Source organism: Callithrix jacchus, chromosome 6 (genome assembly GCF_049354715.1).
Source record: "Callithrix jacchus isolate 240 chromosome 6, calJac240_pri, whole genome shotgun sequence".
In the NCBI taxonomy this organism is placed as follows: Eukaryota; Metazoa; Chordata; class Mammalia; order Primates; family Cebidae; genus Callithrix; species Callithrix jacchus.
The window spans coordinates 123,222,307-123,510,664 of NC_133507.1; the positions used below are offsets into that span (position 1 = coordinate 123,222,307).

Genomic DNA, 288,358 nt, shown 5'->3' on the forward strand with positions numbered 1-288,358 from the left:
TACACACAGATTTTAGATAGTGTCCTCCTACCCCACTCCCACCCCCACAAAACCCATTTAACCAAGATTAAGAACTCCTGAATTAAAAGACACAGATATAATATTTAGGATTTTCCACCTTTTCCTTGGATAGACTGAAAACATACAGGCCTGAGAATGGTGATAGACTGGAGGAGAGTAACCTGGCCCAGAAATGCAGAGACCTGAATGCCAAATCCAGCTTTGTATCATTCAGTTTCTTTTTGTTCACTCTTCTACTCACTCCTAACCCCGGTATACTATAGATGCTTTTAGGGTCAGAGGACAGGCTAATGAGATAATGCTGGTAAAGCACTTTGTCCCAAGAAAATGTTCCTGTGTAAACACGAGATATTATTAGACATGATCAAACTTTGGCCGAGCCAGCAGTGACCCAGCCACGGCGGTGAGTCCTCTTCCTTATCTACTGTTTGGCTAAATTAGTTTTTTCTCCAAGGCAGGGTGTGGGGGGTCTCTTGCTGGCTGGCGTTGGGAACTTTGATAAGTGGACCCTATCACATCACCTTGAGCAATGCAAACAGATCATTTGACTACATTTGATGAAAGGCCCCATCCTTTGCTAACAGTGAGTGCTTTGTGCATCCATATTGAACAATCTTCAGAAAATCTTCAGGGAATTTTCCTTTACTGTATGCATTAACTTCAATGCGAATTATTCAAATATCAACAGGAAAATAAATCTTATTTCATGTTTGGTTGTTGTGATTTATTTATTACCTCAGGAATTATTACATAGGATTTCCCTTTATCTCTGCTGTTCATGGCCAATTTGAAAAAAGGAGAAAATAATGATACCACTGGTTTCAGGGACATCGGTTTCAGAACTTATTAAAAAGAAAAAGAGTCATATCTACAATTAGTAAGTTGCCATCAAACTGAAATGCCTTAAACTAACATTTTCTCTCCTTCCCCTGCCAAGAAAGGCAGAAAAAAAAAAAAAGTAACAACTTCCACAGGAATTTCTTTCTAAAAATCCCAAGGCAGCCTTTTTTTCTTCATCAGAATTGACAAGGAGGATATAGTAAACTGAAACATAAAATAACCACAATAATTCTCATCAACACAAAGATGACATAGACTCTAACTAAGGCCCTTAAGGAATCCCACTACAGAGGAAAAGGAATTCACCCACAATTACCCACCTCTCATGTACGCTAAGGGTATCTGACATATGATATTAGCCAGCTCTGCATTCGGTCATACCACCAAATTTCACCAGTCATACTTTTCAATCAGAAGAATGATCTTTCAAAGAGATTGTTGAGTTCTAACTATGTTGTATATGAGAATCTTCTCTCCTCCCTCCTTCCTTTCCCTTCCTCCCTTCCTTCCTCCCTCCTTCCCTCCCTCCTTTCCTTCCTTCCATAAGCACCTATTGATCACCTATTATGTACCAGGCATCATGCTAAGTAAAGGTGAATAACATACATCTGTTACCTATAAGATGAATATTTAAAGCATTCAGATAGCAGACCTTGATACTTTTGGTTAGGCAGAGATGCACATTGGGAAGAGGAGATTGTCTTCTATATATGGGAAAGAGGGTTAAGGAGGTATCAGGAAGGGATCACAGGTAAGAATGACTGCACTTGGAAGACGTTTGTCTTCAGACAAGTTTGAACGGCATGGTTATGATCCACTGCTAATACTCTTACCATTTCACTTCCTCTCCTTCCCCCTCCAGTGGATCAAACATTTACTCATCACTCAGAACCACCTTAAATGACCTCCACTCTAACCTATGATATGTGATCTATGTGTTTGTACCCAGGATATATGTATTTATATCACAGGCTCAATTATGAAGGTGTGGTGTTCTCCAAATCTTTTCCTCTCCAAATACTATGCCCTAGGAACATTCATGCCTCATCAAAAAGGAGTAAGGATGGATGAAAGAGAACCCCCAGTAGGTTTTAGGAAAGGTATACATTGAAGTTGTTTAAGTACACATTTAACATTTACTAGAAACAGCTCTGATTGCAGGAGAAAGTTAATTAAAGTAGACGAAAAGCTTCCAATCAGATTTATGCTATTCGATTGTGTAATTAGACTGGCTTTTAGGCTATCGTAACAAGTTTATTTGAAAAGGAAGAGAGATCATTGTTTATTGGAATGGCAATAATTTGGGTTTCTTTAATTGACTCCTGGTGTGAATACGTTGATGCCTGCTGCTAAGAGGCACCATGGAAAGTTTCCAGGAAAAGTTCACATTCCAGGAGAAGCTTTGGAATCTACTTTCCACTGCAACCCAATTCGGCCTTTGGGCTTGAGTCTGTACCAACAAAACTCCAGCTTTCAAAGGCAGCCTCACCAGGCAGCAGCCACCACAGCAGTGCCAGGGGCTGGGTAAGGAGCCCAGCACTTGGCTGTCCCATCAGGATAACAGAGTGTGTTTCCAAAATCCATCCTTCCCCACGTCCAAAGCTCTAAAGATGCCGAAGGCTGTAGCTGCAAGAGCCAACAATGGGAAACTGCTCTAACAATCTGATGCTAAGTCAGCCCGAGAGAGGCCGCAATGAAGGCAGGAGGGGAGTGGGAGAGATTTCTCCTCCGAGTCCTCCCAAATTCCCAAAAGCAATGTTGCCAGTTGCCTGCAAAAAATGAGTACACTCCCTAGGAATTTAATAACGTATGAAATAAAAATAATCTATAACCCACTTGTACGTACAGGCATGTTTTGAAGTTCCTCACTACTCTATGCCCTGGTAAATTGACATTTTCCTTATAGGGAGTTTTAGAAGAGAAGAAAGGTAGAGACTAGGGGTCCTGAAAGAGGAAGCAGAGATTTCAAAGACTGGCTTGATTCTGAAGGCCTAATGGATTCTTTCTCTCTCTCTCTCTCTCTCACTCTCGCTCTCATCATAACAGCTACCATTTGTTCGGCACATCCATGGCACACATTACCTCAATTCATCCTTTGCCAGGTTAATACCTTGCAAAGTTAATAGTATTATTCCAATTTTACAGTTAGGGAAAATGAGGTTCAAAGAGGTTAAGTAACCAGTGCAGGATCATAGGGCAAAGTTTAGCCAGGATTTCAGCCTAAACCTGTCTGACTCCCAAATCCACAGTCTGCTCACTGCCATCTCAGAGCACCTGGCTGCCCTGCCCTCTTCCTGCCATCGCTACGGCTTGGCCAAGACAGGCAGGGACAGCAGTGGCAGCCAATTATCCTGCACATGAGGTCCCATGATGTTTTACTCTCTAAATCAGTCTCTATTTCCTGTAGTTCTCTCTGGAAAAGATTATGCATTTTTATTCCACCTGCTTCTTTCTTTCTATTTCAATTTTACCTTTCCAGGAAATGGAGAGCCACTGGCCAGAATACAAAAGAAAGCAACCCCCATGTCTCCATCTGGCCCACAGGTTCACTTGAGGTGAAGGAGGCGGGGCCAGGCTGAGACAGGACAGGTGAAAAGCTTCTTTTCTCCATTCCTCTGGCTCTTTCAGCTCCTGAAAACAACCTCCAGAAAACACACCCCAAATGAGTATGCAAGAGGGTCTTACTTTCCATCAGAAGACAGAACACACCTGATAGGCAGAGCCACAATTTTTTTTCTGTTTTTCTTTTTTTTAGACAGAGTCTCACTCTGTTGCCCAGGCTGGAGTACAGTGGTGGGATCTCGGCTCACCGCAACTTCCACCTCCGGGTTCAAGCGATTCTCTTGGCTCAGCCTCCCAAGTAGCTGGGATTAGAGGCACCTGTCATCATACCTGGCTAATTTTTTTATTTTTAGTGGAGACGGGGTTTCACCATGTTGTCCAGGCTGGTCTCAAACTCTGGACCGCCTGCCATGGCATCCCAAAGTACTGGGATTACAGGGGAGAGCCACTATGCCCAGCCAGAGAGCCACCTTTTAAAAGTGCAAATCCACTGTGCTGCTTCAGAACCTATGAGGGACTCCCGTGGAGAACCTCTTACACTGACACACAGGCCCCTCCTGATCTGGCCTCTACCCACTCCCACCTTCATCCCTTGACTCCTTCCTCCTTGCAGGTGTCCCCGAGCCACACTGGCCCTCTTTCAGTTAGAGAGCCAAGCACTCTCTTACCTCGGACCTCAATCTGGGAATGCTGTTCCCACCCACTCCATGCCCATCAGGCTCTTTCTCAAAGATTTTAGCTGAAATGTTCCCATCTCAGAGAAGATTCCACTGACTCCACTATCTAATTAAGTACCTCCTCATCCCCTTCCTTCTTTGTCTAAGTTCCCTATTCAATTCCTTTTTGGAACTTACTACAGCTTGTAGTCATACACATTTTTTCTTTGTTTATTGTCTGTCACCCCACCCAGGCCCCTAGCGCAGAGCCTGGCACAAACTAGATATTCAAAAAATATTTGTTAAATGAATGATTGCTTGAGCTCCAACAATTATTTGACTTCTCTTGCAGGATGGCTGTGACAATCAAAACTAATTGCATCCAGGGCTGGGTGCGGTGGCTCACACCTGTAATCCCAGCACTTTGGGAGGCCGAGGCAGGTGGATCACAAAGTCAGGAGATCAAGACCAGCCTGGCCAATATGGTGAAACCCTGTCTCTACTAAAAATACAAAAATTAGCCAGGTGTGGTGGTGCACACCTGTAGTCCCAGCTACTCAGGAGGCTGAGGCAGGAGAATCACTTGAACCCAGGAGGCAGAGGTTGCAATGAGCCAAAATCATACCACTGCACTCCAGCCTGGGCAACAGAGTGGACTCGATCTCAAAAAAAAAATTGCATTTAATATATTCTTTCAAAAACTGGAAGATGCCACTTTCTGTAGAAATATAACACATAATTACAGAAAAGAAAAAACTCATGATTGGTGCAAAAACTTTCTTAGAGAAATAACCCTGTTTGTGACCAAGCATTATCATATAATATTTTAATGATCTGTTTCTATGTCTGCTGCCCCAGTGGACTCTGTGCTCTCTGAGAGCTGGGACTGGGTTTTGTTTATATTTTTATGTCCAACTCATAGCACAGTGCCTGACACATACCAGTTGTTCAATATGTTTGTTAGGAGGAAAAAAGGGAATGAGGGAGAGAAAGACAGGGCAAAAGGGAAGAAGGAAGGGAAGCATGGAGGGGGAAAAGGACGAAAGAAGGAAGGGAAGGGAAGGAGGGAGTTAGTTTCAAGTGAGAAGGTAGCACTAAGCCTAAGAAATGCCCAACAGATTCTTTATAACTGACAATTATTGAATCGTAGGATCTCTGAGTCGAAAATTATCTTGACTTATCTAATTCCCCAGCTGAAGATTTGAAGAGAAATTTCAATGCAGAGAGACTAAGTGGCACATAGCTAGTTAAACCATAACCAAAATAAGAACTCAGGTCTCCTAACTTCAAATCTATACGATGCAGCTTCCTTGTGGCAGAGAAATAACAGGCTGAAAGTACAGCCCTGCAAATCTGATTATTTCGGCAAGGTATGAGAAGGTTTCTAGTAACTTTGCAGTTACAAACCCTGATGGAGCTGAAGCCTCTTGATGAAGCCCTGAGAATCTACATGAAGCAAATCCAAGAGCTGTGTGCCCTGCGTGAGTTCATCCCACTTCCAGTCTCTTGCTGAGAGACTGTCAAGCTCTCTGCAAGAAGAGTAGGGTCTGGGTGTTTATACAGGGCTGTGCAGCAGTGACACTGTAGACATCTTCTGTGTAGTGTAAATATGAAGTGGTCTTTTCAGCAACCTCCTTCCTTCCTTCTCCAGCCAGAATGCACATGGTGGCTGTGAACCCTACCGTGTTGGTATAACATGGACCAATCATCACAATCGCTTCCTCTGAGCGGTTCTCCTGATTACAGTTGATGTGAGGTTAGGCGGCTGATCAAAACTAGACCAAGTTGAGCCTCCCCTGAAAATTACTGGAATTGAAAAGAAATTAGGCTAAGCACAGTGGCTCACACCTGTATTCCCAGCACTTTGGGAGGATGAGGTGGGAGGACTGCTTGAGGCCAGGAGTTCAAGACCAGCCCCAGCAATGTAACAAAATTATTAATTTTTTACATCTCTCAACAAAATTTTTAATTTTTTTTAATTAGCTAAGCATGGTGGCATACACCAGTGATCCCAGCTATTCAGGAGGCTGAGGTAGGAGGATCACTCAAGCCCAGGAGTTTGAGGCTGCAGTAAGCTTTGATTGCTCCTCTGCATTCCAGCTGGGTGACAGAATGAGACCTTGTTTTTTTAAAAAAAATAATAAAGAAATCAGTCTCTCTTTAGGTCCCCAGGCTGTCACATGTGGAGTCCAGGTGCCATCTGTGGTCATCTTATGGGCCACAGAAATAAGAAGCAACAATAACACACTAATACCACCCAGGTCCCTGATTCTACTGTTGCTGAGATGCAACTCAGTGTCATTAACATCACCATCATCATCATCATCATCACCATCACCATCATCACCATCACCATCATCACCATCATCATCACCATCACCATCATCACCATCACCATCATCACCATCATCATCATCACCATCACCATCATCACCATCACCATCATCACCATCACCATCATCACCATCATCATCACCATCACCATCATCACCATCACCATCATCACCATCATCATCATCAATCATCACTAACCATTTTTCCCTAATCTGGTTTGCACTGAGTTTCTGTCATTTGCAACCAAAAGGGTCCTACTAATAAAATGCACCATTTAAAAAAAAAAAACTTTAAAGAATAATTAGACTAAAAAGAAAAAAATGAAGCTTCTCTATATGCACTTCTAACTGCCTAAAATGTCTCTTATTCTGGAAACTATCCAGTAATGCCAACCTCTAAAAAAACAAAAAAAGCAGTAATTGGGAAAAGGGTAGGAAATAATAAGGCAGACAAAACAATAGATTTGGAATGCACTGGGGATACCCACCTGGCATCCCCACAAGGATTGTGTGTCTGTCTGGGTCCTCCAAGAAGCAGATTCCAAGACAGGATTAGATGTGAAAGAGATTTCTTGAGGAAAACACCTATGAAGCAAGATGAGGAGGGAGCCAAGAGAACCATCAGACTGGACACAGGTCTGCCTTGAGAGTAAGAGGGAGGAAAGGAAGTTTGAATGGAAGTGTCTTAGACTGCTGTGCAGTTCTAAGAAAGTTCCTCAAGGACATTGGGAGTCCTTGAGCCAAAGTCACCCACCAGAAGAGTCCCACATCTGCACCATCTCCCAAGACGGAGCCTGCCTACCGTAGCATCTCTGTCATACGCAGTCATTGGCTGGGAGCAGCCTGTGAGAAGCTTGGCCTCTGGAAAAATGTGGTGGTCAGCTCAGAGCACGGCAGCTAGAACCCTCTGTCAATTTTGCTCCTCAAAATTAGAATTCCAAGGGGGCCTTTTCATGGCAACCGCGGGCTGCCTCTTCTCTCTGCATGGCCTCATTCATTCAGCACCTGTTTCTTCAACATCCTCTTGAAAGCTACCTACTCCTCTGTCCTGATTTATACCAACCAAAGTGCTCTATCCTTCTCTGAATTCCCAAAGCATTTTTTTTTTTTCTTTTTTGAAATGGAGTTTTGCTCTGTTGCCCAGGCTGGAGTGCAGTAGCATGATCTTGGCTCACTGCAACCTCTGCTCCCGGATTCAAGCAATTCTCCTGCCTCAGCCTACTGAGTAACTGGGACTACAGGCACACACCACCATGTCCAGCTAATTTCTGTATTTTTAGTAGAGACAGGGTTTCACTATATTGGCCAGGCTGGTCTCGAACTCCTGACCTCGTGATCAGCCCTCCTCAGCCTCCCAAAGAGCTGGGATTACAAGCATGAGCCACCGCGCCCGGCCTCCCAAGGCATTTCCTTGTAACTCTCTTACGCAGTTTAATGCTTTCTATTTTGCATGACCTTCTACTTCGTATTATGTGTAAACACATGAAGCACCCTCAGATACAATGAAACCTTGAAGACTATTCTGGAATGGTTCTGAGTTGGGGGTGGAGACTGCTCACCTCATCTTCTTACTCTGGGCACTGGACTCTTAATCTGAATCCTCAGCGTTTACCTCATTTAGATATCTGCTTTATTCCCTTTATTCTCAGACTCTTATTTGCTCACATTTTAACATTTCTAAAATGGGAGTGCAGCTTATAATTTATGTCAAAAGAAATTTGCCACCTGCTGGCAGGAGAGTGAGTTGAGGAGTTGTTACTGTCTGCCCATGGGAGAACTTAGCGAGGCATATTTACAATAAGTGAAGCAAATATTTATTGCTGAAGGCATGACTACACTTTCATGTCTTCCAGCAAAACATCAGACAAGCACTTCAGAAAACACAGGAAAAGGACTGCCAGTCTCCACAATGGGCACTGTAATTATATACAATAACAATTGACAGATATCTCAGGAGAAATAGCAGAATTTTTAAAGTTACAGGAATTTGGTGTGATCAGCTTATTCATAGAAAAGTCACCCTCAGGTGCCAAATATCTTTCAGAAGCTTCTGGGTGACTTTCAGAAGAAGGTTTTTACCCTATAGAAAGAAATAATTTAATTAAGGGAAGGACAAAACTATGAGTTTAACCAAACGGGAAATACAAATGAAACCCTGGTGTTCCATAATATGGCTAAAAATTAGATTGTCTAGCCCACATTTGCTAAGGAGGTCAATATCACCAATCCACGACTGGAAAGCAGAGAATCTCCATGATGCTATGCCCAAGTGCCAGTGGTTACAGATGATTCAGAAGAATCCATAGGCTACACTTAGAAGAGGTTTATTCCCAAACACTGAATGAGATGCTGAAAAAGAATATATGGATCAATATTAAATATTATTTTTAGTGTCCATATTTATTATAGTGGATTTTACCCCTCAAAAACCTGTTATTAAATCAGTAGTGTACTTAAAATACATGGTCCTTGGAATGGAGGAACTAAAGTTAATATAATAATCAGTGGCATTGTTCTTTAACTTTTGGCTTTAGGTTGATGCCAAAAGGAACTGTTAGGAATGATTAAATCCACACCCTGTAATGAGAATTCTACACAGTTTACAATATTGAGCTGGCAAAGATCAGTATAGGTAACAATTCACTCTCCTGCCCTTGCCTATGGAACACATCACTGATCATCCATGGAGCTCTTTTGTTGCTAGGCCAGAAGCCTGCAGAATTATTCCCAATCAAGTCTTCTAGGCAATCACTACCAACTGATTGGATTTGATACGTAATGTGAATCCCGTCTGTCCTCCCTATGCTATATTCTTGTATGAAATTTAACTCTGAAGAATAGGCAAGGAGCTCTAACACCATCTCTTTCTGTACCCTAAAGAGTTAGCAAAACCTAGCTAGAGCAATCAGACAAGAGAAAGAAATAATGGGCATCCAAATTGGACAAGAAGAAGTCAAATTATCCTTGCTTGCAGACAATATGATGTTATGTTTAGAAAAACCCAAAGACTCAATGGATGCAGTGGCTCAAGCCTGTAATCCCAGCACTTTGGGAGGCTGAGGCAGGCAGATCACAAGGTCAGGAGTTTGAGACCAGCCTGGCCAACATGGTGAAATCCTGTCTCTACTAAATATACAGAAATTAGCTGTGCGTAGGGCAGGGGCCTGTAATCCCAGCTACTTGGGAGGCTGAGGCAGGAGAATTGCTTGAACCCAGGGGGCAAAGGTTTTAGTGAGCTGAGACCACAAAATTGCACTCCAGCCTGGGCAGCAGAGTGAGACTCCATCTCAAAAAAAAAAAAGTAAAACCCAAAGACTCCACCAAAAAAATAACTAGAGCTGGCAAACAAGTTCAGTGAAGTTGCAGGATACAAAATCAACATGCAGAAACAGCGTTTTTACATGCCAACAGCAAACAATCTGAAAAAGAAGTTTCAAAAGTAGTCCCATTTACAATAGCTACAAATAAGATACCTAGGAATAAACTTAACTAAAGCATGAAAGAGCTCTACAATAAAAACTATAAAACATTGATAAAAGAAAATGAAGAAGTCAGGGGCAGAGGCTCGTGCCTGTAATCCCAGCACTTTGGGAAGCCAAGGTGGGCAGATCACAAGGTCAAGAGATTGAGACTATCCTGGCCAACATAGTGAAACCCCATCTCTACTAAAATACAAAAATTAGTTGGATGCAGTTGTGTGTGCCTGTAGTCCCAGCTACTCTGGAGGCTGAGGCAGGAGAATTGCTTGAACCCAGGAGGCAGAGGTTGCAGTGAGCCGAGATCTCACCACTGGACTCCAGCCTGGGAGACTCCACCTCAAAAAAAAAAAATGGTTCAGCTTTAAATCTTTTAACACTGTGGTTTCCAAAGGGAAAAAAAAGAAAAGAAGAAAACAAAACAAAGAAGACACACAAAAAATGAGAAAATATTTCATGTTAATGGATTAGAAGAATCAATAATGTTAAAATGTCCATACTAGCTGGGTGCAGTGGCAGGTGCCTATAGTCCCAGCTACTCCAGAGGCTGAGGTGGGAGGGTTGCTTGATCCCAGGAAGTGGAGGCTGCAGTGAGCTAAGATCATGCCACTGCACTGCAGCCTGGGTGTCAGAGCAAGACCCTGGCTCTAAGAAAATAAATAAATAATAACAATGTCCATACTACTCAAAGTAATCTACAGATTCAATGCAATCTCTATCAAAATATCAATGACATTCTTCACAGAAATAGAAAAAAAAATCCTAAAATTTATATGAGACCACAAAAGACAGAATAGCCAAAGCAATTCTGTGAGGAAAAAATAACATGGCTGGAGGCATTACATTACCTGACTTCAAATTATACTAAAAAGCTATAGTAACTGAAACAGCATGGTACTGACATAAAACATACATGTAGACAAACAGAACCAAACAGAGAACCTAGAAATACATCCACACATTTATAAACAGCTCATTTTCAACAAAGGTGCCAAGAACATACATTGGGGAAATCATAATCTCTTCAATAAATGGTGCTGAGAAAACTGGATATCCATATACAGAAGAATGAAACTAGACCCCTATCTATCCGTAGATACAAAAATCAAATCAAAATGGATTAAAGACTATGAATTTACTAGAAAAAAACGTTGGGAAACTACTCCAGGACTTTGGCCTGAGCAAAGATACCTTGAGTAAGACCTCAAACCACAGGCAACCAAAGCACAAATGGACAAATGGGATCACATCAAGCTAAAACTTCTGCACAGCAAAGGAAACAATCAACAAAGTGAAGAGACAACCTGCAGAATGGGAGAAAATATTCACAAACTACTCATCTGACAAAGGATTAATAACCAGAATATATAGAGAATTCAGACAACTTTATAGGAAAAAAATCTAATAATCCAATCAAAATGGTCAAAAGATCTGAATAGACATTTCTTAAAAGAAGACATACATACAGCCAACAGATATACAGAGAAATCTTCAACATCACTAATCATCAGAGAAATGTAAGTTAAAACGACACTGAGATATCATCCCACCCTAGTTAAAATGGCTTTTATCCAAAAGACAGGCAATCACAAATGCTGATGAGGATGTGGAGAAAGGGGAATCCTTATATACTGTTAGTGGGAATGTAAATATAGTTAACAATAATACGGCCACTATGGAGAACAATATGGAAATTTCTCAAAGAACAAAAAATAAAACTACAATATGATCCAGCAATCCCACTGCTGGGTAAATATCCAAATGAAATCAAATCAGAATATTGAAGAGATACTGCCATGTTTATTGTGGCACTATTCACAATAGCCAAGATATGGAATCAAACCTGTGTCCATCAACAGGTGAATGAACTTTTAAAACATGGTGTACAGACATAATGGAATAATATTCAGCCAGAAAAGAATGAAATCCTGTCATTTGCAACAACCTTAGATGGAACTGAAGGACATTATGTTGAGGAAATAAACCAGGCACAGAGACAAATATTACGTTTTCACTCCTATGTGGAAGGTAAAAAAAAAGCAGGGGGGATCTGGATATGTAGTGCAGAGAGGGGTTAGGAAGAGGATGGCTAATGGGTACAAAATTACACTTACATAGAAGGGATTAAATCCAGTGTTCAGTAGCACAATAGTCTACTATAGTTAACAATCACATACTGTATATTTCAAAATAACTAAGGGGAATTGGAATGTTCCTAATACAAAGAAATGAAAAATGCTTGAGGTGATGGATACCCCAATTACCCTGATTTGATCATTACACATTGCATTCTTATATCAAAATACCACATGTGGCTGGACATGGTGGCTTCTCACCTATAATCTCAGCACTTTGGGAGGCCAAGGAGGGAGGATCACCTGAGGCCAGGAGTCTGAGGCTGCAGTGAGCTGTGATCATGCCACTTCACTCCAGCCTTGGTGACAGCAAAGTTTTGTCCCTGAAAATAAAAATAAATCACATGTACCCCATAAATATGTACAACTATTATATATCCATAATTATAATTTTTTAAAAAAGAGTTCATGAAAACTCACAACAGTGTGGTCAAAAGAATAGTTTGGGGATTATTTTGAAATCTTTTCGAAGGTTCTGAGATTTCGAGATCCAGTATCTCACTTTGCTTTGGGCTACCCCTCCTGGTTACTAATCATAATAAGTTCTAGCTTTTTAAAATGTGTTTATAGATCTATATCCTTTAAGTATGATTCAACTTTTAATTGATATATTTGAATGATTTTCTTGCCTACAACATGCCCTACAATTTGCTTGCTATCCATTCTACCAACTAATAAAAATGGCTGTGTGGTTCTATGCCTTTATTCTCTTGGCTTTTTTTTTTTTTTTTTTTTTTTGAGACATTCTCACTCTGTCACTCGGGCTGGAGTGCAGTGGCCTGAGATCATAGCTCACTGCAGCCTGGAACTCCTGGGTTCAAGTGATCCTCCTGCCTCAGCCTCCTGAGTAGTCTCTTGGTCTTTCCTTTATTGGGAAGTATCCTTTACTATCCTTTATTGGGAAGGATAATAAGCACTTCCTGCTTAGAGTCCAAGCTGAAAATGAGCCCCCCACTTCAGAGTGTTTTGAATCTTCCTGTGTGACACAGCCAAGCTTCCACCAGACAAAGGCCACTTGGGGTATTACTATTTAATCACGGCAAGCCCAGTATGATATAGGTTCACCGTAGCATGTCTTATTTTCCCTTACTAGGCTGTGAGCTTCCTCAGGCTAGGGACTGTTTATTTACCCCTATAATACTATCCAATCTCTCCCCCAAAACATTCATATAAAAGGTGCTCTCTCTCTCTCTATGTATACACACACACACACACACACACACACACACACACACACACATCAAATAATGAAATCAAATAATGAAAAAATTATTTGATTAGGACCAGCCATGAACTATTTATCTATGTATCCCTATTATATTATTTAATCTTTCCCCAAAACATTCATATAGAAGGTGGTGTGTGTGTGTGTGTGTGTGTGAGAGAGAGAGAGAGAGAGAGAGAGAGAGAAAGTGTGTGTGTGTCTATGTGGTTTTTTTCTAAAGAAAAAGCTATTTGACTGAAACCCATTAGGGCCTCTCTTGCTCCCTCTCACCATGTGACATGCCAGTTCCCCATTTACCTTCCACCATGATTGTAAGCTTTCTGAGGCCGGCACCAGAAGCTGTTGGTGCCACACTTCACAGCCTGCAAAACTGTGACCCAAGTATAACTCTTTTCCTTAGAAATTAAAAAAAAAAAAACCATCTGGAAAGGGCTCAAAGGGGACAAAATACGTGCACTGAACTGGGCTACACTTCCGTCCAGTCTAGGCAACTCTGAAATCTGATAAGCAAATAAAGAAATTTTGTTTCTGTAAATATTATCTCCTCATCTCCATCCCTAAGAATACATAATATTTGAGGAATTCTTCAGCCTAAAAAATAAATAACCACAGACTGCCTTCCATATGCAACATCTGTGGTTCTTAACAATACTGGCTGAACATTGAAATCACCTGTGGAGCATCTGAAAATTATCAGTACCAGGACCCTATTCCAGAAGAATTCAATCAGAATCTATGCAGGGGTGCACAGATACTTCATTTCTCCTAGCCCTTGCAACACCTCCAGATGAAAGGTGCTATTACCCCAATTTTCCAGATGAGGAAACCGAGGCTCAGGCTAGGAGAGGTTAAGACTTGCCCATTACACATTTAATAAGGGACACACAGTCTGATTCCCAAATAGCTCTTTTTTTTTTTTTTTTTTTGAGACATTCTCTCTCTGGTGCCCAGACTAGAGTGCAGTAGCGTGATCTTGGCTCACTGCAACCTCCGCCTCCTGGGTTCAAGTGATTCTCCTGCCTCAGTCTCCCAAGTAGCTGGGATTACAGGTGTCTGCTACCACGCCCAACTAATTTTTTGTATTTTTAGTACAGATGGGGTTTCGCCATGTTAGCCAGGCTGGTCTCGAACTCCTGACCACAACTGATCCACCAGCTTTGGCCTTCCAAAGTGCCAAAGGCATGAGCCACAGCTCCCAGCCTCCCAAATGGCTCTCACACAAACATTGTTTTGGTAAGTGCTGTTCATAATATTTTTTAACAATATGTGATATAGAACCACCAAGAGCCCTTAGCCTGCTAAGCCAGTGGATCAGACAGAGAGCCATTCATCCACCTACACAGCAGCAGGAAAGCACCAGTGCTCACATCCACGCCACAGTTTTCACTCTCAAGCAGAGCAGTCACAAACCCTGTCTCTTTGACTTGTTAGCTCTTTCATAACATCTCAGTGCTATGACCAAGATGACTGTTTTCTTTTCTTTTTTACTTTTAATTTTTTTGGTAGAGATAGGGCGGGGGGGGGGGGGGGCTCTTGCTATGTTGCCCAAGCTGGGCTTGAACTCCTGGCCTCAAGCAATCCTCCTGTTTCAACCTCCCAATGTGTTGTAATTGCAAGCATGAGCCACCACACCTGGAAACTTTTCTCTTAAGGAATCAGGTTAGAGCAGCACAAATGCTAGAGTAGATGACCAGGCCCAAATCCGGCATTTTCAATAAATATTACTGTGAATTTTGAACACCTGCATTTCCTGGATATGCTATGTACTTAGATTTCAGTGAGCACGAATGCATGAGATGAAATTTGCTTTAAAAAGACAGTGAGCAAATGGATTGACACAGGTGAAACAAATGTGAGAATAAATTGCCTTCTTTAACTCCACTTTGTTGCTTTTCGTTTTATTTATTCCCTAAACAAAGTAAGAAAACTCAAATCAGCTCTCAGTAATACTGAAGAATTCCCCTAAGAATTCTCATCTTTATAAGTTAGAGAATCGAGTCGACTTTTCTTTTTTCCAAATGCTGTGTGAAGAGCTAATTTCCACTGCTGTTCTGAGCAAATCTGGAGCTGCTGAGATGTCTTGGGGAAGGGTGGAGCAGCTGCCAGACTCCTCAGGTTCTGATGGAGGCAGACGCCTTTTCCCAGCTTGTTGCTGGCTGGGGACACGCCTTCCACAATATGGGTTTCGTTGTCTGAACTCCCTCAGCTCAGCAACGCCCGTTGTCAGAGCACAGAGCCCACAGTTATATCACAGATCAGCCCAGGAAACGGCTAGTCATGAATCACAGAGGCTCATGGATTTCTGCCCAACAAAGAACTCCAGCTCTGGGAAACTTTCTGGCCCAGCCTCTCCCTCTGTCCCAGTGGAAAAGCAGGTAATTTCCAACTGGCCCAGTAGAAAACCAGTGCAAGGTTCATGCAAGACAGGTGGACTCAACCTGGCCATGGCTTTCTCTTTACCCATCTCTAATGCTGTTTTCATACCAGCTGCATCCTAAACACTGAGTTAAGATGGTGATTCATAGTGGTGGTGGGCGTCTCAGTAGGAGCTTTCTTAAGAAGAAAGGGCTTTGATTGAGCCAATGAAAGCTGTTGCCAGGGAACCAGATGCCATGAACAGGCCACTCCAGCAGCGTAAGAATACAAGCCGGGAGTGCTGGACTGAGCATTAAGTGTACTTGGCAGCTGAGTCCTACAGGGTCTGTTAACCCTTTGTGCACCTATGTCTAGACAGTGAGTCAAGAGAAGGAATATGGTAAAATCTGAAAAAGCCAAGCCACACCTCCTGTCCGTATCTCCCACTGGAAGTTACCATTTCTTTTTTTTTTATTTGAGACGGAGTTTCACTCTTGTTACCCAGGCTGGAGTGCAATGGCGCGATTTCGGCTCACTGCAACCTCCGCCTCCTGGGTTCAAGCAATTCTCCTGCCTCAGCCTCCTGAGTAGCTGGGACTACAGGCACATGCCACCATGCCCAGCTAATTTTTGTATTTTTAATAGAGACGGTGTTTCACCATGTTGACCAGGATGGTCTCGCTCTCTTGACCTCGTGATCCATCCACCTCCGCCTCCCAAAGTGCTGGGAGAAGTTACCATTTCAAAGCTGGGCCGGGTGCGGTGGCTCATGCCTATAATCCTAGCACTTTGGGAGGCCAAGGTGGGTGGATCACCTGAGGTCAGGAGTTCAAGACCAGCCTGACCAACATGGAGAAACCCCATCTTTACTAAAAAAAAAAAAAAATTAGCCAGGTGTGGTGGTGATTGCCTGTAATCCCAGCTAATCAGGAGACTGAGGCAGAAGAAGCACTTGAACCCAGGAGGCAGAGGTTGTGGTGAGCCAAGATCACACCATTGCACTTCAGCCTGGGCAACAAGAGCAAAACTCCATCTCCAAAAAAAAAAAAAGAAAAAAACTTTGTTCTCCCTGCTTGACTGACAGCTCCCCTGGACACCTGCTTTAGAGTGGATTGGCATAAGAGGTGGGCACAAATGAGGGCTGGTGAGGAGGATGAGGCTCTGCAGAGGGCACTGCTCATGTCTTATCATACACGTTAGAACACTAGTGACTCCTCTCAACTTGTGGTTCACACTGGGCTCCGTTCCTGTACAGCCTGATTAATTCCATCTCTGCAAAGGCACTAGCATCTTATCTCCGTTCTCAGGAAGACATGAATGCTTTCTAAAAGGAAACTATAAAGGTTGAAAAACAGACAGTGAGGTTACCTGTGGGCCAGGGGCCCCTCGGTTCACACGGTGAACTCCAGCAATGTGTGGGCCTTGAGGGGAAGGTTCTCCCAGCACCCAGGCTCCCTGACACCCCTTCCTCTTCCGCACACTGTCAATTGCAGCTCCCTGGACGCTCCCCTCCTGGGGCTAAGGGTGGAGTCATAAATTTGAACATCAAAATCTCACTGATCTGAGCAGTGGGAAGAGAATTTGTGTATACCTTGGGTGTTGATATGTCCCTACAAAGATACATATTTTATGCATCAAATTAACATTTCTCTAAAATGACCAGCATAGGGTTCACAGTTTTTACTCCATGATAATCAGAAAACATAAAAATCATTCTCATCATAAAGTTAAAATAATGAGCTGGAAGCCAGTTGAAGAGAAGCGTCTGGTTCTGCAGTCTAGTGACTTTCTAAATATATTAGATTTCCTGTTGTGAGGAAATGACTTTCAGAGCATCCATTTGTGCAGCAAAACCTCACTACTGAGCTGGGCACAGCGACATATGTCTGTAGCTCCAGCTACTAGAGAAGCTGAGGTGGGAGGATCACTTGGACCCAGGAATTCAAGACCAGCCTGGGCAACACAGCGTGACACCCATCTCTAAAATAAAACCAAACTTCACTACTGTGTGCTAAAAATGGGGGATTCTGTATATTCTGAATCATGAGATGGAAGTATTCATTAAACAATATTTTTGGCCAGGTGTGCAGGCTCACGCCTGTAATCCCAGCACTTTGGGAGGCCGAGGCAGGAAGATCATGAGGTCCAGAAATCGAGACCCTCCTGGCCATCATGGCAAAACCCCTCTCTACTAAAAATACAAAAATTAGCTGGGTGTGGTGGCATGTGCCTGTAGTCCCAGCTACTTGGGAGACTGGGGCAGGAGAATGGCTTGAACCCGGGAGGCGGAGGTTTCAGTAAGCTGAGATCACACCACTGCATTCCAGCCTGGTGACAGAGCAAGACTCCATCTCAAAATATATGTATATATATATATATATGTTTCTATTTACTGAGCATGTACTATATGCCTGACACAATACTCAGTGCTTGACACAATCATTTCATTTGTTAATTATATAAACCTCATTGTAATCGTATTTAATGAAAATCAAAAAAAAAATGTACCCACCACCAATCAACACAGATAAAACATTATATTATTATTACATGTTATTACTCTAATGTTCAATGGTGTTAAATTATCAGAATCCATGTAGTCTCAATGAATAACATCTGCTCTGAGATCTTCCCCTTAGAATTAAAATCATCCCTGCTCCTGTCACCCGCCACAAGTTTGTTCCTATGGAGGTTTGTTACTTTTGCCCCTAGTAACTGACCTGCTAGCCAGGTAGTGATTGATTTTCCCAATGTTATGAAAGAACCAAGAATGTGTGGTTTCTACTTCTTCTGCAAACTCACTATCTCTCCACCATAAATTTAAAAGCTTGCAATTACAGTGAGTGCTCCTACTAATAAAATGAAGCCCTGAGCAAAGGCATAACTAACTATTTTAAACTCCCAAAGCAAACCCTTCAGAAAGACCTAAAACAAATAGATCTCTAGTCCCTTCCCTCTGAACCAGACAGGCCATGCAGCCATAATTTATAGCTAAGGAGAGAAAGGAAGCAGGGATCCAAGGCTGACACTCTCTCTCTTGCTAGGATTCCAGAGTATTCTTTATTGCCTTTTGCATTTTCTTCTTTCAAATCTGGCCTGGGCCACATGAAAAATTAGCCAAAGTCTCTGAATAAGCCAAGTATCTTATCCTTAGCAAGTCTGTGCTGCTTCTAACAAGTTCAGACGGTTCCATCTTCCACACTGATTGTGTTAAGGCCCTTTCAGCCTTTGTACACTAAGCCTTGAGTTGGTCAGCACCTTTAACCTATGGGTCTGAGCTTTGTACTATAGCAAACTACCAACTACTAAAACAAGCTTTGACCCAATTCTCTTCTTTTCTATATTTTTCATACTGGCTCAAAGACAGTTATGCATCTCTTTGGGCATGTTAAAAAGCAAAATGACAAAGAATCAGCTGCTGCTATAATGCAAGGGGTGCTATGTTATGGGGAGTATTAAGAATTTTAAGGTATTGGCCTGGCACAGTGGCTCACACCTGTAATCCCAGCACTTTGGGAGGCTGAGTCAGGAGGACCACTTGAGTCTAGGAGTTTGAGACCAGACAGGGCAACATAGTGAGACTGCATTCTAAAAAAAAATTAAAAATTAGCCAGGCATGGTGGTGTATGCCTGTAGCCCCAGCTATACAGAAGGCTGAGATAGGAGGACTGCCTGAGCTCCAGAGGTCAAGGACTGCAGCACTTTAGTCAGCCTGAGTGACAAAGCAAGACCCTGTCTCTAAAAAAAAAAAAATTGTAAGATATAGTCTCTACCTTCCAAAGACTTAAAGTCTAGAAGTCTATTTGGGGCATAAAACACAGCAAAAGGAAAGAGCCTTAATAATGTAAGGCATTGCTGCTTGCATATACATGGCCCTTTTTTTTTTTTTTGGAGACAAGATCTTGCCACGTCTCCCAGACTGGAGTGCAGTGGTGCGATCACAGCTTACTGCAGCCTCTACTTCCTGGGCTGAAGCAATCTTCCCACTTCAGCCTCCAGAGTAGCTGGAACTACAGGCATGTGCCATCACATCCAGCTAATTTTTGTACTTTTTGTAGACAGACTGGCTAATTTTTTATGTTTTATATAGGCAGAGGGATTTTGCCATGTTGCCTAGACTGGTCTTGAACTCCTGAGTTCAAGTGATCTGCCCACCTCAGCCTCCCAAAGTGTTGTGATTACAGACATGAGTCACTGAGCCCAACCTCACACCCCATATTTTGAAAAGTCTGTTGTGTTGACTTTCTCATACTTGTCTTTGGTGCTTATGGTAGATAACTATAGTTAGTTCTATCAATCTTTATTCTATATTCCCTCTGGTGGAAGAGCTAGAAAGCTGAAAACTTTATTTTCTACACTCCCTTGCAACTAGATTTACAAAGTGAAGTTAAGAGAAACAGGGTTGGGGAGATCTGAGTGCTTAGAAGCAGTCATGGCAGCCAGACCAGAAGTCCAGGACCCAGTCACCAGCTTCATGGCTAAAGCAGTAGTGGGGACCAAAGTCATAACTGCACTCTGAGAGCCACGATGGGGCTTCTTATGAAGAACAGCTACTACTCTGTTGCAGAAGTATTATAGGATGAACAACAGGCCAAAATTGGAACCAAATCTGGACAAGGTCCCATTTTACCTCTGGTTTGCTCTATATGGCTTTATGAAAATCATTTCATCTCTCTGTGCACAATCTTTACTCTTTCATTGACAAAAGCAACACCAAGGACTCGCTTTGTAGATTGCCCCTAAAGATAAATAAAATATTAGAAAACACTATCACACTTCCTTTTAAAGAGGGATAAAGATTCTGCCAGTATCACATAGGCCACTCCAGTACCTTTAACCTATGGGTCTGAGCTTTGTACTATAGCTAACTACCAACCACTAAAACAGTCTTTGATCCAATTCTCTTCTTTTCTATATTTTTCATACTGGCTCAAAGACAATTATGCATCTCATATTATTATGCAAACAGCCTTGGGAGGGCCAGATGGACTCCTAGGACTTCATTCACTCTGAGCCCTTTAGAACAAGAGATACATTCCTGAATGTGCTGGGGAGGTGGCCATTGAAATACATCTATTTTTTGTTTCATGTGGTTTCTATTTATTTACAGAGTGCCATGGTTATTCATGATGCTTTACAAACCGTAAAAACAAGGTCTCCACCCTATAGAAGTTACAGTGTAATTCAAACAGACATGCTGCATGGGCTGACAGGTCAGGCGTGCCAGGAGATGGTGTTGGTGTTGTATAACATGGGTGTGGAGGGTTCTTCTTGAGTTATAAATACTTTCCAGTTACAAGGCCCTTTCATTTGGGATCCCCAAGCTCTTTAGAATAGCAATAACCCGGATTGCTTTCTAAATGCACTTTCTATAAACTGTTGTCGGGACTGAGCAAATGCTTTTAAATGACTATTAATTGATCTGTGGATCTGTTCATTGTCCATATTAAACAGCATAGATGTAAACACACTGGTTTAGGAGAGGCCCACTTTAGGCTGCGGTCTGGGTGCTTACAGATTCCTGCGGCGGCCCCACAGAGACCTGGAAGCCTTGTCACAGAATTGGGAGGGCCAGATGGACTCCCAGGCATTTTCCTAGGTGAGATGCTCTCCCAACCTAGACTCAGAAAGAGCACGTCTTGGAGCCCTGGTTCACTATGTATGGATGAGTCAGCATTTCAAAGTCAGGTGAGTTCAAAGAAAGAGTTTCCACTGGAGAAACTTGGAGTCATCTCTCAGCTGACAATAGTGGTTCTCATTCAGGTCCCAAGAGCTCCATTAAGTTCCTCTGCTGCTACTTTTCTCTTGCTTGAGCAATGGCATTTTCAAAATGGCAAGATTTATCTTTCTTTGCAGCTGGTATAGAGTTTCCCCTTCTGTCTTACTCAAAGACCACCTAGCTGGTGATTTTCCTGACCTATTTGACAAGTTCATTCATATCCAAGAGAAGACTGGCCTGGGTCGCAAGTCTTGAAAGTTCACCCAGAGGTTGATGAGATAAGGATTCCTCCTTCTATTCATCCTTTATAAGTTCCTCAGAGTTATCCTTCTAAAACCCAGATGGAATCATATCACCCCCATCCCCCACTCCCTCCCCCCGCACTTTAATATAACCTACCTGGGGACGCAAATGACTCACGCCTGTAATCCCAAGGTAACAAGGGCAACACCAAGGAGTCTACTTATAGATTTCCCCTAAAGATGAATACAATACTAGAAAACACTATTACACTCCCTTTTAAAGAGGGATAAAGGTTCTGACAGTATCACATAGGCCGCTTCTCCAGAGTGACATTCATTCACTCCAAGCACTTTGAAACAAGGGATGCATTCCTGAATGTTCCAGGGAAGTGGCCATTAACGAGCATCTATTTTCTGTTTCATGCGGTTTCTATTTGGGAAGCTGAGGCAGGAGGATCCCTTGAGCCCAGAAGTTTGAGACCATCCTGGGCAACATAGTGAGACCCTGCCTCTAAAAAAAAAACAAAACAAAACCACAACAAAAAACCTACCTGAAGAATAAAATCCAAAATGCTTCAGCAGGGTGTATGTAGCCCTCATGGCCTTGGTCAGCTGACCTCTGTCCTTGCACCTCTGTTCACATGCAGTTTTGCTTTTTTCTTTTCTTTCTTTCTCTTTTTTTTTTTTTTTTTGAGACAGAGTCTCCTGTTGCCCAGGCTAGAGGGCAATGGCACAATCTCGGCTCACTACAACCTCCACCTCCCAGGTTCAAGTGATGCTCCTGCCTCAGCCTCCCGAGTTGCAGGGACTACAGGCACCCACCATCACAGCTGGCTAATTTTTGTATTTTTAGTAGAAACGGGGTTTCACCATATTGGTCAGGCTGGTCTTGAACTCCTGACCTTGTGATCCACCCACCTTGGCCTCCCAAAGTGCTGGGATTACAGGCATGAGCTACCACACTGAGCCCAGGTTTTTTTTTGTTTTGTTTTTGTTTTGAGATGAAGTTTCACTCTTGTCACCCAGGCTGGAATGCAATGGCACAAACTCAGCTCACAGCAAACTCCACCTCCTGGGCTCAAGCAATTCTCCAGCCTTGCCTCCTTAGTAGCTGGGGTTACAGGCATGCACCACCATACCCAGCTAATTTGGTATTTTTAGTAGAGACGGGGGAGGGGGGGTGTCTCACCATGCTGGCCAGGCTAGTCTCGAACTCCTAACCTCAGGTAATCCACCCGCCTCAGCCTCCCAAAGTGCTGGGATTCCAGGTGTGAGCCACTGCTCCCAGCTGACTTGCAGTTTTGATCACAACAGAGAAGTCACCCCTTCCCCAGAGACCTCAAACTTCCTTGTCCCTGCCTCCTGCAATATCCTCTTTGATCTTCCCTCCTCACTATCTTCTCACATCTTCTTAGCAAACTGCTGTTTTCCAAAGCCCACCTCTAAGCTTCCTCATCTTGGTGGCCTTCCACAGTGCCTGCCACCATCCATCCCCCACCTCCCCGATGCACACACCTTCACCTCTCTTCCTAGAGCACCTACTTCACTCAACCTCCATTAACACAACTGTCACGTCATATTTCAGGTATCAGCACCACCTTGAGTCCAGGGATCACAAAGTTTTGTTTAAGAGCCCTTTTTGCACTTCAAAGGGATAGGGAAGGGGAAGGGATTGAGCAACTGGAGGCTAAGACCCCAGAAAGTATTTGGAACCCTGGGTTTCTCGAATTTTGTCTCACCTGCCTCGAGAAGATCACTCCATAATGCTGACCAATCAGCTTTCAGATTATGAAGTGCTGAATTCAGTGTTTTCTTTTTTATTTTTTGCTGTACAACATTTTTTGAAAATGTTTTTTTGAGACCGAGTCTCACTCTATTGCCCAGGCCGGAGTGTAGTGGTACCATCTCGGCTCGCTGCAAACTCCGCCTCCCAGGTTCAAGCAATTATTGTGCCTCAGCCTCCCAAGCAGTTGAGATTACAGGTGTATGCCATCACACCTGGCCAATTTTTGTGTTTTTAATAGAGACAGAGTTTCACCATGTTGGGCAGGCTGGTCTCGAACTCCTGACATCAAGTGATCTGCCTCCCTAAGTGCTGGGATTCCAGGTGTGAGCTACCACAACCAGCCGAAAAAAGTTTTAATTGTGGCAAAATATATGTAATATAAATTTCCTTTTATTTTAGAGATGAAGTCTCACAATGATGCTCAGGCTGATCACAAACTCCTGGGCCCAAGGGATCTTCTTGCCTCAGCCTCCAGAATAGCTGGGATTATAGGTGTGTGCCACCTGCACTGGCTCAAATTTACCATTTTAACATTTTTACGTTTACAGTTCACTGACGTTAAGTACATTCATATTGTTGTGAATCCATCTCCAGAACCTTTTCATCTCCTCATACAGAAACCCTGTACCCCATCACACACTGATGTTCCGTTCTCGTCTCCCCGCCAGCCCTGGCAATCACCATCTACTTTCTGTCTCTACAAATGTGACCACTCACATAAGCACCTCACATAAGTGAAATCATACAATGTTTGTTGTTTTATAATTGGTTTATTTTGTTTAGTGTACTGTCTTCAAAGTTTATGCATGTTGTAGCCTGTGTCTGAATTTCCTTCCTTTTGAAGGCTGAATAACACTGCCTCGTATACATCTGCTACATTTTGTTGATTCATTCATCTGTCATAGACATGGGTTACTTCCACCTTTTGGCACTTATAAACAATTTTGCTCTACATATGAGTATACAAATATCCCTTTGAGACCCTGCTTTCACTTCCTTTGGGTACACAGACCCAGACGTGGAATTACTGGATGGTACAGTAATTCTGTTTACTTTTCTTAGAAACTGCCATACCATTTTCTACAGAGGCTATGTCATTTTGCATTTCCAACAGCAATGCACAAGGTTTTTGATTTCCCCATATCCTCACCAATACTTGTTATTTTCTGTTTTGTTTTGGTTTTTGGTTTTTTCTTTTGTTTTGTTTTTAATAATAGCCATCTTAGCAGGTGTGAAGTGGTATCTCATTGTGGTTTTGATTGTATTCAGTTTGGAGCCTCTGCATTCACTCATTCACTGTCTTGATTCCCCGTAATAAACCCTATCTTATTTTACAACATAACCTCTATTTCTTTCTCAGGAGACTTGAGCTTGGTTGGAAGTGGGGAAGGTCGGAGGGGGAGTGGAAGGTGCCACATAGGAAGATCAAAAAGCTAAGTGGGCTTGTCGCCCGTTGTGCTTCTTCACACTGGCCAGCAGGGGGCACTTCCACAAGACGGTCAGGGTAGTCCGGCTGAACGCTGAAAGGCAGCTTACTTGCCCAGGTTTGAGCAAGTCCCTAGATCCCCAGCAAAGGGGTCTTTTTGTTTCCTGAGTCTCTTCCCTCCTGTCCTGTGCTCGTCACAATGCCGCTGTCAGAGACCTGAGCGCCTGGCGTGGTGGCGCGTGCCCGTAGTCCCAGCCACTCGGGAGGCTGAGGCTGGAGGATCGTGGGCCCAGGAGTTCTGGGCTGCAGTGCGCTATGCCGATTGGGTGTCCGCACTAAGTTCGGCATCAATATGGTGACCTCCCGGGAGCGGGGGGGCCACCAGGTTGCCTAAGGAGGAGTGAACCGGCCCAGGTCGGAAACGGAGCAGGTCAAAACTCCCCATCCAGGGGATGCTGGAGCTCTCAGCAAGGAAAAGGTCACAGGTGGTTTCAGATGACCTAGATGACACCCTGGATCCGTTAATGGTTAGTTGACAGCAAGAGGCTCACATATCAGGAGAGAAGGGAAGATGCTCTCTAAAAGCAAGATGAGAACAATAACAGAAAAAGTACCCCAACACGGCCCCCACCCCGTGCAACCGGGACTTGCAACCGGAGCCTGGTTCCTTCAGTGTCCATTTGACCCCCACCCCCATCCCCGGTGAAGGCACACTGCACCCGGCACCCGTCTCTGCCTCGCCTGAGTTAGTCTAAGGGATTTCATTTCCCTGTGCTGCCATAGCAACCAGGAAACAACCTCCGCGCAGAGAAGGATGGTGCTGTGGCCGAGATCCGTAGATGCACAGGGCTGGTAACAGAGCAACCGAGACCCAGGGACAACAAGAGCTCAGGCGAAGGGAGAGACAGGTTGCCCAGAGTGTAGAAAATCCAGGGCTTGAGGTATCTGGCTATGCGGTTTATTTTTTGCTCCACAAAGACACGCAGTGTCTAAACTGTGTGGCTTGTTGTTATTAAGAAGCTGCTGCGAGAAGGAAAAATGTATTTCATAAAAGGTCCAGTGTTTGTGGTCTTCTTGGGCTTGCTGTGAGCTCTGGAAATCTTGAGGTGTGACCAGATTTCAGCCTTCAAAACCAAGATGAACTGCCCTTGAGAGGGGGTGGTCAGAGTTTAACATGTTCAGGCTCTCCCTCCTGAGCCGGGGCCACGGGAAGCTGGGCCAGGACAAACAGAAGTTAGAAGTCTACTTTGAACCAGAGGTGAGTCTCACAGCTGAAGAAAGGCACATTTTGGGGGTGGGAGAGGAATGCTCTATTTTTCCACTTGGGAGGTAAACCATGTGTATCTTGGTGTGTGTTGTTAGTGAGGGGGCAGGGGTCACTGGAAGATCTTCCTTCCTCCTCCATGAAACTCAAGAAAATAATGTCGTTTTCCTGACACACCAAGATTGCCACTGGGACCCTCGTCTTTCTCCTTGTATCTGCCTTTGCTTGAAAGGAATTCCAGAGTCTCTGGAATTTGGATGGTTTGGTGCAAGACCAGAATTTACACCTGGGTTCTAGGCAAGCTGATGGTTGTTTGGTTTTTGGAAGTCATGCTCTGTGGTTAAAATGCTGTGTGTGTTCGTGCTATTTCAATGGCTTCCTTGAACTTTCTGGAATTCAACCCACAGGACTCATATTTAATATAGGCCAAAAAAAATCTCATGTTAGAAGATTTTAAAGAGGTGGCAAAATTCCCTTGTTGTACTGGAATTTATTTCTTATTCCTGCCAGGAATAAGAAATCTATTGGGGATACTTTGCAAATTTGGGGATCACACAGAGATTTCCATTGTCATAGTAGTTAGTCATGATATTTGCCCTTTGCTGTGTTAAAAGGCATATTAAGTTTCAAAGGACCTATATGGGCAGTGGCATTTTCTTACCTACAAGATATGTAACCACTTTATAGGCCCCTAAATGGCCAAATTAGGTAATGTTACACAGCATCTGGAATGCATAGAAATTCTCCCCGTGTACAGTTGAAGTGGTGGGGGCTTGGAATGCTCCTATTTAAACTGCCAGCTAGTCCAGGTCTAATTTCAAAGTTATCTACTGCCCTTAATAATTCTGACTGCTTACTTGCATACCAGGAAACTTTAACTGGCCTGGAACCTACACTTTAGCTAAGTAAATCCTCCAGCCATAAATGACTCTCCTGAAAGTTGGATGGAGTAAAATAGAACTGTGCTCTGGGTTCTACTAATTTTGAAATGTGGAGAGAAAAGGCAGTTGCTAAGAAGAGCAATTGTGTTCCATAACACCATGGGAACAATTCAGAGAAAATCAGTAACTAAAAAAATGCCAAAGGCTTTCCACCAACAATATTTCTTTTGGTGGAAAAATAGTTTCTTTTCTTTTCTTTTCTTTTCTTTTTTTGAGGCAGAGTTTCACTCTTGTTGCCCATACTGGAGTGCAGTGGCACGATCTTGGCTCACCACAACCTCCACCTCCCAGGTTCAAGCAATTCTGCCTCACCTCCCGAGCAGCTGAGATTACAGGAATGTGCCATTACGCTGGCTAATTTTGTATTTTCAGTAGAGACAGGGTTTCTCCATGTTGGTCAGGCTGGTCTCGAACTCCTGACTTCAGGTGATCTGCCCGCCTCGGCCTCCCGAAGTGCTGGGATTACAGGTGTGAACCAGCATGCCAGCCTTCCACCAGCAGTATTTGCTGTAGAAAGATCTTCCATAGTGGCCCTGTCAAGGCAGCTGCTTTTCATTGCAGGATTACTTGAACTGGAAGTCCTCAGAAGACTATGTTCTTGCCAGCAAACCTAAAGATGAGGACAATGCCAACCAGCACTCCTGGAGCCTCTTTCTCCCTAAAACTTTCAGCACTAGAAAGGGTGCCCTGATCCTCTACTCAGAAGGTTTAGCCATTCCAGCATGGACACACAAAGAGAGGGGAAAAGGGCCCTATCGCCCAAAAGGTCTCTGGAGGAAGCTGGATCTTGAACTGTACACACTTCAAGACCTCAAAGAAGCCATCCTGGCATATGGAAGGCAACAGGTAGGTAGAGCACTCCCTTGGGTTTGGGGAAGGTGCTGGCAGCATGTCTACAAACCCAGTTGCAGCCATGGGAATAACTTCTTGGACCTTGGGGAAGGCATGAAACTCTCAGACCTCCATTTCTTCATCTCTAAAATGAGATTGACTGTGCTCTTAGCCCTATCTGCTGCACACCATTGTCACAAAGCTTAAATAAAATCATGTATGTGAAAGGGTTCTGAAAAGCATAAAGGGCTATATTATCATCATTTTGTGTTTTCCTTTTAGTTAGAGTAACACAAAGTCCTTTTCAGCATTCAGACAGATTCAGGCCAGCAGACGTTTCATCAGGATCCTTGAAATCCTGTCTCGTAGCCACAAGCATCATCATCCCACCTCTGATGTTCTTGGCTCTGTGGAAATGAGAGGGAGAACATTTTAAATATTTACCTTGAGCCCTTCAGCGTCTGCAGGATAAGTTAATGACTTTTTCCATCCTGAATATAATATTAAGGGAAAATGCCTGTGCTCATTTTTCTGATTCATACTTCCTAATATCTTGTGAGATGTGCACCTGGCCCCTGCTTTATAGAATTGCATGCATCAGCCCTTTGACTGAGGCCATAAGATAGTCTGGGAAGATGTGTCACTTAGTAAAATTCTAGGTTAGAAGTGGTGGGTGACTCCCTAATCTAAAAATCTCTCCTGACTTCTTATTCCCCACAAAATAAGGTCATTAGCTTCTTACATCAGGCTCCTCACACACTGGCTTTCTCTCCATGTCTAGCTACATCTCCCGCCTGGTCCTATACCACTTCAACCACCGATGCCATAAGGCCCCACCCATGTGATTAGCTCATCGTTCCTCAAAACCTGTGCCCTTTTGTGACTCTTCATTTTTGCAAACATTTCTACAGCTGGCAAGCTCCCACCCATCCTTCAAAACACAACTTAAATACCACCTCCTCACTGAAGCCTTCTCCCACTCCCCTAGGCAGAGATAGCCCATGGCTCCCTCCTCTGCAAACATTCCCATACTATCATGCATTGAGATTTATCTTGTTGACTCTCTGTCATTCCTGATGGATTAACATTTCTTCCAAGGCGGAGACCATGTCTAAATCATTTCCAGAAAGTATGAGTATGTTTGTGGAAGGGATGACTTGGTCATGCATGATATTTTCAATGTTTCTAAGATCATCTCCCAGAATCACTACTGGACAGTTTATCACCTACCCCCATGCCAGGCAGAGCTTCCAAAAGAAAAGACTCCTCTGCCCTCTTTTCACCTTTCAAAATAGAGAAGCTTGATGACCTTGGCCAAATATCTAATATTCTTTGTCTTAAAGACAGTAAATTCTTGAAGAAAAGAAAACCAATTGTTGAATGCTGACTGTCACATTATAGCTAAATGTTGTTTTATTTAAACCTTACAATGACCCTGTGTGATACAGTTTTTCTGGCCTCCTTTCATAGATGAGGAACTCAAAGCTCAGGGTAGGTAAGTGATTTGCCCAAGGCCAGAGAGCTACTAAAGGACAGAGCCAGGATTCAAATCCAGGACTGCCTACCTCACCAGGGCCTGCATACTTTGCACTGTTCCTGTTTTTTGTGGACTCGAAGGGACTCCAATGGTCATTGTGCCTGGTCGTGGCCTGTTTTTCCCAGATCCCCTCTGTTCCCTTCCCCTGCTTTGTTCTGCATCACAGGCAGGTTGACCACAGGTTACATACAATTCCATAAACATCTGTGTCCACTGGCTTCTGATTGAATTTGCCAATGGGAGACAATGAGAAGAGATTGGAGAGGGAGAAGAAGAGGAGGACCACAGTATTTCTCTTTTCCCACTCTGCGTCAAGTGAAAAGAAGCATCTGCATTACCTCTGTGATCCAGCTCTCAACAGACAGGCCCACTAAGACCCCCGACTCCTCCAGACGACTCCATCAGCTCCTCCTTCTGTCCTTCTAGCCTAAGTGTGGTGCTGACTTTCGGATGTTACTAATTTCAATGTTGCCCCGCCCCCCACCACCATCTGTTTGGCTTCTGAGCTCTCCAATCACCTGTACAACCAATTCCTTCTGTGTTTAAATACTTACTTTCTATTTTCCTGGTTGGACACTGAGTGATATATAGGCTAACTTACTGCCCAGAGTAAAAATACCTCCCATCATTTTCAGAAGCTTCTCTATAAGGCTAAATACTTCAGGTAACAGGGATCTTATTAGTTTATAAAGTAGATGAGTCAGTTTGGGGTCAGTTTCATTTTTGGTTATATTTGGGCTAAATGAAAAAAAGAAGTTACTATCTTCCTGTGGTATCCATCTTCTAATTTATAGCTCATATCTGTACAAAACAGAATATGTAGTCTAACCACACATGAGCAGAGGGAAATAGTGTGAAGAAATCAGAGAAAAGAAAACGTATGGAAGAGTACATGGCTGGAGTTTAAGATTAAAGGACATAGTAGATTAAAAGAGGAGGGGAAGCAACTCAAAGGGGACTTGAAATTAAAGAAAATGAACACACCGGGTGCAGTGGCTCACGCCTGTAATCCCGCACTTTGGGAAGCAGAGGCAGGAGAATTGCTTGAGCCCAGGAGTTCAAGACCAGCCTGGGCAACATAGTGAGACCCTGTTTCTATTAAAATAAAAATAATACAAATTATTTTTTTAAAAAAGGAAGAAAAGAAATGAACACCTAAGAAGCTTTGGAAAATTGTACCATCTGACTATGAAAACAACAGCCTGGCAAGAAACTTTTAAAATCATAATACCCAGTGCCAGGACAGCTATAGGGAAACAGCAGTCTCACATGTTAGGAGCACAAATTCACATGACATTTCTGGAGGGCAATATGACAAAAGCCTAAAAAGGATTGATACCTTTTGATTCAACATTCTACTTAGGAGCTGGTCCTAGGACATAATCAGAGATATGTTCAAAGATTTATGCAGAAAAACACTTACTACAGGGTTCTTTATTACTATGCAAAACATTGAAAACAATAAATATCCAGCAATGGAACACTGATCAAATAAACTATGATAAATCATGTAATGACCTGGGTCAAGCAATGAAGTCATGTGTTAGTCATGAACAACATGAGAAAATATGCACAATGTTTTTGTTTTGAGACAGGGTCTCCTCTGTTACCCAGGCTGGAGTGCAGTGGCATGATCACAGCGCAATGCAGCCTCAACCTCCAGGGCCCAGGTGATCCTCTCACCTCAGTCTCCCGGGTAGCTGGGACTACAGGCTCATGCCACCATGCCAGGCCAATTTTTTGTGTTTTTGTAGAGATGGGGTTTAGCTCAGTTGCCCAGGCTGGTCTCAAACTCCTGGGTTCAAGCAGTCCACCCACCTCAGCCTCCCAAAGTGCTGAGATTACAAGCGTTAGCCACCATGCCTGGCCTGGAATGTATTTTTCAAAAGCAGATTACAAAATTGTATTCATATACTAAAAATACCAATGTTCATTAACTTTTTTGAATAGTTATGATATTTTTGCCACTATTCTAAGTGCTTTCCAAGTATAACTCATTCATGCTTTCTAATAATCCTGGGGGTAGGTACTATTACTAACCACTTTAAAGGTGGGGAAACAGAAGCACAGAGAGTTTGAGTGACTCACTCAAGGTTATATAGCAAAGTAAATCACTGCACCAGAATGTGAGACTAAGCCACATAGAAAACATCAGCTCTCTAATGTAATTCTGGTTTTAAAAAATTGATTATTGTCTGGGTGCAGTGGCTCCTGCCTATATTCCCAGCATTTTGGGAAGCCGAGGCAGGCAAATCACCTGAGATCAGGAGTTCCAGACCAGTCTGGCCAACATGGTGAAACCCCATTTCTACTAAAAATACAAAAAATTAGCCAGGCATGGGGGCATGCACCTGTAATACCAGCTACTAGAGAGGCTGAGGCAGGAGAATCACTTGAACCCAGGAGGTGAAGATTGCAGTGAGCCGAGATTGAGCCATTGCACTCCAGCCTGGGCAACAGAGTGAGACTCCATCTCAAAAAAAATAAACAAATAAAAATTGATTATACATCCACCAAAGGAAATCTACCCAAATTTCAACTGTGGCATAAACCCTGGATGGTGGGATTATAAACCATATTTTAATTTATACATTTCATTTTACCAAATATATTTTTTAAACTATGGAATTTTACAAATAAAATAGAAATCTATAGCTGTGAAGGAGGTAGACAGTTGAACCTAGAGATCAAGGTGAGAGGCTTTGGGGAGGAAAATGGAAAAGCAAACAGTGTTGCAAGATGAGTCCACCAATAACCACACCCCTATAATTTAGGGCAAGTATTTCTTTGTCAAAATAGGATAGTTTAAGAGTTTAAAACACTGCACTCAAAGTCAAAGAGCCAAAGTGAGGATGGGAAAAGGGGTAGAGGAGGTTAACCAATCCAGTAGTGCTGCTAATGGAAGGATCTGTTCTTGGCTGGACTGTGAATCAAGAAATTCGCATGTCTCAGGCCTCACCCAGACCTGCAAGAATGAAGGCTGTCACAGAAAGGTGCAAGTCAATGTTTAAAGCATCTCACAGCACCTCCAGCTCTCTCTATTGATCTGACAGCACACATGTGCCAACTGTCTGGAGTTTATAGCTCAGCATACATCCACCCTTGAACTTTCTTCATGTCCCAACTCCTAGTGGGTAAATAAATGTTAAGTCAAGAAATCAGAGGTCAGTATTCTTAGACTTCTGGATACACACAGATATGTCGCTTGGTTGGTTTTTTGTTGTTGTTGTTTTTTAACAGAAGGAAATCTTGTTTAGCATTTCCAAAGTTGAAACCATTCTTCTTGAGGCCTTTAATTTATTCAGCTTCCCATTATTGAGATGTCAAATAGCTATAAAACCTAAGTAACCATAATTTGGGGTTGTACCCGTACCCAACAATGAGACATTGATTAAATAATGTATTTTAAATAATTTGTTTTAAAATTCAGTTCACAGGACATGCCATTTCTCTATTCCATTGAGAAATAAACAGGATTTAGATAACTACAGCAGATTGCAACCAACATTGTACAATTGTCCCTTCGTATCTGCAGGGTTCCAGGATACCCTAATTTCAAAATCAAGGACCAACATTGCTTCCAGAACTCCCTGAGGATTCCAAAATCCAAGGATGCTTAAGTCCCTTACACAAAATGGCATGGTATTTGCATATAACCTACACATCCTCCCATATACTTTGAGTCATCTCTAGATTATTTGTAATATTTAATACAGTATAAATGCTTTGTAAATAGTTATTATACTGTATTGTTCTTATTAGTATTTTTTTTTACTTTTATATTTTTTTTCACAGAACAAGGTTTTGCTTTGTTGCCCAGGCTAGATTTCAGCGGCATGATCATAGTTTACTGTAACCTTGAACTCCTAGTCTCAAGCAATCCTCCTGCCTCAGCCTCTCAAGCAGCTAGGACTACAGACAGGTGCCACCACACCCAGCTAATTTAAAAAATTTTTTTTGTAGAGATAGGTTCTCGCTTTGTTGCCCAGGCTGGTCTCAAACTCCTGGGCTCAAGTAATCCTCCCACCTCAGCCTCCCAAAGTATTGGATTACAGGTATGAGTCACTGAGTCTAGTCTATATTGCTACTATTAATTATTTTTTTCCACATATTTTTGATCCATTGTTGGCTCAATCTACAAATATGGAACCCACAGATGCAGAGAGCCAACTGTATTGCTACTGCCATCTCCTTTATAAACGTGGTTAGTTTTTAAAGTATTGTCAGCCTTGTTCCTCTGAATAGTCACCACTCATTCTATACTGCCTAATTTCTCCCCATATCTTAATACTCAAGGCATTTAATGCTTTGGTTGCTGTTTTCAGTCAAGGTCCACCCATGAAGGAAACTTTAGGTTACTTTTTTTTTTTTTTTGAGATAGAGTCTTGCTGTGTGGCCCAGGCTGGAGTACAGTGGTGTGATCTTGGCTCACTGCAACTTCTGCCTCCCAGGTTCAAGCAATTCTCATGCCTCAGGCTCCCAAGTTGTAGGGATTACAGGCACACGGCACCATGCCTAGCCAATGTTTGTATTTTTAGTAGAGATGGGTTTCAGCATGTTGCCTAGACTGGTCTTGAACTATTGACCTCAGGTGATCCTCCCACCTGGGCCTCCCAAAGCGCTGGGATTACAAGCATGAGCCGCATTACCCGGCCCAGGTTACCATTTTATCAAGTAGAAATATTATGAGAAATATGCCTTTTGAATTAAGTTTATTCTTCCCATTCTAATCATAATACAGGGTTTGTATGCAAATTAGAAAACTATAGAAAAGGAGAGAGAATTAAAAATTATCTGTTACCCTTTAGCCAGAGATTAGGAGGATGATGTTTCCTTGCAAGTCCCGATCAATAACCTGCTACTTGTTTGATGGTGTCGGTAAAATGTGGGAAGTGCTCTGGTGGCTGTCAACAGTGTTAAATAGGCAAAGGCAGCAAAGGGGGAGAAAGGGTGATTGGCCTGCACTCCTTTTTCCAAGTGTGCTCCACTGGAGCAGGTCCTGGGACATTGTACTTGGAGCCTTTAATAAACCTAGAAGTAGGAATGATCAGAGAGAAACATGGTCAACTCAACTATGAGGTCAAAGGTAATGTCAATAATAGCTGAACTGAGTGCTTAATGTGTGGCAGGCATTTTATCCGTACAGCCTCATTCAATCTGCACAAGCCTATGAGCCAGGTGCTAGCTAGCATTACCTCCGTTTTGTAGGAGGAAAATATGGAGCCTGACATTAACTAACTTGCTCAAAATTACATACCTCAGTGGTGAAGCTAGAATTGGAGCCCAACAACTGATTCCAAAGCCCCACGTTTAACCCCTAGAAGGCTTTTGTGGATTTTGAAAACTCCACATGCCCCAGAAAAAAAGAAGCATCTCCCCAGCTTTAGCAGTATTTTTTTAAAGTGGATCTGAGTCTTTCAACACATTCATTAAGCTAACCCTTTATAATTCTAGGAAAGCAAATCAGATTTTTATTAAAATTAAATTGGATTATAAGTAGCATTTCTATAATAAGCTATATATATATATATATGATCTGGTACACTCCCATTTTTCCAGGTTTTATGCACTTCATTCATTAGTTCCCTTGTATAACTAACAATATTTATAACAATGGCTAATACTTACGTAGAACTTAGTATTATACCAGCACCATTCTAAGTGCTTTACACTTATTAACTTACTTAATCCTCACAAGAAGTTAATAAGGTAGGTGCCTTTCTTATTGTATTAAAATATATATAACATGAAATTTACCATTTTAACCATTTTTAGGTGTACAGTTTAATAATTTTTAGGTGGCAGTAAGTATATTCACATTGTTGTATAATCATTACCACCATCCATTTCCAGAAATTTTTTCATTTTGCTAAACTTAACTCATATCCATGAAACAGTAATTCCCCCTTTCCCTCTGCCACTAACCCCTGCAAACACATCTCTGCTTTCTGCCTCTGTGAATTTGACTATTCTAAGTACTTCATATAAGTGAAAGCACACAGTTTTATCCTTTGTGGCTAACTTATTTCACTTAGAGTAATGTCTTCATTCCTCAGAAGAATGAATTCATGTTGTAGCATGTATCCAAATCTCCTTTTTTTTTTTTCTTTGAGATGGAGTTTCACTCTTGTTACCCAGGCTAGAGTGCAATAGCGCGACCTCGGATCACCGCAACCTCCGCCTCCTGGGTTCAGGCAATTCTCCTGCCTCAGCCTCCTGAGTAGCTGGGATTACAGGCACACACCAAATCTCCTTCTTTTGTGAAGTTGAGTACTATTCCCTTATGTGTGTGTGTATACATATATATACACACACACACATATATATATATACACACACAAGGGAATATATGTATATGTCTTATATATATGCATATACTAGTATATGTATATTAGTATATATATACTATATAGTATATATTATATATATTAGTAGTATTAATATATACTAATAGTATATACTAGTATATAATATATAATATAATATATACTAGTATAACATAATATACATATATGTATATATATATATATACACACCACATTTTGGTTTTCCATTCTTCCATCAACAGACACTTAAGTTCCTTCCACATTTTGGCTGTTGTGAACAATGCCCTATAAACATGGATGTACAAATATCTGTTCCCATCCTTGTTCTCAATTATTTTGTGTACATACCCAGAAGTGAAATGTTTTGGATTATATGGTAATTCTATCTTTAATTCCTTGAGGAACTACCATACGATTTTCCATAGCAATTATTTACACCATTCTACATTCTCACCAGCCATGCATAAGAGTTCCAGTTTCTCCATATCCTCATCAACACTTGTTACTTTCTAATTTTAAACATTTTATTTTATAATAGCCAGATCCTTTTGTAATTCATGAGCATGATAATTGAGTGTTCACATGCATGTGTGAAATGTGCCACCCTCTGAACCTTTTTACAACATGGATGCATCACCTGCTGGACCTGAAAAAAAATTTTTTTAATAGCCATTCTAATGGGTGTGAAGTGGAATCTCATTGTGGTTTTGATTTGCATTTACCTACTCATAAATGACATTGAGCATCTTTTTATCTTATTGGCCATTTGTATATTTTTTTTGAAGAAATATCTACTCAAGTTCTTTGCCCCATTTTTTAAAGTGGGTTTTTTTTTGTTGTTGAATTGTAGGAGTTCTTAGATATTCTGAATAATTGGTTTGTGCCTGTAATCCCAACACTGAATAATTGGTTTGTGCCTGTAATCCCAACACTCTGAGGCAGGAGGATCCCTTGAGCCCAAGAGATCGAGACTACAGTGAAATATAATCACACCACTGCACTCCAGCCTGAGTGACAGACTAAGACCCTGTCTCTGTCTTTCTCTCAAAGAGAGATATTCTGAATATTAATCTAAGATACTAATTTACAAATATTTTCTCCCACTCCATGGGTTGCCTGCCTTTTCCCTCTGTCAGTAGTGTCCTTTGATGCACAAAAGTCAGGAGGCTGAGGCAGAAGAATTGCTTAAACCTGGGAGGCAAAGCTTACAGTGAGCCAAGATTGTGCTACTGCACTCTAGCCTGGGTGACAGAGCAAGACTCTGTCTCAAAAAAAAAAAAAGTTCTTAGTTTGTATAAAGTCCAACTTATCTGTTTTTTCTTTTTTGCCTGTTCTCTTGATATAATATTCAAAAAATCATTGCCAAATTCAATCCCATGAAGCTTTTCCCCTATAGTTGTAAACTCTAGGGGAAAACTTTTCTAAGAGTTTTACAGTTTTAGTTCTTATGTTTATGTTTTTGCTCCATTTTGAGTTAACTTTTGTAAATGGTGTATGATAAGAGTCCAATTTCTTTTTTTTTTTTTTTTGCATGTAAAGTATGTATTTTTGTCATCCTTATGTGGCAGATAAAGAAACAGAGGCAAGGGGGAATCAAATAATTCCTCTAAGGTTACACAGCTAGTGAATCATCAAGACAGGATTCAAATCCAGGCAGATTGAGCTCTTACAGGAACTGGAGTCTAATTTTTGCTGCTAGCAATCCTAGTTCTACCTTTACGTTTATGACATATGGCTGGTCAAATCTTTGATGCCGAATGGTTTGGTCAGGGATCACGCCTTGTTACAACACTGCATTAATGAGAAAAGTCAAACCACTTCAAGATTCTCGTCTTTATGGCCTGGTTTCCAGGAAAATATGCTCACCAAAGAGAGATAGGAGAGAGAGTATCACTTGCACAGAATCCCAGAAATTAAACCTGCAGAGAAACAACTGGCTGAGAGCAGCAGTGTTAGCAAAGCTGATCAAAGTTAGGCTGGGGTGGCGGTCTTGCTTTCCAAGCACAGTTGCAAGTGGCCTCTCTCATCGCCCACCCTGCCCCCACCCCTACTCCAGTTGCACTCACCTGGCTGGCTCCAGTCACAAGTGCACAGGTGCAACAACAATGGGCAGTCACTCTGTTCTAAGGCTTGGCCTTTGCCAGAGAACTGACTCCAGCAAGCCTGACTGAGGGCAAGGAGGTGCCAGCTGTGCCCCTCCTGTGAGAAGGACTTTGGATGGATGGAGCAGTCACCTTGGAACACAGGTGATCAGCAGTAAAATGCAGACATTATTGGGTTTTTCCATTCAACCGAGCCAGCATCTGAGTAGTTAGGAACTGCCTTGGGCCTAAAACAGTGCCTGACACATAGCAGATACTCAACAAATTGTTTACTGACATATTGGTTGAAGGAGGTGGCAGGGGGAGGCTGTAACCTCTACCCACCAAGAGTGCGCAATCTGGTGAAAGAAGTGGATTTGTGCCCCAGTGACATTTTGATACAACGCAGTCCATGAGATGAGCTAGATTACGGCTTCCTAATAAAGAAGGTGGAGAGTGTGACTGCTTCTCTCTCTGAGAAAAACCTAGAGCAGCTTCTTGGAGAAGGCAGAATTTGAGCTGAGTCTTGCCAAGTTAAGCAGGGTGAGACCTTCCAGGCTTAGGTGAGCAGAGGCCTTGAGGACAGAACGTGCAGGGGAAGTCAGGATCACTAGCCGGGCTCCCAGCTGGAAATATACCTGGGGAAGTAGGTGGGGCCAAATTGTGGAGGGCTGTGCCTTCCACTTCTAGGATTTGGGGGCTTCTCTCTTCCCTTCTGTTGATTCCTGCATACAAAGCCTGGGCGGCAGCTGGCTATCTGAGCCTTTGTTTTCTTCCTGGGGACTCTGGTGCCCTGCCACCCTATATCTGCTGGGCAGAAACATAAGCCCTACCATCTCCTTCTATCCTCTGAAAACCCTCAGCGGCCAGCACTAGAGCAGGTGGACAGGATAGCCAGTGCGTGGAAAGAGGCAGGTACCGGGAGTCCCCTTCACACCTCTGCATTCAGAGACCTGATATGTATCAGGAAGGCAACTGGCCAGAGCAAATCCCTTGTTAAAGGAAGCTAAAGGAAGCCCTCATGGTGGAATGTGGATAACAGGCCACCACATGCACACTAATTACTCATTGCAGAAGAACCCCAAAGCTGGGGTTGATTGGCAAAGCCGAGGCAAGCCTGAATAGTCTGAAACCATACATAGCCAGCCTCCTGCTGTCATGTTTATTTCCCTGTTCCAGAAACTCCCTTCCTGGCTCCCTTCTGTCTCCTTTTATATTTTAGAGTGACTTTTGAGTGAGTGGTTAGGTCTAGAATAACTTTAGGGAAGAACTAAAGAAATACGCATGAGAAGAGGGTGGGTGCCATTAAATTAATTAATTTTTAACATGCCTTCTATTTAGAAATATAATCTAACTGTATTACTGAAAACTTGATTTTATTTAAAAAAAGAAATAAGAAAGAACTATTTGTAGTCTTATGCCCAGTACCCTAATATTGTCATTATTAGCTTTTTCATCTATTTTCTTCCAGTCTTTCCACTATGATTATATGCAGGATATATTTTTATGAGATTGTAATTCTACTATACATGCTTTCTTATATTTTGCTGTTTTCCACTGAAAATATTATTTAACAGGTTGGAAATGAGTAAGTCGCTTTCACCTTAGCTCGTCTCCTTGGCAGCCCTAAGCAGGCCTTGGCCATCCCTAGGTGCTTCAGTTTCTCCCATGAGATGGGACGTTATTAGCCAACTTCACAGGCATCATTTGAGAGATTATTAAAAGAAACCTGGAAATGAGAAAAAAACTTAAAGAGAATGTGGTAGGCAGGATGTCCTGCCAAAGATATCTATGTCCTAATCCCTGGAACCTATGATTATGTGAGGTTATGGGGCACAGGGAAATCAAGGTTGCAGGTGGAATTAAGGTTGTCGTCAGTAGATGGCCTCCAAATGGGGAGATGATCTTGGATGGTCTGGGTGGGCCCAAGGTAAGCACAAGAGTCCTTAAAAGCAGAAGAAGGAATCAGAAGGAATGGTCAGAGAGAGGGCAGCCTGAGAAGGACTCGGCTCAATGTTACTGGCTTTGAAGATGGAGGAAAGGGCCACGAGCCAAGGAATGAAGGTGCAGGATGACCTCTAGAAGCTGGAAAAGGCAGGGAAACAGATTCTTCCCTAGAGCCTCTAGAAGGAACTCAGACCTGTCAGCAACCTGATTTTAGCCCAGTGAGACCCATTTCAAACTTCTAACCTCCAGAACAGTGCAAGAATAATATATTTGTGTTGTTTAAACCATTAAATGTATGGTAATTTGTCAACAACAACAATAGGAAATGAACACACCAAAATCAGCTTCCAAACCCTAAGCAAAAATATATGTAAATACTCTAAATTCCAGGTCTAGGATTCCCTAACTCTTCTTAGCAACTCCCTGCACCATGGAGCAAGCTTCCCCATACAGCTTCAGAACCAAGCTAGTGCTTCAGAAATGCCCACCAATGGCCAGACTCAGTGGCTCACATCTGTAATCCCAACACTTTGAGAGGCTGAGATGGGTGGATCATGAGGTCAGGAGTTCGAGACCAGCCTGGCCAACATGGTGAAACCCTGTCTCTACTAAAAATACAATAATTAGCCTGGTGTGATGGTAGGTGCCTGTAATCCCAGCTATGGGGGAAGCTAAGGCAGGAGAATCGCTTGAAACTGGAAGGCGGAAGTTGCAGTGGGCCAAGAGCACAGCACTGCACTTCAGCTTGGGCAAAAGAGTGAAACTCCATTAAAAAAGAGAAAAGAAAAAAAAGAAAGAGAGAAAGAAAGAAAAGAAAAGAAAGAGGGAGGGAGGGAGGGAGGGAGGGAGGGAGGGAGGGAGGGAGGGAGGGAGGGAGGAAAGAAAGAAGGAAAGAAAAAAGGAAGGAAGGAAAGAAATGTCCACTGATGAGAAACTACAAGGGTTCCTGTCCAGACTCGAACAGCACATCATCCCATCTGCACAGGGGCCACAGCATCTTGGAAGAGGCTGGTGGTCCTTACTGTATTCAGAGAAAAGTCAGTCGAAGCAAAGATTCACAGAAAAGAAATGAGGTTCCAATTCACCCAGAAAAGGCCTCTGGTGTAATGGCTCCATATTTCAGAGCCCAACATGGTGCCTGGCATATAAAAAGTACCCAACAATATCTATCGTATGGCTGAGTGAAAAAATGGAGTGTGTGAAAGTGTCATTTGGCTTCCACCATCATCTCTACAATTCTTTCTTTCATGTCCTCTGGAAAAAGCCTCAAGACCACATGAGACTGAATTTCTAGGCTCTTTTTGCATTTGAAGTACCTGCCACATAAACTTTCCAGACATTAAGAAGCAGGTGATGTTCTATGTTTTAATTCTAAGCATTCATTTAATTCATAAGTCCCCAAGGAGTAAAGCCAACTGAATAGTCAGCCACGCTTTCTTTTCTCTTGAACCTTGATTTAGGGCACTCTGGCTCTAAATCTAGGGTGCTTTCCCAGGCTTTCTCACAAGCTGTCTCCTTCCCACTCTGCCGCTTGTGCTTTTTGGACTCATTTGATGTGATTTTGTTAGTTATCAATCCATCTTCATCATCCCCTTTTCTCCAGTGCTTGTTTCCCATCCCTTGAATTTGTAGCAGCTTTAAATCTGTTGTATCCACATATCAGAAATTTGTAGCAGCTTTAAATTATATTGTATCCACATATCAGAAATACTTTTGGCTGCAAGCAACAGATTTCATGATTATCAATGGTTGAAGTTGGAGAATCAGCAAACACAGCTCACTGGCCAAATTCTGCCCATTGCTTGTTTGTGTACAGCCATAACCATTTGTTTACATATTGTCTGTGGATGCTTTTGCACTACAAGGACAGGTTGAGTGGTGGCAAGAGACCATATGGCCTGCAAAGCCTAAAATATTTTCCATCTGGCCCTTTAAAAAAATAATTTGCCAAGTTAGGCATGGTGGCTCATGCATGTAATTCCAGCACTTTGGGAAGTCAATATGGGCAGATAACTTAAAATTAGGAGTTCAAGACAAGCCTAGCCAAATGGTGAAATCCTGTCTCTACAAAATAATACAAAAATTAGCCGGGTGTGGTCACACGCACCTGCAATCTCAGCTACTCTGGAGGCTGAGGCAGGAGAATGGCTTGAACCTGGGAGGCAGAGGTTGCAGTGAACTGAGTTAGCGCCACTGTACTCCGGCCTGGATAACAGAGCAAGATGGTCTCAAAAAAAAAAAAAAAAAAAAAAAAGCCAACCCCTGATTTAGGCAATAAAGAGATGTGATTATCTCAAGTAACACAAAATGGAAAGGTAGGAGTTTTATGCTTGCTCAGCTTCTTGCTGATGCCATGAAGGACTCAAGTGCTATCTTTTCCTTCCACTATCCTTTTAATGTTGGTTTTTCTTATTAGGATTGTTAGTGCACATTCACAAGATGGTTCTTTACTTCCAGAGGTCAATCTGGGTTCAAAGCAGAATAAAAGGGCCACCAAGCCACCCTTGCACAGCTGTTCCTTCTCTAAGGAATCAAAGACCTTCCAGAGGCTCCAAGTAGCTTCCTCTTAGTTTCATTGGCCAGAGCTAGGTCTGTTGGCCATTCTGAGACATGACAGAGTCTAGGAAAGCAAGGCCCTCCATGTCTCGATCCCAACCAGGGATCAAGAATATTCAGGAAAAAAAAAAATAACAAAGCAAACAAAAAAAAAACCTAAAAAACAGTATAACAACTATTTATACTGCATTTACATTGTATTCAGTATCATAAGTTGCTAGAAACAATGTAAAGTATCGTGAGGATGTGGACTGGCTATACCATACAAATATTACTACCACCATTATATATATATATATACATACCACATATATATATATATATAAGGGACTTGAGCATATGCAGATTTTGATATCCACAGAGGTCCTGGAACCAATTCCCCACGGACAATTAGGGATGACTATTTGGGAAAGGAGATCTGCTGACAAAAAACTGGGCTCTCTTAGCAAAAAGAAGTAAGTGGGGGAAAAGTTTAGGCAGTTAGCATAGTCTCCCATCCCCTGGACAAGGGAAAGGAGGGAACCAACATAGTTGGTTCACCACCTACTACATGCTAAGCATTACATATTACATACCTCAGCTCATATGATCCTTATACTGAGGACACTGAGTAAAATTACTGAAAGAAGTGATTAACCAAGCTCTCAAGATCGATCCCATCTTAAGGCAAAGCCTCCACTCTCTCCACCATGTTCTCCTGGGCTCCCATTAGGACTGCTGAGAGATGAGAAAGCGCTTTCACGAGTGCAGGACAGGCAGGGAGAGGATACACCTCTCATCTTACCATAACCTGGCTCAGTGGGACACCGTTCACTTACATTTTTTCATTTACACCAAAAAAGAGGTATTATGTCAGTATTATGGGTGAAATTCTATAACGCAGAAGATTGAGAAGTAGTGGGGCTGGGATTGGAACTGTGTGTTCATTTATTCATTTCCCCACAATATCGAGCCCCTAGTATGTGTCAGGCACTGTGAAGCCGGAGTCAGGTTGATTCCAGAACCCATGCACTCTCCAACCCCTCTAACTCTATTAGCTCCACTTTAGAGAGAGCTTCAGAAGGTTCCAGAGCTCACCAAAGATCACAGAGTTCCCATGAACCAGAGCCAGCCTGGAGTCCAGGCACTCTGGCCCTAAAATCCAGGGCTCTTTTCCAGGCTTTCTCACAGGCTGCCTCCTTCCCACTCTTCGGCTTGTGCTTTTTAGACCCGCTTGATGTTTCCCTGTGTCCATTGTTCAGCCTCTGCAGGCCCGTAAGACTGAAGAGAAAGACCGTTCTGAAGGGTAGACACAGATTTGGTGCCTACAGCATGAGTTTCAGGATGCCAGAGCTATTGAGCCACTGAATTAACCAACCCTGGTACTCTCTAGCCTTTGGTCTTTTTGTTACATGAGATAACAAACTTTCTCTCTCATTGTTCAAGCCTGTGGAGTCAGATTTTACCTCATCCTAACACTTATGAAAATGTTAGCCTCTCTAGACTACAGTTCTTACAGTCTGGGATACTCACTGAGGCACCTGCTTTGAAATATTTTTATTTCTTGTTTTGACATCAAGCCGGTTCATGGTGCTAAATCCTGGTCCTTTGATGAGATGGTCAGTTCTTAAAGAACAAGAGTCTTTGCCCTGATGTGGATTTGGAAGCCCCAGATTCAAGCCCAATTCCACTGCTAACTGGATCCATACAGTTGCCCTCTATCCTTCCAGGCTATATTGTTGCCTTGAGAGAGCTGCTTAGCCAAAGGGGACTAAATGGACTTCATCTCTCATGCCAGTTCTCACTGGAACACGGTGTGGATCACTTTCATGGAGGATGCAAGAATATATGCTGTATGTTTCCATTTATATGAAGTTCAAGAACAGAAAAAAACAGTCCACAGTGTTAGAAATCAGAATAGCAATTACCTAGTGGGTAGGAGGACACTAACTAGAAAGTGGCATGAGGAACTTCCTAGGTGGATCAAAGTATTCTGTATTTTGTTTTCTGTGATGTTTACAAGGGTATATACAATTGTCAATATTTATCAAACGAATATCTAATCTCTGTGCATGTTATATAAATTATACCTCAGTTTCAAAAATGTTTTTAAGGAGAAAGTGGATTCTGAGATCACCTTCAGTTCAGCAATCAAGAATGCTGTGATTGATTAGGGATGTCTGCCATGGGCACTGGGGAGGGTGAGAGATGTCAATACAAATGTCACACTTTTGCTATTCTTGTGCCTAAGCAATCATCCTCTGAGAGTTTCTACGTCACTTAAGTGGTTGTAGTAACTCAGTCTACCTTATAGGATTGCAGTTGAGGTGAAAGTTCTGGCCAGGCACAGTGGCTCATGCCTGTAATCCCAGGACAACGTGGGTGGATCACGGGGTCAGGAGTTCAAGACCAGACTGACCAACATGGTGAAACCCTGTCTCTACTAAAAATACAAAAATTAGTCGGGCATGGTGGTGCATGCCTGTAATCCCAGCTACTCAGGAGGCTGAGGCAGGAGAATATCTTGAACCCAGGAGGCGGAGGTTGCAGTGAGCCAAGATCGCGCCACTGCACTCCAGCCTGGTGACAGAGCAAGAATCCATTTAAAAAATAAATAAATAAATAAAATAAAGTTCTATATATAACATAAATTTCTAGTCAATTGTAAGATGTTATTATTCATATTTATTCCCCAAGATGTATTACACAGTGGCACTGACTTTGGCAGGTAGGTTCCCAGAAAATTCTCCCCAGCTTAAATGAAATGCATCAGAGCCAGATATTTTCAAAATGCCAGGCTCCCTGTGAACATGGATATGATTTGTCTGTCCCATTATTCATATTACAAACACTGAATGCCAATGCAGATTTGTGAGCTGGCTTTCCGATTATAGTACAGAACCATTTTTTGAAGATACTAAAATGATTTCCACAGGCTGAACTAGGTAATGTGTTTTCTTCTGAAGCTTTTATCCTTTCCTAAGGCTCTATCTCAAGATGGGGTCTGGTATATGTCATTTCTCCTTCTGCTTCCAACTGCAAGCCTGCAGGGGCCTTTCAGAGCTTTGCTCTGTGAGCTCTTGGTTTATGTCTATTGGCCGAGGCATCTGTTTTTGGTGCCTTCTGGCACCTTCTGGGAGTTTCCTGGGTTACTGATGAAGATTGTACCAACCAGCCTGTATCACTGGGCAGCTCAGGGCCCAACAGCTGTGTGGTTTCCTGACTGGTATCCCAACAGGGGGAGCAGGACAGAGCCTGGCAACCATACCTCCACTTCCGAAGTCAGCTGGAGAGCCAGGCCCAACGGCAGATCCAGCCAGGGCATTCAGCCAAGAGATACCTCCGAGGCCTCCTGCAGACTCGGCCCCCAGACGCCATGTACAGGCTCTGGTGTGCAGGTCAGTGGGGAAATGGGAGGGGGGCACACCCCAAACTGCACTACCTCCCATTCTGGTGTGAGAGTGTGTTTTTCATCAAGACCTAAAACACCAGGATTTCAAGCCCAATTCTGTGTTAAAGCAAAGTCCCCACACTTGGTAGCTCACAAGCCTCTTTCACAGCTCCCACCCTTTGTCCTCTGGCGCATTTGCAGAGGGAGGGACAGCCTGAAGTCCTGCCTTCACTTCCATTTCTCCCCCTCAGCAGCCTCGCATGCCATATCCAGGCCAGAACTTTCTTCCCAATCTTCTCCACTCAGAGACCCTCCAATTCAACCCCCATCTTTTACAAAATAAGGAAAAAGAATCCCAGAGAGACAAAGTAATTTGTCCAAGGTCATTTAGTCAAAAGCAGAGCTGGGACCAGAAGTCACATCCACTCTGCACCCCCAGTTCCACATTCTTCCCAACATTCCTTAGTTCCCCATCTGAGGTGATCCCATGCCCTCCCGGAAGTAAAATGTTAGGACTCTTCCTCTTAAAGATAGCGGTTCTCCAGCACAATCCATTAGGTGTGTGATGGACACCCTTCTGAACAGACCCTAAATGCACTCTGTAAATGCTTGAAAACAAAAACGGGAGGTGGTTGGGGATTAGAGTTGCCAGATTTAGCATGTGCATACCCACCCCTATCCCCCAACATACATAAACAGTTACACTTGCAATCTTCAGGACATACTTCTATTAAAAAAGTATTCATTGTTTATCTAAAATTCAAATTTAACTGGGACATCCTGTATTTTATTTGGCAAACCTGTTGGGATTGAGAAGAGTGAGCAGAGAATGTGCCAGTGCCCAAGTCAGCTGTTTGCCATTTCTTCAGCAACAGCAAACAGGCAGGACCAGAGAAAGACTGACTTTCTTCCTGCTTTATAGGTTTACCCTGAGAAAGAAGAGAAAACAATTCTCTCCCCTAGTAAGTGGTGACTTGAAGCAAAATGAAAGTTGTGGGCGTGTCCAGTCATTGGTTTTACTTCCAGAGCAGTTCCACAGTTACAGGCAGTTCCATTTACTTGACACTTGTGAGAAAGAGTCTTTTAACCAAAGAAGTGTTTCTCATTGGGTGGGGCAGAGGGCAAAGCAGGCCACTCTCCCATAGCCTAGATCCAACATTCCCCAGAATGAAGACCCCTCTTAATCTCAAAAAATGTCTCTGAGTCTTCCATGGAGTATGGCTAAAACATGTGGTTTTAGAAAACACACACACACACACACACACACACACACACACATTCTTGAGCTACTTGCCATAATTCCTTGCCAAAGTCCCTCTTGAAGGTAAGACCCTCAAGCTGGAGGCACAGTGGCAAGAATCAAGTGTGAGCTCACCAGCCCAATGGCCCCTGCCACCCTCTTCCTGCACATCTCAGAGCTTCCCACTTTGTGATACTGATATATATATTCTCTGGGACTTCTTCTTTACACCCCTATGATTAATCCTCCCCACCCTTCAAGTCCACATCTTCTACAAAGTCTTTGCTAACAACTCCAGTCATTATCAAGCTCCTTGTTTTCTGACCTTACATCACACTAACACTCAGAGTCATACAGAACACAAGAGAGCTCTGTCTCTCCAATAGACTATGAGTGCTTTCTTCTTTTTTTTTTTTTTTTTTTTCCTTGAAACGGAGTCTTGCTCTGTCACCTAGGCTGGAGTACAGTGTCACAATCTTGGCTCACTACAACCTCCCCGTCCCAGGTTCAAGTGATTCTCCTGCCTCAGCCTCTTGAGTAGCTGGGATTACAGGTGCCTATCACTGCACTCAGCTAATTTTTCTATTTTTAGTAGAGACAGGGTTTCACCATGTTGGCCAGGCTGGTCTCAAACTCCTGACCTCAGGTGATCCTCCCATCTCAGCCTCCCAAAATGCTGGGATTACAGGTGTGAGCCACCACACCCAGCTATATGAGTGCCTTTTAAAAGGGCCCAAGTCTGGTTCTTCTGTATCTACTTCACTGGCCAAGGGGTGGGCTCATAGGGAAGCCCTCAGTGAATACTTAGAGAATGACCGGATTGAGGAAGCTGCTGACCATGGGGCCTACAGAAACAAACAGGATATATCCACTACCACTGGATCTCCTCCTAAGGCAGGAGGAGCTTTTCATCCCAAAGAAGCTGCCATGTTCCTTCTACCAGGGAGAGCCAGTTCTTGGGAATGATGGGGTGGAGGAAGCACACATGTAGCACAGAACCAGAAGCACCCAAGACACTGAACAGGGAAGCCTCTATGCATTCTATCTGATTTTTTAATCTCCCTCATCTTCTAATTGTCTTCCCTAATGGGCAATGTCCAAAGCCAAGACTAGTGCAAGTGAGGAACCTTGTAGTTATTGCCAAGAACTTGAAGTTGGTGTCCACTATTTCTATCAATACCTCCTGACCTACTCTTCAGGATACATCAAGGATTCTGTGCTGCTCCAGGACAGTCAACTTAATGTACCAAAGAAGCTCAGGCCACAGCAGGATCTTTCAGGTGTACCCCCAAAATACCATCTCCTGCCTGTCTTCCCTTCATGTTGGATTCAACAAGGAAAATCTTTTGAACAAGGTACATGTTGATTTACATGTTGATTTTATGGCCACTTCTCGGATATTTGGACTGTTAACACTTTAAAATGGAGTTTCCCAAAATGAGGTCTTGGGATTCTGGGTTGCATAGCCCTCAGTGTGTAAAATGAGGGGTTAGTGCAGACCAGTACTGTCCAATACAGTACTTTTTGCAGTGATCGAATGTTCCATAAGTGCTGTTAAATAAAGTGGCCATTAGCGACATGTGGCTATTGCGCACTTGAAATGTAGTAGTACAACAGTGAAACTGAGCTTTTTATGTTATTTTATATTAATTAATTTACATCTAAATATCCGCATGCAGCTGATGGCTACTGTATTTGGCAGTATAGGTCTAGACTCTAGATTTTAGATGATTTCTTAGATCTGTTCTGCTTTAATATTCCTTAATCCTGTGATTATTCTGGCAATATAATGTGAAATATATACATAGGATTGGAGCCAGAAATGTGTATCAAAATGGCTGTTCTCTCACTAACTAGGGTAAGATCTTAAGCAAGTCACTTAAACTCTTTGAGCTTCTGTTTGCTCGTCCCTGTAATATGCACAATAAGATCTACATCGTGGCTACATAGAAAATTCTTGTGAGCTACCTGTAAACTGTTTAGTACTATGGGGATTGACCCTGTCAATATTATTCTATGGAACTTGAAGCATTAAAAGAGCCAGGAGTTGCCTTTGGTAAGGGAGATGGGAGAAGACAAGTGGGTAGCAGTAATATGCAAAGACGAGGGCCTTGGCTGGTAGCAGAGTCTTGAGAAAATAAAAGAGCAAGAGCCCAACGTAAGATTTTTGGCCAGGCTCAGTGGCTCATACCTGAGGCTCATGTTCTGGGAGGCCAGGGAGAGAGGATCGCTTGAGGCTAGGAGTTTGAGACCAGTCTGGGCAACACAGTGAGATCCTATCTCTACAAAAAGTTTAAAATTTTAGATGGGCATGGTGGTACTGGGGAGACTGAGGCAAGAGGATCACTTGAGCCCAGGAGTTCAAGGCTGTGAGCAGTATGATGGCACTACTGCACTCCAGCCTCGGTGACAGAGTGAGACCCTGTCTCTAAAATATATATTTTTCAGAAACAATGGCAGTATCTGACCAAGCTCCATCCTTGGGGAAATGATCTGGTCAGGATAAGTAGAGAATCTGGTTTATTGAATGACTAGAGAAGAATATGGCAGGTTCTCAGAGCCTGGGGTCATTAAACATTTCAACTGAGTCTTTCTTGAGTCTTTTTTTGTTTTTGTTTTAGAGACAAGCTCTTGCTCTTGCTCTGTCACCCAGGCTGAAGTGCAGCCATGTGATCACAGCTCACTGCAGCCTTGAATTCCTGGGCTCAAGCGATCCTTCCACCCAGCCTCCTAAGGAGCTGGAATTATAGGAGCACACCATCACACTCAGCTAATGTTTATATTTTTTGTAGAGATGGGGTCTTGCCATGTTGCCCAGGCTGGTTTCAAACTCCTTTCTCAAGGGATCCTCCCACCTTGGCCTCCCAAAGTGCTGTGGTTACAGGTGTGAGCCACTGTGCTCAGCCTCGGAGCTTTCATTTTATGGGTGGATTAACACTGCACACCTGAGGGATAAAGTGACTTTCCTAATTGATGCCATATACCAAGAAGCTGTTACAATCAGGCAGAAAACAAAGAGTCTGTATCGAATAATGATTAAACATGTGGCCATTTGCACTGAATCCAAGCCATATAGCCACTCTGGGCCTCGGTTTCCTCATTTATAAAATGGAGATGACCATACCTATCTTTATCTCACAGGGTTGCATGTGGGAATTAAATGAGATAATGTATTAATAGAAGCTGGTACATATTAAGTGCTCATTAAATGTTCATGATGCCTCCTTAGCTAGTGTTTTAAGCGTAATTACTAATTGTAATGCCCAATTGCCCATAATCACAGCAGCCAAAAAAATATGTTTTAAAAGAAACAAAAATAGTTCAGTGGCTGTAACTTGAACCCTGACTGATGTTTTCATTTGTTTGAACCTTATCTTCCACTGGCTTCCCACTCTTTGCCTGACACTTTATCTGAATCAGCAGCAAAAGTCCCAGCTACAAATCCCATGTCCTCCAACACTGTGATGTTGGCCAAGTCACTTAAGCTCCCTGCATCTTCAGTTTGCGCATCTGTAAAATGTAAATACTGAAGTCTGCATTCCTTCCTCCCTGGGTTGTTTGTGAAAAATCACAGGAGAGGACAGAGCTACTCCAATGCACATTATCTGGATTATCTGAATCCATATTTGAGATACAGAGAGACTAAGTTTTGTGGTCTCCTTTCAACAACTGAAGCTTCCAATACTTTGCTTGCAAACCTGTTTCTATGAAGCACAGATAAATGAATCAGATGATGATGTTTACTAAGAAAGGAATTCTTGTTTTCCCTTCCACTGGATGAATCACAAATTCAAACTCACCTGGGATATCACCAAAGGAAAGATTGTTTCTGTATCCCCCTACTCACAATGCCCCCGCCCCAACTTAGATAGCCAAAGTGTAAAACTGTTCAGGTTGGGCACGGTGGCTCATGCCTGTAATCCCAGCGCTTTGGGAGGCTGAGGCAGGTGGATCACTTGAGGCCAGCAGTTCAAGACCAGCCCGGCCAACATGGTGAAACCCCATCTCTATTAAAAATACAAAAATTAGCCAGGTGTAGTGATCCATGCCTGTAATCCAGCTACTTAGGAGGTTGGGGCAGGAGAATCACTTGGACCTGGAGGTGGAGATTGCAGTAAGCCAAGATCACGCCACTGCACTCCAGCCTGTGCAAGAGAGTGAGACTATATCCCCCAACCCCACCAAAAAAAAAAAGACTATTCAGTAGGTAAGTGGCCACTTGGCTAGAATTTCACTTCCTCCAACCTCAGACATGCATCTGGTTCCAGGTGAATCTGACCAGGAAAGATGGACCTAGTTAGTGTCTGGTTTGACCCCAAGGAATCATTCTACAAGGACTCATTCTAGAATATCCCAGAAGGTCTTTAGTGCTGCAGTCTGTATGAAGTTGAGGTCCTCTTAGGAGCAGACCTAATGTAGCCCCAAGTCACCTCATATTAATGAGTCCCCAGCCCATCAGACTTCCCTGGGCCACTAAAACCAGAGCAGACCCTGTAAACCTGAACCTGAGCCTGAGCCTATATTTCTTCCACCAACACTCAGCCTCAGTTCACATCCAGCACAGCCTCCAGGAGCCAGTGGGCAAAGGAAGGAGAATCAGATGATGATGTTTAAGAAGAAAAAAAAAAAAGAAGGGCTGGAGTAGCCCCACCTGTGGGCAATTGACTCTTGGCCCAGTGACACCAAGGATGGAAATAATGAGGGGGAGCAAAGAAGGAAGTTGAGGCTGGCTGCTGGAGGCAGAGGAGGAGCAGCTCCCAGAAGTCTTATGCTCCATCACGCACAAGCCCCCGAAGCCTTCCAGAGCCCCTGGCTGAAAGACAACCCCACATTGTTCCATGGAGCCACATGCTGGGAATAAAGGTATTGCTAAAGCTTGGCTCCAAACAAGGAAGCTGTGCCAGACTGTTTCAGCAATAAATCTACCTTGAGAAAGTGATGAAAACAGCTGCAGGACCCCTTAAACCACTGATGAAAGATTCATTACCTATGTTGGAGTCATTTGTTGACTCAGATCCTTCCTGAAGGTTGCAGACAGGATAAGTTCAGAGAGCTAAACAGCAGTCCCACTCAGTGCATTCAGCAGAGGCTTTTCCACAAGTAAAGAGCTAGGAGACAGCCCAGGAATCCCAAGAGCTTGCTTCAGGCTGAGCCCTCCATGACAACAGAGCAGACTGCACATCACACCACCATAAGCACACCACTGTCATCCACTAATCCCTCACAGTTTACAAAGGGAGACATTCATTATCTTATTTAGTTCTGGATAACTCTACAAGGAAATAAGGGCAAGAAATCTGTATCCCCATTTTATAGATGGGGAAACTGTGTCCAAGAAACGAAGACTCACCTCTGAGCCTCCTGAATGCTAGTGCAGCTGTTTCCAGAAACCTGGCTGCCACTTCTGAGGAGGCAGCATAAGAAATACAGAAATAAGGGAGGAGGGAGAGCAAGGGAAGGCCTTGAGCACTTTCACTCAGAGAAGAGAAGCAAGAAGGCAGGCAGTTTGCAGGCAGCAAGAACACCATGTCCATTTTGGGGGTGACAAGCTGACCCATTGTTCACCTTTGCAGGTCAACAGGGCCTGAATGAAGGGGAAGCTGAAGCTGCTGGACACCTGGACCAGGACCCTCTAGCCAAGAACCACGGCCTTCAGGGGACTCGCTTGCTACCATTCAGGAAGCAGTCCTGGCCGGAAGATGAAACACGGGCAGAAGTACCATTTGTTTCATTTCTTTCTTTCTTTTTTTTGAGATAGACTCTCACTCTGTCACCCATTCTGGAGTATAATGGCATGATCTTGGCTCACAGCAACCTCCAACTCCCAGGTTCAAGCGATTCTCCTGCCTCAGCCTCCCACATAGCTGAGACTACAGGCAAGCACAACCAGGCCTGGCTAACTTTTTGTATTTTAGTAGAGATGGAGTTTCACCATGTTGCCCAGGCTGGTCTCGAACTCCTGAGCTCAGGCAATCCGCCCACCTCAGCCTCCCAAAGTGCTGGGATTACAGGCATGAGCCATCGTGCCTGGCCAGAGGTACCACTTCTAATGGGCTCTCCTCTCTCATTGTTCTTGACTACAGAGAGGATTCTCTCTCCATTTGCCATTTCTTGAGAGCTCCAGAGAAGGGAAGAGTACTTTGACCTTTTTGACCATCATTTCCCCGAAGTGTCACTTACGGAACTCTAGCATTGCAAGATGCTCCATTTTAAAAAGTTTTGGCCGGGTGCAGTGGCTCACACCTGTAATCCCAGCACTTTGGGAATCCAAAGCAGGTGGATCACCTCAGGCCAGGAGTTCAAGACCAGCCTGGCCAACATGGCAAAACCCATCTCTACTAAAAATACAAAAATTAGCTAGACATGATGGCAGGCACTTGTAATCCCAGTTATTCAGGAGGCTGAGGCAGGAAAATTGCTTGAACCTAGGAGGAGGAGGTTGTAGTAAGCCAAGATCGTGCCACTGCACTCCAGCCTGGGTAACAGAGCAAAACTCTGTGTCTAAATAAAGAAATAAGAGTTTCATAGGCAAATACGCTGGAGAAGTGCTGCATACCTTCTCCTCCTGGAAATGGGTAGTTAGATACAGTGGGCTTCAAGAAGCTCTGTAACATAGTCACCAGCTTAACTTGGTTAAACTCTAGGTTTTCCAAACTTATGTAACCACAGATTCTCCCCTGACCCTTTGCCCATCTTGGCAGCTGTTAATCTTGTTTGGAAAACAGCTATTGCCTTAGACTCAGAAAAGCCTTAGTTTGGGTCCTTCTTTTTGCTAGTTGTGATGAGCCTGTCCAAGAATCGTAACCTTGAGCCTGAGTTAACCTCTTCTGTAAAATGGAGCTATTATCATATGTCTCACAAGATTATTGTGAGGATTAAATGAGTTACAATGTAGAAACACTTTCTAAACTCTAAGGCGGGGTGTGTGTGTGTGTGTGTACAAGGTAACAATTGTTCAGAGCAACATAGACAACATCTGCTCCCATCCTGAATAAACTCATTTGACTTACAAGAAGGTCATATGCCAAGGAGAACAAGAGCCACAGAATGGAAAGGCAGAGGGAAGAAACATTTCTTCTTTTGCAGGGGAGGGTGGCAGGGTCTTGCTCTGTTGCCCAGCTGGAGTGCAGAGGCACTAGCACAGTTCACTGCAGCCTTGACCTCCTGGGCTCAAGCAATCCTCCTGCCTCAGCCCCCTGAGTAGCTGGGACTACAGGTTTGTGCCGCCATGGCTGGCTAATTTTTAAAAAAATTTTTTGTAGAGATGGGGTCTCACTATGTTGCATAGGCTGGTCTCAAACTCCTGAGCTCAAGCAATCCTCCTGCCTCGGCCTCCCAAACTGCTAGGATTACAGAGGTGAGCCACTGCCTTCAGCCTAAGAAACATTTCATGATGGATGAAGACACCAATACTAGCACTTTATTTTGATTTTTAATCAAAATTTTTAATTTTTTTCACCAGATAGCACTATCTGTCAGGCATGGCTAAGTATCATTTTATCATTAATAATAAAGTGTTTTATTGTAATAAACAGCATCAGAGAGCTTGCCTTATTTTTCTTCCCAATCTGCAAAAGAAATTTCATCTTTGAAACCACAAGCTTAGCTACAAGGACTTAACTGTTAAAGAAACCTGCTCTGCCCCTTTATGACAGCCTGTTTACAGGAATGTGTATCTGCCTTCCCTAGGACACGTCAACAGAGAATCACCTTCGTTTACATGCTTCAAAAAAAAGCTACAGTGAAAAGACACAGCAAACCTTCAGGAAGGCCTTTGGGCACGGCCACATGGATCACTCTTGGCTCCCGAGTGACAAATCCCACATTACCTTCTGTGGAGGCGCCTTCCCCAATAGGAAGGCAGATCTCCGTGGTAAGAGCCCAAATGTCTTGCTCATTGATCTGGGTGAATCCAATCATGCAGAGTTCATTTGAGGACACTGAGGCACCCCGAACATCACTTCCTTGTGCCACTCACCTTAGAAAATAAAAGCCAGGCCAGGCGCAGTGATTCATGCCTGTAATCCCAGCACTTTGGAGGCCACGGTGGGCAGATCACCTTAGGTTGCGAGTTCGAGACCAGCCTGACTAACATGGAGAAACCCTGTAATCTACTAAAAATACAAAATTAGCCAGGTGAGGTGGCTCATGCCTCTAGTCCAAGATACTCAGGAGGCTGAGGCAGGAGAATCACTTGAACCCAGAAGGCAGAGGTGCAGTGAGCTGAGGTCGTGTCACTGCACTCCAGCCTGGGCAACAAGAGTGAAACTCCGCCTCAAAATAAAAAAAGAGAAAAGCCAGAATCTAGCTGGATGTGGGAATGAGACTCTGGCAGGCACCTCTTTGCCTAGTGCTTAGCTGCGTCATCCAGAAATCACACTGTCTGGGCTCAAGTTACCCCCACTTACAGCTGTGATTGTGGGCATATTAACCAATATTGCTGATGCTCAGTTTTCTCATCTGTAAAATGGAGATAATAACCCCATAAAGCTATTGTGGAAATTGAGTTAATGTATATGAAATATTCTACCTAATTCTTTCCCCATATTTAGAGCTCAGTACATATTAATTATTATTCTCATCATTCTCTTTACCACCTGACTCAGCCAACAAGTATTCAACCCAGATCAGGAGACTGAGGCTCCCTGAACCTGCCTCCCCCAAAGCTAGGGCTGTCACAGTGCCCCAGCACTCTCCCTGCCTTTCTCCCCATTAACCAACGTGATAAAAGTCAAAACTCAACTGTTCATCCTCATGCCTGCAATTAATAAATTCTCATTCTCATCTTGTGTTTAAAGATAAACAAAGGAACATGAAACTCCACAAGGCCAGAATCGGCCACTTGTTACAGGAGCTTCCTGCTGAAAGATGCCTCTTCCCTCCTGTAGTAACTGCCACTGGCTCCGGAATAAACCCCCCTGGAGAAGCGAAGAAGAAAAAGGTTGTATGTATATGTATGTTTGTGCATGCACGAGAGAGAGACAGGGACAGGGAGAGAAAGAGATTAATCCCAATCTAGAAATAGGGTGACTCAAAACAATGTCTCAAGAAAGAATTGACCTCTCTAGCATCTGAGCTTACCAGGTGGAGCTGGGATAGAGCTGTAGTAATTTAATAAAGGTTGAAAATCGTGAAGTGCAAGGAATTTCAGCTGCCACCAATTCTACCTTAAACATGTGTTATTACCACACTCCCTAGCAGCAACAGAATCCTTTGATTTCTTAAGGGGCTGGGGATTATCTGTAAATGTATTAAAGACTAGAATCTGAGTTTATAAACAGTAAACCCACTTCAGATTCAAAATGCTGGAGATCTTGAATCAAGCAGCAGTTTGGCTCTACTGAAAGTCTACTACCTTTGAAAATGCAGGGGAAATTTTGCAAGTTTATCAACCTCCTCCAGGGGCCAATTACACCTTCTTTTTTGGAAATGTCCTTGTCTGTCTCTGGCCCGGTCCTGCCTTGCAGTTCTATGTGGGTCTTTATTCAGTGTTTGCAGGCACCAGTGATAAATGGGGACAAGCAAGGGATCCAGAATGTTCTGCCCATAGTAGCTATGGGAACGTGAGCAGGTCACTCACATGCTCTGAGCACAGTGACTTTATCTGTGTATACAGATAATGATGTCAACCTTTCAGGGACAGTAGAAGGATGAGAAGAGATGAGGTGCTTTTAGAAAAGCATGTTGTATCTGACTGTGATCTACAGCAATGTTGATTAATTGTAGGGATTCATGTTATCTGAAGTGGCCCTGAAGTAGCCATGGGCACTCCAGGTGGTCCTGGTGCCAGTGAGGGAGGTTTTTTATAGTCTGTTCAAGATTTTCTCAGATTTTCTGTCTCTGCATTCATCTAAACCTTTTCATCCACACCAGAAGGGCCTCTGTCTTCCCAGGTTCCTTTGGTGCAGAAGGGAACAGCAGGCCTGACCTACCAAGCTCACCACAAGCCCAAGGAAAGCCCTCAACTTCACTCCTGGGTCAACCCCAAACTGAGCCAGGCCCAGAGTAAAGGAGTTCCTTCCCTCAACCCATGCATATGGTATCATAGAGGAAAGCAATATTTTCTACCATATTAAAACTCTGTGTAAATTTTTAATTAGAATAAAGAAATTAAGTCTTGGCTTGTCAGCCATACCTCACACAAATCATTTGAGTTTCCACATTGATTTCTCAATGCAAACCTTGTCAAACAAAATGCACAAGGTCAGTATTCAAAAGAGGGCAGTTGGTGGGCAGCCGGCACCTGGACAGTGAAGGTCTCCAGGAACATAAAGATCCTATGTGCGTGTGTTTGGTTAATCATTTTCTTAATGTCTCAAAATTATAAATATTAGCCTGCATAGATTTGGCTGAATTTCCTTCCTCAACCAACTCTAAATATATAGGTTGCTTATGTACACTTCTGACCTTATTTTTTCTTTTTGAGTACTAAAAAGGAGATACCAGAAGGGTATCTGACTTCCCAGATTTCCTTGGACCAGGAGCAAACAGCAGGCCTGATGCTTTTATTTTTCCTCCTATGAAACTGAACTCCTGAAACGAGCACATGCATACATTTCATAGAGCCAAGTTCATATGTTAAAAGTTGCAAACTAAAAGGAGAAACCTTCAGCAACCTCTGAATAATTGGAAACAGGAGGCTCTTACTACTACCCCAGTAAATCGCTCATATACACACGAACACACACACTTTTTGGGGGCAGAAAAAAATTGGACCAAATTAGTTGCTGATTCTGACACACAGCAATTCTTTGTCAGTTATATTCATATTTGATAAGCATGAAAAAGCCTCAATTTTTCTGCTAGTGGCTAGATAAATGCTAATGAGTCTACTCTCAAATAAATAAGGAAAGAATCCTAGTTTCAAACATATTATAATTGCATATATTAGCTCATTAATCCTTACAACCAACCTTATGAGGTAGATAGTATGATTACTCCTATTTTACAGGGGAAGAAATTGTGGCTTAGAGAGCTTAGATAAGGTCAGCAATCACAAATGCTCTTTCCTGCCCCTCCCTAGGGGAAACCTTGCTCAAACAATGTTCTGCACCTTGCTTTGTCCCTTAACAACATATGCTGAGATTTCTCCCAATCAGTACAAAGAGGTCTCAGCTATGTCATTTTAGTCCGGCTCAGTTTCCCCAGCTGCAAGAAAAAGAAAGACTATATATCCTCCCAAAGGCCCTTAAACTGAGCATGTTTATAATTCTCAGATGAATCCCAGTCAGGACTAACAGGGGCATATGCTGGATCCCAGGAGACCAAGTGGCACCACTGAAGTAAGATAGCGGCTCCCAGTTGGATTAGCTTACCTCTCTCAGCAGCTCCTGGTGCAAGAGATACAATAAGAGACAGTATCATTTGCCCCTGCAGGCAGCAGGGTTTGGATACCTGCCATGTTTGTTTTGTTTTTAAATTTTCTCCAGGCACCAAAGGCTTTGAAATTACCTCCTATCTCAGAAGAATCACCCAGAGTCTTGGAGCCCCTGAAGAGCCAATTTAAAACCAATGAGCCCCCAACAGAGCTCTTCATCTTCCCAATGGAGATTCATTACCACACCCGACACCCCCTAAAAGAAAAAACCCACAGAAGAGGTAGGTCCCGAGTGCATGAACGCTCCTGAGAGCCTGGGATGGGGTTCCTGCCAATTCTACATGCTCCTACATCATGGCTGACCTTCCCTATGGTCATCCCTTTCACAGAATAATTTTTAAAGAAGGAAAAAGGATAAAATCTAGAAGATCTTTTCTGATCATATTCAATTGGATTTTTAAAATATTTACTATACATTTCATTAAGCAATGTACTTTATTAAGCTATGGAAGAGAAAGGAAGATAGGCATATACATAAATAAGTCAGACACACCATAGGTGTTATAAAAGGGCAAGAATTTTTCAGGCAGCTTACAAAAAACTAAATATGTAAAACAAGACAACTAAAATTGACATTGAAAAAAACTGGTCAAAAGGAGTAGAGAAATAGATGTTATCAGATATCTGAGATGAATTCATGGTTTGAGGTAAGTACTGGATTTAGCCGAGTTTCCTGGCAGCCGAGGTAAAAAGGACACTTGAAAATCTTTGCATCTTCATTTTATAAAAGAAAGATAAAAGTTCATCCAAAAAGTCATTTTTCTGATTTTGAATTAGGTTATATGTAAGGGATGACCTCTACAATCTTTGCCAGGGCGGAGATTATGTGCTTCTAAGTGAAGTTCTAAGAGAATATGAGCAAGGGAGATCAATTCCAATTGTGGATGTGGGCTTTTTAGGGGAGGCTTCTGAGTGACTTCTCAGCCTGTGTCACAAGGAGAAACTCTGACCTTCCTGTCATTCCATAGTACTCTTTTTTTTTTTTGAGATGGAGTTTCGCTCTTGTTACCCAGGCTGGAGTGCAATGGCGCGATCTTGGCTCACCACAACCTCCGCCTCCTGGGTTCAGGCAATTCTCCTGCCTCAGCCTCCTGAGTAGCTGGGATTATAGGCACATGCCACCATGCCCAGCTAATTTTTTATATTTTTAGTAGAGACGGGGTTTCACCATGTTGACCAGGATGGTCTCTATCTCTTGACCTCATGATCCACCCGCCTTGGCCTCCCAAAGTGCTGGGATTACAGGCGTGAGCCACCACACCCGGCTCTTCCATAGTACTCTTGTTTAAGACATATTCTTGCTCTGGAGACTTCTCTGGAATCTCTGAGGCATAAGCCATCCTAGTTTTGACAGGGTTGCTAGTCTGAGTTTTCTAGAGACTGTCACTGGCTTCTTAGATGGTTTGACTCCTAAGAATCACACCAGACAGCCATTTTGTTCTAAAGCTGTTTGGACTTCTCACTAGAAAAAAAAAACACCTAATGGTCGAACTTAAAAGACCAATGGAAGGGGGCATGAAGAAACTTTCTGGGGTGACAAAAATGTTCTCACTCTGGGTTGGTTTTGCAGATTATACATTTGTCAAAACTCATTGACTGTACACTTAAGATCTGTACAATTCACTATATGTAGATTTTACCTTACCAAAAAAATTACTCCACTCCTTAAAAAAAAAATCAACAACACACTGTTTTTAAATGTCGGTCTTATTATTCAGGTGTGGTGAGGCCAAGAGATAAGGAGACAGTTGGCATTGAAAAGTTAGTTTGTTACTCACAGTTCCCAAGAGGAGGATACGTGCCACACCATGCAGGACCACGTGGGGGTGCACCAGCCTCCAGGAGGCAGAAGGCAGGGAGCACAGGCAAGAGGTTGTATTGTGGTTTTTGTAGGAAATATGGACAAGGCAGAGCAAGCAAGCTAAGCAGGTTTAGAATTGTCTAGTTTGCATAATTCAGCCAGCTCTGTAGCATAGGGGCTGTCCCTTGCTGTCCGGTACTGGTCCTCTGATCATTACAGCAGGTGGATAGTAGCTGGGAATATAAGAGTTCAATAAAGGAGGCCGCTGGGGGGTTAGGAACTCTGGGTTGGTTGGGGTGCATATGACAAATATGTTCCCAGGTAAGTCATTTACTCTCTCTAGGAATCAGCCAGCCCTGGGAGGGACAGTAAGGTCCCAGACGTCAAAGCATCAGAATAAAAAGATATACTTAATACAAAGAGAGACAAGACTATTCACAAGATTGGGTTAGATCTGATTATTTTCCATGATGACCCTGATAGGAAGGTAAGGAAAACCACCAGACCATCATGAACCAGATTCTTAAAGCCAGATGCACTGAGCTTGCCAACACACTGACAATGAAACATAGGAATCCGGTACAAAGAAAGTGAATCCAGCCGGGCGCGGTGGCTCACATCTGTAATCCCAGCACTTTGGGAGGCTGAGGCAGGTGGATCATGGGGTCAGGAGTTCAAGATCAGCCTGGCCAAGATGGTGAAACCCCATCTCTCCTAAAAATACAAAAAGCTTAGCCAGGCATGGTGGCAGGCGCCTGTAATCCCAGCTACTCGAGAGGCTGAGGCAGAGAACTGCTCGAACCTGGGAGGTAGAGGCTGCACTAAGCCAAGATTGTGCCACCGCACTTCAGCCTGGGCCACAGAGCGGGGGAAAAAAAGTGATTCCATGGAGTTCTTCCCTCATTTACATGTCATGAGGACTCTCATTTAAAAAGTATCAGCAGCCTAACTCAAATTGTGTTAAGCAAAAACAAAGGAAAGGAAAGGGGAAAAAGGAAGGAAAGATGGAAGGGAGGAAGACAGGAAGGGAGGGAGGGAGGAGGGGGGAGAAAGGGGGAAGAGAGAGGGAGAGAGGGGAGGGGAGGAAAGGGATGGGAAGGGAGACAGGGAAGGAAGGGAAGGGAAGGAAGGAAGGGAAGAAGGAGAGGAGAGGAGGAGAGGGGGAAGGAAGGAAGGAAGAGAAGAAGGGAGGAAAGAAGGAAAGAAGGAAGGAAGGAAGGAATTTGTTCATGCAAGAATCAGGTAACTGCAGGACCAGCTGAATCCAGGCCTCAGAAAATATGTGTGCAGTACTTGTCTCTCAACTCTATTAGTTTTTCCTGTCAAGCAGGCTCTTACAATCAAGTGATAAAGATGTCTTCTAGCAATTCCATGCTAATTTCCTTCCTGTTAACTTTTATAGAAAGGATATGCCTCTTAAAAGCTCTTGCAAAGCGCAGAAATCACCTGATTACTGCGTTTGGGTGATGTGCCCACCCCGGAAGCAATCTCTGTGGCTAAGGCAATGAGGTACTCATGCCAGGCTTCAGTTCCATGCCCCTCTCTGGAATCAGCAAGTGGACACTGCTCCACCCAAACCACATGGTGTGAGCAGGGAAGGGATAGGTCGCCAAAAGAAGAGACATTAGGCAAAAACAACAGACCCCTGCTACAACTTGGCCTCCTCTCTGTCTCCTAGGTGCTCCACACCCTGAGTCAGAACCAGAAATAAACGAAGAGGCCAGGCCTGTGTGGAAACTGCCCTTGAAGCATGCGTCCTTAGAAAAGCCAAGGGAGCTAACGGTGCATCTCCCAGTGGACATGGGCAGGGACTCACTCTTGCCTCAAGGTAGCTCCTCCCTCCCTCCAGCATCCCTCGAGAACCTCACTCGGAAGGGAAGCAAGGCAAGACACACAAGGGTCCACATACAAGGAAAAGGAGGCTGGAAGGGAGGTTAGTTCACCAGCAACCACTGAAAGATGGCCTTTGTTCAGACAGCAGCTACCTTCACCAAAGTGAAGTGTCCAACTCACCAATTACTTACTCTCTAACTCATTCACTACTAAGTTACTCACTACTAATATCCCTAACTTACTACTTCTATTTTCTGACTGCAGATGTAAAACAGCATCAAGTGCCAGGCAAGGTGGTTCATGCCTGTAATCCCAACACTTTGGGAGGCTGAGGTGGGCAGATCACGAGGTGAGGAGTTCAAGACCAGCCTGGCCAACATGGTGAAACCTCATCTCTACTAAAAATACAAAAAATTAGGCAGGCACAGTGGCAGGTGCTTGTAATCCCAGCTACTTAGGAGGCTGAGGCAGGAGAATCACTTGATCCTGGGAGGCGGAGGTTGCAGTGAGCCAAAATTGCACCATTGCACTCCAGCCCAGCAACAATGCGAGGCTCTGTCTCAAAAAAAAAAAAAAAAAAACAGAAAACAAAAAAAAAAACCAGCATCAAACCTACCAAAAATTTGCTGCATGCCTTTTAATTTGTCCTGTATTTTTAAACAATGAAATGTCATTTCTAATCTGTTTATAAACAGGTATCTATTCATTAAAAAGTCTATAGTATTGGCTGGATGCAGTGGCTCATGCTAGTAATCCCAGCACTTTGGGAGGCTGAGGCTGAGGGATTCACTTGAGGTCGGGAGTTCTCTGCTTGGCCAACATGGCGAAACCCATTCTCTACTAAAAATACAAAAAATTAGCCAGGCGTGGTGGCAACATGCCTGTAATCCCCGCTACTCAGGTGGCTGAGGCACAAGCATCACTTGAACCTGGGAGGTGGAGGTTGCAGGGAGCCGAGATTCTGCCACTGTATTCCAGCCTGGGCAACAGAGCAAGACCCTGTCTAAAAAAAAATAAAAGTCCATAATATTGATAAAAGTATTCACTCCACTTTCCACGACATGTAGACATTTGAAATTATACACATGGGTACATCTAAGTGTTTGTGTTTATGTGTTAGATAGGTTGGAAGTAACAGGCCATATTCAGAAAGCTCCCCATTTTCAGAAAACGGAGTCTCCTTTCCAAAAGGCATGTGCGAGATGACAATATCACAGATGTCAATGACCTCTGACTACTGGTATCAGAAATAGGCGATGCACATTAATGTGTATGGAGTTCTTCCTCTGTGCCAGGCACTCTTAGTTTTTACATGTATTCTCTCAGGTACTCCTCACAACAACCCTCTCCTCCTTTTACAGATCAGAAAACGGCAACTCTGAGAGATGAGTAATTGATGTCACATAACTATAAGTGGAGTGGAACTCACTAGGATTGGAGCTCAAGGCTTCTAATGTCAGAACCCATGTTCTAACTCATCATACTACATTCCCTCTCAGAATAAACCCAATATAGTGACTTTTCTAATACCCAAAAAAATAAAAAAGAATAAAAGAATAAACTAAATAATGAACGTAAGTCAGGACGTTCTCAAAACATTTAGGTTCTGAGAATGTCCTTTGATTACTGAGGCAGAGGCTTATTTGGTCTCTCTCTTAAGTGGGAGTTAATTATCCTAAAGACTTTAGTGTTTCCTTTTTTAAAAATCCAAATATGGGCAAGGATCACTCTGCAAACAGAGAAAAAAGCACCTTTCTACTTGTGAGCCACAACACCAGGTGCGCAGCCGGAGCCACAAGACAAACGACACCAGCGAATTTCACCTTCCATACTGTTCATCTTCCACTGTACCAAAACTTGTCCCTCCTCTGCCACTCTGCCAGAAGGAAACTGGTTTCAGAAGCCCCTTGGTATAAATTATGCATGTGACTGAACCTGGGAATAGATGCAGAAAGAAAGGGATCTAAAGAGGCAGTTTGAGCCAGGCTTGGTGATTCACACCTGTAATCCCAGCACTTCAGGAGGCCGAGGCGGGTGGATCACCAGAGGCTAGGAGTTACAGACCAGCCTAACAAACATGGTAAAACCCCATCTCTACTAAAAATACAAAAATTAGCTGGGTGTGGTGGCACATGCCTATAATCCCAGCTACTCAGGAGGCTGAGACAGGAGAATCGCTTGAACCCAGGAGGCAGAGGTTGTAGTGAGCCAAGATTGTGCCACAGCACTCCAGCCTGGGCAACAAGAGTGAGACTCCATCTCAAAAACAAAAAGAAAGCAAACACTGGTGTAATAGTACTTTCTAATTCATAATCACATTTCTCTATTTATACCAATAACGTTCCTTGTAGCTTTTTTTCCCAACCTAGAATTCAACCTAAGGATCATGCACTACATTTAGTGGTCCCTCTCTTCAGAATTTTTTCATCTAGAAGAGTTCCTCAGTCTTGTTTTTCATGACATCGACATTTTTGAAGAAGACAGACCAGTTGCTTTGCAGAATTATCTTCAATTTGGATTTTTCTATTTCCTCATAATGAGATTCATCTCAGACATTTTGGGCAGGAATATCAGAGAGGTGATGTTGTATCCTTCTCAGCCCATCATAGGGATGCAAAATGTCAGTTTGTTCCATTGTAGGTGATGTTAAATTTTATTATTTGGTTAAAGGTGATGTCTGCCCCGTTTCCCCATGTAAAGACACTTTGCCTCTTTAATGAATAAGTAGTCTGTGATAATTTGAGACCACATGAAGCCAGCGTTTAAACCCAAATATTAATAACAACTGTTGTTTTAAATGTGAAATAAAGACCACTCGCTCGGAAAGAAGTGAAATAAAGATTACTCTCACTGAAAGAGGTGAAGCCAAGGCCTCAGTCACTTAGGTTCCTGGGTTTCAGCCTTCCTAGAGCAGGCCCTATTGGTGTTAGAGGAGAAAACAGAGGCAGAGGGTAGGGTGTGCTTTATGGAACGCTACCATCAATCCTGACACCCTCTGACTTCCATCTGGAAGGTAGCACCTTGTACTTTAACCCGGAGGAGGGAATGTGATCATGGACTCTGCCTAGCAAAACTGCTTTGCGGTCAGAAATCTGTATCCAACAATCTCATCAGCTCTAAAGCTGAGATCTCCCTAGTCATAGCCTTCAGACTGGGGGTGGAAGCAGGTGGCAGCCTCTCCGGTGCTCCTTATATCTCAGGATTTCATCCACAAGATGAGAATAAAAGCAATCACCACTCAGTTCCTCCCAGTTCTTGGCAATTTTCCAAATGAACTGCCATGATTCTAGCCAAGAGTCATGTCATTTTGGCCATGGGAGAGAGCAGATCCCTGATGCCAAGCAGGACTGGAAAAGTGAGACAACCTGAGAATGACTGGAATAAACCATCCTGGTGTTAGAATGATTTTTTTTTTTTTGAGACGGAGTTTCGCTCTTGTTACCCAGGCTGGAGTGCAATGGCGCGATCTCGGCTCACCGAAACCTCCGCCTCCTGAGTTCAGGCAATTCTCCTGCCTCAGCCTCCTGTGTAGCTGGGATTACAGGCACGCGCCACCATGCCCAGCTAATTTTTTGTATCTTTAGTAGAGACGGGGTTTCACCATGTTGACCAGGATGGTCTCCATATCTTGACCTCGTGATCCACCCACCTCAGCCTCCCAAAGTGCTGGGATTACAGGCTTGAGCCACCGCGCCCGGCCTGGATGATTTATTAATAATAATAAACCACTCTGGTTTCTCCCTCTTAGCCACAATACTGACCAGCTCTTCGTGGCAGTCTTTACCGAGGTCCATCAACCAAGTTAGAAGAGAGTTTCCTTCTCCTTCCTGCTGATTCCATTTTCTTACACAGGCTTTTTCCCCTTTTGTTTTTAAAGATGATGATGCCCCGCCCCACAATGTGATCCCACCACTAGATCTTCTACCCCCGATTAAAGGAAAAAAACGTCCTGCAAGCCAGAACGGCCTGGACAGCCCTAGGACATCAGGCCACAGCAGCCCCCCAAGTTTCCCGAACGTGAGAGCACCCGGAAAGGCACTGCCAGCAGGTCAAGGTAATCATTCCCAAGGTGTATGGATGCCCCGCCCCCCAATGGCCTGTATGTTGCTCATTTCCAGGACCGCATGGCTGCTGTGATGTAAGTTTTCTAAAAGGCACTCCATTGGAAAGGGGTAATCAACACTGTTTCCGATGAGTCAGTGGGATTAACGTTCCCCGTGCATATTCCTAAAGGGTCAGTGCATGTTTTAAGGGTTTGCTGCACCCACATGTACTGCCATGCTTTTTTGTGCTTTCCTCACTCCTGGCAGCAGCATTTGATGACATAGCTCCCTGCGCTTCTGCGGGAGGCACGCTACTAGATTTACCAGGCATACTCTACACTGAGCCATAGCCCTTGCCCCCTGAGGCAAGAGAGCCCGATGACACTGCCAGCAAAAGAGTCCCCAGACAGGACCAGGCGAGGTGGCTCACGCCTGTAATCCCAGCGCTTTGGGAGGCTGAGGCGGGTGGATCACGAGGTCAAGAGATCGAGACCATCCTGATCAACATGGTGAAACCCCGTCTCTACTAAAGATACAAAAAATTAGCTGGGCATGGTGGCGCGTGCCTGTAATCCCAGCTACTCAGGAGGCTGAAGCAGGAGAAGTGCCTGAATCCAGGAGGCGGAGGTTTCGGTGAGCCGAGATCGCGCCATTGCACTCCAGCCTGGGTAACAAGAGCGAAACTCCGTCTCAAAAAAAAAAAAGAGTCCCCAGACAGAAGTCAACTCCAGCCCAGGGTAGAGCCTGTTCATGGAGAGGGAAGGACCCTGATTTCTGTAGTAGGGTGAGTCAGGGCAAGGCCATTCCCTCTAGGATTTAGCCCCACTAAAAGTGTTTATCCTTAAGGAGTGGATAGTCAAGGAGGTGACTAAGACACTTATACAGAGCAATAATGCAAGGACAGTGCAACAGCAGCCCTGGGGCTTCCATCTAAAATAAAGGTAGCTCATAGAGCAAAAATTGCTAAGAGCCCAAGTTACCTCTGAAAATCCCTGGGAAGATGCCACGCTGGAGACTGAGACCATTTTCAGGAACATGTGGTCCAGGCAGCTGTTTCTCCTTCATTGAAGGCGTGGGCTGCTTTCTCAGTTTGAGCACCAGATGAAGATGACATGTGTTTGGGGACAGATTGTATAAAGAGGTACTCTGTTAACAGCAGAATCACACTCAGGGCTGCGAGAAACTCACACTTTGAAAGGCACATGGGAACACAGCACCATCACAAAGGCAACAGATTTCACATCTTTCATTTCATGATCACTCAGGGACAGAATGCCTCAGTATTTTAATCAGTCTTGCTTGCTCTCTCTCTCCGCCCTCCCGCCCAGCACACCCCCATCTCATTCTCTCCCCAAAGCATATATAGTTGAATTCTTTAAGCATAAATTAAATTCGCAGATTAATAGTTCCATTCTGTGTTTGCAGCTCCTGTTTCAAGCTGAGATAGCCAAAATTAAAACCCTTCCTTCCCCCCAACATTCTCTATCCCTAGAGACATTGTTTTCACCTAGAAATCATTCCAGGGTTGGAACTTCTCTTTCACAATCCCCTCCCCTTTATACTTGTGTGGCAGCAATGCCCTTTTGATGCAAATGAACCAAATTTGGTGTACTGTTATGTCCCCACCTGGGGCCTTCCTAGGAAGTTGCCTGGCCTGAGACAAATCACAGCAAATGGATACTCACACCTACTTTAGACATCCTTATAAAGGGAGAATCTGGTGAAAACCGAACGCAAGGCAGGACCAGGACTGACAACAGAGCAGCCTGAAGCCTCAAGTGTGTGTGTTGGGTGTGTGCATGTGTGTAAGTGAATGTGTGTGGGATGTGCTTATATGCCCATGTGAGTACATGTGCATGCTTGTGTGCATGCATGCACAACTGTGAGTCACAGTGCACCTCCATATATGCCTATCGGCATATGCACGTGCATGTCTATATAGTCAGTCCTATGAATGTGTCATATTCATGTATGTCATTGTTCATGTGTGCAGCTGTGTGTGCATACTTGTCCTGTGAGAGTGTACATATATGTGTGTGCCCTGTGTGAATATGTCAGTGTGTATGTTTGTAAGTGTGCGTGTGTATGTGTGCACTCCTTAGCATCCACTCTAGCTGGTGGTCTGCTAGTCTAAGTAGCTGGACTCCTGGCCTCTTAGTCTTGGAGATGGGGAAGGTAAATGCAGTATAATATGAATAAATGTGGACTTTGCCCCTGGTTTCTATTCCTCAGCTAAAACTTGAATTTTCTGAATGATAGTAGTATCTTTTGTTATCCATAAGCCCCTTTGAAAACACTTGAGTTTATGCTAATGAGGTGACATAGGGTAAGACCTGTAGGTAGCCTTCTGATGGGGCCAGTGACCAGAAGGACCAAGTGATAAGAAGATTAGAAGACTGGAGCTTCTAGCCACAACCTCCAGGAAAGGGGAGGGGGCACTGGAGATCAAGCTCTTTATTAGCTGTTGAACCTGAGTTGATAAGCTTCTGCTGAGCACGTCTAGGTGCTTCGAGGGCAGCAGGCCCAGGGAGGGCACGAATCCCTGCACATCCTCCCCACGCCTCGCCCATCTCTTCATCTGGCTGTTCACTATATCCTTTCTAATGTCCTTTAAAAATAAGCCAGAAAAGGCCAGGCATGGTGGCTCACGCCTGTAATCCCAGCACTTTGGGAGGCCGAGGCAGGTAGATCACTTGAGGCCAGGAGTTCGAGACTAGCCTGGCCAACAAGGTGAAACCCTGTCTCTTTAAAAATAAATAAATAAATAAGCCAGAAAATGTAAGTTAAGTGTTTCCCTTATTCTGTGAGCTGTTCTACCAAATTGTTGAACCCAAGGAAAGGGACGATTGTGGGAGGCCCAATTTATAGCTGGTTGGTCAGAAGTCCAGGTCACAATCTGGGACTTGCAATTGGCACCTGAAGTCGGGGGCAGTCTTGTGGACTGAGCCCTGCCCTGTGGAATCTGACACCATCTCCAGGTAGAGTGTCAGAACTGAATTAAATTATAGGACAACCAGTTGGCATCTGCAGGAGAATTGCTTGGCATGGGGGAACCCCCACAATCTAGTACCAGGAATGTTCTGGGTTGAGAATTGGAATTAGAGTTGGGGAAAAATTACTTGGTGTTTTTTTTTGAGACAGAGTTTCACTCTTGTTGCCCAGGCTGGACTGTAATGGTGCAATCTTGGCTCACCACAACCTCTGCCTCCTGGGTTCAAGCAATTCTCCTGCCTCAGCCTCGAAGTAGCTGGACTAATTTTTTTGGTATTTTTAGTAGAGACAGGATTTCTCCATGTTGGTCAGGCTGGTCTCGAACTCCTGACCTCAGATGATTTGCCCATCTCGGCCTCCCAAAGTGCTGGGATTACAGGCATGAGCCACTGCGCCTGGCCATGACTTTTTACTTTTATAGTCAGGTTATAAAAATACCTTCAATCTTTCTAAGTAACTAGGGAGACACAGTATCCTCCTCCTTGACCTGAGCCTCTGGCATCACCAAGCCATCCCAGTATTTCATCTAGAGGATATGGCCATGTATGCTGAGTACTGAACAGGACAGTAGAGGCAGGAAGCAGGAAGCCCTGTGCCCAGGGGCTGGACTGTATACAGCTGGAGAAAGGGGTTCCTTTTCCTTCACACGGAGTGCCCCCCTCACTGAGCCCAGCCCCTGAGATAGCCGGGCTCTCCCAAAGGCATGATGTAGGCAAGTGGCAGCCCCTCCCTGTTCACCCCACCTTGACCCTTGGAAGCCAGGGCCTGAACAATAGCCCCACTTCTGCTGAGTCCCAGGAGTAGGGCTCACCCTATACTCTGGTGGGCACCCAAGCACACAGGCATCTATGGGTGTGTGCCTGCAGGGGACTAGGGGAACAGCCTAGGTTCAGTTTGTCTCCCTCACCAGCACGCTGCTGACGGCGCCTATGCTTGTGCTTATTTTCAAGAAGATTCCAGCAACCCCACACTAGGACACTTCTTGCTGGGTCCAGATGGAGAAAAAGTCTGCATATCCCTCCCAGGGCCTACCCAGACCAAGGTGTTTCCATCCGGTAAAGGTAAGCTAACACATTCCAGGGCAGCCTTGGTTTTTTTTTCGTTTTTTGTTTTTTTGGTTTTTTTCCCCAAAGGAGAAGATGTTACCTGCAGCTTCCAAATTTTCCCAGCAGCAGAGATATCATTAAAAACAGACGTGAGTCAGCCAGTTTTTCCCCTTTCACCGACACAGAGGTGCTTCTGTCACTCAGATACAATGATCCAATGTTTGCATAACAAGTTTACTCTTGCTGGAGCATTTGGAGAGAGAAGTTCCAATGGAATGGCCTGGAAGAGGTCTGATGTGCCGCGCTGATGCCTTGATGAGAATGATAAGTCCTCTTGATATTTGCCCAAACTAAACACTGCCTTTCTCTTCTTTCCAACCACCCTGCCGAGGTGGAGGTGGCTAATTGGTAATCCAACCAGGTACCCTTGTTATGAGCATTGGTTCATCCCTGTGAATCATCTGGCTCCTGACAGATAGCAAGGCAGTTTCCAAAAACCCTTCTGGCATGTTCACTTTTTAGAAAAGAGATGCTGCCTCTGGGCAATAGCCATTTTGCAAAGGAAAAAAGAAATGAAGTTAGAGGGTGTCGAGCATCAACCACCCAGAAACCACCGTGAGGTGCATCCATGAGTCGCCAGCCAGCAGGCCCCTTGATGTGGGAGATTAAAAGCTGCACTCATTTGGGGGGTTACGTCATGACTGGCTCAATAAAAAGAGGACGGATTCAGAGCTAGGAGATTTGAGGAGCTCTGGCTTCACCTCTAAGTTGCCAGATGACTTTGAGTTAGTCCCTCATCCTCCCTGTATCCAAGGTTCCTCAATCAAAATGAGAGGACTGATTCCTCCCCGAGAAAGTCCTTGACCATTGCTGCATTTTACATCTTGTGTCTGTTGCTATCGAAGTAGCCACCTAGTATATGGATTTTCAGAAAGTAGAATGTATTTGATTCCAAATTCAGCATCAAAGAACTTCCATCAGCACTTGGTTTATACCATGTTATGAGTATAAAAATATCTTGGTTCTGAATTGGTGGAAGCAGGAAGTTAGACAGGTGGAGGCCACTGTCAGCATGATACAGCTTGTGCAACAGCTGGAAAGCAAAATGATTCTGCTCACCTGCTGCACATTTGTCCACTCCGTTCCAGGAGAAATAGTTCCCCCTTTTGCCATACCGGAAGCTAGAAGCAGAAAAGGAAATATTTAAGCTGTAAGTTAATTGTCACCATTGTCAATATGATGCTTCAGTCATTTCAGTATCCCTGGCACCTAGCATAATCCCTGACATATACCTAGAAGGATCGCAATAAATGTTCATCAAAACGTTTTGAAAAATCTTTCAATAATTTCCACGACATGGAGGGAGAGAAAGATGAAACATATGCTGATAAATGAAGACTTGACTGCCATCTTGTCCCAGTCCCATGGATAGTTTATTTAATTCTACTTGCCTCTCAAACCTAAAGGTATTCACTGCATGCTCATTGAATTAATGAATGAATCAATCAATTAGCTGCTGACCTCTCTCAAGCCTTTCCTCCATGGGCAGTTGGTTGATCTTCAGTCTTGATGGTGATAGGATGTTGCCCAAGAAGGTGGTTAAAGATTGTCCAGGTGCAGTGGCTCACTGTAATCCCAGCCCTTAGGGAGGAGGCAGGTGGCTCGCCTGAGGTCAGGAGTTCAAGACCAGTCTGGCCAACACAGTGAAACCCTCTATCTACTAAAAATACAAAAATTATCTGCGCATGGTGGTGGATGCCTATAATTCCAAGTACTCAGGAGGCTGAGGCAAGAGAATCTCTTGAATTTCGTAGAGAGAAAAGATGGGGGTTGTGGTGAGCCAAGATCATGCCATTGCACTCCAGCCTGGGAAACAAGAGCGAAACTCGAAAACAAAACAAAACAAAAAAAAAGAAGGTGGTGTAAGATCTTAAATCCACATCTTCCTACAAGGGAGGGTCTAGCTTTCTAGTTTGTTGTCTCTTAATGAGCAAAGATTTTTTTGGTTTGGCCTTTTTTTTTTTATTTTGGTTTGATTCAAGAGACAGTATACTGAAAAAACTTTTTCCTCTTGCAAAGTATTATGTTGGTGCAAAAGTAATTGCGGTTTTACAGTTACTTTTAATTGCAAAAACCACAATTACTTTTGTACCAACCTATAATTGCTCCAACCATACCAAACTCTTTGCAGATCAGTTTATTCAAATCCTTCTTAATCACCGTCTTCACCATCCCTTTCCAGTCTCATCTCCTGCTATATTCCAGCCCACCCCTTGCTCATCTCTTTGATGGCCTAAAAATTCAGACTTCATTCTTTTCTCTCTAAACTTTTGCACAAGTTGCCCCCCAAATATTTAGAATAGCTTTAAGTTTATCTTTTCTGGAACATTTTCCATAATAAATCCACCTCACTGCACATAACTGCCCAGACGTAGCCTCAGCCCCATTCCTCTGTCTCTCTCTTTCTCAATCCCACTTTTGTGGTTACTGCATTTAACTGCATCTGTTTTCTGTTTAGCTTCCAATATATGAGTCCTAAAGAACCTCTCATCTCTATCATATGTCCAAGGAAAGCTTCTTGATTGACTGAATACCCCAGGTGCCACAAAGGAAAGCTCTTTGGGGATCGTAATTGTTGTTGGTTTTTTGTTTTTTTGGGTTTTTTTAATTAAAAAAAAAAAAACTCTTGAGTAAAGGAAGGAATATGATCTGTCTGATCTTTCTGAGACTTCCAGGCTCCGTCAACAACTATTTGGAAATAAATTCTTAGGCAATTAGATCATGATATCTCGCTTTCAGACAGCATAGGGAAATGAACATAAACCTTCAGAAGAAAAAAAAAATCTGAAGACTAGAGCTGGAATTTGACCCTTTTGGTCATGTTGGGGTATTACAACATTTAGAAAATTGAAAGCCTTGAGAAAGGAAAAGTTAACTTGGAAGGATACAAGTCAAAACATTGGATATGCTCTCCGAATTGCTTATCCTTTATTCAACTCCTTCATCTATTCCCCTAGTCACAGTGCCAGCAATAGAACTTTTCTCTCCGAAGTTCTTTTATTCAGAGGTTTGTTTGACAAAGAAGTTCAAGGATGTTTATGCCAATGATTCAGGTTGGGCTTCAGGTCCCATGTAAATTTAAATTCCTGGTCTCTTTCAGAGTTTTCATTTAGTATTTGTTCTTGTCCTAGATGGATTTTTACCCTCAAAGGGTTTCTTGGGTTTTGTTGTTGTTGTTGTTGTTGTTGTTGTTTAGACAGGGTCTTGCTCTGTCACACAGGCTAGAGTGCAATGGTACAGTCATGGCTCACTGCAGCCTCAAACTCTTGGGCTCAAGCTATCCTCCCACCTCAGCCTCCCAAGTAGCAGGGGCTACAGGCATGAGCCACCATGCCTGGCTTTTTTTCTTTTTTTTTAAAGATGGGGTCTCGCTATGTTGCCCAGGCTGGTCTCAAACTCCTGGCCTCAAGCAATCTTCCCACCTAGATCTCTCAAAGTGTGGGATACAGGCATGAGCCACTGCACCCAGCCTTGCTTGTTTGTTTGCTGTTTTTCATTTAATTCGCATCCTTCCCCCTTGCAACTCTTTCTTGGTGTTGCACTTTCAAAATATGTCCACAAATTCTTTGACTCTTCTCCCTTCAAAAGGGAGAAAGTAACTCTTCTCCTTTTGAGTGTGAGTGAGATATAATGGCTCACTTATAAATAAAGATAGACTATGGCAGAATCGATGGTATATGTCTTCTGAGACTGGATCTTAAAAGCACCAAGACTTCCTCCTTGTGCTCTCTCTCTCTCTCTCTCTCATTACTGGGGAAGGCCAAGGCCAACCACCATATCTGTGATGAGGCCAGTCAATCAACCTATAGCAAGCAGTCCACATGGCAAGGAACAGAAGCCCCGTGTTACCAGCCAGAATGAACTTCCCAGGTTTGTGCGGGAGCTGCCTTGAGAGGAGATTCTCCAGCCCCAGTCAAGTCTTCTGATGACTGCATCCCTAGCTGACATTTTGTCTGTTACCTCATGAAAGAATACACCAGCACCACACAGCTAAGCCACTCCCAGATTCCCACAGAAACCAAGACACAACAAAGGTTTATTGTTTTAGGTTTCAGGATAATTTGTTTTACAGTGATAACTCATATTCTTGGTGTCATTTTGTGATGGTCTGTAATTTGGTTGACAGAAAGATGGGTCTAAGAATATCTCAGTTGGTCTCAAAACACTAATCATTTAGGGATAAACATAGGCTACCCCTATGAGTAACTGACTTTCTCTGTTCTCCCAATTTTTCCTTTGTGATAAGTTGGTTGTGGGATCCCATGGGTAAAAGAATCCTTCCGTGTTGGTGGAATATTGTTTAAAGTATGATTTTCTTTAAGTAGCCTATCTCTTAGTAGCTTTTATCTTGTTGATGCCTAGAGATGTCTGGGAGGAGAATTAATTTCAATAAAGCCATGTGAGGAAGAAGAAAAAAATTATAGTTGTATTCCCAGCTCTATTGCCTGGCATTTCTGTGATCATAGACAAACAACTTCATTGCCTTGGTCCTCAGCTTCCACATATGGAAAAAGAGGAATTGGTATTAGATCCAGTCCTCACGGCACATGTCCTGTCGAACTCCAATTCCTCAGAAGGTTAACAGGCGTTGTGTAAAAAAGGAAAGGTTCTAGGGTCAGATACATCTGGAAACCAGTGGACCAAAGTTAAGCAGATTCCTCACTGCAGGGCTTCCTAGTGCCTCCGATATGCTGATGTGCATCATGGTTCTTCAGGATGGGGATACACAGTTTCCCAAACTTATTTAATCACTAGATGCTTTTGATTTTGGTAAAGCATCATGTGGATCTAAATTGTTTCTGGCAAACTTTGGAAAATGCTAAACTGATGATTTCTAAGGTTCCTCTAACATTGCATATTTCTAAATATGCCCTTTTCCCCAAGGAGACTCTCTCAGTGAAACAGTCCTTTTGTCTAAATCCTGAAACAGGATTTCATCCATTCAATGATTTGTGATTATTATTTTTATTCTCTAAACATCAGTTCTGAAACATAAGATCCACAATCCATCCATCTCTGGATAGGAAGAAACAGAGAAAGATAGGAGGCCCATGTGGTCATAGTGTACATTGTCCCTTATGCCCTTTCAGTGTTTTTCATAACCCCTATGAGAAACAATGTTGGCAGATGCTACCAGCCCTAGTGATCTCAGGTCAAATGTTTAAATAAAGGAAAATGTGGCTGGATATGGAAATAAAGGAAAATACTCTGGGCACCCAGTATTTCCTTCCAGTGGGTCTTCCCATACTACAGAGGCTATAAGGCTAAAAACTACATTTCCCAGATAACCTTCGCAGCTAAGGGGCTGGATACAAATCATATTCTGCCAATTCGATGTGCCTGCATGAGATTGAGAGGGCAGAGGTGAGGCAGCTGCATCAAAGCTTTGGGCATTGAGCTCATGAAGACTGAGCATGACAAGAGGCAGTTACTCTATAGTAACTCTATTTCTTCTTAAAAATATCTGGGCAGCTTCTATTCTGTGCTGAATCCTGACTAATAATCTCTCCTTACAAAAATTATGGAGATTTCCATCAGGCTTGGCGTGGGGTTAAGTTAGGTCTGTCACATGTACCGCAATGTTGAGTGGTTGTAGAAGGGCAAGCTGTGATAGCTGTGTTTGTCCCAGCCTTCAGAAGGAAGCAGGGTTGTTTTCCTCACCATAGTGAGACCAGCAAGGCCTCACAGCCTGCCCACTCTGGAAGCTGTCTTGATAGCCACCAGCGGAGGGCTACTAAAACACAGTAGGGACTCTCCTTCCTTTCCTTTGACAAAAACCTCTTGTAATTCCTAGAAACACAAAGTCTTCCCTGCCTCATATGTGGCTGAAAAGGTGGCATCATCCCCACTTTATGGTTTCCGAAGAAGAAAAATGTCAAGAATAATAGCTTGCAGCCGGGTGCAGTGGCTCACGCCTGCAATCTCAGCACTTTGGGAGGCTGAGTGGGCGGGTCACCTGAGGTCAGGAGTTTTGAGACCAGCCTGGCCAACATGGTGAAACCCTGACTCTACTAAAAATACAAAAATTAGCCAGGCGTGGTGGCAGCTGCCTATGATCTCAGCTACTCAGGAGGCTGAGGCAGAAGAACTACTTGAACCCAGGAGGCAGAGACTGCAGTGAGCTCAGATGGTGCCACTGCACTCCAGCCTGGGCAACAGAGCAAAACTCTGTCTCAAAAAAAAAATAGCTTGCTTTAAATCCACTATATATTCATTTTTTGAAGGAAAAAGATCAATATAGAGTGCTGAAGAATATATAATTTTTTAAAGATGATGTCATTTTTTACACTTACATCATTTTTTACAGAACCTGCGAAGCTATGAATTCTACCTCCCTTGCATTTGTTCTGTTTCAGAGAACCCTAGAGTCAAGAGGGAAACTCAGGCATCACCTTTGTCAGTATTTAAGCAAAGGAAGCATTTAATCAGTCGATACACATAAAAGCAGAAATACCTGGTTGAACTAGAGATAGTCTAATTATGTCCCTCCCAACTTCTCTGCAGCCCAGCTAATTCTTCCCCACCTAAGATGGTTCTAGGAGTCAGGGTGGGGGTCTATGCAGGACCACTAGAGCTATATGATAATTAGAAAACCTGCTGGGCCAAGCACAGTGGCTCATGCCTATGATCCCAGCACTTTGGGATGCTGAGGCAGAAGAATCATTTGCGCCCAGTAGTTCAAGACCAACTTGAGTGATACCTTTTGGCTGTGTCCCCACCCAAATTTCATCTTGAATTGTAACTCCCACAGTTCCCACATGTCACGGGAGGAACTCAGTGGGAGGTGATTGAATTATGGGGGTTGGTCTTTCCTGTGCTGTTCTCCTCTTACTGAATGAGTCTCTTGAGATCTGATGGTTTTAAAAAGGGGAGTTTTCCCGTACAAGCTCTCTCTTTGCCTGCCACCATCCAGGTAAGATGTGACTTGCTCCTCCTTGCCTTCTGCCATGATTATAAGGCCTCCCTAGCCACTTAGAACTGTGAATCCAATTAAACCTCTTTCTTTTGTAAATTGCCCAGTCTTTCTTTGGTAAATTGTCAGTATGTCTTTATCAGCATCATGAAAATGGACTAATTACACTGAGCAATATAGTGAGATCCCGTCTCTACAAAAAAATTTTAAAATTAGCTGGGTCAGTTATGCACACCTGTGGTCCCAGCTACTCCAGGGGGCTAAGGTGGGAGAGCTGCTTGAGCCTGGGAGGTCAAGGCTGCAGTGAGCCATTATCTTACCACTGCACTCCAACCTAGGCAATAGAGGGAGATCTTGTCTCAAAAAGAAAAAAGAAAAGAAAACCTCTGATTTTGTGGGTAAGAAAACTGATGCCCAAAGAGGTATAATTTGCTCAAAGACACACAGCTTTTAGATGGCAAATCCAAGGCTCAAACCCAGATCTTCCTTCATCCAGTGAGGCCAGAGGTCTTCTCACTATTATCACATGGCCTCTAGTCCCTCTTAATCAGGTTTTCAAGCTTCAAGGACCAGCGAAGTTCCCTCTCTACTGTAACGCCTTACCTGACCACCTCAGTCACAACAATTGCTACTTCCTTACTTCCACCAATTCTTACTTCCTGGACCTCTTACAAAGCACTCCCTCACATCCTTTATTCTTTTTACTATTTTTCTTCTTTCTCCTCCTAGATTTAAAATTCCTATAAGTAGATCCCCCTCATCTACCTCTGAATATCCCAAAGAACACACTTGGTACTCCCAGAGTATTTCTGATAATATTGACTGAATATTATGAATATTGACTGAATAATATTTACAAAAGGAATAATGGAAGAATGTGTTCAGCTAAATTCTAATAATAGAATCCCCCACCCTGAATTTTAGCTGAAAAAATGGCTGCCTAGCAATTGATTATGCTTCCCAGACTCACTTGCAGCTAGGTATGGCCACATGACCAACATTTGACCAATGAGATGTGAATGGAATAACACGTGCAACTTCCAGGTCATTTCCTTAAAAGGAAACTATTTGTCCTTCCCCTCCTCCTTCTCCTTGGACTTGGTTGAGGTGATGAAATAGCTTCAACCATGTGGAAGAGAACAATTCTGTATGGGATAATGGAGTACTAAGATATTAGGAACCAGGGTGCTCACGTAACTTTATGGAGCAGAGCCACCCTAATCGGCCTGCCTGCCTACCTCTGGACTTTAATGTGCAAGAGAAATAACTGTCTATCTTTTCAGGCCTCTTGTTTTACAGCAGCTTACCTTGTGCCTTGACAGAATGCAACTATAATATCTGCCAATATACTTCACATTGCTTTGCGGAAATCAAATCAAATCACACTTGCACTCCATCTTGTAAAGTATTAAGTACAATTCCAATATGAAATATCATTGAACCTCAAAGAGAGAAAGCCCATTACATGTGTGTTGACTCCTTCGATACAATGTACTGAGCACCTCCCATATGCAAGGGGCATGGAAGGATGTTAATATTGAGAGCAAACACTCTCAGGCACCTTGCTATGCATGTCATCTTGTTCCCTCATCCCAGCAATCGTATGAAATGAGTATTTTCATTCACATATCATAGGTGAGGAGATTGAAACACAGGGAGTTCACTCACCTGGTAAGGGCAGAGCTGGGCTTCATTCCCAGACCTGTCTGTCTTCACTCCACTTACCAAGGCTCCATCCCAGGCACTGCGGTCACTGCCTTCAAGGACCTCACAGTCCATGTGGAGAACAGATTCACAACCATTAACTGTAACACAAGGCAAAATGAAATGAGTGCTATCAAAGAGGCCCAAGAGCATGATCCAGGGGTATTCTACAGAGGCTATTAATTCTAGCCTAGGAGGTTGGGAAGGGCTTTTTACAGAGGAAACTCCCTTTGTAATGACCTTTGAGAAATGAGAAGTGGATAGACAAAGAAGGGGAGGGCCAGCCAGCTGAGACACCAGCATGAACTAAGAAAGAGGTAGGAACATAGAGAACGTGGGAAATGGGGAGCAGCACTGTGTGAGTGGACTGTGGAGGAGCTTCATGCGGCGGGATGAGGAGGAGCTGGGCCTGAAAGGCAGACCAGGGTCAGACCAGGGAAAGCCTGTGTGCCAGGAGAGAGCCGAAATGCTGCTGTTTAGGCAACAAGGAATTACAGATGTCTGAGGAGGGATATCATGCAACCCAATGCATGGTATTCTCTTGTCTGTTCCTCCAATGCATGAGCTAGCATGGAGGAACAGACAAAAGACAGAGGGCTTGGGCTACTGCAAAATCAGCCAGACACACTGTGTGAGGGCCGAATGAATGGAAGGCAGTGAATAGCCATGCCTAAAAGGGATGCTCCCCAGGGTCACTGACTGGACGTGGGCATCTCAACCAGCACTCTGAGATTTGGGCCGCCTGTGACAAACCTGTTTGTAGAAGATTCTCTATAAAATTGGCTACAATGCGCATCTCCAATCTTCTACTCAAATTCTTTTTTTTTTTTTTTTTTGAGATGAAGTTTCATATTGCCTAGGCTAGAGTGAAATGGCACAATCTCAATTCACTACAACCTCTGCTTCCCAGGTTCAAGCGATTCTCCTGCCTCACTCAGCATCCCAAGTAGGTGGGACTACAGGTGTGCACCACCACGCCTGGCTAAATTCTTTGTATTTTTTAGTAAAGATGGGGTTTCACTGTGTTTGTCAGGCTAGTCTCGAACTCCTGACCTCAAGTGATTCACCTGCTTCAGCCTCCCAAAGTGCTTGGATTACAGGCGTGAGCCACTACACTCAGCCCCAATTTTTTTTTTTTTGAGACAGAGTCATACGCTGTCACCCAGACTGTGGCAGGATCTCAGCTCACAGCAATCTCTGCTTTCTCGGTTCAAGCAATTCTTCTGCCTCAGCCTCCCCAGTAGCTGGAACTACAGGCATGCACCACCACGCCCAGCTAATTTTTTTGTATTTTTAGTAGAGACAGGGTTTCACCATATTGGCCAAGATGGTCTCAATCTCCTGACCTCGTGATCTGCCTGCCTCGGCCTCCCAAAGTGCTGGGATTGCAGGCATGATCCACCAGCCCAACCCAAATTCTCTTTATTCTGTTTTTACTTTCAGTTAAGGTTATTTCAGAAAGCAGAGCATGTGTTTCTCCTGTATTGTAATTAAGCTAAAACAACAACTAAGGCCTGGAGCCCGTGATGTCCCACAGCAGCACCCATAGGGTCACAGCTTTGGCAGCCTCCCTCAAGCCAAGTAAAAGTCCCACCGGCACACAGAAAAGATAGATCCCCATGCCACATGCCTCTCAGCTTGTCAGCAATGCAGCATAGCTGTTTTCTGGCTCCTGGGCTGTGAAGGAAATGGTTGAGCTTCTTAGCAGGCAGTTGTGGTAAATAATGAGTTCTAAGGAAAACCCTGATAGCAAACTTCTTGGGAGCTACAAGGCAAAGGGCAGGATGATGGCAGTGACAGACAGTGTTTGTGTAACCCTCCTCCACTGTTTCACCTGACACACACGGAGCTTTCTCTTTCATGACTGTTTTTTAGCCTCTTTTTCCCTTTCAACCACCGACCACTCAATTCTTTGAGGGAAAATTAACATTCATTATGCAATTTATCTCTCTCCTTTTAATCCAGAGTATCTGTCTCCAAGGCCCCTACTCAATAATTAATGTTTGTTCTCATTTCCCATTCTCCTGAGCATCTATTCTTGAACTATAGGGTCAACAATTAACACTAATTAAGGCTCTTCCTCTCTCCAGTGTTGATGCTCAGAATCCCAGGCCGCCTGCTCAGCCTCAGCTCTCGGTGTGCACGTGGCACTGTGTGTGCCCCTTGATACAGAAGCACTAGAGGCAGGCTTTGCCAAGCCCCACTGCAGTTTAGCAAATCAGTAAAACCCAAACATTCTTTCCTAGCAATCTCTCTAGTCTATTTGTTATCAGTAATAAATAAATAGAATTATTTGGAATGAGTTTGGGTGGCTAGGTAGACTAGAAGATCTCTAAGTCGTTTCCGGTTTGAATTTTCTAGGATTCCTTTTTTTCTTCTCTATTGCTCTCCCTGGTATCTCACACCTCCCTCTCCCTTCTCACTCCCTGACTCTCTCTCTCTCTCTCATACACACACATCAAATTTCCCTTTAAAAACCTTTCTTCTGGCCAGGCACGGTGGCTCACACCTGTAATCCCATCACTTTGGGAGGCTGAAGAAGGTGGATTACCTTAGGTTAGGAGGTCGAGACCAGCCTGGCCAACATGGTGAAACACCGTTTCTACTAAAAATACAAAAAAAATTAGCCAGGTGTGGTGGCAGGCACCTGTAATCCCAGCTACTTAGGAGGCCGAAGCAGGAGAATTGCTTAAACCCGGGAGGCGGGGATTGCAGGCTGGAGAGATTGCACTCCAGCCTGGGTGACAAGAGCAAAACTCTGTCTTAAAAAACAAAAACAAAAAACTGTCTCCCTTCATTTAGGACCCACTCAATTGACCTCTTTTCTATTACCTCTCCCTTAACTTTCTCAAGTCTGTCATTCTAATTCTCATCTGTCATTAAAACAGCATCATTGGCTGGGAACAGTGGCTTATGCCTGTAATCCCAGCACTTTGGGAGGCTGAGGCAGGCAGATCACCTGAGGTCAGGAGTTGGAGACCAGCCTGACCTACATGTAGAAACCTCATCTCTACTTAAAAAAAAATATAGAATTACCCAAGCATGGTGGCACATGCCTGTAATCTCAGCTACTTGGGAGGCTGAGGCAGGAAAATCACTTGAACCCGGGAGGTAGAGGTCACACCATTGTACTCCAGCCTGGGCAATAAGAGCAAAACTCCGTTAAAAAAAAAAAAAAAAAAAACATTGTTTTAACTGATTTTCACTTTGACTGACAAGGACAGCTAGGAGAATAATTCTCACCCCAGGTGACTAACAGATCACAAAAAAAAAAATTCATTAGGGGCTGTGAAAAAGCCTGTCTGTCTTCTTGGCTAGGATCCCTCCTGGCTCCCCTGGTCCAACACTCTGCGCTACAGCTGCAGACGGGGCTCCTTGTGCTTGTCTGTCATCCCCCATGGCTGCACACACTGAGACAGCTGCTGTTCAAATCTGGGCATCTTGCAGCGTGTGTCAAACGTTAACTGTTTCATGATCTTATTTTATCAAACGTTCTCCTTGCAGAATTTTACCATTATGGACCCTACAGAATTTTACCTTTACACATCTTGGAGAAAAACATTATTTTCCTCAATGCTTTTTAAATCCTAGATCAACCTTCTCTCCAGATTATCATCTCTGGATTTTCAAAAACATTCAATTCAAGGTGAGGTGTAGTGGATCATGCCTGTAATCCCAGCACTTTGGGAGGCTGAGGTGGGCAGATCACTTGAGGTCAGGAGTCCAGACCAGCTTGGATAACATGACAAAATTCGATCTCTATCAAAAATACAAAAAATTAGCCGGGCTTGATAGCATACGTCCATAATCCCAGCTAGTCAGGTGGCTGAGGCAGGAGAATCACTTGAACCCAGTAGGCAGAGATTGCAGTGAGCCAAGATCGTGCCACTGCACACAGCCCGGGCAACAGAAAGAGACTCCATCTCAAAAATTTAAAAAAAAAAAAAAAAAGTCAAATTCATTGCAAAGCTTAAACATCGAGGGAGCCACTTCATGTTTTCCCTTGTCTTAGGATAAGGGAATAAATCTTTTCAAGATTTTTTCCCACTCTCAGGTAAAATATCTTATTGTTTTTCAGCCTATGAATCAGTCAGTTCAAATATCAACCATGAAGAGGAAGGGTCTAATACTGAGCATTTCCTAAAATGTAAGCTTTTCCCCTAAAAAGTTACCTCTACTTCTTTATGTAATTTGACTCATGATCATATTATTTCATAAATAGACCTCCAGAAACCCACAATTTCTCCCCAAATATACCAATAAGTAGCCAAGAGAATTTACTTCTTAGAAAGCTGAGAAATGTGTTGTTCTCATTAGTTTGGGCAGCCCCGTGGTCTGAGTGTAAATATTAGTAAGGAAGAGACGTTGGGTGGAACCAAGTGCTTGTGCTTAGCTGGCCTGGGGAAGGATAATATGCAGGATGTCCTGTGGGTTTTGCAGTTATCCACTGTAGAATTCCCAAAATAATGAGGCAGACATTGTCCCCTGGAGTTGTGCATCACTCAGCCTGCACACACCCCACAAGATAGGAGCCGATCTGGGAAAGACTCAGGCTTGTATTTTAAATGGAGGGCTCTCATTTCCCCCGTGGAGAGATCTGCAAACCCTGGGAGTGTAGGTTGACTTTGTAGCTCATCCTCCACAGACATGGCTGCTGCTTCAGACCAAAGGAAGATGATTACCTGGAGACTTTCTCTCCTAAAAACAGTCTTTGATTAACAGAGAAATGTGTGTGGTCTTCCTGACTGCTTCTTTTGGGGCTGGGCGGCAATGAATCCCATGAGGAAGCTGCTGTAGGAACAGGCAGGAGACAGTGCCACAGATCACGGGCTGTAGGCAAATTAGGGTGGAAGGACTGTTTTGCCAGATGGCAAAAGTAAGAGAAAAGGCACAATCATATCCTTGCCAATCTCAAAATCTATAAGCAGAGAAATACCTGGAAGTCTGGCCCTCTGTATTCCCCCTTGCCATCTTCCTTGGGCGGACCTCCTCACAAAAGTAGAGTTTTGGTGCCGTTTCTGCTCATTCTCATGCATTCGTTAGAACTGGGCCACAGCAGCTCTTAAATAGGAGCCCTCGGTAAAAATGATGATGGTGGTGGTGGTGGCAGTGACAGTTACTGTTATTATATATCCCTGATATTCCAAACAACATGCAGAGTGCTTTGCATTCACTATTCCTTTTTTTTTTTTTTTTTTTTTTTTTGAGACAATTTTGCTCTGTCACCAGGCTGGAGTGCAGTGGTGCAATCTCGGCTCCCTAAAACCTCCACCTCCCAGGTTCAGCGATTCTCCTGCCTCAGCCTCCTGTGTTTTTAGTAGAGATGAGGTTTCACCATGTTGACAAGGATGGTCTCCATCTCTTGACCTCATGATTCGCCCACCTTGGCCTCTCAAAGTGCTGGGATTACAGGCATGAGCGACTGTGCCTGGCTGCATTCATTATTTCATTTCATCCCCACAGTAATGATAGGAGATAAATCCTATCGTTATCTTCATTTTTCATCTAGGACAATGTGACTCAGAGAGGCTAAGTGATTTGCCCAAGGTCACACAAAGTGGTGAAGTTAGGATTCAAACCCAAGGAAACTGTATTTTTATGATGAGGCATGGTTCATAGTGGCATCAGTCTAAACAGAGGCAATTCTATCTGACAATATGTGGGAGTTCAGGAAGTCCTTGCTTAGTAATGACCCATACAGACAAATGGCTTCTATCCTACTCCTGTTTCCCCCTCCAGTTCCCCCTACTCACATCACACACCCTTTTGTGGGTGACATTAAAAGGATTTGCAACTTTTAGAGATATTATAGGAAGAAGAAGAGAAGCTGGGGGGAAAAAAAAGTAACAGTTTGGGAGACTCAAAGTCCTGAAACAAATTTTCAACCAAGACAGGTGCGTTTATAAGCTAGCTCCACAAACCAAAATATTCTTCCTAATGGCACCTAAAATGTTACCATTTCACTTCATTCTACTATTAAAATCTCACCAAAGACTTACCTTGGATTAAGAAGTATCCTCTTAAGATTCTGAGACTTCTGACAGGTGAATGGTCTGTCACACTCTAGTAAAAATGTCATCAGATAGTTACTCTCTTGCAACCTAGCTGAGAAGAGCTGCTCTGAGAGACTAAAAATTCTGATGGGGTGGCCATAAAGGTGAGTAATTTGGAAGTATGTAGAGTTGTTTGTTTTGTTTTGTTTTTGGAGAGAAAGTCTCGCTCTGTCACCAGGCTGGAGTGCAGTGGCGCAATCTCGGCTCTTTGGCCTCGCGGGTTCAAGCGATTCTCCTGCTTCAGCCTCCAGAGTGCTGGGATTACAGGCACACGCTGCCACACCTGCTAATTTTTTGTATTTTAGTAGGAGCAGGGTTTCACTTTGTTGCCCAGGCTGGTCTCAAACTCCTGAGCTCAGGCAATCTACCACCCTCTGCCTCCCAAAGTGCTAGGATTACGGGCATGAGCCACTGCCCCGGCCGGAAGTACGTACATAGAGCTTTAAGTACGCCAGGCCGGAAGTACACCGGGTAAAACATCCCTGGCGCTCGGAGTTCCCCTAGGGGCGCGGATGAACAGGGGAACAGTAGGTGCATGGAGAAGGGGACTCTGGAAGGAGAAAAGTGCAGAAGGGGCAATGACAGCGCACCGAAAGCTAACTCAGCCTATTACAGGGGGCCCCGCAGCAACTCTAAGTCCAGGAAAAGGAGAGAACGCTTTGCTTCTTCTCACATCTATTCCTAGTAACTAAAAGACCTTGGACTAATGCAAATCTCTTTCCTATTTCCAAGCTTTAGAAAGCACTGTTCCCTCTGCCTCCTGGAGCACATCCTCCTGCCTCCTCATCTCCTCCTGACCAACATTTTTTAATTGCGATAAAATACACATAACATAAAATTTGCCATCTGAACCAATTTTTAGTGTATAGTCCAGTAGCGTTAAGTACATTCACATTATTGTGCAACCAGTCTCCAGAACTCTTTTCATCTTGCAAAACTGAAACTTTACACCCATTAAACAACTCCCCCTCCTCCCCTCCCTTAGCCCCTGGCAACCACCATTCTACTTTCTGTTATCCCCCAGCTTTTACCCTTGTCCTGTCTAACTCCTGCTAATCCTTCACTTAGTTCCCAAGCTGACCTCCCCGCGAAGCCTTTCTGCTTCCCCCTGGCCCTCCTTCCCTCCCCCCTCCCCGCCGATGGGGTGACAGTCCCCCTCCACATGCGCACAACGAACCATGCTTACCCAGTCACAACCACCGAGTCTCGCTCACTACATTGTCCCATTCTTCTTGTCCAGTCTGGAGTGCAGTGGCTGGATCTCAGCTCACTGCAGCCTCGACCTCCCAGGCTCAAGCAATCCTCCTATCTCAGCCTCCTGTATAGCTGGGACTACAGGTGCTTGCCATCATGCCTGTCTTTTTGTTTTGTTTTGTTTTGTAGAGATGGGGTTTCACCATGTTGCCCAGACTGGCTTCCAACTTCTGGGCTCAAGCCATCTTCCCATCTCAGCATCTCAAAGTGCTGGGATTATAGGTATGAGGCACCACACACTATCACTAGACTGCAAGTTTTTTAAGAGCAGGGACCCACCAGGCACCCCTATTACCTGGTAATATGCTGCTAATACACACCTGCTGTCAGTGCGTCATAAGCATTTAATGATTTTAAAAGTTTAGCTACAATAAGGGTGAAATAGGCTTTTTATTTTCCAGATCGACTTAGAAACTTAATCACTATGCAGAACAGTCTCTGCAGGAAAATGCATTTCACGAATAAGCATGGGTGCCTCTTATAGGGTGCCTCTTTGACATCTTAGAACCTTATTTGTTGCCTTGATTTGCCCAATGACCTTAACAAAAACATTTTTTCACTTTGTGCTTAATATTCCCCATTTGTTGTTAAGGAAATAGATAAAACACTACTTTGGAAATACCTGGGCTGAGCGCAGTGGCTCACACCTGTAATCCCAGCACTTTTGGAGGCTGAGGTGGGCAGATCACTTGAGGTCAGGAGTTTGAGACCTGCTTGACCAACATGGAGAAACCCCATCTCTACTAAAAATACAAAATTAGCCAGACATGGTGGCACATGCCTGTAATCTCTACTTGGGAAGCTGAAGCAGGAGAATTGCTTGAACCCAGGAGGTGGAAGTTGTGGTGAAACATTGCACTCCAGCCTGGGCAAGAAGAATGAAACTTTGTCTAAAAAAAAGAAGAAAGAAAAGAAAATACCTGATACCCCCCGGAACTGAGTTCAAAGACCAATTTAAAACATTGAAACACCTATAGAGTTTTCACAATTTTGTTTTTTGAAACAGAGTCTCACTCTATTGCCAACGCTGGAGTGAGTGGCACAATCTTGGCTCATTGCAACCTCCATCTCCCAGGTTCAAGTGGTTCTCATGCCTCAGCCCCTCAAGTAGATGGGATTTTAGGCACCCGCCATCACACTCAGCTAAGTTTTGTAATTTTAGTAGAGATGGGGTTTCACCATGTTGGCCAGGCTGGTCTTGAATGCCTGACTTCAGGTGATCCACCCACCTCAGCCTCCTAAACTGCTGGGATTACAGGCGTGAGCCACCGCCCCGGCCTAGAGTTTTCACAATTTTTTCTTTTTGGTCATTTGGTTTTAATGAATATTTTCATATAAAAGTGATAGGATTCTAAAAAGATTGTGTAGATGGTAGACTTTGGGTATTTGTGGACATGAAGGTTGATTTCAACTATTTGAAATGACCTCAAAAGTCAGGGACTGGCACAGTGTGGTGGCTCATGACTGTAATCTCTGCACTTTGGGAGGCCAAGGTGGGAGGATTACTTGAGACTAGAATTCAACACCATCCTGGCCAACATCTCTAAAAGACCCTATCTCTAAAAAAATAAAAATAAAAAATCAATAAAACATCAGGACCCATACAATTTGTCATTTTACAGAGGCATGAAGTCAAATCATTGATACTGCAAGGCTGGGAGACAGAAGACTATCACTAAGCTAGTGAGTGAGCCTAGCCAGCCTCGCAGCACTCACCCATCTCATATTGTGGTCTATAATTCATTATAACATCTGCAATAGCTCCTGTATAGTTACTTTTCAAACAGAAGAACATTGATCTCTTTATATACATATATACACACACATGTATTTTTAATGGCCCTAAAAAAAAGTTGACTGCTGGGACTCGTGATGGAAGTAAGAGAAAGTGAATTGGCCTAACAATGTGATGGTTCTCTGCCAAAAAAATCATTTAATAAATCACTCTAATCCTTTATTTATAGTCTCATTAAGAGTCTGAAGAACACTCTCTCTTTTTTCAATTCTTCTTTAGTTTTATTACCAGTAGATACACACTAGGGGTATTCACAAATCTAAGGAGTCTTAAAATTCTCAGGATGTGTCCTTCCCAAGTAGCTAGGATCTGCTGTTCATTTAAGGCATGATATGCACAAGAGATCAGGACCTTGCCCAAAAGTGAAGTAGTACTTAGCACAGTGCTTTTTAAAGCAGGTACAGATCTTGGGATTTTGTGTGTGAGTTACATTCCTCCACCTATATTAAAGTTTGGAATATTAAATTTTCTTCTGTCACAGTGATCAAAAAATTATAACTTTCATTAACTAGTAATTCATAAATACTATTTTCTATTTCATCACCCTTCAGACATGTGTGTTGTCTTCTCATCAAAACTATAAAGAAGCATGAGCCTGGGTGCAATGGCTTACGCCTATAATCGCAGCACTTTGGGAGGCAGAGGTGTGTGGATCACTTGAGGTCAGGAGTTCAAGACCAGGTTGGCCAACATGGTGAAACCCCGTCTCTACCAAAAACACAAAAATTAGCCAGGCATGATGGCATGTGCCTGTAGTCCCAGCTACGCTAGGGGCTCAGGCAGAAGAATTGCTTGAACCCAGGAGGTGGAGTTTGCAGTGAGCCAAGATCATGCCACTGCACTCCAGCCTGTGTGACAGAGCAAGACTCTGTCTCGAAAAAATAAAATAAAATAAGATAAAAAATAAAGAAAGAAAGAAGGACAAGGCTTTTCTAAAGGATTTTTTTCCCACCTAGTTTCTTTCTCTTGTTCCTTTCATACATCTCTCTGTGGCCTAAGGATTTTGCTATAGTCTTGGTTTCCCCATAATCCCTCCTTTGAAAATTAATGTAGACACCAGAGTCAGACTGTGTTCAACAGAAAGAATCTGTGAGTATGTTGTTTTTGGTTTGTTTGCTTCTTTGTTTTTTAAGATGAAGTCTGGCTCTTGTTGCCCAGGCTGAAGTGCAATGGCACAATCTCAACTCGCTGCAACCTCTACCTCCCAGGTTCAAGCCGTTCTCCTGCCTCAGGCTCCCGAGGAGCTGGGATTGCAGGCACATGCCACCACACCCAGGTAATTTTTTGTATTTTTAGTACAGATGGGGCTTCACCATGTTGGCCAAGCTAGTCTCAAACTTCTGAGCTCAGGTGATCTGCCCACCTCAGCCTCCCAAAGTGCTGGGATTATAGGGGTGAGTCACCATGCCTGGCCGTGAGTATGTTTTACAAAGCAGAAAGATGTTGCTCATTCATTAATTCAACAAACACCAATTGTCCATCTAGTGACAAATACTATGCTAGGCACAAAAATACAGTTGAGAGACCACATCCCTGCCTTAAAGTAGCCCACAGGGGTGGAATGTGTTGAGAAGTACGAACAAGTACAGATTGACGCGGCCTGGGGGTTGAGAAGGCTTTTGGACACTTAAGCAGAGTTTCTAAGGATATATGTAGCAACTAGCCAAGTGATGAAGACAGGATGCTCTAGGAGAAAGGGCCATATAAAGATAAGAGAGCATGGCAGCATGGAGAAACCTAGGCAACTTGTAGTGACTGCACCCCATGGTACATGCAGGGGAGGGATTGATGAGAAGTGCACCTCACAAAGGAGGCAGAAGCCAGATCACGAAGGGCCACAGAAAGCAACTAAGGAATTTATGCCAATGGTTGTGGGACTCTGCTTACATAGGAATTGACATCACCAGATTTTTATTTTATAGGAATGACTCCCAGCTATGTAGAGAATTGAATAGAGGAGATAAGACTAGAGGCTGGGGCCCAGATATCTATATTTGTTTGAGAGCAAGTGACCAAAAATAATATTTTGTGGCCAGGCGCAGTGACTCACACCTGTAATCCCAGCACTTTAGGAGGACAAGGCCAGATCACCTAAGGTCAGGAGTTTAAGAGCAGCCTGGCCAACATGGTGAAACCCCGTCTCTACTGAAAATACAAAAATTAACCAGGCATGGTGGCATGCACCTGTAATCCCAGTTACTCGGGAGGCTGAGGCAGGGAGCATCACTTGAACCAGGAGGCAGAGATTGCAGTGAGCCAAGATTGTGCCACTACACTCCAGCCTGGGAGACAGAGCAAGACTCCTCTCAAAAACTATACGTAAATATGTTTTCTGGGAAACAGAGACCACCATGTGAATGACTCTTGCTGTTCTATATGCAATTCCATCTTCAGCCTTTTTATAAATTCCTTTCCTCCACATGGATATCTTTATTAATCCTGTGATGTCTCCTGATAGGAAGGTTTCTCATGTGGTTGACATTTTGTTGTTACACAACTTGAATTTAAATTCAGTCCTCTAGCTAGGCTTTCATTCTGGGCTTGGTAAACTGCCATGTGCCTTTAGACCTTTCCATAAAAAATAGTTTATGAACTTTTGAGCAAGATTGGTGTTCCCAAAGCTAAAGCCAGACCCTTGAGACTTAGCTAGACTTAATCTAAAGATATAAGTAAAAGGACGGTTATCCCAAATTGGAAGAAAAATATTGCCCTTGCCTTTACTGTGTACTTCCATATTTAAATTCAGACTGACTCATATTTTCTAGATCTGTCTACTTGACTCCTAGCTAGAGCTCCCAGGGGGATGTCTTTCGCCTGGAGACTTATTCAGGTCTCCAGCAACTATTCCATACGCCCCTCTCACCCTCCTCCTCATTCAGGAAGATTTAAAGTGAAAATGTAGCATAAACAGGGTATTAAATCTTGTCCTAAGAATTTGATAATGACAATACCGAAAGGCCATCTTGGTCTTGGTGTCCTGCATTAAACAAGCAGACTCAAAATTTATTATAACACTACAAACACTCTATAGGTCATAGGCATCTTGAGTCACATCATATAAAATAAAGTATTTTTAGATATTCTTAAGGAAAGGTCAGCAGGACCAAAATTATCCTTCCTTTTATGGTTAAGTTTATACTGAGGAGAATTTTTTTTTAATAATCTGGAATTTGCATTTGCATTTTCCATTTGTGACCAAAAAAACACAAAACCATGAAGGGACTGAGGCTGACTTTCAGGCCTTCTCCCATTGGTTCCTGTTGGGCCCAGCAAGTCCCTGTGCAAAGCTATGAGAAGGCAAAGGTGCTTTCTGAGACCTGTTTGGCAATGGATATATCCCCTCCATGGTGACAAAGCATTGAAAGTTATGGGGTGTATTTCATGACATCATGACAGCATGTCAGCCGCAAAGGGTGCTCATGCCTCAGAAATGGTATACATAGACAAAGACCCAAAACAGATTCACAGAAGCTCCTGCCAGCAACTCCAACAGCTACTGCCCTTGTCACCACCAGATATTTGGCCACTTTGGACCCTACGAGTGTGATAATCTTTCTCAAACCCTAACATACATCTAGGAAGGAGCCAGGTGGTCCACCTGGCCTAGTAAGGTGACTCTTTGATCTCTACTTTGACACCAGATAGGGTCCAAAAGAAGGTCCCATACCAAGACAACCTGAAACAATGGGAATAAATATGACTGTGTTTCTTTTTTTTTTTTTTTTTTCAGACAGAGTTTAGCTCTTGTTGCCCAGGCTTGAGTGCAATAGTGCAATTTCAGCTCATTGTAACATCCACCTCCCAGGTTCAAGCAGTTCTCCTGCCTCAGTCTCCCAAGCAGCTGGGATTACAGGTGCCTGCCACCATGCCTGGCTAATTGTATTTTTAGTAGAGATGGGGTTTTGCCATGTTGGCCAAGCTAGTCTCAATCTCCTGACCTCAAGTGATCCACCCACCTCGGACTCCCAAAGTGCTGGGATTACAGGCATGAACCACCGCGCCCAGGGCCAACTATGTTTCGTTTTTATTGAAAACAACAAACAACGACTTGGGAATTAAACATAGCCAACATAGATTTAAATAGAAGGAAATGTTAAGGAGCCATATTCCAAGCTAGAATCAGATGCCCTTTCCTACTTTTCAAGTTTTGAGTGTTTGGTGAAGGATCCCATGATTTGAAGAAGGCAAAGCAGGCTTGGGATGAGACCCCCATCTAGAAAGGGTCATCTCTAAAACTGCCTGATTATCTGGCAGGACTGCTATCTCCTCACTAAAAGCCTGTGGTTAGATTAATGCTAGCATCTGAAAATCTGCTAAGGCCTGATGGTGGGCAGCCAAGGAAGGAATGTGTTTTCTGTTTATCTCTTTAGTGTCAGAAATGTTCATCACAGAAAGACTGTGAACTCCCAGTTTCGGGCATGCCTGGAAGTTGTGTAGTCTATAGTTTGTATAGACTGTAAAAAATGGAATGTGCACACCAGATTCTGAACGACAAAAAAGAACCAGGCCTTTGTTTTCAGCCAGTTGCCTGGTTGGTCGATGGGTTAATCAGTTTCTTTGACTTGATAACAGGGATAGATCTGAAAGGAGGTTTTACCACCCCCACTGCTCTATCTCCCTGGAATGCAGCTTGAGTTGTGTCTCCTCCTTGATAGCTTGAACCTCAGCAAATTACCAAGGTCTTGACCCAAGAGATGGAGAAGTCCTAAGTGATTTTTCAGTCTCCTATCTAAAAATGTGTTTACATTTCTTGAACTCTGGCTGACTGATACATTCTCCTGGTGTTGCAAGAACTTTATGCATTAGAATTTATAAGTTTCATTTCTAAGAAGCCCATGGTCCCTTCCAAGCCACAGTGAAGTGAACCTCATCACAACACAATTCTGCTGGGCTGGATTTGTCCTGAGGGTGGCTCATGGCCAAGCAGCTGTGATGTGGCAAGCTCAGTGAGGCTAATGGGAGGTGGTGTGATATGGAGTGGAAAGTGCAAGACACTAAGTCAGGACATCTGGGTTCTGCATCCTGGTCTTGTATTATTTCAAGGTGTGGCCATGAGCCAATTGAAGGAAAACGCTTTTAGGGCCTCAGTTTCCCCCGAGCTGATTTAAATTTAAAAAAAAAAAATTTTTTTTTTGAGACAGTCTCATTCTATCACCTAGGCTGGAGAGGCTCAATGCAATCTCTACCTCCCTGGTTCAAGTGATTCTTGTGCCTCAGCCTCCTGAGTAACTGGGATTACAGGCATGCACCACTACACCCTGCTAAGAAATGTTCTAAATCTGTGCAAAAGACATTTTCAGAGACAGAAGATAGCTGAGAAACAACAGAAATGGGAAGGTCAAGCCCACAAAGAATGAGTAGAGGCTTAAGGTCAAAAAGACAAACAGACAGAGTCCTATACAGCCATTGGCTCCTAAGAGAGCTACTTATGAGTACCAAGTATGGAAAGAACTTTTTGCTGGACACTGGTCCCATAGAATAGTGGCAGAAATGTTCATCACAGAAGGACTGTGAACTCCCAGTTTCAAGCGTGCCTGGAATTGTGCAGAAGAGACTAAAATCCTTATCAATAGAGCCATGTGCTTAGCTAAATCTGTTCCTCAGATAAACATACCTTTAGAATATTAAATTTACTTTTATTTTTTTGAGATGGAGTCCACTTTGTCACCCAGGCTGAATTGCAGTGACACGATCTTAGCTCATTGCAACCTCTCCCAGGTTCAAGCAATTCTCCTGCCTCAGCCTCCTGTGTAGCTATGACTACAGGCATGCACCACACACATCCCACTAATTTTGGTATTTTTAGTAGAGATGGGATTTCACCGTGTTGGCCAGGCTAGTCTCAAACTCCTGGCCTCAAGCGATCTGCCCACATCTGCCTTCCAACGTGCTGGGATTACGGGCAAGAGCCACCACACCTGACCAAATTTACTTTCTTAAAGGAAAAAAAGAAAAGCAAAATAAAACCTATCCTTTTGCACTATGGAGTTTTAGAGGAGGGCAGTCTTAGAGGGAAATCCTTACTCAAAAACCTCACTAATGGTACAACCTTGAGTGGGTTACTATGCCTTTTTGAGCCTCAGCTGCCACACCTCTAGAGGACAGTGGTAACAACAGCCATGGACGGGAGTCATATGGGCATCACACCACAGCCCTGTGCTGGTGTCCACTGCTTCCCGGCAGGCTCCATGGTTTCCGTGGCTTCCGTTAGTCCACTCCCTCCAGCCCCACTTTGGCCTTTGCCTTTGTTTGATTCATGCTTCCACCTCTCCTCTTGCCCCGCCACATTATGAGGGAAAAGGGAAGTCTCTGATCTATTTGGAAGTTTGCAGAAGCATGTTCCTACTTCAGTGAAGTGCAGTCATACAAAATTTATACTCAACAGCATCAGCATATTTTTTCCATCAATATTTCCTTTTTAATTTCAGCTTTATCTGAATTTTAATAGCATAAAAAATTCACTTTTGTTCTTTTAAAGAGCAACCAAAACAAGAATAATATCTGTTTGAACATAAGGTCTTAACGCTATATTTAACATGGTGTTTAGACTGTGCCTATAGAGGTTACAGGTGTTATTTGGTGAGTAAATTATGAACGCCATGTCTGTATATGTGCTTATAATCTTACATACATATGAACTAGGTGTGTGTATGGTATATATAAAAAGTCATGAGATCCAGATCTGACCACCTTAATCTTTGTTCCTCTTTGATTTTCACTATAGCAGACACTGAAGCTAGAGCCGATCTTCACATGAATCTTTATGAAACCTCACCGTTGACCCAAACAACAGAGAAGCAGGTACAGTATTGACTCTGAATAAGGATGGCATTGGGAGTCACAACTCTTGGGTTCTTGTCTCAGCTTGCTGTGTGGCCCTAGGTGAGACTCTTTAGCTCTCTGGTTCTCATTTGCCTAATCAGTAAAATGAGACAAGTAGACTCTGAAATCACAGGGGTTCCTTTACACCTTGGAATGTCTTAACTTGGACTGTACCATTTAGCTCTTTACGTGGGTGAATAAGCTGAATAGGCCCTTCCCTGACTTCTGCAAAGTCAAAAAGGGAATAAGGGAACATAAAAAGGCGGCATTCAATGAGGCCGTAGGCACTAATTTTCATTCATAATACAGATAAAAATTAGCAATTAAGAAAAAAGTGCAAAGGTAATCATAAAGAAAGGAGGATAGTGCTTCATCTGGACACATTAAGAATTTCTGTTAGCAGGCCAGTCGCAGTGGCTCACACCTGTAATCCCAACACTTTGGGAGGCTGAGGTGGGTAGATAACCTGAGGTCAGCAGTTCGTGACCAGCCTGACCAACATGGTGAAACCCTGTCTCCACTGAAAATCCAAAAAAATATTAGCCAAGCGTGGTGGCACGCACCTGTAATCCCAGCTACTTAGGAGGCTAAGGCAGGAGAATCGCTTGAACCCGGGAGGCAGAGGTTGCAGTGAGCTGAGATCACACCACTGCATTCCAGCCTAGGTGACAGAGCGAGACTCCATCTCAAAAAAAAAAGAAAGAATTTCTATTAGCAGGCAGGTCGAGGTGGCTCACACTCACATCAGGTCACGCCTGTAATCCCAGCACTAAGGGAGGCGAGGCAGGCAGATCACCTGAGGTCAGGAGTTCAAGATCAGCCTGTACAACATGGTGAAACCCTGTCTCTATTAAAAATACAAAAATTAACCGGGTGTGGTGGCATGCACCCGTGCTCCCAGCTACTTGGGAGGTTAAGGCAAGAAAATCGCTTGAACCCAGAAGGTGGAGGTTGCAGTGAGCTTAGATCATGCTGCGGCACTCCAATCTGAGTGACAAAGCGAGACCCTGTCTCAAAAAAAAAAAGAATATCTATTAGTAGTTCAAGGACGTGTGTACACAAATATTTATAAGTTTGTTCCTTCCTTGGAAGCTTTGAAGCTGGAACTGTCTTCAAATTCTCTCTAGAGAGGCAACTCAGGGGAATTCCTAGAACTGAATCCAGGGCCTCAGAGAATCTGAGGCAGAGGCAGCACGCGCAGCTCCAGGGGCCTCGCAGGTCTCACCCTGCTGGGTGACACCTCTGGGCCATGATCTTGATTTCTCCATTCTCTCCACCTTCCTTCCTGCCATGGCCTGGCTTTCTCTTCTCCCCCAGAACTCACTATATATAATGATAATAGAAACATGTTTGCAGCTGGACACAGTGGCTCACGTCTGTAATTCCAGCACTTTGGGAGGCCGAGACAGGTGGATCACGAGGTCAGGAGTTTGAGACCAGCCTGGCCAATGTGGTGAAACCCCGTCTCTACTAAAAATACAAAAATTAGCTGGGTGTGGTGGTAGGTACCTGTAATCCCAGCTACTCAGGAGGCTGAGGCAGAATTGCTTGAACCCGGGAAGCAGAGGTTACAATGCGCCAAGATTGCGCCACTGCACTCTAGCCTGGGTGACAGAGCAAGACTCTGTCTCAGAAAAAAAAAAAAAGAAAAGAAAAGAAACAGGTTTGCTTTCATCTGCATGCCTGAGCTGGGCTCTGAGGTAGGACTTGAACTCTGTGACAACCCCAGGCCTGGGTCAGGCCTCCACTAAGGTGAAACACGGCTGAGCAGCTCCTCCCAGCTTCCAAGCAGCTACAAAATCAACATTTGCATTTTTTAAATGCCCACTTTGCAGACATTCCATATAAGGGATCTAGAAACAGAGTTTTTTTAAAGAGTCTGTGACTAAGGAAAACATAATATGGTATATTTTGATAATTCTGTAACCCCAAAGGCAATGCAAAGGCCTCACATACCCCAAACACACTCCAAATTCACACAGCCCCACAGTCCTGTTCCACAAGACCTACTATCACCTGCAATCAAAGATGGGCTCAGCTAGGCACAGTGGGCTCACACCTGTAATCCCAGCACTTTGGGAGGTTGAGACAGGAAGATCACGAGGTCAGGAGTTCAAGACCAGCTTGCCCAACATGGTGAAACCCCATCTCTACTAAAAATACGAACATTGGCTTGGTGAGGTGGCAGGCGCATCTGTAATACCAGCTACTTGGGGGGCTGAGGCAGGAGAATGGCTTGAACCCGGGAGGTGGAGGTTGCGGTGAGCCAAGATCACGCCACTGCACTCTGGCCTGGGTGACAGAGCAAGAATCCATTTAAAAGAAAGAAAGAGAGAGAGAGAGAGAGATGGGCTCAACATGTCAAATTAAATCCTAGGCTGAATTATTAACTTTGCAGTCAGAAAAAGGAACACCAGAGCAAGGAGTCTTAAACTCTCATTCCAGTTTCCCCTGCAAGGCTGTGGAAACTCAGCTGGCTCAGAAGCCCTTGCGCCTGCTTCCTACGTGAACCGGCAGGGTGGCTCCTACCAGAACCCATTGGTTTGTCTAAGACACAGTAGTCCCAATTCCTTTACAAGCAACCCTGGAAAGAAAAGGCATCTGAGGAGAAGTCTAGGGACCCCCACTAGTCCCAAACACAGAGAAAACAGGGTGGGAGGGAGGTGGGGGTGACTTCCTGGCCCCCTGCACCCCAGCTCATTTCTCCAGGCTAATGGCCTCTTACTAGATTAATCACTGACTTCAGTTTTAACTACTTCCTCGGCCTACTCCAAGGCAATGACTAATTTCATGTTTATTATAAAGCATCTGAAACACATTTAGGAACAAATTTCTGCCCAGCCGACTTCAGTTCCCTACCTTGAGCCACTGGCAATCCAGGGGATTCCTTCCCCTGCGGCCTTTCCCACCCTGAAGCAGAGGACACAATACTGATCTTAGCAGCCGTTCCTTTCCATCAGTTCCCCCACTGACTCCCCACTACCTCCCTTCCTCAGGATCAGACCCGATTAGGGGTTCAGTCACATGAAAGACTTGTACTTTTATCACAGTGCTAGCTGAGAGAGGGGAAGACATGCCAAGGGTGGATATTCTGGTATTACCACCCTCTAATAAGAAGTCGCAGACCTAGATTTGGAAAACAATCTCTGGCGTGTGGGTTGGGGAGAAAGCCACGCCGTGCTCTGTAGAGGCTGGGGTGATGGTTTCCTGGGCTGGAGGCTTCTCCGGAGGCCCTACTGCGGCGATGGGAGAGCCGTCACCTTGTCTCCTCAGAGGCTGTTCACGCTGCAGTGGGAGCAGAAAGGGTTAGGCTCCTTCCTCCAACACAGGATCAGGATGGCAAACGGTGGGAACGGCTCCCAAGGCACCCCTTCCACACCTGACCCGAGAAGTGGGGTCTCAGCGGTGAATCCATCAAAAGAAATGAGAGTAGCAACTGACATCAGCAACTTCCTAGGAGTTGGAAGAGGGGGTGAGTGGGTGGGGAGGCGGGGGAAAGAAAACTACAAGGGGAAATGTGGAGATGAAAAGAGAGCAATGAAAAAAGAAAAAGGAGACAAGCAGACATGTTTCAACTCCAAGCTCCCATTTCCTCTTTCAAATGAACTGCTTCCCCACTGTGAACAGAATCAAGTATTTATGAAGGCATTTTTTGCATATTAATAACTGCATATGGAGCATCGCCAGTGCTGAAGTCCTAAAGGTACGCTGCCCTTTTTTAATGCAGGTCTTTCAAACTCCTCACAGAATTTGGTATTCTCCTTCAGATTTATTTTCATTTCTGCCTTGTGGCTCCTCCTAAGGCCCTTCATTTGATTAAGGGAAATTAGTTTCTGGGATACCTTCAGAGACCGAGTATTGCTCTTACCTCGGTGGGCCACTGACATCAATCACTGGAGAAGCTTTTCCTCTCCCCCAAGGCCTCTCTGTGTAGAGGCCGCAGGTTGGGTAAGGTGACCAGCACCTAAAAAGAGTATTAATATTATAAGTGAAAATTCCAGGAGGAAATATTAACATAGCTAGACAGTGGTGGGAGAAAGTAAAACTGAAAAAAAAAGTAAAATAATTTCATTAACTTTAACATTACTATCTACACTCAGTAAAGATTACCTGCAATTCTGAAAGAAAAACATTGAGAACCATAATGAGAAAAATAAGCAAAAGATAGAAACAATTCATATCCAAAAGGAGTAACAGAAAATAAATGCGAAAAAAATTATTCATCTCGATTAGCAATTTAAATGCATATTGAGGCAAACTGTAAGTACCATCTTATATTTGAGATTTGTGCCTCCTTTTACTCTTTTTAAATGGTAACACCCAGGGCTGCCAGGGTTTTGGTAAAACTAATAGACGCTTCTGGTGAATCAGTCTTGGTTCAATCCCTTTGTAAAACAAAATGGCAATATAACTCATGAAACATGAAAAAACAGAAAATATCCATTGATTATATATTTCTGACTCCTGGGAATTTATCCTAAGGAAATAATTCAACAGAAAAAAAATGTCAGTGAAGATGTCCTTTGCAGCATTATCTATAACAGAGAAAAACTAGACCAGGCTCGGTGGCTCATGCCTGTAATCCTACCACCCTGGGAGGCCAGGGCGGGTGGATCACTAGGTCAGGAGTTCGAGACCAGCCTGGCCAACATGGTGAAACCCTGCCTCTACTAAAAATACAAAAATTACCCAGGTATGGCGGCAGCCATCTGTAATCTCAGCTACTCAGGGGGCTGAGGCAGGAGAATTGCTTGAACCTGGAAGGCAGAGGTTGCAGTGAGCTAAGATTGTGCCATTGCACTCCAGGCTGGACAACAAGAACAAAACTCCATCTCAAAAAAACAATTGAGAAAAACTGAAAACAGCCTGAGTCTAACATCAGAGAAATCATTTTGGGGAGGTTTAGAATCTTGTGGCCTCCAGCCACATGACTCCTAAACCATAATTTCTAATTTTGTGGTGAATTTGTTAGTCCTGCGAAGACGGTCTACTTCCCAGGTAGGAAGGGAGTTTGTTTTGGGAAAGGGCTGTTATTGTCTTTGTTTCAAAGTTAAACTATAAACTGAGTTTATCCCAAAGTTAGTTCAGCCTACACGCAGGAATGAACAAGGACAGCCTGGAGGTTACAATCATGATGGAGTTGGTTAGGTCAGATCTTTCACTGTCTCAGTTATAATTTTGCAATGGCAGTTTCACCCTCAGTGAAAGGTTTAATTCCAGCACTAAAAAAGGATGATCGTTCGTACCAGAAACAGAAATTTAATATTAATGTTTAACACAGGCAACACCATTGACATTTTGGACCAGACTGTCTTTGTTGTGGGGAACTTTCCTGTTGACATAGGTTGTTAAGCAATGTCCCTGGCCACTACCTACTAGATGCCAATAGATGCCACAGCCCTCCCCAGTTGTGACAATCAAAAATGTTTCCAGATCCTGATAAATGTCCACTGGGGAGCAAAATCACCTCCAGTTGAGAACCACTGATTTAACTTTTTTCTTTTTTTGAGGATGGGGGTCTCACTCTGTTGCCCAGGCTGGAGTGCAATGGCACCATCTCAGCTCACTGCAACCTCTACCTCCCAGGTTCAAGCAATTCTACTGCCTCAGCCTCCCAAGTAACTGGGATTACTTTTTTTTTTTTTTGTATTTTAGTAGAGACAGGGTTTCACCATGTTGTCCAGGCTGGTCTCAAACTCCTGAGCTCAGGCAGTCCACCCACCTCAGCCTCCCAAAGTGCTAGGATTACAGGCTTGAGCCACCTCGCCCAGCCTAATTTAACATTTTAAAAGTGGAAATCAAAATAAGTCTACTACGATTGCAACTATGTTTTTAAAAAATGTATCTATAAGGAAAAGACTTGCAAATAATGCATTTTAAAAAGAGCAATCATGCTCTTTAGCATGAAATTTAGCTATATTTTGTTTTTTACTTTGTTTTCCTGGTCTTTTTTTTTTTTTCATTGTTTTGCCTTTTTCTAAATTACCCCTATAAGAAGGAAAGATTGATCATGAAGAGAGCTGGTTTTATTCAAGTCTAGCATAAAATAATCTAAGACTCAGTATATGACAAGTATACAGTAAACTGAACAGGCGTCCACACCATAGCACCATTATTTTTTAGCTAATTATCATTGGTTTAAAATATTTAACATTAATCAGGCTTTTACTAGATTATTGAATAGAGTCATTGGCATTTTCCTCTTAAGGATCTCAATCCCTTTTTGGCATTTTATCCCTCTAACTCCAGACTTTGGGGGACAATGAATTCATCTTTCTGAAAAATTGGAACGCAGACCATAAAACGCTCATCCATCCAGATCCATCTATGTAGGCTTGGGGAAAGCGCTGAGCCCGCTTGTTTATAGAGCTGTTGGAGCAGAGGTTCTCGGTAAAGAGTATCAAAGTACGAGCTCAAAACCTTAATTAGATTTCCCAAAAATGACTGCATCTCTTTGTTTAAAATAAGAAAGAAAGCCTCTCACCAGTTTTCACATTGTCACTTTTCTCCCTTTGTGTAAACTGTTTCCAAGCTGGGGAGAACAAACTTCCTTTCTCACAGACCTTCTCTTGGGTTTTGTTTCTTTGCTTTGTGGGGCTTAGAGCTTGGGTAGGATCCTAAAAATCCTGTTAAATTGGTGTTACGTCCCTTTTTCCACTTCTGTTTCAACCTATACTAACTCTTGAGCTCAGAGTTCATCAATTTACAACAGTATAAATTCATATTTGATCTTATGTATCCTACATTTACCTCTTTTGGATTTCAAAGAGTAACCTGTAATTCTAGCACACCACGATTTGGTTTGAATAAACCTGTGTTTACCCAATCTGTTTCCTTGCTGGTTTCACAGATGGTGTCCATATCTCCCTCAGCTCACCTCTTTCAGGACCAGAAACCACACACACACACACACACACACACACACACACCAAAACATAAACCACCTGTAGACACACTATGTTTTGTACAAGGGTACAAAGGTAACCTTTTATTTCAGAGTCCTTCTAAGCCATACCCTACCCTGCCTTCTGTTTAAGCCTATTACCTGCCTTTGTATTCCTTGTGTCTGGCACAGTTCCTGGTACATGGGAGCCACTCAAAAATAAATCAACAGGCTGGGTATGGTGGCTCACTCCTGTAATCCCAGCACTTTGGGAGGCCGAGGTGGGGGGATCACTTGAAACCAGGAGTTCCAAACTAGCCAGGACAAAAAAGTGAGACCCTATCACTATATAAATAAATATTAACAAATAAATCTGTCAGTAACATTAAGGTCCATGTTCTGGATAGAAAAATGCCATCTCCTCTAAGATTTAGAAATTGCACTTGTTGTATTTTCAGTGATAATGAGATGGAAGGTCAACTGATATTTACCCCCCAATTCACAAAATCTGGGCGCTTCCTGCTATTGGTCATTATGATTTGGTTTTTCCTTCTCTGGAAAAGCTTTGGGTCATGTGCAGACTTGGGTATGTCACTAGGCATCCTTTTTAGAGATCTCTGTGAGGCGGACAAGTAAGATTGGTCTCTGCACTGATGCCTAAGATAATTCGCTTTCTCTATTTCCCCATCAAGAAACATGCTCTTGACTCCCTACCCTGCCTTTGTTTCTTGTGTCTAAAGTCAGCTCTGTTTTCCAAGACACTGCAACAGTTCCCCTAGTTCCATGCCTGTGCTCACTCTCCCTTCTCTCTCTCTTCCTCTCTCCCTCTGTCTCTCTGTCTCTCTCTCTCTCTCTCTCTCTCTGTCTCTCTCTCTCCCCCTCCCCTCCCTCCCTCCCTCCCTCTCCCCCTCCCCACCTCTGGTTTTGTAAATAGCTTTGGTTGTGGAACTTGATTCAAAGGCTTTTTGAAGATCTAAGCAAACTTCATCTTCTGGTTCAACCTTGCCCACAGGATTACTTTGTCTGCCCAAAAACGCCGTAGACAATTTAAGGCTAATTTCCTGAGAGCGGTTTGTTTTTAATTACAAAATCAAGGCTTTTATTTGTTGAATTTTCCCTGCAACTGTCATTTATTCCAATAAGTCTGTATTAATTGATGTCTTGGCTGCTAGTGACACATAATATCTGCCTAGTTAATTCCTTTTCCTTTTTTCTTTGTATCATGGAAAATGTCAAACATATGTAAAAGTAGAAAGAATAGTATCACAAGCTTTAACAATTATCTCCCCGTTCTCTTGAAAGGGTCTTTTTTTTTTTAAGATGGAGTCTCGCTCTATTGCCCAGGCTGGAGTCCAGTAGCACAATCTCGGCTCTCTGCAACCTCTGCCTCCTGGGTTCAATCCATTCTTCTGCCTCAGTCTCCCAAGCAGCTGGGATAACAGGCACCTGGCCACCATGCCAGGCTAATTTTTGTACTTTTAGTAGAGTTGGGTTTCACCATGTTGGCCAGGCTGGTCCTGAACTCCTGACCTCGGGTAATCCACCCACCTCAGCCTCCCAAAGTGCTGGCATTACAGGAGTGAGCCACCCACCTGGCCAAGAGGGTCTTTTTAAATGGTAATAACAGCCAATGTGTTTGAGTGTTGCTATGGACAGGGTTTAGGATTATCTCATCCTTACAACATCCCCATGTAGTTGGTACACTTATTATCCCTGTTTACAGATAAGGAAATAGATGTCAGGATTAATAGGGCCCCATTCACACATGAACTGCACTATCAAAGAGGCCTAGACATTTGGGAATCCAATAAAGCTGCATTTAAATCCCAACTTCTAGACCAGGAGCAGAGGCTCACACCTGTAATCCCAGCACTTTGGGAGGCCAAGGCTGGAGGATTACTTTAGCCCAGGAGTTTGAGATCAGCCTGGGCAACAGAGGGAGATCCCGTCTCTATAAAAAATTAGCCAGGTATAAACTAGGCACCGTGGATCATTCCCATAATCCCAGCACTTTGGGAAGCTGAGGCGGGTGGATCACCTGAGTTAAGGAGTTTGAGACCAGTCTGACCAACATAGAGAAACCCTGTCTCTACTAAAAATACAAAATTAGCCAGGCATGGTGGCAGGTGCTTGTAATCCCAGCTACTCGGGAGGCTGAGACAGGAGAATCACTTAAACCCAGGAGGTGGAGGCTGTGGTGAGCCAAGATCGTTCCATTGCACTCCAGCCTGGGCGACAAGAACAAAACTGTCTCAAAAAAAAAAAATTAGCCAGGTGTGGTGGTGCATTTCTGTAATCCCAGCTACTCAGGAGGCTGTGGCAGGAGGATTGCTTGAGCCTGGGTGGTCGAGGCTGCAGTGAGCCTTGATCACACCACTGCACTCCAGTATGAGTGACAGAGCGATACTCTGTCTCAAAAATAAACAGGCTGGGTGCAGTGTCTCATGCCTGTAATCCCAGCACTTTGGGAAGCCATGGGGGGTGGGGAATGGATCACCTGAGGTCAGGAGTTTGAGACCAGCCTGACCAACATAGAGAAACCCTGTCTATACTAAAAATACAACTCAGTTTCCTCATAGGGTAATAATGTTTCCCTGATGGGGTCATGACGAGGATTAGAAGAAGCATATGGAAAGGGATTCACACAATGCTTGGAGCAGGCAGCCTTCAGTACATTATAATAATTGCTATCATACTCCCGTGTCCCTTGCCTTGAAAGCCATTATAGAACAGAACTTGGAGCTTGTGTACACAATCTAAGGGTTTAGACGTGGAGAAGGAGAAGCTTGAAAAGTAGGAAGCATTTAAAGGAGGGCTATGAGTCAATCTACCAATTGTTTCTCCCTTTCCCATACCCAACCCCCAATTCAAGCATCCCTCTCCCAGCCTCCCAAACATCTTCCATGCCTACTGGAAGGTTCACTGTGTTTCACTGCTTAAAATTCTAACTATTAGAGATTATTTTTGGCTCCTCATACTTCCTTGTGAAACTTTTTTAATTGCTTCCCCCCTATACCTAAGGGAGCACAGCTGAAGGCCTGGAGCAGAGGGGAGGCAGGGAATTTGGGGGCCAGGAGCATTGTGTCGGCAGGACCCCAAGGCCCACAGCACAGGGCTGCAAAATTTAGACATCAGAAGACAGAAGACCCTAGTGGAAGGGAAGGAGTCAGGAAAGTGTGGAGAGCCAGGAAAGAAAAAGAAAGGACAATTTTCTTTCTCTTCTTCCAGGCTTCTGCTGTCCCACATGACCAGGACTACCTCGCCTCCATAGTCCAGCTGAATTTGGGTTAGATCAACTTTTATGGGCGAGTCTGGGAATCAAAACACCATTTTTTTCCTTGTAAAAACCAACTGACTTAAAAATTACCTTTTCACAGTGGAATCATTTTGCAAGTTGAGATTCCCTGTCTGTCGGTTGTCAGATTGGAGAAGTCCCACCAGACCCAACAAAACAAGGAAGTTACACCATGTTGAGTTCCAGTTTTGAGTTGGAAGGAGCTAGGGGGTTGTTCAGATTTCGCACCTTTCACCCCCGACCTCCCATTTCCCAGTCTAAAATAGAATGTGGCATCTCTCAAACACAGGCACGGTTCCAGCCTGAATACAGCTACCCACCCCCTCACAGAAAAAGCTGGTTTCTACTCCCCTTGGGGCAGAAGAGATCACTATTTTGGCTTGAAATTTTTCTCCTCCAGCTTCTGCTAAGCCAGATAAACAGTGATTCTGTTACATCAACAAAGCACATAATTATGTTGAAGACACTATCAATTAGAACTCACGGATAAGATTTCCTTCCAGATAGTAGAAGCCCTGGAATGAAAGTGTCCAGTTTCAATATTCAAAATGTCCTGGAAAAGAACAATGAGCTTAGCCCCATTTTCTAGCGAGGGAAGCTGAGGCACAGAAAGATTCATGACTTAGCCAGTCATGAAATGAGCCCCTCACAAAGGCGAGGACTGGAGGTTGCCATGTTTCTCTTCCGAGGTTGCCATGTTTCTCTTCCGAGTCTCATGTTTGCCAACTGTTCAGCTAATTTGCTAAATACTCAGGAGGATGTAATATCTCCTTCTGTAGAGTCGGAGACATTAAAAAATAGATGAAGACTGGCCAGGCACGGTGGCTCACGCCTGTAATCCCAGCACTTTGGGAGGCCAAAAACGGGTGGATCACCTGAGGTCAGGAGTTCAAGACCAGCCTGACCAACATGGAAAAACCCCATCTCTACTAAAAATACAAAATTGGCCAGGCATGGTGGCACATGCCTGTAATCTCAGCTATTCAGGAGGCTGAGGCAGGAGAATCGCTTGAACCCAGGAGGCAGAAGTTATGGTGAGCTGAGATCGTGCCACTGCCCTCCAGCCTGGGCAACAAGAGCAAAATTCCATCTAAAAATAAATAAATAAATAGATGAAGACAAAAATTTCTGACAGGAGGACAAGAAAGCTCTTCTTTGGCCACCAAACTAATTTTGTCTCCATCGTGCCTACTTGTGGAGCCCTCACAAAATGTCCCACTCAGCCCATTTCACCAGCACCAAATTGCCTGTAGAATGTAAAAAGTGGACCTGGACCTCAGGTGGCCAAGACAAGCAGGATGAACCCAGGTGACAGGCGCTGGACTGCTGGGCACATTTGTGTGGGTGGAAGCCCGCTGTGGCTTGGGGGTTCTGCTGCTCCTCAGAAAGAGGTCTGTGGGCAGGCAGGGTTGCTGAGCTAAGATCTTGGGCATCCGTCTGACCCCCTGCACACTGGAGGCCTCCTACCTTCCAGCCAGGGAAACCTAGACATAGACAGAACCTGAGTGAGGACCTTGGGGGTAGCCGGGGAGGTTGGCCTTGCCACACAGATGCTAATCCCTCCAAGTCAGCCTGGGATTAGCAGTGTGTACAGTGCCCGGCCCACTGGGATCTCCTCTCTAGGCAGCCCCATCTCAGGGAGCCCAGGCAGTCCCAGGCACACTCAACCCCACCAGTGGCCCGATCCCCGCTGCCCACTTTTAGGTCCTTAGGCTGCCGTGGGCAAGGAGCAACAGGGCCGGAAGGCCAACCACGAGGAAAGTTGCCAGCTCCCTCCCTCCTGCAGGAAGGGCCCCTTCCAGGATTTGGTTCCCCTACCCTAGCAGGGGGAGGGAGGACAGGGAAGCTCAGGGTCCCAGCCTCCTTCTCCCCTACCCCCAGGAACTAAATCTCTCAGCTCTCTCTGTGCCCCCAGGACTCAGAGCCACCAAGAGGAGTCAGACTCTTAACCAACAAGGGGAACCTGGGGGTCAGAGAAGGGACTGACTCTTCTTTGTGTTTACTCACAGGAGGGGACAAAGGCCCTGTGTGCACAGAGGTTTGATGTGGCCACTTGAGAGACCACCTAAGGGTTTCAGTCCCCCCACCCACTATTCAAGCATGAAGATAATGGCGGGGTGTGTTCCCAAGCATATTTCAGATCTTGGTTACAAAGGCCCTCTTCCCTTCTGTTTCTTCCTCCAGCTCAGCTTGCCCACAGGTTCCCGGAGCCTCCTGGCAGCTTGCTCTCTGCCAGAATGAAGTCGTGAGCTGCGTGGGAGGCAGTTAGACAGCGAGAGTGTTGCAGCCTCCTTAATGAGGGACAATCGCTCTTCTTGGAGCCATTAAGCTGCAGCTACAAAGATGGGGAACCCCAATTAGAAAGAAGTGGGAGAGGTAATGAGGAGGGCCTGAGGGACACCCACAGGACAGATCCTTATCTCTGGTGGCTCTGTGGGACCCAGGGCTGGAGACGCAGCCACTTGGGTTTAGAATTTCCTCTCCTTCTTAATGTTAGACGTTCCAAGGTCTGTTTGGAGAGCCGACCCATTTTAAAGGGTAGTGACCCTTTAAAATACACCAGCTGAAAGGAGGAGGAAAAATCACTGGGGAGAAGGGTTTCTCCTTGGATCTGTAGCTCAGATATTATAATGCAAGAGTAAGGAAGGAAATAGACGTGTCTGTAATTTTCATGGATGTTCTCTTTAACTTTTGCTATATTATATATGTGTGTGAGTCTAGATATTTGTACACAAGCAATAGCTTTTTTTTTTTTTTGATAGCTCAACTGAGTCACATTGTGTTTACAGCAAGATAATAATCCTGGATTTTCCATGGCTCACTCTGTCAGAGTGTAAGATTAGCTCTTGAATTCATTAACAGTCATCTCCTTTTAAATGTCAGATAACTTTTTAAATGCCAAGTACTTATGCAATGCCTTCTGTGCAATTCAAACCAGCTTTACCAAATTAACTCGTTAATCTTTATTGCTTCATTTACTGAAGAGAAAGGCTTCCAGGTGTTTTTAGCAGAACATAAAAATATTAAAGTATTCACAGCACAATATAGGTGAAGGGACGGGTTCTGTTTTTCTGCTAAAACATTTCACCGTTCCATCAGTTTTTTTATTTTTTGGGGTTTTTTTTTTTTTTTTTGCTTGTTTTTAAGATGGTCTCACTCTGTGCCCAGGCTGGAGTACAGTGACACGATCTCGGCTCACTGCAACCTCCATCTCCCAGGTTCAAGCAATTCTCATGCCTCATACTCCCAAGTAGCGGTGACCACAGGTGTGCACCACCATGCCTGGCTAATTTTTGTATTTTTAGTAGAAATGGGTTTTGCTGTGTTGACCAGGCTGGTCTTAAACTGCTGGCCTCGAGCGATCCACCCACCTCCGCCTCTCAGAGTGCTGGGATTACAGGCATAAGCCACCACATCCGGCCATTCCATTAGTTTTTTAATCATCTCCACCAAAGTGTTCACAGAAAAGAAATAAAAAACCTTCAGGCATCTCTGCTTTCTTCAGTTCTCCTACTTTCCTTCCCTTCCATTTAACCTTGTGTTTTCTTCTTCCTCCTTTACCTTTAGAGACCTTGACTCCTGATCACTATTTATTCTTGCCTTTGCTCTCAGCATACCCAAAAGCTGCACGTATCGGTTGTGATTGCTGTACCACTCAGAAAACAGAGGGGTGCCTCACAGTGCCAAAGATGGAGCCCAGAAGGCTAGGACAGACAGGCCTATCGGGAATTCCATTTTCCTTTTCAAAGATCCCCTGCTTACCTCTAAGTAATCAGACCACAGGCCAAGCACAGTGGCTCACACGCCTATAAATCCCAGCACTTTGAGAGGCAAAGGCAAGTGGATCACCTGAGGTCAGGAGTTCAAGACCACCCTGGCCAACATGGCAAAACTCCAACTCTACTAAAAATACAAACATTAGCCAGGTGTGGTGGCACACACCTATAATCCCAAGCTACTCAGGAGACTGAGGCAGGAGAATCGCTTGAACCCAGAAGGCAGAAGTGCAGTGAGCCGAGATCCCGCCACTGCACTCCAGCCTTGGCGACAAGGCAAGAATCTGTCTCAAAAAAAATAATAATAAATAGATAAATAAATAAATAATCAGACCACAGAGATATCAGCTACCCTGATTGCTAAAGATAGAGATCCATCCAGGGCCGGCTCCAGCTTGTCATCCAGGGCTCTGCTCAAATGTCACCTCCTCAGAGAGGCCTCCCCTGATCACCCAAAGCAAGTGGCCACCCCCTTCTCATTGCCCTCCCTCCTAGCACCATTGCATTGTCTTCACAGACTAGTCACTACCTAAAAGCATAATGTTGCTTATGTGTGCTGACATATAGTATGCACTTGATAAATATCAGTTTAATGGATAAATGAAAAACCACCCAAGCACTGACTTTGCATTGAAGTGGGCCATAACCTGTTACTTACTCTTTTGTTCAGCAAATATGTATCAAGTGTGTTCATTTCCAGACCCTGAGTCAGAAACTGCTGGGACAATGGGAATGGAACAGCCATGGTTCCTGCCTTCAGGGGGCTTCCAGTCTAGAGGGGGAGGAGAGATGGCTGCACGAGCCTGAGCAATTATTGTGGCAATGGTGGAAGGTGCTCATGCTCTACGAGGTCACAGGCACAGGGAAGCCAGACCTGAAGGATGACGAAGAGTCAAAAGGGGAGAGGGAAGGATATGTGCAAAGGCCTTGCTCCAGGAGCTCAGGGGCTGGTGTCCATGTGGCTCCCTGCACCTGCTATTCGCATCGTGAAGTAAACACTTCATGCAGATAGGCCCTAGAACCCTCCCTCACCATCTTCAGAGCTTTGCTTAGTCATTGCTTTTTCATGGGACCTTCCTTGACTCCCTGCTTAAAATTGCAGCCTCCACTTCCATCCCCAGCTATTCCCTTAGCCCACTTTGTGTTTTCTTTTTCTCCCTAACACAAACCACCTTCACAGGTACTTATGTTCCAGTTCCTTGTTGATTCTCTCTTCCCTTTCAGTGGAATGGATGTGTACTCTTCATGAGGGTGGAGACTTTCGTCCCTTTGGGCACTGCCCTAACTGCTCTGCCTGGCATAGAAAAGGCACCCAATAAATATTTGTTGAATGACTGAATGAGGCAGGAGAGATCATCCAGGACCAGGCAGAAACCTTCAAAAGCCTGAGGGCAATGGCTTTTGAAGGTTTCAAGCAGAGAAGTGATATGGTCCAGTGTGCATCTTGGAGGGAGCACCCAGGTTGCAGTGTGGGCATGGGTTGGAGGGCAGCTTCAGCTCCAACCCTGTGGTGTCCTGAAACGCGACACCCTTTGCATGGCCCAGAAGTTCAGAGAGCACCCGGGGCTTCCCAAACTCCTCTGTTAGCCCATTCTTCCTTCTCTCTCTGCTACATTTGTTCCAATCAGTCTTCCTAACACATCAAATTCAATTTTGTCATATTGGAAATAAACTGGAATTTTGCTATAACCATATTTGCTGCAAAGCAGATTTGATAACCATTCATGGAAACTACAGAAGTATCAAAAAGGTCTCATTAAAAAGGAGTCTTCAGCAGATGGTGATTTTAGCTCTGCATATATCAGCTAATGGCCTTGGGCAAGTTGCATAACTTCCCAGAGCCTCCTGGTTTCCTCGTTTGTATCATGGGAGTAACAGTACCTGTCTTACAGGATTGTTGTGAGGGTTAAATGAAATAATTAAAACCCTGGGACGGGCGGGTGGGGTGGCTCACGCCTGTAATCCCAGAACTTTGGGAGGCCGAAGCAAGTAGATCATGAGGTCAGGAATTATATACCAACCTGACCAACATGGTGAAACCCCATCTCCACTAAAAATACAAAAAAAAAAAAAAAGTAGCCAGGCATGGTGGCACATGCCTATAATCCCAGCTACTTGGGAGGCTGAGACAGGAGAATTGCTTGAACCCAGGAGGCGGAGGTTGCGGTAAGCTGAGATCACACCATTGCACTCTAGCCTGGGCAACAAGAGCAAAACTCCATCTCAAAAAAAAAAAACCTGGGACCTAGGAAGCTCCCTTTTTCCACTTCTGTAGGTATTAATTAATAAAAGTCTTGGGCTGTTTTCTCTCTATACAGTCCTCTGTGTCTTCAACAGTAAAAATAGGTGTTGCCTATTACCGTTTCAGTGATTTTAAAAATTGCTTTCTATAAATATTTGGGGATTTGGACTAGATCTTGTTGCACCGTTTATCATTCATATGAAAGTTTGGGCTTTCTGCTTCTCTTCACAGGGAGCCCAGCAGTCCTTGGAGGCAGCAGCTCAGAAGACAGGAGAGCCTCAAAGTTGTATAAATAAAGGGCTGATATGTTCAAACAGAAAAGAATTTTACACGCGCAAGCTGCACATCGACATGACGCCGTTCCTGAAGGTGATCTCACACTGAGAAGACGAGGGGTTTTATAGACACAAACATAGGAATTCCAGTTAATACACTTCTGCATGGTACAAAAACAGCTTCAGAAGTCCCTCAGAGCTCCTGCATTATCAGAAGGACAGAAAATAGGCAGTTTGTAGCAGATGAGGAAAGAACAAATTAGGACAGTAATCACAGCCAGCCATCGGGGACAAATCAGTCGGGTGTCTGGTTTGGGTGGTGGGGGACAGGGAACAGAGAGGAGAAAGAGTAACTTTAAACCACCTTATAAAACAGGCAAATACAATTCATTTTATCTTGACAGTAACTAAAATAATTGTTACTGTTTTACCACTATCACTTGGTAGAGTTGATGTTACTACTGTAGAGAAGACTGATTCTTGAGCTATTTAGAAGTCAACTGCAAATTCCTTTCTGGATATCTGGCCTTGCTTTCTGTTCTCTAAGAGTTCATTGATCTCTCAAGCTCAACTTCATTTCAAGTTAAGGGTACTGAGGGTTTCTATAGTGAGGATGGCATTTGTCCATCTTTGCCATACTCCCTCCCACCCCAGTGTCGAACACATCGCCCGACGCGTGGAAGTTGCTCATTAAATGCTCCATGAATTGACCCATCCTTTTCATCCCACACCCTCTGGTCTAGGGCCCCTTTCCTACCTATTCTTTGCCCTCCTCAGAGCTTACTGAACTGGAAATAAATAGCCATGGAGTCAAAGAAACTGACCAGGAACAGAGCCAGGCCTGGCATGGATGAATCTCAGATCCTTCATAGTACCCTGGAGGAAATATTCCAGGCCCTTGATAAGAATGACTGAGAAAGACAGGAACGGGGCAGAAGAAACCAAATACTTGCCTAGTGCATGATGATGGCTCTATCTGGTGCCATAGACTGGCAGCACCTTTGGAGGTCATGAGGGTCACCCTCCTAATTCTCTGGGCTGCCCCAATCCCCGTTCTACAAGGTGGGGCTTTGATTAAGAGTTGTGCATTTGCCCAAAATCTGTCTCTGTCCCTGAATGGGCTCCACTTTTCAGGGCTTCCTCTTAGATAGGCTCTTCCCCAGGGGTGGCAAGCTGGCCACCATCTTCTGTTTCCCAGATCATTCCAGAACTGAAGGTAAACCAATGCAGGTCACTTATCTATACCCAAATGAAAGCCACTGGCCCACCCTGGAGCCACAGGGACTGAGAATGGGAAGAGAAAGCATGTCTGAAGAGGAAAATGGAGTACTGAAAACTCTAAAAAGGAATTGCAGCTACTCAGGAGATTGAGGTGGGAGGATCACTTGAGTCTGGGAGTTCAAGGTTGTAGTGTGCTATGATTACACCTGCAACAGCCACTGCACTCCATCCTGGGCAACATATGAGACCCCATCTCCATAGGAAAAAAAAAATACAGGAAAGGAGAATGATTCTGGACTGCAGAAGAAAAGATGCTTTCTACAAGTATTCAAAAACGATTGCCATGCTCCATAGCTTACATTAGTGAAACTATCCCTTTTGTTCTTAGCCACAGTTTAGTTATTCTCTTGGGGCTGAAAGAATTATGAATTGTACTTTCTGGGAGGAAATATCACAGTTACCATTCATTTAACCAATATTTGAGCACCTGCTGTCTACTATGTGTTTGGCAGTTTGGGGCATTTGGGATACATCAATGAACAAAACAGATCGAGATCCCTGCCCTGCTCCAGGATAGTACAGGGAACAGACAACGGACGTAATAAGCAAGCAGAGTGTGTGGCATGTTCCAAGGTGATAGCTGCTGAGGAAATGAGATAAGAAAATATGGAGCATCTAAGAACTGCAGAATTCAAAGTAGGGAATTCTACAATAATTGCTTGTATATTTAGTATCCACAATGCTTTCATGTTACACTTATTTCGTCCAGTAATTTTGGCACAGTATTATAGAAGGAAAAGAGTTGTCATCCCTGAGGCCCACTTTCCCATCCACCTCCCTCAAGACTCACAGAAATGGCAACTTGGTCTGCTTCCAAAGGACTCACAAAGTACACTCTCAGTACACTTTCTGACTCCCAGGCCAGTATTTACCAAAAAGACCATGGCTTTTCCTAGAAATGCTCAGTGTTCACAGCTCTCCCTAATTAGACCTTCTTACAGATATGGTAGCTCCCAGGTTCTTAGGGATTGCCGTATAGTAAGACACAGTCTCAGGGTAGTACAGACAAAGATGGTGAGTTCAAACAGAGAAGAGCACACAGACTGCCCTCCACACCTGGAGCCATGTAGAAACCACCTCGTTCTATACAGTCAACACATAGGCTGTCCTCCACACCTGGAGCTATGTAGAAACCACCTCTTTCTATACAGTCAGCATATACAGGCTGCCCTCCACATCTGGAGCTGGGTAGAAACCAGCTCATTCTATACAGTCAGCACACAGGCTGCCCTCCACACCTTGAGCTGTGCAGAAACCATCTCATTCTATACAGTCATTCATGTATCTCCTGCCTATCCACATGCATGTCATTCATTTTGCCTGGGGCATGTAGGGAGCATCGCAGGTTGCAGGGGATGATAGTAGGTGACAAGAAAGGTCAAGGCAGAACAAAGGAATGGAAAGATAAAAAATAATCACAGTTGCTAACATTACTGAGTACATATTCTGTGGATGGCTTTGTCCTAAATTGTATATACATGCATTTATTTAATTCACAAATAAATAGAATTACTCCATTTTACAGATGAGAAAACTAAGGCATTGAGAGGCTAAGTAAATTCCCAAATGTCACACAGTTGGTAAATTGCAGAAGCAAGATTTGGTCAGGCAGCCCAGTTCCAGTGCCTGTGCTCAACCATCTGTTATAAAGCTTCACTGCAGCCCTCAGCTGAGCCCTGTCCAATCAAAAACACTGCTTATCATGTTAGCTAAGCATCCAGCACTCCTTCTAGAAAATTCCATTCCTGTGGACAAATTTCATCTGCTCCAGGAAGATTTTCTGACCCCACAGGACTTTGACCTTCCCTCTAGTCCTACCCAAGTTCTGTGGAGACAATAGGAAACTTTCTCTCCCACTGATCATTCGGTTCCCCTCAGCCAACATATATTGAACACGCTCTGTGTATCAGACACTATGATAGGCACTGAGCATACAAGATGAGTTATCTATATCCTGGACCTTCCAAGGAGCCTAGAGTCTAATGGGAAGATAAACAAGGAACCAGGAAATATCAGCACAGTGTTGTGGCAGAAGCAGGCTCATGTTACTATAGGAGAGCATTCCTTCATTTCCCATTTATTGCATGTGAAATTCTCACATTTTAAGAATCTCTTTACAACACTGAAGGCCATTAGCCGATTATATAGAATAATGTGTTTATATCAGGCTTAGATTTGGGGATATATGATTGATCCAGAGTACATTTGGGTTCATTTAAAAATCAAACCATGCTGGACACGGTGGCACATATCTAGGATCCCAGCTGCTTGGATCCCTTGAGCTGAGGAGTTTGAGACCAGGCTCTTTTCTTTTCTTTTCTTTTTTCTGTTTGTTTGTTTTTTTTCTTGAGACTGAGTTTTGGTCAGGTGCAGTGGCTCATGCCTGTAATCTCAGCACTTTGGGAGGCTGAGGTGGGCAGATCACAAGGTCAAGAGATCCAGACAGGCCTGGCCAACGTGGTGAAACCCCATCTCTACTAAAAGTACAAAAATTAGCTGGGCGTGATAGCACACGCCTGTAGTCCCAGCTACTGGGGAGGCTGAGGCAAGAGAATCACTCAAACCCAGAAGATGGAGGTAGCAGTGAGCTGAGATCACACCACTGCACTCCAGCCTGGCAACAGAGCGAGACTCCGCCTCTTTTTTTTATTATTATTCCTTTTTTTTTTAATTGCATTTTAGGTTTTGGGGTACATGTGAGGAACATGCAAGATAGTTGCATAGGTACACACGTGGCAGCATGATTTGCTGCCTTCCTCCCCTTCACCTGTATCTGGCATTTCTCCCCATGCTATCTCTCCCCAACTCCCCACCCCTCACTGTCCCTCCCCTATTCCCCCCAACAGACCCCAGTGTGTAGTGCTCCCCTCCCTGTGTCCATGTGTTCTCATTGTTCAACACCCACCTATGAGTGAGAACATGGACTCCGCCTCTTTAAAAAAAAAGAGAGAGAGAGACAGAGTTTCACCCTTGTTGCCCAGGCTGGAGTGCAGTGGCACAATCTCAGCACACTGCAACCTTCGCCTTCCAGTCTCAAGAGATTCTCCTGCCACAGCCTCCTCAGTAGCTGGGATTTCAAGTGCCCACCACCACTCCCAGTTAATTTTTTGTATTTTTAGTAGAGACGGGGTTTCACCATGATGGCCAGGCTGGTCTTGAACTCCTGACCTCAGGTGATCCACCCACTGCAATCTCCCAAAGTGCTGGGATTACAAGTTTGAGCCACTGTGCCTGGCCGAGACCAGCCTGTTTTCTAAACCAAAAAAGAAGAAAAAACATTTTTTGAACCATGTTTTTAAAAACTCGATTTTGTTTTTCAAAAAGAAATGGTAATTGATGAATGAATAAGGATAGAGGGTTTTTTTTCAGGGACTTTTTAAGTTATCAGGGATAGGTCATGGTAGTAGGGAAGAAAATAGCAATAATGTTAGATACCGAATTGAATATCCTTATACTCCACGTTGATATCAAAGGGTGTGTATGTTATGCCCAGAACATCTGAAGAATGAGAAATAAGCTTCCACCTCGCAGTTTCCACACAGTTAGCACATAGTGCCCTCAAATGCAAAGTAGAGGAATTGGCCTGGACGGACAAGAGCCAGCTATGCCTACAGTTATAGCTGCCCCACTTGTTTTGAGGCCAGTCCCAAGCTTTACTTATGTGGCCAGGTTTACATGCATCCCACCAAGCAGAGGGGGGCTGCCCCTGAATCTGTGGATTTCACATACAACAGGGAAATAATACGTGGCTTAGGGCATTGTCTAAAGATGGAGCACCATGCCTTAGGAGATAAGTTCTGGTCTCCAGAAGCATTTAAATGTGCCTTGATGACCACCTGGCAGGAAAGTTGTAGAGGAATCACAAGGTGGTCTCAAGATTTAGTGGTTCCAGGACACTTGACTAATATTGCCAGGAAAAAATATTTATGAGTTTATTCTAGCTCCAAAAGAAAAATGCCATCATTAAGAAAGTACTGAAATTAGTCATTTATATTCCTATATCACATGGTATGTTACATGGAATTTCCAATTGTATTTTTCTGGTTAGGCCTTTTGAGAACTCTGTACGATTATTTATTATTACTCCCATTTCACAGGTGTAGAAGCTGAGGTTCAATGATAAGCCATGCAGATAGCTCAAGGCAGGCTGGAGGCCACACCTCAGACTCCTGCATCCCATGCTCCTCCATCCCAGCAGCTCCCCAAGAAAGCCTGCTGTGGTACTAAAAGTAATGTGCCCAGACAGGGTGCTGTGTATGAGAGTGGAGGGCAGGATGGCTGGAAGGTTTTCCAAGGACAGATAACCCAAGATCGTTTGTCCACCATCTGTCTGTTTCCAGTTGAAGAAACTGAGGCTCAGGGGTTAAGTAACTCCCATGGTCTGTAGACAGCAAGAGTAGGAGTTAGGACTTTAGTGCAGACAGCCTGACTGTAGGACCTATAACTCAGCCACTGGAGAAACTGCCTCTCACATGTTGGTTTCAATGCTGAAGTTTGTGTTCACGAAGTGTTTGTGACTCTTCCTCCTCCCCCGGTCTTATAATACCACACTACTGCCACTGCTCTTTCTAAATACAGCTCAGTCTTATCACTGGTTTGCTATAAATTCTTGACTGTGTCCCCGTTGGCCCTCTGGTTAAATTCCCAGCATGAACAATGTATTTATTTTACAAATAGAAAAATATATAACGTGCAATTTTTCTTAAACTCTAAACTGTAACATGCAAGATCTGGCCTGTGTCTAATTTACAGTGTCCACACACTGCCCCCGCACCAAACTATCCCCTAACCAGCACATGCTGCTTCCTCTGCCTGGAATTGTTCTACCTTCCCTTCACTGCAAGATTTAGCACTGTGTCTGCTGGTAAACAACCTTCCCAGCCTAATTTAGCTTCACCTCCCATGAGGCCCTGCAGAAACCTGTCATAATCTGCCACAACATTTATCACGCTGCATTGCGAACTGACTTGTCATTTCCCCACAAGTCTGTGAGCGTCCTACAACTACATCTTTCATCTTTGTGCCCCCAGTGCCTATCTCAGTACCTGGCACACAGCAGACACTCAATAAATGTTCATTAGCTGAATGAACAGAGGAAAAGCACTGGCTGGAATAACAGAACTGGGATTTGAATTTGCAGTCTCTCCATTTGTTTTGCTCACTCACCAAGAATTATTACCTATGTTTCCATCACTCAGTTTTAATCATGGCATTTGTAACTCAGACTAAAAGTGACATAGCATTTTATTTAGATTTAGTTTCTTTCTTTTTTTTTTTTTTTTTTTTGAGACAGAGTTTCACTCTGTTGTCTAGGCTGGAGTGTAGTGGCACAATCTCAGCCCACTGCAACCTCCACCTCCTGGGTTCAAGCGATTCTCCTGCCTCAGCATCCTAAGTAGCTAGGATTACAGGTGCCTACCACCATGCCCAGTTAATTTTTGTATTTTTTTTTTTTTTAGTAGAGGTGGGGTTTCACCATGTTGGGCAGGCTGGTCTCAAACTCCTGACCTCAGGTGATCCACCCACCTCGGCCTCCCAAAGTGCTGGGATTACAGGCTTGAGCCACCATGCCCAGCCGGCTTAGTTTCTTTAATTCAAATTTTGAATCTGAAATATATTCAAAAGAGGTTTTTTTTTTCAAATTTAAGTACAAAACAGTGTGCCTTCCAGCTGCTCTGTTCCTTTCCCTCAAACAACCGCTGTTTGTTAGTTTCCTGTGTCCCCCTTCCTGGGATGTATGATGCATATATAAGCAAACACATATAGATGCATACATGGATAGATAGTATATGCAAGTTTTAGCATATTATACACATTGCTCAGAGTATTTTTTTTTTTTTTTTTTTTTTTTTAGAGACGGGGTTTCACCATGTTGGCCAAGATGGTCTCAATTTCTTGACCTCATGATCCGCCCACCTCAGACTCCAAAAGTGCTGGGATTACAGGCGTGAGCCACTGCACCCGGCCACATGCGTATTCTTATAACTAAAAAATGATAGCTCTTTGACACTTTCCTATGCAACATACAATTGAATGGACAGAGTTTCATATTAAGACTATTTTTTTCTAACAAGGACTCACCTGAAAATATTTTTCCAAATCCCTGAGTTTCTCTGTCTCCCTCTCCCACTCTATGAAATGAGAAAATATTCCTTGCCCCTGAAAGCTCATGGCTGCACGTCATTGAGACTGAAAGTTTATCCTTCTTGGTATTAAAATTCTTCCAAAAGAGGAAACTTGGCTCTCCCTCTCAATATGGTTTCTTGTTAGATTCAAAGGCTTTGTAACCAGTGATCCTGTTTTTTAAGTTTCTCTTTCCTGTGCTTCTAACTTAGCCTCTTACTCCTTTCCATTTATTCAGGGATTTTTTTAACTGTACCAGCCAAAATTGGCTCTGTCTCCAAAATAAGAAACCCAAAAGTAGGGAAATTATTTACTTGTGTTAGCTTTTTTATGTCAGTATATATCATCAGCTACAAATACTAAGCTAACAAGTGAGAAACGAACGCACAAGGTAGAAAGCCACCGCGTGAGGGAACTCAGAGCGGAGTTAAAGAGAGTGCCAGAATAGCAGATAATTAGTTGTCTCTTCTCAAGCAGGTTGCGACTTTGATAACAAAGTAGAAAGGTGACTGTCACTACAGAATGAGGGTAACCCGGGAGAGACTTCCAGGACCCTTCATGTCAGATTCCAGCTCTAGCACCAAGATGAAGCTGTGAGTTGAGCAGGGATCCAGGTGACAAAGGCCCAGAGCTGGCCTCATCAGACATACAGTTACTTGGGTCACCAGCTCCACCTGCCATGTTACTTTGACACTGAAGAGCTGCTCTTCCAATGCTCTAGAGAAGAGCATGATTCTCAGTCCTGGCTGCATATCAAACTCAACCTAGAAGCCTTAAAATGCCCCAACTCCAGAGAGTCTGACTGTTATTATTTGGAGTTAGATCCTGGGAATCATATTTTCTAAAACTTCTCAAATAATTCTGATGTGCAGCCAGGGTTGATAACCACAGTTATGGAGATTGCTGGGAGGAGGGATTCCAAGCAGCTTGTATGACTCAAGGAAAGAAGGAAGAAGGGATCAAATGTGATAAGAAACCCAATCCATGCTAATCCCGGGAATGCCACAAAAACCTGTCTGACCCTTTGGCTCCCCTGCTTTAAATCCTGAATGCTATCCATTTGTTCTCAAAGACCAAAGTCCTCAACCTGCCTGCAAGGCCATAGGGGTCTAACTCCTCCCAACCCTGCGCAGTTCTCTCAGTCTCTGCTCTAGTCACACCAGTCTTCCCTCAGGTCCTGGAGGTACCCTGCTTCCTTCTGCCAGATTACCTCTGTCAGGACCTTCTTCTCCCTCCCCTAATAAACTCCTGCAAATGCCAGGCATCGAGCACTGCACAGGTGAATGATACAAGACCTCATGAAAATAAGTAGAACCAGGAAGGTCACAGCACTCAACGCTGCTGGTGCCTGCCTGGCCCTGGATTTTTTTTCTTCTTCTTCTTCTTTTTTTAAGAGGCAGGGTCCAGGGTCTTGCTATCCAGGCTGGACTCAAACTCCTGGGAATTCCTGCTTCAAGTGATTCTCCCGTCTCAGCCTCCTAAGTAGCTAAGACTACAGGTGCCTATCACCATGTCCAGCCCTGCCTGGCTCTTTACTCCTGTTTAACATTAGTAGCAGCCTTCCTGGAGACTTACGTAAAAACAAGTTGATGAAGAAGAAGAAACCACTAAGAAAAGTGGATTCCCTTTTACCAAAGGGCATCGACTACAGACGCGTTTAAAGTGTTTGCGTTTATTTTGTCTAATGTATTTTTTGTTGTGTGTTAACCCAGCAGGAAAGTAGAGAGGCACTGGACTATCAGGAAGAAGCAGGAAGATCCCTCAGAGAAACTCATCACGATGACCAAGGTAGAGACCACTGGCTGGGACTTTATTTTTATTTTATTTTTTGGTTTTTTATTTTTCCTGTCCTTGAATATCTGACTCCAGGGACTTTATAAGCTTATAATCATAATTGTCAGGTTAACTCTGCACTATTAAAAGATGTTAACTGGGGGCAGATCCAGTGGCTCACACCTGTAATCCCAGCACTTTGGGAGATTGAGGTAGGTGAATCACCTGAGATCAGGAGTTCAAGACCAGCCTGGCCAACATGGCAAAATCCCGTCCCTACTAAAAATAAAATAAAAAAAAATTGGGGGAGCACGCCAGGCGTGGTGATGGGCATCTGTAATCCCAGCTACTTGGGAAGCTGAAGCAGGAGAATTGCTTGAACCCGGGAGGCGGAGGTTGCAGTGAGCCGAGGTTGCGTCATTGCACTCTAGCCTGTATGACGGAGCAAGACTGTGTCTCAAAAAAAAAATTTGATGGGGAATGAGCCTTCCACGTTTCTTTCAGATCATTGGTTGGAAGTCGGAACACAGACCAAAGTGCTGAGTTCAGACTCTGATGTGTTAGTGCATGGCTTGGTGGATCACAAGCCGAATGATAACATGCTTTATGTTCTTGGACTTGTTGAAGGATTTCTTTTCTGCCAGAGGCAGCAGACTGATGATGTACGAGAGTGGAGACTTTGGGGCATTATCAAAAGGTCCCACAGGCACCTCCATCTCTCTGTTCCTCTTGCTTTCATGGGGACTTGGATATGCAGGTGAGGGGGTTGGGGTCCCCTGCTTAGAGGGATATATCATATTTTAACAGAGTGGGGACTGTCATCTTTACAGTCCTAGCCCCTGTCACCTACATCTCTGAATATAGGAGTGTATGCAGGGCCAGTATTGGACAGTACTTGTACAAAGCTGTCCAGCAGAGGGAGCAGTCTCAACTTGGACATCACAATGAATCAATAGCTACCCTCTCATGGTCACTATTTACCAGTCTGGGAAATGACACCATGACTCTTCCTATCTCCTCTGGAACTCTGTGGCGTTTGGGAACCCAAAAGAGCAACAAGATAAATGTGTAGGCTGTTCACGGTGGTTCACGCCCGGATCACCTGAGGTCCCGGAGTTCGAGACCAACCTGGCCAACATGGAGAAATCCTATCTCTACTAAAAATACAAAATTTGCCGGGTGTGATTGTGCATGCCTGTAATCCCAGCTACTGGAGAGGCTGAGGTAGAAAAATTGCTTGAACCTGGGAGGCAGAGTTTTCAGTGAGCTGAGGTTGCACCGTTGCACTTCATATCAAAAAAAGAAAAAAAAGACATAAATGTGTAAAGTCACAGATTTTGGATTTCACCCTTAATTTGATCTTTTTCTGTTTATATCTTTTACCACGTCCTTCAGTTGAAATCCAATCAAAAGTAATTAATTTTTATACTAATTTTACAAGAGCTTGTTGTTTTGGGGATATCAGACAGCAGTACATTATGGTAGCCTGATGCTGGGTTTGGTCAAGCTGTAAGCAGGTTTCTGTTCACATGAGCTCTTACCACCTCCACTTTCAAGGCAGAGTGACACTGTCCAGAGAAACAGGCTCCAGTCTTCAGATCTGCCATATCATAAATCACACATGCAGAATGTGCACACTGACAGGGCTCCGAGAGCTTGGCCAAGTGCGATGGAGGTTTTGGGCAGCACAGAACATGGCCAAACCTAAGCAATGACCATGTCGGTCAAAACAGATTTCCTGTCTCATGACAGAAGGGCAGGCACCAGCTGGGCTGCATAAAGGTTATTCAGACCGTCTTTAATGCAATGACATGTCACCACAGAAAATTAAAGAAGACATTTTCCTGTCCTGAATGATAAACGCTAATGTTTAGAAAGAATTTGAAGTCTTTGAAGGAAAAAGAGGAGGGAGCGCCAAGGAATTTTTTTTTAACTATTTAAGGATCAATTTTCAGCTGGACACAGTGGCTCACGCCTGTCATCTCAACACGGGAGGCCAAGACACTAAGATCACTTGAGGTCAGGAGTCTGAGACCAGCCTGGGCAACACAGCAAGATCCTATCGCTGCAAAAAAATTTAAAAGTCCTTGGGCATGGTGGCACATGCCTGTAGAGTCATCAGTCCAGAAGCTGAGGTGGGAGGATCATTGGAACCCAGGAGTTTGAGGCTGCTGTGAGCTATGCTATGATCATGCCACTGCACTCCAGCCTGGACAACATAACCAGACCCTGTCTCAAAAAATAAAACAAAAAAATGATCAATTTTCTCCCCCATAGGTCTTAAGGATAATTACCAGGATATTTCTCCTACTCTAAATTAAGTTGTGATCTTCACGGTTAGTTATAAGCAGTGAATCAGTTTTCACCTGCAGTGAGGATATCATGAGTCTTAGACTTAGTGAGAACACTTCATGCAAGTTTCCACAAAACAGGTCAAATAAGCAACCTCCAAATCAAAGTGGCTTTGAAAAACTGCTCTGGCTTTAAATACAAAACTTTCCACCCCTCTACCCCTGTCCAAAGTCCAAGGAAACAATAAAATTTAAATTCTTATCTCAATTCTTGTTTATTTCCTAGGCCAATAGTTCTGAAACTTCAGTGTGTGCATCAGAATCACCTGTAAGGCTTGTTAAAATAAAGATTTCTAGGCCTCACCCTGAGTTTCTGATTCACTAGTTCTGGGCTGAGGCCTGGCAATTTGCATTTTTAGTAAGTTCTCAGGTGATTCTGATGCCTTGAGTAAGTCACAGCCCTCTAACTAGGGTGCAATCAAGGAACCTACAGCCACCAGCCAGAACCTGCGTCTTCACCATAGATCCAGAAGCAGCCAACAGGGCAACAGATGACTAATGCTGATGGAGAAGGACACTGGCTCTATCAGCGTCTCAGTGAGTGTCCCAGCCGCCGATGTCCTCATTCACCTGATAAGGCTACACTAATTCGTGGTTAGTACACCCAGTAATTTCATCATAGTGCAGTCTACACCAGTGGTTTTTCTAAGAACCACCTACCTAGAGCCATTCTAGCTAGCACCTAGGAGCTAATTAGGAATGAGAATCTGGGGTCTCACCCCAGTCCTACCTGTGTTATAACAAGGTCCTCAAGTGATTCATATGCCCGTTGATATCTGGGAAACACTGGAATCCATTCATTGAGGAAACTAGGTTTCAGATTCAAAAGACATGGATGCATTTACCAGCTGTGCTTTTGATTAAGTCTGTAGTTCAGGGAAGGGCAGGTCACTTATCTGGGCCTTGGTCTCCCTTCCCATAAACCAAAGAGGTCGGGATGGATCATCTCTGGGGCCCCATCCCATTCTCATGCTCTGGGCATCTATGAGTCACTCAGGCTTGCACAGTGATAGGCTGCAGATCCAGGACTGGAGCCAGGCCTCCTTCCCAACCTCATCCCCCACCCCTACTTCCAGGAAAGGCTGGCCTGCCACCTTCACTGTGCCTTACATGAATCTCTGCTACCACCCAGCCTCCCTCAGGTGACAGTCTGGGAGAAGGCCATCCCTGTGCATTTGTAGGCCCTGGGTTGTACAGCAACAAGTGAGTGACAGCTCAACAGGTCAATATGGGAGCACTGCTTTGCATGGTGCTCCTGCATGGCATGAGGCCTCCATAAACCCCTGGGCCTCTGGAGGCTTCCACTTCCTGACCTGAAAATAACAAAACTGAACTTCCAATCTCTGTCTTTCACTTTCTGTGACTCAGTGACTTTGGAACTGTTTCTGGTAAGGGGAAAAGCAGAATCTACAGTGCTACCACTGAGATAGCTCCACGGTTCCGCCTCCAGGTTCAGGCTTTAAGTCTTTCACCACTGACGACATAAATGGAAGCTTCCATTATTCACTCAGCATACGCTTGCTGGTCCCTAAGTTTCACACCTTCTGTGGTTGGATAAAACACACTCCTTATTGCAGCTCCCACTTCGGTGCAGAAAACTGATATGCATGCACACAGCTCCAGTGAGTGCAATGCGATCAGTGCTCTAAGAGAATACAGGAAGGACAACTGATCCGGACTGGGCAGAAGTGATAGGGAGAAATCAGGTAGGGCTTCCTGAAGGAGGTGATGGCTGAGATGAAGGAAGGCGTTTACTGAACCTAGACTGCATTCACCCATTTGTGATGAAGACATCAAGAGAGACAGCAGTTCATACTCTCTGTGTGCCAGACACTAGGCTATGCATTTTCTATAAAGTGCTTCATTTAACTTTTATATCAATCCTGTACAGAAGCAGCCCTTGTTATCCCTACTTGTCAGATGAGACAACTGAGGCACAGAGTAGTTAGGTCCCACATCCTTGACAGCAGAGCTGGGTAATAATGAGGCTGACCTCCCCAGGCTTTGTCTGCATAGATTAATTCTGGATGTTAACAGCTATCAAAAAGACGGTTTGCCTCCCCGCCCCCGCAGGAAAAAACAACAAGGTCCAGGGAAAATAGAGATCTAAAGAAATACTACACACGCGCGCGCGCGCGCACATACACAGACACATATACACATATGTACAGACACCCATAACATACATACACATATACACACAGACACACATGCACGGACTCTCTCTCTCTCTCTCTCTCTCTCTCTCTCTCTCTCTCCCCCTCTCTCTCTCTCTCTCTCTCTCTCTCGAAATCTGAATGAAAAGATTCTTTTTTCTTTTGGGGGGGAGGAAGGGAGGAAGGCAGGAAGGGAGGGAAGGAGGAAGGGAGGAAGGCAGGAAGGGAGGGAAGGAGGAAGGGAGGGAGGAAGGAAGGGATGAAGGAAGGAAGCGGGGAGGGAGGGAGGGAAAGGAAGGAAGGAAATCAAGCAATGAGAGAGACTGAAAAGATTCTTCAAGCAGTTTTTTAAAGGAAAAAAAAAAGGTATGGCCAATCGGGAAGGGGACGAAGTGGCCCAGCAGTGTGGCATCTGCGCCTCCACGGCGGCAGGGCCCACAGCAGGCGCGCAGGGAGCAGCCCCTTTCGGGCCGGCGGCGTCTGTGGCTTCAGTAGCGCCGCTCGGGACCCCGTGGCGTTGGAGAGGCTCCTGCCTAGCGCCTCTCCGCTGTGAGAGGTCGTCCCCGCCTCACAAAAGGAGCTCCTTGCCGGTGAGCTCGAGACTCCAGGCGGGCTCTCCCCGAAGGGTCGCTTCTCCGGGTGTGTCGCCTCCTTTCGTCTTTTCTTTTCCTCTCTGTGGTGGCTTGTGATGTCTCTAACGCTGGGGCCTCCTGTGGATTCCATCCCGAGGTGGAGACTGACAGAGCTAGAAGGTCTAAACATCTGAAAAACAGGCTCGCACAGTCCCTGGGGGAAGGCCAGGAGGCAGGCAAACCTCTGGAGTGCCACCCAAACAATTTGGACTTTTTAATTGATACCGTTTTATTTTGGCTAGTTTTCCACTTAGGGGTGGAAACAAGGGAAGTAATTTTTAGCATTTACTTTTTTTTTTTTTTTCTGAGACAGAGTCTAACTCTGTTTCCCAGTCCTGAGTGCAGTGACACCATCTCAGCTCATTGCAACCTCTGCATCCCGAGTTCAAGCGATTCTCCCACTTCAGCTTCCTGAGCAGCTGGACGATAGGCGCCCGCCACCAGGCCCTGCTAATTTTTGTATTTTAATAGAGACAGGTTTTCACCATGTTAGCCAGGCTAGTCTCAACTCCTGACCTCAGGTGATCCGCCTGCCTGGGCCCCACAAACTGTTGGGATTACAGGCATGAGCCTGTATTTCAAAGTTCTCCTTCATAGTGAAGGAGGAGGAAGTGGGAAGCTGTGCATCCTTAAGAATGTTTCTGGCTTACTCTACTCAGCCCAGACGGAAGAAGTCCCCCAGGAAGAACCCCAGAGTCCCAGAGAACAACAGTCATCCCTTGATTCTGAAAATTCTCTTCACCTTCCAGGAAGAAAAACTCATTTATAACAAGATACCTAAATTTGTCAAAACCAAAAAGCAACTAAAACTAGAGATAAGGAAAACATAAGAAAGGAAAATTATTGGCCAGGCATGGTGGCTTACGCCTGTAATCCCAGCACTTTGGGAGGCCAAGGCACTGCAACCTTCGCCTCAGGATCACCTGAGGTCAGAAGTTCAAGATCAGCCTGACCAATATGGAGAAACCCCAACTCAACTAAAAATATAAAATTAGCCAGGCATGGTAGTGCATGCCTGTAATCCCAGTTACTTGGGAAGCTGAGGCAGAAGAATCACTTGAACCCAAAAGATGGAGGTTGTGGTGAGCCAAGATCAAGCCATTGCATCTAGCCCGGGCAACAAGAGTGAAACTCCGCCTCAAAAAAAAAAAAGGAAAATTATAGACCAATCTCACTTCTGATCAAACATACAAAAGTCTGAAATAAACTATTAACTGATCAAATTCTTAAGCTTATATTTTTAAACGTATTAACAATACACATAACTGAATTTGGTTTATCACAGGAATTCAAAGAAGGCCTCACATATGAAAATATGTTTATAATCCACATCAAGAGGTTAATGGGGAAAAGACTTAGGATCATCTCAATAGATGCAAAAGGAAAAAATTAAATTCACCCATTCCGAATTAAAACTTATCAGACTAAGAATAGAAGAGGGCTTCCTGATTTTGACAAAGAGTATCCATAAAAAACATACGGTAAACATCACACTTGAACATTAGAACTTGAGAATCTTTTTTTTTTTTTGAGACACTATTTTGCTCTTGTCATCCAGGCTGAAGTGCAATGGCATGATCTCAGCTCACTGCAACCTCTGCCTCCCAGGTTCAAGTGATTCTCCTGCCTCGGCCTCCCAAGTTCCTGGTATCCCTGGCTAATTTTTTGTATTTAGTAGAGATGGGGTTTCACCATGTTAGTCAAGGTGGTCTCAAACTCCTGACCCCAGATGATCCACCCACCTCGGCCTCCCAAAGTGCTGGGATTACAGGCATGTGCCACCACACCTGGCCGAGAAGCATTCTCTTTAGAGACAGGACTGGGACAAGGATGTCTTCTATCACTGATTCTATTCAACACTGTTCTAGCAATCCTAGCCAGAACAGTAAAGAAACCAAAGAAAGGAAAGATGAAAAGATAGGAAGGAGGAAAATGACATGGGTATTATTTCCAGACTATATTATTACTTAAGTGGAAAATTCAAGGGACTCTACAGGCATTAAAAGACAAAATAATTCAGAAAGATTACTAAATACAGATCAATACACAGAAATCAATTGTGTACAAACTAGTGTTTGAAAGCATAAAGCACAATTTAAAAATAAAATTTAAACGTAATTGTTATTATGGAAAACCGCAAACACACAGAGGTGAACAGAGCAGCACAATGAATCCCATCTGCCCATCTCCTGGCCAACATTCTCCTCTGTCTCCAGCTCCTTTCTCTCTCCCATGTTATTTGAAACAGACTTTAGACTCATATCATTTTACTCATATATACTTGAGAACACATCTCTCAAAGATGAGAAATGACTCTTGTAACATAATCATAATACCATTATTATACCTAAAATTTAAATAATTCTTTTTTTAATTTTAAATCTTTAATATTTTGAATATTCAACCAGTTTTCAAAGTTCAAATTGTCCCATAATTATTATAATTGTTTTAGAATTTGCAAACTCATTGTTTGCAATTGGTTGATGTGGCCCTTAAATCTAATTGAATTTATAAGTTCCCTTCCATTTATTTTTCCCCCTTTTAGTTTGTTTATAGAAAATTGGGTCACTTGTGTTGCGTTTCAATCTAGGCTTTGCTGATTGCATCCTCATGGTGCAGTTTAACATGTTTCTCTGTCTTCCACATGTCCTGTACGTTAACACTGGGACTAGAGACTTGATCAGATTCTGATTGGGTTTGGTTTTTCCTTTTGGCAGTCTATAAATTCAATGCAATTGCAATTCTAAAAATCCCCAACAGGGTTTTTGGCAGAAGATGATTAACTGATCTTAAAATTCATATAGAAAAGCCAGAAATAACTGTCATGGTCTGAATGTTTGTGTATCCCCAAAATTCATATGCCGAAACCTAATCACCAATGTAAAGGTATTTGGAGGTCAGGCCTCTAGGAGATGATTAAGTCAGGAGGGCAGAGCCGTCAAAAATGGGATTAGTGCCTTTACAAAAGAGGCCCCAGAGAGCTGTCTTGCCCCTTTTATCATGTGAGGACACAAAAAAAGTTTCCCTCCATGAACCAGAAGTTTCCCTTCCCACCAGACACAGTGTTCCAGCACCCTCATCTTGAACTTTCCAGCCTCTAGACCCATAAGAAATAAATTTCTGTTGTTTATAAGCTACCCAGCTCATGGTATTTTTTTATAGCAGTCAGAACAGACTAAGACACTAGCCAATACAATTTTGAAGAAAAACAAAGTGGAAGAGTTTGCCCTGCCAAATAGAAAAACTTATTTTAAAGCTGCAAAAGATAAAACTGTATGCTATTGGCTTAGCAACAGCAAGAAGAGAATAGAGAATTCAGAAATAAATATGCCCATGTACGGAAACTTAATATATGGCAAAAATGGCATTATAAAACACTGAGGAAAATAGTGGGGAAAGGATGATCTATCATTCACTATATAAGTTTAAGACAACTGGTTATTCAATTTTAAAATTCTCACCTCACAAAATATCAGGTGTATTCAGGAGCTTAAGGACCAAAAGCAAAATTTAACTTTTAGAAGAAAATATAGAAGAATATCTCTATGAATTTGGGAAAAGAAAAAATCTTTTTTTTTCTTTTCTTTTTACCTATTATTCATAACAAAAACCATAAAGAAAATTACTGATAAATCTTTTTTTTTTTTGAGATGGAGTCTCACTCTGTTGCCCAGGCTGGAGTACAGTGTCTTGATCTCAGCTCACTGTAATCTCTACCTCCTGTGTTCAAGTGATTCTCCTGCCTCAGCCTCCTGAGTAGCTGGGATTACAGGCATGCATCACCAGGCCCAGCTAATTTTTGTATTTTTAGTAGAGACAGGGTTTCAGCATGTTGGCCAGGCTGGTCTCGAATTCCTGAACTCAAGTGATCTGCCCACCTTGGCCTCCCAAAGTGCTGGGATTATAGGTGTAAGCCATCGTGCCTGGACAATGAATCTGACTATATTAAAGTTTAAGTTTTCAACAAGACAGCATAAAGCTAAAAGCCAAATTGCAGATTAGAAGAAGATACCTGAAATGCATGTAACCAACAAAGGATTCATAACCAAAATGCAGCAGCACTTCTTCGCTCTACAAATAGGGAAAGAAAAAACAATCGACCCAAAGGAAATAAATGAGCAAATGATATGAACAGGCAACTAACAGAAGAAACCTAAATAAATGGCCATGTAGAAAAAAAGTTCAACCTTCCTACTAATCAGGAAAATTCAAATTAAAACAAAAATGTATCCTTTTATGTATATCAGATCAGCAAAAGTTTAAAAGTCTATAAACACCATTGAAGAGGATATGAAGTTTTAGAAATTTAGAACAATTTGGAAATATCCAATAAATTGAAGATGCGTATATCCTGCAACCCAACAATTTCATTCCCAGGTATACTTTAGAGAAAGTATGCGTGAACAGTGACTCACCTAAAAAGGTTCATTGAAATATTATTTATAATCATAAGAAATTGGAAATAGTCAAAATGGCCATCAACACTAAAATGGATTTAAAAGTCATATAAAGGCCGGGCGCAGTGACTCATGCCTGTAATCCCAGCACTTTGGGAGGCCGAGGCGGGCGGATCATGAGGTCAAAAGATTGAGACCATCCTGGCTAACATGGTGAAATACCGTCTCTACTAAAAGTACAAAAATCACCTGGGCATGGTGGCATGCACCTGTAATCCCAGATACTCAGGAGGCTGAGGCAGGAGAATCACTTGAACCTGGGAGGCAGAGGTTACAGTGAGCTGGGATCACACCACTGCACTCTAGCCTGGCAACAGAGCAAGACTCCATCTCAAAAAAAAAAGGCAAGAGAGAGAGAATCCATTCCCACAAGCCCTTTTTCTTTTTTTTAGAGATGGGGTCTCTCTATATTGCACAGGCTAACCCTGAATTCCTGGGCTCACATGATCCAGCGTCTCAGCCTCCCGAGTACCTGGGACTACAGGTGTGCATTGCTGTACTCAGCCAACAAACCCTTTTTATAGCAGCATTAATCTATTCATGAGGATGGAGCCCTCTATGACCTAAACCCTTTTGATTAAGCCCCACTTCCCAACACTGCAGCATTGAATATTTAGTTTTCAACACATGGATTTTAAAGGAAACAATAACATTCAAACCATAGTAGCACATGATACAATGAAGTCTTGGACTGTGTCTTAAATGTTTTATTTTTTTTTTTAATGTTTTATTTCTTTAGAAAATGCATGACTCAAATATGGCAAAATGTTAAAATTTTACAAAACTAAGTGGCAAATCTATAGGCAATGATTATACAGTATTTTTCCTATACTATGAATGGTTAAGATATTGTATAGATTTTTTTTTGTTGTTAAAGGCAGGGTTTCACCATGTTGGTCAGGCTGGTCTTGAACTCCCCACCTCAGGTGATCCGCCTACCTTGGCCTCCAGAGAGCTTGGATTACAGGCGTGAGCCACCACACCCGGCCTGTACAGACTTTTTGAAAGTAGTTCAAAGTTGTACGTTATTATTCAGAGCACTGATTCGTTTGTTTCAATACTTTCTAAATATCAGGTTATTATACTAAGAAAAAAAAAAACACCCTTCTATGGTCCATATCCCAAAACCGACAGGGTTTCAATTCTAAGTACAATGGAAGTTTCATCAATGTAGAACTTCAGCTTTTGGTCAATACAAATGCGCCCTCTGCTGGTCCTTTCATGCCCCGTCCCAGAGTTCAAAAGTTGTGAGGAGCAGTGAAACTTCAATGAGTTTTTTCCCAGCCAGCGATGTTAAGGAAAGAAACCCTCACAGAACTACCCTTTGACACAAAGATACTTAAACAGCTTCTGCTCTCTGTTAATGTTACATATTATCCAAGACAAAATAAATTCCAAGATACAGCCTGGTCAACCTTTCCAGTTTCCTTAACCACCTTTGTGCGTTAATAATCTTGTGCCCCCTCTAAAGATGTGTGATACAGCGGGCATCTACCTCCCTGAACCTGAGTAGAAGTAGAAGGAAACCCAGATTGCAAAGAAGCTCTTGGGTGGAGAAACCACAACCAAACATTGAAAAATGGATTAACAGGCCGGGTGCGGTGGTTCACACCTACAGTCTGAGCACTTTGGGAGGCCAAGGCAGATGGCTCAAGAGGTCAGGAGTTCAAGACCAGCCTGGCCAAAATGGTGAAACCTCATCTCTACTAACAAAAAAATTAGCTGGGCGTGGTGGCAGGCACCTGTAATCCCAGCTACTCGGGAGGCTGAGGCAGAGAATTGCCTGAACCCAGGAAGCAGAGGTTGCAGTGAGCCAAAATCGAGCCACTACACTCCAGCCTGGGTGACAGAGTGAGACTATGTCTCAAAGAAAGAAAAAAGAAAAATGGATTAACCGTAGTATTAAAGGAATGAGGCCAATAATGGGTGAACTTTTTCTTTTCAAATCTTTCTTTAAAAGTATAATATCTTCAAATAAAACTGAGTAGAAATTAAATAATTCATGCAAGAATCTACTTCTCAGAAAGGCACAAATTGAATATTAGAGTCTTCCTTTCAAAAACAGTTTTGTGTTTTGAGGTTTAATATTCATCTTCCCCACCAGAATGTAAGCTTCTTTAGACCAGCATCTGTGTCTAACTGATTCACCGCCATATTTCCGGCACCTTGCACAACCCCTGGCATTTAGTAAATATTCAGTAAATCTGATAAATGACGGAAGGAATAACCTCTTTTTTGGAGTACAAATTGGTACACATTTTCTAAGGAAAAATTTGGCAATAGGCATTGTGATTCGAGGACTGTATATCCTTTAATAATCAGAATTGTGGATAGAGTAAATTTTTTAATAAAACGTTTCTAGCCAGATGTGGTGGCTCACACCTGCAGTTTGGGACGCTGAGGCAGGTGGATCACCTGAGGCCAGGGTTTAAGATCAGCCTGCCCAACATAGCAAAACCCCATCTCTACTACAAATACAAAAATTAGCCAGGCATGGTGGTGCATGCCTGTAATCCCAGCTACTCAGGAGGCTGAAGCATGAGAATCACTTGAACCCAGGAGGTGGAGGTTGTAGTGAGCCGAGATTGCACCACTACACTCTGGCCTGGCAACAGAGCAAGACTGTCTCAGAAACAAAACAAAAATTCCTTTCAATAGTATTCTATGCAAAGCTCTTTATAGTTATACAACATAGAAGCAATATGAATTTTTTAAATTACATGTTTGGTTAAGTCACATATGGTACATTCATATGATAACATACTGTGCTATTAAAAAAATTGTTTTGAGAGAGGGTCCCTCTCTGTCTTTCAGGCTGGAGTGCAGTGGCACCATCACAGCTCACTACAGCTTCAGCCTCCCAAGCTCAAGCGATCCTCCCACCTCACCCACCTGAGTAGCTGGGACGACAGACTCATGGCACCATGCCCAGCTAATTTCTCTATTTTTTTGTAGAGACAGGGTCTCGCCATATTTCCCAGACTGGTCTCAAACTCCTGTGCCCAAGCGATCTGCCTGCCTCAGCCTCCCAATGTCCTGAGATTACAGATATACGCCACCACATCCAGTCTAAAATCATTTTTTGAGAACATTCAGGCCAGGTGTGGCAGCTTATGCCTGTCATTTCAACAATTTGGGAAGTTGAGGCAGGAGGATCACTTGAGACCAAGAGTTTGAGACCTGCCTGTGCAATATGATGAGACCTTGTCTCTACAAAAATTAAAATTTTCAAACATTAGCTGGGTGTGGTGGTGTACACCTGTAGCCTCAGCTACTCAGGAGGCTGAGGTGGGAGGATCCCTTGAGCCCAGGAGTTCAAAGTACAGTGAGCTGTGATCATGCGACTGTACTCCAACCTGAGCAACAGAGCAAGACCATGTCTCTAAGAATTAAAAAAAAATTTTTTTAAGAATATTATATGGGAAAATTATAATATAAAAGTAGATTAAAATTGAATATATGCTAATCAATTCTATGGAAGTATGATATGATATTCATTTTATATGTACATGAAATTAAATACACCAAAATATTTGCAGTAGTTGTATATGGGTAAAGAGAGCAGGCCTGGTGAGTTTTTTTTGGTTGGTTGTTTTTACCGTGTGCTGGCACGAGTTTAGGCACTTTTCTCGTATTAACATATCTCTTCCTACCTTTTTAAAGCAGCTTTATCAAGGGATAATTGACATACAATAAATTAGATCTTTTGAAATTGTACAGTTCCCATGAAACCATCACCATAATCAAAATAAAATATTCATCACTTTCAAAAGTTTCCTCATACCTCCCCCATTCCAGCCTCCTTCATCCCTAGACAACCACTGATGTGCTTTCTGTCACTACAGATTAGTCTGCATTTTCTAGAATTTTACATAAATGGAATCAGGCCATATGTACTTTTTTTTTTTTTTAATGGAGTTTTGCTCTTGTTGCCCAGGCTGGAGTGCAATGACATGATCTCAGCTTACTGCAATCTCTGCCTCCGCCTCCCGGGTCAAAGCGATTCTCCTGCCTCAGCCTCCTGAGTAGCTAGGATTACAGGCATGCACCATCACACCCAGCTAATTTTGTATTTTTAGTAGAGATGGGGTTTCTCCATGTTGGTCAGGCTGGTCTCGAACACCCTACCTCAGGTGATCCACCTGCCTCAGCCTCCCAAAGAGCTGGGATTACAGGTGTGAGCCACCACCTGGCCAACCATATGTACTTTTTTGAATGATTTCTTTCACTCAACATAATTATTTTTAGATTCATCTATGTTGCCAAGTATATCAATAGTTCATTCCTTTTTGCTGCTGAATTGTATTGTATTGTATTGTATATATACATCAGTTTATTTATCTTTTGATGGACATTTTGGCTGTTTCAGTTTTGACCATTACAAATAAAACTGCTATGAATGCCGGGCATGGTGGCTTACACCTGTAATCCTAGCATTTTGGGAGGCCAAGGCAGGTGAATCACGAGGTCAGGAGATTGAGATCATCCTGGCTAACATGGTGAAACCTGGTTTCTACTAAAAATACAAAAAATTAGCTGGGCATAGTGGCACATGCCTGTAATCCCAGCTACTCAGGCGGCTGAGGCAGGAGAATTGCTTGAACCCAGGAGCAGAGGTTGCAGTGAGCCAAGATCATGCCACTGCACTCCAACCTGGGCAACAGAGCAAGACTCTGTCTCAAAAATAAATAAATAAAAAATAAAAACTGCTATGAACATCTTGTGTACAAATCTTTGTATGGATTTATGCTTTCATTTCTTTCATTTCTCTTGGGCAAAATACCTAGGAGTAGGATGGTTGGATGGTACGGCAGGTATATATTTAACTTTTTATGAAACTACCAAGCTATTTTCCTTAGTGGTTATACCATTTTACATTCCAAACAGTAAATGAGAGTGCCAGTTCCTCCACATCCTTGTCAAATCTCAGTATAGTCAGTCTTTAATTTTAGTTATTCTAATAGTTATGAGTTGATTGTGGGGGTTTTGTTTCTTCAAGATTTTTTGGTGTTTTCCAATTTTTCTGCAATAAAATGTATCCTCCATAATCAAAAAATTATTTAAAGTAACTAAAATAAGATGCAGACTAGTCCAATATGAAGTCTTAGTCTGAAGACTCTTCCTTCTAAAAGAGTAACCCAAGATGGTCTTCAGAGCACCCAGCAAAGAGCACTAGCTGTGTGGCCTATGTAACCCTTCCTCATGAGTAACATTTGTTGTTTTTTTTTGGCCAGGTGTGGTGCCTCATGCCTGTAATCCCAGCAATTTCAGAGGCTGAGGAGGGCAGATTGCTTAAGCCCAGAAGTTCGAGACCAGCCTAGGCAATATAATGAGACCCCATCTCTACAAAAAATATAAAAAAATTAGCCCAGCATAGCAGTGTGCACCTGTGGTCCTGGTCCTGGCCACTTGGGAGTCTGAGGTGGGGAGGATTGGTTGAGCCCAAGAAGCTGAGGTTGCAGTGAGCTGGGATTGTGCCCTTGCACTCCAGCCTGGGCAACAGAGCAAGACTCTGCCCCCCCCACAAAAAAAAGTTAACATTTGTTTTATACATGTATAATTTTTTTTCTTGAGACAGAGTTCTCACTCTGTCATCCAGGCTGGAGTGCAGTGGTGCTCTGCAACCTCCACCTCCCAGGTTCAAGCAATTCTCCTGCCTCAGCCTCCTGAGTAGCAGGGATTACAGGCATGCACCACCATGCCCAGCTAATTTTGTATTTTTAGCAGAGATGGGGTTTCTCCATGTTGGTCAGGCTGGTCTCGAACTCCCAACACCAGGTGATCCACCTACCTCGGCCTCCCAAAGTGCTGGGATTACAGGCGTGAGCCCAACATTTGTTTTTTAAAATCAACTTGCTTTTTTTTTTTTGAGACGGAGTCTCACTCTGTCGCCCAGGCTGGAGTGCAGTAGCATGATCTCAGCTCACCACAAACTCCGCCTCCCAGGTTCAAGCAATTCTCCTGCTTCAGCCTCCCGAGTACTGGGATTACAGGCACACACCACCATGCCCAGCTAATTTTTGTATTTTTAGTAGAGATAGGACTTCACTATGGTGGCCAGGCTGGTCTAGAACTTCTGACCTCAAGATCTGCCTGCCTTGGCCTGCCAAAGTGCTGGGATTATAGGCATGAGCCATTGTGCCCAGCCAAAATCAACTTCCTTCTCAAGGTTATACCCATACTGGGAAAATATAAATACATATTAACCTCCCAATGTTATCTATTATTTCCTTTTTCTGTTTTATCTTCCAGCTTGTATCCATCCAGATGTTATAACATTCTGACACGCTATTCTGTAGTTTATATTTTTACTTGTCATATCATATTTTCCATATTGCTTATTTATCTTTTTAACCATAATTTTAAATGTCAAGTTAATGTATCATAAATTACTTCCCCAGTATCCCTTGCTGAGCTATTTCCAATTTTCCATTATTAATAGTAATGCTGTAATAAGTAAGTTGGTACAAAAAGCTTGTTTCTTCTTTTGAATTCTTTCCTTATGATAAATACCCAGGAGTGAGATTCCTGATCAAAGGCTAGAACATTTTTCTGATTGCTGATACATACTGTCATATCACTTTCCCAAAGGATATTTTAATACTAATTTAAATGTTACTTGCCATGTGCCAGCCCTGGTTTCTGAAGTATTTGCTAATTTTCTAGGTATAGCATACGTCATTGTTCTAATTTGCATGCCTTTGACTCTCACCAGGTAGACGTTTTTCCATGTCTGATCGCCTCCTAGGATAAAACTGCCTGTTGTCCTTTATTGATTGATACTCTGTTTTCACAGACCCAGAGCCAAGGAGTATGACCCTTGACTCTCTCAGTGCTTCCCAGACTGAGCACATCCAGACTCCAGACGCAGATACTGTGCAAAACGTGTAAGTGTTCAAAGTTGTAATAACACGGGCTTCTCTGCTTTTATTTTGTTTGTATTTTTAATTAATTTAGTTTGGTTATTTTCTGACAGTCATGAGAATTCTCAGCTGACAATGTGCTCTGACAGCCAAATTAAATGGTTGTCTAAGAAACAAAGATTCTGCGGATGACTATATTGTGGTGTGTTTCCTACCTAAAAACCATATTATTTGAATGGGTAGGTGAAGAGTGAAGTTAACTCTAACCATGTGGAAACAGCTCTTTCCATTTGTCCAATCTGAAATCTACAGAGATGCCTAGAAAGCTGAAATCTATCACTTCAACCTGGGTTTCTCCCGTCAGCATTCAATCAGCCCTGAGTAAAATAAATAATGCTAATAATCCTAACACCAATATTAATAATAATTGCTAGCCTGTATTGAGTGCTTCCTGTGTACTGTACCAATAGGCTTACTGTGAGCCCGGCCAATCAGGCATAGTGTTTTGACTTAAGCCCCCTGTGGCAGTGGGACCTGGTGTGACCTCTCTGCCTCCATCTGGAACTACAAGCCTATTGTGACCTCCCGAAAACCTGCCCTCACCTGCCCTGGGATGTAAAGATTCCCTCCTAAGTCAAAAAACTTTTGCATTCCCCGGGAGTAAAGGGGGAAAGGCACTTGGATGAATGAGACAGACACCAGAGGAACACCATTTTTAAATTTTTATACCTGATCTTTGCTCACAATGTATTTTAAATGCTTGTGACAACCACCCTCCCTCCACCAAAAAACAAGAAATAATCAAAAAGAAATTGTTTAACTCAGGAGAAAAAAACACAAACTTTCACAGAAGTCATTACAGTCTTTGTGACTTAATTTCAGTCTTGACAGGGGGATTCCTGACATAGAGATTTCTGAAAAAAAGAGTAAAATGATCAGGTTTGTGGTTCTCATTTGCAGTATACCTGTTCCTCAGGGAAATTAAAGGTTTTCCAAGCACTAAATTCTAAAGGAGACTTCTCCTATGGGCTTTTATAGAGTGACATTGAATGATTTAAAGACTCATATATTTACAGGAAATTCCATTCACCTCATTCGACAAATATTTCTCAAGTTTCTACAGTAAGGCCCTGTGCTAGCAGAGCACAGTAAAGAGAATACTCATTTAGCTAAAAAAAATAAAATAAAATGCCCAGAACCAGGCCTGGCACACAGCAGGCACACAGTAGCTGCTATTGCTGCTGTCACTGCAATGCATGGGGCTGTTTTTCAGTGGCCTTTTTACCTGGAGGGCATAAGTCAGTTATCCTCAGGGCACTCAGTGAGTGACAGCAATTCTACCATGGATAAAACCACCACAGCACATGACCTTTTTGTGGCTGAATTTGATAAGGATAGAAGTCAGAGAGCATAAAGGGCTGAATGGATAGTTACATGTTCCTAACACAATCTTTCTTAAAGGTCACTTTCCTTCTCCAGCTAATCCTTTGATTGAAGAAATTTCAGTTAAATAATTCTTTGTCATTTAATTAAAAGCATAAATATGCAACCCCAAAGAGCAAATGACTTCTCCCACTCTCTGAGTTTTAGGATTTATCTGAGGAAACCCCAAAAGTGAAAACCAATCTTTCTGATCTTCCTTACCATGGGATATGCAGAAGAAAAAGAGTCGACCGAGTATGTCAAATGTTAGGCACAGGGCCTGCAGAGAGCAGGTGCTCAATGTTGGTTCACTTGCCCTCTTTCTTTCTACCAGAGTTTTTTTCTTTAGTTTGGTCCTGTTGGTTTGCTCTTTTCAAAGGGGCAGAGATTATGATGTACACCACCTCCACAGAGGACTTCTGAGACACAGGCCTGAGTCACCAGAGAGGTTGAGTGCTGTGTATACATCTCTTCTTCCAAGAGAAAGAGAAGGGAAGGCTGAACCAAGACTGTTTAGCCAGGAGACAGCTAGCATCAGTCACGTGAGTGTAAACACCTAAAAGCTCAGTCTGAAAGCCCTACCTGGATCTCATCAAGGATACCATGTACAGTTGTATAGAGTGCTTACTATGAGGGCGGCATTTTTGCATAAAGCGAATGAAGGGGGCACTAAGTCCAGCCTGTGGTCTGCTTACCAAGCCCTGCACAGCCACATTGGGCTGCATCCTCCTGAAGGATGGAGCATCCATTTCTAATTCCTTTTTTTTTTTTTTTTTGAGACACAGTCTCTCTGTGTCACCCAGGCTGGAGTGCAGTGGCACAATCTCAGCTCACTGCAACGTCCACCTCCCGGGTTCAAGTGCTTCTTCTGCCTCAGCCTCCCGAGTAGCTGGGATTACAGGCATGTCCCACCACTCCCAGCTAATTTTTGTATTTTTTTTTTTTCAGTAGAGATAGAGGTTCACCACGGTGGACAGGCTGGTCTCAAACTCCTAACCTCAAGTGATCCACCCACCTCAGCCTCCCAAAGTGCTGGGATTACAGCGTGAGGCACCACACCTGGCCCCATTTCTAATTCCTGCAAAGGTACTGAGTGGGTAGTCACTGTCCCACTCTGTCATCCTCTCTTAGGAGGAAGCACTGTGTTGTTCCATCCCATGGAGAAAGGTGGTCATCTCCCTGAGGTTTCCTGAAAGTTAGCAAGTAATTCTGCAGTGAATAAAGCTGGTTTTGATTTACAATAGTTAACCATTAATCATGGCAACACCAATCTAGCAAAGGTAAAAACTGTTTCACTTTGATCCAGCTCTGTAGATCATGATTTAGAATCTAAGAAAGGAGGCAAACCATAAAGTATGTTTTCCTCCTCTTTCCTCTAATGAAATTATTCCTAGCAGTTTTACATCAAAGGTTGAACCTTTGAATCTCCCCATTGGCTCTGCATTCTCTAAGATTCACTCTTCTGCTTTACCTGGAACTCACACAAATTCCATTCTAAGCCAATCTGTCACCTTGTTCAACACAATCTTCTTGGGTGGTTTTTTTTTTTTTTTCATTTCCTATACACATCATGGTCCCCTTTCTTGATTTTTCACCTTTAGGAGAGGGATCTGATTGACAAAGCCAAGAGAAAGAAAAAACCCAAGACAGACAAAACCAAAGCACTCAAGAGAGAGAGAGAAGGAAAGATCTACAGGGAAGCAGAGGCTGCTGTCGGTAAGAGAGTGTGCCGGCAAGTAACAAAAACTGGAGAAAACTCCCATTGGGGTCAGGAGGTGGTATGGGTAATTAGCATGGATCCTACCAGACAAACGCTCTGTTTTGAGTCTCCTTGACTACTAGAGCTAGGATGGTGTTGCAGCCTTACTTCATGTCAATATCTTAATAAACAGAGATAGAGGAAAATGGGGAGCCTAGAGGCCTGTGTTCACCAAGAAAGGAAAGTATAATAATAACAGCACCTATTTATTGAATACCTACTCTATTAGGACTCTGTATATATGATCTCATTAAATCCTCACAACATCTCCATGAAGGAAGTTTTATTATTATATTCATGTAGCAACTGAGGTTTAGCAAGGTTGGGTGACTTGCTAAATCTGCCTCCGATCATACTGTATGATCAAGCAGATCATACAGTAAAGTGGTAGACCCGGGGTTTGTCCTTTCCTATTTGACTCCTAACAGATTCTATTACCACTGCCTCCATAAAATAATAACTAAATCACATAATCAGAGTATTGGGTAATGAGAGCATTTGGGAAGGGGAAGGATATCACAGTGTTGAATGATTCTCCAAACTACGGTTTCTGTCTTGGTTCCCTGACCAGGAACTCAGATTCCTACACTTCTGAAGACTTGCTTTAGCCTAAAACTTACACCCAGCCTTTGCTTCCCACATGATACAGAACACCCTCCAAACAAATCCAATGCTGCTGGAAAGGACAACAATGAATACGCTCCTGAACAAAATCTATTTTTGAAATTTGCTTGTTTAACTCTTGCTGAATTTACATTTTTGTAGCCCATGACTTGGGTAGCATTGGTGGGATTAGGAAAAGGAAATATTTGTGGTGTCCCCACCAAACGTGAAGTGAAGGAAGGGTCCTTAGAGTGTGGAAGGCTAAACTTTGCCAGGTTACAAAGCTGCAACCTCAAGCCAGACTCTCAAGGCATGACTTTCCAGCTGTGTCTACGAGCCTCCCTTCTGGGCAGTCCTGCCCCCACCGTAAGTCAGAGTGAAATAGAACTTATTTAATAGCAAGACTGCTGAATGTCAGTTGATCCAAAGAGGATAAGGCAGTTTCTCAAAGGGTGGTCTGCAAACTACTCTTCCCAAAACACATGGGGTGTTTGTTACAGGGCAGATTCCTACTGAACCAGATTCTGGGGCTCGGGCCCAGGAATCTGCACCACAGGTGATTCTATTGCATACTAACTTTTAAAAGTTACTAAAAAGGAGCCAGGCATGGTGGCTAACACCTGTAATCCCATCACTTTGGGAAGTGAGCAGATTTCTTGAGCTCAGGGATTTGAAACTAGCCTGGGCAACATGGCAAAGCCCCATTTCTACAAAAAATACAAAAATTAGCAGGACATGGTGGTGCACCTGCAGTCCCAGCTACTCGGGAAGCTGACATGGGGGGGATCACTTGAGCCCAGGAGATCAAGGCTGCAATGAGCCATGATCATGCTATTACTGGGTGACTACTCCAGCCTAAGTGACAGAGCCAGACCCTATCTCAAAAAAAAAAAAAAAAAAAGGATGTCTAGAGCAAGACCCTATCTCAAAAAGACTAAAAAGGATGTCTAGAGATCACATTAAGTCAACTCAGCTATGTATCTATCCCCAATTGTTCTGCCCCAGGAAAATCAAAGGACTCAAAGGCTAAAAAAAATTTAGAAAAAAAATCAGGAGCCCAAAGGAAAAGGACACAGAAGGAAAGAAATCTGGAGAAAGCGGCAGAGCAGACTGGGCCTGATGTCATTCACTCTGAGGAAACAGAAGACACCTCAAATAGAGGTTCCTTCGCATCAGACTCCTTCGTAGAGGACCCTTGGCTTTCTCCCAAATATGATGCTCAGGAGACCCAAGTTTCTCTAGATGGAAGATCATCACCCTCCCAGATTGCAACTGTCACTGGCAACATGGAATCTAAAGAAGAGAGAAGCTGTGAGGACCCTTCCAAAGTCAAGTCTGATGTCCTCAGCTTGACAGAGGGAGTTCTGTCCTCACTTGGCACAAGTGCAGAGGTGAGAAAAGCTGCCCTTAATTATACTGCACTTACTGAAACAGCTCTAATACCTAATGATCTTATTGTTCTCCTTTGGTATCTTCTGACCCTAGTAAGACCTGATCAAAGATGCAGGGGTGGCAAAGCCCCTCTGAAGTGATGCATTCTGTGAGGCCCCCACACGGCCAGGGCAAGTATCTACCCTGTAAAGAATAGGGTGGATAATGAGCATAGCACCTATCTGTGAGGGGTGCAGGACTCGTGGTTACAGGGAAAGGTGGATACTGGCTATCAGAATCAAGCATATTTACTTGACTTAGGCTAGGGCTCATCTATTGCTTGCCTCCCAAAGGCTGTGGAAATTTCTGCTTTCCTAATCTGTGTTTCTGCGGTATACAGCTGGAACAGAGGCAGTATATATGTGTATATGTGTATATATATATATATATATATATATATATATATATATATATATATATAAAACAGATACTGTATACATATATCTGTTTTTACAAGGTGCTTTTGGGCCAGGCACAGTAGCTCACGCCTGTAATCCCAGCTCCTTGGGAAGCTCAGGCAGGTGGATCATGAGGTCAAGAGTTAGAGACGAGCCTGGCCAACATAGTGAAACCTCATCTCTACTAAAAATACAAAATTTAGCCAGGTATGGTGGTGTGTCCAAATAATCCCAGCTACTAGGGAGTATGAGGTGAGAAAATCGCTTGAACTCGGGAGGCAGAGGTTGCAGTGAGCCAAGATCATGCCACTGCACTCCAGCCTGAGTGACAGAGCAATACTCCATCTCAAAAAATATATATATACAGGGTGCTTTTTCATGTAAGAGTCACTTTGTTCCAGAGGCCTTGATTCTTATGTGGAGGTCTGAAGAGAAAAACTGAGTGTAAGGAAAAATTACCCTTGAAAATTGCTGCAATTAGGCCAGATGCGGTGTCACATCTGTAATCCCAGCACTTTGGGAGGCCAAGGCAGGAGTATTGCTTAAGATCAGGAGTTTGAGGCTGCAGTGAGCTATGCTTATGCCACTGTACTCTAGCCTGAGCAAAAGGACAAGATTCTATGTGTAACGAAAATAAGAAACAAGAGAGAGAATAAAGAAAAGAAGGAAGGAAGGAGAGAGGGAGGGAGGGAGGGAGGAAGGAAATCCCTGCAATTAACCAAAAAAGAATACCATATAGCGACATGTATGTATATTCATCTGTCAGTATGACCAACACAACCAATTTTTCTTCTGATGTTAGAATAGATTACTATTCCTTCCACTGAGACTAAGGTACTGAACTTCATTTTGACATCTTATACAAAAAAATTAAAAAGTAGCTTTAAACACTGCAGATGCACACACGGCTAAGCCACTATGGTTAAACTCACATATGTTACATTAACCTTTACAACTACACTGTGAGCCAAGTATGATTAGCCCCATTTTACAGATCCAGAAATAGAAGCTAGAGGGAGTTAAATGCAGGTTGCCAGAAATTATACAACCATTGAGTGGTAGAGCCAAGACTTAAGCTTAGGTCCTTTGACTCTAAGTTCAGGACTCTTGTCACTATTTTAAATTATTATCTATTTACTTATATTATGGCCCATGGCTTCCAAAAAGGATTCCAGGAAGATTTTACTTTATAGTTCTCAGTCCCTCCCAGCTGCCTGGATCACAGAATTCCGCTCTGCACAACAGATGAAAATTTCAACCTATGGGCAGAACTTTTCTGAGCCTGTGTGATCATCAACATGTCTTAGATTTATTGTCATAGTACTGTGCTGCCTTTTTCTCTGAGTTGGATACACAGAGTTCCTGGAAGGCTTGCCTCCCAAGGTTCCTTCATAGGCATATTTCTGAGGAAGAGGCATTAGGGAGAAAAAAGAAAGCTATAACAACCTTCATATAAACTGAAATAACAATCTTCCATTGGAAAGGTGAGTTTCTATGGGATTAAATGTGAGTCTGACCCATCTATACCTGAGGTTGCCCTGGTAAAATAGCTTCTATCTAGAACCTGTGGTTCCCAACTCTGGCTTCTTGTTAGAATCACTCAAGAAATTTTTCAACAACTGAGGCCTTCCACCTAGAGATTTTCATTGGTCTGGGTAGAGTCTTGGCCTCAGGTACTTTTGTTTTTATTTATATATATCTGTGTGTGTGTATGTGTGTGTGGTGTGTATGCATGCATGTATGTCTGTATATATATGTACATATACATACATACATATATGCATACATATATATAACCATCAATATGTAAATATATATATATATATGTTTTTTTTTTTTTTTTTTGAGGCAGAGTCTCACTTTGTCGCCAGGCTGGAGTGCAGTGGTGTGATCTTGGCTCACTGCAACCTCCGCCTGCCAGGTTCAAGCAATTCTCCCGCCTCAGCCTCCCAAGTAGCTGGGACTACAGGTGTGCGCCACCATGCCCAGCTGATTTTCGTATTTTTAGTAGAGACAGGGTTTCACCATGTTGGCCAGGATGGTCTCAATCTCTTGACCTCATGATCCGCCCACCTTGGCCTCCCAAAGTGCTGGGAATACAGGCATGAGCCACTGTGCCAGGTCTTTATATAGTTTTGAGACAGAGTCTTGCTTTGTCACCCAGGAGTGCAGTGGCATGATCATAGGTCACTTGTTACCTTGAACTCCTGGGCTCAAGCAATCCTCCCACCTCAGCCTCCCAAAATGCTGGGATTACACGTGTTAGCCACTGTGCCCAGTCTCAAGTAATTTTTGAAAGCTCCTTGGGTAATTCTAAAGTGCAGCTAGGGTTGAGAACTCTAGAACCTACCATGTATTGGACATTATGTTGGCACTTCCATTATTTCAGCTAATCCTGGTGACAATACCATGAAGAAGACAATGTCGGGAAGTTTAAGTTGTAATCCCTAAATCCCAAAGCAAGTAAGAAACAGAGTTGAATCAAGGTCAGTCAGACCCAAATGTCCAAGCTGGTGGCAGCTGAGTCTGCAGCTGTGGGCAGTGTGGAGTCTGCTTTATGAGTCCCTCTTTGATTAGAGACAACATTGTCTGGGGTGGAGAAGGGCTCAGTGCTGAGAGTGTTTCTTGCACTGAGAACACTCTGGTTTCTTAGGCCCTCCTCACTAAGAGGGAACAGGAGAAGGCTTCCCAGGACAGGCTTCGAACAGAAAGAGCCGAGATGAGGCGGCTGGAGGTGGAGAGGAAGAGAAGGGAGCAGGAAGAGCAGAGGCAGCTCCAGCAGGAGCAGCTGGAGAGGGCAAAAAAGATGGAGGAGGAGCTGGAGCAGGAGCAGCAGAGACGCGCAGAAGAGATCCGGTAGGTCGGGCAAGCCAAAGAGACTACAGCCATGTTCAGAAGCAGAAGAAAAAAGGCAGTGGTTGACCTCCCCTAGAGACAATGTTTGGTTCTGAGGTTCATGCCCCAAAGTAAAACAGCATGCGTTATTTTTCTGTCCTCAGTTTTCCTAGGAACACCACCGACCAGAGAGAAGCTGCAGCATCTCAGCCAAGGGCATGGGTACATTCTGCTGAATGTCACTCACATTCAGGTTTACAACCCTAAATGAGGGTTACTCATATTGATGGTCATGAGTTCTTCTTGGGAAGGCTCTGAGAGTCAGTCCAGCAAACATTTGCCAAGCCCCTGCGCTTTGCTGTCTGCACTTTTCTAGTCCCTTTCACAGGCCTCAACTGCAATTTCATCTTCACAACAACCCTGTGAGGCAGCAGTTTTGAAATCCTTAAGAATGAAAAATGAACTTTTGTGCCAGAGTACAGAGCTGTGTGCTGAAACTCTGGTTTCAAGCCCACTGGGCTCTTGTCTCTGCTCTTCAATCCTGGCTTCCCTTGGAAAACTGAGTCTCCTGGGAATGGGATGGCTCTGAGCCCACTGGCCACAGACCTCCCCCATGGGTACTGTCTGTTGGCTCATCTCACAAGGCTGTCTCAGTGTTTTCTGCCATTTCCCTGCCCATCTTGTGTTTTCTCAGCTTGAGGAAACAGAGACTCCAAGAAGAACAGCAGCGGCAGGAGGAGGAGGAGAGAAAGCAGCAGCTCCGGTTGAAAGCAGCCCAGGAGAGAGCTCGGCAACAGCAAGAGGAGTTTCGGAGGAAACTACAAGAACTACAGAGAGAAAAGCAACAGAAGGAAGCTGAGAGGGCCGGTGAGGGGGTTCTTGAGCTCTTTGCCTCTCTCTTCTATTTGGGGCAGAAACATTTTTATCCAACTGTGAGTGTTCATTTATTACTATCCTAGGCCTTAGGGTGTTAAGCAATCTAAATATATAAACAATTTTTTTCAAAATGATTATGTATGACTATAGTGTGTTAATATAGATCTAAGAAAGTAATGACTTGCTTGTGGAAATGACTCCAGAGGCCTTCTCTCAATCCAACAACCTCCTGAACTGGGATCTTGCCCTTCCCTTTGCCCTTTCGGCATTGCTCAGGAGCTACCTAAATTGGAGACACAGCCTTACTCCTTTCTTCCTTCCCTAGCAGATGGAAACAGTCACAAGCATCTGGATAGCTTCAGGGCACTTTCAGGTGCTGATGTGTGGAATCTCACCAGCCTCTTTTTAAAAACTATTACTTATTTTTAATTGACATAGAATAATTGTACATATTTACAGAGTACAATGTAATATTTGACACATATACAATGTGTAATTATCAAATCAGGGTAATTAGCATCTCCATCACCTCAAACATTCATCATTTGTGTTGGGAACATTCAAAATCCACTTTTTTTTCCTTCAAAATCCACTTTTTTTTTTCTTCAAAATCCACTCTTCCAGCCAAGTGACGTGACTCAGCTTGTAATCTCAGAATTTTGGGATGGCGAGGCAGGTGGATCACCTGAGGTCAGGAGTTCGAGACCAGCCTGGCCAACATGACAAAACCCTGTCTCTACTAAAAGTACAAAAATTAGCCAGGTGTGATGGCATGTGCCTGTAATCCCAGCTACTCAGAAAACTGAGGCAGGAGAATTGCTTGAACCCAGGAGGCAGAGGTTGCAGTGAGCCGAGATAGCATAATTGCACTTCAGTCTGGGCAACAAGAGCAAGACTCTGTCTCAAAAAAAGAAAAAATCTACTCTTCTAGCTATTTGGAAATAGAAGTTGTTGTTACAGTCACCTACAGTGCTACAGAACGCTAGAACTTACTCCTTCTATCTAGGTGTACTTTAGTAGTCTTTAACCAACTTCTCCCTAACCCCCCAACAACCCCCTACGCTTCCCTCCCTCTAGTAACCACTGTTCTATTCTCTACCTCCATGAGATCAATGTTTTTAGCTTTCACATGAGTAAAAACATTTCATTTATTTTTCTATGTCAAGCTTATTTCACTTAATATAAGTCCTCTCAGGATCATTCACATTGTCATAAAAGACAGAATTTTATTCTGTTTATGGCTAAATAGTATTCCATTATGTATATATACCACATTTTCTTTATCCATTCATCTATTAATGGACATTTATATTGATTCTATATCTTGGCTATTGTGAAGAATGCAGCAATAAACATGTAAGTGCAAGTATCTCCTCAATATGTTGATCTCCTTTCCTTTGGACGTATACTAGCAGTGGGATTGCTGGGTCCAGCCACACCTTTGAGGAAGAGATAAGAACTTCAGCAGACCACACTGTGGCCACTTCCTGATTCTGGCTGTAGACTCAGTGCAGCTGAGGAAGCACCAAGTTTCTCTACACCCTGATCTGACACCACTCCCCAACCCAGCTTCATACCACCACATAAAAATACCAGGCTCTGGAAAAATTATTCCCCAAGTCTTTGTATTAACTGCATAGTGTACTACACATAGTAGGTGCTTAATAAAAAAAAAAATTTTTTTTTTTGAGACGGAGTTTCCATATTGTTGCCCAGGCTGGAACACAATGATGCAATCTCAGCTTACCGCAACCTCTGCCTCCTGGGTTCAAGCAATTCTCCTGCCTCAGCCTCCCAAGTAGCTGGTATTATAGGCATGCACCACCACACCCTGCTAATTTTGCATTTTTAGTAGAGATGGGGTTTCCCCATGTTGGTCAGGCTGGTCTCAAACTCCTGACCTCAGGTGATCTACCCACCTTGGCCTCCCAAAGTGCTGGGATTACAGACGTGAGCCACCGCACCTGGTCAGGACTCTTAAATTATTAAATTAATCCCCAAGGTACTCCCCAGAGAGGATCTGGCAGCCAGCTAGATGGTTAAACTGCAAAATTTCTCACAGGGAGTCCCTCAGAATCACAGATTTGAGAGTTGGATCAGAAAATTGTTTTCCCCAATAATGATCCCTCCTGAGCCCACCCTCTTTTCTATTTTCCAGAGGCAGAGAAGCAAAGGCAAAAGGAATTGGAAATGCAGTTAGCAGAAGAACAAAAACGTCTGATGGAAATGGCTGAAGAGGAACGACTGGAGTACCAGCAGCAGAAACAGGAAGCGGAAGAGAAGGCTCAGCTGGAGGCAAAGGAGAGGAGGCAAAAGGAAGAGGAAGCAGCAAGACTCGCTCTGGAAGAAGCCACAAAACAAGCCCAGGAAAAGGCCAGGTACTGGACATTTGGGCAACTGTTGCCATTGGGGGGTTGTTCATGGGCTTCACTGTCCAGCACTAATGCTAGCCTTGCACTGCCTTTGGACAAGAAAAGTTCCCCCACCCCACGCATGGTTTGGAAGACGGAAAGGCATAGAGGGATTCTTTTGCTGCAAATATCAAGGATTCCTCCATGGCTTAAAGAAGTTATACTGAAGCTACAAGGGAGTTTAGAGAGATCCACCTCAATCATCTATTTTATAGATGAAAAGGCATGTCCCAAAGAGGAAAAGGATCTTGATCACGAACAAACAGTGACTTAGGAACAATGCCAAGGCCAGATCTAAGACCCCCTAATTCCATACCCATTGCCTTCCTTGGTATCTACTGAGTGCCTGTTATGTGCCAAACACTGTTACAGACACTAGGAATCCGGGAGTATGAAAGATAGAGGGCCGGGCTCAGTGGCTCGTGCCTATAATCCCAGCACTTTGGGAGGCCGAGGCAGTGGGTGGATCACCTGAGGTCTACAGTTTGAGACCAGCCTGGCCAACATGGTCAAACCCCATCTCTACTAAAAATATAAAAATTAGCTGGGTGTGGTGGTGGGCACCTGTCATCCCAGCTACTTGGGAGGCTGAGGCAGGAAAATCACTTGAACCTGGGAGGCAGAGGTTGCAGTGAGCCGAGATCAAGCCATGCACTCCAGCATGGGCGACAAGAGTGAGGAAAAAAAAAAAAAGATGTGAAAGAATTGCATGTGGCTTATTTTAATTGATTAACCAGGGCAAGACCTCTCAGAAGAGGTGTCATATATGGTGAAACTTGAATGACAAAGAGCCACATAAACATCTGGAAGAAAAATATCCCAGCAAGTAAACAGTAAGTATAAAGGTCTGAAGAAAGAAATGAGGCTGGCATGTTGGAAGAATATAAGACAGTATGGATGGAATGAAGGGGACAAAGGGCAAAGGATACTTCCAGATGAAGTTAGGGATATAGGCCAAGACCAGATCTAAAATGAGGACCTTGTTAGAAGAAAAAGCACAGAATCAAAGTCAACAGGGTCTTCCCCCTTTATTCTCCTATAATATGATTATCATTGCATCTTACTGATAATAAAAACTGAGGTATGTATTTCAATTGACTCTAAAAGCTAGGACCTCTATAGTTGCTACATCATGAACTTCTCCTCCTTAGAGAAAGTAACTAATAACTGTCCCTGTTTAGAACCACCAAAGTTGAAAGGTAAAGAGGCACAACCCAGAAAACCATGTGATTCCAACCTTAACTATAAATACTTTTCCCCTTCAAATATCTGTCCACAACTTAAGCTGAATCTAAGATGATAAATACTCTTTAGGGGACCAAAAAGAGAAGGCAGCCAGTGCAACTCGATTTCAAGGTTGTCTACTAACCTTGAGTTCTTCCTCCTCTGGACTTTCCTCAGCTGTTAGGTGAATTACAAAATGGATCATTAGGCAAGCCCTCACTTCATTTCAAAATTATCTATTCCATGTACCAGAGCAGCAGAATTAGGTTCCTAAATATTGAGACCACAGGCTAACTACTGGGAGTTCCAACTTTCCACGAGAAGGAAACTGACAGTAATCCAAGGCAAAGCTGGGCAATTTATAAGGATAGTCCAAGTAGCTGAAAGCAGAAAACCAAATAACTAAAGGGATGAGGAAAAGAGCCTCACTCTACCAAGACTCAGGAGAATTTCATATCAACTGGCTTTATTTCATCTTCACTGTGTGACACTGGCCCAGATAATTTAACTTCTCTGGCCTGTTTTCTCACCCCACACCCTTTTTTTTTTTTAAGACAGAGTCTCACTCTGTTGCCCAGTCTGGAGTGCAGGGACACAATCTCGGCTCACTGCAACCTCCACCTTCCAGATTTAAGAGATTCATGCCTCAGCCTCCCAAGTAGCTGGTAGGGAGCCACCAGGTTGGCTAGTTTTTGTATTTTTTTTTCAAATATTCAAAATAGTCTGTATTCTACATTTTTTAGTATAAAAAATCCACAAGTTAAGTACACCACAGTGTAGGCAGAGACATACGACGCTGAACTTTCATAACAGTCAATGGTACAGTCAACCATCACATGTACAGAACACACAATTTAGATGAACTGAAATAAGATTTAAAAAATCCAATTTCAGAAAACAAAACTCAAAAGATTAAGGATCCCTGAAATATTCTTAACCCTAATGAGATTCCTCACTGGACTCAAGTCATTTAGTAGTGAAGCATTCACAATATGACCCTATTAACCCAGTCTAGGAATTTTGGGGAGCCGAATGAGTAGCTGCAACAGACACTCTGACAAAAAATAGTAACCAATTTTAGATCTGAAAACTCCTCTTAATTTGGCTCTAAACACATCAATCAGGCTTTTGAAATGCATCCTCTTCCCTGCCCCTAATATTTTAAAACAACTGTTGTTCACAGAACAGTTTGCATGATACGTTTGTTCAAACATAGCTCAGTTTTTCTAGCACCAAAGCAAATTTGGGTTAGGTTCATGTGTGCAGACACAACCTATGAGAAGGGTCCAAAAGGTACCCTCCACTATTGCCTGAGGAGATATGAAAGCAGCAGAAGTAATGGGATCTGTGCTTGGGGCACACAGCAGGTTTCAGAGGATCCTTGTTAAAGACTAGTTAAAAGATGACACGTGGGGAGAAGTTTGAGGAAAGGAGGAAATTAGTCTGACTGGCTTTCTGTCCTGCACCGTTGATTCAATGGAGACTGTCAGGAGGAAGTGGAAGACTAAAGTTGGAGATGGGATGGCTGGGGCAAGGGATGGAAAGGAAAAGGCAGACAACTAATGTGTTCCATTTATAACAATATAAATCAAAAACTTAAAGGAGATTAAAGACCAATCAGAATAATTTTGCAACTTTAATTCTTAGGAAGATCTATCTAAGTTCCCTTTAATCCTAATTTGATGTTTTATTACCAAACTCAAAGAGCAGTATGGAACACTATTACTCCAGAGAAATTGAAGGAAGATCCTTAGGGCAGCTTCACCCACATTCATATTATGAATGGATACCTTCCCTAGCTCAAAATGCTTTAGGGAGATACCTACCATTACATGATTCCTTATTAAATTTGAAAAGTGCCTGAAAGTTTGGACACCAGAAAGACACCCCAAAAACATGTGTCTAAACTGCAACTTCAGGTTACTATGATAAAGCAGTTACATTGTGAGAAGTGCTGAAGGTATGTGATGTCTTTCCTGACACAAAGGTGACCTTGGTTCCTCAGCAGATGGTGTAGCCACCATTTGAACCACCCATGAAGTTCCCCTTCTGCTGAGTTACGAGGACGCTGACTCCTGCATGACTGCAAGCTGAGCAGCATTGAGAGGGCATCCAGGAGGTGGAATGTTGCCAGCAGTAACATCCCAGCTCCAAATCTGGTACCTGCATCATACTCTCCTTCCACCAGCCCTGTAGAGCCAGGTGGATAGATGGGACCCACTGGATAATAAGCCATGGGGATTGTGGAACCAAAGGCCCAACAGCCACAGACTGGGCCATGGGAACATACAGAGAGGCTCCAGGAAATGCGGCCGACATGGTGGGGACTGTGGTAGCCCCTGGGTGCACAGTGCTCAGATCAGAGCTCTGAGTAGGCAGGTGGAGCATCAGTATAGGGTGGAGCCTGAGGAATATGCAAGGTTTGAAGGTCTACTGGATTCCCAGGAGGCTGCACAGGGTAGGCTGGCTGTGTTGGATACTGACCTTTGCTGTTCAGTGGCTGCAGGCCCGGTTCATACTGGCATTGCGGAGACCATTTTTTCATCCTCTTTCTGTTCAGAGCCACTTGTGTCACGATGACAGGTCTCCGCCTAACATCACTCAACACCTGAGTGGCGCTGCCCCCCAGTTTTTGTATTTTTAGTAGAGATAGGGTTTCACCATGTTGCTCAGGCTAATCTCAAACACCTGGCCCATCTGCCCGCCTCAGCCTCCCAAAGTGCTGGGATTACAGGCATGAGTCACTGCACCTGGCCCTTTCCTCATCTCTTAAATGAGGGAGTCCTTTTCAGCAGTATAAGAATTGACTTGGCCCACCACAGTGCCTCACACCTGTAATCCCAGCCCTTTGGAGGCTGAGGCGGGGGGATCACGAGGTCAGGTGTTCAAGACCAGCCTGGCCAATATGGTGAAACCCTGCCTCTACTAAAACTGCAAAAATTAGCCAGGTGTGCTGGCACGCACCTGTAGTCCCAGTTACTCAGGAGGCTGAGGCTGAAGAATCGCTTGAACCTGAGTGGTGGAGGATTCAATGAGCTGAGATAGTGCCACTGCAATCCAGCCTGGACAACAAAGCGAGACTCCATCTCAAAAAAAAAAAAAAACCACTGTGAGTCATGCCTTTCCTTTTACTTTTCCAATAGGAGGCTCGTGGTACTGTAAACCGCATATGTAAACTTACTAAATGAAGAGTATGATCTTCCACTAAAATCCAAGATCAACAGCCCCAAGTCTAATTGATAATTACTCAAATCTAAAGTTATCCAGCTAGCTTATAAGGACAATTTCTAGGGTGCTTAATAATTATTGTAATTGGGGTGCGGTTGTCTCCTTAGGCAAAAAGCTGCTTTGGCGAAACATCTTCATTTCCATCAAGAACTCCATAAGGAAGCCAGTAGTCTGCAGTGGACACACAACATTTCCAGACCATGGGTTTACTCTTATTTCCAGTTCCTACAAATACCCAGGCCTTAAGGCTAGAAGAAAACTAAAGAGTAAGTTGGGAGGTGGTGACAAAAAGAGAAACTTCCCTTTATAATAAAGTTCCAAGGGCCAGGCATGGTAGCTCATGCGTGTAATCCCAACATTTTGGGAGGCTGAGGCAGGATGCTTGCCTGAGGCTGGGAGTTTGAGACCATCCTAGGCAACATAGTGGAAACTCCGTCTTTATAAAAAAAAAAGTTTAAGCCGGGCGCGGTGGCTCACGCCTGTAATCCCAACACTTTGGGAGGCCGAGGCGGGTGGATCACGAGGTCAAGAGATCGAGACCATCCTGGTCAACGTGGTGAAACCCCATCTCTACTAAAAATACAAAAAAATTAGCGGGGCACAGTGGCGCGTGCCTGTAATCCCAGCTACTCAGGAGGCTGAGGCAAAAGAATTGCCTGAACCCAGGAGGCGGAGGTTGTGGTGAGCCGAGATCGCGCCATTGCACTCCAGTGTGGGTAACAAGAGCGAAACTCCGTCTCAAAAAAAAAAAAAAAAAATTTAATTAGCCAGGCATGGTGGGGTATGCCTGTAATCCCAGCTACTCAGGAGGTTGAAGCAAGAGGATCGCTTGAGCCTAGGAGTTCCAGGCTGCACTGAACTATGATGGTGCCACTACACTGCAGCCTGGGTGAGAATGAGACTGTCTGTTAAAAAAGTTTCATCCTGTCTCAGTGCCTCCCCCCTCTGCATCCCCTCCCCACCTCCCACAAAAAAGTTTCATCCTGACCCCATTTAGTTCCATCTGGTTAACCTCAAACCAACCTGACACTCTTTACTCTGAAACCTCCATTTCCACCACCCCTCAACAACTCACACACTTTGTTCAACCCAATTGAACTCTTCACTCACCTAAATCCTTTATGTTCTTCAGAACCATATAAATCCAGAAGCCTTGGTGCCTAAAACTGCCCATAATTTCAGTCTGAAACACTAACATGGTCTTAGGATAGTCAAAGTATTTCATTTCAGTCAATGTGTCTGAAAGAGTTACAGAAAAATGAAAACTGTGTAGTGCAAATAATTTTGAATTAGCTCAGAGAAACTAATTTATATATTCAAATATGTTAGGAATTTTATTAAACATCTCTCTGTAAAGCAGAACCACAACCATTTTACCCTAAGGATCTAAAACTTAATGTCTATTTAGAACAATGTATATTTGCAATCACTTGATAAATGTTCATTTCAGCAAAATGAGCTGTTTTGTGAAGCCATTGTCCTATCCTCAAAGTATAGTTTCTAGAGCTGCACTGTTGAGTAACACAGCACCAGCTATATGTAGCTATTTAAATTTGTTAAAACACTCTTCAGTCACAACAGCCCCAATTTAAGTGCTCAGTGGTCATGTGTGGCTACTGGCTACTGTACTGGACAGCACAGATGTAGAATATTTCCATGATAGGAAATTATATTGGGCAGCATTATTCTAGAGGCCTGAACATTAATAAATCTTGAGTTTTAGCCCCTGTGCCTTGAAGAATTAACCACTCACAAAATTTCTCCAGTTGAAAAATTATTGACTCTACCAGGATGTCTTTTTTTTTTTAAACATCCTCGCTCTATAACCCAAGGTAGAGTGCAGTGGCACAATCACAGCTCACTGCAGTCTTGACTTCCTGGGCTCAAGCAATCCTCCCACCTCAGCCTTCCAAGTAGCTGAGACTACAGGCATGCACCACCACATTTGGCTAATTTGTGTATTTTTAGTACAGATGGGGTTTTGTCATGTTGCTCAGGCTGGTCTCAAATTCCTGGGCTTGAGTGATCTGCCTGCTTCAGCCTTCCAAAGTGCTGGGGTCACAGGCATGAGCCACTGTGCCAGGCCCAGGATGAGCCTGGATTAGATATTTATCTTTAACAACTCTCTTTTAGTATTTAATAAACTATCCCTTTAACAAATGGATGATGAAAGATATTTTTAGCATACAAGTTATATACAAAAATGTTATTTAAATCCACAGCATCTGAACCTGAATTTTTTCACAAATTTCTTTTGGCCCTACTCGATACTTTACTGTCTACAGATGAAAAACTTAATATTTATAAGTAATTACCTCCAATTCCTCTACAGAAATTACACCTCTACAACCCAGAAATCAAACCTGTTTGAATTCTGTATTGCTGTTATTGGACTTGCTTAGATTTGATCTTTATTTTAACTCCTTGTTTTATATAAGAATTAAATAGAAATAAAATAGTCAAACACTAGATACTATCAGTCACAGTAAACTTCAGTATGTCATCTAAACATTTTCTCAAGCTTGTAGACCTTAACTGCACATTCATTCATTCAATCAATTCATTCAACAGTACTTAATCAGGTAAGAAAGGAACATCTCAAATAATTCAGCCCACAACAGAACAAACACAAGGAAATCATCCTTGTGGGGAAAATTACCATTGCTGACTTTAGTTTCTCCCTTCTTTTACAGATTTAGATGTTGCATCAAGCACCAGATAAAAGTGGCTTCACTAAATTTTATTCAAGGTCCCTTAAGAAATCTGATAATCTGTTAAAATTTTTGTTGTGAAATGCCTATTTATCAGCACTGCTAATCAGATAAGCACATGTTTAAGTTAAACATAGCAGAGTGCAGTGCATTTAGAAGAATCCAAAAAACTAAAAACAAGAAAATTATTTCCCCAGTAGCTAAATCACACCACCTAAATCCTGAGAGCCTTCAGACATTTAGAGATGCAAACAAAATTGAGATACCAAACTGGCCGGGGCATGGTGGCTCACATCTATAGTCAGGAGTTCACGAACAGCCTGACCAACATGGAGAAACCCTGTCTCTACTAAAAATACAAAATTTAGCTGGGCGTGGTGGTGCATGCCTGTAATCCCAGCTACTCAGGAGGCTGAGGCAGGAGAATCACTTGAACCCAGGAAGTGAAGGCTGCAGTGAGCCAAGATCGCGCCACTGCACTCCAGCCTGGGCAACAAGAGTGAAACTCTTGTCTAAAAAAAAAAAGATACCAAACTATAGATTCACATAGTTCAAATACCCAGTCAGATCTGTTTTTCAGTCTTGACAGAAATATGCAACTCTGGAGGATTTTCTTAAAATGGGCCTAGTTCCTACTCACTGTTTAAGGAATACAAGGATAAATATCAGGTGACAATCTAAAAGCTCTAACTTACACCATACAAATAATTTTTCAATCAGGGTCAAACACAAGAACTTTAAGATCAAGCCAACCTCTTTCTCAAAAGGTGACCTGAGTAGGTATGTAAGCTATAACAGTTTATAGCTTATGCATTCAACGTGGGTTTTATTTGGTCTTCTAAAGTAGTTAGATGACATTCTATTTGAGATAATATGAAACTGGACTGTATGTATGCAGAGATATAGTAAATTCTGTGATTCATTAGCATTAAAAATCAAAGTTAAGCCCTCTAATAGGAACAAACTAATCTGGTATTCGAATTTTACACAAAGTTTAAATATTTAAGATATAGAGAAATAAGGCCACACCAGGCACAGTGGCTCACGCCTGTAATCCCAAAACCTTGGGAGGCCGAGGGGGGAGGATCACGAGGTCAAGCAATCGAGACCATCCTGGCCAACATGGTGAAACCCCATCTCTACTAAAAATAGAAGAATTAGCTAGGCGTGGTGGCGCACGCCTGTAGTCCCAGCTACTTGGGAGGCTGAGGCAGGAGAATCACTTGAACCCAGGAGGCAGAGGTTGCAGTGAGCTGAGATCGCCCCACTGCACTCCAGCCTGGTGACACAGCAAGACTCTGTCTTAAAAAAAAAGGGGGGGGGAAGAAATAAAGCCAGGCCGGGCACAGTGGCTCAAGCCTGTAATCCCAGCACTTTGGGAGGCTGAGGCGGGCAGATCACAAGGTCAGGAGTTCAAGACAGCCTGGCCAATATGGTGAAACCCCATCTCTACCAAAAATACAAGAATTAGCCAGGCATGGTGGCGAAACTTAGTCCCAGCTACTTGGGAGACTGAGAGGCAAAAGAATTGCTGCTGGGCGCGGCGGCTCAAGCCTGTAATCCCAGCACTTTGGGAGGCCGAGGCGGGTGGATCACAAGGTCAAGAGATCGAGACCATCCTGGTCAACATGGTGAAACCTTGTCTCTACTAAAAATACAAAAAATTAGCTGGGCACGGTGGCATGTGCCTGTAATCCCAGCTACTCAGGAGGCTAAGGCAGGAGAATTGCCTGAACCCAGGAGGCGGAGGTTGCGGTGAGCCGAGATCACGCCATTGCACTCCAGCCTGGGTAACAAAAGCGAAACTCTGTCTCAAAAAAAAAAAAAAAAAGAATTGCTTAAACCTGGGAGGCAAAGGTTGCAGTGAGCCGATTACACCACTGCACTCCAGCCTGGGTGACAGAGCAAGACTCCAAAAAAAAAAACTACACACACACACATACACACACACACACACACACACAAAGAAATAAAAGGAAAACATAAAATATACCAAGCCTTACCATTCTGTAAATTGTTAAAGGAACAATTGAAATTATCAATATAAATCAATTAAGAATTTTTGGCATGCCCATTTATTCAACATGATTAGGTAACTGTATCATATATATGTTCCATACAGGAGTATCAAGATTTTTTTAAAAAAAAACAGAACACTGAGTATTAAAAAAGTATTGTGGCCCTAATTAAATCCTTGATGCAGAAGGCACTTCAGTAATTTTCAGTGCTTCAAAGTCATTAACATCACTGTACAGTAATGAAGAAAAAATTTGTACCAGGTGTAATTTCCAGTATCTATGCAAGAAAACCTTACTTGAGGCATTTTCTTTTTTCTTTCTTTACAACTGAAATAAAATAAGCATTAGTACGATTTTTACAAATATTGTTTATTTTAATGAAGCTGGTACAGACAATGTCCATTTAAAACCCATATCCCAGGCCAAAAAGGTACAAATAAAATCAAAAAGAGCAGTGTTCTGTTGTATTCATTTCTGCATGTATAGCTTTATTAACTGCTAATGAAAATTAGAACTTTTCTGGGATCTTCTGACAAGATTTTTTAAAAACCTTAAAATGCCTTTTCTTCAGTGAAGCCATCTTTGGAGTTGTCATTACTCTCACCTTATCTGTCATCTTGACTTCAACCTGATATTCCTCTTCTTTTGGTCCAGACCCTCAAATTTTAAAAGTAGCTTCATTAAGGAAAGGTCATTTTTCCACAGTTCAGTTCTCTGAAAAACTTCCATCTCCCACTGAAAGTCACAGTCCAGGAGTGAAGCAATCACATGCTACAACATCAGGGCCAATTAGAAAGTCATTATGAACACTTGCATTGGTCGATCTTATTTATCACCACAAGCCTGAAAATGCAATGTCCTGAAAAAGGTGCCCTCTCTGTGCACACGTAATTTTTAAAAAGGAAAGGGCAATATGAAGGGGACTGAGGCTTGATCACCAAAAATCAGCACAATGAAAACAAACAATAATGAATAATGACCACCAGAATTCAAATTACCAGATGTTTCAAAGAGATGGGGTGCCAGTTTTCAATTCTGTTTTGAACACCACATTACAAAAGAACTAGTTTTAAAAATAAAAAAGGATTGAGGGAAAAGAAAAAAAAATAAAAAGATTATCTAAACTGTTGAATGACCCCCTGTTTGTTCCTGATAAACTTCAATCACATCTTCTTCCTCCATTCCCAGCTGTAAGAGGAAAGAAAAATGTTAGTACAATACAAAAGCACTGTTTTTAAATTGGCTACAATTATGTGGCCACCAATTTAAAAGTGCAAAGAGATCCAAATGTGATCCATATTTACAATCCTCTAAGATTAAGAATCCTGCTTTCTGGCCGGGCGTGGTAGCTCACTCCTATAATTCCAACACTTTGGGAGGCCAAGGAGGGTGGATCATTTGAGGTCAGGAGTTTGAGACCAGCCTGGCCAACATGGTGAAACCCCATCTCTATTAAAAATACAAAAGGAGCCGGACACCTGTAATTCCAGATACTTGGGAGACTGAAGCAGGAGAATCACTTGAACCCAGCAGGCAGATGTTGCAGTGAGCCGAGATCATACCATTACATTCCAGCCTGGGTGACAGATGAGACTCCATTTAAAAAAAAAAGAAAGAAAAAAAATAATCCTGGCTGGGCACAGTGGCTCACACCTGTAATCCCAGCACTTTGGAAGGCCGGGGCGGGCAGATCACAAAGTCAAGAGATCATGACCATCTTGGCCAATATGGTGAAACCCCGTCTTTACTAAAAATATAAAAATTAGCTGGGAGTGGTGGTGGGCACCTATAATCCCAGCTACTTGAGAGGTTTGAGGCACGAGAATTTCTTGAACCCAAGAGGCAGAGGTTGCAGTGAGCAGAGATTGCACCACTGCACTCCAGCCTAGGCAATAGAGGGAGGCTACATCTCAAAAAAAAAAAAAGAATCCTATTTTCTTTAAAGAACACAGAGGTGTCTTTCCTTCTCATTCTGTCTATTGAGTTGTCCATCTTACTTTCCTGAGTCAATTTCACTACCGAGGTTTATTTGCTGTATAAAACTTAAGTGGTGGCTGGGCATGGTAGCTCACGCCGCTAGTCCCAGCACTTGGCCCGGCCGAGGCGGATGGATCACTTGAGGTCAGGAGTTCAAGACCAGCCTGGCCAACATCTTGAAACCCCGTCTCTACTAAAACTATACAAATCAGCCAGGTGTAGTGGCGCATACCCATAGTTCCAGCTACTCGGGAGGCGGAGACAGGAGAATTGCTTGAACCCAGGAGCCGAGATCACACCACTGTACTCCAGCTTGGGCAACAGAGCAAGACTCCATCTCAAAAACAAAAAAGGTGTTTTTGACAGCTATGTTAAAGAATTTTTAAATCTAATGAAACATGTATTTAATAGTTTAAATGATAGTTTGACATCATATATACTAATTTGTTTTGGGTTTTTTTTTTTTTGAGACAGGGCCTCATTATGTTGCCCAGGCTGGAGTACAGTGGCACAATCTCAGCTCACTGCAACCTCAGCATCCTGGGCTCAACAAATCCTCCCATCTCAGCCTCCCCAGTAGCTGGCTCCCCAGTAGCACGTGCCACCATAGCCAGCTAATTATTCTATTTTCAGTAGAGACATGGTTTCGCCATATTGCCCAGGCTGGTCTCAAACTCTTGACCTAGAGTGATGCAGCCCGCCTCAGCCTCCCAAAGTGCTGGGATTGCAGGCGTGGGATCACTGTGCCTGACCAAAAAGTTTTAAATTTTATAGGTAACATTTCTGTGTAGAATTTTAACTATGAAAATTAAATATGTTTAAAACTTAAAAAAAAAAAAACAAAAATGTTAAGAAATTTAAACATAAGAGATATGAATTAGGATTTTAAAATGATCAGAATGGCTCTAGTGTTAAGCTATCTCGGTTGTGGCATATTAATGAATATTTAAATAATTATTAAAGATGCTTTTAAAACAATTTTAATTGCTCATATAGCATGGCAATTATTGCAAGGAATAAAATTCCAAATGTTATTAGAAACCTTCAAAACAGGAAGACAGCACAAGTCCTTGAACTATAAAGAATATGAAGCTACAAACTTCAAGGAGTACATTCAACAGAGACAAGTGAACAATAGCACAGGAGGGTCACTCCCTTAAAGACCTACTCTCTCCTCTCACTGCCCCAACATTCCTCTGAAAAGATAGTCTCTTAATTACAAGGAATGTCTAAGGCATGTGTCAGTAAAATGTATTAGGTATCTACTGTACAGTCCCAGAGATTATGCCAAGTTTGGTCAAGAAATTACAAGGTAAGTTTGGAATTTATTGTGCCAGAAAGTAAGGAAGTGTTCAAGAAGGTGGTAGATACTAAACCTAAGGGGAACATTTAATGAGAAAGGGGATATTCACACCGTTTCAAAGTATGTCCCCTCAAATTACTTAATTATAAGAGGAAAACAGTTAACTACACAGTTAAAAAAAAAAAAAAGACAACACTTAAACTAAGTGATCAAAGCCTCGGCAACATAGGAAAACTCCATCTCTATAAAAAATGTAAAAATTAGCAGAGTATGGTGGCACATGCCTGTAATCCCAGCTACTCAGGAGGCTGAAAGTGATAGTATAGGACTGCTTGAGCCCAGGAGTTTGTGCCTGCAGTGAGCTATGACTATGTTCCAGCCTAGGTGATATAGCAAGAGACCTTGTCTCAAAAAAAAAGAGGAAAAAAAAAATCTCTTCCTGCATCAAATCACTTCGAAAAAAAGAAAAAGAACTAAGTTTAATGTATGCTTAAAAATAACAAAAAACAAAAACAAAAAGCCCAAGTGATAAAAATTAACATCACCAGCTGAGCATGGTGGCTCACACCTGTAATCCCAGCACTTTGGATGGCTGAGGTAGGCGGATCACCTGAGGTCAGGAGTTCGAGACCAGCCTGACCAAGATGGAGAAACCCTGTCTCTACTAAAAATACAAAATTGCCCGGGCGTGGTGACGCATGCCTATAATCCCAGCTACTCGGGAGGCTGAGGCAGAAGAATCGCTTGAATCTGGGAGGCAGAAGTTGCAGTGAGCCGAGATTGCACCATTGCACTCCAGCCTGGGCAATAAGAACAAAACTCCATCTCAAAAAAAAAAAAAAAAAACAATTAACATCGCCAATAAGGGGCCTTCATGGCTTCATGTGCTCCAAATATAACCTGAGAAAGACACATTCATTTATACAGTATTCCAGCCAAAAATATATAGCTTGAATCTAGTCATGAAGGAACAGACAACCCCAAAATGAGGGACTGTCTAGAAAATAATTGGTTGGTATTCTGGTAAAATGTCAATGTCATGAAAGACAAAGAAAGGCCAAAGAACTGTCCCAAATAAAGGGTGATTAAAGGCACACTCTAAAAAAATATGTGATACTAAACTGAATCCTGTGCCGGGGAGGAAATTTGTTATACAACGTAATTGGGACAAAAGACAAAATTAGGTTGTACATTAAGATTAAAGTATTCTAATAGTGTTACATTTCCTGAATTTGATTAATAGTACAGTGGTAATGCAAAATAATACGTTTTCTTTAAAAATGCACATTTAACAAGGCATAAATGGCCACTGTACACAAGCTACTCCCAAATGGTTTGGAGGAAGAGAAAAAATACACACACACGCGTGCGCGCACACAAAATAATTAAGCAAAGATACCAAATGTTAAAAACAGGTGAATCTGGCTAGGCACAGTGGCTCACACCTGTAATATCAGCACTTTGGGAGGCCAAGGCGCATGGATCACCAGAGGTCAGGAGTTCGAGACCAGCCTAACCAACATGGTGAAACCTCATCTCTACTAAATATATATATATATAAAAAAAAAAAGAACAGCCAGGCATGGTGGCACATGCCTGTAATCCCAGCTACCTGGGAGGCTGAGGCAGGAGAATCACTTGAACCTGGGAGGTGGAGACTGCAATGAGCTGAGATCATGCCATTGCACTCCAGCCTGAGTAACAAGAGTAAAACTCTGTCTCAAAAAAAAAAAAAAAAAAAGTTAATCTGGCAGAGAAAAGTTGCTATACTGTTCTTGCAAACTCTGTAAAATAAAAATTATTTCAGACCAGGCATGGTGGCTCACACCTGTAATCCCAGCACTTTGGGAGGCCGAGAGAGTAGATCACCTGAGGTCAGGAGTTCGAGACCAACCTGGCCAACATGGTGAAACCCCATCTCTACAAAAAATACAAAAATTAGCCTGGCATGGTGGCGCGTGCCTTTAATCCCAGCTACTCGAGAAGCTGAGGCAGGAGAATTGCTGAACCCAGGAGATGGAGGTTGCAGTGAGCCAAGATTGTACCACCGCACTACAGCCTGGGCCACCAAGTGAGTCAGTCTCAGTCTCTCTCTCTTTCTCTCTCTCTCTCTATATATATATATATTTCAAAGAAAAAACATTAAAAATGGAAAAATGTCAAAAAGAACACAGATGCCAAGGTAAAGGCATTCCCACTGGCAACTATCTAAAGAAGGATATTAATATAGTTTCAAAGCAACTCCCCACGGATTACTTATTGATTACATGGGAAAACTGTAACTTTATATTGGATAAATCTGCCAGTTACCACCTTAACTAAGTGACTAAAGTTAACATTAACAGGACAGTCATCATGTACTTCCTGACATAATACACTCAGAAGTACATAGCTTCAATCTGTGCCATCCCCCACCCAAAAAAAAAGCAAAACTTAATCTAACCATGAGTTAACATTACACAAACCCAAAGTGAAGGACTTTAAAAAAAAAAAAAAAAGGTCAGTATAATTATAAAAGACCGAGGAACTGTTCCAGATTCAAGAAAGCTAAGAGGCATGACAGGCCAGGCTTAGTGGCTGACATCTGTAATCCCATAACTTTGGGAGGCCAAGGTGGGCGGATCACTTGAGGTCAGGCCTGACCAACATGGTGAAACCCCGTCTCTACTAAAAATACAAAAAATTAGCTGGGCATGGTGGCGCATGCCTGCAGTCCCAGCTACTCAGGAGGCTGAGGCAGGAGAATTGCCTGAACCCAGGAGGCGGAGGTTGCGGTAAGCCGAGATTGCGCCATTGCACTCCAGCCTGGGTAACAAGAGCGAAACTCCGTCTCAAAAAAAAAAAAAAAAAACCACTCATACAATAAAAACATTAAATGAAAACACAGAAGCATAAAAAAAAGGATAAAACAAGATGACGGAGCCAAATATATTTATATACAGTATGCTTCTGTTTTAACATTCTCAAAATGGTTCAAAACTCAAAATCCATGAACGTATACCAGAAATTTGACAAATTTTAGGAACATTTGTCCATCTTCAAAAGAGATGTATGTAGCATGTGCCCTATAACAATTTCAGTATTCATTAGGTTTCTACCTCCCATTTTATTGGCACTTTTGAAGGCACCATAGAGAAGTTCAACACAAAACATTATTTCTTCTCTCCAACAAATAACAGGCCATTTAAATCAGAGAATATTTAAGAAAAGGGCAGTTTAATACCAGTGAACCAAACTGCTCAAAGGAGAATTTAAATTTTTTTGTGACTCAAGAAAAAAGTATACTCACTTCTTTTGGAGTATGATTATCAGCAATTCTCTGACCCTCAAAGAGAAACCTGAGTGAATTCATTGGAACACCCTAAAAAGGTAAAAACAATAATAATAATATACATACACACACAATCTTAGAAAACATTATGGTAACTCTGATGCACAAAAGGCAAGCATGAAAGCCTTAGAACTACACAGAAAATATAACTAGATCGCTAACTCAATCATAAATACCATATACAGAGTAGCAACTATTTGCAAGGCCCTCCCTGTACCAATTACTTTACATATATAATGATAAGTGTTAAGCACAACAACACTGGAAGGTAGGTATTATCACTTTATCTTCACTTTACAGCTAGGGAACCTAAGGTTTGGAGCTAGCCAAGAATTGAAGCCCAAACCTGTTTCTAAGCCTGTGCTCCTGACCACTACTAGATTCATTTTGCCCTAAATCTGTTAAGCTAGCATAAAAGATAAAATCAGAAACTAAATGAGAACCCTTACTAGCTTCCAACTACACTGGCAAAATTGGTTTTAAACAAATTAAATCATAAAATTTAGTAAAGTATAATGGCTAATCTACCATAAACCTGGATGGCATAGATAGTACCATAAATATTTCAAAAGATATTAGTAAGGCCAGGTGCTGTGGCATAATCCCAGCACTCTGGGAGGCCAAGGCAGGAGGACCACAAGGTCAGGAGTTCAAGACCAGCCTGACCAACACACCACCTCTATTAAAAATACAAAAATTAGCCAGCATGGTGATGTACATCTGTAATCCCAGCTACTCAGGCGGCTGAGACAGCAGAATCACCTGAACTCAGGAGGCAGAAACTGCCATGAGCTGAGATCACGCCACTGCACTCCAGCCTAGGTGACAGAGCAGAGAGATAGCTCACTTGAGGTCAGGAGTTCGAGACCAGTCTGGCCAACATAATGAAACCCCGTCTCTACTAAAAATACAAAAATTATGGGACAGGCGCAGTGGTTCAGCCTGTAATCCCAGCACTCTTGAAGGCCTAGGCAGGCAGATCACTTGAAATCAGGGAGTTCGAGACCAACCTGGCCAACATGGTGAAACCCCATTTCTACCAAAAATCCAAAAATCAGCCTGGCAGGGTGGCGCATGCCAGTAATCTGAGCTACTCAGGAGGCTGCAACAGGAGAATTGCTTAAACCTGGAAGGTAGAGGTTGCACTGAGCCAAAGTCACATCACTGCACTCCAGCTTGGGCAACAGAGCAAGACCCTGTGTAAATAAATACATACATAAATAAGAAAATTAGCCAGGCCTGGTGGCAGGTGCCTGCAATCCCAGCTACTCAGAAGACTGAGGCAAGAGAATCACTTGAGTCCAGGAGGTGGAGGTTGCAGTGAACCAAGATGGCACCACTGCACTCCAGCCTAAGCGCCAGAGTGAGACTCCATCTCGACAACAACAAAAAAATCAATTCCCTGGCCTATAGATGGGGGGGTGGGGGGTGTAAAGGCTATATGAATTTTTTTCAGAGTTATGAGGATTAAATGACAATATATCTTAAACACCTGTGGCACAGTACAGAAAATAACATTTCAATAAATGTTTCTTTCCCCAGATGAATTTCATCTCAATTTTAATACCCAAAGTTATTACAAATGTGAAGTAGCTGAAACCAATTAAAGAGATTTTATTAAATTTAACAATTAAAATCTATAAAACCAGGAGACAAAAATGCTATTGTTTTACTTATCCTAACAACTAGTCTTTCTTATAAGTTATTTTTATGTTAGTTACAAATCTAAATGGTTAAAAGCAAACCTAAAAACAAAATCTACAATGCCTGAGTTAATATAATTCAATTTTAATAGACTAATTAAACATGTATTTCTTGCTTATTAAATCATAATTTCACTTAAAATATATCTTGGTTGTCTCATATATATTAATTCCAGTTACATTTATTTTAAAAACCTGTTTTATGAATAATAACAATAGGTAACACGTATTGATCATTTTTAGGCACCACATTAAGAGGTTTATGTAGAATATCTCAAGTCATCTTCATGATGTAGCCCTATAAAATTCTCATTTTACTAATTGAAGAAACAAGGCACACAGAGGTTAAATAATTTGCCCAAAGTCACACAGCAAGAGAGTGGTGGAGCCCAAATGTGAACCAGGCAGGTTGGTGGAATTATTGATCTAATAAAATCTAGCTCTTGAAGGCCAAAATTTGTGATGATTTGGTATTAACTAGACTTCTACATAAATTTTCTTTAAACAGAGAAAATTCCTTCATGTTGAAAATATGGGGCCTGGCACAGTGGCTCATGCCTATAATCCCAACATTTTGGGAAGCTGAGGTGAGCACAGGAGTTTGAAAGCAGCCTGGGCAACATGGCAAAACCCTGTCTCTACTGAAAATACAAAAATTAGCTGGGTATGGTGGCACATGCCTGTAGTTCCAGCTACTGCTTGGAAGGCTGAGGTAGGAGGAATCCTTGAGCCCAAAAGGCAGAGGCTGCAGTGAGCCACAATTGTGCCACTGCACTCCAGCCTGGGTAACAGAGTCAGATTCTGTCTCAAAAAAAAACAAGGCAATTAGAAGTAATATGTACTACTATGTATAAAGATAATATACGAATAATACTACTACTTAAATTTAACATATGGCTAAACACTCATGTTTAGAAGTACAAAAAAATTCATAGTAATCACCAAAAAATTACTTGCCTTTATGGCTACATATACTGGTAAGCCATCAAGACAGAAACATTCATTTGAGCTGTTTCTAAAATTCTGAATTACTTTTCAAACTACTTCCATATCTTATGAATACAAACTTTAAAACGGTCTACAAGATAAAAAAAAAAAAAAAAAAAGCAATTAAACAGGGTACAAGAAATGATAAACTTGAGAGTTTTTTTCCTTGAGTTGCTAATGGTGAAAATCATAAAACAGAATTTTTCTTTTGACAGCCTTCTATAAAAACAAAATTAACGACAAAGCATTGTACTTAATACCAAAATATACAAACCTGTCTTTGACAGTATGATTCTTTGAGTTTCTTGAGATGTGTTGTCATTTTCACTTTGAAGTGAATCTCACTGCTATCCTAAGGAGGAAAAAGAGAAAAAAAAATTATCCTTCTTTGTATATCATTTGCTTTACTTAAATCAAATTATATAACTATACATATTGTGCAAATAGAAACATAAATCTTGGCCAGGCGTGATGGTTCATGCCTGTAATCCCAGCACTTTGGGAAGTTGAGGTGGGTAGATCACAAGGTCAGGAGTTCAAGACCAGCCTGGCCAAGATGATGAAACCCTGTCTCTACTAAAAATACAAAAATTAGCTGGGCCTGGTGGCACATGCCTGTAGTCCCAGCTACTCGGGTGGCTGAGGCAGGAGAATCATTTGAACCCAGGAGGCAGAGGTTGCAGTGAGCCAATATTGAGCCACTGCACTCCAGCCTGGCGATAAAGTGAGACTCCATCTCAAAAAAAAGAAAAGAAACATAAACCTAGTCACCTGTATTTTTCCACCACAATATTCTTTTCAGCATTCTTAACAGGTTTTCTTAAAACACTATCGGCCAGGCACAGTGGCTCACGCCTGTAATTTCAGCACTTTGGGAAGCTGAGGCACACAGATCACCAGGTCAAGACAGAGAGACCAACCTGGCCAACATGGTGAAACCCCGTCTCTACTAAAAATATTTCAAAAATTAACTGGGCACGGTGGCACGCACCTATAGTCCCAGCTACTTGGGAGGCTGAGGCAGGAGAATCATTTGAACCCAGAGGTGGAGGCTGCAGTGAGCCAAGATCACGCCACTGCTCTCCAGCCTGGGCAATACAGCAAGACTCCACCTCAAAAAAAAAAAAAGAAATCACCACATGGAATCTGGTTTCTCTCACATGAGTAAAATGACTAAGAACCTGAGTTAGTCAAACTGATTTGTGGAACCACAAATTCTTTTATTCTATTCAGATTGTGAAGCAAACTATCAGCCAACCATTAGAAAAAATACTGGTACTTGCATAATGTAAAATTTCAAAGCCAAACTTCATTAGTCCATATCACATACACAAATGTGTATCTGCAGAAGCTGCACATTTACAATATTTTTGCTTGTAACTCTAACTACGAAGAAATAAAATTATTGCCAGGCACGGTGGCTCACCTGAGATCAGGAATTCAAGACCAGCCTGGCCAGCATGGTGAAACTGTCTCTATTAAAAATACAAAAATTAGGCATGGTGGCAGGCACCTGTAACCCAGCTACCCACAAGGCTGAGGCAGGAGAATCACTTGAACTCAGGAGACAGAGGTTGCAGTGAGCCATTGCACTCCAGCCTGAGTGACAGAGCGAAACTGCATCTCAAGGCAGAAAAAAAAAAGGTGGATAAATTTGATTTAATTTTATTAAGTCAAATTTATCTACCTCTTTTTTAAAAAAATAAAATAAAATAAAAGATGCCATAGTGAGCCAGGCACAGCAGCTCACGCCTGTAATCCCAGCCCTTTGGAAGGCTGAGTCGGGTGGATCACTTGAGGTTGGGAGTTCGAGACCAGCCTTGACCAACATGGAGCAACCCCATCTCGACTAAAATTATAAAAATTAGCCAGGCGTGGTGGTGCATGCCTGAAATCTCAGCTACTCAGGAGGCTGAGGCAGGAGAAAGGCTTGAACCCAGGAGGCGGAGGTTGAGGTGAGCCAAGATTGTGCCACTGCACTCCAGCCTGGGCAACAAGAACAAAACTCTGTCTCAAAAAAAAATAAAGCCAGAGTAAAAGACACCATAAACATAGTTAAGACATACTGGTGGAAGTATTCATAACATGTAAGAGACAACAAAAATAAAGACATTATTTTTTTAAACCCCACAAATCAGTAATTCTTAAAAATATATTCCATGGTATACAGACATATAAATCAATGGCATACAATTGAGAGCCCAGAAATAAATCCTTATATCGATAGTCAATCACTTTTGACAAGGATACCAGAACAATTCAGTAAAAGAAGGAAAGTCTTCAAGTAATGTTCTGAGACAACATGACCATACAAAAATTATTCGAAATGATTTTTTTTTTGAGACAGATTTGCATTCTTGTTGTCCAAGCTGAAGTGCAATGGTGCGATCTCGGCTCACTATAACTTCCGCCCCAAGGGATTCAAGCAATTCTCCTGCCACAGTCTCCCAAGTAGCTTGGATTACAGGTGTGCACCACCGCACCCAGCTAATTTTTTGTATTTTTAGTAGAAAAAGGGTTTCACCATGACAGCCAGGCTGGTCTCAAACTCCTGACCTTAGGTGATCTGCCCACCTAGGTCTGTCAAAGTGTTGGCATAACAGGCATGAGCCATTGTACTCAGCCTTAAAACTGTTAAACCACAATCAGGTCGGCATGGTGGCTCACACCTGTAATCCCAGCATTTTGGGAGACCAGGTGGGTGGATCGCGATGTCAAGAGATCAAGACCATCCTGGCCAAGTTGGTGAAATCCAATCTCTACTAAAAAATATAAAAATTAGCTGGGCAAGGTGGCATGTGCCTATAGTCCCAGCTACTCGGGAGGCTGAGACGGGAGAATGGCTTGAACCCGGGATGCAACAGGAGGCTGAGACAGGAGAATCGCTTGAACCCAGGACGCAGAGGTTGCAGTGAGCTAGTCATGCCACTGCACTCCAGCCTGCCGGGTGACAGAGCGAGACTCTGTTTCAAAAAAAAAAAAAAAGAAAGAAAGAAAGAAACCACAATCATAAACCTTTGTGACCCTGAAATAGGCTATGGTTTCTTAAATTACAAGCAGCAGATGAACTTAATTGACCAAAATTTAAAACTTTACATTGCAAAGAATAAAACCAAGAAAGTGAAAAGATAGCCCAAAGATGGGAGAAAATGTATGCAAATCATATATATGATAAAGGTTTAATACCCGGAATAAAAGACATATTACAACTCAACAATAAAAGGACAACTAACCCAATTTAAAAATGGGCAAAAGACTTAAAGATCTTCATTTTTCCAAAGAAGATTTACAAATGGCCAATAAAAACATTAAAAAAAATGCTTGACATCATTAGCCATCAGGGAAGCACAAGTCGAAACGACAGTGAGATGCCACTTCACACCCACTAGGATTATAACCAAAAAGACAGATAATTACAAGTGTTGACCAGAATACGGAAAACCTGAAACCCTCATATGTTGCTGCTGGGAATGTAAGATGGTAGGGCCACTGCTGAAAACAGTTCGGCAGTTCCTTAAAAATTAAACAAAATTGCATACTAGACCCAGCAATTCCCCTCCTAGGTCTATATCCAAGGGAGCTAAAAACATATGTCCCCACAAAAACACACATGAATGCTCACAGCAACATTATTCCTAGTAGCCAAAATACGGAAACAAACCATCCATCAACTGGCAGATGGATAACAAAATATATTCTACCCATACAATGAAATAGTATTTAGCCTTTAAAAGGAATGAAATACTGATACATGTTACAGCATGAATGAACCCTGAAAACATGCTAAAAGAAAGAAGAGGCATAGGGGCTCCCACCTATAATCCCAGCACTTTAGGAGGCCAAGGCAGGAGAATCATTTAACCCCAGGAGTTCAAGACCAGCCTGAGCAACCTAGCAAGACCCCATTTCAAAAGAGGGGAGAGGAGGGGAGAGGAGGGGAGAGAAGGGAAGAGGAGGGAAGAGGAGGGAAGAAGAGGGGAGGGGAGGGGAAAGGGACGGGAGGTGGGAGAGGGGAAGCACGGAAGAAAAGAAGAAACAAACCAGACATAAAAAGTCACATACCGAAGCTAGGCACAGTGGCTCACGCCTGTAATCCCAACACTTTGGGAGGCCGAGGTAGGCAGATCACCTGAGGTCAGGAGTTCAAGACCAGCCTGGCCAACATGGCGAATCTCTATCTCTACCAAAAATACAAAAATTAGCTGGGCATGGTAGTGTACACCTGAAATCCCAGCCGCTCAGGACGCTGTGGCAGAAGGATCGCTTAAACCCAGGAGGTGGAAGTCACAGTGAACTGAGATCAGGCCACCGCACTCCAGCCTAGATGACAGAGCGAGACCCTTGTCTCAAAAAAAAAAAAAGGCTGGGCGCGGTGACTCACGCCTGTAATCCCAGCACTTTGGGAGGCCAAGGCGGGTGGATCACCTGAGGTCAGGAGTTCGAGACCAGCCTTGTCAATATGGTGAAACCCCATCTCTACTAAAAAAAAAAAAAAAAAAAATTTCAAAAGTTAGCTGGGCATGGTGGCAGGCACCTGTAATCTCAGCTACTTGGGAGGCTGCTGAGACAGGAAAATCGCTTGAACCCGGAAGGCGGAGGTTGCAGTGAGCCAAGATCACGCCATTGCACTCCAACCTGGGAGACAAGAGCAAGACTTCTCAAAAATAAAAAATAAAAAAAAGGCATGTATCATATGGTTTCATTTATATGAAATGTCCAGAAGAGGCAAACCCATAGGACAGAAAGTAGAATCATGGCTGTCAGTGGCTGGCGAAAACAGGATAGGGAATGACTGCTAATGGGTACAGGGTATCTTTTTGGGGTAATACAAATGTTTTGAAATTGGTAGTGGTGATGGCTGCAAACACTTGTGAATACATAAAGCCACTGAATCATATACTTATATACTAAAGCCACTGAACTATATACTAAATACTTATATACTAAAGCCACTGAATTATATACTTATATACTAAAGCCACTAAATTATATACTTTAAAATAGTGAATTTTATGGTATATGAATTAAAAGTTTTCAAAATAAGGCCAGGCATGGTGGCTCACACCTGTAATACCAGTACTTTGGGAGGCCTAAGCGGGTGGATCACCTGAGGTCAGGAGTTCGAGACCAGCCTGGCCAACATGGTAAAACCCCATCTGTGTACTAAAACTACAAAAATTTTAAAAATTAGCCAGGCTTAGTGACAGGTGCCTGTAGTTCCAGTACTCAGGAGGCTGAGGCAGGAGAATTGCTTGAACCCAAGAGGTAAAGGTTGCAGTGAACCAAGGTCAGGCCACAGCATTCCAGTCTAGGCAACAGGAGCACAACTCCATCTCCAAAAAAAATTAATTAATTAAAATTTTTAAATTTTATTTTAATTAAAAAGAAAGGTTTTTTTTGAAACAGTCTTGCTCCATTGCCAGGCACCAGGCTGGAGTGCAGTGGTGCGATCTCGGCTCACTGCAACCTCCGCGTCCCGGGTTCAAGCAATTCTCCTGCCTCAGACGCCCAAGTAGCTGGGACCATAGGTGTGCGCCACCATGCCCAGCTAATTTTTGTATTTTTTAGTAGAGACGGGGTGTCACCATGGTCTCCATCTCTTGACCTTGTGATCTGCCTGCCTCGACCTCCCAAAGTGCTAGGATTACAGGTATGAGCCACTGAGCCCGGCAAAAATTTTTTAAAATGTCACACTTCGATGGTGAGAGTCCACCATTCCACCAATTCTGTCTTTTGTCCTTTAGAAAACCCAAGTAACTATGCAAATTCATTCCCGGAACAGTTGTTAGCTAACCTTAATTAACATCTCAGTCAATAAGCTACAGACTAGACTCTAGGCAAAAAAGGTGCCAGAAAAGGGCTGACAGGGCTTTTACTTAAGGTTGGCCCTAGCCTTATCACTTAATAGTATTCACTGTATTTGCTCCTGAAGCACACTAACCAAGAAAAAGTTTCTATTTGAATAAATTAAGGTGATCTAAAACTGCCTGGCAGAGTAATTTTAAAAACATTATCGGCCTCTTTCACCTCTAACAGATGCATACACAGTCATTTTAAAATAATCTGTCTTACTTAAATAATTTTCCTGTGAAAAATTATTCACATTGAAGGAGAGTCAAAACAGAAAAACAATGGAACTCACCTGTCCAATAACTTTGAGTTTAATATATTCACCTTCCTTCTTATCCCCCAAGTCCTCAGTTGAAGGTTTTGCCTCCTAAAAGAAAATCAAATTTCAAGATAAAAGTTCTTGCATATTATTTTAGTTACTCACTTATGAATATCCATTACTTTCATTCAGAATGTAAAATCTGCACCTGAGAATATAAAGAACATTTCTTTTCCATGCCAGTCAATTAAGAAAAAAAAGATTCTAAGTCAATTCCTGTCCCAAACACCATTCACTAGAAATTAAGAAAGGGGTCTCTTTTCTTATAATATCCCATAGTAATGGTCTAAAACTTTACCACGCATCAAAATCACCTGAAGGACGTGTTACAAACTGCTGGGCCCAAGCCCCAGATTCTTATTCAGCACATCTGCAGTAGGGATGGGAATCAGTTTCTAACAAATTACCAGATGGTACTGATGCTGCTGGCCAAAGGAACAACAACTTGGAAACAACTGCCCTACAGCCAACTCTTACCAGCACAGAGGGAGTTCACCTCCATGATTTTTAGACAAAGATTCTGAATCCATGATTATCTTCTCAAAGCCTATCATGAGGAGTTTAATCCAACTACAAAACTGTACTAAGAAATTTAAATTAATCATATTAGCATAAGCAAGGCTATCTAGAAAAGAAAATCAAATAGGAAAGTATTGGCCTAATGCACTCTGGAATCAAAACAAATCAGTTTTATATAATCAATTATTTTAGACCATCCGAAGCATAAGGCTTGGCTGAAAAAAATTAAAGGAACTGTATTAGAATTAGGGGGGAAAAAAGCACAAACACAATAAATAGTTAAAGGAAAAGAGGAGACAAAAATAGGAAGACAAGATACTTGAAAGGCTGTGACAGCAGGACTGCTTGGCCCAGGAGTTCGAAGCCAGCCTGGACAACATAGCAAGACCTTATCTCTTAAAAAAAAAACAAAAAAAAACAAAAAACCACCAAAACAAGAGAGTTACAAAATAATTTCAAATAAAGAATTACTGGAATGAAAATGAAGTTAACAGAATAAATCAGTTGAAACAACTTCATCATGAAGGTATCTCAAGAATAAGCAAATCATTTTTTGTAAAGTGGGTACCTTGAAAAATTTCACTAATAATGTGGTTAAAAAAAAAAAGTCGCTTTTTTCTCTATGTGCTACACCTTAGTTTGGCCAGCAAATTACCCACTTATTTAGATATATACCTTATTATTCATAATAATTTCAAACAGTTGGCCGGGCACAGTGGCTCACGCCTATAATCCCAGGACTTTTGGAGGCCGAGGCAGGTGGATCACGAGGTCAAGAGATCAAGACAAGGTGAAACCCCGTCTCTACTAAAAATACAAAAATTAGCTGGGCATGGTGGTGCGCGCCTGTAGTCCCAGCTACTCAGGAGGCTGAGGCAGGAGAATTGCTTGAACCCAGGAGGCGGAGGTTGCAGTGAGCTGAGATCCTGCCATTGCACTCCAGTCTGGGTAACAACAGCGAAACCCCGTCTCAAAAAATAATAATAATAATAAGGCCGGGTGCAGTGGCTCACACCTGTAATCTCAGCACTTTGGGAGGCCAAGGTGGGTGGATCACGAGGTCAAGAGATCGAGACCATCCTGGTCAACATGGTGAAACCCTGTCTCTACTAAAATACAAAAAATTAGCTGGGCATGGTGGTGCGTGCCTGTAATCCCAGCTACTCAGGAGGCTGAGGCAGGAGAATTGCCTGAACCCAGGAGGCGGAGGTTGCGGTGAGCTGAGATCGCGCCATTGCACTCCAGCCTGGGTAAGAAGAGCAAAACTCCGTCTCAAAAAATAATAATAACAATAATAATAATTTCAAACAGTTAATCCATATTTGATAAGAATAACCATATCGTATTTTACAGGTAAAATAACAAAACCATTACCTGTGTAGCTCATGCTAGTAAGTTAAAATACAAAATTCTTTAACATTCAACAATTGAGAGAGCATGGCTGGGCGCAGTGGCTCACGCCCATATAATCTCAGCACTTTGGGCGGCTGAGGCAGACAGATCACCTGAGGTCGGGAGTTCAAGACCAGCCTGACAAACATGGAGAAACCTGATCTCTACTGAAAATACAAAAAATTAGCCAGTCATGTCTGTAATCCCAGCTTCTCAGGAGGCTGAGGCAGGAGAATCACTTGAACCTGGGAGGCAGAGGTTGCAGAGAGCTGAGATCTTGCCATTGTACTCCAGCCTGGGCAACAAGAGCGAAACTCAATTTAAAAAAGAGAGAACATATCAAACTAGAAGTAGCTTTTAACCTTAACATATAGGCTAGAATCTAGAGAAATGCTAACAGAACTGACTTCATTAGTATGAATCCTTGCCTGTTTTTCATTCTGCTGTGCTTTTAACATTTGCTGACTACTGACTATTATGGCAGCAGGCAAAATTAACCTTCTTTAGTGAGACAGTATTTCACCTGTAAACTAGAAGACTGTCTTCAAATACAGTCTCTCTCCACATTTCTATTATATATTCATAGTAAACAGCTGCTTCTTCCTCTAAGTATCTAGAAGGTAAAAACAACTTATTCCATGCAGTGAAGGGCAGTAAACAGCAACCAAGCCCTGAGTCCTCTATAACTGGAAGGAGAGGAGGCATTAAGCAGCTTTGTTTAAGTTAGCACAAAGAACAACCCACTCCCTTAGCAGCAATGTATCAGCACAACAGGAGTGGCTTTGCTCCTGCATCTCCTAGACAGGGTAGCTATAGAGGCTACTCAGCACAAAAGAAATCTTCCCCCTCCTCCTCTCCATCACCCTCAGTGCTTCAGAACTCTCCTTCTAAAGCCCAGCTTCTCCAATCCTGTAACTACTCAAATCAGGAAGCATAAGTAGGGCCGGGTTCAGTGGCTCACGCCTGTAATCTCAACAGTTTTTCAGGCCAAGACAGGAGGATCATGAGGTCAGGGGTTCAAGACCAGACTGGCCAACATAGTGAAACCCTCTCTCTACTAAAAAAATACAAAAATTAGCTGGGCATGGTGGCTCATGCCTATAATCCCAGCTACTTGGGAGGCTAAGGGAGAAGAATTGCTTGAACCAGGACCCAGGAGGCAGAGGTTGCAGTGAGCCTAGATCATGCCACTGCACTCCAGTCTGGGCTACAGAGCAAAACTCCAACTCAAAAAAAAGAAAAGAAAGAAAGAAAAGAAAAAGCATAAATAGCTTCCAGTACTTTAGGGCCTATAACCTAACTCTACAGCATGACATTCTGTCATTCCACTATTAAGCTCTATTCTCATTTTTCTCTCAACACTCACTTTACAAACCTAAAGACTCTGTTCAATTGGACTATTTGCTGTTCCCTAAACACATCCATTAGCATTACTTCATATTCAGCCCTTTGCAGCCCTAGTTTCATTTAGCTGGAATATATATATATATATATATCCTCTCTTAGCCTCTCTTGAAATCACCTCAAGGATATCTACCTTACACACCAACTTAAGTACAGTTTATTTTTTCTTTTTTTTGAGACGGATTTTTGCTCTTGTTGACCAGGCTAGAGTGCAATGGTGCAATCTCGGTTCACTGCAACCTCCATCTCCTGGGTTCAAGTGATTCTCCTGCCTGCCTCAGACTCCCAAGTAGCTGGGATTATAGGTATGTGCCACCACACCCAGCTAATTTTTGTATTTTTAGTAGAGACGGGCTTTCACCTTGACCAGGACGTTCTCAATCTCCTGACCTCGTGATCCGCCTACCTCGGCCTCCCAAAGTGCTGGGATTACAGGTATGAGCCACGGCGTTGGGCCAAGTCAGTATTTTTTAAAACTCGTCTATGAACCACAGCACTCCCCCAACCTTCCAAACGATATTAATATCTTCCTTGTAACTTATTCCTATCTTTTACGGTACTTATTCTACTTGCAATTTATTCATATCTTTTATGGCATTTATTCTCAACTTAAAAATACTCTCCTTTGACCTTACTTCTCTATTTGTTGTTCTCACCTTTTTCTAAGTCAAACTTCTTACAAGAATATTCCGTTTTTGTTATCCCCACTTTCACTGTCACCCTATTGTAATATGGTTTATGCCCCCACCATTCCACTTGACATTCTCCTCACGAATGTTAGCAGGTGGACTCCTTATTGCTAAATCCAATGTACACTTTCATCTGTAACTCTCTTAAACAACAAACACTGATGAGTTCTACCTTGAAAACTCTCCACTGGTGGCTGCTAAGATTAGGTTTTCTCATTTCTGTCATTTCCTTAAATCCTGGTTTTCACATGAATTCTGTGTCTTCAATCCTCTGCTTTTCTGTCTCCCTGGTGACCCGTGATTCCAACTAGTTCTCAGACCTAATAACTCAATCATTTCTTCTAACCTTTATGAGTTTCACACGCATTTATCCAAGTGCCTGAATATATCCATTTAGCTTTCCCTAGGGTACTTCACTGTGGAAGTGTCCCAAACCAAATGCGTTATCTCTAACTCCTGTGTCAGTGTTAAATCCTCTTTCTAAAAATCAAAATCAAAACAAATTACAATTCTTCCTGGATTCCCAATTACAATAAATGATTATTACCACACAATCCATAGCAAACAACAAAAATTCCAGGGTCATCTTTGGCTCCTCTTCTGCTTTTAAACATTAAACTTCATACTTAACATCATTCATCATTCTGACAATTCTGACTCTATTTCTTTGTTTGTTTGTTTGTTTGTTTTTGAGACAGGGTCTCCCTATGTTGTCCAGCCTGGTCCTAAACTTCTGGGTTCAAGCAGTCCTCCCATCTTGGCCTCTCAAAGGGCTGGGATTATAGGCATGAGCCATCGCACCCAGCCTGACAATTCTATTTCTTAATAGCTCTCAAGCCCATCCCATTCTTTCCCTTCCACTGCTTTAGTTCAGGCATTCATTGTGGCTTATTAACATCACTGCAACAGCATAACTGGCCTGGTGCAGTGGCTCACACCTGTAATCCCAGCACTCTGAGAGGCCAAGGTGGACCACTTAAGGCCAGGAGTTTGACACCAGCCTGGGCAACATGATGAAACCCCATCTCTACCATAAATAGAAAAATTAGCCAGACATGGCGGTACATGCCTGTAGCCCCAGCCACTTGGGAGGCTGAGGTGGAAGGATCATTTAAGCCAGGGAGGTCAAGGGTGCAGTGAGCCAGGATCGTGCCACTGCACTCCAGCCTGAGTGAAAAAGCAACACCTTGTCACTTGAATAATTTTAAAAACACTATAACTGATGTTCCCAGTATTCCTCTCTTCAATTATTTCTCCAAACTGTGACCAGAATCATCTCGCTAAAATGCAATCTGATTTGCTCAAAATCTTCAGAGTTAAATTCAAATTCCTAGGCCAGGCATGGTAGCTCACATCTGTAATCCCAGCACTTTGGGAGACCAAGGAGGGTGGATCACCTCAGGTCAAGAGTTCAAGATCAGCCTGGCCAACATGGCAAAAACCCATCTCTACTAAAAATGCAAAAATTAGCCAGGTATGGAGGCATGCAGCTGTAATCCCAGCTACTCAGGAGGCTGAGGCAGGAGAATCACTTGAACCCGGAGACAAAGGTTGCAGTTAGCCGAAATCACCCACTGCACTCCCACCTGGGCCAACAGAGCGAGACTCCGTCTCAAAAAAAAAATCAAAATCCTTAGCTGACATACACTGATCCTTCATGTGCTGGGCCCTGCCTAGCAATGAAACCTTATTCTCCTACCTCTGTTAGCATATATCCTATCCTCCAGCCATAACTATCTACAATTCCTTGAACATGGCACCTTCTGCCTTATTTCAATTATCTCTGTGCATGCTGAACCCCTCTTCATCAAAGGCCTTTTCCCACTCTACCCAGCTCTCATGACCACCCAGACATCACACTTCACTGATCATCCTCTTAAAAGTTCCCATACTGCTTACTTATCTATCATAACCATTTGTTTACATATCTGCTTCTTCTACCAGATTTGAGCTTCTTATTGGCATGCCTTACTCCTTTGTATTTCTGGTCAAGCACAGAGCCTGGTACTTTAAGATATTCAATATTCTTATTAAACAGTTTTCTGTCTGGGTGCAGTGGCTCACGCCTACAACCCAGCACTTTGGGAGGCCGAGGCAGGTGGATCACCTGAGGTCAGGAGTTCGAGACCAGCCTGACCAACATGGAGAAACCCCAACTCTACTAAAAATACAAAATTAGTCGGGCATGATGGTGCATGCCTGTAATCTCAGCTATTCAAGAGGCTGAGGCAGGAGAATCCCTTGAACCTGGGGAGCAGAGGTTGCAGTGAGCCAGGATCACACCATTGGACTCCAGTCTGGGCAACAAGAGCAAAACTCTGTCTCAGGGAAGAAAAAAAAAAAAGAGTTTCCTGTGACAGGTTCATATGTCTTGTCTTCCCTACAAGTTTACAAGCAGTCCAAGTTTTTTCACCTCTCTAACCTCTGTAGTGCCAAAAAAATACTAAGCAATTATTAAATGTTTGTTGAATAAATAAGAATGACAGCACTATTTTCTGTATCGTATCACAGAATCTTACTCATGTTTCATACTTCTGTATGCAATAGTCAGTTCAAACAGTTTTTTTCAGTTTTTGTATTCACAGTTGAGAATAAGAGATAAGGCCAGATGTGGTTGGTTCAAGCCTGTAATCTCAGCACTTTGGGAGGCCAAGGTGGGCAGATCACAAGGTCAGGAGATCAAGATCATCTGGCTAACATGGTGAAATCTTGTCTCTACTAAAAATACAAAAAATTAGCCAGGCGTGGTGGTACGTGCCTGAAATCCCAGCTACTCTGGAGACTGAAGTATGAGAATCGCTTGAACCCAGGAGGCAGACGTTGCAGTGAGCTGAGATTGCGCCACTGCACTACAGCCTGGTGACAGAGCAAGATTCTGTCTCAAAAACAACAAAGAAAAGAATATGTGAACGAGATTTTAAATTTCCAAAAATAAGCTGCCACTTTCCCTAGATACTCCATTCGGTGATCTCTTCCCAACTCTTAACAACTAGAGTAACGATCACCTGTACCACTTGTTTAATAGCCTATGCTTGCTTAAGGCAACCATCAAGCTTTTCACCTTCTTCTTTGACAAACCTGCCTGGAAAATGAGAAGATCCTATCCAAAAAAAAGGCTAAAGTTTGTCTCCAGCGAGCTCAGTGTCTTTTGTATGCTCTCTTTCCTTCTCTTCCCTACAAAAAGCAGCCAATACAGAATGGTATGGCACACTAGTTACAAAACAGTGAAAGCATTCAGCTCTGAGTCTGGGACACTAGGTCTTCAAAGAAAAGAGAATCCCAAAGAGTGCTGGGTGATTTGGCTTGAAAGGATACACAGCCCCAAAGCAGAAGAAACGGGTGATGGAAAGATTAAGTGAATATACAGGATCAAACCGAGAACTGAAAATCTCTTAGACTGCATAAGATATGGAAAACACAATAGTCCTTTTTCAAATGTACAAAATTCATGAGAAGAGTTTTATTATGCTATTTCAAAGTCAAAAGAACAAGACCTTTGCCTAAAAGCACTCTGGAGGCAAGGCGCAGGAGCTCACTCCCATAATCCCAGCACTTTGGGAGGCCAAGGTGGGCAGATCACTTGAGGCCAGGAGTTCAAGACCAGCCTAGCCAACATGACGAAGCCCCATCTCTACTTTAAAAAAAAAAAAAATATGGCCGGACGCAGTGGCTCACGCCTATAATCTCAGCACTTTGGGAGGCCGAGGCAGGTGGATCACAAGGTCAAGAGATCGAGACCATCCTGGTCAACATGGTGAAACTCCGTCTCTATTAAAAATACAAAAATTAGCTGGGCATGGTGGTGCGAGCCTGTAGTCCCAGCTACTCGGGAGGCTGGGCAGGAGAACTGCTTGAATTCAGAAGGCAGAGGTTGTGGTGAGCCAAGATCTTGCCATTGCACTCCAGTCTGGGTAACAACAGCAAAACACCATCTCAAAAAAAAAAAATACAAAAAGTCAGCTGACCAAGGTGGTGCACACCTGTAACCCCAGCTATTTGGGAGGCCAAGGCACAAGAATTGCTTGAACTCAAGAGGTGGAAGTTGCAGTGAGCCGAAATCATGCTACTGCACTCCAGCCTAAGCAATAGAGCAAGACTGTCTCCAAAAAAAAAAAAAGCACTCTGGTAATCAAGTACAGTAACAATTCAGTCACAGGGACAGAGTATCATGCTTAACTACTGCCAATGTGTTACTGACTCAGCTGCACGAGGATTGCTCATTCTTTTTTTTTTTTTTTTTTGAGATGGAGTCTTGCTCTGCCGCCTGCCCAGGCTGGAGTGCAGTGGCACGATCCCAACTCACTCCAATCTCTGCTTCCCAGGTTCAAGTGATTCCTCTGCCTCAGCCTCCTGAGTAGCTGGGATTACAGATGCGTGCCACCACACCTGGCTAATTTTTGTGTTTTTAGTAAAGACAAGGTTTCGCCATGTTGCCCAGGCTGATCTCAACTCCTGACCTCAGATGATCCGCCCAACCTGGCCTCCAAAGGTGCTGGGATTACTGGTGTGAGCCACAACACCAGACTAGATTGCTCATTCTTATTGAAATCGGAGGGAATCTAGGAAAACCCAATGACAAATAAAAAATGCATTTACTCTTATTTGATGATATTAACAAATCTGTTTGCTAAGGTGTGATAACAGTATACTGGTCATGTTAAAAGAAAAAGCCCTTCTCTTTTAAAGATATATATTGAAATATTTACAGATTAAATGATACAATATTTAGGACTGGCTTCAAAATAATAAGGGGGAATATAATGGGATGCTGTAGATGATAGGCTAACAGGTGACCACAAGGATTCATTATATATGTAGTACATTTAAACATAAATAAAAAATTTCATCAAAAAAATTCACTCCAAGCTTCAAACAAATTCTGTATACATCAATTTATTTCCTAATGAAGAAAGCTCAAAACAGGTTAAACAAGATAATTCTAATGCACCCATTATTAAAAGGTAAAAACTCAGAATTATAATAAAGTCACTTTCCTCATACTTAAATAACTTACCACAATTCTACTATTTATTTATTTAGAGACAGAGTCAAAAAAAAAAAGAGAGACAGAGTCTCGCTCCGCTGCCCAGGCTGAAGTTACAGTGGCACGATCTTGGCTCACTGCAACTCCACCTCCTGAGTAGCTGGGACTATAGACACACACCACCACACCCAGCTAAATTTTCTATTTTTTGGTAGAGACAGAGTTTCACCATGTTGCCCAGGCTGGTCTCGAACTCCTGCACTCACGCAATCCTCCTGCCTCAGCCTCAGGGTGCTAGGATTACAGGCATGAGCTACTGCACACGGCCCACAATTCTAAAAAGACAAAAATATATGTATATTTTCATCTTCATGCTGCATATGTTCAAACTTAGTAAGATGGTACTAAAGATTTAGAACAGAACTGACCAGATTTAACTCCATAACCTCAAGGTTTAGGTCAAAGCTGTCAAAACAATGGGCCTCTGAATATTTACATTGAACCCTGAATGGTGGTTAAACACTAGATATATACAGATAGCTTCTCAGGAACTACAAACTATAACTGAACATTTTACTGGTTGCGTAAACCCTACTCTTTGAGCCTAGACTATGAACTTATGCTAAGCCTACAACAAACCAGTTTGACTGCATCCAAAAGTACTAGCAAACAGTCTTGGAAGTACGACAGACATCATTAATTATCTATCTGTTTTCCCTTTCTTCCTTACAAAGGGAAACCTCAAGTTGCCCAGATAAAAAACATATTTCCCAGCTTCTTTTATAGCCATTTTTGGCCAAAGAAATGTAAAGTGATATACTTTTTCCCTTTGCTTCTCCTTTTTCTCCTGTCTGGAACACAAAGTAGCTTTTTTGAGCCCACAAGTAGACAAGCACCAGAGTGAAAGACTGCTGTTAAGGATGGAGAAGAAAAGAATACGAAGGCACCTGAGCTACTTATGTCTACACTGCCTGTTTTATGGGGAAAAAAAAAAAAAAAAAAAACTTGTTTAATGTACGATAAATCAGATTTTCTGTTATTCAGCCCAAAAGCAATCCTGACGCAGAAGGTGCTATAAATAGTTATCAGTTTGGCTCATATTAAAAATAGGTGCTAGGCTGGGCATAGTGGCTCACACCTGCAATCCCAGCACTTTGGGAGGCCAAAATGGGCAGATCGCCTGAGATGAGAAGTTCACGACTAGCCTGGTCAACATGATGAAACCTAGTTCATACTAAAAATACAAAATTAGCTGGGCATGATGTACTAAAAATACAAAAATTAGCTGGGTATGCTGGCAGGCACCTGTAATCGCAGCTACTCGGGAGGCTAGGGCAGGAAAATCGCTTGAACCCGGGAGGCAGAGGTTGCAGTGAGCCAAGATTGTGCCATTGCACTCCAGCCGGAGGGACAAGAGCATAACTCCGTCTCAAAAAAAAAAAAAGACACTAGAAAACTCCTCAATGGGCAGCAAAAGCAGAATGAATAATTGTGTGCATTGCATTGCACACAATAGACTGCCATACAGCATTGTATTCTGTATCTTCAATAAGATACAACTACAAATAATAATAATGGATGAGCCTCTAAACAGTGCTAGGCAAAAGAACCCACAAAGAGAGGTATATGATTTCACTTATAAAATGTTACACTGTATTAAAAACAGACAAAACTATTCGACTTGTCAGTACAGTGGTTCTTCATCTGAGTGCTGGTTGCATGGCTGTGTTCAGTTTGTGAAAATTCAGCAAACCATATACTCTTGTGCACTTTTTTGTAGGTATATTACTCTTTGATAAAACCTTTAAAAATAACTGGCCCTAGATACTGAGAACCAGCCGAGCAAATAGAACTCCACCCTTCCTTCCTTCAGGTCTTTTCCTTTAGATCCTCATTAGCTCAGAAAAAGCAACTGAATGCCACAACAGCCACAAAATATAACCAAAACAACATATCTTTAAGTAAACATAATCATGTTACAGGAATTATCCAAATTTTAAAACATAAAATTAAGGTGCTCAATAACAGTACCTGTGTGACGTTTACCCCAAGACTCTTAAAGAAAGAGAACAGGCCAGGCTATGTAAGTGGGGGCTCACCCCTGTAAGCCCAGCACTTCGGGAGGCGGATCACAACGTCAGGACCATCCTGGCCAACATGGTGAAACCCCATGTCTACTAAAATACAAAAAATTAGCCAGGCATGGTGGTGTGCACCTGCAGTCCCAGCTACTCGGGAGGCTGAGAGGCAGGGGAATCACTTGGACCTGGGAGGCAGAGGTTGCAGTGAGCAGAGATTGTGCAACTGCAATCCAGCCTAGCAACAGACCAAGACTCCACCACACCAAAAAAATAGAGAGGCCAGGCGAGGTGACTCACACCTGTAATCCCAACACTTTGGGAGGCCAAGGTAGACAGATTACAAGGTCAGGAGTTTGAAACCAGACTGAAAAACATGGTGAAACTCCATCTCTAGTAAAATTACAAAAATTAGCCAGGCATGATGGCACACGCCTGTAATCCCATCTACTCAGGAGGCTGAAGCAGGAGAATCACTTGAATCCGTGAGGTAGAGGTTCCAGTGAGCCTAGATCGCACCACTGCAATCTAGCCTGGGCAAGACTCCATCTCAAAAAAAAAAAAAAATCAGAGTATCTTTTTCAAAAAATCACAATTTCAGGAAATTCTAAAATGGAATGCTAAAGATGCCTTAATAAAAAATTATCCAGGCCAGGTGCAGTGGCTCATGCCTACAATCCCAGCACTTTGGGAGGGCAAGGCAGGCAGATCACCTGAGGTCAGGAGTTCAGGATCAGCCTGACCAACATGGTGAAACCCCATTGCTACAAAAATACAAAAATTAGCCGGGCATGATGTCGAGTGCCTGTAATCATAGCTACTTGGGAGACTAAGGCAGGAGAATCACCTGAACCCAGAGGCAGAGGTTGCAGTGAGCCGAGACTGGACCACTGTACTCCAGTCTGAGCAACAGAGCAAAACTCTATCTCGAAAAAAAAAAAAAAAAAAATTATATCCGCCCCTCTTCCTTTATCGGCCTTCATGGTGTGTGCTCCACTTCTCACCATGTCTTCTTACAAGCCTTTCAGGATTAAGTGATTCCTGACCAAGAAACAAAAGCAAAATCGTCCCATTCCCGAGTGGATTTGGATGAAAACTGGTAATAAAATCAGGTAAAACTCCAAAAGGAGACACTGAAGAAGAAACAAGCTGGGTCTATAAAGAATTGTACAATACAACATAATTAATGCTGTCTGAAGCTCACAATAATGTTACCATATCAAGCTGAAAAATGTCACCACTATCTGGAGAGTCAGACATGTTTTACTGGGAATATATATTTTCTCTCTGAATCTGTTATGAATGCATTGATTGGCTAGGTTCAGTGATAAATGAGACCTTTTGTTTTAAAAAAAATTATCCTTAATAATTTCAATATCCTGGAAGAAGTAAATGATTCAACTTTGGAGATAAAGTTACCAGGTCTATTGCTAACAGAAATAAAGATGAAGGTATGCAAAAATATGTAAGAGAAAAACTATTCTATGACAACCAGCCCTGCCTCAATAGCAAAACATCAAGAGGACTGAGAAAGGAGGAGGAGGAAGGTACATGCTGTTTCACGTTTTTGAGGCGACCTTCCAATTCTACAGCCTAGAATGGTGCTGCGAATACTCTGACATTCAATAAACATCTGTTAAATAAATCCGGACACTCTCCTTTAAAAAACTTTTTACTAAGTATCCACTCAAAGTGCTAAGCATTACAGGAAAGAAAAGGATGAATACCGCTTGAGGTAATGGAGAAAAAAACACTTAGAATCTAAATAACTGGCCGCACAGTGGCTCATACCTGTAATCCCAGCACTCTGGAAGGCTAAGGCAGGCGGATCACTTGAGGTCAGGAGTTTGAGACCAGTCTGGCCAACATGGGGGAACCCCCGTCTCTACTAAAAATACAAAAAGTAGCCGATCACGGTGGCATGCACCTGTAATTTCAGCTACTCAGGAGACTGAGGAAGGATAATGACTTGAACCAGGAGGCAGAGGTTGCAGTAAGCTTGAGATCATACCACTGCACTCCAGCCTGGGCCACAGAGCAAGACTCAGTCTCCAAAAAAAAAAAAAAAAAAAAAAAAAACTGGGCATGGTGGCTTAGGCCTGTCATTTCAGCACTGTGGAGGCCAAATTGGGTGGCTCACTAGGTCAAGAGATTGAGACCATCCTGGCCAACACGGCGAAACCCCTCTCTACTAAAAATACAAAAAAAAAATGAGCTGGGTATGGTGGCGCACACCAGTACCCAGCTACTCAGGAGGCTGAAGCAGGAGAATCACTTAAACCCGGAAGGCAGATGCATTCCAGCCTGGTAACACAGTCAGACTTCCTCTCAAAAAAAAAAAAAAAAGAATGTAAGTAACTGTTATACTACATGTTACTGAGTGTTAACACGAGTAACTGAATGCAGTGTTACATTACAGTACTACTGAGGCCTCCTCACACACCAAGAAGCAGAGATGTGTGCAACTTATAGAACTCTGTCCAAATTGCAGATTTATGAGCAAAATAAAAAGGCAGTTATTTTAAGTCACAAAACTTTGAGGTTTAGGGCCAGGCGCAGTGGCTCAGGCTTGTAATCCCAGCACTTTGAGAGGCCAAGGCGGGTGGATCACGAGGTCAAGAGATCGAGACCATCCTGGTCAACAAGGTGAAACCCCGTCTCTACTAAAAATACAAAAAATTAGCTGGGCATGGTGGCGTGTGCCTGTAATCCCAGCTACTCAGGAGGCTGAGGCAGGAGAATTGCCTGAACCCAGGAGGCGGAGGTTGCGGTGAGCCGAGATCACACCATTGCACTCCAGCCAGGGTAACAAGAGCGAAACTCCCTCTCAAAAAAAAAAACAACTTTGAGGTAGAACATGTTAAAATTATGAAAGAAATACCTTCTTTTTAGGACTAAAGGATGTCATGAGTTTTATGACAACTGCTTTATGAAATTTAAACTACTAAAGCTTAATGAGTACTCTAATCATTACACTCATATTCAGGTTTTAAACTACTAGTTAAGTTTGTTTAGATAATGCTTCTTTTAAAGTGTTTTACGGCTGGGCACGGTGGCTCATGCCTATAATCCCAGCACTGTGGGAGGCTGAGGCAGGTGGATCACAAGGTCAAGAGATTGAGACCATCCTGGTCAACAAGGTGAAACCCCCCGTCTCTACTAAAAATACAAAAATTAGCTGGGCATGGTGGTGCACGCCTGTAGTCCCAGCTACTCGGGAGGCTGAGGCAAAAGAATTGCTTGAACCCAGAAGGCAGAGGTTTCAGTGAGCCAAGATCATGCCACTGCACTCCTGTCTGGGTAACAACAGCGAAACTCCATCTCAAAAAAAAAAATAAAAATAAAAGTAAAGTGTTTTACTACAACCCATACATTCAGTAATATCCCCTAATAGGACCTCATGTCTATCAGAGAGGACACAGAATATGTATTTTTCTTCTCCTCGGGCATGAAGTGCTTAAGGTACACATCACTGACTACATGCTCAAGTAATAACTACAGTCTAACACACCTATTCTATGATATAAATAGTAACATAATTATGAATTTTAATACACAATCAGTTCATACTCTCCTGCTACCTCAAGCAAAGTATTTCTAAAATCAGCTATAAAAAATACTTCAGGGAATATATCATGGCAGGAAAAATACAATTAATATAGATTAATGATAACTGCACATTGGCCAGGCGCAGTGGCTCAAGCCTGTAATCCCAGCACTTTGGGAGGCCAACGCAGGCGGATCATGAGGTCAGGAGATCAAGACCATCCTGGCTAACATGGTGAAACCCTGTCTCTACTAAAAATATAAAAATCAGCTGGGTGTGGTGGCACTTGCCTGTAGTGCCAACTACTCAGGAGGCTGAGGCAGAATTGCTTGAACCCAGAAGGCAGAGGTGGCAGTGAGCTGAGATAACACCACTGCACTCCAGCCTAGGTGACAGAGCGAGACTCCATTTAAAAAAAAAAAACTGCAAATTCTTTGTTACTCTCCCATTAAGAAACAGTGTCTAAATAAATGCCTTTCCCTTCAATCTGGCTGACCTTAGTGATTTGAATGGCCAATAGAATACAGAAGTGACTTCCAAGGCTAGGTTGTAGGGGCCTTGCTATTTTCAATTCACCCAGGTTCTCCTGGAACACCCATTCTCTCTGTGATCCCTGAGTCCTAAGTCTGAATACCCTGGGATCTCCATGCTGAGAAGACATGATGAAACCACTCAGAAAGGCTCTGAGACTATATGAAGACACTGGCCCCACTCAGTCTTATCCCACCCTACCCCCAGCTGTTCCAGCCCCCAGCCACTTGAGTCATCTCAGCTGAGGCCCCACACACCAAGAAGCAGAGATGAGTCCAACCTACAGAGCCCTGTTCAAATTGCAGATTTATGAACAAATAAAACGCTGTTGTTTTAAGTCACAAAATTTTGAGGTAGTGTATTCAGATAACCACAATTACACAGTATGTCCAGATCTATGACTAAAGATTAAAAGAAAAATATTACAATCAATCAATCTTTCTGGGGTGTTAATACAGGTTCAGTTAGAGTGGAGCAAATCAGTCATACAATTGCTACAATTAACAGACCTGAATTGAAGAGCTGACCAAGCTACCATTGATGATGTTGACACAAAAAAGAAACACTATAAACTCAAATATCAGAAAGAAGGAAGGGAAAAATATATGTACAAATTACCCTCATCCTTTTGATATTAAGCTTCTGGTTCTGTAGGAGTGCTTTGTTTTGCTACAAGGTGAGACCTGGCTAAAGGAAAACACCCAATCTGATTTCTGTTACTGGTTAAATGACGGTCCTTAACCATTTTGAGGAATCCCATACACCTGATGAAACTATGGATCCTTTCTCCTATTTAAAAAAAAAAAAAAAAAGAAAGGAAGAAAAGAATATGGCCAGGCTCATGCCTGTAATCTCAGCATTTTGAAAGGACAAGGTGGGCAGATCACCTGAGGTCAGGAGTTCAAGACCAGCCTGATGAAACACCAGCTCTATAAAAAATACAAAAATTAGCCGGGCCAGGTGCAGTGGCTCACGCCTGTAATCCCAGCACTCTGGGAGGACGAGGTAGGTGGATCACCTGAGGTCTAGAGTTCAAGACCAGCCTGACCAACATGGAGGAAACCCCATCCCTACTAAAAATACAAAAATAATTAGCTGGGTGTGGTGACGCATGCCTATACTCCCAACTACACAGGAGGCTGAGGCAGGAGAATTGCTTAAACCTGGGAGGCGGAGGTTGCAGTGAGCCAAGATCACACCATTGCATTCCAGCCTGGGCAAAAAAAACAAAACTCAATCTCAAAAAAAAATACAAATACTCACAAAACACTCCATATGACGTCAGTGGAGTTTCAGTCTTTAGAGTTTAAGGGCCTTAGGTTTCATATTTGTTTTAGAGGATTATTTAATAATAATACACAAATCCACTAGATGATGTTAGAATTGGTAAAATGATTACAAAAGTGTTTTACTCTTTTGAGACAAAGTCTTGCTCTGTCGCCCAGGCTGGAGTGTAGTGGCACAATCTCGGCTCACTGCAACCTCTACCTCCTGGGCTCAAGCGATATTCCCACCTTAGCCTCCAGAGTAACTGGGATTACAGACATGAGCCACCAAGACCAGCTAATTTTTGTATTTTTAGTAGAGATGGGATTTCATCATGTTGGCCAGGCTCACCTCAAAGTCCTGGACTCAAGTTATCCACCCACTTCAGTCTCCCAAAGTGCTGGGATTACAGGCATAGGCCACCCTGCCCAGCCATCAAGAAGTGTTTCACTCAAATTCCAAAAAAAATAATTTTTCAGTAATCAATGAAGAACCCAGCAATCAAAGTCCTGTGTATATTTAATGTCCACCTATTTTAAGCTTAAGCTATTACTCAACTTCACTATCTTAGCACCAGACAATCACCCTCTGAGAAGTGGCTCAGAAAATACATCACTCTAAAAGAACTTGATTCAAATTAAGGTTTTTAGGACAGTAGTTTAGTCTCATGCTGATATTACAGTGCAGGATTTGGAGACTCTTGTTCTCACTTATAAACATCTTACAACCAAGGGTTCAGCTTCATAACTCTTAAAGTCTTTAGCACTCAACACTAAACTTGTACTGGGTCTCGCTTGTTTTGTTTTGAGACAGGGTTTCTATCGCCCAGGCTGGAGTCCATTGGTATGATTTGGGCTCACTGCAACCTCAACCTCCCAGGCTCAGGTGATCCTCCCACATCAACCTTCTGAGTAGCTGGGACTACAGGCACAAGCCATCATGCCTGCCTAATTTATTTTTTGGAGAGATGAGGTCTATGTGGCCCAGGCTGCTCTCAAAATCCTGGATTCAAGCAATCCTCCCCAACTTTGGCCTCCCAAAGTGCTAGGATTACAGGTGTGAGCTACCGCACTCGGCCAATGTACTGGGTCTTAATTTATTTTGAGACTGGGTTTCACCATGCTGGCCAGGCTGGTCTGAAACTCCTGACCTCAGGTAATCCGCCCACCTTGGCATCCCAAAGTGTTGGGATTACAGGTGTGAGCCACTGTACCCAGCCAGAGCCTTAATTATTAATAATGATGTTGGTCAATCAGCCTACAGCAACAGTTCTCAGACTTCTTGGTCTCAGGATTCTTATACTTATTTAGAACCCCATAAAGCTTTTGTTAGGTTGGTTACATCTACTGAGGTTTATGGCATTAAACACTGAAAACTGGGAAATGTTTTTAAATATTAATTGATTTCAAAATACCAACAAACCTGTTATATATTAACACATATTTTTATTAAAAATATTTTTCAAAACAAAATTAGAGTGAAACTGTTACACATTTTTTTTCAATCTCCTTAATGTCTGGCTTAATAAAAACAGCTGGATTTTCACATCTGCCCCCACATTTAATCTGTTTTGTTATTACAGGTCATGTTAGTTTCTAGAAATCTCCATTGAACACTCATGAAACAATAAGAGTGAAAAAAAGACAATGTCCCAGTATGAACATGAAATAAAAAATCTATTGATGTCCTAAGTCTTTCATTTCTTTGTCTCTCTTAAATGACCTGACTGCAAAACGGAGCAACAAATTCTACAATTTATTTTATAATTATTTATGTTGCTCTTTAATCAGTCTACAATAAATTTCAAAATGCTTTCTAGACACTTCTGAAAAGCAAAATAAAAAGGCTGATGAAACTAAGCATTTACACCTATACTTTTTTTCCTAGTAACCAAGTAAACAACTACCTAGGGAAAAACACTTATAATGCCAACTTGGAAATTACTCTAGATTATTAGCAAGTAGATCCATCCAAAATTAATCTAGATTATGGTTAAGCCTTAAATATGTGAGCGTACATTTTGTACAATAGTACAAATTTCCAAAAGCCTCATTTGCTCTCAGCAAATGGTACAAAACTGGGTTAAAACTCAAGGGAATTGGTGTTAAATTTAAAAGTTCAAGTACACCGTGGAGTTGAATGAAAAATAGTTTTCTGAATAACTATCACTAAACGAGTAAAAGGTCCAAAAATGTTAAAAGTCGGCCGGACGAGGGGCTCAGGCCTGTAATCCCACCACTTTGGGAGGCCAAGGTAGGCATATCACGAGGTCAGGAGATGGAGATCAACCTGGCCAACATGGGGAAATCCCGTCTCTACTAAAAACACAAAAATTAGGTGGGTGTGGCGGCGCACGCTAGTAATCCCAGCTACTCGGGGGACAGAGGCTAGAAAATCGCCTGAACCCAGGAGGCGGAAGTCGCAGTGAGCCGAGATCGCACGATTGCACTCCAGCCTGGCGATAGGAGACTCCGTCTCAAAAATAAATAAATAATTAGTTAATTAATTTTAAAAGTCAAAGTTGTCTGAGCAAACAAAAGACCAGACAAAAACTTTATGAATTAAAAACATCACAAAGGTGGCTAATTAGAACAGGATGAGGAAGAAAAGCTTAAGAAAAATGGATCACTCCTGATCAAGTGCAAATCCCAAGTAAATTATTGATACTAACATTAAGCTGGAGCACTATGCCTTACCTGGCAACTTTCTGCAAATACTCTGCAACTACTCTACATACACAAAGTTTTCCTATCATTTTCCTCAAAAATATCAGTCTTCTTCAGGCCAATGCCCAGGTGAGATGCTTTTTGTTGCTCTAGCAGTTTCGTTCTATTTTCTTTCTTGGTTATTCTAAATGGTCTCTTACAACTGGAGAGATAGGATGAACCAACCCCGAGTAAGAAATGGCAAAGTACAGCAAAGAGGCGACAGCTCTGCACTCCCACACGTAACTCGGAGAAAAGCAGCGGCATCCTTGCCCTAGCTGCAATCTGAACGGAGGCAGGGCTCTCTGGATTCCCAACAACATCGGACATCTACCTCCCTCGCCGCCCCACGCCCTCCCAGACGAAAAAGCAGAAAGTGGAGAGTCCAGCCGCTTCTCAGGGCCACGGAGCCTCCCAGTCAGGGATTCTCTTCCCGTTACATAACCGGGGCCTAGGGCCCTGCTTCTGCGATCAGTCCTCTGGAGGAAGAAGGACGGGTTCTCCAGAGACCCTCTCAGGGAGGTGGAAGCGGGGCTCTGCACCTGATCGACCCAGGAGAAAGAAGTGGGACGATATGAGGGAGGCCGCATCCAGAGGCGCTGGGGTACAGGGAGTGATGAGCGAGCCCAGACAGGGGAGGGCAGCTCCGGAAGCCCCGCGGGAGGCCCCGGCATCTCCGGCCCTAATAGGCTCCCCACCCTCGCCTGCCCAGTCCCCACTGGCCGCCCCCTCCCCCATTCCGCGCTCCCCTCCCCCGCGCCTCCATCCCCGACCCCAGCCTAGCGGCAGGCAGACCCACAGGGAAGGCCCTGGCCACCGCCGTCGGATGGCTCCCAGCCCCGTACCTGATCAGACATGATGACGGTGGCTTCACCCGGGGGTCTCCGCACAGCAGCGGCCTCGGGTAGGCAGAACCTCGCTCCGGGGTTTACAAATCCGTCTCCCTTCCCCGCAGCACAACACCGCGGCTGCAGCAACTTCCGCTACGCCTGGCGTCACTTCCGCTACGCGCAGGGAGGAGGGAGAGAGAGAGAGAGAGAGAAGAGGGGAAAAACAAGGCGGGAAAACCGGTGGGGGGGCAGCCGAAAGGAAGGAGGGGCTGTGGAGCTGCTTTACCGGTGGTCGCACGGGTGAACAGCAGTCTGTCTTGTCAGCTCCGTCAAGGACCCGGCCCGGCGCATCAGTACCAGGGCCATCCTCCAGGAGGAAAGGTCCTGGCCCCTTCTCAATGTTTGGAGCCACTTTCACAGCCTAGATTCCTCCCTCCCTTACACCTAGCGCGTCTTTGACCGCTGAGCCGAGTTACTTCTTTTGTCTCCTCCCAGCCTTGCTCATTAACCCCCCACCCCCAAATATGTTGATTTCAATGCCAGTGCTTCTAGCTTAGAGCCAACATTTCCGGTTAACCAGCACCCTTGCCAAACACATGGCCGTGATTTAAAACAAGAAAGCAACGATCCCATTGGACACAATCTTGATGGCTACTGATGCTAAAGACCGCTGCTAAAAGTTCTAAATGGGGGGTGGGTAATTCCAACCTTTGAAATGGTTGCTTTGACTTAAGGTTAAAAAAATGATTCTTTTTTTTTTTTCTTTTGTGACGGGGTCTCACTCTATCGCCAGAGTGGAGGGCAGTGGAGCGATCTTGGCTCAATGCAACCTCCGCCTCCCGGGTTCAAGCGATCCTCCTGCCCCAGCCTCCCGAGTAGCTGGGACTACAGGCACACACCACCACGCCCAGCAAATTTTTAGTAGAGATGGGGTTTCACCGTGTTGGCCAGGATGGTCTCGATCTCTTAACCTCGTGATCCATCTGCCTCGGCCTCTCAAAGTGCTGGGATTACAGCCGTGAGCCACCGTGCATGGCCAAGAAGTTCTTGAAGTTCTAGAGAATCGCTTGAACTTGGAAGAGGAAGGTTGCAGTGAGCCAAGATCGCTCCACCTTACTCCAGCCTGAACGACAAGAGGATGACTACGTCTCAAAAAAATAAAAAAGAGTCTTCCTAGATTTATTCTGTAAAACACAATAGCCCTACTAGCATATGCATGAAAGATAAGAATATGAACAAATGGAATTGAGAATCCTGAAATAAATCAATAAGTCTTCACATTTGCATCGACAAAAACACCAAGACAAACCAATGATGAAAGAACAGTCTTTTCAACAGTTGGTACTAGGACTACTGCACATCCATATGCAAAAGAATGACTTGTTTTGTTTGTTGTTTGTGCTTTTCTGTTTTGTTTTGGGGTTTTTTTTGTCACCGCCTCAAAAGGAAACGCAAGGAGGCTGCAGGCCATGGCTCACACCTGTAATCTCAACACTTTGGGAGGCCAAGGTGGACAGATCTCTTGAGACCAGGAGTTCAACACCAGCCTGGGCTGTTGAAACCTGGTCTCTACAAAAATAATGAAAATGCAAAACTTAGCCAGGTATGGTGGTGCAGGCCTGTAATCCCAGGTACTCAAGAGGCTGAGGCAGGAGAATCGCTTGAACCCAGGAGGCAAAGGTGGCAATGAGCCGAGATTGTACCACTTTACTCCAGCCTGAACCTGAGTGACAGTGTGCGACTCCTTGTCAAAAAAAAAAAAGTTCTATGAACAACAAAAAAAGGAGATACCACTTTATACACACTAGAAAGGCTATGTTCAAAAAGACAGATAATAACAAGTGTTGGCAAGGCTATGGAGAAATTAGAATCCTTATACACTGCAAGTAGGAATATAAAATGCTTTAGGCTAGGCATGGTGGCACTGGGCCTATAGTCCCAGCTACTGAAAAGTCTGAGGCACAAGGATCGCTTGAGGCCAGGAGTTGGAAGCTTCAGTGTGCCATGCTATGATCAAGCCTGTGATTAGCAAATGCACTATAGCCAGGGCAACATAGCAAGACCCTGTCTCAAAAAAAAAAAAAAAAACTGTTTTGAAAAACTCACTGTCGGTTCCCAAAACTGTAAAACATAAAGTCACCATAAGATCCAGAAATGTCACTCCTAGGTATATACCCAGAGAACTGAAAAAATATATCCATTCTAGATTCAGTGGCACATGTCTGTAATCCCAGCACTTTGGGAGGCTGAGGCAGGTGGATCACGAGGTCTGGAGATAGAAACCAACCTGACCAAGATGGTGAAACACTGTCTCTACTAAAAATACAAAATTAGCTGGACGCGGTGGTATATGCCTGTACAAAACAAGTGAACCTTGAAATTATTTGGCTAAGAGAAAGGAGCCAGTCACAAAGTTTGATTCCATTCATATGACATGTTCAGTAAGAATAAATATATAGTGACAGAAAGTAAATTAGTGAGCTATAGGGCTGAGGGATTAGGGAGAAAATGGAGAGTGACTGCTGATGGGTACAGAGTTTCTTTTGGAAGTTATGAAAATGCTCTAGAATTGATTGGTGATGGCTGCACAGCTTTGTGAATATACTAAAAAAACTAAAAATTATATCTTTTAAAGAGGTGAGCTGTATATGCTAATTATCTCAGTAAAACAATTATATAAAAAAAACAATGGCCTTGAAAAGAGCTGCTAACAATAGATGAAGAATGGGGGATTATTGAGAGCCTGTAGAACACTGACATCCAATCAAGTTGGTCAGGAAAAGCTTCCAAAATAAACAAATAAATAACGTCTAAATGGAAGGCCAGAGAGTAAGCTGAAATAACCTAGAGCAGTAGTTCTAAACTTTTTTTTTTTTGAGACAGAGTCTCATTCTGTCGCCAGGTGCCAGGCTGGAGTGCAGTGGCACGATCTTGGCTCACTGCAACCTCCGCCTCCCAGGTACAAGGACTTCTCCTGTCTCAGCCTCCAGCGTAGCTGGGACTACAGGTGGGAGCCACCATGCCCAGCTAATTTTAGTAGAGATGGGGTTTCACCATGTTGGCCAGGACAGTCTTGATCTCTTGACCTCGTGATCCACCCGCCTTGGCCTCCCAAAGAGCTGGGATTACAGGCGTGAGCCACCAAGCCCGGAAACTTTTTTTTTTTTTTTTAAGACAATGTTTTGCTCTCGTTGCCCAAGCTGGAGTGCAATGGCAAATCTCAGCTCAATGCAAACTCCGCCTCCCCCGTTCAAGCAATTCTCCTGTCTCAGCCTCCTTAGTAGCTGGGATTACAGGAATGCTCCACCACACTCAAATCTTTGTATTTTTAGTAGAGACGGGTTTCGCCATATGGATCAAAGTGGACAGTCTCAAACTCCTGATCTCGGGTGATCCACCCGCCTCAGCCTCCCAAAGTGTTGTGATTATAAGGGTGACTGACCGAGCCCAGCCTTTTCTTCTTGTGTCCCAGGCTGGAGTGCAATGGCGGGATCTCGGCTCACTGCAACCTCTGCCTCCTGGATTCAAGTGGTTCTCCAGCCTCAGCCTCTGGAGGAGCTGGGATTACAGGCGCGTACCACCATACCCAGTTAATTTTTGTATTTTCACTAGAGATGGGGTTTCGCCATGTTGGCCAGGCTGGTCTCCAACTCTTGGTCTCAAGTGATCCTCCCGCCTTGGCCTCCCAAAGTGCTGGGATTACATGCGTGAGCCACTGCACCCAGCCCAGAGTTCCATTATTTAAAAATTATAGACTTGTCGGTAGGTAGTGAGTTATCTCAATTGAGTATTCAATCAGTTACAGATTTGACTCCTTGTTTTACATTTTCCCCTCTTCTCACTACTGCATTTGGTTAGTGTTTTATTTTTATTTTATTTTATTAATTTATTTATTATTTTGAGATATAGTCTTGCTCTGTTGCCCAGGCTATAGTGCGGTGGCATGATCTTGGCTCACTTCAACTTCTGCCTCCCAAGTTCAAGCCATTCTCCTGCCTCAGCCTCCCAAGTAGCTGGTACTACAGGTGCCCACCACCACACCCTGCCAATTTTGTATTTTTAGCAGAGACACGGTTTCACTATGTTGGCCAGCCTGGTCTCGAACTCCTAACCTCATGATCCGCCTGCCTCAGCCTCCCAAAGTGCTGGGATAACAGGTGTGAGCCACTGTGCCTGGCTAAATATTTTATTTATTTTTTTAATTTTTTTTAGATGAATTTCACTCTTGTTGCCCAGGCTGAAGTGCAATGGCAGGATGTCAGCTCACCTCAACCTCCACTTATCGGGTTCAAGCGATTCTCTTGCCTCAGCCTCCTGAGAAGCTGGGATTACAGTCATAGGCCACCACTTCCAGCTAATTTTGTATTTTTAGTAGAGATGGGGCTTCTCCATGTTGGTCAGGGTAGTCTCAAACTCTTGACCTCAGATGATTTGCTCGCCTCGGCCTCCCAAAGTGCCGGAAATTACAGGTGTGAGCCACTGCACCAAGCCTGATTAGTCTTTAAAAAAAAATCTTTTTAATAAAAAATAAGGTGGCAGGCCTGGCATGGAGACTCACACTTGTAATCCCAGCACTTTGGGAGGCCAAGGTGGGTGGATCATGAGCTCAGGCGTTCAAGACCAGCCTGGCCAAGATAGTGAAACCCGGTCTCTACTAAAACTACAAAAATTGGCTGAGTGTGGTGGCAGGTGCTTGTAATGCCAGCTACCGAGGAGGCTGAGGCAGGAGAATCGCTTGATCCTGAGCAACAGAGGTTGCAGTGAGCTGAGACCATGTCAGTGCACTCCAGCATGAGCAACAGAATGAGACTCCATCTCAAAAATAAACAAATAAATAAAGTAGCTAAATCAGCTCACAACGGAAACAATCTTAAGTGTCTTTTCCTTAAGATAGCCATTGTATGGAGCAGAGTTGGCTGCATTTCTGAATATTAAAAAATGAAGCAAATTTTGTTAAATTTATTAAAGAAATTTAACACAATATTATTGCCATTGTTGTTGTTTTGTTTGTTTGTTTTTTGGTTTTTTTTTTGAGACAGAGTTTCGCTGTTGCTACCCAGACTGGAGTGCAATGGCACAATCTCAGTTTACCGAAATCTCCACCTTCTGGGTTCAAGCAATTCTCCTGCCTCAGCCTCCCGAGTAGCTGGGACTACAGGCGTGCACCACCATGCCCAGCTAATTTTTTTTGTATTTTAAGTAGAGACGGGGTTTCACCTTGTTGACCAGGATGGTCTCGATCTCTTGACCTCATGATCCACCTGCCTCGGCCTCCCAAAGTGCTGGGATTAGAGGCGTGAGCCACCGCGCCCGGCCTTGTTGGGTTTTTTTTTTGAGACAGAGTTTTGCTCTTGTTGGCTGGAGTTCAATGGCATGATCTCAGCTCACCTCAACCTCCACCTCCCAGGTTCAAGCTGTAGGAAGTAGAAATGTTCCTTTTTTTTTTTTTTTAACGTCTCATCATTGGCCTTTGTTTTTCTTTCTTTTTCTTTTTTTTTTGAAATGTTTCTTTTTAAAGTTTCCTTTCTTGTTAAAGAGTAAGTATGCTAAAAACTTTGTTAAGCCCTATCCTATGCAGCTGTTAGACATGCCATGCTTACAGGCACGTAGTACATTCTATATGTCCTTGTACTTTAACCAAGATATCTGTGCTGGACGTGCTCACAGGCATGTCCCAGCTCTCCATTGCTTTTACCTGTTTAGAAAAGTTTCAAGTTATTAGCTAATCAGGTTTAATTTAGATTGTGGAGTCTGGGCCGGGTGTGGTGGCTCACTCCTGTAATCCAAGCACTTTGGAGGTCAAGGCGGGCAGATCACCTGAGGTTGGGAGTTCAAGACCAGCCTGACCAACCTGGTGAAAACCCGTCTTTAAAAATAAATAAATAAGGCCAGACGCGGTGGCTCAAGCCTGTAATCCCAGCACTTTGGGAGGCCAAGGCGGGTGGATCACGAGGTCAAGAGATCAAGACCATCCTGGTCAACATGGTGAAACCCCGTCTCTACTAAAAATACAAAAAATTAGCTGGGCATGGTGGCGCGTGCCTGTAATCCCAGCTACTCAGGACGCTGAGGCAGGAGAATTGCCTGAACCCAGGAGGCAGAGGTTGCGGTGAGCCGAGATCGCACCATTGCACTCCAGCCTGGGTAATGAGCGAAACTCCATCTCAAAAAAAATAATAAATAAATAAATAAATAAAAATTTAAAAAAAAAAAGATTGTGAGGTCTGGCTCCAGCCAACAGAGATCAGACACAGCGGTAAGGATGACCGCAAATGCATAAGAAATATTTCTTTCTGTTTTCCTTTGTTCATTGGACTCTTGTGGCACAATGGCTAGCAAGAGTACCCTTCCTGCAGTCCAGGAGGTAAAAATTGCATTGCTGAAAGATCCTTTATCTCAGTACTAATTTTTCTTTGTGGAACCAAGCATCTATTTCCAACATCTATTTCCAAAAAAGCAATTCTCCTGCCTCAGCCTTCCCAGTAGCTGGGATTACAGGCATGCCGCCACCAGACCCAGCTAATTTTATATTTTTAAAAAATGAAGCAAATTTTGTTAAATTTGTTAAAGAAATTTAACAAAATTTATTTTTGTTAAATTTGTTAAAGAAATTTAACAAAATTTATTTTTGTTAAATTTGTTAAAGAAATTTAACAAAATTTATTTTTGTTGTTGTTGTTTTTGTTGTTTTTTGTTTTTGAGACAGAGTTTTGCTCTTGTTGCCAAGGCTGGAGTATTTTTAGTAGAGACTCCATGTTGGTAAGGGTTTCTCCATGTTGGTCAGGCTGGTCTCGAACTCCCAGCCTCAGGTGATCTGCTCACCTGGGCCTTCCAAAGTGCTGGGATTACAGGCATGAGCCACCACGCCCAGCCTGGTTAGTCTTTAAAAAAAAATTTCTTAATAAAAAATGAAGTGGCTAAATCAGTTCACAATGGAAACCATTTTATGTGTGCTTTTCCTAAATATATCCATTGTATGGAGCAGAAATGGCTACATTTCTCCACACAGAATATTAAAAAAAAAATGAATCTAAGCAAGTTTTGTTAAATTTGTTATAGAATTTAACAAAATGTTTCCATGTCCTATTGCTGCTGAAACAGACTACCACATACTTCATGGCTTACAGCAACACAAATCTTATAGTTCTAGAAGTTAGAAGTCCTAAAATCAAGTTAATTGTTGAATGTTCCTTCTGAAGACTCTAGAGAAAAATGTTTCCTTGTCTCTTCCAGCTTTTAGAGATTGGTTGCATCCTTTGGTTTGTGGTCCTTTTCTCCATCTTCAAGGACAGCAGCTTAGCACCTTCAAATATCTCACTCTCCCTCTGTCCCCTTCTTTCTTTCTCTCTCCCTTTCCCCCTTCTCCCTCTTTCTTTTTCTCTACTCTTTCTCTCTCTCCTCTGATTCCATGGTCCCGTTTTCTTTTTTGAGAAAGAGCCTTGCTCTGTCACCCAGGCTGGAGTGCAATAGTGCGAACATAGTTCATTGCAGATTCTATTTCTTGGACTCAAGTTATTCTCCTACCTCAACCTCCAGAGTAGCTAGGAGGTGCACACCACTGGACTGGGCTAATTTTTTTTAAAGTTTTTTGTAGAGACTGGCTCTCACCATGATGCCCAGCCCGGCACATTTTCTCCTCTGACTCTGACCCTTTGACCCTTTTGTCTCTGTCTTAGAAGGACTCTTTTTTTTTTCTTGAGATGGATTCTCACTGTGTTGTCCAGGATGGGGTGCAGTGGCACAGTCTCAATTTACTACAACCTCCGCCTCCCGAGTTCAAGAGATTTTTGTGCCTCATTCTCCCAAGTAGCTAGAATTACAGGCATGCACCACCACGCCCAGCTGATTTTTGCATTTTTAGTAGAGATGTGGTTTCACTATGTTGGTCAGGCTGGTCTTGAACTCCTGACCTCAATTGATCCACCCGCCTTGGCCTCCCAAAAGGCTGGGATTACAGGCATGAACCACCCAACCTAGCCAGAAAAAAAAAGATAAGTTTTAAATATAAGTGTACAGTTTCCAGTGTCTTCCGAAGGGAGATGTCCAAGAAGCAATTGGTTATGACTTTGAGCACTGAGAGAAATCTGAGCTGCAGATAAGAAATGTGGAAGTCATTGGCATATAAATGTTGATGATGAGGATGATGATGATAATTGTTAACATGTATTGAATGGCAAACCCTCTTTTAAATACTGTACATTTATTAGCTCACATAATCTTATAAAGTAAGAAATAACTTTATCCTCATAGATGAGAAAACAGATGCGTGAATGGATAACTCACTCAAGTAAGGGATGGAATTAAGATTTAAATCCAAGAAATCTTGACTCCTGTTCCGTCAGTGATTTACAATAGCTACGGAGGGTAGGAGAAATGCTACCTATAGGAGGCCTATCAAAATCACTTGTGAACCAGGTGCAGTGGCACACACCTGTAATCCCAGCGCTTTGAGAGGCCATGGTGGAAGATCACTTGAGGCCAGGAGTTTGATGGCCTCACCAGCCTGGGCAATGAAGCAAGATCCCATCTTTTTTATTTATTTATTTATTTATTTTTGAGACGAAGTCTCACTCTGTTACCCAGGCTGGAGTGCAGTGGCACGATCTTGGCTCACTGCAACTTCCACCTCCCAGGTTCCGGCAAGTCTCCTGCCTCAGCCTCCTGAGTAGCTACAGTGACCTGTGATCATGCCACTGCCTGGGCAACAAAGCAAGACCCTGTCTCTAGAAAAAAAAAAATGATTATTATTATTATTGTGGTGGTCTGAAAGTAGGAGGAGTGACAGAGAAACATGAAGAACTTTGATCAAACTTAGAACATTTCTCAGACAAGATTCTTGGAGAAATTAAAATTAAACATTATTTGAACATTTGCTATTCCCCCACACCCTGGGCCCTGCTCTAATATTACCTGGTGGTTTTGTTTGCTTGTTTGTTTGTTTCCAAGGTGGAGTCTTGCTCTGTCGCCCAGAGTTGGAGTGCAACAGCACGATCTCGGCTCACTTCAACCTCCATCTCCCGAGTTCAAACAATTTTCCTGCATCAGCCTCCCGAGTAGCGGGGACTAAAGGTGAGTGCTGACACATGCCACCACGCCCATCTATTTTTTTTTACTTTTAGTAGAGACGGGGTTTCACCATGTTGGCCAGGATGATCTCAATCTCCTGACCTTGTGATCCACCTGCCTCTGCCTCCCAAAGTGCTGGGATTATAGGCATGAGCCACCAGGCCCGGCCTGAAGTTTATTTAAAAAGGCTTTAGAGGCCGGGCGCGGTGGCTCAAGCCTATAATCCCAGCACTTTGGGAGGCCGAGGGGGGTGGATCACGAGGTCAACAGATCGAGATCATCCTTGTCAACAAGGTGAAACCACGTCTCTACTAAATATACAAAAATTAGCTGGGCATGGTGGCGCGCACCTGTAGTCCCAGCTACTTGGGAGGGTGAGGCAGGAGAATTTCTTGAACCCAGGAGGTGGAGGCTGCGGTGAGCCAAGATCACTCCATTGCACTCCAGCCTGGGTAACAAGAGCGAAACTCTGTCTCAAAAAAAAAAAAAAAAGGCTTTAGAGGCCAGCACGGTGGTTTCACCATGTTGGTCAGGCTGGTCTTGAACTCCCGACCTCAGGTTATCTGCCCATCTCAGCCTCCCAACGTACTGGGATTACAGGTGTAAGCCACTGCACCTGGTCTTTCTTTTTACTTGCCTATTAAACCATCTGCTCCTTAAAACCACTCCAGGCCTGGCCAACATGGTGAAACTCCATCTCTAGAAAACATGCAAAAATTAGCTGAGCATGGTGGCATGTGCCTGTAATCCCAGCTACTCGGGAGGCTGAGGCAGAAGAATCACTTGAACCCAGGAGACAGAGGTTGCAATGAGCCAAGACCACATCACTACCCTCCATCCTGGGCAACAAGAGTAAAACTCTGTCTCAAAAAAAAAAAAAAAAAACGCTCCATGTGTTTGTGTCATTTTATTCAATTCAACTCAAAACAAAAAGCCCTGGTGTTCCTCCACTCATCAAAACCATATCAATAGGGCAATCACTCTGTGATTCTCCCATGTGCAAGGTCAATAAATGGACATGCCCTTTCTCCAAAAAAAAAAACAACACAATGAAAAAGAAGTTTTTTTTTTTGAGACAGTCTTGCTCTGTTGCCCAGGATGAAGTGCAGTGGTGCGATCTTAGCTTCCCACGTAGCTGGGACTACAGGTGTGCACCACATGCCTGGCTAATTTTTGTATGTTTTGTACAGATGAGGTTTCCTTGTTGTTCCAGGCTGGTCTTGAACTACTGGGCTCAAGCAATCTTCCTGCTTTGACCTCCCAAAATGCTGGGATTATAGGTGTGAGCTGCTGTGCCCAGCCAAAAAGGAGAATTTTATTTCTAGGTATTTAGGAATGACAGGGCAATTGCAGAAAGTATCAATTTTTTAAGCAATGCATTCTGAAGTATGTAGAAGTGAAATAACATGTCTGAGGGTTGGTTTAACATAATTCAGGAGGCAGTGGTGAAGGAAATGTGCAGGGTCTTGATTTTTATTTATTATTTGGGGGGACAGAATCTTACTCTATCACCCAGGCTAGAGTGTGGTGGCATGATTATGGCTCACTGCAGCCTTGACCTCCCAGGTTCAAGTGGTCCTCCCACTTCAGCTTTCTGAGTAGCTAGAACTACAGATGCAGCCCACCATGCCTGCTTATTTTTTTACTTTTTGTAGAGATAAAGTCTTACTATGTTGCCCAAGCTGATCTTAAACTCCTGGCCTCAAGCTGTCCTCCCACCTCCACCTCCCAAAATTCTGGGATAACAGGCATGAGCCATCACACTCAGCTGATTTAGATTTCTGAATCTGGATGATGTGTATTTAAGGATGAGAAAAGATACTGAAGGAGAAACAGTTGGATTTCTGTTAAGTAGAAAATAGTGATCCAAGTGAAGGGGGCCAGATAGAGGATAGGATGGTCTTCTAGTCAGAGAGTAAAGCACTGTATTAATATTTAAAGATTTTTTGTTATTATTATTATTGAGATGGAGTCTCACTCTGTTGCTAGGCTGGAGTGCAGTGGCATGATCCCAGCTCATTGCAACCTCCACCTCGCAGGTTCCTTCCTGGTTCAAGTGATTCACCTGCCTCAGCTTCCCTAGTAATTGGGACTACACGTGCATGCCACCATGCCCAGCTAATTTTTTGTATTTTTTAGTAGAGATGGGGTTTCACCATGTTGGCCAGAATAGTCTTGATCTCTTGACTTTGTGATCCACCCACCTCGGCCTCCCAAAGTGCTGGGATTACAGGTGTGAGCCAGGCCAATCATATCCTTCTTAAAATAAAACCATGTGAGGAGTTAGAAGAATCCTCTGGAATGTAAGTTTAATGAGGCTTTATCTGTTTTGTTCATGGCTTGAAGTGAAATTCTACTGTAAAAAAGCCACACCTTCGCTATAGATCACTGAGACAGCAGGGGGTGGTGGGCTGCAATGAAGTTGATATTAGTGGCTGAAAAGATGCTAAGCCATGAGATACAGGGACAGAACGTTTGACAGAATTGTTGCCTGAGGTTACTTAAGCAGCAGGCCATGTGTCTACTGAGTCAGCAGTCCTGGAGGAAGAAAATAGAAAGTTGAAACTTAATAGTGATTATTTTTAGCAATGTTTGGCAAGATATTGTAAGAAAGAGATGAGATCAAGAAATAATTCCTGGGTTTGTAAGCAGAAATTGAAAGGAATAGAATAAAAAAGTTGGGAGCCTTGAAAGTAGGAAATGTTGACTGCTTCCAGACCTTAATAATACGAAATTAGTAAAGAAAAGTTTTCTTTTTTCTCTTCCCCTTTTCCCTTTCTCTATTCTTTTTTCTCTTTTTCTCTTTCTGAACAATTTGGTCCCAAAGCCATCAGGTAGGGCCGAATTGACTAAGTGTCAGCATGGTGTCACCTGGAGAGGAACGTCAGAGCCTGACTGGGGTGAAGAGGATGTCCTGTGAAGGGAAAGCCCAACCATGGTGTCAGACTTGACAAGAAGGAGAACATCCTTGTAGACAATTGCCTGGCACAGGATGTTGGAGCCTGTGTGAAGTGAGGACATCCCCACGATATGAACTCTCAGAGCCCACAAGCAGAGTTGGCCCATTGTGAAGGGGGTCTTCATAATACTTACCCAGTCGGATTTCAAAATTGCTGTGGTCCAGTGATTGCTGTGTCCTCAATTCTTTCTTGTTCTGAATGAGGAGGTTTTTTCCCCAGTTTTCCTGTCTTTGTTACATTACCACAGGTGTGGGTGTATATGGGCAGATTATCTTTTTAGTTCATAAGTCACCAGATAATGGAAAGCCATATCTGAGGGGCCGAATGCTGCCGCTCACACCTGTAATCCCAGCACTTTGGGAGGCTGAAGTGGGAGGATCATCTGAGGTCAGGAGTTTGAGACCAGCCTGGCCAACATGGTAAAACCCCATTTCTACCAAAAATTCAAAAAGTAGCTAGGCATGGTGGCACATGCCTATAATCCCATCTACTTGGGAGGCTGAGGCAGAAGAATCACTTGAACCCAGGAGGTGGAGGTTGCACTGAGCTGAGATCACACCACTGCACTCCTGGGTGACAAAGGGAGACTGTCTCAAAAAAAAAAAAAAAAAAGAAGAAGAAAAGAAAGCCATATCTGATCCTCATGACAAAAACTGCAAATCCCCTGGAGAGCATATATTTACTGGGAGGGACCTTGGGCTATCCCCTTTGGAGATGGGGAGAGTAGTATCTATACAAAGGAAAAATAGTAAAAAGAACATTTGGTAAGCAAAAGGGCAGACTGTGTCACAGGCTGGCTCAGTGGTCACCAATCTCTTTTCCTTTCATTGGGTCACAAGAAAGACTCATTTAGTGGTCACACTGTGTTTAGATTCTGGCTAATGAGATAAGGGTTGAAGTCAGGCCATTTCTAGGCCTTCCTCGTGCTTTTTCTTTCTTCCTTTTTTTCACATGCTTTTTCTTGATCTCTTGAATACAAAGAGAATCAGTTAAAGACTCTGAGGACATCCTACAAGAGAGATTGGCAAACTATGGGCCATGCATCAAATTTAGCCCACTACTTGTTTTTGTAAATAAAGTTTTATTGGAACACAGTCATGCTCATTCAATTACATATTGTCTATGTCTGCATTCATGCTTCAATGGCAGAATTGACTAGCTGTGACACAAAAGCCTAAAACATTTTATATCTGTCCCTTTACAAAACAGTTTGCAGATCCTTGCATGAGAAGATGGTGCCAGCACAAATTGATAGGAGACCAACTTAAATCCTTGAATCAAAATATTAAAGGATGCTTACTGAACACCCAACTCAGACTATGATATGAATGACAAATAAAGCTTTACTTTGTGATGACATTGAGATTTTTTAGTTATTTGTTAGTAGTTAGTTATCTTCTCACTAAAACACTACTCTTCTCAGTACCTAGACCAGTGTCTGGCTCATGGCAAGTACTAAACAATTTTTTGTTTTTGTTTTGAGATGGAGTCTCACTCTGTTACCCAGGCTGGAGTGCTGTGGTGTGGTCTCAGCTCACTGCAACCTCTGCCTCCCAAGCTCAAGTGATTCTCCTGCCTCAGCCTCCTGGGTAGTCGGGATTACAGGCGCCTGCCGCCAAGCCTGGCTAATTTTTCATATTTTTAGTAGAGACCGGGTTTCATTATGTTGGCCAGGCTGGTTTCAAACTTCTGACCTGTGATCCACCTGCCTTGGCCTCCCAAAGTGCTGGGATTAGAGGCATAAGCTACCGCACCGGGCACTAAACAATTATTTGTTAAGTGAATGAATTAATAGTAGAAATAATATGTGTAGTTTTATATGGTGCTGTATTCAATAGGTCATAAATCTTTTTTTGATTCTGCCATGAGAACTACAAAGTTAAAGATAAATCTCCTCATTATAAAACTATTAACCTTCAACGCTGCCCTCAAATAGGGTCACGATAAACATTGAATGAAGTTCTATGGCACCAGTGACAAACGTACTCCCGTAATTCCAGTACTCTGGGAGGCCAAGGCAGGAGGATTGCTTGAGCTCAGGAGTTGAAGACAAACCTGGGCAACTTAGTGAGTCCTCGTCTCTACTAAAAATAAAAATACCTGGATGTGGAGGTGTGCGCCTGTAGTCCCAGCTACATGTGAGGCTGAGGTGGGAGAATTGCTTGAGCTTGTGAGGACTAGGCTTCAATGAGCTGTGATGGCACCACTGCACTCTAGCGTGGGTGACAGAATGAGATCCTGTCTCTCTATAAAAAATAAAAATTTATTCTTTTTCTTTTTAATTATTGCTAACAGATTTGTGTTTTTTTTTTAAATCTATGTTGAGTTAATTTTTGTATCTGGTGTAAGGAAGGGGTCCAGTTTAAATCTTGTTCATATGGCTAGCCGATTATCTTAGCACTATTTATTTATTTATTTATTTTTTTTTAGAAGTGAGTCTTCTTTGTGCTTCTATTTATCAGTTTATGCAGAATGCTATTAAACACTGCTAAAAAATAAAAATTTAAAAAATAGGCAGGGCACAGAGGCTCACGCCTATAATTTGAGGTTGCAGTGAGCCGAGATTGTGCCACTACACTCTAGTCTTGGCAACATTGTGAGACTCCATTTCAAAAATAAATACATAAAAATAAACTTCAACTCCTGCTCTTAAACTTGCCTTGGTCTCTTTTTCCGCCTTATTCCCCTCAGTTGAATTCTTTCTTCTGAGGAGGCGAGAATTGATGTTGCTGTAGACCCATAAGAATTTGATGCCAGGTTGGGTGCGGTGGCTCATGCCTATAATCCCAGCACTTTGGGACACCAAGTTGGTTGGATCAAGAGGTCAGGAGATCGAGACCATCCTGGTTAACACGGTAGAATCCTGTCTCTACTAAAAATACAAAATATTAGCTGGGCCTGGTGGCAGGCGCCTGTAGTCCCAGCTACTCGGGAGGCTGATGCAGGAGAATCGCTTGAACCAGGGAGTTGGAGGTTGCAGTGAGCCGAAATTGTGCCACTGCCCTCCAGCCTGCGCAACAGAGCGAGACTCCGTTTCAAAAAAAAAAAAGGAATTCGCCACCAGTAACTCAGATTCCTTTTGCCAGTAACACTGTCCTCGCTTGTGAACATCAATGTGTTTCTACCCAACCTAAAAAGTATACAATTAGGCCAGGCGTTGTGGTTTACAACTGTAATCCCAGAATTTTGGGATGCCAAGCCAGGAGGATTGCTTGAGCCCAAGAGTTCCAGACTAGCCTGGGCAACCGTATTAGGCCATTTTCATGCTGCTGATAAAGACATACCCAAGGCTGGGAAGAAAAAGAGGTTTTTGTTTTTGTTTTTGTCTTTTTTTTTTTTTTTTTTGAGACAGCTTCGTGTTCTGTTGCCAGGCGCCAGACTGGAGTGCAGTGGCAGGATCTTGGCTCACTGCAACCTCTGCCTCCTGGGTTCAAGCAATTTTCCTGCCTCAGCCTCCCAAGTAGTGGGACTACAGGTGTGCACCACCATGCCCAGCTAATTTTTGTATTTTAGTAGAGACGGGGTTTCACCATGTTGGCCAGGATGGTCTTGATCTCTTGACCTCGTGATCCACCCACCTCGGCCTCCCAAAGTGCTGGAATTACAGGTGTGAGCCACTGCAACTGGCAAAAAAGAAGTTTAATGGACTTACAGTTCCACATGGATGGGGAGATCTCACAATCATGGTGGAAGGCAAGGAAGAGCAAGTCATGTCCGACATGGTTGGCAGCAGGCAAAGAGAGACTCCCCCTTATTAAACCATCAGATCTCATGAGACTCACTATCATGAGAACAGCACCGGAAAGATCTGCCCTCGCATGATTCAATTACCTCCTACCAGGTTCCTCCCACAACACTTGGGAATTCAACGTAAGATTTGGGTGGGGATACAACCAAACCATATTAGCAACATAGCAAGATACTGTCTCTACAAAAAAGTTTAAAAATTAGCCAGGCATGCTGGTGTGACCTATAATTCCAGCTACTCCACAGGTTGACGTGGGAGGATCACCTGAACTCAAAAGACTGAGGCTGCAGTGAGCTGTGATCATGCCATTGCAATGCAGCCTGGGTGACAGAGCAAAATCTTGTCTCTTAAAAAAAAGTATACTATTATATACAATTACTAACATATACTATTCATATCAATAATTGATATCATTTTAATATATAATTAACTTGCAGACGTTGAGCTTTTCTTTTTTTAAAAAACAAAATCTTTTTTTTTTTGAAAGAGCCTCACTCTGTCGTCCAGGCCAGAGTGTAGGTCTTTCCCTATGTCATCATGTACTGTATTTTTTTTTTTTTTGAGACAGAGTTTTGCTCTTATTGCACAGGCTGGAGTGCAATGGCATGATTTCAGCTCACCGAAGCCTCTGCCTCCCAGGTTCAAGCAATTCTCCTGCCTCAGCCTCCTGAGTAGCTGGGATTATAGGCATGTGCCACCACATCTGGCTAATACTGTATTTTTAGGAGAGAGAAGTTTTCTCCATGTTGGTCAGGCTGGTCTCAAATTCCAGATCTCTAGTGATCTGCCCACCTTGGCCTCCCAAAGTGCTGGAATTACAGGCATGAGCCACCGCACCAGGCCATTATGTACTGTATTGTACAATACTCATTAAGTCAGATTATGAGTCAATCTAGGGGCACAACTCCTTTTTAAAATCAAGATGGGGTCTTGCTATGTTGCCCAGGCTGGTCTCAACCTTCTGGGCTCTAGCGATCCATCCACATAGGCCTCCCAAAGTGCTGGGATTATAGGCATGAACCACGGTGCCCAGCCTAGGGGCACAATGTTAGGATTTTTAATAACTTATGAAAGGAAAATAAATCTCAGAACCACAAAATCGCGAAGTCAAAGGGAATTTCAAGCTGGGCACTGTGTCAGGCAAACCTGCCTCCCATTTTGTTCCTAAATAAGATAGCTACAAACAAACAAACAAAAAAAAAAAAAAAAAAAAAAAAAAGCTATATACTTTCCTCACAGTTAACCCACAAGGAAATTCCTTGCGGGCCTCAAGATTTTTTTCTTTTTTTTTTCCTGAGACAGAGTCTTTCCCTGTTGCCCAGGCTGGAGTACAATGGCACAATCTTGGCTCACTGCAACCTTCACCTCCCAGGTTCAAGCGATTCACCTGCCTCAGCCTCCGGAGTAACTGGAATTACAGATGCATGGCACCACACCTGGCTAATTTTTGTATGTTTTGTAGAGATGGGTTTCACCATATTGGCCAGGCTGGTCTCAACCTCCTGACCTTGTGATCTGCCTGCCTCAGCCTCCCAAAGTGCTGGGATTACAGGCATGAGTCACCTCACCCAACCTGCTTCTCATATTTCTTTGTGCTATCTCCGTTTGACTCAGTACTTTAACAAAGTACTAAGACTTTCTTCTCCCTTGCAAGAGAAAATCTCCAATTACTTTATTTGGCCAACTTACAAACCCCAAATCAGAGTCAGCTCTGAACTCCCGATTAAAGCATCATATTGAGGTGATTATGTAAATGGTAATGTACAAGGAGAAATTCTAGGAGATACCATGGTAAAGAGATTTCTCATTGAATAAGTGGTTTCATTTCATTTTTGGAAAATGATTTAAGGCTTTAGATGAAAATAATTTTACTTCCTGCAGATATTCATTCATTAAGTTTTTAAGAATTACTTAATGTGATTTTATTTCATGAGTAGAACAACATAACATCCTATACAGACACAAATACGCATAAAATAGACACAATTCTCTAGCAGATGTCACTTCTGCTAAAGAGACTAGACAGGAAAAGATTGTGCAGTTAAATAACACTATAGCCAGGCACAGTGGCTCATGCCTGTAATCACAGCACTTTGGGAGGCTGAGTAGGGCAGATCATCTGAGGTCGGGAGTTTGAGACCAGCCTGACCAACATTGAGAAACCCTGTCTCTACCAAAAATACAAAAATTAGCCAGTTGTCATGGCGCATGCCTGTAGTCCCAGCTACTCAGGAGGCTGAGGCAGGAGACTCACTTGAACACAGGAGGTGGAGGTTGCCGTGAGCTGAGATAGCACCACTGAACTCCAGCCTGGGCCACAAGAGTGAAACTCTGTCTCAAAAAACAAAAACAAACAAACAAAAAACAAATAGGCTGGGTGTGGTGGCTCACACCTGTAATCAGAGCATTTTGGGAGGCTGAGGCAGGCGGATCACTTGAGGTCAAGAGTTTGAGACCAGCCTGACCAACATGGAGAAACCCCATCGCTACTAAAAATACAAAAAATTAGCTGAGTATGGTGGCACATGCCTATAATCCCAGCTACTCGGGAGGCTGAGGCAGGAGATTTGCTTGAACCGGTAGGCAGAGGTCGTGGTGAGCTGAGATCACACCATCGCACTCCAGTCTGGGCAACAATAGTGAAACTCTGTCTCAAAACACACACACAGGCACACACACACATCACTATAAACAGACATGGTGTTTCTCTCTCATCCACCCACCCATGCCCCTCTCCCAATCAAGTAATTTTGGTCTCTCTTGTCTCCCTGACCACACTGGATTATAGCTATAACTATAATCAACCACGCTTTTTTTTTTTTTTTTTTGAGACAGGGTCTTGCTTAGCAGCCCGGGCTGGAGTGCAATGGCAGGATCACAGCAGGTGTGAACCACTGCACCTGGCCAATTATGCTCTTGAATTCACCCTAGGCCAGGCATGGTAGCTCATGCCTGTAATCCCAGCACTTTGGGAGGCTGAGGCAGTCAGATCACCTGAGATCAGGAGTTTGCAAGCCTGGCCAACATGGGGAAGCCCTGTCTCTACTAAAAGTACCCGGACATGGTAGCAGCACCTGTAATTCCAGCTACCGGGGAGGCTGAGGCACAGGAATCGCTTGAGCCAAGGAGGCAGAGTCTGCAGTGAGCCAAGATGGAGCCACTGCACTCCAGCCTGAGCAACAGAGTGAGACTCCCTCAAAAAAAAAAAAAAAAAAAAAATTCACCCTGGATTCCTCTGTCCCGTGACTTTCTGTTACTCAACCCAGGATTTTCTGTCCTCTTGATCCCAGGTTGCTACTTATTTAACTTTCCAGAATCTTTTTTTTTAATTAAAATTGATTTTTATTTTTAGAGACTGGGTCTCATCATGTTGGTCAGACTGGTCTCGAACTCCCGACCTCAGGATCCACCGGCGTCGGCCTCCCAAAGTGCTGGGATTACAGGCTTGAGCCACCTCGTGCAGCCTGGGATGTTCCATGATCTCGAGCAGGTTGCAATTTAATGATTAGGAACAATGTGCATAAAGGGCCTGGGAAGTGAGGAAATTTTATTCCTGTTGGAAGCAGACTTGTGAAAGAACTGGGGTATTTAATCCCAGTCCCTGAGACCACAAAGCCCCTATATAAGCAAATTACACTAAACCAAGAAGACAGTCTAAATTCATACCCTGGGGTCATTTTAACAAATGAAATGGGAGAGGCTTGAGATAAATCTGTGCTGATAATCAATTTCGCCAGAAAGAACGGCCAGGAATACTTGCAAATATAGTGACAATGATGGTGTCATTCTGAGGCCTTCGTTTCAAGGCACGGCTTGAAAGCGGGTAATGTCTACGGGCACTAGCCGGCATTTCAAATTCCAGATTCCTTAGGCAGACAGGGACCGAGATAGCTCCACGTTTCTGTCAAAGTAAACATATCATTCATGAAGGGTTAACAAAATAGTAACTTTTAAGTTTTTTCCCTTTAAATCTCTGGCGGCGGCTGGGCGCCGTGGCTCACGCCTGTAATGCCAGCACTTTGGGAGGCTGAAGTGGGAGGATCCCTTGCGGTTAGGAGTCCGAAACCAGCCTGGGCAACGTGGTAAAACCGCGTTTCTACAAAAAAATTAGCTGGGTGTGGTGGTACAGGCTGCTTGGGAGGCTTAGGTCGGTGGATCAGTTGAACTTGGGAGTTAGAGGTTGCAGTGGGCCGACATCGCGGCACTGCACTCCAGCGTGGAAGACAGCAACACTCCCTCTCGAAAAACAAAACGAAACAAAAACGCAAAGGCTCCGTTCAGGTGCCTTTCCCGGCCCACCCCCGCCCGCTATGGCGGGAACATTCTGGAAGTGACGACATGGTTTGCAGCAGTCTTCTGTCGGAAGTGACGTCGCTATCCCAGAATCCTTAGAGAAGGAGAAGCGCGTTCTTGCGTTCTCCTCACAGTCCAGCCTGGAGGGTTTAGGCAACGTGTTCTGATTTTCTGCAGGAAGGCCAGCACGTTTGTGCTTTGCCCGCCGCGGCGTAGCGGACCTTTTGGAGCCGCATAGTCGGCATTTTTGAACTGAGGTCACAGCTCGTGGCGGGCCGAGCGGTGCCCTGATCTGGCCTCACCATGTTGGTTCTGTTTGAAACGTCCGTTGGCTACGCCATCTTTAAGGTAGGTGGGAAAGCGAGCCGTTAAAGGGGGAAGGCCGGTACTGCACAGACGAGGAGAGGGAAAGACTTAAGCACAGAACTACTCAGGGTAGCGTGGGTACCTCGTATCGCACGGGTTCTGGGAGGAGGCTTTTACACCTGAGAGCCACGTTACAGATAGCACGTGGCCCCGCCGTTTGAGGAAACGTTCTGCTTTAGAGGATTTTATTTCCTCCTGTTGAAGAGGTGGGTAGGAGGCGTATTAAGAGTTTAACAAGTTATAGAGAATTTGGATTTTATTCTAGATGTTTTGAGGAATCATCAAATGGAGTTTTTTGGGGTTTTTTGAGACGGAGTTTCCTTCTTGTTGCCCAAGAGGCTGGAGCGCAGTGGCGCAATCTTGGGTCACTGCAACCTCCGCCTCCCGGGTTCAAGCGATTCTCCTGCCTCAACCTCCAGAGTAGATGGGATTACAGCCATCCGCCACCACGCCCGACTTTTTTTTTTTGGTAGAAATGGGGGGGGGGGTTCTCACCATGTTGGCTAGGCTGGTCTTGAACTCCTGACCTCAAGTGATCCACCTGATTCGCTTCCCAACCTGGAATTACGGGCGTGAGTCACCGTGCCCGGCCAATCTAAGGGTGTTAAGCAGAGGAATGACCTGCTAATTTGTCTTAATACGATTACTGTGTGGAGACTAGACTCGAGGAGCGAAGAAAGGCAGCAAGAATACTTTTGCGTTAATTTAGACAAGACGAAATTGCCTGGTACGGAGAGAAACATACCGATAGAAATTTTGAAGGTAGAAGAGACATGATTGGCTGATAGATTAAAGGTGGGGTTTTGATTTAAATAAGATAGTTTCTTGCGGGGGAAGCCCTAAAGATTTCCGGTTTGGGCTTTGCGAAGCTTGCTTTGTCTATTAGAAGTGATAATTCAATGGTGTAGATCGGACGGTATTTCAAGTTTGAAGTTTGCGTGGGGGGTAATCTCGGCTGGTGATGATACCAATTTGAGATTTGATTGTTTTCATGGGGAAACTGACAGGTTCGTCAGCATAGAAATGGTCAAACGATAAGACCTTGGTACCGCAGGCTGCTACTGAGATGTTAGGAAGAATGAGTTAGAGTGAGTGCCTTTTCTTGTGCCATACACTCTTCAGAGCTCTGCGAATATAGCAAAGAAAAATAACATTTTTATGTATATTCTACATATATGTGTGTTGGTAGAAAGCAAAAAACGCTAGATAATAAATGGAGTACAATTTTAGCTGTGAAACAAACCGTTTGTGGTGTGGATGCAGAAAGTCTGGATGGGTACAGAGTTCTCCATGTTTCACTTCTGACATTTGAAAATACACAGTTTGCATTTGATAGGTCAAATACTTGTTATTTTTAAGAAAACCGATAAAATAAAATCATTAAAACCGAAAAGGCAGTTTTGCTTGTAAGTAAGCTCCTTAGTCCTCTTTAGAGCTATGAAATATATCTGTTTTACTTTTCTCCAACTTTTTAGAATCTTATCTGAATTCTCAGGTAGATAGCTCCAAATTCTCTTAGGCAATGTGGTCTGTCAGTCTATCTCTGAATATCACAGTTTATTGATAATACTGTCCTGAACTGGATGTTAAGAGGAGCAACTCTGCAGTCTGCTGGTTGTCTCCCATTGGAGGAAGGAATTGACTTAGCAATGGTCTTGGGTCCTAAAATATCTAACCATGTCTCGATAAATTACTGATTTCTATTAATGAAAAATGTCTTTGAGGCCAGATACGGTGGCTCACACTTGTAATCTCAGCACTCTGGGGGGTTGAGATGTTTGGATCACAAAGTAAGGAATTTGAGACCAGCCTGGCCAATATGGTGAAACCCATCTCTACTAAACATACAAAAATTAGCAGGGAGTGGTGTTGGGTGCCTGTAGTCCCAGCTACTCAGGAGGCTGAGTCAGGAGAATTACTTGAACCCAGGAGGTGGGCAGAGGTTGCAGTGAGCTGAGATTGTGCCACTGCACTCCAGCCTGGGCAACAGAGCCAGACTCCATCTCAAAAAGAAAAAAATAGTCGAGTATTCAGTTGGAGTTTGCAGTGTTATTTATCTGGAAGTTACTGCTCAAACTGATTAAATTATGGTTTATGTGACCTAGTATTAAAGAAATAACTAGTTAGGCTTGAATATGTTGAGATTGATAAGTTTGCAATTATTGTAATTAACATTGATAAGATAATTTCTGAGTGTAACAAACGTTCTGGAACTAGTGATGGCTGCACATTTTTGTGGGAAAAACACTAAAACTTGAACTGTACACTTTAAAGGGCAAATATTACGATTTATGTAAAATTAATATGTGATATGTAATGGTGAATTTTATCTCCTAAAAAAGTAGACATGCAGTGAAACACCGCATATTCTCACTCATAGGCGGGTGATGAAAAATGAGAACACATGGACACAGGGAGGGGAGTACTAAACACTGGGGTCTATTGGGGGGAAAAGGGGAGGGCCAGTGGGAGGGGGAGGTGGGGAGGGATAGCCTGGGGAGAAATGCCAAATGTGGGTGAAGGGGAGAAAGGAAGCAAAACACACTGCCATATGTGTACCTACGCAACTGTCTTGCATGTTCTGCTCATGTACCCCAAAACCTAAAATGCAATAAAATTTAAAAAAAAAAAGTAGACATGCATACAGTTCAAGGTTTTTAGTTTCCTTTCCCATAATCTTTCAAAATGCTAGGGTATAAAATTGTATTGGTTGCATACAATTCATGCCTTGATGAGAATGCTTTAAGAAATTTTTTTTTTTTTTTTTTTTGAGATAGAGTTTGGCTGTTGTTACCCAGAGTGGAGTGCAGTGGCATGATTTCGGCTCACCACAACCTCCGCCTTCTGGGTTCAAGCAATTCTCCTGCCTCAGCCTCCCGAGTAGCTGGGACTCTATAGTGCCCACCACCATGCCCAGCTAATTTTTGTATTTTTAGTAGAGACGGAGTTTCACCTTGTTGACCAGGATGGTCTCGATCTCTTGACCCTCGTGATCCACCCGCCTTGGCCTCCCAAAGTGCTGGGATTATAGGTGTGAGCCACCACGCCCAGCCAAGAAATTTTTTTTTAAGGTTTTTTTTAAACCTCCATTTACAGTGAGGAAAACGTTTTATATGTAACCCAGTGTACACATACACATTCATATTTTTATTTATTTAAATTTTGTTTTGAGACAGGATCTTGCTCTGTCACCCAGGCTGGAGTGCAGTGGCAGGATCATGGCTCACTGCAGCCTTGGCCTCCTGGATCAAGTGATCCTCCCACCTCAGCCTCCCAAGCAGCTGGGACTACAGGCTCCAGCCACCATGCTGGGCTAATTAAAAAAGAAATTTTTTTTTTTTTTTTTTTTTTGAGACAGAGTTTCGCTCTTGTTACCGGGCTGGAGTGCAATGGCGCAATCTCGGCTCACCACAACCTCCGCCTCCTGGGTTCAGGCAATTCTCCTGCCTCAGCCTCCTGAGTAGCTGGGTTTACAGGCATGACGTACACTGTTTTGCCCACTTCATGTTTAGAGCGATTCAAAAAGAAACACTTCCAAAAATTTGTTGTTAGCAGGGTTATGTATACATATGAATGTAAAGACATTGTGTAGAGTAACTGTTGTGATTAATTCTAGGAATATTATAAAATTCAACCTGTGTCCTTGTGTCACATGGCACACAGCATAAGATTTTAGTCTTGCTCATACCAGACTATCTTCAGCTGTGCTCTTCCATGTGGTAGCCACTAGTACATATATAACCATTTAACATGGTATATAGTTTAGATGACTGAGGAAGTGAATTTTAATTTATTTGAATTTTAAGGTTATATTGTACAGTGTAACTGTGTAGTATAGCATTTTGTGTCACTTAATTTTCTCAAGGTTTGGAGAAAGATTTTTGATGTTTATATAAAACCTGAGTACTGAGCAAAATATTTTATTATATAACACTTTGTTGCAAAAAGTTCTCAAGTTATTCCTGCTCTAAACAACCACTGATCAGCTTGCTTTCTGCTTTTTTTTTTTTTTTGAGATGGAGTTTCGCTCTTCTTGCCCTTGAGATGGAGTTTCTCTCTTTTTGCCCAGGCTGGAATGCAATGGCACAATCTCGGCTCACCACAACCTCCACCTCCTGGGTTCAAGGGATTCTCCTGCCTCAGCCTCCTGAGTAGCTGTGATTACAGGCATGTGCCACCACACCTGGCTAATTTTGTATTTTTAGTAGAGACAGGGTTTCTCAGTGTTGGTCAGGCTGGTCTTGAACTCCCGACATCAGGTGATCCACCCGCCTCGGCCTCCCAAAGTGCTGGAATTACAGGCATGAGCTACCGCACCTGGCCTTCTTGCTGCATAATTTTTTCTAGAAGTTTCGTGTAAGTGGAATGGTCTTTTTTTTTTTTCTTCTTCTTCTTCTTCTTATTTATTTTTGAGACGGTGTCTCGATATATCACCCAGGCTGGAGTGCAGGGACATTGCTTCAGCTCACTGCAACCTCCACATCCCAGGTTCAAGTGATTCTCCTGCCTCGGCCTCCCGAGTAGCTGGGATAACAGGCTTGTGCCACCATGCCCGTCTAATTTTTGTATTTTTAGTAGAGATCGGGTTTTGCCATGTTGGCCAGGCTGGGTGAACTGACCTCAGGTGATCCACCTGTGTCTCAACATCCCAAAGTGCTGGGATTACAGGTGTGAGCCACTGCACCCAGCTGATTTTTTTGCCCTTAACATAATGCTTCTGAAGCTAATCCAAGAGCTTTTTTGCTCTCATTGCATGTATGGATGGATTTGTTTCTTCTTGAGCAATTCACATTTTAAGCTAATCATTTTTATACTGTATTCAAACAACTTTCGTAAAGTTTTGGGAAGTAAAACTTAAAAGTTAGCATCAAATATTTAAACAAAATGTAAAGGTTGGGTGCTCATGCCTGTCCCCATAACGCTTTGGGAGGGTGAGGCAGGGTTGTTTGAGCCCAGGAGTTGCAAACCAGCCTGGGCAACGTGGCAGGGAAAAAACCTAGCTGGGTGCAGTGGTTCCTGCTTGTAGTCCCAGCTACTACAGAAGGCTGAGGTGGGAGGATCGCCTGAGCCCAGGTAGGTCATGGCTGCAGTGAGCCGTGATTGAGCCTCTGCACTTTAGCCTGGACAATACAGTGAGACCTCATCTCCCCGCCCCCCCCAAAAAAAAAGTCACACAGAAAGTCTCATGCAATCAATTAAAAATGAAAATTAAGGCTGGGCGCGGTGGCTCATGCCTATAATCCCAGCACTTTGGGAGGCTGAAGCGGGTGGATCAAGAGATCGAGACCATCCTGGTCAACAAGGTGAAACCCCGTCTCTACTAAAAATACAAAAATTAGCTGGGAATGGTGGCGCGCGCCTGTCATCCCAGCTACTAGGGAGGCTGAGGCAGGAGAATTGCCTGAACCCAGGAGGCGGAGGTTGCGGTGAGCCGAGATCTCACCATTGCACTCCAGCCTGGGTAACAAGAGCAAAACTCCGTCTCAAAAAAAATGAAAATTAGGGAAGATACTATACATACATTTATTTTTATCTGGGATAAAGAAAGCTGCTCTGGGCATATCTGGCATACTATGGAATGGAATGTGTTTATACCCTATCACTTAGCTTCAACTGGCCCATGTTGTGTTATATCATCCCCTTGTCTTGTTTTTGAGATGGAGTTTTGCTCTTGTTGCCCAGGCTGGATGGCGTGATCTCCACTGACTGCAACCTTTGAGTCCAGGGTTCAAGTGATTCTCCTGCCTCAGTCTACCAAGTAGCTAGGATTACAGGCGTGTGCTACCACGCCCAGCTTTTTTTTTTTTTTTTTTTTTTTTTTTTTGAGAAAGAGTCTTACTGTGTCCCCCAGGCTGGAGTGCAGTGGCATGATCTTGATCTCAGCTCACTGTAACCTACACCTCCCAAGTTTAAGTGATTCTCCTGCCTCAGCCTCCCAAGTAGCTGGGACTACAGGTGTCCACCACCATACCCGGCAAGTTTTTTTTTCTATTTTGAGTAGAAGCAGAGTTTCACAATATTGGCCAGGCTAGTCTCGGACTCCTGACCTCATGATTCACCCCCTTTGGCCTCCTAAAGTGCTGGGATTACAGGCGTGAGCCACCATGCGTGGCCCCCAGTACTGTTTGGAAGCAAGACCTAGACATTTAATTTCTGTTTGTATCTATAAAACATAAAGATTTAATTTAATTAATGTATTTTGAGACAGGAGTTTTGCTCTTGTTGCTTAGGCTGGAGTGCAGTGGCGCCATCTCGGCTCACTGCAACCTCCTCCTAGTTTCAAGCAATTCTCCTGCCTCAGCCTCCTGAGTAGCTGGGATTACAGGCATGTATCACACCACACCCTGCTAATTTTTTTGTAGTTTTAGTAGAGACAGGGTTTTGCCATGTTGATAAGTCTGGTGTCAATCTCCTGACCTCAGGTGATCCACCCTCCTCTGCCTCCCCAAGTGCTGGGATTACAGGTGAGAAGAGCCACTTTGCCCAGCCATGAAGACTTATTTTAAAAGCTAGTAATATTGTAACAACAATGCTAAAGATTGCAATGGTAATAGTAGTTGTATACTATTTCTACTTAGAAATGGAAATTATTCTATCTTAATTTAAAATGGTAGAACTTAAAATGGATTTGTGTATACAAATATTTCTTATTACCTTGGCTGAAAATAAACTATTAAAAGATTGAGACAAATGTAAAACAGAAAATGTAGCAATATCTCTAACTTTTTATTTTGATTGTCTTTGTTAGCAGTTTTCTTTAAGATGTTTTTACACAGTTGGGAATATGGTGGTTTTATTTGTCATAGTAATGGTTTTGTCATAACATAGTCTTTGAAGACCTTTGTGTGCTCATGAATTGCCCTGATTTTATTATATTTCCTTTGTTACTTTAATAATGGTGGTTGTATTTTTTTAATGTGCCAATTTTGTTACCCAAATGTTATCTTCAGATATATTTGCTTTTCAGTTAGAAAAGACGTGACTTTTACTCATAAGTCATATCCCCTATTTGATACATATCCTCTTAAAAACGGCAAACTTTGTTATGGTTAGCAGATTCTCTGGACAATTTGAAAAAATGTAATCAGTGTTTTCAGTATGATCATGAGACTTGGTGAGATGTCTTTCAACTATAAAGCTTCATGATATACACAATTAGAACTATTCTGTGTGTGTGTGTGTGTGTGTGTGTGTGTATGTTTGTTTTATTTTTTGAGATGGAGTCTCATTTTGTCGCCTAACCTGGAGTGCAGTGGCGAGGTCTTGGCTCAATATCAGTAAGGGCAGAAATAATGGTATATTCTTACAATGCAATTCTAGGTTGTTAAAAGCTATTTAATATGAGCCAGGCACTCGAATAGACTGTCTGACAGGACTAGATCCGAATTCCATTCAGCTGTTAAATGGGCAATTTGAGCTACGAATGTGACCAAAAATATATACAGGGTAAGAAAACTAGTTTATTATTTTAGTGAAAGAAACAGCTTCTACCACCCTCATTTTACATGTATGGTTGTACTTGAAGGATGTAGCTTTGTATGCCTAGCCTGTACCATTTAAATAAAACCATTTAAACATTTTATTGCAGGTTCTAAATGAGAAGAAACTTCAAGAGGTTGATAGTTTATGGAAAGAATTTGAAACTCCAGAGAAAGCCAACAAAATGTAAGTAATCTTGAAATTATTAATTTAGCAGTTAACATTTAGGACTTGTTGTATGTATGTGATGGAGTCTCACTGTCACCCAGGCGGGAGGAGTGCAGTGGCCCGATCTCAGCTCACTGCAGCCTCTACCTCCTGAGTTCAAGCACTTCTCCTGCTTCAACCTCCCCAGTAGCTGGAACTACAGGTGTGTACCACCATGCCCAGCTAGTTTTTGTATTTTTAGTAGAAATGGGGTTTCACCATGTTGGCCATGATGGTCGTTATCTCCTGACTTCATTATCTGCCTGCCTCAGCCTTACAGTGCTGGGATTATAGCCATGAGCCGCTGCACCCAACCTAGTGTAGATCTTAAATATTTGTATTTTTCTGTGTATTTAAGGGATCTTTCCTTACCAGATAAGAAAACCTTGCTTAAGATGACACTGTTGCCAGTGTGGTGGCTCACACCTGCAATCCCAGCACTTTGGGAGGCCGAAGTGGGTGGGCCATTAGAGGTTAGGAGTGCAAGACCAGCCTGGCCAACATGGTAAAACCTCATCTCTACTAAAAAAAAAAAATACAATAATTAGCCAGGCGTTGTGGTGCTCTCCTATAATCCCAGCTACTCTGGAGGCTGAGGCAGGCGAATTGGTTGAGCCTGGGAGGTGGAGGTTGCAGTGAGCTGAGATGGCACCACTGTACTCCAGTCTGGGTTACAGAGTGAGACTCTATCTTAAAAATAAGAAGACAGTTTTAGGAAAATAGAAGACTGGTTTTCCTTCTTAAAGGATTATTTGCTTTGTGGGGTTAATCTGATTCATTGTTGTCAATGATGTGTTATTGTTGGAACTGAATCTAAGTGATCTAACTCTATTCGTCACTACCACTGAGACAATGAGTCAACTATATGTTTCTTTTTGTATAAAATACTACTCTGAGGTGGGGTGTGGTGGCTCATGCCTGTAGTTCCATCATTTTGGGAGGCCAAGTCAGGTGGATCACTTCAGCCCAGGAGTTTAAGACCAGCCTGGGCATTATAGTGAAAACCCATCTCTACCAAAGACAAAACTAAGCCGTGCATGGTGGCTCATACCAATGGTCCCAGCTACTTGGGAGACTGAGGCTAGAAGATCCTTTGAGCCGGGAAGTCAGGGCTGCAGTGAGCTGTGATTGCACCACTACATTCCAGCCTGCGTGACAAGAGTGAAGTGAGACTCTGTCGCAAAAACGGAAAGGGTGGTGGGTAACAAGAAAGAGATCTGACAATAAGCTTTTTTTTTTTTTAAAGACGCAGTCTAGCTCTGTCACCAGGCTGGAGTGCAGTGGTTCGATCTTGGCTCACTGCAGCGTCCTCCTCCCTGGTTCAAGCGATTCTCCTGCCTCAGCCTCCTGAGTAGCTGGAATTATAGGCAAGTGCTGCCGTGCCCAGCTAATTTTTGTATTTTAGTAGAGACGGGGTTTCACCATGTTGGCTAGGATGGTCTCGATCTCCTGACCTCATGATCCACCCACCTTGGCCTCCCAAAGTGGTGGGATTACAGGCATGAGCCACCGTACCTGGCTGACAATAAGCTATTTTTAAATGGCATTTGTACAGAATAGACAAATGAATATCATGAGATTCTTAACTTAAAAAGGTCACATTTTTTTCCCTGGGTCAATTCTATGCTGTATAATAAAGTCATCTCTGTACAGCTTCATGTAACGGGTTTATGTTAAAGCCTCAGCATCTTTACTGTTGGCCCAAGTTTCATTCAAAGCCTACAGCTTTCTCTGTAATAGTCTGAGCATTGCTTGCTTAGCAATTAGATAAACTTTTAATTTTGGCTGGGTGTGGTGGCTCCTGCCAATAATCTCAGTACCTTCGGAGGCCTAGGCAGAGATGGATCATATGAGGTCAGGAGTTTGAGACCAGCTTTGCCAACATGGTGAAACCCCATCTCTAAAAATAAATAAATGAGAAAAACTATTAATTTTATGAAGAATATCTAACTTTGCACGTGATACACAATGATAGGCATGTTTTATTGGTGTGTGCTTTGGAAACAGTCACAGACTTCTTTTTGAGTTATGTGGCTTTTGAATCATTGCACCCTCCCCCACCCATAACATGTTTCTCTCTTTTTTAATTCTAGAGTAAAGCTAAAACATTTTGAGAAATTTCAGGATACAGCAGAAGCATTAGCAGGTAAAGTAAAAAACTAGAAGCTTGCTTTTTAAAGTCTTGGCCATTTGTTTTTTTATTAGAAGGTTGTTTGCTTCAGCTGCCTGAGTTAATTTTATTCAATGTTGTCAATGATGCATTCTTATTGGAACTGAATTTAAGTGATCTGACTGATTCGTCACTACCACTGAGACAACATTGAGTTAGCTTTTTTCACCATAGGGCTGGTTCTCCCCCATGTGTGAGGAGAGGTGAGAAGTGGTTAAGTTGATCTCCCTGTGGAAACCAGCAACATAATGCTGAAGCACAGTTCATTACAAGGGACCAAGGTAATGTGGTCAAGTACACGGCTCTCTGATCATTTTAACCCAAGGGTAGAGTTGTAATCCTGAGAACAGCCAGGGTTCACAGTTGAAAAGAATAATTTAAAAAGCTCTTCTGGGGGTATAGATTTTTCATTCAAAAAAGCTGTCAGTATTCAAAGTTATAGGGAAACTGATAGAGGTTTTATTTGTAAAAGATACAGAAGAATGAATGACTCATAGTCTTAACTAGATTTCATCATGGGACACCAGACATAAAGTGGTAGGGTTTATTTACTATAAACAGGTTTTTTTAAAGTGTTAGGGAAAACAGGAAGAGCAGATATAAAACTCAAATCATTACATTTTCAACTGTCTAAATTCTCTATCAAATCAGCCCACTATTTGGTGGTGTAATTTGAAAATGAAGGACTGTGAGGAGGAATATGGCGTAAAGCCGGACAAGAATATAACAGATGCAAATAATGTTGTTAAATAGCCACAGGTTAAAGGTACAGTTTTTGTGTGAAAATGAGGAATTCAGCTAAACATGCTGGAACTTTAACAGGCCACCCTAACCTTGGCAGATGGGTAGGCTGAAGGAAGACCCATAAGGCCAGTTTTTTTGTTTTATAAATATAGTTCTTGGGCTGCTTCACCAACCCTTCAGTAATTAGAGTTATATACAGCCATGGAGAACAACTGTGGTAATATTAACTTGGAGAATTTTTTAAAATGTAGCCTGTTCATCAGAGCTTTAAGTATGAGTAGAAATTTGGTAGAATTTCAAGCAAGATTGAATTGGCTATATTTCAACTCTGGGGGGCAGCGTTGTTGACATAGACTGGGATGTGAACAGTTCCTACTGCAGATGTAAATGCTGCAGTCCCCCTGCTCTCAAGTAGCCTATTTGGAGGGCAGTGGCAAGATCTCGGCTCACTGCAACCTCCACCTCCCAGATTGAAGCAATTATCCTGCCTCAGTTTCCTGAGTAACTGGGACTATAGGTGCACACCACCACATCCAGTTAAATTTTGTATTTTTAGTAGAGATGAGACATGAGCCACCATGCCTGGCCCATAAGATCTTTAATCTGCTTGGGATATTTCTGTCCAGTCCCTACTAAATTGTATTAAATGGACAGGGTCAGCTTTTACCCAAACAGGTAGCAGGTTTTTATTATTAATAGCTAATATATTGAGCACATACTGATTGCCAGATTTGTGCTTATTTTGTAATTGTTACTTGATCCTTGAAAAAAATCCTGTGACGTAGCTACCATCATCTCTGCTACAGATGATAAAAATTTATATTGAGCAGTATTTCTGGATTCCTCTTCCTAGCTTCTTTGTATTATTTAAAGTAATGTGCAATAAGGCTGGCACAGTGGTTCATGCCTGTAATCCCAGCACTTTGGGAGGCTGGGGCAGGCAGATCACCTGAGGTCAGGAGTTCAAGATCAGCTTGGCCAACATGGTGAAACCCCATCTGTACTAAAATTACAAAAATTAGCTGGGTGTGGTGGTACACACCTGTAGTCCCAGCTACTCTGAAGACTGAGGCAGGAGAATTGCTTCAACCTGGGAAGCAGAGGTTGCAGTAAACTGAGATTACGCCACTGTACTCCAACCTAGGTGACAGAGTGAGACTCCATCTCAAAAATAACATAAAATTAATGTACATTAAATGGACAAAATGCCATCGTAGTTGAGAATTTAAAGTCAGACACCCACCAACCCCCAGTCTAAGCTCCATGAGGGCAGAGATTGTTCTGCACTGTCAGATCCCTAGATTCTAGTAAAGTATATGACTATAGAAGGTTTATAATAGACATTTTGAGGACAATGGATGAAAATAGTAAACTGTCAGAAATCTTGTCACAGAAACAATTAAAGTACCTTTTCCTATTTGTTTTCAGCAGAAAATGGAATGAACATCAGCTTATTAAGAGAGCAGAATCCTTTCCTAGGAGTTCATTTCTCACTGCCTGTTATAAGGCGGTTTTCTTTCTTTCTTTTTTTTTTTTTTTAAATAAAGATGGGGTTTCACTTTGTTGGTCAGGCTGGTCTTGAACTCCCGACCTCAGGTGATCTGCCCACCTTGGCCTCCAAAGTGCTTGGATTACAGGCGCGAGCCACTATGCCCGGCCTATAAGGCAGTTTTGACAGGATAGAATCACAACCTAAAGGCTGTAGATATCACAGTGTACATTTTAAACCTTATAGCCTTGGAATTTGATGAGATCAGGCGCTGTGGCTAACACCTGTAATCCCAATATTTTGGAATCTGAGGTAGGAGTTTGAGATCAGCCTGGGCAATATAGTGAGAGTCCCTCTCTCCCTCTTTTTTTTTTTTTTTGAGATGGAGTCTTGCTCTGCACCCAGGATGGAGTGCAGTGGCACCATCTCAGCTCACTGCAACCTCTACTTTCTGGGTTCAAGTGACTCTCCTTCAGCCTCCTGGGTAGCTGGGATTACAGGTGTATACCGCCATGCCTGGCTTATTTTTGCATTTTTAGTAGAGCTCGGGTTTCACATTGCTGGCCAGGCTAGCCTCAAACTCTTGACCTTGTGATCCACCCACCTTGGTCTCCCAAAGTGCTAGGATTACAGGCATAAGCCACTGCGCCCAGTTTTTTTTGTTGTTGTTTTTGTTGGGAGATAGAGTCTTGCTTTGTGACCCAGGCTCAAGTGCAGTGACACAGTCTTGGCTCACTGAATTCTCCTCCTGGATTCAAGCAATCATCCTAGGCTGCTGGGTTCGGCCTCCCAAATAGGTGGGATTACAGGTGGTGCCACCATGTCCGGTTAATTATTGTATTTTTGAGTAGAGATGGGATTTCATCTCTTGGCCAGGCTGGTCTCGAACTCCTGATCTCAGGTGATCTACCATGCCCGGCCATCAATTTCTTTTTGGGAGGGGGAGGGGAGGGGTGGAACAGTCTCATTCTATTGCCCAAGCTGGAGTGCAGTGGCACAATCTTGGCTCACTGCAACCTCAGCCTCCCAAGTAGCTGGAACTATAGGCATGTGCCACCGTGCCCAGCTTTTTTTTTTTTTTTTTTTTTTTTTTAAGAGTTGGTGTTTCACTATGTTGGCCAGGCTGGTCTCAAACTCCTGACCTTGTGATCCACCTGCCTCAGCCTCCCAAAGTGCTGGGATTACAGGCGTGAGCTACCACACCCAGCCAATTTAAAAGAAAAAATAGTCTGTTGGGGTGTGACATTGAATTTGTATTGGTCTCAGACATTCGTATATGCTATTTGCATGAAGAGGTTTATTTTTATTGTTGATTGTGTTTTCAACTTGCAAGTCTTAAAAGTCGTCATGAGAAAATTTGGAGCCAGCCTACATTTGGATGAAGTTGGAAGAATACTATGAGATGCTAAGAAATGGATAGTAGAGGAGCTAGAGGAAAGATTCAGTTTCCCTTATCCCTGCAACCATCCCTATTATATCATCCTTTAAAATATATATATTATGTACAGTAATTAACAAAGTTTTTATAAAGGGAAGGTGTTAATAAATGTTAGAATGCATATAGAGTGGATTTTTTTTGTTTGTTTGTTTTTGAGACAGAGTCTCAGTCCCAGGCTGGAGTGCCCGGCTAATTTTTTGTATTTTTAGTAGAGACAGGGTTTCTCCATGCCTGCTCTGGCTGATCTTGAACTCCCAACCTCAGTAATCTGCCTACCTCGGCCTCCCAAAATGCTGAGGTTACAGGTGTGAGCCACTGCACCCGGCCCTGACACGTGTACTCTTTTAAGATACAAATTTTGGGAAAACGATCCAAGATGGCCAATCGCTAACATCCCGGGATTGCAGCTCTCAGGGAAGGCACGGAGAACTAGAGGACGCCACACTTTCAGACAAAGTCTGGTCGCTCACGGAGCAGAAGATCCCCCAGTGGTGGAAACACACGAGTCGCCAGCGCAACTCTCGTGGTCGGCGCAGCGGTTCCGCCAGCACCTGGACGCGGCAGCACTCGGCGCAGAGTAAACAGGACCGGTTCCCCTTCTGACCGAGGTTTGGAGCCCCGGGAAGGCAGAGTCGCCTACTACCGACACAAGAAGGAAGCCCGACAGGAGAATCCTGGGCAGAAAAGCACCATCAGTTTTAATGCCGCTGCTCTGGCCCTGGGAACTAACAACCTGGACGTCCACTCAAGAGACCTAATCTGAAAGTTGGTAATTTCAAAGATGACAGGAGGATAAATTTACAATGACGGGAAGAAACCAGCGTAAAAAAGCTGAGAATACTCAAAGTCAGAACGCCTCTCCCTCTAAAGATGATCACAGTTCCACATCAAAAATGGAACAAGGCTTGATGGAGAACGAGCGCCTCCTGATGACAGAATCACTCTTCAAGGAATGGATAATAACAAACTTCGGTGAGTTAAAAGAACATGTTGTAGCCCAACATAAAGAAACTAGGAACTTTGAAAAAAGGTTTGATGAAATCCTATTGAGAATAGACAACTTAGAGAGGAGTATGAGTGAATTAATGGAACTGAAGAATACAATACAGGAACTCCGAGAAGTATGCACAGGTTTAAACACTCGAATTGTTCAAGCAGAAGAATGGATATCAGAGGTCAAAGTCCAACTTAATGAAATAAAACGTGAAGAAAAGACTAGAGAAAAAAGGATAAAAAGGAATGAGCAAAGTCTCCAAGAAATGTGGGACTATGTGAAAAGACCAAATTTACGTTTGATAGGTGTACCTGAATGCGACGGAGAGAATGAATCCAAGCTGGAAAATACCCTTCAGGATATTATTCAGGAAAATTTTCCTAAACTAGCAAAGCAGGTCAACATTCAACCCCAGGTAATATCGAGAACACCACAAAGATATTCCTCAAGAAGGGCAACCCCAAGGCACATAATCGTTAGATTCACCAGGGTTGAAACGAAGGAGAGGATACTAAGGGCAGCCAGAGAGAGAGGTCAGGTTACCCACAAAGGCAAGCCTATCAGACTTACAGCAGATCTCTCAGCAGAAACTCTACAGGCCAGAAGAGAGTGTGGGCCAATATTCAACATCCTCAAAGAACAGAACCTTCAGCCCAGAATTTCATATCCAGCCAAACTAAGCTTCACAACTGAAGGAAAAATAAAATCTTTTATGAACAAGCAAGAACTCAGAGATTTTATTACCACCAGGCCTGCTTTACAAGAGCTTCTGAAAGAAGCATTACACACAGAAAGAAACAACCAGTATTAGCCTTTCTAAAAATACACCAAAAAGTAAAGAGCACCAACATAAAGAAGAATTTACACCAACAAATGGATAAAACAGCCAGTCAACATCAAATGGCAGTAACCCTAAATTTAAATTGACTGAATTCCCAATCAAAAGACACAGCCAAAACCCAACGGCATGTTACATCCAGACCTGTTTCACATGCAAGGATACACAAAGACTCAAAGGGATGGAGAAAGATTTACCAACCAAATGGAGAGCAAAAATAAATAATAAATAAATAAAAAGCAGGAGTTGCAATTCTTGTATCGGAGAAAATAGATTTTAAAGCAACAAAGATATAGTGGTAAAAGGATCAATGCAACAACAAGAGCTAACGATCCTAACACCCAGATAGGAGACTTAGATTCAATGAGACAGAAAATTAATAAGGATATCAAGGACTCGAACTCAGATCCAGAACAAGTAAACTTAATAAATATTTATAGAGCTCTCCACTTCAAATCCACAAAATATACATTCTTGTCAATACCACATCACACCCACCCATTAGTTTAAATGAAACATTGATTGGCCATTATTAATACCCAATTTTTTTCAAAATAAAGCAATATTTCCATTTACTCTCCCTCTTTCTCTTCCTCTTTCTTCCTCTCCTTTACTTATTTTTTTTTTTTCTTTCCTTCTCTCAAAAAAAAAAAGAAATCAACTTGTAAACCTCTAGATCCAGGTCGGCAATGTCTCTTTCATTGCTTGATTTCCTTTCTTCCCTTCCCTCCCTCCCTCCCTCCCCGCTTCCTCCCTTCCTTCCTTCATCCCTTCCTTCCACCCTACCGTCCTTATTCCCTTCCTTCCTGCCTTCCTCCCCCCCAAAAAAAAAAAAAAAAGATACAAATTTTAATCCCATGACAGTGCATGCAAAAATATATATATACACACACACATACGCACACACACAAATTTTAAATAACACTGGGTTAAAAGTAGATATAAAAGATTGACAACTAGAAACAAAGTTGAATAAATTTTTAAAAATTGTTAGAATTTTAAAACTTGTAAGAAAAAGATGAAGACTCTTATTAGAAATGTAGATTATGGCCGAGCGTGTTGGCTTACGCCTGTAATCTCAGCACTTTGGGTGGCTAAGGCGGGTGGATCACGAGGTCAAAAGATCAAGACCATCCTGGCCAACATGGTGAAACCCTGTCTCTACTAAAAATACAAAAAATTAACTGGGCATGGTGGCGCACGCGTGTGGTCCCAGCTACTTGGGAGGCTGAGGCAGGAGAATCACTTGAACCCGGGAGGCAGAGGTTGCAGTGAGCGAGGCTCTGTCTCAAAAAAAGAAGGAAGGAGGGGAGGGAGGGATTTTGAAGGAATCTTGGATAAAATTCAGTAGGTTAGTACCCAGCAAAAGCTGCTGGAATGTTAGCTAGGTGTAGACACCCCTGAAAGACCGGATGTGGTGGCCACATGCTAGCTTCTTAAAGTGTAGACACCTCTAAAGACTATGTGGTGGCCAGTTGCTTTTTGTCTTCACCTTTCCAGTTAACAGATGGAGTAGACTTGTAATTCAAATGGATATGCAGTCAAGAGGGAAGAGCAAGTACCTGGCTTATTAAGCACAAACTGCCTGACCTTAGAAATTATTGATAGACCTTCCTTTCTTTCTTTTTTTCTTTTTTGAGACGGAGTTTCACCCTTGTCACCCAGTCTGGAGTGCAATGGCATGATCTCAGCTCTGTGCAATCTCTGCCTCCTAGGTTCAAGCGATTCTTCTGCCTCAGCCTCCCAAGTAGCTAGGATTGTAGACATGAGCCACCAGCTCCAGCTAATTTTTGTATTTTTAGTAGAGATAAGGTTTTGCCATGTTAGCCAGGCTGGTCTCAAACTCCTGATCTTAAGTTATCCACTGGCCTCAGCCTCCCGAAGTGCTGGGATTACAGGCATGAGCACCAAGCCTGGCCCAAGCATACTTTTTTTTTTTTTTTGAGACAAGATCTCAATCCTGTCACCTGGGCTGCTAGAGTAGTGGCGTGATCACGACTCACTGCAGCCTTGTACTTCCTGGGCTCAGGTGATTCTCCTAGATCAGCCTCCCAAGTAGCCAGACTAAAGCCACGTGCAACCACGCCTAGCTAATTTTTGTATTTTTAGTAGGGAGAGGGTTTCACCATGTTGCCCAGGCTGGTGGTGCATGCCACCATGCCTGGGTAACCTAAGCATACTTTTACTTCAATCAAATTCAGATAAATATCAAAAGAGGTGTTCACGTGGGTACAGAAAATGGAAGTATAGGTCTAAAAAAGGTTAAGAATTACAAAGTAGCTGATTTAGAACTTGCCAGAAATACCAGCAGTCTCAAAATAGAATAGGTAGCCTTTGCTACTAAGTTTTACATTGCTAGAGGTATACAAGCAGAAATAAAAGCAAAGATAAGGCCTCCACTCAAAACATGCTTATGTTGTGGCAGAACTTTGAAAATGATTAAACTCATTTTTACTAGTTTTGTGATTCTCGGGTATTTCAGGCCAGTCTATCTAAAATGACAAAGGAAAGTGAATCTTTCTTTCCAAAAAGATTGTTTCTTTTTGTTTTCTTTGTTTCTAAGATTTCATGATTCTCTCTTGAGTTCATGAGAAGATTGTTTTGACAGGGAAAGAAACTCGACCTGATTTAACCCCTGGCTCTGTAGCATAAATGAGGGTGGGAAGATTCAATGAAATTGTGAAACATGTAACTTATAAAACATTTATCTTTTCATTTCAGAAGTAACATTAAATTCAGGACCTTTGAAAGGCCTATTTTATTTTTTTAAGTATCAAATAGGACAGGCTCTCAAAATTAAAAATTTGAGAGTTAATGCTTTTGTTTTGTTTTGTTTTGTTTTTCCTGAAAAGCATTCACAGCTCTGATGGAGGGCAAAATCAATAAGCAGCTCAAGAAAGTTCTTAAGAAAATAGTAAAAGAAGCCCATGAACCGTTGGCAGTGGCTGATGCTAAACTAGGAGGGGTCATAAAGGTAAAGTCATAATTTTTTTTTTGTCATGCCTGCTAGTCAAATCTCACAGCATACCAACTATAAAGCCTAGCCTTTGTAATAAGTTGCTTGTTATAAGTTCTCAATACTTGATCTTTTTTCTGTAAGCTACATGATTTCCCCTAATATCAGCTCAACTTAGGAAATATTTATTATAGAAGATCTAGAAGAACAATAAATGGTAAAAATTGGTTCTAACAAATCTGCTACCCATATATCATGCCTAGTGTTCTATGTATATCGTCTAGCCACATTTTTTTTTTTTCAATAAAAATGGGGTCCTTATATTTTTAAAAAATGTATTTATTAGAAAACTTTAGTAGAGGTGTATTGCTAGAGATAAAATGTGAGAGTGGAAAGAAGGAAAATAGCCTCCCAAATACAGAAAAAGAACAATTCAAAAGCCCGGCCTGGAGTGCAGTGATTGCAGTCTCACAGCTCACCACAGACTTGATCACTGTGGTTCTCAAGCAACCCACTGTCTTCAGCCTCTCTAGTAGAGGGTACAACAGGCATATGCCACCGTGCCCAGCTAATTTTTTATTTTATTTTATTTTAGACAGAGTCTTGTTCTGTTGCCCAGGCTGGAGTGCAGTACCACAATCTCCTCTCACTTTAACCTCTCCCTCCCAGGTTTAAGCGATTCCCCTGCCTTAGCCTTCTGACTAGCTAGGATTACAGATGCCTGCCACCATGCTCAGCTAATTTTTTGTTAGAGATGGGGTTTCACTCCATTGGCCAGACTGGTCTTGAACTCCTGGCCTCAAGCAATCCACCATCGGCCTCCCAGAGTGCTGGGATTACATGTGTGAGCCACCATGCCCATCCTGTAATTTTAAAAAGAAGTTAAATAACAGGTAGTAAAAGATCTTAAACCAACAAACAAGGAAACTATTTGGTCAAATTATATTAATCTTTTTATAGCTTTTAATTTATATAGCCAGGCTACCTTCTGGTAGCTTGTGTCAGTTTTTACTTCCACCAGTGATACACTCAAGTATTTTACAAATACACTAGAAATTAGACTTTTTGTCCAACTGAGAAATGCATATATTTAAACCAGCGCTACTTTAATATTCAAGGAGTAATTTTAGGCTGTGTGCTGTGGCTTCTGCCGTAATCCTAGCACTTTGGGAGGCTGAGGCGGAGAATGAGGTCAGGAGTTGGAGATCATCTGAGCCAACATTGGTGAAATCCCATCCCTACTAAAAATCTAAAAATTAGCCAGGCATGGTGGTTCATATCTGTAATCCCAGCTACTCAGGAGGCTGAGGCAATAGAATTGCTTGAACCTGGGAGGCAAAAGTTGCGGTGAGCCAAGATCGCACCACTACACTCCAGCCTGGTTGACAGAGTGAGACTTCGTCTCAAAAAAAAAAAAAAGATAATAATTTCAGGAAAGTTTGCTTTTGCTTTACTTAATACATATGTTCTTCTTGTTGTAGGAAAAGCTGAATCTCAGTTGTATCCATAGTCCCGTCGTTAATGAACTTATGAGAGGAATTCGTTCACAAATGGATGGATTAATTCCTGGCGTAGAACCACGTGAAATGGCAGCTATGTGTCTTGGATTGGCTCACAGGTGAGAATTACTGGAAAATAAAGTCAGTTTATTTTTGTTTGATAAGCAATTAACATAGCTCTGTTGTAAGAATGTTACAAAGGCTCTTGTAAGCTTCATCAGAACCTTATGAACAAGATTCTAGTAATATCCTCATTTACAGATTAAACTGATCCCCAGGGTCAATAAAGCTTGTAAGTGGTAAAGCCAGGATTTGAACGCTGGCAGTCTTGCTCCATTGTCTGGATTCTTAAAACGTCAAAATGTCATCAAAGGAATTCCCTACTCCCCTGAACTTGGATTCCCTGTTTCTTGGGCTTTCCCACTTTTCTTTTATCTCTGCTAAGTCATGCCATTCCTCCATCCACTTAATATTTCCCCAGATTCTCTCATCAACTGTGGTCTTAACGTTTTATGTGTGTGTTTTTTGTTTTACTCTGATTTTTAAAGAGATTTTAGAGTGAGGCAAAGAGGGATTAGGTACAGTGGCTTACACCTGTAATCCCAACTTTTTCTCTTTCTCTCTCTTTTTTTTAATGAGACAGGGTCTCACTGTTGCCCAGACTGAAGCGCAGCGATGCAATCTCGGCTCACTGCAGCCTCTGCCTCTGAGGCTCGAGCAATTCTCTTGCCTCAGCCACATGAGTAGCTAGGATTACAGGCGTGCACCACTACTGCCAGGCTAATTTTTGTATTTTCAGTAGAGACAGGGTTTCACCATGTTGGCCAGGCTGGTCTTGAACTTGTGACCTCAAGTGAGCCACAGGCCAGCCTCTATTTTTTTTTTGAAATAGGGTGTTACTCTGTCGCCCAGGCTGGGGTGCAGTGGTACAATCTCTGCTCACTACAACCTTTATATCCTGGACTCAAACAATGCTACCTCAGCCTCCCAAGTAGGTGGGACTACAGGTGCACACTGCACCATCCCTGGCTGATTTTTTTTAACTTTTTGTAAAGATGAGGTTTTGCTATGCTGCCAAGGCTAGAACTCCCAGGCTCAAGTGATCCACCTGCCTTGGCATCCCAAAGTGCAAGGACTACAGGTGTGAGTCACTATTTTTAATTGCGCATTAACCCTACCATATTTAACTAGAAATCCCTTAGAATAGGCGTTACTGCTGTGTGGTGATCCATCTGTTCATGAAAAAGTGTAACACTCTGGAATAGGGTTTTGAAGAAAATGATGGGTAGTTACTCAAAACCTATGCAACATTGTAATCAGAGCACTATCAAATACTGTTCCTACTAAAATGGTTACAGTTCAAAAGACATCTTGAGTTCATGTAAAAGAAACACTAAACAAAGGTCTGTTTTAAAATTAAAAGGTGGGCATAGATTGAAAGGGTTGAAGCTGCTAAGTTAGGGATAAGAGCAAAAACTCACAAAGGTCAGGGAGAGCTTTGTAATCATTTCTAAGAGGGAGCAAATAGTGAAACTGAGTCAAAAATCCAAACGTGGGTAAATCTGTGTGTAGCAGTGGTTCATTATCGAGGGCAATCAGATGCGCCCTGGCAGGGCATTTGGCAATGCCCACAGACATTTTTGGTTATTACAGGTGGGGGTAGGGTGGGGTCTGCCACGAACATCTAATGGATGAAAGTTAGGGATACTGCTAAAGGTCCTATAATACACAGGGCAGCCACTACTGCAAGGAATTAGAAGACCTAAAATGTTAGTTGTGCTGAGATGAAGAAACATTTATATGCAGACAATGTTGTTCCTCTACAGCTTTCTATTTTCATATGTTAAGAGTGCTGTAAAGTTCTTAACTAGTAGTGTAAATAATTAATGTTGTGAAATATTGCATGAACCAATATGGTGGTTGGTTGGTTTTTTTTTGTTTGTTTGTTTTTTTTGTGTGTGTGAGAGATGGGGTCTTGCTCTGTTGCCCAGTCTGGAGTGCAGTGGCATGTGATAACAGCTCACTGCAACCTCTGCCTCCCAGGTTCAAGCGAGTCTTGTGCCTTGGTTTCCTTGGTAGCTGAGATTCAGGCAAGGCATGCCCTGCCACACCTGGCTAATGTTTGTAGTTTTAATAGAGATGGGTTTTCACCATGTTGGCCAGGTCCCAAAGTGCAGGAATTACAGGCATGAGCCACCACGCCCACTCTAATATAACTTTTGTATTACCCAGTTTATCCTATTTGTCATTCATACGTAAACTCATTTATGTTACAGAAATACAGGTTGTAGCTGGGCGTGGTGGCTCACGCCTGTAATCCCAGCACTTTGGGAGGCCGAGGCGGGTGGATCACGAGGTCAAGAGATCGAGACCATCCTGGTCAACATGGTTTAACCCCGTCTCTACTAAAAATACAAAAATTAGCTGGGCTTGGTGGTGTGTTCCTGTAATCCCAGCTACTCAGGAGGCTGAGGCAGGAGAATTGCCTGAACCCAGGAGGTGGAGGTTGCGGTGAGCTGAGATCACGCCATTGCACTCCAGCCTGGGTAACAAGAGCGAAACTCCATCCCAAAAAAAAAAAAAAAAAAAAAGAAATACAGGTTGTAGCAGTATATATGGATATATATTTTTTAATACGTACTTTCTGATCTTGCATGATACATTTCTACTTGGCTGATTTTTCTTCTTAGAAAAACAAATTATAAGGCTGGGCACTATGGCTCACACCTGTAGTCACAGCACTTTGGGAGGCTGAGGACAGCCAGTCACCTGAGGTCAGGAGTTTGAGACCAGCCTGACCAACATGGTTAAACGCTGTCTCTACTAAAAATACAAAAATTAGCCAGGCATGGTGGTGAGCACCTGTAATCTCAGCTACTCAGGAAGCTGAGGCAGGAGAATCACTTGAATCTGGGAGTTGGAGGTTGCAATGAGCTGAGATTATGCCACTGCACTCCATCCTGGTCAACAGAGTGAGACTCTGTCTAAAAAGAAAAACCAGTTATAGCTTTGAGAGGGATTTGAATAAAAAAAACTTTAAGGTCTTAAGTGCTTTCCCTAGCTGCTATCTTACTAATTTACTTTCCCCTTTCTCCCCAGCCTGTCTCGATATAGATTGAAATTTAGCGCTGATAAAGTAGACACAATGATTGTTCAGGCAATTTGTAAGTATAGTTCATGCAAAGTCTGATTTGTTGTTCTGTCCTTCATGTGTTTTATACTATTGAAACTACCTTTTATGATCTATCTGTTGAGAAAGAAAAAGGAGGCCAGGCACAGTGGCTCACTCCTTTAATCCCAGCACTTAGGGAGTCCAAGGTGGGCAAATCACCTGAGGTCAGCAGTTCGAGACCAGCCTGGCTAACATTGCCAAACCCCATGTCTGCTGAAAGTACAAGAAAATTATCTAGGCTTTCTGGTACACACCTGTAGTCCCAGTTACTCAGGAGGCTGAGTCAGTAGAATCACTTGAACCCAGAAGGCGGAGGTTGTAGTGAGCCGACATTGTTTCACTGCACTCCTGGGCAACAGAGCAAGAATGCATCTCAAAAAAAAAAAAAAAAAGGGAAGGAGAAAGAAGATCACCTAAAACTTATACTAAATAAATAAATTTGAAAATGCAGAATAAAAGAAACTGCCAATAATTTGGCTATTTGGAGATTATGTGAATCACAGAATTAACATTACATAAATTAATTCATTTGCATTTTTTCATGAAAATGTTAAAAACATTAAGTGGAATCTGTGTAGTTGTGTATTCTGCTATGTCATTTAAATGATTTTTTTGAAAGCTTGAAATCTTTTTTTTTTATTTTTTATTATTATTTTTTTTAAAGACAAGGTTTCACCATGTTGGCCAGGCTGGTCTGGAACTCCTGGCCTCAGGTGATCCGCCTGCCTTGGCCTCCCAAAGTGCTGGGATTACAGGCATGAGCCACCACGCCCGGCCTGAAATCTTTTTTTTTTTTTAAAGACAGTGTTTTGCTCTTGTTGCTCAGGCTGGAGTGCAATGGCGTGATTCTTCTGCCTTGGCCTCCCCGGTGGCTGGGATTACAGGATTTTTTTCATGTTGGTCAGGCTGGTCTTGAACTCCAGGCCTCAGGTTGTCCACCTGCCTACTTGAGATTTATACCCAAAAGAATTAAAAACAGGAACTCAGACTTCATTGTACCCCTATGTCCATAAAAATGTTACTTACAAAACCAAATAATGGAAACCCAAATACCTTTTAACAGATGAATGGATAAACTGCATTGTGTATACAGCTTGAATGTCCCTAATCTGAAATTTAAAATGCTCCAAAATCTAGAACTTTTTGTGCTACCACATAAAGCCAAAAGTGTAAAACTCCACACCTGACCACATGTGACAGATGGTCAAAACTTTGTTTCATGCACAAAATTATTTAAAATATTGCATAAAATTACCTTCAGGGTTTTGTATGTAAGGTGTATGTGAAATGTAGATTTCCTATTTAGACTTGAAGTCCAAACTTAAAGATATCTCCTATGTGTTTGCAAATATTCCAAAATACTTCTGGTCACAAGCATTTTGGATAACATGCACCCAGCCTGTACACACAGTGGAATATCAGTCAGCCTTAAGGAGAAATGAAATTCTGATACTTACTTCAATTTGATCAACCTTGAAAACATGCTAAGTGAAATAGTCACAAAATACTGCATGATTCTGCTTATATGAAGTACCTAGAATAGGTGATTTTATTGAGACAGAAGTATAGAGATAGCTAGAGGTTGGGCAAGGTGAGAATGAGTAGTTTACTGTTTAATGGATACAGAATTTTTGGTTTGTCATGATAAAATTGCTCTGGAAATAGATTGTGGTAATGGTTGCATAACATTGTAAATGTACTTAGTGCTACTGAATTGTACACTTGAAAATGGTTGAAGTGTTAAATTTTATGTGTATTTTAACCACAATAAATCTCTTAAGTTCCTATGGTTTTTTCTTATTTGTTTGTTTTGTTTTGTTTTTTCATTTTAATCTACAGCCTTATTAGATGACTTGGATAAAGAACTAAACAACTACATTATGCGATGTAGAGAATGGTATGGCTGGCATTTCCCTGAATTAGGAAAAATTATTTCAGATAATTTGACATACTGCAAGTGTTTACAGAAAGTTGGTGAGTAATTTGTCCTTTAAGTCATTGAAAGTAAATGAATTTGGCCAGGCATGCTGGCTTACGCCTATAATCCTAACACTTTGGGAGGCTGAGGTGGGAGGCTCACAGGGTCAGGAGTTTGAGACCAGCCTAGCCAACATGGTGAAACCTCGTCTCTACTAAAAATACAAAAATTAGCTGGGTGTGGTAGGGTGGGCACTTGTAACCCCAGCTACTCCGGACGCTGAGGCAGGAGAATCGCTTGAACCCAGGAGGTGGAGGTTGCAGTGAGCCAAGATCGTGCCATTGCACTCCAGTCTGGGTAACAACAGCGAAACTCCATCTCAAAAAAAAAAAAGTAAATGAATTTGATTGCATCCTAAAACATGAGTTACAGCATTTTCTTAAGCAGGATTCCCAGGGTTTTTGCAATTTCCATGTATTTGGGAAGTGTAGCAATTTAGTGTCTTAAATTTAAGAAACAAAATGAATTTTAACTTAGATTTTGATGGCCTGTAATATGACATTAGTACCTGATACTAAATAGCCATATTGCTGTCTGTACTGTTAACATACAGAGGAACTTGATTGTTGATAAGTAATGGCTTACTTGGCTTACTAATTACTGGCCTCAGCTTCAGTATAAAGTCTGTGACATTATTAGTCCTGTCTTTTTAAATTTTAGCCACTTATTTTCTGAAATGAGTTTTGTGGCATCTTTATTTAGTTTTTACTCTGATTATTTTTTGGAGGAAGGTGGTGGGGAGAAATTTTATCTCTAAACTCAAACCGTTAAAAGAGGAAAAACTATTATACTAGGTCAAACTTCTTCATTTTTTTTGTTTTGTTTAGGCATCCTTTTCATTGGCTTTCTACTTTTTCTTTTGACTATTTGCTGGATTTTATCTAATTTGTTGAAGAGTGATTCTCCCTCATCCTCTGCAAACATTCCATAGGCGATAGGAAGAACTATGCCTCTGCCAAACTTTCTGAGTTCCTACCAGAAGAAGTTGAAGCAGAAGTGAAAGCAGCTGCGGAGATATCAATGGGAACAGAGGTTTCAGAAGAAGATATTTGCAATATTCTGCATCTTTGCACCCAGGTAAATTTTACTCCTAAAGAATCTAGTTGTGGTACTACCACCTCTATAATAATTTTTCTGATGGCAATGATGATTTTTACACTTATTTCACCTGATAACATAAATATGAAGGTGTTCAGTCACTACCTCATCTGATGCCATCATGATTTGTATACTTAAAAAGGGGAAATACGTACTAAAAGAAAGTAGTTTATAATCATCATCTGAATAATTAACAAAAAATCCATTAAGATGGCAGAGAAGTATTGCTTAGAATCTTTTATGACTAAGATTTTCAGGCAGTATACTAAGTGGTTTATATATATTATATAACGAAGTCCTTACAACAGCCATTTTATAGAAAACCGGTGTTAGGCATAGTTGATGTAGCAAGGGTTGTGTAGCTGCTCTTTAATATTGAGGGCTCCAGTGTGTTCGACATAGGACTTTTATACTGTTTTTACTGATTTTTATACTGTTTTGTGACTTAATTTATTCCTTATACTAGGTGATTGAAATCTCTGAATATCGAACCCAGCTCTATGAATATCTACAAAATCGAATGATGGCCATTGCACCCAATGTTACAGTCATGGTTGGGGAATTAGTTGGAGCACGGCTTATTGCTCATGCAGGTGATGGTTTTAATGTTATTTGTAAACGTGAGTGTTTGAAGTATTTTCTGGTTAGGATTTTGTTTACATCTTTAAACCATAGCTATTAAAAGAAATTCTGAGTAATAAGAAAAAAGTAGATGGTATGTAGGAGATGAATAAGGGCCAAGTGTTCAGTGATGATTTTTATTTGTTTGCCTGATTTCTTTTTGGATAATGAAGGCATCTTTAGTCACTACCTCTTCTGAGACACTTGGGGTTTATTGTTAGCAGTTTATTAAGGTTAATTAGAATAATCAGATGAATGTAGGAGGCTAAAACAGTTAACATTTTCATAAGACATAGATTTAAATATAGTTTTAAGAAATCACTATAGAGGATAAATACCCTTGATTATCTTAGTTTCACTATTGAGTGTGTGGTTGTAATTAATATGACTTTAAAAATATTTTCAGCAACCGATTTATAATAAAGCTTTGTATACATGTATGGCAATATTATAAGGATGACAGGCTCTAATTAAAATGCTATCAGTGTTTAAAATGGCATAACTCTTTTTTTGTTTTTTTGGGTTTTTTTTGGCATGGAGTTTTACTCTGTTGCACTGGCTGGAGTGCTGTGGCACAGTCTCTGCTCACTGCAACCTCTGCCTCCCGGGTTCAAGCAATTCCCCTGCCTCAGCCTCCCAAGTTGCTGGGGTTACAGGCGCCCACCACCATGCCTGGCTAATTTTTGTATTTTTAGTTGAGATGGGGTTTCACTGTGTTGGCCAAGCTGGTCTCAAACTTTTGACCTCAGGTGATCCACCTGCCTCGGCCTTGCAAAGTGCTGGATAAATTACAGGCAGGAGCCACTGCGTGCAGTCTGGCATAATTTCTTTAGCTGCATCATTAATCAGAGGTTTCATTCAAGTGCCTGCAGCTGTAAGATCAGATGATTTCATTTTCTTCACCTGTTTTCATGCATACAGCTAAAGTTGTAGCACTAATCGATGGCAGGGGTTAATAGAAGTATGTATTTGTTGGCTGGGCACCGTGGCTCACACCTGTAATCCCAGTACTTTGGGAGGCCGAGGTGGGTGGATCACCTGAGGTTGGGAATTTGAGACAAGCCTGGCCAACATGTCTCTTACTAATAGCACAAAAATTAGCCGGCCATAGGGGCATTCACCTGTAATCCCAACTACTCAGGAGGCTGAGGCAGGAGAATCTCTTGAACCCAGGAGGCGGAGGTTGCACTGAGCCAAAATTGTGCCATTGCACTCCAGTCTGGGTGACAAGAGTAAAACTCCATCTCAAAAAAAGAAGTATGTATTTGTTGCACTTTAAAAAATATGTCTCATGGTAAAGTTTGTAGCATTAATGGTGAGTGTGCTTTCTGACAGGAAATATTCTATACAACATTTCCAGCTAAGCAGTATGTTGATAACTCACTAGTACAGTAGTCCCCAGCTATCCATGAGGATATATTCTGAGCCCCCCCACCCCCACCCATGGATGTTTGAAACAGAGGATAGTAGTGAACTCTGTGCTGTATATGCTGTTTTTTCCTAAACACACATACGTATGATAAAGTTTAATTTATAAGTTAGATACAGTAGGACATCAACAACAGTAATAATAAAACAATTATGACAATATCCCAGTGTCACTATTTTTCTGCATTGGTTACATGAACATAAGCACTGCAATATTGCACTGTGGAGAGGGCTAGGAAAGTGACTAATGGGTAGATAGGGATAATTCATATTCTCCCTATCTGAATATGGGGACTGAGTGCGGTGGCAAGAGATTTGAAACTTTGGAACTGTTTATTTCTGGAATTTCCTTTTTAATATTTTCAGACTGCAGTTGACCACAGTTAATTGAAACCACAGATAGGGAACTATTAGTATACTTCTAGGAATATATTTTCTTAATCCACAGCTGAATCAACAGAAGTAAATAAGTTGTGAATTTATTATAGGGTTATGCTACCGAGATGTCCTAATAAATGTGTTTGTTTGTAGGCTTTTTCATATCTTTTTGTTTGTTTGTTTTTGAGACGGAGTTTCGCTCTTGTTACCCAGGCTAGAGTGCAATGGCACAATCTTGGCTCACCCCCGCCTCAGCCTCCCGAGTGGCTGGGACTACAGGCGTGCACCACCGTGCCCAGCTAATTTTTGTATTTTTAGTAGAGATGGGGTTTCACCATGTCGACCAGGATGGTCTTGATCTCTTGACCTTGTGATCCACCCGCCTCGGCCTCCCAAAGTGCTGGGATTATAGGCATGAGCCACCGTGCCTGGCCAGGCTTTTTCATATCTAAAGCAATAGAATATTTAATACAATCTCAGAAAATAGGGGCCAGATTAGTGTTCTCGTGTGTGACATATTTGTGTTACTCCTGTAGTATACTAATGGAATATAGAATAGTACTACCATCTCTGGGGTGAATAGAAACATTGAACTAAAAAGCTTAACCTTCAGTTTGCCCTAGGCATTCATCACAAACCTGCTTGTACTGATGAAGGAATTAGAAACGAAACATCAGGCTTTTTAGGGAATTCTGGCTTAAAGAATTCTGTATTATATGTGATTTTTATTTTATTATGGTGGGCATAATAATTCTATAGGTCTTTTGTTTTAGTACATGGAACATTCAGATGTTTGGAAGTGCATTCTTTGTAACTTTCTTCTTTTGTAGGTTCTCTTTTGAATTTGGCCAAGCATGCAGCTTCTACAGTTCAAATTCTTGGAGCAGAAAAGGCACTTTTCAGAGCCCTCAAATCTAGACGGGATACCCCTAAGTATGGTCTCATTTATCATGCTTCACTCGTCGGCCAGACAAGTCCCAAGCACAAAGGAAAGGTGTGTTACATGGTTTTGTTTTTTGAGGTTGGACTTTTTTATTATATAACCACTTTTCTCTATAGTGCATATTAAATCTTCGTATAATCTCTTTCTTGTTAAATAGAGAAAGGTGAGTTATGTAAAAAGCATTTTGTGGTGGGGTACGGTGGCTCACGTTTGTAATCCCAACATTGGGGAGGCTGCGGTGGGTGGATCACCTGAGGTCAGGAGTTTGAGACCAGCCTGACCAACATGGAGAAACCCCATCTCTACTAAAAATAGAAAAATTATCCAGGCATGGTTGTGGGCGCCTATAGTCCCAGCTCCTCGGGAGGCTGAGGCAGGTCACTTGAGATCAGGAGTTGGGCCAGCCTGACCAACAGCTGAAGCCTGGGACTATAGGCACGTGCCACCATGCTCAGCTGTTTTTTGTATTTTTAGTAGAGATGGGGTTTCACCATGTTCACCAGCTCCTGGCTTCATGGTCCACCGCCTTGGCCTCCAAAGTGCTGGGATTACAAGTGTGAGCCACCGTGCCTGGCCTAAATTTGTAATAGCCTTATGAGATATACGTATCTCTGTTTTACTGATGGTGAAACTGAGGCTTAGACAAGTTAAGTACTTTCAGTCTTTTTGAATGATGTGTAGTTTAACAGAACTAAACTGAAATTTGATAAAATCTAGAGTAGAATGGTAGAGGTAATAAAGGGTTCAATAAAATAAACTTAAGAAAAAGAACCACACATATTTAAGATTATTATGGGTTAAAGATGCACTTGTTCTGAATGATCTCAAGGCACAGAACTAATGTCACTGAGTAGAAACTAAAGTTTAAAAATGTTAAAAAAAAGCCAGGCATGGTGGCTTATGCCTATAAATCCCAGCACTTTGAGGGGCCGAGATGGGTGGATCACAAGGTCAAGAGATCGAGACCATCCTGGTCAACATGGTGAAAACCCATCTCTACTAAAAATACAAAAATTAGCTGGGCATGGTGGTGCATGCCTGTAGTCCCAGCCACTCGAGAGGCTGAGGCAGGAGAATTGGTTGAACCCAGGAGACCGAGGTTGCGGTGAGCCGAGATCGCGCCATTGCACTCCAGCCTGGGTAACAAGAGCGAAACTTGGTCTCAAAAAAATAAAATAAAAATGTTTAAAAAAAAAAAAAAGGCCAGGCATAGTGGCACATGCCTGTAATCCAAGCTCTTTGGGAGGTCAGGGAGGCGGATCACAAGGACAGAGTTTGAGACCAGCCTGGACAACGTGGTGAAACTCCATCTCTACTAAAAATACAAAACTCAGCCAGGCATGGTGGCACATGCCTGTAATCCCGGCTGCTCATGCCTGTAATCCAAGCTCTTTGGGAGGTCAGGGAGGCGGATCACAAGGACAGAGTTTGAGACCAGCCTGGACAACGTGGTGAAACTCCATCTCTACTAAAAATACAAAACTCAGCCAGGCATGGTGGCACATGCCTGTAATCCCGGCTCCTCGGGAGGCTGAGTCAGGGAAAATAGCTTGAACTGGGGAAGTAGAGGTCATAGTGAGCCCAGATCATGCCATTACACTCTAGCCTGGGTGACAGAGCAAGACTTAGTCTCAAAAAAAAAAAAAATAAAATAAAAAAATAAAAAAAAAAGGTTTGAGCTATTATTTTACATGAATTGCTATAAAATCTTTTCAACCACAGAAGTGTTAGTGCTGATGTATGGCCATTAGGTTGTGACAAAGGTTGAAATATGATGGGTGATTTAATTTTATGATTCGTAATACTTTGATAACTCCTTGTTTGAAAACATTCTAGAATAAATGATAATGTGATTTGCTCAAACTGTTGTTGAGGACTTTACATCTGAACGTGGAATGTAGTTCTTCATGGTTTTTCTATTAGATTTCTCGAATGCTGGCAGCCAAAACTGTTTTGGCTATCCGTTATGATGCTTTCGGTGAGGATTCCAGTTCTGCGATGGGAGTTGAGAACAGAGCCAAATTAGAGGCCAGGTTGAGAACTTTGGAAGATAGAGGGGTAAGAACCACATTATCCATATTGCAGAAGTATTGCCTGTCAGAAGTTAATATGAGTAGATTTATGGAATTCGTCTGCTAAACATTTTATGATACATATTAGTATGTCTAAAGTATTCTTATTGTGCCTACTGTTAACAGTTGCTCTTATTTACTAAGAATTGATGTATGCAACAGCGTTTGCCATTAGATGTGCCATTTAAAATAAAATGAAAAACAGCAGAAGTTGCAGTTTGCTGGCCTACTGATTGACTAGACTGTATAGTATATTATAAAGAGATTAGGCTTAGAATTGTATTTGTAATTTTTCTTTTTCTTCTTAGATAAGAAAAATAAGTGGAACAGGAAAGGCATTAGCAAAAACAGAAAAATATGAACACAAAAGGTGAGTACATTTAAGAGAGGATGGGGTGAATAGTTTTTTTTAAATGTTAATTATTGACAGCAGTTTTTATTCTGAACTTCACCTTGACGTGCCCCTAGGTTTTTCAAATTTATTTGACAAAAATTGTGTATATTTATTGTGTACATGTCACTTTTGGAAAACATTGGCATTGAGGAATGATTAAATCAATCACATTGACATGCATTGTCTTAACATTTTTTGTAGTGAGAGTACCTTAAAATCTACTTAGCAGTTTTCAACAATATAACACATTGTTGTTAACTTTAGTTACCATGTTGTACACCCCTTTTTTTCTTGCCATTTAGTTTTCCATATTCACTTCTAGTTTTCATTGATAGTAAATTTTTAAATCTAAAGTTTCTCTATAGTATGTTCTTTATCAAAAAGTTCATTCAGAGTTAATCCCTGAAGAAACCTATTTTGTAAAAAGTATAAAGATGGAAAACATGTCTAAAAATGTCTGAGGCATGACAAAATACTCAAACTTAACTATCAAATTAACGAAATATTTGTATGTGGGGGGTATTCGGGTTAAATTTATTTGAGGTAATGCTCAATGCTGGTGAGGTTGCAATGATGGAAGTAAAATGGTATAGCTATTCTGGGAAGCCATTTCACAGTATCTATGTATCAAGATTCTTCAAAATGTTCCTAGTCATTGGCCCAATAAATTATACTTTTAGGACTCATAATCCTTCAAGAATGTTAATAGTAAAATCTTACGCTATTAGTGGATGAAGAGGGTAATGTATAGTAACGTTTACCATTTATAAACACATATTTAAATATAATTACTTTACTATTTTCTGGAAAGAAACCAAATGTGTTTCTGTGGGCATTCACATTTTCTTTTTTTTTTTCTGAATTTTCCAGGCTTTCTGCAATGGACATACATACTACAATATTTACAGTCTGTAATTTGTTGTCTTTAGTTGATAAACATGGGGGGTTTTTTGTTTTTGTTTTGGGGGAGATGGAGTCTCACTCTGTTGCCCAGACTACAATGTAATGGTGCGATCTTGGCTCACCACAACCTCTGCCTTCTGGGTTCAAGTGATTATCCTGCCTCAGCCTCCCAAGTAGCTGAGACTATAGGCACGTGCCACCACGTCCAGCTAACTTTTTGTATTTTTAGTAGAAACAGTTTTTTTTTTTCCCCCACCACAATTAATCAGAACACAAGTAGAAGTAGAAACAATTTCATTATGTTAGCCAGGATGGTCTTGATCTCCTGACCTCGTGATCCACCTGCCTCAGCCTCCCAAGGTGCTGGGATTACAGGTGTGAGCCACCATGCCAGCCTTGTTTCTTAAATTATGAATGTCTTTAACCTATAAAAATTAAAGTAATACAGTTTCCAAGTCTGCTTAAGAAACAACATTTTTTAGCTTGTTTCGAACAAATTTTTTTAACGTTCCTATGCAGTTAATGCTTTTTACTTTAAAAATGCACTTGAAGCATCAGTTTACATTTTAGGCACTCATTCCAGTATTTTCTTTCTGCTTACATTAGAACAAAAGCAAATGTTGGGTTCTCAGAAATCTTTTCCATGTGTATGTATCTGTATTGTTTTCTTCTCTTGTGATCTTACAATGAAGACTTCTATACTAACCTTGGTTTCGATTTTTTGTTCTGCCTTTTTTCATTTAATTTTGTAGTGTTCTGAAAATTGGATTGGTTCAGTTTTCACTTTCTAGTTAGTTGTAAAGACATTTTCTCCTTTCGTTTCCCCCATGCTGATTGAGTGTTTTCCTGTACCATAGTAACTACATTGATTACTAAATCAGAATTCATTTAGCTCACCACTTCTCTTGAATGTGATTGACCTACTTGAAAAATACTAATACCTTTACCTTTTGGGAACTATTAGTCTTCATAAACTACCCCAAAGCCACTAAAATGAAACAACATTGTGTGCTTATGTAAGTATAATCTAATGGCATTTTCTTTATCTCTTGAGAATTATTTCAGTTACAGATACTTGTAGAGATTTTCTAAAACTTTTTGGGTCTTTCAGTGAAGTGAAGACTTATGATCCTTCTGGTGACTCCACACTTCCAACTTGTTCTAAAAAACGCAAAATAGAACAGGTAAATAAAGAGGATGATATTCCTGAAAAGAAAGCGAAGAAAGGCAAGATTAAAGTTAAAGGTTAGTTTGAATTTTTTTTTAACACAATATATACTCATTTCTTAAGAACTATGGACTTAGTGAGTCTTAGAAGAACATGCCATTGCACTTTATTATAAAACTACTAGTTGAATGCTGACGGTGTTTAATAATGCCATTATGTTCTCTGGGAATAGTTAGGATATTGTTAAATTTACCGGACTTCACAGAGGAAATGTGAGAAGCGTAGTCAAACATACCAGTACTTCAGTTTCTACTACATGAACTATTTTGAGAATTAAGAGAAAAAAACCAATGTGTTTTCTAAATTGGTTGTTGAAAATTTTTTGTTTTATATAAAGTTAAGAATGAATATAGAATTGATGGAACAGTGGTTTTCTTCATTGTTTTTGTTATATGGAGCGGACTAGAAGGAATACATACTGGTAGCCTGCTCTCATAGTTACAGTATCTAATAGGTGCTCACCAGTTAACTAGGCTGTCTTGTGAAGTTGATAAGCAGGTGCCCCATTAAAAGTCAAACGTGTCGGGTTTTTTTGTTTGTTTGTTTTTAATTTTTCATCTGTCCCTTCTCATAACCAAGAAAGACAAACCTGTGTTTATTGAACACATACTAGCAAGTCTTGCAAAAGAGTAAATTATTAACAGAATGATCACTTTAACTTAGTTTCTAAATAGCTTAGTGATCAAAAGTGTTTGATTTGCAAATGTGGATAGTATACTTCATAGAGAAAACTATTTATTTAGCTCTTAGGCTTCTTTTTATTGAAAAGTAAGGATATTCCTAAACCCATTAGTAGCATTTGAGGCACCAAACCCTGTCTTTGTAGCCTCAATTGTGTATCTAATAAGCTTTTACAATTTATCTGTCAATTTTCCATCCCACATCCCCTCCCCTCATTTTTGTTGTTGTTGTTGTTTGTTTGTTTTGAGGCAGTTTCCTCTGTCGACAGCCTGGAGTGTAGTGGCATGATCTTGGCTCACTGCAACCTTCGCCTCCTGGGTTCAAGTGATTCTCCTGCCTCAGCCTCTCGAGTAGCTGGGATTACAGGCACACACCACCATGCCTGGTTACTTTTTGTGTTCTTAGAAGAGATGAGGTTTCACCATGTTGGCAAGGCTGGTCTCAAACTCTTGACCTTGTGATCCGCCTACCTCAGCCTCCCAAAGTGCTGAGATTACAGGTGTGAGCCACTGCACCCAGCTGGTAATTGAATTTCTTTTTTCTTTTTTTTTTTTTGAGATGGAGTCTTACTCTGTCGCCCAGGTTGACGTGCAGTGGTGCCGCCTCAGCTCACTGCAACCTCCTCCTCCCAGGTTCAGGCAGTTCTCCTGCCTCAGCCTCCCAAGTAGTTGGGATTACAGGCATGAGCCACCATGGCTGGCTGGTCATGAATTTCTAATGATAGCTATGTGTTGAGTCCTTATTGTAATGTGTGCTAAGCATTATACTTAGTATTTTGTGTGTATCATCTCTTTAAATCTCAGTAAGATTCTAATGAGATAAGACATTCTTAAATGTTATAGATGAGGATATAGAGTTTTACCAGGGGTAAATAAAATTATTCAGGACTGCAGCAGGTAGAATAAACCCAGGCCGCCTTCAGAGTGCAAGCTCTTAACCATTTCTAATATAATTGACTCTCTTCCCAAAAATGATAAGGGGATCAGATGACCTTTGTTTTAATCCTGATTTTTATACAAGACTTCATGGTTGTGAGAAAATTGCTCTGAGGTCTGTCTGTATCATTTGTTAAAGTTAGTGGTAGGAGGACCTTCCCAATTATAAAATAAACAATATAAACATTGAATAGTTGATGAGAATGACGGACAAAAACAAAAACTAGGACTCAAACGTTTTTGGAAGGGGTGAGATCTGATACAGTGTTAATATGCCTTTACATTTACCCTATTCAGTTGAAGAAGAGGAAGAAGAAGAAGAAGTGGTAGAAGAAGAAGAAACATCTGTGAAGAAGAAGAAGAAAAAGGGTAAAAAGAAGCACATTAAGGAAGAACCACTTTCTGAGGAAGAACCATGTACCAGCACAACAATTCCTGTATGTTTGTTTATAATTATCAGTACTCTCTTGGCATGGGGAGGTCCTCCATATTTTACTATCCTCTGTATCAGAAATGAGCAGGCATTTTAAAAAATGGATTGCATTGATGGGTAGGTAAAAGTAAAATGGCTTTGTTGTATTTGTGTAATAAAAAGCCATTTCCCAAATCTAGACTTTATTACCAAAAATTGAGTTTGCATTGAGGGGAAAAGATTTGCTGAAGCTTACTTTTATAGGTGAGGTTTTTATATCTTGTGTTTTAATCTTTTCCCTGAATTTGTTTTCAAGGGAAACAGATTGATTTTGCATTTTATAAAGAAAAGTGATTACTCACCCATACAATTACAGCTCTTTGAAAGCATTCTTGTTGGCTATTTTCAGAGTCCAGAGAAAAAGAAGAAAAAGAAAAAAAAGAGAGATAATGAGGACTAACAAAGGAATTACAGTTATATCACCTGGATACATCATGCTTAAGATTCCATTGGGAGCATACCAGGGATGCTCTCTAACATAATCAAGGCAAGGTTCAGTGAAACAAAGTGATTTATCATCTGTAACTTCAAACCTTTTTGTGTCTTGACATCAACTCTGTTAACCTTATGTCATCATTTCTTAGAGTCTTTGATAATACAAATAAAATTTTCTTTGTATTTTAAGACAATTTTGTGATCTCTTTATATCTTGGATAGAGAATCTTTGGCTCTTTCTATAGTTGACATCTGATGATTATATTGTTTTGATAAATATAACTGAAAAGTGAGAGTTGTTAATGGACAATTTGAAACTTAATCTTTTGGAAGGCAGTGACTAAGTGGACTAATTCAAGAACCCCAGTCTAATGTGTTTTTCTTGCCTTTTTGAATTACTTTATTTTCTACCTTTTTCTGCCCATTTATTTAAATAAAGATTTGTATCTTACTCAAATTTTAATATTAGATGAGCAACACTTCTTAGTATCTGTTCAGAAGGGTGTGGGGGACAGTATCCCTACCTTTATTTACTTGTTTGCAATTCTAAAAGGCACACCAAAATATTTTTCTTTTTTTTTTTTTGGACAGAGTTTCACTCTTGCCCGGGCTGGAGTGCAATGGCACGATCTCAGTTCACTGCAACCTCCACCTCCCGGGTTCAAGCAATTCTCCTGCCTCAGCCCCCCAAGTATCTAAGATTACAGATGCCTGCTACCATATCCGGCTAATTTTTGTATTTTTAGTAGAGACAGTGTTTCACCATGTGTCCAGGCTGTTTTAAACTACTGACTACAAGCATGAGCCACCATGCCCAGCCCAAAATAGTTCTTAAGACCCTGATTTGTTTAGTGAACCTGAAGTGACATTTTAAAAGGTTGTACAAAGTGATAATAAAGAAAGGAGAATAACAAAAAAAACAAAGTGTCAGTGGGAGTGACATATAAAGCAGGACAATAGAATACCAGTGAACCTGAAGTGACATTTTAAAAGATTGTACAAAGTGATAATAAAGAAAGGAGAATAACAAAAAAAAACAGTGTCAGTGGGAGTGACATATAAAGCAGGACAATAGAATACCAAAGAGAAATCTTTATTTCTGAGTGATCATGTTTAGTATGCAAACAGAAGCCTGGTAGACCACCTTAGTGTCATGACAGTTACGAGTTTCATAGCACTGTTATGTTTTGCCAGTTTGTATATGTCATACACATCATACTGAAGACTAGTAAAAGCTGTTGGTAGATGGAAACTAGAATGACTATGGCTTTTGAGTTCCACCTCTGCTTTTTTTTTTTTTTTTTTGTAGACAGTCTCATGCTGTCATGTAGGCTGGAATGCACTAGGGCAGTCTCAGTTCACTGCAACTGCTACCTCCTGGGTTCAAGCAATTCTCCTGCCTCAGCCTCCCAAGTAGCTGGGATTACAGGTGCCCACCACCATACCCGGCTAATTTTTTTAATTTTTAGTAGAGCAGGGTTTCACTGTGTTGGCCAGGCTGGTTTCAAACTCCTGATCTCATGATCAGCCTGCCTCAGCTTCCCAAAGTGCTGGGATTACAGGCATGAGCCACCTCACCTGGCCCCACCTCTGCTTTTCAAGGCGACAGCCTCTCTGTGGTTTCCTTATTTGTAAATCACAGATGATGGTCAATTTTACCCCTCCTAATTCATTTGTAGAAAATGAAATGACACACTTTCAGAGATGTTACTAGGTTTCAAATTTAGTTAATTTACTTGAAGTCAATGTTAAAATACATGCAGCCATCCCTAGACAAAGTTATATAATAAAGCCGGTTATCTTGTTCCCAGGAGAACATTGTCATTTTATATCATCCACTTGTACCACAGATTCCTAATTTGGGACAAAACAGACTTTAGTTTATGATCAACTTGATGAAAATGGCCTATCCACCTACCATGAGCTATGTAGTCGAAGGTTAACATCCAAAATGATAGGTTTTTGAGAAACCTAAATAATGAACTTCTAGTTACTTGAATAGTCTTCTGCAGACTTGTAGAAAGCATATTTGAATCACACAGCAGTCAGCTCTCATAAAGACTGAAGGCTTATTTAAAACACTAACCAAAGGGTACGTTTTGGTTCTACTTGGTACTATTGAAGCATTTGTCCTAATAAAAAGCCTTGTGAACTTAGTTTGAAATCGGAAATTTGGGTCAATTTTATATGCCTAGTTTTGATTAGTAAATTTTAAGAATTTCTGTGGCTGCACCACAAAAAATTTCTGCTGAAAACCTACTGATTCTCCACTTCCCTTCAAAAATGTTAATTTCTCTTTTCTGGTTTAAACTCCTGTATCTGTTCATTGCCTTCTGGTTCCTCAGCACGCTTCACAAGGCACTTGAGTGAGCTATCTTCTCTCCAACCTCAGAACGTTATCTGCAGCACTCTGTCTCAGGGCTCTTTTAGAAAGGATTTATTTGCTGCCCATGAAGCATTCTTTGATTCATTTGTTGCTTCTCTATGGTCATTTTCAGACTTGGCTCAGGCTCATCCTTTATCCCAGTTAGGGCCACATGTCTCAAACCCTGACTAGTATACATAGGAATTATCTAGAGACCTTGCTTGATAAAATGCAAATCTGATGCTCTATTAGTGCCACCAGAGCAAAAAAAAATAGCAGATCTGAGGTCTGGGTTGGGGCCCAGAATTTCCTTGTTTTACGCAAACTCAGGTGGTACTAGATGAAGGGTCTGTGTGTATGGTAGCAAAGTACTAGGGTAAATTACTTAAACTCTCAGAACCTGTTTGCCTATCTGAAATTGGATTTCTCTGAGAATTACATGAGATTATGCTTGTGAAGAGGTTTATGTGATGAAGTCAAGATTAACCCCTAGTTACTTGAGACTGAAAAAGGAGGATCACTTGAGTCCAGGAGGTTGAAGCTACAGTGAGCCATGGTTGCACCACAGCACTCCGGCCTGGGCGACAGCAAGACCCTGTCTCTTTAAAAAAAAAAGAGTGCAGTTGACTTTTGAACAATAAGGGGTTGGGGGACTGACCCCTTGTGCAGTCGCAGTTTTGCATATGACTTATGACTACCCCAAAACTTAATAGCCCAGTGTTGACCAAAAGCCTTACCAATAGCAGTCATGATACATTGTTATATGTATTATTCACTGTATTCTTACAATAAGCTAGAGAAAGGCCAGGTGCGGTGGCTCAAGCCTGTAATCCCAGCACTTTGGGAGGCCGAGGCGGGTGCATCATGAGGTCAAGAGATCGAGACCATCCTGGTCAACATGGTGAAACCCCGTCTCTACTAAAAATACAAAAAAGTTAGCTGGGCATGGTGGCGCGTACCTGTAATCTCAGCTACTCAGGAGGCTGAGGCAGGAGAATTGCCTGAACCCAGGAGACGGAGGTTGCAGTGAGCCAAGATCGCACCATTGCACTCCAGCCTGGATAACAACAGTGAAACTCTGTCTCCCAAAAAAAAAAAAAAAGCTAGAGAAAAAATTGAGAAAATACTGTTCATTAAGTGGAAGTGGATGATACAAAGGTGTTCATACTTGTTTTCATGTTGAGTAAGCTGAGAAGAAGAGGTGTTAGTCTTGCTATCTCAGGAGTGGCAGAGGCAGAATAAAATCTGTGTGTGTCAAGGGTCAACGGTAAATTAGAATGATGGTTCCTAAAACAAGTAGGAATTAGAAACACCCGGAGAACTTTTTTTGTTTTTTTTTTTTTTTGAGATGGAGTTTCGCTCTTGTTACCCAGGCTGGAGTGCAATGGCGCAATCTCGGCTCACCGCAACCTCCGCCTCCTGGGTTCAGGCAATTCTCCTGCCTCAGCCTTCTGAGTAGCTGGTATTACAGGCACGCGCCACTATGCCCAGCTAATTTTTTGTATTTTTAGTAGAGGCGTGGTTTCACCATGTTGACCAGGATGGTCTGGATCTCTTGATCTAGTGATCCACCCGCCTCGGCCTCCCAAAGCAGAGAACTTTTTAAACGGTAAGTTTCTGATTTAGTAGGTATAGGGTAGGGCCCAAGACTTTCCATTTGTTAGAGATTCCAGTTGATGGTTGGGGACATCTGGACCACTGTACTGCAAGGACTTCCGTCTATTACCTTGCTTACTCTTATGGTTCTCCAAACCAAAACCTGACTTGCTGGTCAAGAAGTCTAGCCTGTGCATTTTGGCAACATGAAAAGCACTAGAAAACCAGCATCCCAGGCCTCAGTTGTGCTGTTGCACTATGGGTAATTGAAGAGCCCCGGAAGGCTAGACCTCAGGTAAATACTACTCCTACATAGATAATGCAAGGTTGACTAGGTACAAGAAATACAATTATTAGCATTGTTTGCTGGCTATAATAATTTGCTTTTGAAGGGACGAATTTAATTGCTGATACTGCAAGTGTTCTATGTATATTTAGTATTACATAAAAGGGAAAAATCTTAGTGATTTTTTTTTCTTTTTTTGAGATGGAGTTTTGCTATTGTTGCCCAGGCTGGAGTGCAATGGGATGATCTCGGCTCACCACAACCTCCGCCTCTGGGTTCAGGTGATTCTCCTGCCTCAGCCTCTGAGTAGCTGGGATTACAGGCATGTGCTGCCACGCCCGGCCACTTTGGCTGAAATTTTAAGGAGTCTGATATGACTAGTTGAAAGAAAATTATCAATTTAGCATTATTTTTATTTATACTAGACTCACCATGGTTTCATATTCAAGTGTATTCTATTTAGTATTTTTGAGTACTTCCAGATTGTTTTTTTATAGACTGCAGTGAATGCCTTTGTACATTATTTTCATGTATTTGCATTTCCATAGGATAACTTTTAGATGTAGAATTACTACGTCAAAGGGGATATAGTGTAAAATAATGTCAGTTTGCCTCCCAAAGAATGCCGTAATTTACACTCCAACAAAGCATTAAGAGAAAACTCCTATGTGAGGAACTGTCTCATAGTCATCTTTTTATTTAGCATCTATCCCAGTCCCCTGCTCACTAGCACAGTTTTTCATACAGCAGCAAACAATGTTTTAAATTATTAACTTGAACCAAGTGGCTTTAAACCTGGGTAATTTTCCCCTTACAAACCAAGATGAATGAAAAGGTTTCGTTTATCGGTACAACATTGAAATCATCTTCAGGATTATACACTCCCACCTGTCCTTGTGCTGCTAACCCAAAGGGTATGGTGTGAGCCACCACATCCAGCCTTGGAACATTTGGTAGCCTGAAAGTACTGGAATCTTGTCATTTGAAAAAATGAATAGTTTGAATCTAGCAATGAGTTGTGCTTGCTACCCCTGTGGAGACAGGTTGGAATAGCAGCTCACTGGAGGTTTCTCACAAAGCCTGGGACCCACGGCTGGTATTTGCTACTTTGGTTTACACCAAGTCCTGGCAAGCCACCAAACAATAGCTTTGGAAGTGGCTGCCTGGAAATTCCTGGCCTACAGTACTGAGAGGACCACTAGTACTCAACTGGTCAAGACGTCCGTTTGCATACCAACTCCTATGTCATAGCAGCAAATGCTGCCTTCAAAGTTTGAAGATAAACTATAATTAGTATAGCTATGAATGCATCCTGTATAAAAGTAACCAAAGGTGAACAAACTCATAACAACTACAGCCCTTGATTACTCAGGCTGTCACAGTACTTGAGAGCTAATGGCTGTAAATGAGACAACAGGGAGCATGACATCACATTTATCAAACATTTGATCTGTTTGTCAGGGAAATAGGAGATTTTAGAATTAAAAGGAATCCAGGAGGTCACTTATATACAATGAAGACTCAGACCCAGAGAGACCTGGTGTATTCCAAAGACATTAGCCTGCTCTTTTCTCTTAGGAACAGAAGGCAATTTTTTTTTTTTAATGAAAAGCTTACACATTTAATTCAGCTTTTAGGTTGCTCTACCTTCCACTTTACAGGAAAACTATCATAGGAAGCAATCAGATCCAAAATGTGCAACGTTAAAGTTGAATAAGAATATAGGGGAGCAGGGTGGTCACGCTGGCTTACATACATAATCCCAGCACTTTGGGAGGCTGAGACAGCCTGGCCAACATGGTGAAACCCCGTGTCTACTAAAAATACAAAAATTAGCAGCGTGTGGTAGCACATGCCTGTATTCCCAGCTACTCAGGAGGCTGAAGCGGGAGAATCACTTGAACCTGGGAAGCAGAGGTTGCAGTGAGCCTAAACTGTGCCATTGCATTCCAGCCTGGGCGACGGAGCAAGATCCATCTCAAAAAAAAAGTTGAATGCGATGTGTGAACCTTGATGTATCCTGATTTCAAAACATGAAGGACATAAAAGATATTCTGGGAACAGTTAGAGAATTTCCAATATGAACTGGATATTACATGATTTTAGGGAATTATAATTACTTTTAGATGTGATAAGGCTACTGGGGTTATGAGGATAATGTCCTTCGTTTTTAAAGATGCATGCTGTTGGGAGGAAGTATCCTGATGTCTATAATTTGTTTTGCAGTGCTTCAGCAGAAATTATAAATAGAAATAGATGAAGCAAATACAGCAAAATGTTAGCAATTGTTGAAATATGGGTGGTGGTGGGTATGTGAACGTTCATCATACTATTTTCTCCCTTTTTATTCTTGAAAGCTTGAAGTGATCATAATAGAAAGTCCTAATTTTTAAAGCAGAAACATGCTATTTATTTTGCTTTAATTCTGAGTTATTTCTCTCTGAAAACTTCCAAGATCCTTACAGCATTCTTGGCCAGCAAGTATTTGGGACACCCAGTATGGGCCAGGTACTTGTGAGCAGGGAGAGCTCAAGGAAAAAGATGCAGTAGCTGTTGACCTCAGAGTTGACAAAGTGAACCTCAGACCTCAAATGCTCCTTCTGAAGAAGGCATGTTCCCATTGAAATCAGTGACTGGGGAAGGGGGAATGCAGGGAAGCAGCGGTTAGAGATCGCCATAGAAGATGAGAATTATGGAAATTAAGAAGGCAGAAGCTGTGAAGTTGAATTTAGTTTATTAAAGAGAAACTGGACCTTGTGTGGTGGCTCACGCCTGTAATCCCAGCACTTTGGGAGGCTCGAGGCAGGTGGATCATGAGGTCAGGAGATTGAGACCATCCTGGCTAACACAGTGAAACCCCGTCTCTATTAAAAATACAAAAAATTAGCCAGGTGTGGTGGCACGCAGCTGTAGTCCCAGCTACTCGGGAGGCTGAGGCAGGAGACTAGCTTGAGCCCGGGAGGCGGAGGGTGCAGTGAGCCAAGATTGAGCCACTGCACTCCAGCCTAGGTAACAGACCAAGACTCCATCTCAAAAAAAAAAAAAAAAAAAGCATTCCTCTCCCTTTCTCTATTAACCATGAAATAGCACTTGCCTGTAGTCTCAGCTACTCAGGAGACTGAGGCAGGAGGATCACTTGTGCCCAGGAGTTCGAGTCTAGACTGGGCAACATAGCAAAACCCTGTCTCTGGGGAGGAAAAAAAAAAAAAGCAGAGCCCCACCCCTTGGCAGGTAATAAAGTTGGGAATACAGCTGCATACTATTGTAGCCCCATCTCCCCACCCTAAAACTGTCCTTCGACATCCTTTTAAGCTTTGGCATTTAGTACTCACCTGTCGAGCTCTTCTGTGCCACAGACGTGTAAGGAGGTAGTTATGTGCCTTCTCGGGGCCTCAAAAAACTGCCTCTTGACCTGAGCCAAGAAGCAGGGAGGGCTTGGTTTCTAGCAAGGGTAAATGTGCCTGACTCCAGGAAAAGAGTCAGACAACAAATACATCTATTTATAGCCTAAAATCTGCTGGGCCAGCAACATGCTAATAACCAGCTGGGCATGATGGAGCGGCCACAAGCTGACTGTGAGGATGACAGAGCCCTGCACTACTGGTCAGAGAATATATATGTGAAAGTGCTGCATAAGCCAAATGGCACTGTTTAAAATATCCTTGCTGTTGTTACAAGCTGATTTCACTACTTACTAGTTCATGTTCTTAGACAAGTCAACTTTGCCCTCTCAGTCTCCGTTTCTTTAGCTATAAAATGGTTTTTTTTTTTTTAATCTTGTAGAGCTCTTAGAAACTCTGATTTTAAAAATGCACAGGCCAAGTGCAGTGGTTCACACCTGTAATCTCAGTACTCTAGAAGGCCAAGGCAAGTGGGTCACTTGAAGTCAGAAGTTTGAGACCATCCTGGCCAACGTGGCGATACTCCATCTTTAATAAAAATACAAAAATTGGGGGCAGGTGTGGTCCTGTAATCCCAGCACTTTGGGAGGCCAAGGCAGGTGGATCACAAGGTCAGGAGTTCAAGACCAGCCTGGCCAACATAGTGAAACCCTGTCTCTAGAAAATAAAAATACAAAAATTAGCTGGGTGCAGTGGTACATGCCTGTAGTCCTAGCTATTTGGGAGGCTGAGGCAGGAGAGTCACTTGAACCCGAGAAGCAGAGGTTGCAGTAAGCCAAGATCTCACCACTGCACTCCAGCCTGGGTGACAGAGTAAGACTTTGTCTCAAAAAAAAAAAAAAAAATCGGTGTGATGGCACACCCCTGTAATCCCAACTACTCAAGAGTCTGAGGCAGGAGAATCACTTGAACCCAGGAGGCAGAGGTTGCAGGGAGCGGAGGTTGCAGTGAGCCGAGATTGCACCACTGCACTCCAGCCTGGGTGACAGCGAGACTCTGTCTCAAAAAAAGGCACAAATTCCTTGTAAACTGAACAAATATAGTATTATTACTCAAAATTTATTCTACATTAAAAAAAAAATAAGACCCAAGAATTTACCAGCTCCATTTTCTCTTATTTTGGGACACACAGCTAGCTAGAATATTCCTCAGCCTTTCTTGCAGTTAGCTATGGCCATGGGGTGAGCTCTACCCAACGAAATGGTAGTGGGTGGCAGTAATTACATCACTCAGAGGCCTGTTCCATAAAATCCCCCAATACACTCCACAATGCCTTATCCCTCCATTCTGTCTCAATGTGGCACATATGATGAACTTGCAAGTCATTTGTTAGAGAAGTTACAAGATAGAAGAAACCTGGGATGCTGAATCACCAGTGGTGTCAAGGACCCACAGATGAAGAACATGTTTTGGACTTCATAGACAAAGAATAAACTTTTCTAATGTTTAGGCAATCATATTAGGTTGAACTACATGAAATTGCCAATATTTGACTGGCTTTGACCTATAAAAATAATTCATATGGTACTGCCTAATAGACATTTTGGTTTGTTGCCTCTAAAATGAAAATCTTAATGGGAAAATAAAATGATTTTAATTTTTTTTTTTTTTTTGCTGGAGTGCAGTGGCACAATCATGGCTTACTGCTGCAGCCTTAATCTCCCCTGGCTCAAGTGATCCTCCCACCTCACCCCTAGTTGCTGGGACTACATGCACATGCCACCATGCCTGGTTAATTTTTGTATTTTTTGTTGTGATGGGGTTTGCCATGTTGCCCAGGCTGGTCTCAAACTCCTGGGTTCAAGCAATTCACCCACCTTGGCCTCCCAAAGTGCTGGGATTACAGGTGTGTGTGAGCCACTGCCCCTGGTGTTTTTTTGTTTGTTTGTTTTTGTTTTTAAGACAGAGTCTCCTGTTCCTGAGGCTGGAGTGCAGTGGTGCGATGTCAGCTCACTTTAGTCTCAACCTCCTAGGCTCAAGTCATCTCCCACCTCAGCCTCCCAAGTAGCTGGGACCACAGGTGTGCAGCACCACGCCCAGCTAATTTTTATATTTTTTTGTAGAGACGGGGTCTCCCTATGTTGCCCAAGCTAGGCTCAAAGTAGATTCAAGTGATCTTCCCAAAGAGTGGGGATTACAGGCGTGGACCCCACACCCAGACTGAGGAAATCTTTTTAACAGCCACATTTTCAAAAGTGAGAAGGGAAATTAGTATTCTTGAGCTCATAGATGAGAGATTGTAAACTGTCTTTGGTCCACATTTGGGTGTAAAAATATTTTATTTGCTACATACAATGTTGGCCCACGTAGTTTTAAACAATTGAATTCATTGCTGAATCAAATATATCTTCCTGTGATACAGTCAAAAATATTTTTCTTTTTCATTGTTTTTTTGACCTTTGGAATTAACATAGCAAAGCAAAAACCTAAAACCAAACTAAACAAGCAAAAAGAACAAAGCTCCTTTAATAAACAAAGAATTAAACTGTTTAGGCCTTGAGAGAGAGATCAATTTATAATTATGAGATGAGTAAGTTGTTCTAAAACATAACATTAAATTCAGAAAACAAAAATGAAGAAATTGATAAAATTGACCACATTACTCTTGAATGGCAAAAATCCTGTAAAATAGTCAAAATATAACGGATTTTTTTTGTTTGTTTTTTTAGAGAGGAGTCTCGCTTTGTTGCCCAGGCTGGAGTGCAGTGGCACGATCTCAGCTCATTGCAACCTCCGTCTCCCAGGCTCAAGTGATTCTCCTGCCTCAGCCTCCCAAGTAGATGGGACTACAGGTGTACACCACCATGCCCAGCTAATTTTTGTATTTTTAGTAGAGACAGGGTTTGACCATGTTGGCTAGGATGGTCTCAACCTCGTGACCTCCTGATCTGCCCGCCTTGGCCTCCCAAAGTGCTGGGATTATAGGTATGAGCCACCATGCCCATCCGATACTTTCTTTAATATGTAAAGAGATTAAAGAAGGTAATAAGAAAAAATGGGCTGGGTGAGGTGGCTAATGCCCATAATCCCAGCATTTTGGAGGGTGAAGCGGGTGGATCCTGAGGTCAGCAGTTCAAGATCAGCCTGGCCAACATGGTGAAACTCCATCTATATTAAAAATACAAGACTTGGTAGTACATGCCTGCTTGAACCCAGGAGGTGAAGATTGCAATGAGCCAAGATTGTGCTACTGCACTCCAGCCCGGGTGACAGAGTGAGTCTGTCTCAAAAAAAAAAATAGCTGGGACTGGTGGCAGGCACCTGTAATCCCAGCTACTCGGGAGGCTCAGGCAGGAGATTCACTTGAACCCAGTAGGCGGAGGTTGCAGTGCGCCGAAACCACACCATTGCCCTCCAGCTTGTGCAACAGAGCGAGACTCTGTCTCCAAAAAAAAAAAAACGAAAAGGAATGAAAAATACAAATAGCAAAGGCCGGGCGCGGTGGCTCACGCCCATAATTTCAGTACTTTGGGAGGCCGAGGCGGGTGGATCACGAGGTCAAGAGATCGAGACCATCCTGGTCAACAAGGTGAAACCCCGTCTCTACTAAAAATACAAAAATTAGCTGGGCATGGTGGCGCACACCTGTAGTCCCAGCTACTCGGGAGGCTGAGGCAGGAGAATTGGTTGAACCCAGGAGGCGAAGGTTGCGGTGAGCCGAGATTGTGCCATTGCACTCCAGTCTGGGTAACAACAGTGAAACTCCGTCTCAAAAAAAAAAAAAAAGAAAGAAAGAAAGAAAAAAAAAAGAAAAATACAAATAGGCAGTTCGAGAAGAAAAGTTAAGGCTGGGTGCAGTGGCTTACGCCAGTAATCCCAGCATTTTGGGAGGCTGAGGGGGGTAGATCACCTGAGGTCAGGAGTTCGAGACCAGCCTGGCCAACATGGTGAAACCCCGTCTCTACTAAATATACAAAAAATTAGTTGGGTGTGGTGGTGGATGCCTGTAATCCCAGCTACTTGGGAGGCTGAGGCGGGAGAATTACTTGAACCCAGGAGGTGGAGGTTGCAATGAGCCAAAGTCAAGCCACTGCACTCCAGCCTGGGCGACAAGAGCAAAATTCCATCTCAATAAATAAATAAAGAAGAAAAGGTATACAGGCCAGATGTGGCACACACCTGTAGTCCCAGCTACTCAGGAGGCTAAAGCAGGAGGAGCCTTTGAGCCCACGAGATTGAGGCTGCACTGAGCTATGATAGTGCCGCTGTACTTAAGTTTGGATGACAGAGCAAGAGTCTGCCTCTGAAAAAGAAAGGAAAAAAGGGCTGGGCACAGTGGCTCACACCTGTAATTCCAGCACTTTGGGAGGCCAAGGCAGGTGGATCATGACATCAGGAGATTGAGACCGTGCTGGCCAACTTGATGAAACCCCATGTCTACTAAAAATACAAAAATTAGCTGGCTGTGGTGGCATGTGCCTGTAATCCCAGCTACTCGGGAGGCTGAGGCAGGAGAATTGCTTGAACCAGGTAGTTGGAGGTTGCAGTGAGCCCAGATAACACCACTGCACGACAGAGGGAGACTCTGTCTCAAAAAAAAAAAAAAAAAAAGGAAAGAAGGTATACAGATCATCGATAAACACAAGAACAACTTTATCAAATTACCAAAACTAAGTAATAATAATATCCAATGTTGGCCAGAGTAAAGGGAAACAGACATACATTGTAGGTGAGAGTATAAATTTGTGGAAGCTTTTGGGAGGATATTTTGCTAATAGCTAGAGTAAAAATGCTAACCAGGCAATGATACTGCTAGTTTAATATATGAATCTAGTCACAAAAGTCACTAAGATATAGGTACAAGGATGTTCTTTATAGCATTGTATATATATTTATATTTATATATGTACAGTGCTATAAAAATGTATATATATAAATATATATACATATATACATACAATGCTATAAAGAATATCCTTGTACCTATATCTTTATATTTATATATGTATATATAAAGCTCATAAATGGAGCTAGTAAATAATCACATGTCCAAAAAATTCAGCAATTAAAATACGAAAATATTTCCTAGATAGACTATTTGGTGGGAAAAGCAAAGTGCAGAACAGTGTGAAACCATCTGTGTAAATTTTCGGAAAGGATATGTATGTTTTTCTTTTCTTTCCCTTCTTGTTCCATATATAAGAAACTATCAGGCCAGGCACACTGCCTCACACCTGTAATCTAAGGACTTTGGGAGGCCAACGTGGGCAGAGCACTTGAGCACAGGAGTTCAAGACCAGCCTAGACAAAATGGTGAAACACTGCCTCTACTAAAAATACAAAAAATTAGCTGGGCATGGTGGCTCTCTCCTGTTGTCCCAGCTACTCAGGAGATTGAGGTGGGAGGATCACTGGAGCTTCAGAAGTCGAGGCTGCAGTGAGCTATGATTGCACCACTACACTCCAGCCTGGGCAAAAGGAGTGAGATCCTGTCTCAAAAAAAAAAACAATAAACTATTAACAATTCCCACCTCTGGAGAAAGGGATTCGAGATTTGGAGATCAGAGAGTAGGGAGGAAGATGTTTGCTTTTCATTTCTTTTTGTATTGTTTCATTTTTATTTATTAATTAATTTATTTTTGAGACAGGGTCTGGCTCTGTCACCCAGGCTGGACAGTGGCATGAGCTTACCTCTGCTTCCCAGCATTAGAAATAGATGCTCGATGCCTCAAAGAAAAATTAACACTGAGACAAAGGATTTTTCAGCAACGCAATTTTTACTTTCTGGACTGAAGGAAGGGTACTCTCGCTAGCCACTGTGCCACAAGAGTCCAACGAACAAAGGAAAACACAAACTTATCTCTTAGGCATTTGGGGTAATCCTTACTGCTGTGTCTGATCTCCATTGGCTGGAGCCAGACCTCACAACTTAAACTAAAACCCAATTGGCTAGTAACTTAAAACTTTTCTAAACAGGTAAAAGTAATGAAGAGCTGGGACATGCCTGTGAGCATGTCCAGCACAGATATCTTGGTTAAAGTACAAGGACATAGAGTGTACTACATGCTTGTAAGCATGGCATATCTAACAGCTACAGAGGATAGAGTTTAACAAAGTTATTAACACACTTATTCTTTAACAAGAAAGGAAACTTTAAAAAGGAACTTTGCTACTTCCCACACTGGGCTCAAGTGAGCCTCCCACCTCAGCCTCTCTGGTAGCTGAGACTGCAGGCAGGCATCACCACACCTGGCTGATTTTTCTATTTTTGGCAGACATAGGGTTTCACCACGTTGCTGAAGTTGTCTCAAACTCCTGAACTCAAGCAATATGCCTGCCTTGGCCTCCCAAAGTGCTGGGATTACAGGTGTGAACCACCATGGCCAGCCTGTTTCATTTTTAAAAACATGTGCCTATGTTATTTTCACATGTATTATTTTCATACTTTAAAAATGTAAAATAAATGAAGCTATAGGCAAAAACTACCATAATACATTTTATCTAAAGCTAGGATACCGGTTATTTGTTTTGCTGTTTGTTTACTTCTTGAAGAAATCATGAGGTATATATATATATATATAGTTTTATGGCTTCACCACTGTAATCCCCAAGGCTTTTCCAGTAAGGAACAAAGTAGAAAGTGTAAAGTATAAATGAACAGATTATTTGAGATTCATCACTTTCTGCACATAGCTCTTCCTTATCCCCAGTTACTATTCTTTGTACGTCAGGCTAAGAAATCACCCCATGGTTTTGAAAGTATTAAGGTACCATTTTAAATCGGAAAAACTAGAATCACAGAAGAGTGATAAGGACAGAATTATAAATTCCAGCTTCCACCTGTTTACTCTCTGTTGGAGAAATGTAATGTAGTGAAATGGTAGACTAGGGACTAAAGTGTTGTATTACAGTAGACTTACATTAATGCCAATGATCTGATTTGATCTTAAATGAAGTGTAATGATTTGAAAGAATGCACAGATTTTGCTATTTCTTCTCTACTTGTTCTAGATCGTTTTTCTCTTTTTTATAGTCTTCTTTAGAGCTTTCCTCAATCTCTTGTCAGTTCTTGGAATTGGATTTTCTTACCTCTTCCCAAATCACAGATGTTTTCCCACCCTGTGAAATCTAGGGGCTGGCTGGCCAGAGTGTTACCGCAATTGTGTTCTTCTGGAGGAAATCCTTTCTTTATCTGCCAGGAATTTCTGGCTCCAAACTGGGGGAAAAAAATCTGGTGCAGTGCCAGGTAATTGCCTTCTTCCTTTTCCTTTAGCCGTCTGCAGGAGACTAGCTGGAGCCCAAGGGTAAAACCACAGCCTCCAGGGTTGGAAGGGAGAAACTTTCAGGGATCCTGAAGGTTAAGGCCCATCACTTCTCCTCCATACAGATGGAACATCATTTAAGCAACAGCCTAGACTTTGTCAGTGCCTTCCAAAAGGAGAACTCATTAAAACTTGTTGATCACAAATCTCAGTGTTAAAAAGCACTACCATAAATTTTTTATTTCATCTACGCCAGAGGTTGGCAGACATTTTTGCAAAGGACCAGTTAATATTTTAGGCTTCACTGATTATATGATCTCTATCATGACTGCCTAACTCTTCCACTGTGGTGCAAAAGCAGCCACAGAGAATAGCAAAATGAATGCGTGTGGCTGTCTTCCAATAAAACTTCATCGACACTGAAAGGTGAGTTTCATTTTATTTTCCCATGTCATGCAAAATTGTTCTTTTTTTCCCCCCATCCATATATAAATGGAAAAACCATTCTTAGCTCATGGGCAATATAAAAACAGATAGCAGGCTGTATGTGGTTTCTTGGCCCCTGATATCAACAACCGGTTTTCTTCTTTTTTTTTTTTTTGAGACAAGAGTCTTCCTTGGTCACCCAGGCTACAGTGCAATGGCGAGATCTCAGCTCACCTGCAACCTCCACTTCCTAGGTTCAATAATTCTCCTGCCTCATCCTCCCGAGTAGCTGGGACTACAGGCGCATGCCACCACACCCAGCTGATTTTTGTATTTTTTTAGTAGAACCAGGGTTTTACCATGTTGGCCAGGATGGTCTCGATCTCTTGACCTCATGATCCACCTGCCTCAGCCTCCCAAAGTGCTGGGATAACAGGCGTAAGCCACTGCGCCCGGCCTTTTTTTTGTATTTTTAGTAGAGATGGGGTTTCGCCATTTAGCCAGGGTGGTCTTCAACTCCTGACCTCAGGTGATTCACCCACCTCGGCCTCCCAAAATGCTGGGATTACAGGTGTGAGCCACGATGCCCGGCCAACAGCTGAGTTTCAAACTGTGTTTTGGCAAACTCTCTGAGGAGAGAAAGAGCTCACTGGGCCAGGGAATCCCAGACTGGTCTTTCAGTCCCTCTTTTTTGTTTTATATATTGTCTTTTCAAATTTTGTTTTGAGGGTTCCATAACCAAAAGCTTAAAAGTCACTGATCTAAGCAGAATCCCTTCTTTTGCAACTTGAGCCCATTTACTTTTGGTGTTCCCTCAGTGCAGGTGGAGAAGAGCTGGTCATTTAACTCATTTATTTTTTTTTAGAGATAGAGTTTCTTTTTTTTTTTTTTTTTTGAGACGGAGTTTTGCTGTTGTTACCCAGACTGGAGTGCAATGGCACTATCTTGGCTCACCACAACCTCCGCCTTCTGGGTTCAAGCAATTCTCCTACCTCAGCCTCCCGAGTAGCTGGGACTACAGGCACACACCACCATGCCCAGCTAATTTTTGTATTTTTAGTAGAGATGGGGTTTCACCTTGTTGACCAGGATGGTCTCGATCTCTTGACCTTGTGATCCACCCGCCTCGGCCTCCCAAAGTGCTGGGATTATAGGCGTGAGCCACCACGTCAGGCCATAGAGATACAGTTTCTACATGTTGGTCAGGGTGGTCTCAAACTCCTGAACTCAGGGATCCGCCCACCTCAGCCTCCCAAAATGCTAGGATTACAGGCCTGAGCTCAGCCTCATTTAACTCATTTTAAAGGCCTCTCAAGGAAGTCACTGAATAATTGAAAACTCAGTCTTAAATAAGCCTTGTTCTTTCGTGTACTTCATAAGTCTGCCATATTTTTCAAATTCTTTAATTTGTATTTATTCTCTGCAAAATCATTTTCTTTTTTCTTTTCTTTTTTTTTTTTTGAGACCAAGTTTCACTCTTGTTGCCCAGGCTGGAGTTCAATGGCGCGATCTTGGCTCACTGCAACCTTCGCCTCTTGGGTTCAAGCGATTCTCGTGCCTCGGCCTCCCGGGTAGCTGAGATTACAGGCATGTGCCACCAAGCCCAGCTTATTTTGTATTTTTAGTAGAGACAGGGTTTCTCCATGTTGGTCAGGCTGGTCTCTAACTTCCGACCTCAGGTGATCCACCTGCCTCGGCCTCTCAAAGTGCTGGGATTACAGGCGTGAGCCACTGCACCTGGCCTCTCTCCAAACTCCTACAAAACTGCACACAGTGAAATACTCCAGATGGAAGAGCACCTTTCTGTGTATCCCAGCATCTTTTCCTTGTTATTCAGGGTGACCAGCAGCACCATGGCCAGAAGGAGTGCAGATAGTGCTAGAAGAGAGGCAAAAGGCAAGGCCAGGTCTGATGTGAGGATTAAGAGTTCGCTAAGTGGGAAAAAAAAAAGTCCTGAGATCAGGATCCAGAAAATCTTGAATGGACAGGAAGCAAAGTGTGATGTAGGTGAGGGCAAGCAATTTAGGAGAGACACTATGAGCAACACAGGGGTGCTCAGGATCATCTCCCATGTCTTCTTTATAGTCAAGTTTACATTTTTTGTTTGTTTGTTGACTTTTTTGGGTGGGGGTTATTTTTGAGACAGAGTCTCCCTCTGTCTACCAGGCTGGAGAGCAATGGCTCAATCTCGGCTCACTGCAACCTTCGCCTCCTGGGTTCAAGCAATTCTCTTGCCTCAGCCTCCCACATAGCTGGGATTACAGGCACACACCACCATACCCGTATGTATTTTTAGTAGAGACGGGGTTTCACCATGGTGACCAGGCTGGTCTTGAACTCTTGACCTCAAGTGATCCACCTGCCTCGGCCTCCCAAAGTGCTGGGATTATAGGCATTAGACATCGCACACAGCCTTTTTGGTGTTTCGTGTTTTTTTTTTTTTTTTTTGGTCTGTTTTTCAGAGAGTCTCACTCTGTCACCCAGGCTGGAGTGCAGTGATGTGATCATGGCTCACTGCAGCCATGCCTTCCCAGGCTCAATTGATCCTCCCACCTCAGCTTGCTGAGTAAATGTGACTACAGGCACTCACTACCATGCCCAGCTAATTTTTTGTATTTTTAGTGGATATGGGGTTCCATCATGTTGCCAAGGCTGGTCTTGAATTCCTGGGCTCAAGCAATCCTCCCACCTTTACCTCCCAAAGTGCTGGTATTTATAGGTGTGAGCCAACGCACCTGGCCCGTATGTTTGTTTTTTTTTGAGGCAGGGGTCTTGCTGTATTGCCCAGGATACAGTGCTGTGTTACTCAGGCTTGGTCTCAAACCTCAAGCAATCCTTCTTCCTCGGCCTCTTAAAGCACTGAAAGTACAGGCTTGAACCACCACACCCAGCCAATGCATTTTAGTTATAGCAAATATTTATATTAAAAGAGAATTAAAATCATCCATAATCCTACCACTCAGAGATAATTACTATTACAAAATTTGGTGTATGTCCTTCCAGAATTTTCTTCCGTGATCATATGTAAAACATTATTATTATTATTATTATTATTATTATTATTTGAGATGGAGTATCACTCTGTTGCCCAGGCTGGAGAGTAGTGGCACAATCTTGGCTTGCTGCAGCTTCCACCTCCCAGGTTCCAGCGATTCTCCTGCCTCAGCCTCCTGAGTAGCTCGGATTACAGGCACATAGCACCACACTCAGCTAATATTTGTATTTTTAGTAGAGATGGGGTTTCACCATGCTGGCCGGGCTGGCCTGGAACTCCTGACCTCAGGCGATCTGCCCACCTTGGCCCCCCAAAGTGCTGAGATTACAGACATGAGCCACCATGCCCAGCTTATATATAAAACATTTATATACACAGTATTGTCACTTTTTTTTTTTTGGAGACAGAGTCTTGCTCTGTTCCCCAGGCTGAAGTGCAGTGGCATGATCTCAGCTTACTGCAACCTCTGCCTCCCAGGTTCAAGTGATTCTTCTGTCTTTGCCTCCCAAGTAGCTGGGATTACAGGTGCATGCCACCACACCCAGCTAATTTTTGCATTTTTAGTAGAGACAGAGTTTCACTATGTTGGCCAGGCTGGTCTTGACCTGCTGTCCTCAGGAGATCCACCAGCCTTGGCCTCCCAAGGTGCTAGAATTATAGGCATTAGCCACCGTGCTTAGCCTCAAATTATCTTTTTAAGTGTGAGTCAGTCCCTGATACCAGCCAACATCAGATGCCTCCTGATGATGCACTGAAGAGGTTTTTTGTTTTTGTGGTTTTCCTGACAAAAATGCATATCTGATTAGAATTATGAGGAAATATAAGACAAACCAAGTGGAAGACCATTCTACAAAATGACTGCACTCTTAAAAATGTCAAGGTTTGGCTGTGAGTGGTGGCTCACCTCTGGAATCCCAGCACTTTAGGAGGCTCAGGTGGGAAGATTACTTGAGGCCAAGAGTTTGAGAGCAGCCTGGGCAAAACAGCCAGACCTCATCTCTACAAAAAAAATATAAAAATCAGCAAGGCATGGTAACATTAGCCTGTGATCCCAGCTACTCAGGAGGCTGAGGCAGGGGGATTAACTGAGCCCAGGAGGTTGAGGCTGCAGTGAGCCATGATCATGCCACCGCACTCTAGCCTGGGCAACAGAGTGAGAACCTCTCTCAAAAAGGGGGGGGAAATGGTCAAGGTTGGGAAGACAAAGAAAGACAGAGGAACTGGTCTAGATTAAAAGTGACTAAAGAGATAATAATGAAATACAGTGGCCAGCCATTCATGCCTGTAATCCCAGGGAGGGATTACTTTGGGAGGCTAAGGTGGGCAGATAACAAGGTCAGGAGTTTGAGACCAGCCTGACCAACATGGTGAAAACCTGTCTCTACTAAAAATACAAAAATTAGCCGGGTGTGGTGGCACGCAGCTGTAGTCCCAGCTACTCAGGAGGCTGAGGCAGGAGAATCGCTTGAACCTGGGAGGCAGAGGTTACAGTAAACCAAAATCAAGTCACTGCACTCCAGCCTGGCAACAGAGTCAGGCTCCGTCTCAAAAAATAAAAAAGAGAAATACAGTGCTTTGTCCTGAAGTGGATGTGGGTCTAAGACACAAGTAGTTATAAGGAACATTATAAGGATAATTAAAATTTGAACATGACCTTCAGATAAGATAATAGTACTGTCCCCATGTTAAATTTTCTGATTTTGTCAATTAAGTATAGTTATCTAAGAGAATGTCCTGGCCGGGCACGGTGGCTCAAGCCTATAATCCCAGCACTTTGGGAGGCCAAGGCAGGTGGATCACGAGGTCAAGAGATCAAGACCATCCTGGTCAACATGGTGAAACCCCGCCTCTACTAAAAATACAAAAAATTAGCTGGGCATGGTGGCGCGTGCCTGTAATCCCAGCAACTCAGGAAGCTGAAGCGGGAGAATTGCCTGAACCCAGGAGGCAGAGGTTGTGGTGAGCCGAGATTGCGCCATTGCACTCCAGCCTGGGTAACAAGAGCGAAATTCCATATCAGAAAAAAAAGAGAATGTCCTTGTTTTTAGGACATACATCAAGTATATTTAGGAGTGGAAGTACATGATCATCTGCAACTTACTCTCAAATGATTGAGAAAAAACTGTGTGTGGTGTGTGTGCATGTGAGAAAGAGATAATTATGAAATGAATGAGGGTAAAATATAAACAGTTGGTGAATTTGAGTAAAGGATATATGGGAAAAGTTACCCCTCCAAAAAAAGTAATCAATCATGTTAGTTCTGTGGTTGCAACTCATCAGTGTCTTCCCATGATACTAAAATGAAAACTCCTCCTTAGGGCCTACAACTTCCCTGAAATGTGCAGCCTGCTTCTTGATCTCTCTGGCCTCATCTCCTTTCATTCTGTTCTTTGATCACAGCCTGCCAGCCACACAGATTTTGTTTCTGATTCTGGAGCACTCTTGCCCCCAGGCCATAGGACTTCTGTCTCCCTCAGTCTAAAATACTCTTCCTCCAATTCACAGGGCTCATTCCTTATCATTCAGGTTGGAGTTCTTGTATACTTCCTCAAAGGAACCTCCCCAGTCACCTTTCTAACATTGCCCCCATCTCTCTAACCAAAAGTTTTCAGTGTACCAATTATTTACCTCTGTCTACCTCCTCCAGTAGACTATAAAAATCCAAGAGCAGGATCTGTGTGGTCTTATGCATCGCGCTAAATCAAAAGCAGGATCTATTTTCTCTTATGCATCATCCTATCTCCTGCACCTAATTCTGTATAAGAGGACATGCTCAGGCTGGACCATACCTGTAATCCCAGCACTTTGGGAAGACAACTCAGTAGGATTTATTTGTCTGAGGTCAGGAGTTGAAGACCAGCCTGGCCAACATGGTGAAACCCTATCTCTACTAAAAAACAAAATTAGCACAGTGTGGTGGCAAGCACCTGTAGTCCCAGCTACTCTGGAGGCTGAGGCAGGAAATCGCTTGAACCCAGGAGGGAGAGGTTGCAGTGAACTGAGATCGCATCATTGCACTCCATCCTGGGCAACCAGAGAAACTATCTCAAAATCTAAAAAAAAACAGCATGCTCAATAAATCATTTCTGAAGTCATAAACAAACGAGGAAGGAGGGACACTGTGACCACAGAGTACATTGGTGAAGGAAGTGGACCAGTGCTGATGAGCTCCATGTGTTAAGAGTGGGTGAGTCTGGGGCCAGGCGTGGTGGCTCCCACCTGTAATCGCAGCAGTTCAGGAGGTGGATGGATCACGAGGTCAGGAGTTCAAGACCAGCCTGACCAACACGGTGAAACTATGTCTGTACTAAAAATACAAAAAATTAGCCGGGCTTGGTGGCAGGTGCCTGTAATCCCAGCTACTTGGGAGGCTGATGCAGGAGAATCTCTTAAACCTGGGAGACAGAGGTTTCAGTGAGCCATGATCGGGCCACTGCACTCCAGCCTGGGCAACAGAGTGAGACTCCGTCTCAAAAAAAAAAGAAGAGTGGGTGAGTCTGGCCAGGTACAGTGGCTCACACCTGTAATCCCAGCACTTTGGGTGAATCACTTGAGGTCAGGAGTTCAAGACCAGCCTGGCCAACATGGTGAAACCTGGTCTTTACTAAACAATACGAAAATTAGCTGGGCATGCTGGTGTGCACCTGTAATGCCAGCTACTTGGGACGCTAAAGTGGCTTAAAAAAAAAGAGTGGATAAGTCCCTGGTCCCTGATGGAACAGTGGAGGCAGTTCCTTAAATGATGAATGAAGAAAGTAAATGTGTATGAAATATGGAACAATGATGGTGCGTTGGAGAAAAAGAGAGTTTCTCCTGCTTTCTTGTGTCCCTTCCTTGGAAGCTAGAAAAGAAGCTGCCAGGGATGAATGCCTTTGCTTCCCCTCATCCTTGGAAAGCATTAAAACTGCATCTGAATCTTTGCTGCACTCCTAGAGTATGGACTGGAAAATAGCCCAGGGGAGTCAAATCCTGACTTTGATTCACAAACATGCTTGAATAAAAAAAAGAAAAGAAAGGAAGGAAGGAAAAGAGAAATTGTAGCTATGACATAACCATAGCCAAAAACATCTCTTTGATTTCCACTGGTTTGGTATTAATGGAAGCCTTTTATCTTCAGCACTTTGTGCTTGTGCTGCCAATGGAGGAGAGGAAAGGGCAGAAAGCTCTGTCTGCATAATCCCGTGCCTGCGGGCCACTTGAAGGCTCACCCTTCTGGTTCTGGAAGGCCCCAGGCTAGCATGAGAAATCGGTGGAAAAAATGTTCCTTCAGATGTAAAATCCCTGCTTCTCTCAGAGAAGGAAAGATGAATAAAGCCTCAGGCAAGGACAGGGAGTCCCTTATGTTGCTTATGTGAGCATTCTAAACACCTCCTCATCCATACTTAGCCTGGGATTTATACAGGTTTATAAAATTATATAGTTTATAAAATTAAGGGATCCTTCCCAAGGGTACCTCAGCCTCATGGCCTCTGTATCTTTTGTGAGGACCACTTTCAAGGAGGAATAGTTTACTCAAAAGTACATTTTAGGCCAGGCACAGTGGTTTACACCTGTAATCCCAGCCCTTTGGGAGGCCGCAGGTAGATCACTTGAGGTCAGAAGTTCAAGACCAGCTTGGTCAATGTGGTGAAACCCCATCTTTACTAAAAATACAAAAAGTAACTGGGCGTGGTGGCAGGTGACAGTAGTCACAGCTACTCAGGAGGCTGAGGCAGGAGAATCACTTGAACCTGGGACGCAGAGGTTGCAGTGAGCCAAGATCATGCCACTGCACACCAGCCTGGGCAACAGAATGAGACTCTCAAAAAAAAAAAAAAAATGCATTTTACCCTAAGGCTCTCTCCAAATGATTACCTTTTCTTCCATTTTCTATAAGAATTATTTAAGCCGGGCGCGGTGGCTCACGCCTATAATCCCAGCACTTTGGGAGGCCAAGGCGGGTGGATCACGAGGTCAAGAGATCAAGACCATCCTGGTCAACAAGGTGAAACCCCGTCTCTACTAAAAATACAAAAATTAGCTGGGCATGGTGGCACGCGCCTGTAGTCCCAGCCACTCAGGAGGCTGAGGCAGGAGAATTGCTTGAACCCAGGAGGCGGAGGTTGCGGTGAGCCGAGATCACGCAGTTGCACTCCAGTCTGGGTAACAACAGCGAAACTCCATCTCAAAAAAAAAAAAAGAATTATTTAAATAAACTTTTTATTTTGGAATACTATTAGATTTACAGAAAAGATGCAAAGTTGGTACAGAAAGTACCATATACCCCTTGTTCATTTTCTCTTCTTGTTAACATATTAGTATGGTACATTTCATTCAATTTAAGAACTGACATTGTTTTGTTACTATTTATTTTATTTTTATTTATTTCATTTTATTATTATTATTTTTTTTTTTTGAGACAGAGTCTTGCTCTGTCGCCAGGCTGGAGCACAGTGGCGCAGTCTCGGCTCACTGCAACCTCTGCCTCCTGGGTTCAAGTGATTCCTCCGCCTCAGCCTCCCAAAGTGCTGGGATTACAGGCATGAGCCACCGCCCCTGGCTTGTTTTGTTACTATTAACTAAACTTTACACTTTGTTCAGATAGTTTTCCCTAATGACCCTTTTTCTGTTCCAGATTCCATCCAGGATACCACATTACATTTAGTCATCATGTCTGATCAGATACTTTGTAAAATGTCCCTCAAATTTGGATTGTCTGGTGTTTTCCTCACTTGTACAGTGGGATTATGGGTTTTCAGAAAGAATACCTCAGAGCTGAAGCACCCTTCTCATCGTATCAGGGTAGATGACATACACATGGCATCACTGGTCAAGTTAACCTTCACCGCTTGGTTAAGGCAGGGTTTGCCAGCTTTCTCCATTGTAAAGTTACTGTTTCTCCCTTTCTGTAATCTATTCTTTGGAAGCAAATTCACTAAGTCTAGTCTACCCTCAAAAAGGTAGAAAGGAAATTGGGAGGGATTACGCTCATTTCCTGGAAAAGGGAGTATTTACGACGTTATTACTATTATTATTATTTTAAAATTCAGACAAGGTCTTGTTCTGTCGCCCAGGCTGGAGTGCAGTGGCCTGATCTCAGTTCACTGCAACCTCAACCTCCCAGGTTCAAACAGTCCTCTTGCTTCAGCTTCCCAAGTAGCTGGGACTACAGGTATGCACCACTACTACATCAACTACTTTTTTGGATTTTTAGTAAAGAAGGAGTTTTACCACATTGGCCAGGCTGATCTCCAACTCCTGAGCTCAAGTGATCCTCCCACCTCAGCCTTCCAAAGTGCCAGGATTACAGGTGTGAGTCACTGTGCCCATCTGGGAGTATCTACACTGTTTTTTTAAACGGAGCCTGGGTCTGTTACCCAGGCTGGAGTACAGTGGTGCAATCGAGGCTTACTGCCCTCCGCCTCCCGGGTTCAAGTGATTCTTCTGCCTCAGCCTCCTGAGTAGCTGGGACTACAGGCACGCACCACCACACCAGGCCTGGCTAATTTTTGTGTTTTTAGTAGAGATGGGGTTTCACCATGTTGGCCAGGCTGGTCTCCAACTCCTGACCTCAGGTGATCCGCCCCCGCCCCCCCCCCGCCCCCCCCCGTCCTCCCAAAGTGCTAGGATTACAGGCGTGAGCCACTGCGCCCGGCCAGATCTACATATATTAAATGGAGTTATTCTGTCTGAAAGATTAGTTTCTTCTTCTCCATTAATGTTTATTCATTAATGGCCGGGTGAAGTGGCTCTCACCTGTAATCCCAGCGCTTTGGGAGGTCGAGGCAGATGGATGGCTTTGAGCCCAGGAGTTTGAGACCAGCCTGGGTAACATGGCAAGACCCCTGTCTCTATTTTTAAAAAGTACAAAAATTAGCCTGGCATTGGTGGCTTGCGCCTGTAGTCTTGGCTACATAGGAGGCTGGAGAATTGCTTGAGCCCAGGAAGCTGAGGTTGCAGTGCACTGACATTGTGCCAATCTGGGTGACAGAGTAAGACCCTGTCTCAAAAAAATAATAATTTTTATTCATGAATGTGTTTCTATCAGTCTCATATTTACAGTTGGCCCTCTGTATCCATGGATGGGTTCTGTATTCATAGATTTAACCTACCACAGATCAAAAACATTAAAAAAAAAAAACACAGAAAATGAAAAATAACAATGCAACATTTAAAAATAATATGCATTTTTTACAGTATACAATATAAATACTATTTATGTAGCATTCATATTGTATTATAGGTAATATATAGATGATTTAAAGTATACAACAGCATGTGCATAGGTTATATGCACATACTACACCATTTTATTCCAGGGACTTCAGTATCCTTAGATTTTAGTATTCCTGGGGGTCCTGGAACCAATCTCCAATGAATACCAAGGGAAAACTGTACCCATTTTATACACTGGGATATAATCCAAAACTATGTTGTTTATTTTGTTATTCAGATTGTTTCAGTTTTGGCCATCGAGAGCTCTTTCATGTTGGTTCCTGCATCTCTTTGACACACACACATTCTTGTGAAATGTTAAAAACATACAAATGAAATATATCCAAAGATAAGTGACTCACTTTATGTTTAATGTTATATACATGAGGCTGCACATGGTGTCTCATGCCTATAATCCCAGCACTTTGGGAGGCCAAGTCAAGAGGATTGTTTGGGGCTAGGAATTCACAACTAGGCTGGGCAACAAAGCAAGATTCCATCGCTAACAAAAAACAAAAACCCAAAAAACATTACATATATGGACTTGACAATCATCTAGTGACTCCAGAAAAAATGTCATCTTAAAAGGTAATGTTTTCCTGATCTGATTGTGCCATTATAATGAGTTATAATTTACCTTTAATTATCTTGATTCTTTTTTTTTTGAAATGGAGTCTCACTCTGTTGCCAGGCTGGAGCGCAGTGGCACAATCTCAGCTCACTGCAACCTCCACCTCCCAGGTTCAAGCAATTCTCCTGTCTCAGCCTCCTGAGTAGCTGGGACTACAGGCACAAGCCATCATACCCAGCTAATTTTTGTATTTTTAGTAGAGACAGGGTTTCACCATGTTGGCCAGGCTGGTCTCAAACTCTTCACCTCAAATAATTTTTGCAGTTTTCGTAGAGATGGTGTTTCACCATATTGGCCAGGCTGGTCTTGAACTTCTGACCTCGTGATCCACTTGCCTTAGCCTCCCAAAGTGCTGGGATTACAGGTGTGAGCTACTGCACCCGGCCCACTTACCAATATATTGTTGGCTCTTTCCCATGTCACTACACATTTTTTTTAGATGCAAACAGTCTTTATTATGAAAAAGCAGTATTATCTAGGAAAGTCACATGCTGGTTTCTTTCTAACAAAATGACAAAGCAGGTTTCTTAAATAATTTACAAAGGGCAGAAATTGCTCTTGAATAGGGCTACATCTCCCAGCACACCCACAGTGCTCTGCATTGAGCATATAAATAGGTACCCATGAGCCCAGGGTCTTCAGCCTGGAAATATCTCCTGTGCCTTCCTCCGAGTCCCTGGTAGGAAAAGCAGGGATGAGAGTGGGGCCCACAAGAGCCTTGGCACCGGAAACACAGTGGGTGAGTGACTGCGGATGACTCCCCCAAAAACCAGGCACCTGAATACCCAGCTAAGAGCTCTCTAACATCTGATCCTAGCACTTCACGTTACAGATGAGGCAAATGCAAGGCTCAAGATCAAGTGTACGGTGAGTTTCTAAGCTCAGGATTCCCCTGTGAAAGTAGAAGAAACAATTCTCCCCACCTCTGCAAGATCCCCCAAGACATTCTCAGGCTATGGCAGGCAGTCACTGATGGGTCCACATGTGGCCGGAGCAGGCGGTCTCTGGCCCCTTGTTAGTCAGGTCCTTGTTAGCAGTGGCCCGGGGTACTGACGACTCCTGGGGGCTTCCTCCAGGAAGTGCATGGGGAAGCACAGACATCCTTGAGTATGAAGGCTTGGCGTCAGACAGGGCTTGTTTCCTGCAGGGCACTTCCTCAGTCATGAATGAGAGAGATGATGTCACCACTCTCCTGCTATAATGGCTTAATCTAGTTCTTGGAACAGCTTCTGGAGATGCTGAATGCCCGCCCCCACAGGCTCTAGGTCACTGTCAGACTCGCTGGGAGAGCAGAGGAGCTCTGTTGAGAAGTAGGGGCTCCAGAAGGCAGCCTCCCACCTCGACCACCATAATGGGTGGGCACGTGAACCCATCCGGGCAGAGATGCTTCTTCTCCCAGGGGTCTGCGGCTGAGTGGACAGGAGCAGCTCCAGACAGCTGGGTGCTCTTCTGGCTCAGACTGTGACTTGGGGATTCACTGCCCTTCTGTGCCCCTCTCTTCCTCCTCCTAGCTTTCACCTGGGTCTCCACCAGCCACTTGGTACCACTTTGGCAGGACTCCTGGATTCTCTGGGACTTGGCACCTAAGCACTCTTAGCTGAGTGAGCTGCAGCCTGGAGGCCCTGCAGCCCTGGCTCTGGGGTTTCCAGGTGTTTCCAGGAGGGGCCTGCACGGAGGTTGAGGTTGATGGCTCTCAGGGGCAGCCTCCTTTGGAACTGTCTGCACAGGGACCCCAGGAGTCCTACGAAGGTCTCCTGATGGCTGGCCACAGTCTGCAGCTCCCTGGTGTCCTCTAGCTGTTCCTAGTGCTGGAGAGATCTCCAGTGCACGGAAGTCCTCATGCTCTACCACTGAGAAGCCGTCTGCCTGGCCAAGAGTCTTTGCCCACTAGACCCCTACACTACCAACACTGATCATGCCCTGAGCACAGCTGCTCCTCGCCCACCGCCCACTATATGCATTTAATGGACATTTAATTTGCTTTCTACTGTTTTTTTTTGTAATTATAAATATCCTTGTGTATATTTAAATCATTAATTGGTACCATAGCAACTGAACCGCCCACTATATACATTTGATGGATATTTAACTTGCTTTCTACTGTTTTGTGTGTGTGTGTGTGTGTGCGTGTGTGTGATTATAAACATCCTTGTATATATTTAAATCATTAATTTGTGCCATAGCAACTAAACCAAGCTTGTTTCCAGACTGTAATTGTTTGCAACCTCCATCTTCCTGGTCTTTACTGAAATAATTCAGCATGATTTTTAAATTTACCTATAGTGCCTACCTTACAGCCTGCATCATGGTAAAAACCAAAGCAGCTGAAGAATGATCCCTGCTTATGATGTAAAAATGGAGGCAGAAGACATAACTCTAAGACAACAGACAATTTAATGTGATAAACTTATGATATAGGGGGTATGTCATTGCTGAAGGAATTCCAAAGAAAGAAACATAAATTCTGACGTAGTTAATGTTGGTGTCACATGATCAATTTATATGTGGTGAAGACTGTCCGTGCTCACCAGTGATTGTGTTCTTTTCTTCTTCCTGGCCTACAGCCAGAGTCCCTCTTCCAGCCTCCAGTGCAGTTAGGTGTGACCATGTGACTGTTCTGGCCCGTGGAATGTGAGCAGGAGTGGTGGGCACTACTTCTGGGTCCATAAAACCCTCTCAAGCACAAACCTCACTCTTTGGCCATCCCTTCTCTTGCTGAATGGAGAGGACAAAGAAAGGGAGAAAGAAAAGGGTGGAACCACAAGATGGAAAAGGCCTTTGTCCTTGAGTGATCATGAGGAGCAAGACCCCTTCCCTGATGCTGCCTTCTCCTCCCACCATCCCCATCTGCCTCCATCTCCCACCATCCTCTCTCCCTTCTCACTTATTTTCCTCTCTCTTCCTTCATCTCCCCCTACCCTTCCAGCAACCCACATTGGACTGTGAACAAGAGAAATAAACTTTTATTGTGTTAAACTACTGGAATCTCAGGGTTTATTTATTACAGAAGCTGGAATTATTTACTTATCTAACATACAATGGAATAGACCTGTATTTCCCTGAAATGTCCTACTTCTTGAGAACATTTCCCCTTCTGCAAAAATGGAAGTGGGTCTGTATAATAAAGAACTAACTTAACCCTGGCCAGGTACAATGGCTCATGCCTGTAATCCCAGCACTTTGGGAGGCAGGCAGCTCACTTGAGGTCAAGAGTTCGAGATCAGCTTGACAAACATGGAGAAACCCCGTCTCTGCTAAAAATACAACAAAAAAATTCACTGGGTGTGGTGGCACATTGTCTCCCAGCTACTTGGGAGGCTGAGGCAGGAGAATCATTGGAACCCAGGAGGCAGAGGTTGCAGTGAGCCAAGATCACAGCACTGCACTCCAGCCTGGGTGACAAAGCAAGACTCTGTCACAAAAATATTAACCAAAAGAAAGGCCTGGCTGGCCGGCCGGGTGCAGTGACTCACGCCTGTAATCCTAGCACTTTGGGAGGCTGAGGCAAGTGGATCATGAGGTCATGAGTTCGAGACCAGCCTGACCAACATTGTGAAACCCCATCTCTACTAAAAATACAAAAACATGAGCCAGGCTTGGCGGCGGATGTCTGTACTCCCAGCTACTCGGGGGGCTGAGGCAGAGAACTGCTTGAACCCGGAAAACGGAGGTTGGAATGACCTGAGATTGAGTCACTGCCCTCCAGCCTAGGTGACAGAGGAAGACTCTTCCTCAAAAAAATAAATAAATAAAGGCCTGGCCTTTGCCCTCGGCTAGAGCAGAGGTGACCTCCAGGCCCCAGAAATGTCCTGCCTGATAGGAGTGTCTGTTTGCTTGGCCTTCTGGCCACTGCACAGTCTAACAATGTGAGTTAGGCTCCAGGCCATGCTGTTTCAGTTCGGACCTCTGGGGGAACTGGAGGCTAAAGGTACTAGCATGACCTCTGGGAGAGGAGTATACTCAAGATCAGCCATAAGGGCAGTGTGTGATCAAGCCCCGGCAAAAACTCTGCAGACTTCAGGTTCAGGCTCCAGTTGAGCTTCCTTGGTTGGTAATAATGTGTGTATTGTTACACATTATCTCCAGGAGGAGATAACATTGTCCATGACTCCACAGGCAGAAGATACCCACGTACTACACTTGAACCTCTCCTGGCTTTGTGCTTCTTCCTTTGGCTGATTTTAATTTCCATCCTTTGTCTATAATAAACAGTAACTGTGAGTGTAACAGTTTTCAGTGACAGAATTCTATGAGTCTTTCTAGAGAATTATCAAACCTGGGATGGTTTGAGGAAACCCCCAAACTTGCAGTTGGCTTCAGAAGTAAGGGTAGTCTTGTGAGGACTGTTCCCTCCAGCCTCACAGTTTGGCTAACCCCAAGTGCAGCCCTGTTGTGAAATGTATACTATGTGAACGATCTGCCTTGGCTGTGGCTAACTGGACTGGATGTGGGTGGACACTCAATTCAAGACAAACCAATAAGCTTCTTCTGGACATTTGGACTAAGATCTAGTATGTTTCTATTAGGTGCTTGAACCAAAATGTCATGAAACTTAAATATATCTGTGTCCTTTTATCATTAAGAGCACAGAGAGGCAGAGGAATCTACAGAAATAGAAGGAAAGTGAACAAATGAGAGACCATATGGTTCCAGAGAGAGACGGAGACGGCACGGACTAAGTGGCTGTCATGATTCTTGATACCTTTCTATTTTTTGAGACGAAGTTTCACTCTTGTTACCCAGGCTGGAGTGCAATGGCGCGATCTCGGCTCACCGCAACCTCCACCTCCTGGGTTCAGGCAATTCTCCTGCCTCAGCATCCTGAGTAGCTGGGATTACAGGCACGCGCCACCATGCCCAGCTAATTTTTTGTATTTTTAGTAGAGACGGGGTTTCACTATGTTGACCAGAATGGTCTCGATTTCTTGACCTCGTGATCCACCCATCTCGGCCTTCCAAAGTGCTGGGATTATAGGCGTGAGCCACTGCGCCCGGCCTGATTCTTGATACCTTTCTAGTTCCTGGTCTGGTTCCTCCGGAGGCCTGATTACTTCCTATCCCTGTATCTTTTTTTTTTTTTTGAGACGCAGTTTCGCTCCTTACCCAGGCTGGAGTGCAATGGCGCGATCTCGGCTCACCGCAACCTTAGCCTCCTAGGTTCAGGCAATTCTCCTGCCTCAGTATCCCAAGTAGCTGGGATTACAGGCACGCGTCACCATGCCCAGCTAATTTTTTGTATTTTTAGTAGAGACAGGGTTTCACCATGTTGACCAGGATGGTCTCGATCTCTTGACCTCGTGATCCACCCTCCTCGGCCTCCCAAAGTGCTGGGATTACAGGCCTGAGCCACCGCACCTGGCCCCTGTATCTTTCTAATAAATTGCCTCCTAGGAATGTCTCTCCTGCTTACAGTGAAAAAAGCTAGCTGGGCACTGTGGCCGATGTCTGCAATCCCAGCAATTTGGGAGGCCAAGACGGGAGGATTGCTTGAGCCCAGCCTGGACAACAGGTGAGATCTTGACTCTACAAAAAAATTACAAACTAGGCAGGCATGGTGGTGTGCACCTGTAGTCCCGTCTACTGAGGAGAGTGAGGTGGGAGAATCGATCAGAGCCCAGCAGATGGAGGTGGTAGTGAGCTACAATCACAGCAGTGCACTCCAGCTTGGGCAATGGAGTGATATCCCGTCTCAAAAAAAAAGAGAAAGAAAGAAAGAGAGAGAGAGAAAGGAAGAAAGGAAGGAAGGAAAGAAAGGAAAGAAAGGCAGGCAGGCAGGCAGGCAGGAAGGAAGGAAGGAAGGAAGGAAAAAAGAAAAAAAAAGAAAGAAAGAAAGAAAGAAAGAAAGAAAAGAAAGAAAGAAAGAAAGAAAGAAAGAAAGAAAGAAAGAAAGAAAGAAACTGGGCGCGGTGGCTCATGCCACCAAGGCTAATTTTTGTATTTTTAGTAGAGATGGAGTTTCATCATGTTGGCCAGGCTAGTCTCAAACTCCTGACCTCAAGTGATCCACCTGCCTCGGCCTCTCAAAGTGCTAGGATTACAGGCATGAGCCACCGCACCCAGCCAAGATGCTGTATATTTTTCAAGTGCTTTCCATATAATGTGAGGCAATAAAGTATACAGGGGAAAAGTGCCGAATCTGTGCTCTAGACCTGCTCAGCCACTTTCATGTCCTTAAGCCTTGACACCTCTCTGGGCCTCAGTTTCTTTTTTTCTTCTTTCTTTTCTTTTCTTTTTGTTTCTTTTCTTTTGAAATGAGTCTCGCTTTGTTGCCTAGGCTGGCATGCAGTGCCACAATTACAGTTCACTATAGCCTCAAATTCCTGGGCTCAGGGATTCTCCCATCTCACCCTCTTGAGTAGCTGGAACTACAGGTGTGTACCACCATGCTGTTCCGTTGTAGTTTCATTATCGGTAAAATGCAGGTTGGGCCTAGATGGTGTCTAAAGGTAGTTACAGTTCTAATTTTTTAAAATTAAATTTCATGTGATTCTCAATCTAAAACATGAAGTCAGCAGAACAAATATTATCTCTTTTACAAATCCTACTAATCGAATCCTCAGAGATAAATCTGTCCCCAAGGGGAATGAAGCCTGAAAGCACCTCATGGGCTAAGGATGGAGGGTGGAGCAGTGTAGAAGATTGTGGGGTTTTAAAAATTCATTCTGGGCTGGGCGTGGTGGCTCATGCCTGTAATCCCAGCACTTTGGGAGGCCGAGGTGGGTGGATTGCCTGAGCTCAGGAGTTCCAGACCAGCCTGGGCAACACAGTGAAACCCTGTTTCTACTTAAAAAAAAAAAAAAAAAAAAGCCGGGTGTTGTGGTGTGCCCCTGTACTCCCAGCTCCCAGCTACTCGGGAGACTGAGGCAGGAGAATTGCAAGAACCCGGGAGTTGGAGGTTGCAGAGCCAAGATCGCACCACTGCACTCCAGCCTGGGTGACAGAACGAGATTCTGTCTCAAAAAAAAATTCCGTCTGAAAAATAAAGGGAAACTCAAAAGAGAGATCCCACCTTGCAAAAAATTTATCTTTCTCTAAACCTACTATACACACAATGACTTCAGCACTACTGTTTTTTTCTTTTCTTTTTTCAGCACTGTTTTTATCAGGCAAAATCATGTCAATGTGAACCAAGAGGTCCTAAAAGGAATAATAAATCACACATAGGCAACTGCCACCAGACTTCTCCTAATCTAGTGATAATTCTGTCCAGTAAAGTTAAAGGATTGCCTCGAAGTTTCAGAACAATAGTAGAGCTAGACAGAAACCAAGCCTTCTATCCCAGGACTGGGCACTCCACCATGCCGAAAGGCTGCAGGGGCAAGGCCACAGTTGAGGACATCTCAATTTTCCCTTGGTAGCCATTCATGACTGATGCAAAGCCCTAGAGTTATTGTAAGCTTTGCTACACAACTGTGCCATATAATACATTTTTTACCAAGACAAGCAACCTCTATGAAGCTCGCTCTTCTCTCTCTTTCTTTCATGCTCTCTTTCTTTCCCTTCCTTCCTTCCTTTTTAAAAATATTTTATGTATTTATCTTTTTTTAATTTTTTTTTTTGAGACAGAGTCTCACTCTGTCACCCAGCCTGGAGTGCCATGGCACAATCTTGGCTTACTGCAACCTCCACCTCCTAGGTTCAAGCAATTCTCCTGCCTCAGCCTCCTGAGTAGCTGGATTACAGGCACATGCCACCATGCCTGGCTAATTTTTTTGTAATTTTTAGTAGAGATGAGGTTTCACCATCTTGGCCAGGCTGGTCTTGAACTCCTGACTTCATGATCCACCCACCTTGGCCTCCCAGAGTGCTGGGATTACAGGCGTGAGCCACTGTGCCTGGCCTTCCCTCTCTTCCCTCCCTCCCTCTCTCCCTCCTTCCTTCTTTCCTTCCTTCCTTCCTCTCTCTTTCACCCAGCCTGAGTCACAGTGGTGCCATCATAGCTCACCGCAGCCTCAATCTCCCAGGCTCAAGCAATCCTCCCACCTCAGCCTCCTGAGTAGCTGGGACTACAGACATACACCAACACACCTGGCTAATTTTTGTATTTTTTATATAGATGGGGTCTTACTACATTGCCCAGGCTGGTCTCAAACTTCTGGACTCAAGTGTTCCTCCCACCTTGGCCTCCCAGATTGCTGAGATTACAAGCGTGAGCCACAGTGCTAGGCCAGGCTCTTTAGTTTCCACATGTCTCCCCCATTTGATCATCCAAAACTGCGTGCTGAATGATGCCTTAAGAAGGCTGAATATTGAATCTGTCTACTAAATGCTTCTCTTTGCTAGGATTTGAAGTCTAGTGAGTATGTGTCAAACAGGCAACATTCAGTGTCATCCTCCTTTGCTGATAACTCAGCTGCCCTGTGCTGCGAGAGACCCCACCATGGGCCCTGAACATGTCTGCACTCTCTTGCTGAGTATCCCAACCCACAAGACTCCCAGGGTCCTCATACTGAGCAATGTCTATAGCTATTCACACAGATAACTAACTACTGTGTTACTGTGTGGCCAAGGCAACTACTGTAAGTACCTGTAACCACTTGCTCCCTAGAGGGAGTGGGGATTGGCTTGTTAGCTGCTTGCTTAAAACGTGCTGAGCCCTTGGTCCACAGTTCCTCTCCTGTAATGCAAACCACTGCAGATACATGTGTCATTTGGGCTCACTGCGTTGCCCCATTAGAACCTGAGGGCAAGGGAAACCAATGCAAGCATGCTGACACATGCTATTTGCTGTGCTCTGACCAAGGAGTGTCATGACTATTGCCAGCATCCACGAAACAATGACAGACTAACATATTAGCTTGCAAGAAGCCTTCATAGTCCTTGCAGCCTCTTCTCCACTTGCTCCACTTTTGCACTCACCCAGGAGTCTCCCAACCTCTGGTACCCTGGTGTGCATGGGGCTACTTGACCCTTAGTATTTGCAGAGAAGCTAAGGCTGTGCAAAAACTATGGACGTCCAATCTATAGAGCTCTTCATTTGTGATTCATTCTGCAAATATTTACTGAGGACCTATGCCAGGAACTATTTTATATGATGCAGATACTATAGTGAACAAAATCAACCAAATCCCTTTACTTATGAAGATTGCCTTTTAGGGGAGGAGATGACTGCTAAATATAATAAACATATAATGTAATTTTCTTTAATGATAAATGATTTGAAGCAAAGTAGTTCAGGGTAAGAGAATGGAGGGGCCTTGCTTTTTTAGAAGAAGTGACCAAAGAAGGGCCTTTGGGGTAATGTCATTTGAGCAAAGGCTGAACAAAGTGAGGAGTCAGGCATGCGAAAATGGGAGGGTACACTCCAGCCAGAAGGAATAACAAACTGCAAAGGCTCTGAGGTGGGAGCATGTTTGGTGTGATACAAGAACAAGGAGGCTCGGCTGGATATGGTGGCTCATACCTGTAATCCCAGCAATTTAGGAGGCCGAGGCGGATGGATCACCTGAGCTCAGGAGTTTGAGACCAGCCCGGCCAACATGGTGAAACCCCATCTCTATTAAAAATACAAAAATTAGCCAGGCATGGTGGAGTGCGCTTATGATCCCAGCTACTTGGGAGGCTGAGGCAAGAGAATCACTTGAACCCAGGAGACAGAGGTTGCAGTGAGCCGAGATCACACCACTGCACTCCAGCCTGGGTGACGGAGCAAGGCTCTTTCTCAAAACAAATCAACAACAACAAAAGCTAGGCCGGGCGTGGTGGCTCACGCCTATAATCCCAGCACTTTGGGAGGCCAAGGCAGGTGGATCACAAGGTCAAGAGATCGAGACCATCCTGGTCAACATGGTGAAACCCCGTCTCTACTAAAAAAAATATGCAAAAATTAGCTGGGCATGGTGGCGCGCCTGTAGTCCGAGCTACTCGGGAGGCTAAGGCAAGAAAATTGCTTGAACCCAGGAGGCGGAGGTTGTGGTGAGCCGAGATCGCGCCATTGCACTCCAGCCTGGGTAACAAGAGCAAAACTCTGTCTCAAAAGAAAAAAAAAAAAAGCTAAAGCTGTGCTTGGAGTGAAACTTTTTAGCTTTAAAATGTATGTATATATTAGAGAAAAAAGTTAAAAATCAATAATCTTATATTTAATTTCAAGAAACCCCATCTCTACTAAAAATTAGCTAGGCATGGTAGTGCACACCTGTAGGCTCAGCTACTCAAAAGGCTGAGGCAGGAGAATCACTTGAACCCAGGAGGCAGAGGTTGCAGTGAGCTGATATCACATCATTGCGCTTCAGCCTGGGCAACAAGAGTGAAATTCTGTCTCAAAAAAAAAATTAGCTGGGCGTGGTGGTGCGTGCCTATAGTCCCGGCTACTCGGGAGGCTGAGGCAGGAGAGTTGCTTGAACCCAGGAGATGGAGGTTGCAGTGAGCTGAGATCACACCACTGCACTCCAGCCTGGACAACAGAACCAGACTCTGTCTTAAATAAATAAATAAATAATAGGCCGTATGCAGTGGCTCACACCTATAATCCCAGCGCTTTGGGAGGACAAGGTGGGTGGATAATGAGGTCAGGAGTTTGAGACCAGCCTGGCCAAGATGGTGAAACCCCACCTCTACTAAAAATACAAAACTTAGCTGCACGCTGTGGCGGGTGCCTGCAATTTTTTACTCAGAAGGCCGAGGCATGAGAATAGCTTGAGGCAGGAGACAGAGGTTGCAGTGAGCCAAGATTGTGCCACTGCACTCTAGCCTGGGTGACAGAGCAAGTCTCCATCTCAAAAAAAAAAAAAAAAAGAAAGAAAGAAAATACAAAATTAGCTGGGCATGGTGGTGCATGCCTGCAGCCAGCTACTCAGGAGGCTGAGGCAGGAGTATCCCTTGAACCTGGGAGGCGGAGGTTGCGGTGAGCTGAGATTGGGCCATTGTACTCCAGCCTGCCCAACAAGAGTGAAACTCTGTCTCAAAAACAAACACAAAAAAAGTAATAATAATAAAGTTTTGGCTCCTGAACATTCTAATTTTTTTTCACTCTTGTTGCCCAGGCTGGAGTGAAACGGCATGATCTCAGTTCACTGCTAACTCCACGTCTAGCATTCAAGTGATTCTGCTGCCTTGACTCCCAAGCCCTAATTTATATCTATAGAAGAACCAGAAGATTCCAGGCAAGGATTATATAGGAACAGTGCTCAGCAATGTGATTTGAAAAGCATCAGATATGTTTTCTTATTTAAAAGTATCTCCTTTACTTGCCTTGTTTCTCTGGAGCAAACTTTTTTATTTTTTATTTATTTGCTTTTTTGTTGTTGTAGAGACGGGGTTTCACGATGTTGGCCAGGCTGGTCTTGAACCCCTGACCACAAGTAATCCACCCACCTTGGCCTCCCAAAGTTCTGGGATTACAGGTGTGAGCCATCGTGCCCGGCCTTGGAGTAAACTTTACTATAAACTCCAGTCTTTGTTTGGTGGGTAACAGTTCTGCCTGTACTCAGACCTCTCAAGGTCTCCACTTCAAATCCCCCTACTCCTTTCACCCCCAGGAATACTGGGGCAGCTGTTCCATATATATTATTTTCCCATCATAACATACATGTTAATCTTTAAAGTGGTAGGTATAAGAGATATGTGCAAAGGGAGATGGAGATCCATAGGAGGGAATGGCAACTCTCTTAAACAAGTATAGAAAGGTTTCACTGGGAAGGTTGCTGGATAACTGGGATTTGAAAGGTGGTAGAATTTTACCAGGTAAAAACAAAAAGGTTTTTCCAGGTTGAGGGAATAGCATGAACTTTATTTGATTATAAAAAAAATTTTTTTTTGAGATGGAGTTTCGCTCTTGTTACCCAGGCTGGAGTGCAATGGCGCGATCTCAGCTCACCGCAACCTCCGCCTCCTGGCTTCAGACAATTCTCCTGCCTCAGCCTCCTGAGTAGCTGGGATTACAGGCATGCGCCACCGTGCCCAGCTAATTTTTTGTATTTTTAGTAGAGACGGGGTTTCACCATGTTGACCAGGATGGTCTCAATCTCTTGACCTCGTGATCCACCCGCCTCGGCCTCCCAAAGTGCTGGGATTACAGGTGTGAGCCACCGCGCCCGGTAAAATTTTTTTTGAAATAGAAATATTCCAGTTAAAGATGGCTGGGCACAGTGGCTCACGCCTGTAATCCCAGCACTTTGGGAGGCTGAGGCGGGTAGATCATGAGGTCAAAAGATTGAGACCATCCTGGCCACGATGGTGAAACCCTGTCTCTACTAAAAATACAAAAACTAGCTGGGCATGATGACGCACGCCTGTAGTCCCAGCTACTCTGGAGGCTGAGGAAGGAGAATCACTTGAAC

The 288,358-nt window shown here is 43.0% G+C and overlaps 3 protein-coding genes, 1 long non-coding RNA gene, 5 other non-coding genes and 2 pseudogenes across 49 annotated transcripts; 7 read left to right on the plus strand and 4 right to left on the minus strand.

Annotated features, from left to right (window-relative positions):
• Positions 1–25,583: 25,583 nt before the first annotated feature.
• Positions 25,584–154,582, plus strand: KIAA2012 (KIAA2012 ortholog). Of its 29 annotated transcripts, none has more exons than XR_013519043.1 (22): positions 25,584–26,034; positions 27,543–27,827; positions 45,477–45,636; positions 48,069–48,224; positions 52,443–52,585; positions 54,559–54,742; positions 55,668–55,810; positions 58,299–58,467; positions 61,726–61,980; positions 65,758–65,934; positions 69,865–69,975; positions 94,464–94,540; positions 110,989–111,126; positions 120,149–120,224; positions 136,602–136,692; positions 138,470–138,632; positions 139,692–139,806; positions 141,458–141,843; positions 144,935–145,137; positions 145,811–146,048; positions 148,151–148,370; positions 152,963–154,582. XR_013519043.1 is itself a non-coding variant. In XM_078328190.1 (22 exons), exons 1-22 carry the CDS (start codon positions 25,951–25,953, stop codon positions 153,099–153,101), a joined length of 3,648 nt encoding a protein of 1,215 aa, XP_078184316.1. In that variant the 5' UTR covers positions 25,584–25,950; the 3' UTR covers positions 153,102–154,582. The 29 variants fall into 29 exon arrangements, 28 of the variants coding, with proteins under 28 accessions (XP_078184316.1, XP_078184318.1, XP_078184317.1 ...); XM_078328190.1 differs by having other exon boundaries at positions 145,811–145,983; XM_078328192.1 differs by having other exon boundaries at positions 120,152–120,224; positions 145,811–145,983.
• Positions 36,218–36,322, plus strand: LOC118155172 (small nucleolar RNA U13). Its single transcript, XR_004745391.1, has one exon. It is a non-coding gene; the product is annotated as a small nucleolar RNA U13 (small nucleolar RNA).
• On the minus strand, positions 70,875–85,108 carry LOC128932414 (uncharacterized). Its single transcript, XR_008482245.2, has 3 exons — positions 84,637–85,108; positions 78,602–78,738; positions 70,875–71,141 (listed from the first exon to the last, which is right to left on the minus strand). It is a non-coding gene; the product is annotated as an uncharacterized LOC128932414 (long non-coding RNA).
• On the minus strand, positions 151,510–152,315 carry LOC144576697 (DAZ-associated protein 2 pseudogene; annotated as a pseudogene).
• A 3,352-nt stretch (positions 154,583–157,934) lies between the features above and the next one.
• On the minus strand, positions 157,935–193,141 carry SUMO1 (small ubiquitin like modifier 1). Its single transcript, XM_002749647.6, has 5 exons — positions 193,015–193,141; positions 173,028–173,102; positions 167,160–167,237; positions 164,154–164,225; positions 157,935–158,772 (listed from the first exon to the last, which is right to left on the minus strand). Exons 1-5 carry the CDS (start codon positions 193,024–193,026, stop codon positions 158,704–158,706), a joined length of 306 nt encoding a protein of 101 aa, XP_002749693.1. The 5' UTR covers positions 193,027–193,141; the 3' UTR covers positions 157,935–158,703.
• Positions 193,142–213,163: 20,022 nt separating this feature from the next.
• Positions 213,164–279,059, plus strand: NOP58 (NOP58 ribonucleoprotein). Of its 13 annotated transcripts, none has more exons than XM_078328214.1 (16): positions 213,164–213,414; positions 217,502–217,599; positions 221,021–221,097; positions 223,212–223,264; positions 231,644–231,765; positions 233,229–233,365; positions 236,346–236,410; positions 238,258–238,392; positions 239,328–239,473; positions 239,961–240,087; positions 242,752–242,915; positions 244,788–244,922; positions 245,245–245,306; positions 247,345–247,478; positions 249,375–249,514; positions 249,899–250,173. In XM_078328214.1, the coding sequence occupies exons 5-16, from the start codon at positions 231,658–231,660 to the stop codon at positions 249,947–249,949; spliced, it is 1,404 nt and encodes a 467-aa protein (XP_078184340.1). In that variant the 5' UTR covers positions 213,164–213,414; positions 217,502–217,599; positions 221,021–221,097; positions 223,212–223,264; positions 231,644–231,657; the 3' UTR covers positions 249,950–250,173. The 13 variants fall into 13 exon arrangements, with proteins under 13 accessions (XP_078184340.1, XP_078184342.1, XP_078184341.1 ...); XM_078328216.1 differs by lacking the exon at positions 217,502–217,599 and adding an exon at positions 223,403–223,569; XM_078328215.1 differs by lacking the exon at positions 217,502–217,599 and adding an exon at positions 223,463–223,569.
• On the plus strand, positions 221,893–221,975 carry LOC118155146 (small nucleolar RNA SNORD70). Its single transcript, XR_004745367.1, has one exon. It is a non-coding gene; the product is annotated as a small nucleolar RNA SNORD70 (small nucleolar RNA).
• Positions 223,359–223,443, plus strand: LOC118155145 (small nucleolar RNA SNORD70). The gene has a single exon (XR_004745366.1). It is a non-coding gene; the product is annotated as a small nucleolar RNA SNORD70 (small nucleolar RNA).
• On the plus strand, positions 239,532–239,616 carry LOC118155158 (small nucleolar RNA SNORD11B). The gene has a single exon (XR_004745378.1). It is a non-coding gene; the product is annotated as a small nucleolar RNA SNORD11B (small nucleolar RNA).
• Positions 240,236–240,319, plus strand: LOC118155157 (small nucleolar RNA SNORD11). The gene has a single exon (XR_004745377.1). It is a non-coding gene; the product is annotated as a small nucleolar RNA SNORD11 (small nucleolar RNA).
• On the minus strand, positions 277,107–278,384 carry LOC144576771 (protein PIMREG pseudogene; annotated as a pseudogene).
• Positions 279,060–288,358: the final 9,299 nt, after the last annotated feature.

What these genes read in the sequence shown, in the direction of transcription:
- SUMO1 (XM_002749647.6), bottom strand. An exon ending in AACTCAAAGTTATTGGACAG is followed by an intron (nt 167,238 to 173,027) that starts GTGAGTTCCATT and finishes TTTCCTCCTTAG; the next exon opens with GATAGCAGTGAGATTCACTT. An exon ending in AATCATACTGTCAAAGACAG is followed by an intron (nt 164,226 to 167,159) that starts GTTTGTATATTT and finishes TTACCTTTTTAG; the next exon opens with GGTGTTCCAATGAATTCACT.
- KIAA2012 (XM_078328181.1), top strand. Translation starts at nt 25,951, where the DNA reads ATGTTCAGGCTCTCCCTCCTGAGCCGGGGCCACGGGAAGCTGGGCCAG. An exon ending in TAGGAAGGCAGATCTCCGTG is followed by an intron (nt 54,743 to 55,667) that starts GTAAGAGCCCAA and finishes TTGTGTTTAAAG; the next exon opens with ATAAACAAAGGAACATGAAA. An exon ending in GAGAAGCGAAGAAGAAAAAG is followed by an intron (nt 55,811 to 58,298) that starts GTTGTATGTATA and finishes AATTTTCTCCAG; the next exon opens with GCACCAAAGGCTTTGAAATT.
- NOP58 (XM_054257796.2), top strand. Translation starts at nt 213,370, where the DNA reads ATGTTGGTTCTGTTTGAAACGTCCGTTGGCTACGCCATCTTTAAG. An exon ending in GAACTTTGGAAGATAGAGGG is followed by an intron (nt 244,923 to 245,244) that starts GTAAGAACCACA and finishes TTTTCTTCTTAG; the next exon opens with ATAAGAAAAATAAGTGGAAC. An exon ending in AGGCAAGATTAAAGTTAAAG is followed by an intron (nt 247,479 to 248,394) that starts GTTAGTTTGAAT and finishes GTTTTGAGGCAG; the next exon opens with TTTCCTCTGTCGACAGCCTG.